Source organism: Puma concolor, chromosome A3 (genome assembly GCF_028749965.1).
Source record: "Puma concolor isolate L17-30 chromosome A3, mPumCon1.1.hap2, whole genome shotgun sequence".
NCBI classification, from domain to species: domain Eukaryota; kingdom Metazoa; phylum Chordata; class Mammalia; order Carnivora; family Felidae; genus Puma; species Puma concolor.
In genome coordinates, this window is record NC_141669.1 from 94,956,414 (window position 1) to 95,244,771 (window position 288,358).

A 288,358-nucleotide genomic window follows, 5' to 3' on the forward strand; every position below is an offset into this window, starting at 1 on the left:
AATGCCCCTTACCCGTTTAGCCCATCCTCCCTCCCACAACCCCTCTAGTAATCCTCTGTTTGTTCTCCATATTTAAGAGTCTCTTATGTTTTATCCCCTTCCCTGTTTTTATATTATTTTTGCTTCCCTTCCTTTATGTTCATCTGTTTTGTATCTTAAAGTCCTCATATAATGAAATCATATGATATTTGTCTTTCTCTGACCAATTTCGGATAGCATAATACCCTATTGTTCCACTCCACCAAAAGTCTGCTAGAACTGATACACGAAATCAGCAAAGTCGCAGGATACAAAATCAATGTACAGAAATCAGGTGCATTCTTATACACTAATAATGAAGCAACAGAAAGACAAATAAAGATACTGATCCCGTTCACAATTCCACCAAGAAGTATAAAATACCTAGGAATAAACCTAACCAAAGATGTAAAAGATCTGTATGCTGAAAACTATAGAAATTGAAGAAGATATAAAGAAATGGGAAAACATTCCATGCTCATGGATTGGAAGAAGAAATATTGTTAAAATGTCAATACTACCCAAAGCTATCTACACATTCAATGCAATCCCAATCAAAATTGCACCAGCATTCTTCTCGAAGCTAGAACAAGTAATCCTAAAATTCATATGGAACCACAAAAGGCCCTGAATAGCCAAAGTAATTTTGAAGAAGAAGACCAAAGCAGGAGGTATCACAATCCCAGACTTTAGCCTCTACTACAAAGCTGTCATCATCAAGACAGCATGGTATTGGCACAAAAACAGACACATAAGACCAATGGAATAGAATAGAAACCCCAGAACCAGACGCACGAAAGTATGGCCAACTAATCTTTGACAAAGCAGGAAAGAATATCCAATGGAAAAAAGACAGTCTCTTTAACAAATGGTGCTGGGAGAACTGGACAGCAACATGCAGAAGGATGAAACTAGACCACTTTCTTAAACCATTCACAAAACAAACTCAAAATGGATAAAGGACCTGAATGTGAGACAGGAAACCATCAAAACCCTAGAGGAGAAAGCAGGAACAAACTTCTCTGACCTCAGCCGCAGCAATTTCTTACTTGACACATCCCCAAAGGCAAGGGAATTAAAAGCAAACATGAACTATTGGGACCTCATGAAGATATAAAGCTTCTGCACAGCAAAGGAAACAATCAACAAAACTAAAAGGCAACCAACGGAATGGGAAAAGATATTTGCGAATGACATATCGGACAAAGGGCTAGTATCCAAAATCTATAAAGAGCTCACCAAACTCCACACCCGAAAAACAAATAATCCAGTGAAGAAATGGGCAGAAGACATGAATAGACACTTCTCTAAAGAAGACATCCAGATGGCCAACAGGCACATGACAAGATGCTCAACGTCGCTCCTCATCAGGGAAATACAAATCAAAACCACACTCAGATATCACCTCATGCCAGTCAGAGTGGCTAAAATGAACAAATCAGGAGACTATAGATGCTGGAGAGGATGTGGAGAAACGGGAACCCTCTTGCACTGTTGGTGGGAATGCAAACTTGTGCAGCCAGTCTGGAAAACAGTGTGGAGGTTCCTCAAAAAATTAAAAATAGACCTACCCTATGACCCAGCAATAGCACTGCTAGGAATTTACCCAAGGGATACAGGAGTGCTGATGCATAGGGGCACTTGTACCCCAATGTTTATAGCAGCACTCTCAACAATAGCCAAATTATGGAAAGAGCCTAAATGTCCATCAACTGATGAAGGGGTAAAGAAATTGTGGTTTATATACACAATGGAATACTACGTGGCAATGAGAAAGAATGAAATATGGCCTTTTGTAGCAACGTGGATGGAACTGGAGAGTGTCATGCTAAGTGAAATAAGTCATACAGAGAAAGACAGATACCATATGTATCCACTCTTATGTGGATCCTGAGAAACTTAACAGAAGTCCATGGGGGAGGGGAAGAAATATAAAAGAGGTTAGAGAGGGAAAGAGCCAAAGCATAAGAGACTCTTAAAAACTGAGAACAATCTGAGGGTTGATGGGGGGTGGGAGGGAGAGGAGGGTGAGTGATGGGTATTGAGGAGGGCACCTTTTGGGTTGAGCACTGGGTGTTGTATGGAAACCAATTTGACAATACATTTCATATTTAAAAAAAATACCCTATAGTTCCATCTATGTGGTTGCAAATGGCAAGGTTTCATTCTTTTTGATTGCCGAGTAGTACTCCATTGGTGTTGTGTGTGTGTGTGTGTGTGTGTGTGTGTGTGTGTGTGTATACACATATGATGTGATATACATATATATACACATATATATACATACATATACATATATATGTGTGTATATATATATATGTGTGTGTGTGTGTGTGTAGTGTGTGTATATATATATATATACGCATACACATCTTCTTTATCCATTCATCTATTGGTGGACATTTGGGCTCTTTCCATACTTTGGCTATTGTTGATAGTGTTGCTGTAAACATTGGGGTGCATGTGACCCTTCAAAACAGCATACCTGTATCCCTTGGATAAGTACCTACTAGTGCAATTGCTGGGTCGTAGGGTAGTTCTATTTTTTAATTTTTTGAGGAATCTTCATACTGTTTTCCAGAGTGGCTGCACCAGTTTTCATTCCCACCAGCAATGCAAAAGAGATCCTCTTTCTCCAAATCCTTGCCAACATCTGTCGTTACCTGAGTTGTTAATCTTAGCCATTCTGACAGGTGTGAGGTGGTATCTCCTTGTGGTTTTGATTTGTATTTCCCTGATGATGAGTGACATTGAGCATTTTTTCATGTGTCGGTTGGCCATCTGGGTGTCTTCTTTGGAGAAGATTCATGTCTTTTGCCCATTTCTTCACTGAATTATTTGTTTTTTCGGTGTTGAGTTTGATAAGTTCTTTATAGATTTTGGATACTAATCCTTTATCTGCTATGTCTTTTTGCAAGTATCTTCTCCCATTCCATTGGTTGCCTTTTAGTTTTGCTGATTGTTTCCTTGCTATGCAGAAACTTTGTATTTTGATGAGGTCCCAATAGTTCATTTTTGCTTTTGTTTCCCTTGCCTCCGGAGACGTGTTGGGTAAGAAGTTGCTGCGGTTGAGGTCAAAGAGGTTTTTGCCTTCTTTCTCCTTGAGGATTTTGATGGCTTCCTGTCTCACATTTAGGTCTTTCATCCATTTTGAGTTTATTTTTGTGTATGGTGTAAGAAACTGGTCCGGGTACATTCTTCTGCATGTCGCTGTCCAGTGTTCTCAGCACCACTTGCTAAAGAGACTGTCTTTATTCCATTGGATATTCTTTCCTGCTTTGTCAAAGATTAGCTGGCCATATGTTTGTGTGTCCATTTCTGGGTTCTTTATTCTGTTCCATTGATCTGAGTGTCTGTTTTTGATTTCACAAACATTATTAAGTTTGAAATTATGTTTGTCTCTAAACATGCCAAATATGTATCTAGGATTTGAGAAATCCTTTTTTGAAAGGGAAGCGAGGGGCGCCTGGGTGGCTCGGTCCATTAAGCGTCCGACTTTGGCTCAGGTCATGATCTCACAGTCCGTGAGTTCGAGCCCCGCGTTGGGCTCTGTGCTGACTGCTCAGAGCCTGGAGCCTGTTTCAGATTCTGTGTCTCCCTCTCTCTCTGCCCCTCCCCTGATCATGCTCTGTCTCTCTCTGTCTCAAAAATAAATAAACGTTAAAAAAAAATTAAAAAAAAAAGAAAGGGAAGGGAATACAGAGGGCATTCTCTCTTCATAGATGCAGTCCACAAACATTCAGTGAGCATCTTTTATGAGCAAAGCTTTGTGGGACATACAGACACATGGTGTCTCTGCAGGATGAGTGTGAGTCACTGCAGCAGTAGGAAAGGGGAAATAGCAGATCACTCTTAGAGAGCCTAAAGTATCTAAGTGGGTAGATGTGACTTTAACTGAAGCACAAACTGGAAAATTAGAATATATGATTCATGACAATTACAAAGAGGAAGAAAAAAGAAAAAGAGCAATGTAGTTCACCCTGCCTCATTATTCATTCACTGCTTAAGCAAATAAACTTAAAATCATCCATTTGGTGATGCTGAATTTGAATGAAGTCTATTGCTATTAGAAATATCATCATGGGCAAGATTAGGCTCCATAATGTCTCCTGGGCTCAGCTTGTGGTTTCTTCAAGGTAATGCTAATCATGAGAATGAGAACAAGGTTAGAAAGGAGCAGAATCATGCACTTAAAAAATCTCCAATGGCTGATTTTGCTTGTAACACAATGATATCAATTTGAACAAGAAAATACATCAATAATTTAGTGTATAGAGTGTGCAAGCACTATTTCTCACTTCTTCTCTCTTTTTTTAAAACCTGATTCACACTGTTCTGCGAATCCCCATATTCTTTCCCGAAATGAATCTTCCACCTGAACTAGTGTGTTTCTTTGTCCTAACAGATGTTGCTTAAATAGAATCATTCAAGAAACTTGAATAAGAGCTAAAAGATAGAATTGGACTCTTGTTTTATGCAAAAATGAGTCATTATTTGGTTTATGGCTGCACAATATGTACTGCTCATACTCCAGATGTAGTATAGCATAATAGAAGAATGCCTTAAATTAATTAGCACTCTCAGAAATGCAACAAAGGTGGGGATCCAAAAGCTTTTCAGTGAGTGAATAGTAGTAAACATGTTTCTATCTTTCTATCATGGAATCACTTTCCTGAGAATTGGCTCAAATCTCTAGCATTTACAGAGGGTTCTTTAGCTGATGGAGGGGGTGGGGGAGGAGGGTGGGAAGGGAGAGGATTTTATGATACCAAAGACCAGGAAACTTTTTCACACAGCTTATCCCACCACCCAAGGCAAATCAAATGACCTGAAAACTCCAAAAGGAATGCATTGCCCTTCTGTGTAGTACACAGAGATTTTGCCCAACACATGAGCCTGAATTGTATCATCCAATTCGTATCATCCAACTCATAGTCTTATTTCTAAAATCTCATTTGTTTGTGTCCAGCCAGCATTGCCAGGCTAGGAATGCTCATTTCCAAAAAGGTGCTGTACTGAAGAGAGGGCTGTCCTTCTCTAGAAGAATAAAATACCTGGAGTTTTAACTTTACCTTGTTACCCAAGTCATGGAGCCTGGTTCCTAAACCTACTGCTGTGTGACCTTGAACAAGGGTCTCCCGTCCTTTGGATCCTACCATCTTCACCTGTAAAACGAAGAGCAACACCAAGTCACCTCTAAGGATCCTTCTGGCTCTAATGGCTCAGAATTAGACATTCCTTCCATTGTCTGAAAGCCTGTGACAATTGTGATCTGTATTTAAAATGTTGATATACATGGCCTTAGTGCCACTTATTTTCTGCTGTGTGGGTCTTCCTTTCCTGGAGTCATTCAATGCAGTCAATAACATTTGAGAAATCTGAACTGAGCAGCTACTGTGTGCCAGACTCTGTTGTATGTGCTGAATATTGGGCACAAAATGCCTGGTCTCCTAAATTTTACAGTTTTATTTGGGGTGGGGGATGGGGTGGGAGAGAGATAGCAAATAAGTGAAAAAACAATGTGTAATACTATGTTGAGTTGTGGTAAGTGCTTTTTGTTTTACTATAAAACAGGGCAAAGGGATGGGAGGTAATGGTGGGGTGGGGCCTCTTTTTTAGGGTCAAGGAAGGTCATTTTTCCATTTTTTAAATCGGGCTATAATTGAAATACCATAAGATGAACAGTTCTTAAAGGTTCAGTCAATGGGTTTTGGCAATTGTTCAGACCTGTGGTGTGTTAAAACATGTCTGACAATTCTGTGGCCTTAGTAACTTGATTCCAATGCACAGAATGTGGTGGAAGGGACATAGTGTGACTTTTGAGGTTAGGTTAGAAAAGGCAATACAGCTTCCATCTGACGCTCTTTCTCCCTCTCTTTCTCTCTCAACCCATCGACCATGCTGTAAGGAAGCCAAGCAGTCACATGGAGAGGCCAGTGTAGGTATTCCGGCCCACAGCCCCAGCTGAGGTCCCAGTCAACATCAACATCAACCACCAAATATATAAGTGAATGGGCCTTTCCAGCTCCCAGCCTTCAAGTTTTGTAGCTGAGGTCCCAGATATCACAGAATATATTGTTCCTGTTGTGTTCTGTCCAAATTCCTGTCCCACAGAAATTCTCAGAGATAATAAATAGTTGTTTTGCATAACTGAATGTGGGGTCGATTTGCTACACAGCAATAGATAACAGAAACATCCATGGGAGAGTCACCATCCAAAATGAAATATAGAATGTTCTCTTGTGCCCCTCCAGGCAATTCCCCCTCTACCCAGAGGCACCTCCCTCTAACTTTTACTGTCATAGATTAGTTTTGCTTATTCTAGAGAAGGAAGACACTCAGGATGAAATGAGTTTTGATTAGACACCTGCAGGTAGTAAGGGAGTGAATGACACTGGCAAAGATCCATGGGATGTAGACAAAGGGAATAGCCAATGCAAAGGCCCTCAGACAGGACAATGACTAGGGAGTTTGAGAAACATCAGGGACTAATTTGGCCTGAATGAGGTGAGTGGGAGATAGGAGCTGGGAAAGGGGGCAAGGATCAGATGAGATAAGGTTGACAACCACAGTGAAGAATTACAGTTTTAGTCTGGACAAGAGGAGAAGCTACTAGAGAGTTTTTAGAATAGGAGTGACATGGTCTGGCTTATGTTTTCAAAGGAAGTCTGGAAGTTATGTGGAGAATTATGGGGTGGTAAAAGTGGAAACAGGAGCTATGGGGGGTTAAAAATGACCACAAATTCTTAGCTGCTCTGCTCATCCAGAGGTGGACTTTATTCCTCCTGATTTAAATCTGGCCCATCCTGTGACTGCATTGACTAAAAGAATGCACAGCAGTTATTCTGTGTAACTTCCAAGACTGTAATTTAAGGACTGTGCATTTCCCTTTCAGTGCTACTCCCTCATAGAAGTCATGCTGTGTGGCAGCCTAACCAGACCCCTGGCTAATAACTCCAGCTGAGCTCCTAACTGGGAAGTCATCACAAACTGTCAGCCCTGACAGTAAGGTCATAATAATCCTTCTAGCCATCCCACACCCCAGCTGACACCACATTAAGCTGTAGAACCCCAAACAAACAAACAAACAAACAAACAAACAAACAAACAAAACAAAAGCTGTAGAACCACCTGTTCAACTCACAGAATCATGAGAAATAATAAAATGGTGTTGCCTTAAGCCATTAATTTTGGGATTGTTTGTTACACAGCAATAAATAACAGAAACAACCTGTAGGAGACTGTTAGTTTGGGTGGGAGATAATGGTGGTGTGACCTAGAGTAGTAGAAGCAGAAAACAAAGATGACAGGATTTGTTATTATGTAATAAAAGAGAGAGACAAGCTCTGGGTGATGCCGAGGATTTAAGCCTGAACACTTAGAAGAACAAAGTAGTCATTTACTGAGATAAGAAGAATGCCTGAAAAGCAGGTTTGGGGAGAAATCAAGAACTCAGATTTGAACGTGTTGAGTGTGATATACTGATTAGACTTCCAAATGGAGATGTTGAGTAGGCAGGTAGATCTGTCGGTCTGAAACCCAGGGGAAGAATTTGGGCTGGAGACTTAAATTTGGAAGTCTGCAGTGTATGTTATTTAAAGTCATAAATAGAGATGCCATTACTTTGGACTAGTGCTAAAAACGAAGAGAAGAGTTCTGAGCACTAAGCCTCCAGGGAACTTCAATATGTAGAGTTCAAAAAGATGAGGAAAAATCTCAAAGGAGACTGAAAAGAAACTGCCAGTGAAATGAAAAAGAAATCAAGGGACTGTGTCCTAGAGGCCAAGAGAAAAACATGTTTCAAGAAAGAACAACTGTGCCCAGTGCAGCTGATGGACTCCTTGAGTACAGCCATGAAGTCTGCTATTTTACCAATCATTTTATATTTGTTGAAACTTGCTCTGTGGCTGAGTATGCAATTGATGTTTGTTAATGTGTCTTCTGCAGCAGAAGGGAGCAGTATTCTGTACATGTCAGATAAAACTTGCTAATTGTTTTCAAATCCTTTATATTTTTCATTATTCTTTTGGCCTGTTGGATCTATTACTGAAAATAGCTTATTAAAACTACACACTAATGGGTGATTTTATATATTCCTCTTTGTAGTTTTGTTAATTTTTTCCTTTATATATTTTGAGGCTATGTTATTAGGGGCATTCAGATTTAAACTGTTTAGATTATTATAGTGTTACATCCTTATGAAGTAATTCTTTATTTTGGGAAATGCTTTGTGTCATAAAATCTAATTTGTATAACATTAATATAGCTATACTAGCTTTCTTTTGATACTTGTCAGGTATATAATTTCTCCTTTTTCTTTCACTTATCCTATATTTTGCTTTTTTTATGTGTTTCTTTCAAATGAAAAACAGCTTTTTTTTTTTCCTTTTTAAATCCGACCATCTCAGTTCAGGTGCCAGACAGAGAGTTAAGAAGCAATCCTAGACATCCAGCCCAGGTGAGCATTCAGATGACTCCATGTTCAGCCATGGGGTTATCAATGCAAGATCCCAAGCAAGTACCGCCAAGCTAATCCCAGTCAACCCACAGAACTGTGAGAAATAATAAATTATTATTTCAAGCCGTTAAGTTTTGGAGTGGTTTGCTACACATCAGTAGGTAGCTGAAGAGAAAACTAATAAGAGAAAATAAAATAGTGGAAATACTCCCTCCCCCATAAAAAAAAAAAAGAGCTAATGATTTGACTATGTATAAAATATTAAACTCTCGTATGTTCAACTAAAAAATATATAGAAAGATAGAGACCTATTCTGCTTCCAGTATCATGTGAAACCAAGAGCTCTGGGCCCCTCTAGCCCCACAATAGGTAGATACTACACATTCTTTTATATATATATATATATGCATATATATATATACATATATATATATGTATATATATATATATATATATATAATTTATTGTCAAGTTGGCTAACATACAGTGTATGCAGTGTGCTGTTTTGGGGGTAGATTCTCCTAATTCATCGCTTAAAGACAATACCCAGTGGTCATCCCAACAAGTGCCCTCCTCAATGCCTATCACCCATTTTCCCCTTTCTCCCACTGCCCCCCGCCCCGCGTCAACCTTCAGTTTGTTCTCTGTATTTAAGAGTCTCTTGTGGTTTGCCTCCCTCCCTCTCTGTTTGTAACTACTTTTTCCCCTTCCCTTCCCCCATGGTCTTCTGTTAAGTTTCTCAAGTTCCACAAATGAGTAAAAACATATGATATCTGTCTTTCTCTGACTGACTTATTTCACTTAGCATAATACCCTCCAGTTCCATCCACATTGCTGCAAATGGCAGGATTTCATTCTTTCTCATTGCCAAGTAGTATTCCATTGTATATATAAACCACATTTTCTTTATCCATTCATCAGTTGACGGACATTTAGGCTCTTTCCATAATTGTTGAAAGTGCTATTTTGCTAAAGTGCTATTGTGCAATAGCTAAGTGCTGTTGTTGAAAGTGCTGCTATAAACATTGGGGTAAATGTGCCCCTATGAATTAGCACTCCTGTATACTTTGGATAAATTCCTAATAGTACTATTGCTGGGTTGTAGGGTAGTTCTATTTTTAATTTTTTGAGGAACCTTCATACTGTTTTCTGGAGTGGCTGCACCAGTTTGCATTCCCACCAACAGTGCAAGAGGGTTCCTGTTTCTCCATAACCTCCCCAGCATCTGTTGTTTCCTGAGTTGTTAATTTTAGCCACTCTGATTGGTGTGAGGTGATAGCTCAGTGTGGTTTTGATTTGTATTTCTCTGATGATGAGGGATGTTGAGCATCTTTTCATGTGTCTGTTGGCCATCTGGATGTCTTCTTTGGAAAGGTATCTGTTCATGTCTTCTGCCCATTTCCTCACTGGATTGTTTTTCAGGTGTTGAGTTTGGTAAGTTCCTTATAGATTTTGGATACTAACCCTTTATGCGATATGTCATTTGCAAATATCTTCTCTCATTCCATCAGTTGCCTTTTAGTTTTGTTGATTGCTTCCTTTGTTGTGCAGAAGTTTTTTCCTCAATGAAGTCCCAATAATTCATTTTTGCTTTTATTTCCCTTGCCTTCGGAGATATGTCAAGTAAGAAGTTGGTGCAGCCGAGGTCAAAGAGTTTGCCGCCTGTTTTCTCCTGTAGGATTTTGATGGTTTCCTCCATTTAGGTCTTTCATCCATTTTGAATTAATTTTTGTGTGTGGTTTAAGAAAGTGATCTAGTTTCATTTTTCTGCAGGTTGCTGTCCAGTTTTCTCAGCACCATTTGCTAATGAAGCTGTCTTTTTTCAATTGGATATTCTTTCCTGCTTTGTTGAAGATTAGTTGGCCATATATTTGTGGGTCCATTTCTGGGTTCTCTATTCTATTGCTGTATGTGTGCATTTTGTGCCAATACCATGCTGTCTTGAGGATTACAGCTTTGTAATACAGGCTAAAGTCCAGGATTGTAATGCCTCCTGCTTTGGTTTTCTTTTTCAACATTACTTTAGCTATTTGGGGTCTTTTGTGATTCCATACAAATTTTAAGATTGTTTGTTTAGCTCTGTGAAGAATGTTGGTGCTATTTTGATTGAGATGGTATTAAATGTGTAGATTACTTTGAGTAGTATCGAAACTTTAACAATATTTGTTCTTCTAATCCATGAGCATGGAATGTTTTTCCATTTCTTTGTGTCTTCTTCAATTTCTTTCATAAGCTTTCTAGAGTTTTTAGCATATAGATGTTTTACCTCTCTGGTTAGGTTTATTCCTAGGTATCTTATGGTTCTTGGTGCAGTTATAAATGGGATCAATTCCTTCATATCTCTTTCTGTTGCTTCATTATTGGTATATAGAAATGCAACTAATTTCTGTACATTGATTTTATATCCTGCAACTTTGATGAATTCATGGATCAGTTCTAGCAGGGTTTTTGGTGAAATTTTTTGGGTTTTCTATGTAGAGTATCGTATCATCTGCAAGAAGTGAAAGTTTGACTACTTCTTTGCCAATTTGAATGCCTTTTATTTCATTTTGTTGTCTGATTACTGAGGCTAAGACTTCCAACACTATGTTAAACAACAGTGGTTAGAGTGGACATCCCTGTCATGTTCCTGATCTCAGAGGGAAAGCTCTCAGTTTTTCCCCATTGAGGATGATATTAGCTGTGGGCCTTTAATATATGGCTTTTATGATGTTATGTTCCTTCTATCCCAACTATCTTGAGGGTTTTTATTAAGAAAGGATGCTGTATTTTGACAAATGCTTTTATTGCATCTATTGACAAAATTATATGGTTCTTATCCTTTCTTCTATTAATGTGATGTATCACATTGATTGATTTGCAAATATTGAACCAGCCCTGCAGCCTAGGAATAAATCCCACTTGATCATGGTGAATAATTCTAATATACTGTTGAATTTGATTTGTGACTATCTTGTTGAGAATTTTTGCTTCCATGTTCATCAGGGATATTGGCCGGTAATTCTCCTTTTTAGTGGGTTTTTTGTCTGGTTTGGGAATCAAGGTAATGCTGGCTTCATAGAATGAATCTGGAACTTTCCTTCATTTCTGTTTTTTGGAACAGCTTCAGAAGAATAGGTATTAACTTTCCTTTGAATGTCTGGTAGAATTCTTCTTGGAAGACATCTAGCCCAGGACTCTTATTTGTTAGGAGGTTTTTGATAACTAATTCAATTTCTTCGCTGGTTATGGGTCTGTTAAAATTTTCTGTTTCTTCCCTTTTGAGTTTTGGTAGTGTGTGGATGTCTAGGAATTTGTCCATTTCTTCCAGATTGTCCAGTTTATTGGCATATAATTTTTCATAGTATTCTCTAATAATTGTTCATATTTCTGTGGTATTGGTTGTGATCTCTCCTCTTTCACTCATGATTTTATCTATTTGAGTCCTTTCTCTTTTATTTTTGAGAAGTCTGGCTAGGGGTTTATCAATTTTGTTTATTCTTTCAAAAACCAGCTCTTAGATTCATTGATCTATTCTACTGTTTTTTTTTTTAATTCTATATTATTTATTTCTGCTCTAATCATTATTATTTATCTTCTGCTGGCTTCAGGCTTTCTTTGCTGCTGCCTTTCTAGTTCCTTTAGGTGTGAGGTTAGGTTATATATTGGGGACCTTTCTTCCTTCTTGAGATAGGCTTGAATTGCAATGTATTTTCCTCTTAGGACTGCCTTTGCTGCATCCCAAAGGGTTTGGACTGTTGTGTTTTCATTTACATTTGCTTCCATATATTTTTTAATTTCTTCCTTAATTTCCTGAATGACCCATTCATTCTTTAGTAGGATGTTCTTTAATCTCCATGTATTTGGGGGCTTTCCAAATGTTTCCTTGTGGTTGATTTCAAGTTTCATAATGTCGTGATCTGAAAATATGCATGATATGATCTCAATCCTTTTATATTTGTTGAGGGCTATTTTGTGACCCAGTATATGATCTATCTTGGAGAATGTTCCATGTGCACTCAAGAAGAATGTGTATTCTGCTACTTTTGGATGAAAAGTTCTTAATATATCTGTTAGGTCCATCTGGTCCAATGTGTCATTCAGAGCCACTGTTTCCTAATTGATTTTCTGCCTAGATTATCTGTCCATTGCTATGAATGGAGTATTAAAGTCTCCCACAATTATGGTGTTATTATTAGTAAGTTTGCTTATGTGTGTGATTAATTGATTCATATATTTGGGTGCTTTATATTGGGGGCATAAATATTTACAATTGTTAGCTCTTTTTGATGGATAGACCCCTTAATTATGATATGATGCCCTTCTTCATCTCTTGTTAGAGCCTTTGTTTTAAAATCTAGTTTGTCTGATATAAGTATGGCTATTCCAGCTTTCTTTTGACATCTATTAGCATGATAGATTGTTCTCTATCCCTTCACTTTCAATCTGCAGGTATCCTCAGGTCTAAAATGAGTCTCATGTAGACAGCATACAGATGGATCTTGTTCTTCTTCTTTTTTAATCCATTCTGATCCTATGTATTTTGATTGGGGCATTTAGTCCATTTACATTCAGAGTGATTATTGAAAGATATGGATTTAGTGCTATTGTATTATCTGTAGGTTTTATGTTTGTGGTGACACCTCTAGTCCTTTGTAGTCTTTACAGCATTCCACTCAGAGTCCCCCTTAGAGTCTCCTGCAAGGCTGGTTTAGTGGTCCTGAACTCCTTAGTTTTTGTTTGCCTGGGAAAGCCTTTATCTCTCCTATTCTGAATGACAGCCTTGCTAGATAAAGGATTCTCAACTGCATAGTTTTACTATTCAGCACTTGAATATTTCCTGCCACTCCCTTCTGGCCTGTCAAGTTTCAGTGGACAGGTCTGCTACTACCCTTATGTGTCTACCCTTGTAGGTTAAAGTCTGTTTGTCCCTAGTTGCTTTCAGATTTCTCTCTATCTTTGTATTTTGCCAGTTTCACTATGTTATGTCATGGTATTGACATAATTTTGTTGATTTTGAAGGGAGTTCTCTGTGCCTCTCGAACTTGGATGTCTGTTTTCTTCCCCAGATTAGGGAAGTTCTCAGCTATAATGTGTTCAAATAAACCTCCTTCACCTTTATCTCTCTCTTTTTCTTCTAGAACTCCTATGATATGGATATTATTTCATTTCATTGAATCACTTAGGTGTCTAATTCCCCCATTGTGGTCTAGTAATTTCCTTTCCCTCTTTTTTTTCAGCTTTATAACTTTCCATAGTTTTATCTTCTGTTTTACCTATTCTCTCCTCTGCTTCTTTCATCCTTGCTGTCACTGCATCTGGTTTATTTTGCATCTCATTTACAGTATTTCTTAATTAATCGTGACTATTTCTTAGGTCTTTGATCTCTGCAGCAATAGATTCTCTGCTGTCTTCTATGCTTTTTTCAAGCCCAGCTATTAGTCTTATGACTAGTATTCTAAATTCTTGTTCAGATATATTGTTTATATCTGTTTTGAGCAATTCTCTGGCTGTCATTCCTTCCTGGAATTTCTTTTGAGAAGAATTCTTCTGTTTCATCATTTTGGCTAGGTTTCTGTCTTTTTTGCTTATGTGTCCTGTACTTGTAAGTACTATATTAAGGGGTCATATGCTGTCCAGGGCCTGGCACTTCAGGAAGTGTTTTTGGAGTGTGTTGCGTACACTCTGTTGTTGCATATTTTGCTGCCCTATTCCACTACGAGTAGTGGTGGACTATTTGGACCTTCCACCAGGTGTGCTTTGATTTGCTTGTTGAAATAACCCTGGAAAAAAGGAAAGAGGAGGACACCTTATCCCATACAAAGAGAGAAATGAAAGGGGTGGGGAAAAAAAAACACCAGGCAGAGCTTCAAAGAAACTATAAGGCTTAATTTAGAGACGGGGGGGGGGGGGGGAGGTGGAAATAATGAAGAAAGAGGTACAGGAAAGGTGTAAAAAAAAATAGAGTAAAAATGCCTGATTAAACAAACAACAAGAACAGAGGAAGGAAGAAAGAAAGAAAGAAAGAAAGAAAGAAAGAAAGAAAGACAGACATATATGATAAGAATGGACCAAAAATCAAATCAGAAACCAAAGGAAAAAAAAAAAAAGAAAAAAGAGAAGGGTAGAAAGAAAAAGAAGGGAAAAGAGACAAGAAGAAAAAAAGAGAAAATAAAAAATAGAAAAAAAAAACCAGACTAATGTACAAAACCGTAGGACAGTTGTCAGTTGGTGCCTGGGACTGATGGCTGTACTGGTTTGGAGGTGAGGCCAGCTGGTTCAGTCAGTGTTAGTCCCACTCAGTATACAAGCAGTTACCAGGCTTGGAGAGGTGAGGCTTGGTGTAAGTTGTCCCGCCTCCACTGGGGGCCCTCTGTTCTGTTCCCTGAAGGAAGATGGGGAGAAAAATGGCAACAACCCAATCTTTTATCCCCAGACCAGGTGCCTCAAACCACACTGTTCAGTCAGCCCTCACAGAGTAGTGTAGGTGACCAGCTTGCACTGCTCCACAGTCTCCCTCACCTTCCAGGCACTCGGCTGAGATCCAAACCCCAATGTCTTAAAGGGTCTCGTACCTCACAGACCTGGTTCTGGGGTAGCACCACTCTGCCCTTGCCCAGTTGACACAAGGTCTTGAACTCCTGGTTCTTTTGTCTTAGGGGTGGCAATAAACTCTCTTCCCACAGTGCTCAAGAGAAGGGACTGTTGTCTCCCAGTCCGCCCCTGAGATGGCTACCGCCCTCCCCCCCACCCCAGGGGCTGGCTCCCTCTCCTCCAGATGCACCCACAGGGCAGGAGCTCCCGTCTAGAGAACATTGGCATCACTGAAAATTGCAATCTTCAGCTCCTAAGGCTGTTTGTAAAGTAGAAACTGTATTTATTGCTCCCAAGCCCATGGTCTGGAGAGGTTTTTCTCTTGTCCAAACACAAAATCCCACACTTCCACAGCCTCTCTTTCTCATCCTTTTGTTTCTCCACAGAAGGGATTCCCTCCCTTCCATGCCTACATTTTATCTCTTCCAATTCACGTAAATGCACCTCTGTCCAGCCAAGTTGTCTCCATCCACCTGTGGAGCTTTTTCTGTCACTCCACAGCCTGTATACCCGGGTGTTCCAGTGTTCTGACCTCAATACAGCTGAGTTTGAGGGATGAGGGCAATCCCGGTGCCCCTACTTCTCCACCATCTTAACTCCTAGTCTAATGCAATCTGCCTCTGGTCGTGCCTGTGGCTGGCTCAGCCTCCAAACAGACTGCAGTCTGTGTCTTAATTATTTGTAGTATAGTGCATTGTAAAATACTTATTAAAAAGAGAGACTTTTGGTCATGGTCTCATGGTTCGTGAGTTTGAGCCCCGTGTCTGGCTGTGTGCTGAGAGCTCAGAGCCTGGAGCCCACTTTGGATTCTGTGTCTCCCTCCCTCTCTGTCCTTCCCCTCCCCCCCATGCTCTCTCTCTCTCTCAAAAATAAACATTGAAAAAAAATTAAAAAGGGAAACTTTGGGGCACCTGGGTGGCTTAGTCGGTTAAGGGTTGACTTCTGATTTCAGCTCAGGGTCATGATCTTGCTGAGAGTGTGGAGCCTGCTTGGAATTCTCTCTCTTTCCCTCTCTCTCTGCCCCTCCCTTGCTCATGCTCTCTCTCTCTCTCAAAATAAATAAATAAACTTTAAAAAAAATTTAAAAAGAGATATATTTGATGTACTCTATATTTTTAAATGTCTTATGAAATATAATAAATATAATATGGTTTCCTACCTTTTGTTTTGGATAAAATGAATATTTTTGGCCACACAATGGGTACATAAGCTTCTATAGGCTTATCTGAACACCTTCCTATAATCATGTAGAGTACAGTATGGGAAAATGCTTTCTGATGGTAAAAACAACCAACTTGTAAATGGACTTTGAAAGATAAATTATTCATAAGATGGATTCAAAGGCAGTTGAACTATCCAGTAAAGTTTAAATTCTCCATTACTCCTGAAATTCTTCTGCTTCTATTCATCTGTAATTACCTTTAATTGGGAACCGACTCAAAGCTTGACTCTTGCCATTGTTGGATGGTATTATTTTAGCATGTAACTCAGCTCTTCTATTCTTTTCCATGTTCTACTAGGGATCAGTTCAGAAAAATTGTCTAATGAACTGCAAGAAAAAAAAGGGATTTTCTACCATGTCACATAATTTGGAGACATGGTTCTCCCAAAGTATGAGGATGTGCAAAGAAAACAAGGTGAGAGAAGGTAATCGATGCCACAGAGATCTAAGGCAGTGTTTCTGAAACTGTGGCCCCTGGACCACCAATAATAGCATCTCCTGGAAACTTATAAGAAATGTATGTTCTCAGTCCCCACCCCCAGACCTCTGGATCTGAATCTTTGTGGGTGGGGCCCAGGAATCTTGGTTGTAATGCTTTCTCCAGGGGATTCTGATGATTCTGATGCCACTCAAGTTTGGGAATTGATGTTCTAAGGAGTGGGGGAGGAGGGTTAGAGCCGCACTGCCTAACAAGGCAGCTGGTTTTCCAGTGGACACAGGCATGCAAGCAGGAAAGGGAAGAATCTTATACTAAAGGGGCAGGCTCAAACAGTGCCAGGTTTGTGCAGATTCAGGTGTTCAGGTGAACCAGAAACTGCAGGAACATTTCCAAGTAAAGAGTTTTCTATGTTCACAGAAAATCCACAGGGAACATGTTAAAAGACAAAGTGAGGCATATTAAAAATTATAAGTTAATTTTTGGAGTGCCTGGCTGTCTCAGTCAGTGGAGCATGCAACTCTTGATCTAGGGGTTGTAAGTTTGAGCCCCATGTTGGGTGTAGAGATCACTTAAAATCTTAAGTAAAAATTATAAGTTAATTGGAGGAAAAATTGATTTGAATCAGGGAGCACCAAACAGGAAGTGGTTAGGAGCACTCCATGCACAAGAGCTAGAAAAGGAAGGACTTCCCTAAAGAAGAGGCTGAAGCAAAGCAAGGAAATGATTGATCGGCTGTAACTTGAGTGGTTGCCTTATTTGGAAAAGTCTAGTTGACTGTGATTGCTTGTCTGTGGGTTTTGATTTCTAAACTTTGAGAGATTTATAGGCTTGAGTTTTGGTTTGTTTATGCAGGCTACTAAGGCATTAAGGCTGCTTCATCGACTGGCCTCCTTGTTTAATTAATTTAACACTAGTAAGAGCAAAAATAATTTCTGTTTGCTGTCTCCACTGGCTCCCCAGCCTATACCTGATTCTGTTTCAGAGAAATCTTCTTGGGATGTTGGTTTTCTCATCGTTGAGTCTCACCAGACAAGTAAGAATGTGGAGGTTCCAAGACAATAGCTATGGGAAGCCTTGGCAGAATAATCTTATGGGGAAAAGTTTGGGAGTCAGGGGCTGAGGGCTACTGGGTAAAGATAAAGGTGCAGGGAGCTTCTCCCTGACCTTGTGGTCTGCCTTTCACAGGCCATGGAGCATCCCCCAAGTCCATCCCTTCAATAAGAATGTGGCCACCTCAGAATCTCTGTTTATAATCATGAGGATGGGAGAAGATGACCATGATCCCAAACTGCAGCCATAATACTATTTGACATCTATTTACAATTTCAGGATTAAACTTTTTGCTGTCCTAGAAAAAGAGACTGATGGGTTTGGCAAATGGATGCAGAGTTACAATGGAGGGGTGAAGAATGGTTTCAAACAAGCCTTGTAAATAAGCTATGCAAACAGGACCTGGTGTGCTATTCTGGACTCATGTGGGCCAATGTTATCTCCCACTTTCTGCGAAGAGAGGCTCAGAGTGACTTAAACCTTAGGCTTCTTCAGCAAATTACAAAGCTAGGAGCTGTGACAAATGCTTTCCTGACCAGGGCAACAAAGGCAGCATGAAGATCTAAACACTTTGTATTTAAAGATGAATTCAGGCCAAGACTGGCCTCAGAGGGAGAACCGCTTAGTCTCTTTCTGCCCACTCAAAGCCAGGCTTGAGAGTCCTACTGGGCTGAGAGGCTCTTCAAGGATCTCAAGTTTGCCCAGCAGGGATGATGTTGACCTTCTGTTTTAATCAACGGTTCTTCCCCTGAGGCCACACGGAAGATGGAGCCTGCAATCTGTCCTTTCCCCTTCTTTTCTCTCTCTGAAGCCCTTCCTTAGTCCTTGCAGAGCTATTTCCTTGGGAAGAAATAGGTAAACATTTACATCTGACTTCCATGGTCCTAGGGATACTCTGTGGGGTTCCCATAGTGGTCTGTTTTCTGATACTTTCCTGGGGTAGAAGGTGGAAGAGGGGAACTGTCCAAACCAAAGGTCATGCATGGTCCCTTTCCCTGCAGGCAGAGGACTTACAGGAAAGGGACTGTGCCTTAGAGAACTGAGAACATGAATAAGCCTTCCAAAGCCCTTGTACACATTTTGGTGTCTATTAGAATAAACTAATGACTTCCCTACATGATGCAAAAGCAGTAGAAGCTCATCAGGACCCTTCAGGATCCTTCCATGCAGTATCAATAAGAAGCTTGTGAATTTATTTGACTTTAGGCTAGATAATGTGCAAACCAAGAAAAATTAGAACAGTGTATGTCTGGTTCTTCCTGCAAAAAAAAAAAAATTACTTTTGTTAATGCCATGACTAGTGTTAATAGACTCTTGTATTCTGGACTCCTCCCTGAATCTGGAGATATGCCACCATCTCTTCCACCAACAGAAGCAAGAAGGTCCTGAGCTGACTTACTTTCACTCTCTTGATACCACATTGCAAAAACTGTCCACCCTCTTTTCTTCCTAATCACCGGGTCTCATTCTTTCTAAGCATCACTTCCCAGAGTGATTAATCTCTACTCAAAAAAGGTACCCTGAAGTAAACATTAAGGAGGTAGGCGTTCCCATAGAGGAAATAACTTGGAATTACTAATATTATTACAATATACCATATAAGCAAGGATACTAAGTGTTTATGTATGACCATAAATGAAAATAATATGTATGAAACATGTTATAACCTAGAAAAGACTAGTTTAGAATAGTCTTTACTACAAATGATAGCTCCCGTTAAAACTCAGGACCTGTGACAAAGGTAGAACAGGTGTTGCTCCCCATTCTGAGAGGAGCAAATTGCTGCCCAGGTAATAATCACACTGTGAATTTCTAGTTATGATCCTTTTCTTCAGTAAGTTCAAGAATTCTACATGTGTCTAAAAACGAAATGCAGTGAGTAAGCCTCAAGTAGCTTCTGCAGCTTAAAAAAAATTGCCCTAAGGATTCATTTGGGCACAAATAACAAAATTCAAATATAGACTATCCGTTGAATGCCATTGCTGAGTTAATGTTAATTGTCTTAAATATGACCATAGTAACGTGATTAGGTAGGAGATGTCCTTATTCTTCAGAGATGCAAGCTGGAGGATGTAGAACATCCATCAGGGAAAAGGGTACCACAGAGGAAAGGAGAGTAGAGGTATCAGAAGCCCCCACTGGTTGGCTCAAGACCCCACTCAGTTAGATGAAAAACATACTTTTTTGCACACCTCTTGCTGCATAAATAAACCAGCCTGAAACATAGAGGCTTACAACAACAATTGCTTGTTTGTTCCCAATCTGCACTTTGGGCAGGCTGCTAGTATCTCCTTTGTGTGGCATCACCTCTGGTGCTCAAAGGGTTGAGGACTGGACTTGCTGTTGTCCAGGTTCCTTGGTTCTCCTCCTCAGATCTTCTCATGTGGTTAGCTTGGACTTCCTTACAGCATGGTGTTCTCAGAGAAGTCAGATTTCTTACACAGTAGCTGATTGCCCTTGAGCAAAAGTTGGAACCTTCCAAGTGTTCATAAGTCTTAGGCCTAGAATGGGCACTGTGTCAGTTCTGCTGCAGGCCATAAGGCCAGGCCAGATTAAAAGACTTAAATACCAGAAGGAGAGGCTCATTGTGGGGGTCACTAAATGAACAGTTTGCCACACATAGGGATCAGGGACTGTGACCAGTGATATTTCCAATGGGCCAGGAACGGCTGGAACAGGGTACATGAGAGGTGACTATGTTTCAAAAATCTTTGGCTCCTTGATCTCTGTTAATAGTAGTTGAACTGTTCCGTAAAAACAGAGGGAAACAAAGGTATTCTTCTTGCAGCTCCTCTACAAGAATTGAAGAAGCTCATCTACATTGGGATATAGTATAAAATATTTCCCAGACATATTTGACCATGGTGAACACTTTATAAGAGTATGCTTAGAGATATTAAGAACTGTAAAGACTCAAATTTGGATGAAAGTAAATTTAAAATTTAATAACACTTTAAAAAACTGTGGTAAAATATACATGACATAAAATTTACTATCTTGGGGCACCTGGGTAGCTCAGTTGGTTAAGAATCCAACTCTTGGTTTTTGCTCAGGTCATGATCTCGAAGTTCACAAGTTTGAGCCCTGAGTCGGACTCTGTGCTGATGATGCAGAGCCTGCTTGAGATTCTCCCTCTCTCCCCTCTGTCTGCCCTTACCCCCCCCCCCCGCCCCTCTCAAATAAATAAATAAATAGAAAAAATTACTGTCTTAACCATTTTTAAGTGAATAGTTCAGTGGTATTAAGTGCATTCACATTGTTGTGCAATGATCACCACCATCTGCAGAACTCTTTTCATCTTGTAAAACTAAGAGGCTATATTCATTAAACACTGATTCCTCATTTCTATCTCCTGTCAACCCCCCAGCAACCACCACTGCACTTTCTGTCTCTACAAAATTTATCCACTCTTAACTATGTAAGTGGAATCATACAGTATTTGTCTTTTTGTGATTAGCTTATTGATAGCCACCCTTGCTCTCTTTTTGTTACTATTTGCATGGGAGATATTTTCCATACTTTCACTTGCAATCTGTTTGAGCCTCTAGGTTTAAAGTGAGTCTCTTGTAGACAGCACAGAGTTTGATCATGTTTGTTTTTTTTTAATCCATTCTGCCAATCTCCGTCTTTTGATCAGAGAGTTTAGTCCATTTACATTTAAAGTAATTACCAGTAATAAGGGATTTGCTTGTGTTATTGTGGTATATTTTATATGCCTTGTAGCTTTTTGGTACCTCATTTCCTTCATTATTATCTTCTTTTTTGTTTAGTTGATTTTTTTTTGCAGTGAAATGTAATTCTTTTCATTTCCTTTTGTGTATATTCTATAGCTATTTTCTTTGTGGTTACCATGGGAATTACACTTAACATTCTAACATCATAATACTCCAATTGAAATTTATACCAGATTAACCCCAGTAGCATACAAAAAACTTGCTCCGTTATTGATGTTACAAAATTACATCTTTATACATTGTATGTCCAAAAACATAAACTAGCAATTGTTTTTTAATGCATCAATCTCTTAAATTATGTAGGAAGCAAAATGTGAAATTATAAAACCAAAGCTATAGTAGCTTCTAAACTAATAGTTTTAGAAAGTATATTAGTCTCTTAAATCATGTAGAATACAAAAATTTGAGTTATAAACCAAAGTCAAACTAATACCAGCTTTTACACTTGTTTGTGTGTTTATATTTACTGAGATCTTTATTTCTTCATGGAACTTCAAGTTACTGTCTAGTGTCCTTTCATTTCAACCACAGCATTCCTTTCAGCATTCTTGCAGGGCAGATCTAGTGGTAACCAACTCTCTCAGCCTTTGTTTATCTGGGAATATCTTAATTTCTCCCTCACTTTTGAGGGACAGTTTTTCCAGATGTCAGATTCTTGGTTGACTGTTGTTTTTTTTTTTTTTTCCTTCAGCACTTTGAATATAACAGCCCACTACCTTCTGGCCTCCAAAGTTTCCGATGGGAAATCTGCTAATAATATTACTAAGGATCCCTTATATGTGATGCATTGCTTCTCTCTTACTGCTCTTAAGATTCCCTCTTTGTCTTTGTCGTTCAACAGCTTGATTATAATGTGTCTTGGTATAGTTCTCTTTGAATTCATCCTACTTAGAGTTTGTTGAGCTTCTTGGATGTTCATATTCATGTCTTTCATCAGACTTGGGAAGTTTGGGGCATTATTTCTTTGACTAATCCCTCTGCCTCTTTCTCTCTCTCTTCTTTTTCTGAGACTCCCACGATGCATATGTTCATCCAATTTATGGTGTTCTACATGTCATCTAGGCTCCATTCACTTTTCCTCAGGCTTTTTTCTTTCTGTTCTTCAGACTCAATAATTTCAATTGTCCTATCTCCAAGTTCACTGATTTTTTTTTTCTTCTTCTGGCTGCTCTGCTATGCCTTTGAATCACTCTAGTGAATATTTCTTTTCAATTATTGTACTTTGTATTTCCAGAATTTCTTTTTAGTTTCTTTTTATGTTTTATATCTCTATTGATATTTCCATGTTGTTCACATTATTTTCCTGACGTTCTCCCTGTCTTTCTTTAGTTCTTTGAGCATCCTTACATACAGTTGTTTTAAAGTCTTTGTCTAGAAAGACTGCCCTCTGGTCTTTCTTTGTGACAGTTTCTGTTGGTTTCTTTTTTTTCTTTTTCCTTTGAATGGCCATACTTTCCTATATACCTTGTGATTCTTTTTTTTTTTTTTTTAAATACTGGACATTTGAACCTAATAATGTAGTAACTCTGGAAATCAGATTCCTCCATTTTCTTGGGATTGATGCTTTTTGTTTTTGTGTTTTGATTTTTGTAGGCTGTGTCTGTGCTGGGGATAAGCCTGAGGCATAAACTTAAGGTCTTCTCAGGGCTTTTTTAAGCCTGTGCCTTTCCTGGCCATGTGTGGTGATTTTTTAAGTGCCCTCATATATGTGATTCCTTTTGAAAGTCCTAGACTTTATATGTCTGGCTCTCATAAAGGGGAACGGAGAAAGGAGAAAAATGAAGAGGATAAAAAGAGGGAAATAAAAGGAGTGCTGGCCCTTGAATTCCCCTGGAAGTTGTTTGAGTTGGAGTGGGAAGGGCTTGCAACATTGTGAGGAGAGGTGCAACAGTGGACACCTGCCTATGTTTCTGCATCTCCAAGATCAGAAGCAACAATCAACAATCAGAACACAAATCCTCAATTTTTGGAGGACAGTGTCCTTATTGCCCACCCTGGCACCCAATAGTTGACTGATGCCACGTGCTATATGGCTGAGTGCAGGAGGAGGGGAGAGTGCTACAATGTTGGGAGCTGAAATTGTCCAGAATTAACTGCAACAGGCATTCCAATTTTCCTCTGGAAGTTGCAAGTCTTGAAGCATACTCCAGAGTTCCAAAATAGTTAGATCAGCCAGACTCTGCCAATGCAATCACTGCATAGATCAGGAGACAGATTCCTGGTGCTTTCTACTCTGCCATCTTCCCAGAATCATTTCTTCTCTAGTTTGGACTCTTGTCCTCCAAACATAGAGGATGAGTTTCTCATTGTATTATAATTCTGGTTTTTCTGCTGTCTGTCTTCAGTGCCAACATGACACCTGCCCCTGAGTCTCATGATGTATGTTGATAGTCTTTCTTCTCCTATATCCTGCCAAGGGGATCTGAGGTTCAATGTCACTATAGAGTCAGAATGTGAGACTCAGGAGCCTAATATGAGCTCCTTTGGTATAAGAAAATCCTAATTGCTCAAAGGTAAAAGTAATTATGTGGTCACGTAGTCCCTTTGGCACATGCATGCCCAGAATGACTGAACTCCCAGTTGCTCAATTTCTATTGGTCCTTTGAGACTTAGCCAAAGTTTACCTTCTTATATAAGCCTGATAGGACTCACTCACAGACCGTAGTCTATTTAATCCTTTAACTGTATTTCCATGGAATGGCAAATAATATTCTTATCTAATACTAATTGGGTACCTACTATGTGAATGATATTGTGTTGTGTACTGGGATAGGCTTGTTTGCCTCCTGAACCTGAGTGTTTAACCATTTCATGATTTGGCCTCTCCAGAGATGTTCCTCTATCAATATTTAGCACATAGCATTGTGTGTCAAAGGCTACCAGTTTTCCACCAAAATCCATTTTCCTCTTTTTCCTGGCAATATGGCTGCCCAGCTGGAGATTGTTTCCCAACCTACTTTATAGCTAGGTATGGCCAAATAACTAAGCATTTGCTGATGAAATGTAAACAATAACCATGTCATCCCTTAATAGAAAAATTCCTTTCCTAGGACTTCCAGTCTCTACCTCCTCCTGTGTCTGCAACCCAGTTTGGCCATGCAGACCAAGATGATGCCCTAGGAATGGTAGAGGAAGAAAATGGAAGGAACCTGGATTTATTTTTTTTAAGTTTATTTATTTATTTTCAAGAGAGAGTGAAGGAGCAAGGGAGGGGCAGAGAGAGGGAAATATAGAATCCCAAGTAGGCTCTATGCTGTCAGTGCAGAGCCCAATGTGGGGCTCAAACACACAAACTGTGAGATCATGACCTGAGCCGCGATCAAGAGTCTGACACTTAACTGACTGAGCCACCCAGGTGCTCTGGAACCTGGATTTCTGAATGTGTAAGAAAAGACCATCTGCCAAACCTGGGGCTGTTAATGAAAGAGAAATAAATTTCCATATTCTCAAAGCCACTGTATTTGAGGGCCTATTTGTCATAGCAGCTAAAACATCACCCTAAACAATTTGCATATAGATGACCTGTTTCTTTCCTCTGAGACAGGGAAGTCCTTGATTCATCTCTCCATGTATTTGGCCTGGCATAATGGCTGGGGCATAGCAAGTGCTCCAGAATGAATGCTCTTGTTAAACAAGTGATTGAATAAATTGTTACTTCTTATACAATTGCAAAGATGCCTGTGAGAAATGTTTGAGCACTGAGAGTACATACAGGCATATCTGAAAAGGGAGAAAGAACTGGTCCTTGGCAAGAACTGGGACCAGGATGCAAGACTGACAGCATTCTTGTTGCACCAAAGGGAGGGATGTATTTTGATTTCAGCTGATTTCATACAGTTGCCGTAAGTATGCTTGCAAGTGCTATTAAGGCCTGGCCAGCAGGGCCCTATGAATATACCATTTAGTAAACTACCATGGTGATTAAACCACAGGATGCTGCAGAATGGCTTCCTAGCTCTTTTCTCCAGCATGTTCCCTTGGTTGAGAAGCATCCAGCTTTAAATTTGGGAAGGCAGGGGATGGCAGCCATACTGTCCATCAGTATCATCTGTCGCCATCTTTGAGCTGCCAGCATGACAGCTGGGGTAGAGCAGGATCAGGTTGACTGGCAGAATGTTTTACATCTAATGAGTTTGTGCACAATAATAGTATAATAAATAAGGCTCTAGAGGAACTCGGTTATCGCTTGCATTCCAAAAGTGAGATATGGCCTTACCAGAAGCTCACAGAGCCATCTGTCATCAAATATTAGTCTTTGTGTCAATGGCTGGACTGGCCTGAGGAAATGGAAAACATCAGCGCAGTGAGGCAAATGGCGACACCACGTCGTTCAAAAAGATTTAAAGGGAACTACCTTAAGGAGCCAGAGATTTCCAGATGATTCTGAAATAAATACACAGGACCACTACCAGAAGCAGTTAGACTTGAAATCTTGGCTGCTGAATGCTAATGAGTGTTTCTACTGGATGAGTTCAGTTTCTGTCACTCGGGGTAAGTTCTTGAGTAATATAATCCTTATCTGCTTGGATTTGGGGCTGGAATTATTGCAATCTTCTTTAATGTGTTTTTGCCAGTTTGATACATCGAAATCTGATCGTCACCGAAGCACTTTGCTGATGACACAGCTGTAGTGACAGGAATATTGAAAGTGGACGAAAGCTTGAGAACTGGATAAAAGCTTTCAGGATTCATAGTTTGGTTTCCTTATTTTTTCTTGAGGGTAGGGAGGAGGGAACTCATGAGCTGTCACCAACGGAGAATTGGTCAGTTAATAACTCCACTAATGCTGAGAGTGGCAAACCACACGGTAATGAGAGAAGCCTGGGAGGACACAGTGGCGACCAACAATTTAAAAAGCAAGTGCAGTTAGAAAAGCAATTCACCGAGATGAAAGGTTCAAGCCTAGCCAAATCCCAGTGGCAGAAAATGTGGGAGATTTTATGGGCCTCTTTCTAGATCATGTCTTCATCCAGCACTGACCTTCATAGGATTTATGCCTGGAGGAAATGTGATTTCCCACTGTTGTTGGAAAACCCTGCCTACACTTCCGTGGGGAGCTACAGGGATGGATCCCAGGGACAGACTTCAGTGAGGGCGACTTTGGTCATTCAAACTCAACGTAATCCGCCCCTGAATTTGGCTTCCCTGTTTAGAACAACCCTTCCCAAGTGTATTCCAGGACCAGTACTGGTAGATCTTTACAGTAGATATGGTAGGATGGTGCTTAGCTGGAAAGCTAAAAATTACATTTTCTAGATTCCCCTCAGCTAGAGTTCTTTGTGATTTAGGCAGGTCCTACCAATCAGATGTATGGGATTTGGACAGTGGTTTCATAACAGTGGCTGAGATTGGTCAGTTGGTGTTTAATAGGCACAGAGCTGCAGTTGTACAAGATGCAAAGAATTCTGGAGATGGATCGTGGTGATGGCTGCCCAAAAATGTGAATGTACTTACTGCCACTAAACTGTGCCCTGAAAATGGTTATGATGGCAAATTTTACTTTATGTGTGTTTTACCATAATTAAAAAAAAACTTAAAAAAGATTCCACTTTTGTGCACATATAAAAAGGCAAATGTAGTAGACCAATTAAATGTCACTGCTTTCCTAAAACTCCTTCACATATAAAATGTGCATCTTCTAAACCATTTTTTTTTTTAATTTTTAAAAAATATTTATTTAGTTTTGAGAGAGAGAGAGAGAGAGAGCGTGAGTGGGACAGGGGCAGAGAGAGAGGGAAACACAGAATCTAAAGCAGGCTCCAGACTCCGAGCTGTCAGCACAGAGCCCGACGCGGAGCTTGAACCCATGAACTGGAGATTATGACCTGAGCCAAAGTCAGACGCTTAAGTGACTGAGCTACTTGGGTGCCCTTAAATCACTTTTTGATTCAGAGTTGGTGATGTCAACAATTCTCCATGTTTTCCTTGTGTGTGCCATGAGGTGTGTTGGCAGGGTAACATTTAAGAGTGCTCCCCAGGGCACCTGGGTGGCTCAGTTGGTTGACTGTCTGACTCTTGATTTGGGTTCAGGTCATGATTCCAGGGTTGTGAGATTGAGTCCCACCTCAGGCTCCACACTGAGCATGGAGCCTGCTTAAGATTCTCTCTCTCTATGGGGCGCCTGGGTGGCACAGTCGGTTAAGCATCCGACTTCAGCTAGGTCACGATCTCGCGGTCCGTGAGTTCGAGCCCCGCGTCGGGCTCTGGGCTGATGGCTCAGAGCCTGGAGCCTGTTTCCGATTCTGTGTCTCTCTCTCTCTCTGCCCCTCCCCCATTCATGCTCTGTCTCTCTCTGTCCCAAAAATAAATAAACGTTGAAAAAAAAATTAAAAAAAAAAAAAGATTCTCTCTCTCTGTCTCTATCTCTCTAAAATAAAAAAAAAAAAAGAGTGCTCCTCTAGTGTCCCCATAATTTTCACCAAGTGGCTGCCGTGCATTCTGCACATTGGTGCATCAGCTCAGGCAATGACGTCTATGCCCCGAGTGTTAACTGGACAACACGATACATGCCAATTGCAGAGTTATTCAAATAAAAAAAAAAAATGTGTTAGAAGCAATGACGTATTTTTCCTGACTTTTATTAGATGATGAGCTGGATAAGCCTAAGATAAGAGTGCAAAATTCTCTCTCTAGATGGAAATCTCTTCCTCTGTCTAAAACTCTTCAATGGGGGTGCCTGGGTGGCTCAGTCGGTTGAGCGACCGACTTCGGCTCAGGTCATGATCTTGCGGTCCGTGAGTTCGAGCCCCACGTAGGGCTCTGTGCTGACAGCTCAGAGCCTGGAGCCTGTTTCGGATTCTGTGTCTCCCTCTCTCTGACCCTCTCCCGTTTATGCTCTGTCTCTCTCTATCTGAAAAATAAACAAACGTTAAAAAAAATTTAAAAAAAACAAAAAATACTAAACTCTTCAATGGCTTCCAAATACTGATCAACAGAAGAAAGTCCAGACTCCTTAGCATGTGATACAAAGTTCTTCATGACTCGTTTCTTTAAAAAATTATAAACTATTTTATGTAATTTATTTTTTATTTTTTTTAAATGTTTTATTTATTTTTGAGAGAGAGACAGAGACAGAGCATGAGTGGTGGAAGGGCAGAGAGAGAAGGAGACACAAAATCCAAAGCAGACTCCAGGCTCTGTGCTAACAGCTCAGAGCCTGATGCAGGGCTCAAACTCAGGAACGAGATCATGACCTAGGCTGAAGTCCAACACTTAACCAACTGAACCACCCAGGTGCCCCCAAAAATTGTAAACTATTTTAAACACACAAAAAATGCAGAGAACAGCATTACATGAATGACATGAAACACCACCCGAATTGGACAGATATTTGACAAATGTTAACATTTGGCCATATTTGCCAAGAATATTTGCTTGTTAATCTAAAGAAAGAAGCTGTTACTGATGCATTATACTTCTCTATTTACCACTCATCATAGTGTCTTCTTTTCTTCCCCAGAGCTAATCACTTTCTTGGAGATGTTGTGAACCCCTTCCTTGCATGTTTTCATACTTTTGTCATATACAAACCTTCTCTCCCCTTTCTATAAACAACACACTGCATTGTTTCATGTTTTTCACTTTTACATGTATTTTATGAACTGTATAAATCCTCCAGCAATGTGTTTCTTATTGTTTTCTTGTTGGTGGGCACTAAATGTCCAAATTTTTACTATTTCAAACAATACTGCAGCTAAGTTTTTGTCTCTCTGTGTACTACAGTGAGAGTTTCTCTTTGTCTCATAGAGATATCAGAGAGCCACAAATGTGTGTCACATGGTAATTTAAATTTTCTAGTAGCCACATTAGAAAATGTAAAAAAAACCCAAAACTGGTGAAATTAATTTTAACAATATATTTTAACTCAACATATCCAATGTCTCTATTTCAAGCTATAACCAATATACAAATTAATGAAATAATGAAATAATGAAAAATATAATGATTTTACTTATATGTGGAATCTAAAAAAACAGTTAAGCAGAAACAGACCCATAAATACAGAGAACAAACTGTTGGTTGCCACAGTGGGGGATAGAGGGATAGGCAAAATGGGTGAAGGGGAGTGGGAGATACAGGCCTCCAGTTATGGGGTGACTAAGTCATGGGGATAAAAGGCACAGCACAGGGAATATAGTCAGTGGTACTGTAATATTGTTGTATGGTGATAGATGGTAGCTACACCTGTAGTGAACATAGCGTAATGTATTTACAAAATTAGCGAAGTATGTTATGTTATTTCTTTCAGAGACAGTCTTGAGATCCAAAATGAATTTCTCAGTTTGGACTAAGCCAAACTGCTCATGTGCTCAAGAGTCACGCACGACTGGTGATGACTGTATTGGACAGTGTGGCTCTATATATTTAGAGGGAGAACCATAGCGTCATAGGATCTGATATGCCATCTGCAACCTTACTTGATGTGTGTTTCTTCATAGTTAATGAAAGTCCTTCTTTCCTGCTATCCTACCCAAACCTCAGAGTGATCTGCCTCCAATCTTGGCCAGTCTACTGGCTATGAAATGACACCCCACTGTACTTTTCTTTTGCTGTTTGGTATACTAGTAACTCTAAGTACCTTTTATGTTTACTGATCATTTGGTTTTCTTTGTCTGTGAATTGCTCATTCTAATCCTTTTTTTCATATTCTGCTGAGTTGTATTTTTTATCGATCTATGCTTCTCTATGTATACAGATCTTTGATGGTGTGTATCCTACATAAGTCATCTTCTAGCCTATAATTTGTCTTTTAATATTGGTGTTTCAGTTATACGGAATATTTTCATTTCAATGTGGTAGTATTTATCAATATTTTCTTATGTGAGTTTGTGCATTTTCCTCATGCGTTAAGAAATTCTTCTTTGTTCTGAAGTCATAAAATTAATTGCCTATTTTTTTATTTAAGAGTTTTCAAGTTTTTCTTTTTCACATTTGCTTCTTTATTTGAGCTGGAATTTCCTTTGTATTGAGAGTGAGGGGGGTGCCTGGGTGGCTCAGTCGGTTGGGCATCTGACTCTTGATTTTGGCTTAGGTCATGATCTCATGGTTTGTAAGATTGAGCCCCACATAGGGTTTTGCACTACAGTGTAGAGTCTGCTTGGGATTCTGTCACCCTCTCTCTCTCTCTGCCCCCCCACCCCTGCACTCTCTCTCTTTCAAAATACATAAATAAAAAAACTTAAAAAGGAAAGAGTGAAGTAGAAATTTAATTTTACCACCTCACCACCTGAGGATGGTTACTATCAAACAACAGAAAATAACTGTTGGTGAGGATGTGGAGAAGGTGGAATCCCTATGCACTGTCCTTGAGAATGTAAAATGGTACAGCCACTGTGGAAAACAGCTTGGTACTATAATTATCATTAAACAAGCAAAAAATAGTATGGCGTTTCCTCAAAAAATTGAAAATAGAATTTGGGCACCTGGGTGGCTCGGTTGAGCTTCCTACATAGGCTCAGGTCTTGAAGTTTGTGAGTTTGAGCCCCAGATTGGGCTTGCTGCTGTCAGCACAAGCTGTCCCCCTCTCCCTGCCCTTCCCCCACTTGCACTCTCTCAAAAATAAACATCTAAAAAAAATAAATAAAAATAAAAATAGAATTGATGATCCATATGATCCAGCAACTCCACTTCTGGGTATATATCCAGAAGGCCTGAGATCAGGATCTTGAAGAGATGTTTGTACATCCATGTTCATAGCAGCATTATTCACAATAGCGGAAACATGGAAGCAACCCAAGTGTCCATTGACAGATGAATAGATAACCACATATCCATTCCACATATCCATGGAATAGATAACCATGTATATGTGGCATATACATACAATGGAATATTATTCATCCTTAAGAAGGAAAGAAATTCTGACACACATCTCCAGTGTGGGTGAACCTTAGGGACATTTATATGAGTGAAGTAAGCTGGTCACAAAAAGACAAACACTGCATGATCCCACTTATATGAGGTACCTTGAGTAGTCAAAATCATAGTGACAGAAAGTAAAATGGTGGTTGCCAGGGGTTGTAGGGAGGGGGAATTCAGAGTTTTAGTTAAACAAGATGACAGAGTTCTAGAGATGGATGGTGGTGATGGGTGCACATTGTGAATGTATTTAATACCACCAACTCACACATTTAAAAATTCTTAAGATGATACATTTTATGTTACCTACATTTTGCCACAATAAGAAAGCTTGGGAAAAAATGTACTGGGGGGAGTTGGAAGGGCATCGAATGTACCCTGAATGAATAAATGAATTAATTAATGGTGGGAAGGAGTGAGGCAGGGAAGAGGGAACGGCCTTTACTTTCTTTAATCTGGAAAGAAAGGAGATGTCAGCCACTAAGAGGTTGCAGCAAAAGGAAAACAAAGCAGCTTATACTTCAATCTCAGCAAAATAGGGGACAGGTTACATCCTTCAGCCAGGGGAAGAAAGAGGTTCAGAAGGGCTGGGGCAGTGGCGTGCCATTGATAAAGGGCCCTAAAGATGTCACTAGGCACTGAGAATGAAATTTATGCAAAAATAAACATTTCATGATGACCATTTAAAAAAAAAATTAGCTTGGTGTCTTGCCACGTGGTTTGCCAATTGGTCCAGTACCATTTATTGAAAAGTCTGTTACCGCCTCCCTGATTTCTAAAACTACATCTGTCTACACTCAGTTCTCCTGCCTGGGAATATCACTAGAGCCTCCCTTCTGCTCCATGTTTTTATCTCTGAGCCACTACCACAGGGACTAATTACTATTCTTTATAATAAATCCTAATGTTTGCCACCACAAGACCTCCTTTCTATTCTTCAAACTTGTCATGGCCATTTTGGTCCTTTAAATTCCTTCTCAGTTTTATGACCAGTACTGCAAAAGACCTGTTGGGATTTTGATTGAAATGGAATAACTTTCTGGATTAATTTGGACAGAATTGTGAATTTCAAGATATAGGATTGTCCCGAAAATGGAACATGTCATTCTCTCTTGTCTCAGTGTGTACAATTTTGTCTTTCAATAATTCCTTAAAAAAAAATTTAGATTTTTGATACATCATTTTGGTTGTTACTGTAAATGACATCTTTCAAAAATTTAGTTTCAAACTGGTTTTCCTAGTGCATTGCTGAACTGTCACCAACTTTGCTGAGCTCCATGGTTCTAATACTTTGCCTTTAGAGTCTCTTGATTTTCTTTGGAGATCATCAGATTGTGTGAAAATAAAACACACACAGAGACCAGTCTTGAAAATTCTGGGCAGGGGCACCTGGGTGGCTCAGTCGGTTAAGCATTTGAGTTCAGCTCAGGTCATGATCTCATGGTTTGTGGATTCGAGCCCCGTGTCAGGTTCTGAGCTGACAGCTCTAAGCCTGGAACCTGCTTTGGATTCTCTGTCTACCTCTCTCTCTGCCCCTCCCTCGCTCATGCTCTGTCTCTGTCTCTCTCTCTCAAAAATAATAAACATTAAAAAAACAGTTCTGAGCAGACAAAACCACTTCAGTCATACAAGCAAAGCTTAATTTAGCTTATTTTGTGAGACAAGTGAGGCTAACTTGACCTTTACCTCTTGCTTATACTTTTGAAAATCATAAGTGAAACTTAAATTGTTACCCAAGTTGATAAGTGGTAGCCACTAACCAATTCCCTTTCATTTAAGAATATTCTAACGTGGGACACCTGGGTGGCTCAGTCGGTTGAATGTCCAGCTTCAGCTCATGTCATGATCTTGCGGTTCATGAGTTTGAGCTCCACAAACTGCTGTCAGCTTGTCAGTGTAGAGCCTGCTTCAGATCCTCTATCCCCTTCTCTCTGCTCCCCCCCCAACTTGCACTCTCCCAAAAATAAATACAAAATAAAAATAAAAATAAGAATATTCTAATAAGAACCAATCACTATGAAGAATAAGTCACTGGTTCTGCACTGTTAAGCTGCTTGATGAAAACAGACCCCTGGGCCTCATTCCATGTTTTGGTTTCAGTGCTCCTGGTTTGCAAACATTTTGGCATGTGCATGACAAACTTCTATGAATTACTACTTCAGTGATTGAATAGTTTTGCTTCTCGTCTTTTCGAAACATTTGACATCTGTGGCTAATGAGCACAAATTCTTTCCCTCCCAGCCAGAGTTGCTACCTTCTCTTGGTGTGCCCCCCTGCCTTCGCAGATGCGTGCTCATGCTTGCTGCACACATGTCTTGTGCTAGCCTCACGCAAGCATTGCTTGTTTACACACATTCTTTTGGGTCTCAGTCTTGCAAGAGTCATCTCTCTGCCTATAGTTCCTTATTCCTCCAGCACCGCCCCATCCCAACAAATGTTACCTTCCCTAACTCAACCCAGGAGGGACAATGTTTTCACTCCTCTGAGCCTGTGTGTGTGTTTAAGCTTATCTGTCATCTGTCATCATCTTACTGTACATAATGTACCTCGCTTCAAGCTTTGTCTCCTTTGTTGAAGTGTAAGCACCCTGAGGTCAATGACTATGTTAGATCCATCCTTGTATTATTCCCAATGACTAGCACAAACAGTGCCTGACATGCAGAAAGTGTCAGAAGAGGCTTGCTAGTAAGCAGATATTAAAGCTGTGTCTGAAGCTAGATTGGTAGGTGCTGGAAGGGCAGTTACCTCTGACATAGAGTTGGGTCCTTAGCACTGAGCTATAGCACTTGATTTTGTCAGGTGTTCAGGTCTCCATGCTAACCAAGCTCACCAAAGTCTCATTTATAAATTTGAAGACCACTGGGAATTAATAGAGAATGTATATTCTGGTCTCTGCTCTCTGGTTCCTGACACAGAGCTCTAAACAGTTTTAAACTCTTGGAATTTCCCTGGGTGACAGGAGTGTCTTTTGTTCTGATGAGGTGATTCTGGGTGGGCTCCTGGTAGCTTCAGATTAGGGGCTCGTCATCAGGAAGACCAAGTCATGATGAGAAGCTTGGAACTTTCAGCCCCATCCCCCCATCTTTGGAGAGGGGAGTGGGGCTCTGTAGAAGTGGGGTTGATAATCTATCATGCTTACATGATGAAGCCTCCATAAACATCCCAAAAGTAGGAGGTTTGGGAGCTTCCAGGTTGCTGAACACAAGCAGGTGCCGGTAGAGTGGCCCACCTGGCCAGGGCATGGAAGTTCCGCACCCCTTCCCACACACCTTGATATGCACCTCTTCCATCTGCATGTTCATCTATATCCTTTATCATACCTTTCATGATAAACAGGTAAAAGGAATTGAGTGTTTTCCTTAGTTCCATGAGCCACCTAGCAAATTATCAAAACCAAGGAGGGGCTGCGGCCATTGGATTTGTAGCCAAGTCAGACAGAAGTTGTGGATAACCTGGGGACCTACTACTTGTGACATGTGTCTGAAGTCGGGCGGGGGTGGGGCGGTCAGCCTTGTGGAACTGTGTCCTTAACCTGTGGGGTCTGCACTAAGCGCAGGTAGTGTCAGAACTGAATCGCATTGCAGGACGCCCAGCTGGGGTCAGATAATTGGTTGGTGTGGGAAAACCCCACATGTCTGGTGTCAGGAGTGTTGTGAGTTGTGGTAGTGGTATGAGGGGACAGGAGAACGCGGTGGGGGGAGGGTGGTTCATACAAATAGTTTAGAAACTTACATTGTCCCACTGCCTTTACCTGGGGAAACAAGACCACCTATGGGCCAGTGCATGACCCTCCAGGAATTTAAACCCCTGGAGACCCCAAAATGGACCAGAGAGCTGTCTGGTGAGCACAGCACAGTGGAGCTTAGTTAGCCAGCCCCTTAGCGATGCCCGCCAATCACTTGTCCTGTTATATTCATAGTATAATTTAAAAAGTCAATTATCTTCTTTTCTTTACAATGTATACAAAAGGGAAACTTTGTATTACTTCTATGCATTTTAAATCAGGGTCACTTGAGGTCAATAGGAAGGAAAAAAAGAATGTTATTAAATTTAGCTGGAAAATTTGCCTGCGAAGGGTGTTGGGTCCCAGGCCTACTCTACCACTATTCAGAAGTAAGATTAAGCATTAGGAAAGTGGTAGACTGCACAAAGCTAGGCTTTGTTCTGGGTCATCATCAGTACACATGACATGTGATCTCCAGCAAAAGGTGTTCAGATGTAGGACTCTATATTCCATGAGCACTGCTGACAAATACCTGGCTAGTGTGCTGGCTGAAGGGCTGTGTTATTGTCTGCTAAGATTTAAGAATTAAAAAATGAAATGTTCAAGACAATTTGAAAAACAAAGAAAAGGTAAAAACATAGAAAAGGTCTAGAAGGGTATCACCCAAATGTTCATGTTTACTGCTGGATTTTTGTGTGTGGAATAGTTTTAGATTTATAGAAAAGTTGCAAAGATAATACAGAGTTCTTGTTACATCCCTCTGATCTTACCTTACCACAGTACATTTGTAAAAACCAAGAAAACAACACTAGTATAATTACTATCAACTAAACTCCAAACTTAATTTGGGTTTCCCCAAACTTTCCATTAATGTCCTTTTTTGGTTCAAGGATCCAACCTAGGATCCCACATTGCATTTAGTTGTCATGTGTCCTTTAGTTTGTGACTGTTTTTGTACATTTTCTTTGGAGCAATGTCGATTCAGAACTTTTGCTCATTTTTAAATTGAGTTTGTTGTCTTTTTATTGAATTATAAAAATTCTTTATATATTCTGGATACAAGTCCCTTTTTAGATATATGATTTGAAAATATTTTCTCCCATTCTTTTCACTTTCCTGATGGTGTCCTTTGCAGCAAAATGTTTTAATTTGGGTGAAGTCCAATGTATGTATCTATTTTTCTCAGTTAAGGACTTTTGGTGTCATATCCAAGAAACCATTGCCTAATTCAAGGTCAGAAAGATTTACACAATGCTTACTTCTGAGAGTTTTATAGTTTAGCTCTTACACTTAGGTCCTTGATGCATTTTGAGTTAATTTTGTATACAGTGTGAGGTAGGGATCTAACTTCATTCATCTGCAGTTCTTTGGCTCTTCAGTTGTCCCAGCACCATTTGTTGAAAAGATCATTCCTTCCCCATTGAATGGCTTGGCACCTTTGTCAAAAATTAAGTGACCATACACATGAGGATTTATTTCTGGATTATCAGTTCTAGATTATATATAAATTGATATTTCACTGATCTGTATGTCTATGCCAGTCCCATACAGTCTCAATTACTACAGCTTTTGTTTGTTTGTTTATTTCAGCTTTTAAGTAAGTTTCAAAATTGGGAAGTGTGAGTACTCCAACTTTGTTTCCTTTTTCAAGGTTGTTTTAGCTATTCTGGGTCCCTTGGATTTCCATCTGAATTTTAGGACCAGCTTGTCAATTTCTACAAAGAAAGCAACTTACATTTCAATGGGCATTGCATATCACTTTGTTTTTTGATAACACTTCAAATGAATATGCTAGTTTATGTTTATGCCATGGAATTTCACTCCAGTAGCAATATGGTCCCAAGTGCTCCTATTAAACAATTAGGAAGCTTTAAAAGACATGTTTGTTTAGGACATCACATACAAACACAGGGTTTTAGGTTATTTAATGACTTTATTTCCAATGGTTGTTACTGCTTATTAGTCATAAAAACCACCAAAGTCATCGGCAGATGTGTTATGGTTTCTAGGGCGTAAAGCAGCTTCAATTTCTGAGTTACTGTCGTCGGATTCATCCCAAAAGGCTGGAAGAGAAAAACAGACAGGTATTTAACATCTCTCCACTCTGATAAGCTTGGCTTCATCAGTAGACTGGTTCCAGTAAACTGAAAGCACTGGCCTGCAAAAGGCCTACTAGGGGCACTGAGGGCTGAACCTGACCAGGTGCATCTGGATGCATGTCCATACTGCACAAATTTGCACATCTCAGTGTGTTCTATGGAAACACTGTAGAATATTTCCTTCCCCTTTTGTTGTGCTCAGCTCTTTACTGCAGGATGGGGATTTAAATCAGGATTAACACAGAAGCAGGGTTAGCCAGGTATTTCACCAGGCCTGAGACCACCTCAGCTTAGCTGCTCTTGCACTTTGATCCCCTTCTATACTTCACAAGGAAGACATGGTGGAAGAATAGGAGGCCTTGGGTGCACATGGTTTACTTGGGAGGTGATCCTGGGAACGATGGGAGGGCCTGGAATAGTGACACAGGAAGAGAGGAAGCCAGCAGAGGGTGTGTTAATGAGGGGGGCTGACAGTGGACAAGGCGGCTCAGGCCTGCAGGGCACTCTCTGAGAAACTCAGAACTCTCCTCAAATTGTCCCAACAAAGAGTAAGGCAGTGGGGTTATTTATTGACCAACTTCCATTTCTCATTGGTTGAAGGTTATTCTCATTCTCAACCAGGGCATCAACTCCCGGGTACTCTGGGCTGCCCCATTGGGGCTGGGCATGCGCCTGCAGCCAGAGAAAGCCCTTAGGCAGATGCACAGCTGCTTGTGGTGGAAGGCCACAGCATGCCCGCGAACTGCACTGTGATCTCCAGCGTGGTCGGACAGGATGTGGTGGGACACGGTCTGCTATACGGACAATCTCCATGACCACCACTATCTCCACGGCACTCACTACCTGCCATTCTGTGATGACTTCTTATACACAACCCCATTTCATCCTTGTACCAACCTGGGAAGGTAAGTGTTAATGTCTCCATTTACTGAGCAAATGGGCTGAGAGAGGTTAAGTAACTGGCCCCAATCACAGAATTAGCGGGTGTTGAAGCCAGGAGTCCCACCCAGGTTGTTGGACTTATACCCACGCTCTTGACCACAACCTACTGGGACGGGGGTCTAAGCAGACAGGAATAGAGCAAGCCCAAGCTCTGCATAGGATATACCACAGTGTTAGCATGGAAGGTGGGGTTGAAAGACGAATAGGAGCTCATGGTGCTAAAGAAAAGGGGGAACAGCATGAGCAAAGGCACAGAAGTACAAGCGTGGTATACAGGCATACCCCATTTTCTTGTGCTTTGCAGAGACTGTGTTTTTTTATAACTGAAGGTCTATGGCAACCCTACACAAGGCAAATCTATTGATGCCGTTTTTTCAACAGCATTTGTTCACCTTGTGTCTCTGTGTCACATTTTGGTACTTCTCTCATTATTCCAATTATTATTATTTCCATTATTATATTTCCTACAGTGATCTGTGATCAGTAATTATGACTCACTGAAAGCTCAGATGATGGCTAGCATCTTTTATCAATAAGGTGTTTTTTAATTATTTTTAAAGTATTTTAAGTTAATTTAATGTTAATTAACATTATTTTAGACATAATGAATGCTGTTGTACACTTAAGAGACTACAGTACAGTGTAAACACAACTTTTACAGGCACTGAGAAACCAAAAAATTTATTTGGCTTTATTACAGTGGTCTGGAACCGAACCTGCAGTATCTCTGAGGTACATCTATATTTGGAAAAAGCTGACTGTGAATAGATCCACAGAGGACAAGATCTTGGTAGGGACTGAGCTGGAAAGTAGGGATGTGGCCAGACCACAAAGGGAGAAAGTTGTGGACTCTATTCCTGCACGTAGCAGGAGGCATTAGCAATTTTTAACCAGGAAGGTAAGAAGTTTACATGAGATTTTAGATGCTGGTGGCCAGGTGGGGAGTGGGAGAGGGGCCAGATGGGAGGAAACCAGTTAGTGTCTACTGTAAGAGCCCTGTCATGTCATGAGCAGTAGGTACTCTCAGGGCATTAGCCATGAGGATGGGGACAGAGTCAAAAACCATTTCACAGGTAGAATATACCAGTGTTGTCAATCAATTGGATGTGGAGGCTGGGATACCCTGCAAATTCATACTTGCAAGTTAGAATGCTATGCCACCGTGGCCCATGGCACCCCATATGTTGTCAGCTCATAGCCCTGTCACTGAAGAATGGTTCCTCGATAGCCCTCCAATCACCCTCAGAGACCATAATCACCCTGGGGAGAACCACAGGGCACCCAGTGATCGCACACATGCTTCACAGTCCTTACAGGAGGGTGCAGGAAACAAGAAACACGTCACAAAACAACTCTGGGTTAAAACACAAGATGAAAATCTAGCCTCCAGTGATTTCTCTTACCTTTAGACTCTAAATTGGTAGTTAGTTTCTTTTCATTTTCATGCCTGAAAAATAAAGAAATAGCCTGAGTCTTGCAAAAAAAATGACAATCAGACTGATATTTTTACAATGAGCACATTAGCAAAGAAGTACTGCACTGAAAGGCCAGAAATTTTACACGTTCTCCCTGAGTCTTAAGAGCAAGAAGAAAATGTCAGGCGGCGCCTGGGGGGCTCAGTCAGTTGAGCTTCTGACTTGTGATCTCGGCTCAGGTCATGATCTCTCGGTTCGTGGGATAGAGCCCCGCATTGGGGCTGTGCTGACAGCATGGAGCCTGCTTGGGATTCTTCCTCTGCTCCTTCCCTGCTCTCTCTCTCAAAATAAATAAATAGAACACTTTAAAAAAAGAAGAAGAAAATGTCAGGACCTCGGTGGCCAGAGTTACTTGCTGATGCTTTGGTGGGTGGGTCCCTATTGCGACAGCATCACCAGTATCCCTGAGTGCATTCTCTGCTGGCCCTGCAGACACCGGGTCATAGTGTGCCCTGCAGGCATCCCTTGCAGTGCAGGACAATGAGCACCTGGGCGGTGAGGTAGAGGATCCACTTCCTTCAACAGCCTTCCCAAAACATGTCCAGGCAAAGCTTTGGCACTTTTAGACAAGCTAAAAGTGAAATACCCGAAGTAGAGAATCCAAGATAGAATACAAGGAGAAGCTGGCGGGGAAGATAAGATCCTCATCTCCATCAAGCCAGTGATACCAATCCTTAACGGCTTGACAAGGGAGTCCAAGATAAACTCTCAGTCTGCTTAATTAAAAACACTAACTTAAGACAGAAAAACGTAAGTATCCTGGACACCGAGGTGTAGGTTTCTGGGTATCACATACACAAAGATGCTAGTGTCTATGGCATCTAATACCTAGCAACCTGTTCTTGCCAAGGTATTTGCTGGGATTTACATTTATATATTATTGCATTAAAACAGATTCCAGTCTCTTAGAGGAGAAGAATGTCAAGAAAAGACAGACCCCAATGTGTATGGTCACTGCTCATGGCCAGAACCCTGGTCCTCTTAACATAGGAAACCCTGTGAACTTATCTTCTCCCTCCTTTGTGTCAAGTCTGGCTAACCTATGGCTTAAAAATTTGCTGTTTTCCATAGCTGCCATACTTGTTTTTTTTTTTTTTTTTCTGTAAAATAAGCTCCATTTAGGTATAATTTTCTAGGCTCAATATCTGTAAATGCTTCCTTTAAACTTGGTGCCTGTTTCATTATCTGTCATGACCAACTAGTGGCCCACAGCTGTTTCTCCATGAAGAGTGGATGGTCCTATGAAAGGGCCCAGCACTAACCATCAGTCATGGAGGCTGCAGGTAAGGTGGCCACTGACCATATGAATCCATCTTTCATAAAGTACTAGTGTACACACACACACACACACACACACACACACACACACACACACAATGCAACTGTGGGCTGTATGTTTACTATTTACCTACCTCTCATTTCATGAGGACTAGTCTAGATGCTGGAGGCAGAGGTGGGTTAGAACAGTGCTGGTGGGGGCCAGAGAGTCTCCAGCTGTAGTCCAGGTAATAAGAGCCACAGTGGGGAGAGGGATAGAGCACTGAGGGCTGGGAGAACAGGGAGCAAAGAGTGGGTGATAGGTGGCTGCAGGACCCCTGAGGAAGCAGGGCATCTCCTGGACTCTGCTTTGAAAGCCAGAGAGGATTGCACAGGCCAGTAAAGGGGTGGGGGGATGCAGTGGGATGTAGTAGCAGGGAGCCCTTGTTAAGAGCAAGGGCACAATGACAGATAAACATGGGCCAGATCCCCGTGGCCCCAGCCACTTCTCTGAGCTCCAGAAACATGGCCTGTGCTCATGTGCTAGTTCTACTTGGCCACCTCCCAAGCACCTTGTGGGTGCTCATCCATGACCAAATTCACAATCTCCCCACTGTGATTCTCTTCCCCTGCCAGGCCAGGTCCCTCCTGTTTCAGTCAAGGGCACTCGGATCCTCTGCTCCCTCCCCAACCCTTTCCACTCCTAGGCCCTCCTGCACCCAGTCAGCTCCGATGTGTAAATCAACAGACGGGGCTGTATTACAATTCAATCCTTGCTCTTCCCTCCACACTGCCACAACCTGGCCAACTACACCAGCATCTCTTGCCTGGACCTTTGTAACAGCCCCTAACTGGTGATGCCACACACACCCTGTCCCCTACAGTCCATCTTCCACTCAGCAGCAAGAATGAACTTCTCACTCCACTTCCTTGCTAAAGCTCCTTAAAGCCTTCCCATTGTTTTTTGATGAACTCCCTAAATCCTGAACAGCACCTCAAAGGCTGATCCCCAGACTTGGTTGGATCCTTCTACTACAGCCTCACTTCCCCTACTGCTCCCCCACCCACCACTGATTCCTCACCCAAGTTGCTGTTTTACACTCATTTGTGTAACTAATGCATGTGTGATCACTTCTGCTATAGACTATGAGCTCTGTGAGGGAAGCGATGGCACCTGCTTCAGCTCCCTGGGTAACCCAGGGCTTTGTGCTTGGTGATTATGTGCAGAATGAAAAGATGAAGCTCACCAAGAGCAGGGCCCTGCTTAAAGACACTCGACCTAGTTGCTGGCACATTATTTGACTTTCATGTTTCTACTTCCGTGACTTCAGAATCAGGTTAAGTTTCTTACCGGAATCGTGCAAGAAATCTGCAGAACTAAATGCATGTAGGTCACCCACTGAGAAAGGTGGACGCTGCTTCCAGGTGTCTCCTACTCCATCCCCATGCACTAGGGGCAATTATGTTTCCCTTTGGGAAGCCAGCTCTGCCCACCAATGTGACACCCCAATTCAAAGCTGACCTAGAGTCACATGCAATTCTTAGGGTCAACGGTTCTTTCTGAGTCACACCTAATGTGTAAAGCTAAGACAAGGCCAACGGGCATAGTGGGGGAACTTTCCCTGGAATACTGGATATAGTCAACTTGTTGAGCTACTATAATAAATAAGACGAGGAACACATTCACTCTGGCAAAGTATAAGAAATGGAAGAGTTAGTCTTATAGGCCATGGGATTGGGTCACACATACTTGGAGCCTGACTGCTTCGTCTTCCCTAAGAGCATGAAAGTAACATTTTCATCTTGTAAAACAGAGGTTGGCAAAGGTTTGCTGTAAAGAGCCAGAGGGTAAATGGTTCAGCTGTTGTGGGCTATATGGTTGTAGGACAACTCACCTTTGTGGCTGTAGCATGGAAACAAGCCATGAACACGATAGGTGGGGCTGTATTGTAATTCAACCTCACTTATAGGCACAAAAATTTGAATTTCATAGAACTTCCAGGTCAGGTGTCATGCAACATCATTCTTCTTTGGATTTCCTCCAACCATTTAAAAATGTAAAAACCTGGGTGGCTCAGTTGGTTAAGCGTCTGACCTTTGATTTCAGTCCAGGTCATGATCTCATGGTTGTGAGATCGAGCCCTGTGTTGGGTTCCATGCTGAGTGTGGAGCCTGCTTAAGATTCACCTTCTCCCTCTTCTTTGCTTCCCCTTGCCCCCCAAAAATGTAAAACCCACTCTTAGCTTGAAGGTGTACAAAACCAGGCAGAGGCCAAAACTTGGCCCTGGGGCCACAGTGCACCGAGCCAGTTGAACAGGTGACACTGCCATACTTACAGCACACCAAAGGGTCTGCCTGTCCCCTGCATCGTCTTTCATGGGTAACTCTTAAAATCCAAGATGGCAGACTTGATTTTTTTTCCCCAGAAGGTTACAATTAGATTGGAGGTCCTACTTCAAAACAAACCATTTTCAGGTAAAACACCACAGACAATGGATTAAATTAAAATGTGACCATGTTCTGCTGGTCTCATCATAATGGGACAATGACCTCCGCAGAATTTCCCAGCAGGTTAGGTATTTTTTTCCCCATAGCTGTGCAATGAATACCACATACCCATGAAGGGGATGCTTAATTACCTTTTGCTATATTGGCTTTATCACATATCTTCCCTCTGTCTACCCATCAAGCCATCTCATTTTTTGATGCTTTTCAGTAATTGTTTATGAATTCCCCTGCTATTGATAAACCAGATTAGGACAACTCTAATCAAAGTCACTTTTGTTCTCATCCTTGCTAAACTTAAGAAGTAAAGGTTGGTCAGGGCCTTAACAGTTTTTATCCGAAGAGCAGCACCTGGCACCCACGTGCACAATCCGCAATCGTGGTGAAACAAGGTATCACTGAAATTATGTGTGTCAACTATTCATGTTATATGAGCAAAAGGCTAATGTAGCTAGGAATACTTAGTCAACACAGTCAACATAAATACAAAATTAGATGGCAAGGCCTACTGTAAGCATGAAGTTTTGCTTTGTGGAACTGGCAAGTAGAGACAAAATGAGAAGTGGAAAACCTATGAGCTTCTAAGAAACCCATTATTAAATTATAGCAGAGCACTTATAGATTATCCAGCGCTTTCACTGTATGGGTGGTGGGGCCCAGAGAGGCTGTGAAGGCTGTGCTTCAAGACACACAGAACTGTCAGATGGGAGTGGGGGCAGACGAGGACAGAGCCCCCCAGCACATGGATGCTTCCCAAATGCAAACACCTGTCTCACCTCGTGAGATGTGATCAAACAGCAGGGTGGAGAGAACCTGGGTTGGGGCAGCCGGTCCCTTTCCCAGTGCAGGACTGCTGATGGGAGACAGTGTCAGCTCTGGGGCCAGACAGCCTCTACTCCCTTGATGCTCTACTCTGCTCCCTGTGTGGCCCTGGGCAAGCTCCCTACCTCTCTGAGCACCCGTTTTCTGTCTGCAAAATGGGGAAGTAGGCCTTCGTTGCAGTGTTCTGGTAAGTTTAGAGAGAATCCTGCTTGACAGCCTGGCTACGGCAGGTGTGGGGGAGTGGTGCTGCTCACTGTCACAGCATTCGGGTGCACAAAGCCATGTGCTTGGTTTGGTGATGGCACAGTCATGGGTTCTAAGTGAAGGTGACAAGTACTCTGGCACAGTGGCCAAGGAAAGGGAAAATGTGGGGACAGAGAGAAAGGAAACAGGCCTGAGATGCATGAAGTCTACTCCTTAAGGAGCCTGATGGGCAGGAGCACTTGGGACGGGGAGGACACAGGGAAATGGCCACTGCTAGGTCTTGCACAAGCAGGTCGGCAGAGCAATGGTTTGTTCATTCATCCATTCCCTTACTCATTCACTGTCTCATAGGTCACACTACACATCAGCTCTATGCTGGGCCCACAGCAACAAACAATACCCATTTGATCTCTGTATTTGGGCCTCTCATGCTCCAGTGGGGAGACAGATACCAAAATAACTGTGACACAAGCCAAAAAGGGCAACTGTGGGGTAAGCTGAGAACTGACAGCAGCAGAATTAGGGGGTAACGTCCAGGCCCCTAGCACATACCAAGAGCCCATGTCAAGTTCAGGGCCAAGAGCCAGATATCCTTTTACCAATAGACAGGACAGCAGTTAGGTGAGGACCCCAGTAATGCACTGTATGAGGGTTCATGCCCAGTGTGCTTCCTGGAAGCCAAATGCAGGGTGCACGATTGGAGAGGGTGCAATCGAGGTTGACTGCAGGAGTCTCCCTTGGGAAATGTGTGTATGCCCTCCCTCTCCTATACACTCATGCAGAGACCTTTGTGGAATGCATGATTTCCTGCAGCTTGGGTACGTGATGCCACCCAGAGGTGAGGGCATCTAAGACAAATGCTTGAGTGAACAGTGGAGCTATACACAGAGGTTCACTTACTCAGCAAGTCCAACCGTTATTGAGCACTGGTAATCAGAAAAGCCCTCCAAGCCCCCAGTGAGGAGCTCACAGTGAGGGTACCTGCAAATGGCTACAATCCCTATGCTACAGATGATGGTAGAAATAGCCATGGGGCCACAGGAGGGGCGTCTTGTATGACCAGATCCTTTGCTTAGGAGACTTTTAGAAGGTTAATAGTTAAGCCCTGACAATCTAGTAGGCATCATCCAGGTGAAAGTGTGGGGCAGAAGCATTCCAGCAAAAGAGCAGGAATAGAAGCTGGGGCTCATGACATAGCTGGTTGTATGAGGGCATGACATGAGGCTGTCAAGTGGGCACAGGGACATGGGGGAGCAGGCTGGAAGGCGCTGCAGACTGTAGGCCATGCAGTGCTTGAGGGGGGATGGGTAACAGAAGCCCTTGAGAGACTCACAGCAGCAGAGGTGCAACAGTCAGGCTAGGATTTCAGACACTCATTCTTGGCCCTGTGGGAGGAGGAATCTGGAAAACAGCAGACCTGGGGGATGTCCTAATATTAGTAACACAATGATTCTCAACCTCATGGTCAATACTGTGTTGAAGGAAATAAGTATCCACAGCCTGTCAACAAACTACCCAAGTTATTGTGACCTTGAGGTCATGTCAGTGGAGTCTGGCAATGAGACTCTGAGGGTCCTGCCAAGAGCAGGGGTCTATGGGATGGGAGACCACGAGGGGGGGGGGGGCTACTAGTGGGAAGTGTCCTTCCTGTTCTAGGGTCTTACTATATAAGACTGAAAATATTAACTAATGAGAAGATGTAGTCTCTAGACTCCAAATTCTGTAATTTTTAATGATTTTGACTGCTAGCTAAAATCGGTATTAAAATGTCTCAAACAGCATCTTCAGCTACAATTTTGCTCAAGAGACATATATTTCTGAAAAATAGAAGGCATAAAATTATTCAGGAAGGAAGAACCCCATGAGTATGCCAACAAATCTCTGTAAATTCTAATTTTAAGGGCTGACCAAAGGCTGAGACAGTTTTAATTTGACAAAGTCCGAGCGCCCCCTGATGGTTAGCCAGGGACCCTGCAGCAGAAGCCTTTTTTTTTTTTTTTTTTTTTTTTTTTTTTTTTTTTTAAGCTGCCTGGGGTCAATTTGCTAACTCTTTCCCTTCGGCTAATCTAGCAAGTTACTGTTCTTTCATGCTCTGTGTAGAAAAAAATAAAGTAGGTGGGTCTATGAGGAGAACACGTAGGATATTTAGGCAGCTGCTTATTCAGTAGGATTTAAGGCGATTGCAGATTTGCTAAACCAGAGACAGAGAACGGGTGCTTTAATAAAACCTAAAGGACTTCCAGGAATACCTGATTTTTATTTCACTGGTATTGATTCCGTGCAATCTTTGTATTCTCCCAAAGGAAAATGGCCCAGTGACCAGGCAAGGAGAGAGACACGGCATCAGCTGCGGCCAGGCGCCCTCCGCTGGCCACTCTGGCGGTTGCAGGGTGGACACAAAATGCCACCCACAGCGGCCCTGCCAGGGTGCCATGGCTGGGTGACTTCTGCTACCTTTCCCCCAGGCAATTATGTTGCAAGCACACATCCTTTTCTTCGGTAAAATGTTATCTCGATCCAGACGGTAAACTGAAGTTACATGGCAGGCTGTTAAAATATACTCTCCATTGAATAAATGGATCCGGGAGCGTGAAAACCGCTTCCTGGGGAAGGTAAAGCGAGACAATGTTTGCAGAGGAGAGGAAGCTCTGGCATGCACCCCTGAACAAAAGGGAACAAGTGGTCTTTACTTGGAGAACGGCTTCCTATTAGGACTCACTCCTTCGTACATTATGCCTTTCATCCCCACTCAACCACAAAATGATTTTGCTGAAGCAAATACAATGGTAGAAAAAGATTTACACTGAAAGAATCTTTAATAATAAACTGTTGCCGATCTGCCTACTTGCCCGTGATTTATAATACAATAAACATCGGATTCTATTACGGCTCATGCACTGAAGCTGCTGCTCGGAAAAACGGAATATGAAAGCACCCGGATCCCACCACCATCACAATGAAATGAGCATGGATAAATGTGCTAAGAGTATCTCTTTGCATCTTTTATAGCTGGTGTGTATTAATCTGTAACGCTTATTAAGAAAGTCATTGCTATGCAAAGCAGCACCCAATCCCTTTCTCTGGCTTTTCAACAGAGTGCACTGTTTAGCCAATAGGACGGACCCTCTGGCCCTCATTCTGCATTCATCACAGGCAACATTTGCACAATGTATCTCTCAAAGGCGGCTGAAAAGAAGGCCTTAATACTCATGTAAACAACTGCAAACCAATTACTTAATGAATCAGGCCCACACATAATGAGGTGCAGACAAAGAGCTATAAATGCATTTTTGCACCCAAGCCGCTGCTTTAAAGTAAAATCCCTCAGCTGTAGTTTGGGCTTAACTAGCACATCATAATTATTGTCTCTAGGACATCAGAAGAAGCCATTTTTTTTTTTTTTTTTTTAGGTCCAGCAGGGTCTTTTTTTTTTCTGAGGTTGCTCATCAGCTCACTGACAAAATAGAGCAAAGAAGAATTTTTAAAAGTGCTACAGCAGCACTGCACTGTTATGTTTATTCTCAAGTACTGGGTTTCGAGACCACTTGTAAAAGCAATAAAGCACGAGGAGTGACTGCAGTAAGTGGGATCCTTAAATGTAAGCCTCTAAGAAATTTCAGTGAATCCAGGCACAAACAGCAAAACCAGAGCTCTCCAAAGCCCAGGGTGGTGTATTAACAACACCAAACCCAGCAAAAGAACTAAACCGTAACAAACAGCACGCCAAACCCACACACTCAATGCCCAGACCTTTTTCATCACTGGATTATTATCAAGTGTCTAGAACCAAATGTTTCTTGAAGACCTTTTTTTTTTTTTTTCTTAAAGAGGGTTATGAGATTACTCGTGATTTATTTAGAAAATTAATTTCATGCAGGAGCAATAGTAACACAAGGTCCCTGCCTCAAAATGGATGGGGAAGAAAGTTTGAATTTAGTTTAGTGAAATATATACACAAGACATGAAATTACCAGGCCGAGAAAACATTCTTTGGGTCTAGCTGCTTTCTGAATGTATTTTAACATTGCCTGAAGAGTATATACATATAAAGACAAGTTCAAGAAGAATTGGGTTTTTTAATGCCTCTAAAATATAATGGAGATGACCATTTCCAACGATCTTTTAACAACTACAGGATGTGTTAGTGAGCCAGATGGTAAGTGAGGGCTGACACCTACCTGTAGAACTTACTGTCTTTTAAAATATCCTTTAAAAGACCTAGAACTTGAATTTACAGGATAATCAAAAATATATAACACTTGAACATTCTTCCTGTCCCATAATTCATTTCCTCCCACTTCTTTCAAAACCAAGGATGAAAACCCAGGTATTAAACATGCTAATTTTTGGTAACTACATGAGTAGTTTTCTAAAACTGAACTTGTCGGGTTTCTAAAAGCAACAACCTAATTTTAGAAAATCCATCTCATTTTAAGATATTCCAGTCCTAAAAATAGTGTAATGTTTTTCAAAATATAAGTGAAAATAGGATTTTTTTTTCATTTAAAAAATACTACATTTCCGGATCAAATCGCTTTATATTATGGGATACTGGATATGATGTTAGAAATGTAAAGTTTCTGTTTTAAAATTTTGTCAGGGCAAGTTAATTCTAATGTAATGTAAGCATCTAAAAGACACCTTTTTAATGAGAAATGTTATTAGAAAAGGAAATTTGTGCAGTTTTAAACAATATGCAGCCAAAGCCTAAAAGGCAGGTATTTCCTCAGACAATTGCTTTGATTCCCATCTATACATTTTTTCCGACCCAATGCCATCGCATGGCTAGTATTTTATGTCGATGACAAATCCAGCACACAACTCACCAACACACTTACGTTGCTTGAAAAACTTATAAGAGGTGCTGGGGTTCAGCAAATGTTGGATACATCTTGTTCTTTATGGACAATAAGCAAGGAAGTATCAGAAAAGGGAAGAATAATCTTGCCCAAATGCCTGGTGAAAAAGAGGAATACAAAAACAAATACCCAGCAATTGCCAGTATATATATCAGCCGTCTCAGAAAGCAGAAACGGGCCACTTTATTTCTGTTAAGGCCCGATGTTTTCTCTCTGCCCTTTTCCGACACCCTCCATTGTGTGGTCTCTAAGCAGCCCTACTGCGAGCAGCTGTAGACGCTAATTTGTGGTTCACTGAGGTGTCAATTGAGTCTTAAACCAACGAAACAACAGCTGCAAAACAATACTTGGCTCTCTGGCACAAATATTTTCAAAGGTAGACTGGAGTTTCAACTGTTATTTTAGATAAACAAACACCCAAACCATAACCTTCCCTCAAGTCACACAACAAAATAATATGCAGCCAGAGTTGCATTCATTACGGAGTGACAGTTCTCATCTTGTGACCGCTGTTCAGAAAGGCTTTCACGACTTTACCTTGACAAAGGACTTCCTTCGCTCGATGAAAAACTAGCCTCCGAGGCGATTTTGTTAGTTGTCTTTGTCTTGAGTATACCGCTGCCAATGTTCAAACCTGTGATAAGCACAAACGTGGAGAGTGAGTGCTGGCCGCCACGCAGCAGAGAAATGCACTGAATGAAGAAGCAGCCTCACAATAACTTTGGTGAAACAAACGTCGACGGGGGAAGATGCTGTCCAAGCCACAGAAGGCAAAGGAGCTTCTGAGGCAAGGAACAACATGTTGGCAGAATACTGAAAGGAAGTGTGTGTGCATGTGGGTGGGTGGAGGGGCTTCCTGTGACATGCAGAAGCCACGAAAATGAAAAAACAAAATCATTCAAAGACCTAAATTTTAAATGACCAAGTCACATGTCTGCGCATATGGGTCTCTCCTATGACACTAAATGCTGATAATTTACCTTGTTGTAACACATGGGCAGTGAGAAATCACCAAAATGATGGGTGCTGGGAACCAGGTCTCAGAAATCACTGACATCCCAGGATGACAGATACCCCTCTGCCAAATCCTCTCTCTTCCATCTTGCGGAGAAGAATGAAACTCCACTGAAAGCCCTCAAGGCCACTCTTTAATCAGCCTGAAAAGGTTGATGGGGAAGATGACAATCCACATTTTCTCTGGAGCAGGGGAACCAGACCATGCCCATGGTACATCCAGCTTGCAGGGCAACCCTCACCTCATCTCCTGGGTGCCCTTGGATGTCAGCTACCAGTCTGATTCTCAACTGGTGGTCACTGGGGTCATGGATAGAGAGTGCATGGGCATCGCTGGGAAAGGCACTGGCAGAGTTTCTGACCTGTAACCTGCCTGTCTCACAGAACCTCTGCAGCCAAGTGATTCCCTTAATGAGGTGTCCATATTTGCCCAAAGAAAGTCCCCCATGCTTAACAAGACAAGGTCTTCTCAGACATGAACATGAAGGCACAAGGTTTAAGTGGCTTGCCTTAAGTGGTCCAGAGACACAGCATAAGACCTATGAGCAGAAGTTAATTGAAACCTGAATTTCTTCAACAGTTAGATGAACTCTTGGGTTCAGGGTCCACAGCGCTATGGCTACCTATAACAACGCTGTGAGGTCTAATACAGGTACGTGGCTTCCATTTCCCTTCACCGTCCCATCCCACTTCCTGCTTTTCTTTGGAGCTCAGAGAAGTCCCTAGGCTCAGAGTAAGCATGAAAGTGAAAAGGTAGCCGTGACCAAAGGTAAAATAAATACAAGAAGCAATGTCTAACTACAATGACAGCCAGGACCATCAGAAGCACCTCTGTGATCCCAGTGTTAGAAAATATGGAATCTTGCAAAGCATATAGTATAATTGAGGGTAGGTGAGGAAATTGGATCTAGGGCTGCTTGACTTGATACAACCTATCACTTCACTTATGAATAGATTAAGAAATGAATATATTAATTATTACTATCTTAACAGTACCAAACTGTTTAATATACATCCAAGGGACTACAACTTATGTCAAACTTACTTATCCTTTGAACCTGTCCATGGAACTATCATGAATATACTTAGCAGAAACAGACTTGTGGAGTCCCCTTCCAAATGTGTGTCTGCTAACAGGCTGTACTGTTCTGAGAGAGACATCACTGTCTTGGGGCCTCATTTGTAAAATAAGGGGTTAGATAAATACTTTCTAAGATCCCTCTGGACTCTAATACTGTGACTCAAATGTGAAGAAGGTGATGAAAAGCACAGTTGCAGGTTCACAGTGCTGTATCTTTCCATCCGGGTAAGGGCCCTGCATTATACAGCAATAGACTGCAAGGTCTCATGTTTGCGGAGTTCAAATAATAACCACCATTCTCCTAAGGGCTTTTCTCTAACAGGCACTGTGCTGGCATTTAACCTGCAAAGACTCACTGAATCCTCAAAATAGCCAAAATAACTGAATTTTACAGTAACTGATTCTAATACTAATATTATCTAGGAAATAGCTCTCCAAAGACAGCTAAGTCTGATACACCGTAAGTATGTCCCTCAAAAGAAAGGTCTGTCTCATGAGACAACTGGGAAACTTGGATATGGACTGGAAACTACATGATATTAAAAAATCACTATTCATTCTGTTAGGTGAAATTATGACACTGTGGTTTATGTGAAAATAAGGTCAATTAAAGTATACTTTAATGCATTTACTTTCACGAAGGGAGCTGAGGTGACTCCAACTAAAAAAAAAAAGGTACAATAAGATAAAAACCACTGAAAATAATAAAAATACAATAACACAATATATGAAAACAAAGAAAGTTACAGTTGAAGGAACTACATTTAAGCTTAAAATTTAGCTCTACTGGGATTTGCAGTATTTTTATTTAAAGAACCAACATTCTAAGGAGGGAAGGTAGCCCAGCCTGATGCTCCCACTGATGATTAATAAACTGGGAGGGGGTGCCTGGGTGGCTCTGTCGGTTAAACATTCGACTCTGGAAATCGGCTCATGTCATGATCTCATGGTTCGTGAGTTTTGAGCCCCACATCAGGCTCTGTGCTGACAGTGTGGAGCCTGCTTGGAATTCTGTCTCTCTCCCTCTCTCTGCCCTCCCCTCCTCAAAGTAAATAAATAAACTTAAAAAAAATGAGAGAGAGAAACTGGGAGATATTGGGAAAAGAAGGAGTTTGGGGTGTTTCCAGTGGTACTTAGTGACAAGTTACTATCATGACATACCAGGTAGAATCCAAGGGACTGTTTGGGCCATTGCCATGCTGGGGGCCTGTACATATCCAGGAGGGAAGACTTCCAAACTGTTGTTCGTTAAGAACTGAAAAAGTATTGGCTTATTCTGACCTGATGGCAGCTTATTACAAAGCAAACTCCAGAAACCTTCAGAGGGTGACCACCCTTGCTTGAACCAGGCACTGGCTGCCCTCCTAGGTCCCCTGGATCCTCACTTGGAGTACTGAATATGCCCTTGCTTACCTGACAGTTGTATTACAGAAACATCCGCTTTTTGGAATCTGTCTTCAGTGTGATTTATATTATCCTGAAGGGTAGACTGCTTCAGCAACTGGTAGGCTTTTGTTTCTACAGATTAAAAAGAAAGACACAGATAACTGGAAATTCACATGCAAAAGAATAAATTTGGACCCTTGCCTTACACCATACACAAAAATCAATTCAAAATGGATTACAGACTTAAACATAAGACCTAAGACTATTAAATCCCTGGAAGAAAACATAGCAGAAAACTTTCAGGACATTGGAGTTGGCAATGATTTCTTGGATGACACCAGAAACATAGTCAAGAAAATTAAAAATGGACAAGTGGGACTCTAACAAACAAAACTTTTGCATGTCAAAGGAAAAAATGAACAGAGTGAAAAGGCAACCTATAGAATGGGAGAACATAATTGAAGTAATATATTTGATAAGTGATTAATATCCAGAATATATACGGAACTTCTACAACTTGGCAACAACAACAACGCAACAATGACAACAACAACAACAACACAAATGACCTGGTGAAAATGTAGGGAAAGAACTTGAACAGACATTTCTCCAAAGAAGGTATACAAAAAGCCAAGAAAAGATGCTCAAAAATCACTAATCATTAGGGAAATGGAAACCAAAACCACAATGAGGTAATCAGGTCTGACCCATCAGGATGGCTATTATCAAAAGAACAGAAAATAACAAGCATTGGCAAGGATGCAGAGATGTTGGAATCCTGTGCACTACTGTTGGGACTGCAAAATGGTGCCACCATCATGGAAAACAGTGTAGAGGTTCCTCAACAAATTATAAATAGAACTACCATATGATTCAGCAATCCTACTTCTGAGTATATATCCAAAGGAATTGAAAGCAGGATGTGGAAGAGATACTGGCACATCTGTGTTCACTGCAGCATTATTATTCATAATAGCCAAGAAGTAGAAGGAGCCCAAACATTCATCAACAGATGATACACCAATGTAGCATATACCTACAGTTGAATATTAAGCAGCCTTTAAAAAGAAGGAAATCCTGACACCTGCTACAACATAGATGAACCTTGAGGGTATTACTTTAAGCGAAATAAGCAGTCACCAGGAGATAAATACCATATGATTCTGCTCATATGAAGTATTGAAAGGAGTCAAAATGATAAAAACAGAAAGTGGAAAGGCAGTCACTGAGGGCAGGGGTGAAGGGGAAATCAGTGTTTAGTGGGTAGAGTATTTCAGTTTTGCAAGATGAAAAAGCTCCAGAGATCTGCTGCACAACAATGCGAATGTATTCAACACTATTGAACTGTACACTTAAAAATGGTTAAGATGGTAAACTTCATGTTATGCATTTTTATTCACAGTTAAGAAAAAAAAAGGAGAATGACCAAACATCGCAATTGGTCCATGACAATTCAAGTTTGTGCCTGTTGTCCCAGTATAACTATTAATAGAATCCCCTTTTGTTACAAAATGTTTCCTTATTTCGATGGTGACTTATGTGGTCACCCAAACCAAACACAGTGTGTTGGCATAGTCTGGCTACTGACTCAAGAAAAAAAAAAAAAAAAACAACTGTAAGGAAGAGTAGAACACTGATGGGATAGTTGATGATACTGATACATTACCATTAACTGTTTTAATTGTGGGAAAAAAGACACATAAATACAGAAAATTCTACTGCCCAGAAAGAAGTTTCTTAAATTCCTCCTGTGATGATACTTTCAAATGCATGCAGATTATTTTCTTGAACTGTCACTTTTTAGAAATTCTGAAGACAAACAAAAAACAATTTAGTTGAACCCAGGTTTCAAAACTCGAAGATACGTTGTATGAGTTTATCTGAAGTGGCCAAATTCCAGCCATTATTTTGAGTTGGTCTGTGGGTAGTCTCAACATCATAGTAAAATGGTTTCTCTCCTCTTTGGGCCTTGCAGAAGCCACTAGAGGAATGAATCTCAAGAGACAGAACTGATTTCCTTGGTTTCCTGGTCCCTCCAGAGCACTCCTCACCCTGGAGTGAAGGGGGACCAGAGGAGAGGCTGGGTGGGGATAGGAAAGTCAGGAAGACTAGCAGCCACAGGATGAGCTCCGAGGCCCGCAGCTGAGAAAATCGAATCTGGGCTCATCGTGCGGACAGAGTGTTTGCAGGGAGCAAAGCCAGGCACCCCTGAGGGATCAGCAGCAGCACAGACCTGGCTCAGGTCCACTTGACTGAGGTTCCCACAGGGCTGCTCATCGTGTCTGCTGTGAGTTAATGTGGGGACGACTGTTGGGAACAACGACAAATAAAAAGAACCCGAGTGACACAACCTTCTGTATCCCCTCAAGTCTCAAGGATACCTGAATGAAACTGATAGCACAAACATAACAAAACAACATCCATGGCTGTAACTTCAACGTGGCCACAAAATAAAAGGATTCCTGCTGTCAGCACTGGGGGCTGGCAATTAGCTGCATCCCTGTGTTTGCTGGCTCCATTTAAGAACTTAACCATGAGGCCCTTCTTACTGGATTAAAACTACCATCACACTGAAGAAGAAGAATATAACTTCTCTTGCCCTACTGAGAATCAATCAAGATAAAAATAAGTATTGAAAATGAGCATCATATTTTGGAATGTTAAATGATATATAATTAAAAATATGTACAGATCAAGGACTCTTAACTCTGAAAATAACAAATTCTAAGGCAACATTTTTTTTTAACACTGCTGGATTGTGAACACACTGGAACCAGATTTAGTACAGAAAACACCAGAGGCAGTGGATGCAGAATGGGAAAGTATTGTTTTGTGTGATGCGTGTGTGTGTGTGTGTGTGTGTGTGTGCATGCATGCGCGTGCGAGCTGCTCTGGGACAGAAAGTGTTTCTTGCTATAGGTTAGTCTCATTGTCCTAGGATGGCTTCAATAGGATGGCATCATAATACTCTCTAATTAAAATCATCACGTCCATATTACTCCAGACTTGTAAGGTTATTTTGGAAGAGGGGAGGTATTAATAAAATCAAAGACAGAGCATCTGGATTCTAAGTAGGTAAAGAATCATTGTAAAGGAGGTGAAAATGCACAGTTTTGTTTTTACTATATAAAAACTTTCCAGCCTTTAGGATACAAGTCCAGAGCATAATGACCATATGCTATTTCTGCATTCAATTACATTTATTTGGTCAAGGAAGAGATAGCAAAGCCAGACATTTAACAACAACAACAGAACACAAAGATTTTGTTTCCTGGCATCTGGACACTTGAAGTGGGGTTTTCTCTCAGCTGCTGTTTTAAGTGAATCATTTCACCCCAATGAGCTGGCTCTCCTGCTCCTCGGAAACCAGGAAAAATGTGTACCTTTTATTTTCAGCTTGAAAAATGGCAAGCCAGTAGTTGAGAGGTAATTTCAGATTTGGGGGGATTAAATGTGTGGTCCAAATATTAGTGCTGATATTGTTACTGGTCTGAGTCTAGCAAGGGAGAAATGTAAAGTGAGTTCATGCTTAGCAGTAAGGGGCCATTTTACTACTCTGGAAAGATAAACCATTTCCACGTTCTGTGTACTTTCTATTCTGGTTTCCTTCCCTTCTTCTTTTTAAAAATTGGGGTGTAGTTGGCATACAACATTATGTTAGTTTCAGGTGTACCACTTAATGATCTGATAGTGTATATATTGTAAAATGATTATCACAATAAGTCCAGTTACCGTCCATCACCTTACACAGTTACACTTTGTTTTTTCTTGTGATGAGGACTTTTAAGATCTACCTTCCCTTCCTTCTTGAGGGACTTGGGCTCTGTAACTGGGCTCTGGCCTTTCCCTTCAAGGTTGCCCCGAGTGTGCTTTCAACTTTACAACAGTTTTGGAGAGAGATAGCTCATCTCTCCTGTTCTTTTCAAGCAGAACCCAACCCCCTTCCCAAACACAAATCCTTGTTGGTATTTGATCCTTAAACCTCCTGTGGCCCTTCTCTGAGCAGGGTCATCAAAGCCCGCCTGGAAAACTTTTATCTTGGATGTAGCTGCCCTGAACTGAGTGATAGAGGGAGGGTTGGCAAAATCAAGCTGGGGACTGCTGGGCACATCGCCTGCCCCATCCCCCCCCATGTGTGATTCTTCCAATGGTTTCATGGCAAAGTGAAGCTTAAAAGGTAAAAGGATTAAATGCATTCACTTGGAGGAATAAACACCAGAGACACCAAAACAGCTGGAGGCATTGGAGCAGCCAGGCGCGTGCTGCTGGCTATGAGGAAGTCTGTGTTGGGGATCAGACACTCAGAGCTGGGAGTCACTCTCCCATGGCATGTTCACATCCTTATTTTAGCCATTAGAGCTGCAACAAACAACATATGAAGGGCTGGGAGTGGACTCGAAGGCAATTTGCTGAAAAAAATAATCAGGGGAGGTTGAAGGCTACAGAGCCTGTAAAGAAAGAGGGGAAGAAGGGTTCAAGTCCATAGATACTGCATACAGACTGGACAGGGTGGGACCATAAATGCAGACACTTACTGAGGCCGAGCATGTACCATACAGAAGTAACTCTGGCGTAGTGGGAACAGTGGGCAGGGGAGCCCTGTAGCAGGGCTGGAGACCTATCCACAGGGGACAGCTATTCTCTGGTGACAGCCAATTGCTGCCAGTTGGGAGAGTGGGCCAGACTTCTTGCCATACTTCTGGCAAAATTAAAAAAAAATGTTTTTAATGTTTACTCATTTTTGAGAGACAGAGAGAGACAGAGAGTGAGTGGGTGGTGGAGGGGCAAAGAGAGAGAGAGACAGAGAGAGAGAGAGAGAGAGAGAGAGACAGAGAGAGAGAATCTGAAGCAGGCTCCAGGCTCTGAGCTGTCAGCACAGAGCCTCACTTGGGGCTCAAACCCATGAACCGCAAGATCGTGACCTGAGCTGAAGTCAGACGCTCAACTGACTGAGCCACCCAGGCGTCCCTGGACTTGTCTTTTTTAAAAAATAAAACACTGCACGTGTCAAACAGAGAATACCTGTAACCTCAAAACTGAAAGGCAGTGAGCAATTTTTTCTTCACTGTGTAAGCACAAGAACCCTTAGAGAAAAACTTCAGCCAAGGGATACAAGTTTGATGTTAGGAAAAGCTTTTTTAGCTGAAAGTTGATTGGAACATATTATCAAGGGGGGCTGCAACAGCTATATGGAGATTTTTAATGAGCCATCTTTGGAGGCAAGACTCTAGCTTTTGCTAGGGGTGCTCCAACAATTCAGACATCCTCTTGGAGTGGTTTAGAAGGTGAGTATATCAACTTTATAAAGCAAAAGAGCAAAAGTTACTGGCATGAGGTTTGTGGCAACTAAGGCCCAGGCATTCCTGGAAGGAAGGGAAATAAAGGATCAGGCTGTTAAAAGTTGCACTGTGTTGCCCAGCAAATTCATAGCTACTTAATGAATGAATGAAAAACAAAGAACGAAAAGTAACAAATGTAGAGGTTCGAGTTAGCTGGCTTAAACAAGGTAGGGGCAAAGTTCATATGGTTCCAAGGGATAAGACTTTAGTTTTCCCAACTGCAAGTAAACTTTAAATCTGCAAATTGGAGGCCTGGGTGGCCCCTTAAGTCTTCACTTTCCAGCCTGTGACTTAGAACTCCAGAAAAATGTTTCTTCCCATTGGTAATGTCAGACTCTCAGGAAATTATTGAGTAGTGCAAACAGTTTGATAAAACAAATGTTTCTAAAGAATAGATTCGGGGGCGCCTGGGTGGCGCAGTCGGTTAAGCGTCCGACTTCAGCCAGGTCACGATCTCGCGGTCCGTGAGTTCGAGCCCCGCGTCAGGCTCTGGGCTGATGGCTCAGAGCCTGGAGGCTATTTCCGATTCTGTCTCCCTCTCTCTCTGCCCCTCCCCCATTCATGCTCTGTCTCTCTCTGTCTCAAAAATAAATAAACGTTGAAAAAAAAATTAAAAAAAAAAAAAAGAATAGATTCGAATGTTCTGGTATACACAGAAACAAATACACATGTGTCCTCAAGCCTTCCTTTCTGGCTCTCTCAGTCAGGCATCCATTGTATACTCAAATCTGTGTCAAGATTTAGTTTAAAAAGTAGAAAATAGTGGAGGTTTAAAACATAAAACATGGCAAGAGGTCCCGGGGGGGTTAATATCTATCCTTGGTGATTAATTCCAGAGCAGTGACACAAGATAAATATATTTTTTCCTACTTTGTTACTTATGCTGGCCAAACCCAATCATGTCTTCCTGCAAAGTGGTGAGGGATCACTGAGACTGTGTTTTTCTTTTGACATGCATTTTGTGTCTAGAAAATGGAACAGCAAGGGAAAGAAAGAGAAAACATGCTGAATAAAGGGAGGTAGGAGATGATGTTGGTGAGAAAAGGAGAAAGAAAAAGCTTCAACTTCTTATCGGTCGTTCTCTTTTATATGCAAATGTACACCTGCTAAAATACTTCTAAATCTACAAATAAAAAGAAAATATCTGATGAACAAGTGCTTTTAACAACCCATTACAAGAGCCAGATAAATGTGGGGTTCACCAGCCTCGAAGGGGTGTCTCCGAGGCAGAGAGTCCGCCCAGGGCTTTCGCAGAAATCCCCCATGAAGAAAGGGAAGAGCTGGGCCCGGAAAAGGAATAACAAAGAGGAATGCAAACAATACTATCACTCCGGCTAGAAAAAAACGACCTTGAACTGACAAGAACTGGGCATCTTCGAGTACAGAAGGATAATTACTATTCCCATCTGAAGTGTGCAGTAATTTTAAAATGAAATTTGAAAAGTACTTTCCATCTGCTGAGTTTCCCACTGCTATTACTCACATATTCCTACACCCATGCAATTTTCCCCCCACCCTGTGCTAGATATGTGGCTGATGCAGCAAACCCAGTCATCTTTGCAAAAGAAAATAAAAATTGGGGGATGCATTTCTAAAATTAATTCTGAAGATAAAGATTATCGCTTAAAATTCAGAATTATTCGTCTAAGTGTAATCTGCTCAAATGAAAATGAGAGACTATGAGGATATGGGTGCTTCCATGATCTGAAAATACAGAATACTCATTATATTTAGGATCTTTAAAGTTAAAGGCCGTAAGTCTATGTGAAGGTGAGACATACAAGGTTGGATCCATAACTACAATCGCTTTTCATGTCCAGATTTTCTGCCATTAACCTCACTCCATCAGCTGTCCTGGGCTGGTAAACCATCGCCAGGGAGAAGGCTGATGCATACAGAAGAGAAGAAACGCTGGATTCAGCGGACTTGCCTGGAGCTGATTCAGAAAATAAGTATTTACATCACATTCTTAAATTCTATGGAGCAATTCCACAATTACACCTGAAAATAAATGGCAGGCTTGAAACTGCCCTTTAATGAATGTTCCAAAACCGAACTGAAACACTTCTGCTGGTATTACTTCCCATGTAAACTTACAGCTCTAGTGCCTGCCACTTAACACTGCTCAGTCCTGGGAGGTGAGTTTTCAACTCTGAAAGTCATAGAAGCTTTAACTTTTCAAAGATGGCACAATCTGATGAGGAAGCTGTATTTTATTGGCACTATTTGTTTTTCAAAACAATATTTTTAGTGGCTTTGCAGGCAATGATTTATATGAGAAGAATCAGAAATAAAGACAGTAATATTATCATTTCATCATTTATAGTAGAACCAAGAATAATTGCTGTATAAAGATGAGCTGGATGCTAGAAACATAAAATACACAGAAAACCCCTCCTCATCCAGTGTAGTGAGTTGAAAAGTATCTCTCCCCAAATTTATGTCCACCCAGAACCTCACAATGTGGTCTTCATTGGAAACAGGTTCTTTGCAGATGTAATTAGCGATGGACCTTATGATGAAATCATCCTGGATTTATGTTGGCCTTAAATCCAATGACTGGCGTCTTGGTAGGAAGAGGAACAAACAGAGACAGAGAAAAGAAGTCAGTGTGAATATGGGGCAGAGACTGGACTGATACTGCCACATGTCAGGAGCCATCAGCAGCTGGAGCAGCCATGGAAGATTCTCCCCTGAAGCCTTCAGAAGAGCACAGCCCCCCTGACACTTTGATTTTAGACTTCCAGCATCCAGAACTGTGAGATAATACAGTTCTGTTGGTTTAGGTTTGTGGTACATTGTTATAGCACTCCTGGGAAAATAATACACTCCCTGTTCCCCAGTTTTATTGAAATATCTAAAGCCCAATCTCTCTTCTTTCTCTTTCTTCACTTGAGTCTCTTGTGTAAAATGGCAGTGTTTCACCACCTGACTTGCAAGGGCTCTCTCAGCTTTGAGACCCCCTGCTCCATGGTCCTCAAACTTGGGGGACCACCTGGGTCTATGTAAGACTGATGCCTGGGTCCCACCCCCTCAGGGGTTCTGATGTCACCGATCAAGGGTGTGGCTGGGGCACGGATGTGTAAAAACCCTGCATGGGATTCTACTGCACAACCACTGAGAAGAATTTCTCTAGGCTCCTATGAGTTGATTACCTTGAAGGCAGGAGCATCCAATCAAGAGCACTCTACAGAAAGATATCTTTCATTCTTTACTGACCACTTTAAATCAACACCACCACCCTCAATGTCACGAGTGAGGAATATTTTGCTCTAGCAAGCAATAGGCAGTAGGCCCCATGGGTGAAGCCCCAGCAACCTGACCCCTACCATATAGGAGGGCCATGGGGACTGCACTGGACAGCCCAGCAGCACATGGCAGGTTCCCTCGGTTTTGCACGAGTTGGGTGCTCCCTGTCTCAGGTACAGCAGGTAACATGTCTTCACATGATTTTTGTGCATTTCTGGGACAGGACAAGTGAGACACACTCTTAGAAAAGTCTTAGCAGTGGAGGTTGTACTCTGGCCGCCAGCAGTTGTCACTGCAGTCTTGGCTTCCAGGAAAACTCTAGTCACCAGCGACCACCTGGCTGTTGTGTGTTTCCAGCCCTTTCCCAGTGTGATGAGAAACTCAAGTAATTGTGTTTTGGGAAGCAGCGCCCAGAACCCCAAGTGGCAACCTTCAAATCTATGCTGACCTCCCACAAAGCTTTTAAATGGACGTACCTCAGTATGACCTTGAATATTTCAGCTTGCCAAAGAATATCAGTGAGAAATGGCACAGTCAGGCAACCACTTTCAACACAGCTTGACCAAGAGAATTGGTGTCAAAAGAATGAGAGGCTGAATGGACATTCTTAGAGGCTTAATCCTCTTGAGATAAAAGCTGAGAGGCCTTTTCACATGGAGCTTAAGGAGATGAGTTTTGCCAGGATGGGCACGTGGGGTGGGAAAAGAACTGGTGGAGTGAATGACTGAAAGAGATAGTATTCTGGCCTGAATCAACAAGCATTAAGGAAACTCCTTAATACTCTCATTTTTATTCATTCATTTGACGAAATAAGTACCCACTGTGTGCCAGATACTGTGTTAAGGGATGGGTTTTTATGAAATTTAGCATAAGCATGCATTACTTGCTGAAAAACTCATTTACCCCGCAAAGGTAAATTTAGTGCAAACACAAGGAAAATTCCCAATGTGGTAAATTTTATTCGGGGGTACAAGCTGTTCAGAGGGAGACTTTCTCTCATAAGGTAGGTAAGTATCACTTTAATCCTGGCTTAAGTGTTTCAGGGAAACACTGAGCTGAATATCCAACTACTGGCACATAGTCTCAGGCCTAAGTGCACTCAGGCTCGCCCCTCTTTATCAAGGGCAGACCTCTGGTACAAGCTATGCCCGGAAAGCCTCACAAGCTGCCCACCTCTCTAGGTCTAACATAAGGGAAATGAAACACACGGCTTTGTTCATCAGTGCTCTCAAAGCATCCTTTGCACAGCTCCTCTTTCGCTGGGATACACACTGACATTTCACTGACCCAGACATCCTGATGCAGTCAACTCCAACATAAAAAGAAATTGGAAGAGTGGTGGGATGGAAGGAGTTCAAGGCTTAAATCTTAAAGTTTGTGTTCAAGATCTAACACTCTAGCGACATGGCCTTGAGCTGGAATCTTAACCTTTGTAAATTTCTGTTGGACCATCTGTAGAACAAGGCACTGATGTTTATCTCACAGGGCTGTTATGAAGATTGGGGGTGATGGAGGCTTAGTGAGGGCAGGGTCGCATGCAGTCTTTTGCTGTCCTGGTATTTCCAGGATGCAGCCCAAGTAAAGATGCAGCATACATGCAAATGAGAGACTACTTAGTGTACACAAAAACCACATATTCACTGATATTCAAATTCATCTTTGATTTCTACCTGGATTCTTTAGTGTGAACAGCCAGACTAATAGAAGGAGCAGACTGCATTAACAACAGCAGATCATACAGGCTGTGGATGTGGGTGTGGGTGTGTATGGAAGGATTTCTGTGTAAATTTAAGCACAGATTATGGGAGCCAGAGTTATGAAACTCACACTCTCCCAAATGATGATTAACAAAGCAGATGCCTTCAGAGTGACAGCAAATTCTTTAAAGATGAGCCCCCTTGCCAAGAAAACCTGTGTTCGAGAGTGATAAACAAATAAGAAAAGGAAAAGAAGAAATGAGAATGGTGGTACACTTGATTCCTTCAATATGGACTGAGGATCACAGACTTCTAGCATTAGAAGGAATGTCAGCATTCCCAGAAACAGGAATCCTTCCACAGAGCCCCTCTAGACAGTGGGTTCCTGCCATGGTTCAACCACCCGGCAGCTGGAGGACACACTTGCTTTTGCTGAAATGAAGAGTGAGGAAGTTCTTCCATGACTGAGCTGTGAATTCCTTCCTGCAACACTCACATAAGGGCCCCCTGGGCTACATTCTGTAATTATGCCTGATAAATGTTTGGTATGTGGCAGCCCCACAAATATTTAAAAATAGGTTTTGTGCCCTTTTCAGGTTATACTTTCCCAGGACCCTTGTCATTCTGAAAACAGTTCTATTTCAGAGCTTCCCACCCATTCTGCCCAGCTTCCTGGTGCCTGCCCTGAATTTTGCCTCAGCCTCTCTCTTTACTACATCTCTCCTGAGATGGCTGTAAAACAAATAGTGTCACACAGAGGACCCACGCTGAAGAGGAGCACTTTGGACTGTCATAAGTTACTACTGTAACCTGCTGGTTGTCCATTTGGGGAGCATTTTAGCATATAACTAACATATAACTTTCAATCATATCATCTGGGTTTAGTTACACTAAAGCAGCCCAGGGTCTTATTAGAAGCTAGCTTATCCATGAGGGATGTTCCCACAAAAAGGAACCACAGGAAAACACTGAAGATAAATTTAGACTGCTGAGAAAACCAGTGTCCTCACTAGACTTAAGGTTTTAACAAATGTTTCACATATATGTGTGTATATTTGTATTTCCCAAAATGTGTCTCACAGAACATTAATTCTGTAGGCCATTTATAGGAAGGATTCCATTTTCAGATAGGAGATTATTTGAAACTCTAAATTCACACTTTTAAATGGCTCATTTACAGGGCGCCTGGGTGGCTCAGTCTGTTGAGTGTCTGATTCTTGACTTTGGCTCAGGTCATGATCCCAGGATTGTGGGATCGAGCCCGGACCTGGGCTCTGTGCTGAGCATGGAACCAACTTGGGATTCTCTCTTTCTTTCTGCCCCTCTCCCTGCTCACACATGCTCACTCTCTAAAATTAAAATAAATAAATTGTTCATTCACTGAAAGTTCTAAAAGTCTTTAGCAAGCTCCAGAGCACTGTGCTGGCTGTAGAGAGAAAGAGGGGTCAAATAGGGTTTGGTCACAAAACACGTATTCCTTGACATATCTTCTGGGTGGAGCACTGCACAGAGCAGATTTGGGGAAATGCTGCATCAGCTCATCAACACCTGTGAGACCACACCAAGGGAAGACTTCTCTGGTGATGAAGGACGCTGCAATGTCCTCAACCGTGGGCACCTCAGGCTTATGGTGCATAAGCCCTCACAGAGACATCCGGCCTCCACCAGGGAAAACTCCAGGAACTACTTCATTAACTTCTTCATGGGACTAAGTAGAAGTTCCTAAAATATCATGGGACTCTCCTTAAGATTCTTTTTTGATAAAGTAAACATCCTTCTGGATTCAAACCATCCATTGAGTTTTCAAGTAGAAATTTCCTGCAGAAACTAATTTAGCAGTACTATGTAAAGTACTGTCTATGAGAAATTATGGCAGCAAAAGGCTTGGGTGGGTCTTGGTCCCAAGTGGTTACTACAGTTCAGGAGGTAGCATTCATGTATTGAGTGTGTAGTACATGCTTGGTGCTTTCACACACATGACCTCATTTCAACTTTAGGACAACTTTTCCAGGTAGTATGTTTTTCCCAATACAGAGGCTCAGAGGGGTGGAGAAATAGAGCAGGGAGTAAAGAGCTGACATAGACAGCTGATGCCAAAGCCCAGGCTCAGCTGCCACATCTCTCCCAGAGGACAGCCCCTGGAATATTCTTTTCCTTTGGAATACTCTAGAAGGAATGCAGCTCATACAACAGGAAAGCCTCAACAAAATTATTATGAAGAGGGTGGCGGACTATATCTTAAGCCAAACAGGACACCTGCCCTACTCTACCAAAGGCCAAATCTCCAAATAATTATGCCAAAAGTCACAAAGACCTAATAAAGAGACGATGGTCAAGAACTTGGAGACTGAACTAATACAATGTTATATGACAATTATATCTGGAAAAAATGAAAAAAAAAGAACTGAAGATCAAAGCAACTTCAGTGACACATGATACAATATAGTATTAAGCAGAACCAAGGTGCGTGAGGCCCTCAGACATCAACTTCATGGGAGGTCTGGTGGGTGGGAAGCACAGAGGAGAGTGTGGTAGCCAGGACAGAAGGCAATGCTCAAACAAAGTCACTGGCTTTGCAAGTTTTTTTTTTTTTTCTTTCACATTTCCCAAGTTAGTTTATGACTACTACTTTGGCATAGAACCAGGCGCAAGGCATTTTTTTTTAACTGCCAACTATCAATGGGTCAATGGCATGATGATGGAATTGCAATTTCTTTAAAGATCCTAATGGCAAATAATCCTTGTTACCTCTAGGCTTGTCACACCCCTTTCTTCAGGAAGAGGAGAAAATTTTGAAAGCCCAGTATTTAACTATCTCTTCTATTCTAAAGAAAGTCTATGAGAAAATACCATTTGCATTAATTTGGGGGAGAGTCATATATATGCAAGGGATGATTCCAAAGAATACTGGAGAAGTAAGAATGGGTAAGTGGATCATTTCCTGGTTTCCACCCAATAAGCCTTTGTCATTTCCTCTGAAATAACTTCAGGGGTCATTAGATACTTGTGCATTCAAAGGTAAATTGCAAAGGAAAAGCAACTAAATGACTTCTTGGTTATTTGCAGTTTGGAATCATCCATACTTCTATTAATAAGAAGAGACTCTACCAGAGTTCTCTCAAAACGAAGAATAAGAAAGCAATAAACATCTCGCTGGGAAAAGGTTTAAAAGAAAAGAAAACCTCTGCATTTTGGAGTGAAATATTATCTGATGCAGAATATATACAATAATTGCTCTACTATAAACTCCCTTTTCAAAACCAGAGTTCATCACAGAAACATGGGCTTAAAAAATTAATCATCAGGCCATGAATTGTACTGCCATAAAGGAATGCCATTCTTTTCTGCTTATAAACAACAAAACTACCACATATGCAGATGCATGCCTCAGTACCTCCGTGCAATGGTGTATTTACTTGTATAAATATTTAAAGTCAGACCTTTGAATTTCTAATGAAGTAGGACACCACTTTACAAAATAAGGTACTAGTAAATTTAGATGTATGACAAATAGAACTCTGTTCAGAATACTAATTGCTGCTGTTGATATTCTAAAAGTAAAAAAAGTAATGATATTCAGATTCCATATAAACAAGCCTAATACATGTGAGAAATCTTAATAGGTCTTGATGAAGCCTTACTGCTAAAATTGTTAAATTATCAGACAGGCTAACCACCTCCTATTTTTGGTTAGTTTTAAGTTATCAGAGGTACAAGGCAAGCTTCCCAGATGGCATTTCCCCCTCCCTGCTCTTATTTTAATAATACACATTCAATTATCACAGGAAAGAAAAGAGTAACATCAGAAACATCTGTAGTTTGCCATATAATGACTGGGTGTTCCCCATGGAGACTGACCTTGTCACCCAGACGCAGGTGCTGAAAGGCTGTGTGATGGGGTGCTCACATGTGTAAATGTAAGACATGATTATGAAGAATTCAATAGACACGGTTATTTTCCACCTTAGTTTATGTTAACGTAAACTCACACATCCTGCTCTTACAATTTAATCTCCTGCTCCAGCACGTAGCAGTTGAATATCCTCGCTCTTAGCGGAGTCCACAAACCACTAATCTAGAAGGTTCTGATTACATAATAAGGTTGAATCCTGTGTTTGAAACTCACAGGCGACCGTAACTTTACCTGTGATGGGGATCTTTGCTGCCATGCTTTCTTCCCTGCTCTCGTCTCCACAGCCACTGGAAACTTCTAAAAACAGAACACAGGATGATAAAAGTGTATTTCAAGGATATATTTATGGAGTAGACCTTCGTCCTTTTATTTTAACTGCCATTCCTTTTATTTTCATTGCCTCTCCATGTCCGTTTTTTGATTAGTTTATTTTTTTTTTTTGTCTGAAATAGTACTGTTTCTAAAAGGAAACTGATCCTAAACCAAAAGTTCTCTCTATGCTGTTTTCAAGCAAAATAATTTAGCCTGACATCTATCGAATTCAAATGGGGCTTAAAACAAGTAAGCTTCAAATCCTGCACATGTATATCAACCGCTGAGTATGTCCTGAGCAACTCACAGCTCTCTTGGAAATACCATCATAGCAGTTTACTGGCATGAATTGACAGTAACACTAAAATTATCACAATTTCTGGACACTAAACATTGGTTATTAAATTTGGCAGGCATAAACTCAGATTCTTGGTCATCTGTTTAGACTTTTATGAGGTTCCATTACAATTAAAAAGAATGTTTACAAGTTATGAGTAAATTTTACTAAGTGATATCAAAAACTTCACAGTATTGTATGGAATCATCTTCATCTTTGTGACACAATCAAAATGATCTACTGTCTAGAGGTTAGTTTTGCTAAGATTTCATTACTTATGAAAACTTATTTTGTTGGAAATTCAGCAGAACTGCAGACCTATGATTAGGTTTTCCATTTCTGTTAGACTAAAGGAAAACAAATACATTTACTAAAAGGTGGCTTAAAACAAGTAAGATATTATGCATATTAAAATCAGAGGTATTCTCTGGTCAGCTTAATTTTATACGTATACCTTGAGAAAGAGGGTGTTATGGTGACTCTGAACGCATTTCTTCAGTGGACAGAATTTATAACAATAGTTACCTTGTTCCCTTGTATGAACACTGTTGAGCCACAGAGCGGGCTTTGCTTCCTTTATTCCACTATTGTCATTCAGAATAGATGGCAGGCTGCAAGATGATTCATTACTGTGAATAGCTGACCTATCATCACACTCTTCCGTAAGGGCTTTTTTCAATAATGCCGTTGCCTACAGTGTTTAAAAGAAAGCACAAAGAAATAAAAACAAACTCTAGTCACATTACCCTTGGTCTCAAAAACCCAGCCTTCAAATGTAATTTCAGGTTAAGCTTTACTTGGGATTTAATTTGCTTCCTGACATTTAACTGAAATTTAAATGTCTTCAAGATAAGACAACATCTGATTATTTTCCAGCATAATTTCTTTACAACAACTTGCACTTGCAGTGACACCTTTTTTGAGGACTTACGGAATGCGTAAGTGTTGACTCATGAAGTATGTATATGAGATGTGAGCACCTCTGTTAATCTGGGCTTGTTTATCCAAGATTTACTCTTTCATTGCATGAATCTGTTTTCCGGGCATGTAAGACAGTTGGGTTTGGAAAGTAAAAGAGATCTGGAAAAATGTGACCTTAAGATATCCCCATCCTTCTGTTTTTTAAAAATTTATTTATTTATTTATTTTGAGAAAGAGAGTGAGCATGAGTAAGGGAGGGGCAGAGAGAGAGAGGGAGGGAGGGAGGAAGGGAGGGAGGGAGAGAGAGAGAGAGAGAGAGAGAGAGAGAGAAAGAGAATCTCAAGCAGGTTCCACACTGCTTGAGCTCAATCTAATGAACCATGAGATCATGACCCGAGCCAAAATCAGGAGTCAGACACTCAACCAACTGAGCCACCCAGGTGCCCCAATATCCTCATCCTTCTAGAAATGACCCCTGAACTTCCCCCAAACGGGAAGATTACAGAAAAACTTTGTGGCTAAGGAGGATATACTAAAGCAAAAATCATATTCTTATTCTAAATCATAGTCTTCAATCAAGGATAAAGACACTCTGCACTTTGCCCCTCAGTCTGCTGGGGAGCTTGGGAAACTTGCCCACCACACTGCCTATCTGTTTTCAAAGGGCCCTGAAGTGTCTTACCTGTATCAGCTCATGCCTCACGGGCAGGCAGGTGGCACAGATTTCATCATGGCCAACTTGAGCAGTGGAGAACAAGTGGCAATTAACAGGACAGGTTAATACTCACGTCTATTTGTCAGGTCAGCACTCTCCTCCCAAGAAATAAAAATACACTGCTAACAAGAGGTAACCAATGATGACATCACCTCCTTCCAGAGAATATGTTTTTACCTCTCTTCCTACTTAGAACTGATGATTTGCCCAGTCTTTTGGCAGAGGAAACCGAGGTGGTGGTGCTGACCTATCACTGGTATCAGACAACAGGAGTAAACACAGGGTGGTGTTGAACCCAACCTGTGGGAAATGAACACAAGACTCTAGAAGAGTGGAACTGCACAAAGCCTCACAGGTTATCTTTAGTCTAAGTGAAAAGTGGTAAAACCATAATTATCTAGTAAACAAGAGGGAAGATAATAATCTTTCCTGTGATTAATATGAAAGAAAGTGAAGATGCCCTGACAAAGGGAATTACTGAGGCAGAACATGGAAGATCCAGCCTTGTGAATTTGGCTTGGAACATACTTTGAGGTCACTGCTGTCAGCTTTGACATTCCTGCAAGGTTCTTGCCTTCTGCCTTTCCTAGGACCAGCTGGCCTCCTGGACTCATGCCCATTATAGAGGATTGCCATGATTGTAGAGGATTTAAGGAGTTCTGGTCTAACTTCGCATCAGGTTAGACTTATAGCAAGAATCTGTCTGTAGTCCACTTCTAGTAACCAGGTGCTTTTCCTCTATTTATTTAAATTAGTCCTTGATTTTACTTTTACTCCAGTTATGGTAACTCTGTACTGGGATGATCTGCACAGTATCTGTGTTTCTGCAGACTAGAGTTCAGGTGTAGAGTCCTGTTTCCGAAGCTCAAGCGAGAGCTGGTTTCCATCACTGGCTGCCATAGTGCCCTAATTCCAGTTGCCTACATGGACCACTGTGCTGCACCTGCTTCCAGAATCTGTCCAGGAAGAGAGGTATAAAGAGTAGGACCACCTCTTTGAACTGCCATCACTCTGTCATTATGGTCTCTGGACCATTCCAGCATGTCTCAGTTCTAGATCTCCACCCATCCTGATCTAGTCTCTTCCCCCAGAGAGTTAAGCTCCAATTCTGTGTCCCCAATAATGCTGGCTATGTGAAAAGCATTTTAGAACGTGAACAAAATGATTTCGCCCAAAATTCTGTAGTGAAAGCTGTACATTTCTTTTTCTGATAGTTAAAATAATCCAAACATTCTGAAAGAGCCTCAAATATGCATTTCTTCCCCATCTTACCTTATGCAATAGCTGTAACTAATAATTTCTTGGCATGACTTCATAATAGCCTCTGTCTTAACACATATCTTAAGAATAGAATTGTTCGGGGCGCCTGGGTGGCGCAGTCGGTTAAGCGTCCGACTTCAGCCAGGTCACGATCTCGCGGTTTGTGAGTTCGAGCCCCACGTCGGGCTCTGGGCTGATGGCTCGGAGCCTGGAGCCTGTTTCCGATTCTGTGTCTCCCTCTCTCTCTGCCCCTCCCCCGTTCATGCTCTGTCTCTCTCTGTCCCAAAAATAAAATAAAAAAACGTTGAAAAAAAAAATTTAAAAAAAAAATAAAAAAAAAAAATAAATAAAAAAGAATAGAATTGTTCAAGGGCTATTGAAGCTTCTTGTGCTTTGTGCTGTAGAATTTGCAGATACTAGAAACTGGGGTTGCCAGTGATTCAAACTACTTCTCACTAGGTCCTCAGAGATGACACATAATTTATCTCACTGGTTTGTGCATCCCTTTTCATAGAAGGGATCCCTTCCATGAAGCAAATGGGATCCCTTTTGCTTTAGCTGGGTTCCAACAGGGTCTCAGAAAGAACACAGAATAAAATGCTATACTAATACAGTAAATTTCTTTCTAATAAGTCCTTACATGCTTGATAACCATACAGCACTACCACTAGTTCTATACCAAGCACCCCTCTTCTTTCACTCCAGAGAGGTAAGTAGAGTGATAGGCATACTGCAGGTTTTTATTTATTTTGTACATTTCATGCCATTTATCTTTACTCAATACTCCTGTCTCTAGAATTTCTCTTACTTTTTTTCATAGAGACATTTACTAAAAGGACTCATCTTCTAAGATAAGTCTATAGATAATTTCTCTTTTTTTCTAAGTTTATTTATTTACTTTGAGAGAGAGAAAGCAACGTACACGAGTGGGGGGGGAGAGAGAGGGGGGAGAGAGAGAGAGAGAGAGAGAGAGAGAGAGAGAGAGAGAGAGAATCCCAAGGAAACTCCATGCTGTCAGTGCAGAGCCTGACTTGGCTCAATCTCATGAACTGCGAGATCATTAGCTGAGCTGAAATCAAGAGTCAGATGCTCAACCAACTGAGCCACCAGGCACCTCTATGTCTTAACAATGACTTTTTTATATCTGTGAAGATTTTTGGTAGAGGGTCAAATTATAACATGAGAATGGCTAGGTTGGCTTTACTGGATCATGGAGCCAAAAGAGAGCAGATGTGCCCACTGGGTCATCTGCAGAGGAATCCACAATATAAGGCCCTAAAAGCAGGGAATAATGATAAGCAGGACAGAAAGAAATGTCAGCCTCAGACAAGGAACAGTCAGAAAGTTTCAAGTCAAAAAAAAACTTCTGCAGAGTCAGAAGAAACATCTGTTATACATTCTCAAGACGTACTGTTTGCAGACCTTTCAGAAGGGCATATTTCTAAGGAAGCCCCCAGTTTGAAGGAGTTTGCAGTCTGAGGCCACAACACTAACCAGTACCTGCAAAGGAACAAAAGCCCAGAGAAGAGAGAACAAGCTACTTTACACAGCTCATGCTGGGACTGAATGGGCTCTGCAAATTGGAGCTCTCTATGTGAAAAATGCCACCAGACAACAACTTTACTAGCGGCCTCCTGATGGTGCTTATGAATGGACTATGCTTGGGTTTCAACTTACCCGTTAGCGAATAAAGGCTCTGTTTGATTTCATACATTTGGAGCCTAGGAGGGAGATGGAGACTGTCTCACTTCTCTCAGTTGTCTGATGCCTAAGTCAATACCAACAAACTAGTCCCCTCACTTTTCTGGCTTCCCAGGAGCCAGGAGAAAGACACACACTGTTTGCAGGATGACTGATGGTGGTAGCTCCACATTTCAGATCTTATGAAAGATAAATCGTCCCATGAATTATACTCAGCAGGACACCTAGTTACTGGTTCAACTCTACTAGAATTTTTCTCAAAGTCCGGTTTAAATATGGATCCTGCTAGGTCTAAAATCCCAAGAGTCATCTCTTAATTTATATCCAGAAACTTATCAATTATGATATTCACATGCATAGATAAATGAAGATATTACTGGAAAAGACATTATGTCCAAAACACCATTAAAAGAAATGAAAGGAGAAAATCAAACTGCTCCAAATATTGTAACAAATCGTACCAATTTATATTAAAAAAGTTCTTACAAGTCAGTAAGAAAAAATATTTCTAACCTAATAGAAAAATGAGCAAAGAACACGGACCTGCAAATTATAAAAGAAGAAATACAAATGGCTAACAAATAGGTAGGGGAAAATTTGACCTCAACTATAATGTAAAGGTCAAATGAACAAAAAAAATTGGATGTCATTTGCACTTCTCAATGCTGGTGCTAAAAAAAAAAAAAGTCTGTAGTATCCAGTTTCATAAAAAGTTCACAGAAATCATATTTTCATTCATTCCTCATAACTGATGACCCTTCCAGAGTGAGATGTACCAGTGCATAGCTATAGCCTGAGAGATGCACACACCCTCTGACTTGACAGTTCCATAGCTAGAAATTAATCCTAAGGAAATAGCATAAACAGTTGTAAAATCTGAATTGTTCAGATGTTCTTTGAAACTTTTTTTTTACTAGAGTAACAATTAAAAACAAATGTTAGGGGCGCCTGGGTGGCTCAGTTGGTTGAGCATCTGATTCTTGATTTCGGCTCAGGTCACGATTCCAGGGTCATGGGATCGAGCCCTGTGTCGGGCTCTGTGCTGAGTGTGGAGCATGCTTAAGATTCTCTCTGCTCTCTCTCTCTCTCTCTCTCTCTATCTCTCTTTCTCTCTCTCTGACCCTGTCCCCAGCTCACGCTCTCTAACAATTAAAAAAAAAAGAAACCACAAAAACAAACAAAAGCAAACAAAACAAAACAAAAAAAACCACAAATGTTCAACAGAAGTGTGGTTAAAGAGACTGGAGTATCCACACAGAGGTCTCAAACATCCATACAGATGTTTGAAATGATGTGATGTGATGTGATGATATGAAGGGAATGTGATGATATGAAGGGAAGTTCACTTGTGACAAGTAGGAAAAAAAGAAGCTTTGTACACAGCCAGTATAGCCCACGCTTGTCAATACATTAAATATTGAAAACCACACACTGCAATTTCAATTGACAATTTTCTTTTATTCTTTCTGTTTACCTTAATATTCCAAGTTTGGAAGTTTTTTTCCTGTTAGTTTTTTTGTTTTTTTAAAACTTATGCTAGCCCTAAAAGAATGTGATTTCTGTGATAGGCAGTACAAATACAAACAGAAAGTGAATGTGAAAGCATCTAGTAGAAATAAATCCCGCTCTATATGTAAATCAGTGCTATTAATGCTGATACAAAAAAGCAAGAGAATTAGGGCTGTCAACAACACATAACATTTTCTCCTAATACACATATTTAACTGACCTTCCTCAACAACCTCACTTTTGCACACCAAAAGTAATTTTTCAGAGTTTAAAATGAAATGCTCTTAAGTTATAGGAGGGGAAAGGGATAGAAAGAGAAAGGGATTTTATCTATGGAGCAATTGGAAGAGAGGGGAAGTATTCATACAAGCCGGTAAATGAGTATTCAAGAGATAAGATAAAGAAAAAACAAAAAACAAAAAACAAAAAACAAAAAAAAACCCAAAAAACCAGGCCATCATTTAGGAAGAGTTTGAAGGGATTTCTGTGACCAGTCACCTGTCTCTTCTGGCAATGTGTGTGTGGTAGGGGACAGGACTGACCTACTGTACGAATGATACCAACATGCCCCTCTGCTTTTGCATGGAGAAATTCTCTTGGGTGGAAAGAGACATCACTTAGGAGAAAAGGAGTATTAAGGCACTTTGTGTTTTAATGAAGCACCCAACTCATTTTTTTTTGTCCACATAAAGTAATTACAAATTTTTCTGATTTAAAAGCATGCAGCTCAATTATGTAATTACCTAATAGGTTATGCAGGTGCTGTGGATCTTATCTGGTCTCGAGGGGACATAATCTGAGTTTCGGTGGCTTTAATGATGTATTTACTCAAGAGACGGGATTGACTCCAGCTGACAGCAAAGGGACCCACAGGTAAACATCATTTACATGTGGCTGTTTAATTAGCCATTTACCCAAGAGATCAAAGTAAATATTTCTGAGCTTCATTAGATTCTTAACCAAGTAATTTCTAGCAGAGCTTCCTTAAATTTTGAAAATCTCTTAGTTTCACGATTTTTATCTATGGGGAACTATTTAACTGATACTATTTATTAAATGTGTATATTGTTTCAATGCAGAGAAACAACTCAAAGACACTTGATTTTGCTAATTGTGACAAGATGATGTGTGAACGAAGTAAGTCCTAGGACTCACAAAAGCATTTTGTCATAAAGTTCACAATGCCTGTCCTGCTCATGTCATTTTGTAATGTACTTCTCTCAGGCTGTGCATTTCTTTGGTCCCAAACTAACAGAAATTGCCTGCTTACTTCTATTTTTAAGGACAGACTTTGTCATTAATTTGTTGGTAATTTTTATGATTGTCACTAATATGAGATCAGGATCATTTAAAAAGGAACAAAAAAACCTACCAGGGGACTCTCTCTCTAGAATAAAAAAAAAAATTTTAAAAAGGGGCATCTGGGTGGCTCAGTCAGTTGAGTGTCTGACTCTTGATTTCAGCTCAGGTCATGGTTCCAGGGTCATAGGATCAAGCCCCGTGTTCAAGGGCTTATGATTTTCTTATGCTTGTGATTTCTCTTAAGATTTATGATTTTCTCTGTTTCTCCCTCTGCTCCTCTCCTCCATTCGCACTCTATCTCTAAAATTAAAAAAAAATTTTTTTTAAGAATCTAAAAAAAACCTGCTAGGGGAGGCATACTATCATATGAATCCTAAGCTACTAATTGGGCAGCCCCCTTTCCATTAATAATGGAGTTTTTATTTGAAAAACCATGACTGAATTGTCTGGAACTTGGGACATGTTTTCTAATATGAACAACTTAAAAAAATAAGATGATTAGATAGCAAAGTGAAGTAGACCAATACTTCTTTCACCCCTTTTTAAAAAATGTTTATTTATAAACTCAAAATGGTTGAAAGACCTAAATGTAAGACAGGAAGCCATCAAAATCCTAGAGGAGAAAATAGGCAAAAACCTCTTTGATCTTGGCTACAGCAACTTCTTACTCAACACGTCTCCAGAGGCAAGGGAAACAAAAGTAAAAATGAACTACAGGGACCTCATCAAAATAAAAAGCTTCTGCACAGCGAAGGAAACAATCAGCAAAACTAAAAGGTAATCGACAGAATGGGAGAAGATATTTGTAAATGACATATCAGATAAAGGGTTAGTATCCAAAATCCATAAAGAACTTATCAAACTCAACAACCAAAAAACAAATAATCCAGTGAAGAAATGGGCAAAACACATGAATAGACACTTCTCCAAAGAAGACATCCAGATGGGCAACGGACACATGAAAAAATGCTCAACATCACTCATCATCAGGGAAATACAAATCAAAACCACAATGAAATACTACCTTGCACCTGTCAGAATGGCTAACATTAACAACTCAGGCAACAATAGATGTTGGCAAGGATGTGGAGAAAGAGGATCTCTTTTGCATTGTTGGTGGGAATGCAAGCTGGTGCAGCCACTCTGGAAAACAGTAGGAGGTTCCTCAAAAAGCTAAAAATAGAACTACCCTATGATCCAGCAATTTGCAATTCTAGGCATTTATCCACAGGATACAGGTGTGCTGTTTCTTTTTTTTTTTTTTTTTTTTAATTTTTTTTCCCAACGTTTATTTATTTTTGGGACAGAGAGAGACAGAGCATGAACGGGGGAGGGACAGAGAGAGAGGGAGACACAGAATCGGAAACAGGCTCCAGGCTCTGAGCCATCAGCCCAGAGCCTGACGCGGGGCTCGAACTCACGGACCGCGAGATCGTGACCTGGCTGAAGTCGGACGCTCAACCGACTGCGCCACCCAGGCGCCCCCAGGTGTACTGTTTCGAAGGGACACATGCACCCCCATGTTTATAGCAGCACTATTGATGATAGCCAAAGTATGGAAAGAGCCTAAATGTCCATCGATGGATGAATGGATAAAGAAGATGTGGTATATATATATACAATGGAGTATTACTTGGCAATTAAAAAGAATGAAATCTTGCCATTAGCAACTACGTGGATGGAAGTGGAGGGTATTATGCTAAGTGAAGTTAGAGAAAGACAAAAATCATATGACTTCACTCATATGAGGACTTTAAGAGACAAAACAGATGAACATAACAGAAGGGAAACAAAAATAATATAAAAACAGGGAGGGGGACAAAACAGAAGAGACTCAGAAATATGGAGAACAAACTGAGGTTTACTGGAGGGGTTGTGGGAGGGGGGATGGGCTAAATGGGTACGGGGCACTAAGGAATCTACTCCTGAAATCATTGCTTCACTATATGCTAACTAATTTGGATGTAAATTTTAAAAAATAAAAAATAAAATTTTAAAAAATGTTTATTTAGTTTTGAGAGAGAGAGAGAGTGCATGCGCAAGTGGCGGAGGGGTAGAGACAGAAGGGGTAGAGGATTTGAAGCAGACTCTGTGCTGACAGCAGCAAGCCCAATACAGGGCTCAAACTAATAAACCATGAGATCATGACCTGAGACAAAGTCGGAGACTGAGCCACCAGGGCGCCCCAATACATCTTTCACCCCTGACATGGCTGAGATGTGAAGTACTTGCAGTGAATGGAATTAATGAAAAACACTGTTGTTATAAAATAGTACTAAATAAAATGGACAATAAAACCTGAGAAAATCTTGCTTAAGAACTACATTTATCAACAGATATGGAATGGACCTGTTTTTCCCTAAGAATGTTCTTTATTTACTGAGTCCCACAAAATGCAGTAAAATGCAAATGTGTGTGGGAAGGATACATACAAGGTTGTCTGTGAAAAGGGAAATGGCATCCATGAAAGGCACATGGGGGCTGTGTCTATATCTGCAATAATTTATTTCAGAAGAGGAAAGGGGGGAGGAAGCAGGTAAGAGGAGAAAGAGGAGGGGTAGGGCGATGGGGGAGGGGAGGCAGAAGGTGAGGCTTGAAACAAATATGGTGCAATGGTAACAACATCCATGAACTTGGGCAGGCATGGGACTGTTGAGATCATTATATCATTCTATGTGCATATTTTGAAATGCTTAAAGTCTCTCTCCTCTCTTTTTTAAAGAGGCGAGGAGTGGGGGGGAGGCGTTTGGTAAGGGCTGAAGGTGCTCTGAAAGGCTTGTGGGGGCGATGGCAGAAGTTCTGGACCACAGTGACACAGACATGTAACTTTGGTGCAGAGGGGGCAAGGCTTGCCTCCAGGAGGGACACATGTCGAATCCTTGAACTTTGAACATGATAAAAATAAAAACTTAAAAAGGATCAAAGCCAGAAAACCCTACATTACAAAGATGAGAAAATATACTTTGAGACAAAACACATTGACAAGACAATAAATTTAGAGGAAGTGCCACCTCTCTCAATAGACGGCATTCTAGGGAACAAGGAAGACTACAATGGGCACACTCTAGATCTGGGCTTCTGGGTCCTCCCTAGTGCTCCTCTAGGGGATCTACTCCATCGCTTTCCTCTTTCTGTTCAGCATCTTCACCCTCACCCACGGGTGCCTCCTCGTCTGGTCAGAACCACTGTGGGGGTCCCTCCTCTGCCTTCTCAGTCCGAATCCAAGGGGGTACAATTCCCTAAGGCACTGCAGAAATCTTATTACAGCCCTGCTCAAAAAGCTCTCAGGGCTTTCCAGGGTCTAGTAAAGCAAACACAAACTCCCTACTTGTGCTGGATGGTCATTGCACACAGGGCCCAGCACCACTTCGGACCTTCTTGCCCACCACCGCTAGCCTGAAGCCTGCCTTTCAGCCAGGAGGACCAGAGCTTGGGTCTACTTCCTGGGTCTGTTCTTTGGCTCCTAACAGCCCTTCCCTGTCACCCCTGCCCCTCCCTGCCTGATGCAACCCCCTGTAATCTTAGCCTGTCAAAATTCTGTCTTTCTCTCTTTTTTAAAGTTTATTTATTTATTTTGAGAGAGAGAGAGAAAGAGAGAGAGCACAAGCAAGGGAGGAATAGAGAGAGAATCCCAAGCAGGCTTGGTGCTGCCAGGGCAGAGCCTGACTCGGGGATCCATCTCACAAACCATGAGATCATGACCTGAAATCAAGAGTCAGACGCTTAACTGACTGAGCCCCATTCTGTCTCTCTTTTAAGGGTCACCTCAATACTTCTCTACTCCCTCCACTGTAAGGTCTGCCTCACTTGCTCTCCAGATGGCTTGGCTCCTTTTACTGGAGGCCGATATTCTCTGATATTTTCTTATTACACACATCCTATTATGCCATTTCCCAGAAGGAAATGTTACATTTTATTTATCTCTTTCCCTTCAATGGATCTGGGCTGGTACCTTTATACAGAAATGGATCAGTACATATTTGCTGAATTAACATGTATGATTGCTCAGTATTTTTTGTTGTTTATTTTTTAGAGAGAGAGAGTGTGTGAATTGGGAGAGGGGCAGAGAGAGAGAGAGAGAGAGAGAGAGAAAATCTTAAGCAGGCTCCACATTCAGTGGCGAGCCTGACTTAGGGCTCAATCTTCCAAGCACAATCTCTCAATCGCAAGATCATGACTGAGCTGAAATCAAGAGTCAGACACTCAACCAACTGAGCCACCTGAGCAACAGGTGCCCCAGACTGTATTTTTAAAGTATAGAGTGGGGAAAGAAAACCAGAATGCTACAAGATGCTTCTAAGTTACTTGGAAAATGCTGTGGTCATTATGCTCAGTTAGGTTACCTCCAGGATCTGAACATAGGAAGTTGAGATTCCTACACAAAACTCTGCACAAAAGGCCTGAGATCAGAAAGTGTCAACAAACAAACCACAAAACCTCACTTATTACATAACATTTTTTTCCAAATATTTTAACCATGGTTAAGAAGGTGACTTATTTCCTCAAATGAATCATTTGTATAATCTTGAAATTTCATTTTTTTTTTAAATAAAAATTACTAACCCTTGTCATCTGGTTCACTTTTTTGACTGGGAAAACTTCAGATGGCTTAACTACTACTTCTCTGATAGAATTATCATGTTCTTTCAAGGTGGCAACATGCTGACCTGGTGCTTGTTCAGATCTATAAAACAGAAACAGGAGACACATTAGACATTGGCAGTACTGTGTGACTAAATGAGATTCCTTCATTTTTAAAGGCCCCATAATCAAGCTAGTGAAGGATTATTTATTCAGAAAAGTCAGGAACCTAATATATTCTAGACTAAGGTAATTTTCAGAGTTCAGGTATGTTTTTTTAAAATTTATTTTGGTTATGATTTCATTGTTAAATGAGCATTCTCAACTTTGACCACATACTGGAACCACCTGGGGAACTTTGCAAAATCTAGGTGCCTGGTGCCATCACTAAAGGATCTAGTCAAACTGGGCTTGGGTGTGGCCTGGCCATTGGGATTTTTTTAAAGGCCCTCAGAGTGGTTCTAACATATAGTAGCCATGGTTTCAAATCATGGGACAGATAGTCCAGCTCCTCTTATGTGTGGTTAAGAGAAACCCATCACATTTCTTTCTGAACAATAATTTATCCTTGTTATACTCTCACTAAGGTCTACTTGTAATTAAAAAGCATTGAGATAATATTAGTAAAGAGTTAAAAAGTGAGCATGTATTATATGTGCAGACTCTGGCATGTAGTACATCTCTAGGGTAGGAGATGTACAAGATGAGCCTGGAACATCTGGGCATCACAAAGTAGGGAAGCTCTCAGAGGCTACTGAGTCATGTTAAAAGGCCTCAGAAGCTCCCCTGAAGGGGATCCCACTGGCCCAAGATGAAACAATTTGGGCACCAACAACAATGACTGCAATGGACTGAAACACAGCAAATATATGAAAATCATGAGTTCATTTAAAAAATAATAATAAAAAAATACTTAAGTTTTAAAAATAATAAAAACCTTTGGATTCAGCCTGCAAATCAAGTACATCTTGTCACATGCTACATGGATGAATCTTAAGGACATTATGCTAAGTTAAATAAACTAGTCATAAAAAGGCAAATACTGTATAATTTGACTTAACGTAAGCCATCTAAAATGGTCAAATTCATAGAAATAGTGATCATAATGGTGCTTGCCAGGGGTCTGGGGGGAAGGAGAAATGGAGAGTTGATTAATGGGTATAGAGTTTCAGTTCTGTAAGACAAAAAAGTTCTGGGGATCTGTTGCACAACAGTATGAATGTACTTCATGCTACTGCACACTTACTTAAAAATGGTTAAAATGGTAACTTTTGTGGTGCATTTTACCACAATTAAAAATATAAACCAACCAACCAACCAACAAACCTTTGGAGGCTGGTAAGGCAACTACTCATTCTGACAATTGGTAAGTAAAGGGACAGTATCATTTATCCTGCCTTTGTGGTAAAAAAAAAATGCATTTCAGGGTTACCAAGTAGTTGATGGGCAAAGTTCTTCCAACTAATAAATGCAGAACAAATGAATAAATTAGAAAAGCCACCATTTCTAAGTCCAGATTAATGAATGCATCTAAGAGATGATTATAATTTTGTGAAAATTGTGTAACAGTAAACGCTGTACTAAAGGTATCAGTGTGCCAACACTCGAACCCATGGATTACTCCTAGCAACACTACCAGTGGGACAACCAGCCATCGTGTGCTGCCTGCAGAGGTGTACCAGAAGTACTAGCGCCACTTATGATGTTGTCTTGCCAAAATAACTAGCCTGGAACATAATCTTGTATTTGTATCGAGCTACCAGTTTATGGGTAATATCACTTGGATTCTGATTCAAATAAATCAAATGTAAAAAGACTGAATCAAAGACTGAGACCATCAAGGCCAACTGGCAAAAAACAGGTATTAGATAAGGAATCTAATTAAACAGTAATGTATTAAATGCTTATAGATTAAAGAGATAAGCATTTGTATTTGTAAATGAAATGTTTTGTCTGTTTTAAATGACTCAGGGAAAAAATGTGGGGAAGGGAAAGAGTTAACACAAGTCTAAAAAAATGTTGACAACTGGTGGATCGGGATGATGAATGCATGAAATTTCATTATGTTGTTATATTTGCTTTTGCGAATTTTTGTTTAAAAGTAAAAAGTTAAAAAAACAGTGAATTAATATCTGTGACTTGATTGGAAATGCATAAAAATAAATGACTGAGATTGATGGATAGATGGAAGGATGGAAAGACAGACATAAAACATCAGTGCAATAAAACGTCAGTGGTAGATATGGGTGGTGGGTGTATGGATGCTCACTGTACCATTCCCTTTATTTTTCTGCATGTTTGGAAATTTTCATAATAAAATGTTTGGGGGGAAAAGTAAGTCTATATACAATTCAGAACCTTCTTTAATGCATCTCAATTGTTATAATCTTTGCTTCACCTAACCAAGACTTGCATAAAGTGGGATGTGTCAGGGGGATGGATCCCTGAACTTCTTTAAAAACTTCCTAGAATGATTCTAAAGTTTCTGGCTCGTCTGGTAGAAAGGTCCTTCAGCACATTGAATTTCTTAGTTTCTTCCAGACTTCACTGAAGTCATAATGCCACCCAATTCCTTTGTTCTGATTCTATATAAATGAAGGAACATCCATTTACATTTGGTTTCACAATAGATTTCACTACTGGGAAAATGCACTCACAGGGCATGAGCAAATTCTAGTCTATTCAACTGTTGTATTTCTTATAATGAGTAAATCAATTGTGTTTCTGGTCTGAAAGCATATTTAGCTAAGTTGAATTAAACTTGAAAACAGGTTGATTTTGGATGAATTAAATCAATTAAATTAGTTGGGATGGATTGAATGATCAGAGACCAATCTCTCTGGTGATTGATACACATGACTTCTGTAGAGGCAAAGCCAAGACAAGACTCTGGCTACTAATACTCCCACCAACTATAACCATCTCTTGGGTCTTGGGATGAAGAACTTGCTAAGGTTTCCTGTAATTATTATACATACTTCACAAAAGGACAAAACCATTAATTGACTTGCAGGGGGTCAAACAGCAAAATGAGCTCCTGAAGGAGGTACAGCATCAAGAATTTGTGACTTTGGAACAGCTAAGTCAAAAATCAAAGCACAAAACCAGGCTTTTCTGCAGATTTATTTCAGGATAGATTGGGTAAGGAGTCCAAGAGTCATGGCTGCCTTTGTATGAAGTGCTGCCCATGGTTCTACATGAATACACATATCAGAAGATCTGCAAAGTGGTACAAAGGACTTAAAAAAGTTTTTTTTTTTAATTTTTCCACCTTGATTGGAAAATTTATAACATCAGTGCCACACAGAAAGAAAAACAAAATTTGGTGTCAGATAAATTATATACTCCTCTAATTAAAATTTTAAATTATTTATTTACTTTTGATAGAGGAGAGAGAGAAAAGAGAGAGAGAGAGAGAGAGAGAGAGAGAGAGAGAGAGAGAGAATGTGACCAGGGGAGAGGCAGAGAGAGAGAGAGAGAAGCATAAAGGGAGAGCCTGAAGCAGGCTCTGTGCTGTCAGCACAAAGTCCAGTGTGGGGCTCGAACCCACAAACTGTGAGATCATGACCTGAGCCAAAGTTGGACGCTTAACTGACTGAGCCACCCAGGCGCCCCAATATACTCCTCTAATTAAAAATATAACAAAAGAAGAGACTTTAATCTTTAACCTCATATATTTGGACTGGCTTCTAATCAGAAAATTGCAATTAAAACAAATGTACCAGTTCTTCCTAACCACAACTGATTTATAACAGATTGGTAATTTGACCAAAGTTTTAAATGGAGACAAATTAATAAACAGCCTGAATTTTGTTATGAATACAGGCAGAATAAAATAAAGAGGATTTTACATACTGTAACCCAAACAATATAAAGCTGACTCAATTTTTCAGCATGATTTTGAGAGTACAATTGGGCAATTGTATTTGAGAATAGCCAGTAAAAGAGACAACTAATTAGTTGCACCTGGAAAAACGTATAAAGTAATAGGTAGTCTCATTATGGTTTTTGTATAAGATAAAACTACTTATTTAGTAACCATTTTCATTTTAAAATATGTTTTCCTAAAGGCAACGATGAACGGAACTTTTTATCAAGTACCCCAAATGACATGAATCAAATTGTAATAACTCATCATGGTCTAAAATAGTGACTTGATACTCTACCTAATAGGAAGCCTTTCTTTCAAATGAAGGACTTTGAACACTTAATCCTTGCTATAGCAAAGATCAATAATGACGATAAGAATCATTTTGTTCTTTTTTCCTTTAAGATGCTTCATTTTATGAGCAGGAATTTGAAGGTCTTCACACTATCTTTTAGAGTATGCTATGAGGCAGGTGTCCCATTCTACACATGAGATTAGAGAGACAGATGTCGATTGCCATGGTTTGGTCAGGGGCACAAACAGGAATTCGGACACACCGAACATGGCTTTACTGAATGGGCTTTAAGGAGTTCATAACCTGTTAGAGGCTTCCCACGCTGCCTGGCTTACACTTCTATGACATCAGAGTCATTAGCAATTGAAGAACAAAAGCACATCATTCTTTCCAAATCTGTGTTTCTGGAATGGTTTGTCTAATTGACTAGTCTGATCCAGGGGAGATCACCAAGCATACAGGAATATTTCACTTAGGGGAGTAGCCAGCAATAACTACTGATGTTGAGGGGTGCAGGGGGTGGCTGGAGCAAGGAGGGCAGTGGGGAGCTGGATGCCACGGTTAAAACCATTAGAAGGAATACGTATTTAAAGACTTGACTACTTGTCTCTCACAGGTCATATAAACACTTGGCACTTTTTCTGAAGCTACAGAGTGAAGCAGTGACAATCTGAATGCATTAAACACTACTATCCCCAGTCACAGTACATGGGACAATTCTAATTGTAACAGAACATAACACTGACATTAGTAACCATTCCTGACTTCTTTATCTGGCTTTAAAAATGATTGTGGTAACCAGTCTTGAAGGCTCCAGATATTAATTTTAAAATTTGTGTTGGTCATAAAGAAGGCTCATTTCTTAGGAAAGGCTGATTTATACATAACTGTAGGTCAATAGTAATGTAAAATGCAACCTTTCATAATGGAAATCAATGCTTTATCATGCATGTTGAGAAACTATAACAAACATCAGTCTAGTAGATGTAGATATTATATCTTCTCACCCACAATCACACTTTGGCAGCCTAGGTTAAGAGAGTCAAACAATGAATCATTTAGTCTAACAAGTCAGTTTGCACAGAGAATTATAAATGCATATATGCTTCCTATGCCACACGTCACACTATGGTTTATGCCGAATAGTATATCAACAGACATAAAAGGCAGTGAGAAAGAAACAGGAGCCCAGGGAAAGAGTCTCACGACACATAAGCACCGAATGACCTATAGAGCACAGAAAGACTCCTCCCAGCCAGCTTCTTCCACCACCTTGTAAAGGAGTATTTTAAGACTGCTGTTTTTTTTATTTCACATGATAAATATATGTCAGAGGATTTTCTTGTATTTTCTTGCCTTTATTGCTTCAGGCTGAAAAGCTATTGAATAGGAAGGTCATTTCCAACATTTTCCATAACTTGGGGATCACTAGTGGAGATGTAGAAGTTGATGTAAATAAACTCAGGACTCGTGAAGCTCATCTTGTGGTCTGTGAAATGGAACCATTCGCTTGGCCAAGTTTTCTTGTGACAAGGCCCTTTTAGAGACCATTATTTATTTGACTTCTCACGCCTTAATGGGATCCAATACACACTAGACTTAGGCTGAACTCTACTCTAAAAACTTGTGAACATAAAACAGCCTACAGGGCACATTAAAGATAGAGAATGATATTGGAGGTAAGATAACCAGACCCCAGAAGCCCCTCCCAGGCTCTCAGCCAAACAAGGTCCTTGCAGATAGACTTTCACAGACACCCTTCTGCTGACCACGCCTGAGTAATCATCTGTTCTCAACTAGTAAATGGCAGGATATATTTTACTAAGAGGAAATAGAGTCAACCCCCAAAATACAAATCAAAGTTAGAACACAGGCAACATTTACGCCACATGAATTAGGAACCCACCAGATAACAGTACTGGATAAACCATTACACACATTACATATTTGTAATTCTACGAACTCGGTAAGCAGCCCAATGCCACAAAACTTCTGAGGCCATGAAAAGAAACCCAACTGCCTAAAAGGCGGGTAGAGGGTATGGAATTGGTTTCTAATTGACTTAGGAAAAGTGTACAAGAGTCATGGTTCATATGTGCTGACTACCTTGCAAATAATTAACTCTCCCTCTCTCTCTCTCTCATCCCAGAATTGTGGCCATTTAAGGGATATCTCTGAAATGGTGGCTCTCAAACTTGAGGGAGCAGAGTTCCCTTAAGGGCTCATTAAAACACAGGTGGCTGCACCCACCTCCAGATTCCTGATTTAGTGGGTCCTGGGTGAGGCCTGAGAACACATGTTTCTAACAAGCTCCTAGGTCTTGTTGACGGTCCAGTGACCCATACCTACAGATTGGAGACCGGTATCACTAGCACGACCTTGGAAATTAAGGAGTGCTTCCCTCCGGGTGGTGGTTATACTGGATGGTATCCTGGGTTGCTCTCGGGTATACGAGTATGCCAAAGGCTACCTGTGCTCCCTCCCCACTTCCAAAGTAAACCCTTAAAACATTGCTATGATCAGGGATTGAGTGTATATATCCAATTAACAGAAACAAATACATTTACAAAGTAGTAAATGATACAGTTTGTAAGAAAAGGCTAAACTGACAATTATAAGTGACGACCCCAGTGGTGACTGTGTGAGTTCTTCTGTGACCCTTTACATTTGTAAGTGTCTGGGAGCAAGAACAGCCATCCCACCCCGCAGTGATTAATACTTGACTTGCTTTTCATCACTGCCACCCCCAGGTAAGAGTTCTGGGGGCTGGTGAGGGACAGCTGCTCTGCAGGCTTCAAGGTCTCCTTTCAGAATGTCACTGTGATTATAGAGCCTATAAAATAAAACAGGTGCTGCATGAGATGTTTATTTAAGCACAGACAGCCCGCTTCTAGAATCTATAGTGGTTTTCGTGGTTTATTGAAATATATCTGTAATATAATCTAGACATAAAAATGCACCAACTAGACTGTCTCTCGACAAAAATGTAAAATGGGGCAGTTTGGGAAAACTTGTTTGTGTGCATGTGGCAGTTTTAAATCCATCAGAGGAAGCAACTTTTAACCCTTTGAAGACTTTAATGTTTTCAATCTACAGCTATGCAATCTCATGCCACATTGCACCTGACTGATAGGAATGCTAGATAATCTTAACAGCGGAAAAGGCTAATTTTATATTGTCAATCATAACAAAGTGAGAGCCCCACAACTCATGTGAAATTTACTTAAATTGTCACTGCTGAGAAATTGAAAACTGTTGGCTAGAGTATGGGTTATATCCTCCATTCCTGAATAAAAAAAAAAAAATGACTATTATTTCTTCATTTGGATCTCACTACAATAACATTTTCTTTGTAAGAACAGGAAGGCAAGGGAAGAGGGATTTAGCCTTCATTGTCTACTTCCAGGTAGAGGGGAGGAGTGGCAGAGGCTAACAACTTGGCCACTGTTTCTAGTTAGGTCTGTCATGGTACCAATAGCCTCCAAAGAGATTGGCTAGCAACTTGCCTTAAAAAAAGGTGTCTGTTTGGGGGAAAGCATGATTCTAAAAAGTTATTGGGGAGGATATCAAAAAACAAAACAGTATTTCTACATTAAAAAAGATCACAGTTGGGAATGTTTGATACATGCCCCCAAATGAAAATGAAGCAATTCCTAAGGCAATGGGTTAACAGCAAAGTATTATTAATTTGTAATTAGTTCTATAGTTGGTTAAGTCACCGGATCCATTTGATGGCCATGTGCCTGATATCATGGGGATAAAAGAGATGTGATCTGTCCTACTTGAGGGTGAGAAAAAACTGTGGGCATAGTACCCTCCCTACCCCTACCCTCCCCCCCCCCCGACACCCCTCACCATTCCCTTACTCTGATACAGGCTTTTACCCTGGGCAGGAAATAAAAATGGATCCCTGGGTTCAAAACCTGTTCTGGGCTCTGGGCCACACTGTCAGTGCGCCAGCTCATTGCCAAGTCCTGACCTGTTGTCTAGACTCTGAGTTTGGAGTCTTAGTCCCTGTGGGCCAGACCCTGGGTTGGGCCCTTCACTTATGAGCTCTGCTGCCCAAAACCTTCCAGACTCCTGGCCTATGTCACTTACAGTACCTAGGAATACTTTTTTCTTGGGTAAAATCTGTGTCCTAATTCTTCCCGGAAGGCTTTATCTTACCGCCACTCAATTCACACAACAATACTTGCCCTTAAGAAGAGGAAGATAAGCCCATCAGTGGTGAGCCAATTTTAGAGATGTAAAGGGGAGCTCAGGATGAGTAGGCAGACAATCAGCAATGATGAGGAAGACCTTCTGCCAGTGATCATTAAGACAGAAGGGGAGATAAGACTGCAAGCTCAGGAGCAGGTGATAGGAAATGCCAGGTAAGGGGGGGTGTGGGTGCCAGTAAGGAGACAAGTTTGGCCAGGTAGGGACTGCTGTTGGTGGTGATAAGCTAGTATGGGTGACTGGTGAACAACACGGGGGTTACGGGCACCGAACGCCCATGCAGTCAAAAATCCATACATAACTTTTGACTGCCCCCAAACTTAACTACTAATAGCCTTCTGTTGACCTGAAGCCTTACTGATAACATGGTTAACACACATTTTGTATGTTATATGTATTCTATACTGTATTCTTACAGTAAAGCTAGAGAAAATAAAATATCATTAAGAAAATGATAAGGAAGAGAAAATACATTTACAATACCATATTTAGTGACAAAAAAAACCCCAAAACACCACGTATACGTGGACCTGTGCCATTCAAACCTGTTGTTCAAGGGGCAACTGTAATGGGAAATAAAATTCGATATAAAACTCTGGTGAGAAAATAGCAACAAATCTTTCAGATGTCCACGCAATGGCTGGTTTCCTAAAAGCAGTGTTTTTGAGAGGGTTAGCCTGGGGGTCATATGCTAATGCTACTGGTGAGGCCCCAGGAGCCAGGAGACTAAGCTCATGTTCTAGGAGCCAGCAGGGGGAAAGCAGTGGTGGGTGAGGCAGAGGAGGGAGCGATCACCCACAGTGGGGGCTGGTGGGCGCAGTTGTGGAAGGCTGGGGCCCGTGCTTCCTGCAAAGGGCCAGCCACTCACAGCTCCCACTGTGAAATGGGGGTCTCAGTGATGCTGATCTTCCTAATGTTCAAGAGAAGCTAGAAATCTACAATTGCGAAGTTTATTTTTATTTGCCATGTTCCAAGTTTACAAATGTGGCAGTTAACTCAAAAGAAGGTTAAATACTATGCTGCACAGAGCCTGCCTGTGGGTTTGGGGTCTCCAGTTCGACTGCCTTTAATTTGATTTTCAGAACCAGGTGGTGCACCCTGGACAAGGACCATGGCTTGGACGTTTCTATACCTCCTCTAAAATGTCCCCACGGGTAGTGGAAGTTAGCAGACACTCACTAATGCTGGGGTACCAATGTAGGGTGTGGGCAGGGTGTTGCTATGAGAACAGCCTCCCTCCAGGGGAAGAGTGTTTTATCTTTGCCATTCTTAGGAGTGGTGATAAGAGAAAGCAGACAGTTTTTTGTTACTGTTTATCAAATTCTCTAGAGAAAGCGCATCCCTCGTTGCCTGTGTGTGCATCTCTGTCCCCATCGAGCACGGTGTGCCAGTGTTCAGTAACACCTGATTGTCCAGTCACATAACCTTTGTTCTTTTCTAAATGTGAGCCTCCTGTAGACTAGCTTATCTCACACCGGTCTAGATGCTTCTCTGACCATCTCATTCATCGGGCTCTTTCTTATCCCTGATTTCCTTTAGCACTCACCATACAGACGGCATCCTTAGTTACACTAAACAGTCCCCTAGTTATGTCCTTTCTGCTTAGCCTTCTCAACAAAACCAAAAGCTTGTTGAGAGCAGCAATTGGACTTGTGAACTGTTATGTTTTAAGTTTCATGTAGCACTCAGCATTACACTGAAGACACACTTAACAGCAATATGTGTTGAATGGCAGGCCAAGATTTAAACCCAGATTAGAGAAATTCATGACACACCTATTTCTACAGTTTTTACATAGTTGTTCTACCAGCCCAGTACTTCCAGGGCTGGGCAACAAGTGATCAATGAGATGGATAATTACTATCTGCACAGAGCTTACAACTACTCTAGATGAACTCAAGTTTCTCTGGCTGAAAGAAGAGTTGGTATGTGCTGGGGATTTCTAATAGGTATTTCCCCACATGGTACCTGGCTTTAGTTTGCAAAATATCCATCAGTCCTTTGCTAAAACTAACTCTAGTCAAGAATTCAAACACTATGGAACTAAAGATTAAAGACTATGTGTTATGGAAACACTGACTAACTATATTGGAATTCAGGACTCAACTTCTTTTGTGTCTTCTATTTGTATTCCTACCAAAATGATTCCTGCTGGAGGGGCATTGGTCCAGTGAGGCCAAGTCCAGTCTTGCCTGGGGAATGTGTGGACTGGCCTGGCCTCAACACACGGGGCCAGTTTGTTCTTTGTGAAGTCCAGCAGGTGGACAAATCTGCTGGTTGACAGGGAATTGTTAGACACACAAATGGAACCTTTAAGAGGTGTATTTTATTTTACCCAGCAATGGTTAAAGCATACAATACATAAAATTTTGGGAGGGCCTAATTTAAAATAATTCTTCCTAGTTTCATTTTCATCTTTTACTGACACAGAATTTTGGAGATAATTTGAAAGAAAACAACCCCATTCTAGGCTAATGTGGACACTCAGTATATGTATTTTAAAGTGAGGAAGAGAGAAAAGTGCTATGCTTTTTTCTTTCAGTATTGTGACCTGAGAATTACTTTTTGACAAGACAAAAACATAAAAATAGAAACAAACCCTGTATGAGGGTTACAGAAAGTAAATGATTCCTTAACGCTGCCTGGTAACTCTCACCCATTCCTGTAGGTGTTACCTTTTCAGGGACTTCGAATTTAAGCATTTCAGCTGCAGCACTACAGGCTCAACTTTCAGGTTTTATTTTCTCTAGGGAACAACAGTCTCAAAATAGATGGTAATCACTGATGGTAAATGGTAATGAGTTGGCTTACAAAATTTTTAATGCTACTGAAAGATTGTAAAGCACCAGGGCTGGTCACAGAGCAAAGTTTTAGTGAAGGAAATCTGTATTTCAAAATAAGCAAAATGAAAAGGCATCATTCGAAGAGGTGGTCCACAATCTGGGAGCTTGCAATTTAGGAATAACCCATACACAGAAAGGTGGGAAAGGAGCAATACATAGGACCTTTGTTTCCAATTCCAGTGCCTGCAGCAACACTGGCTGGAAAACTCAACTTGCTCCTCTTCATCGGTTTGACGTAAACATAAGGCTTTGATCTTTAAGCTAAGAGCACATGTTTGGGACAGAAAAGATTACTTTTTAAAACCGTCATTTTATCTAGTTCTGGTTTTGGTTTTTTACACTTCATTCCCATGGACATTTGTTGATTACAATTAACATTTCAAATCCTAAGAAGCATGAGGATTCTTTAGTTTAAATAGAACACAGTGCATTCATGTACCAAACATTCAGACCACAACTGCTACAAAATATAACTAACGAACCAAAGCGACTGTTGTCAGTCAAAACCTGAGACGTTAATTCAATTTGTGGAGCTTACTGGTCATCCTGAGGCAATTTAGCACCTTCACCAATAAGAGAAAACCTCCAGTGACCTCCCACCCATAGGTATACAAATACAACAGAGAACCAGAGAGGTCTCTAGAAGCTCTACCTCCATAAAGATGCAAATTAAGATTTAAACAGTGTAACAATTGGCCAGAGCTAATCCTTTTACAGAGGTGTAAATGGCTATTGAGAACTGAATTCCGGGCTGCTAGCTTTTGTTAAGTATCATTACAGACAAATTTCATCAGAGAGTAATGCCAAGCCACCAACTCTGAGGACTATGGATAAAATAGTTTCATAAATCCAGTGCAATTTGTTTGCTTTGATACCAAATTTCCTGACCATAAATCCAAACAAACGTGTAAATATAAACCACATCAAGAATTAGTGCCCTGGGAAAATAAACTGGAAGCTACTATCTCAAGCCTGACACCCGATGGCTGGAACAGCTGTATGTGCGGCCACAGTGAAGTTTGTATATGGGGTTTTGTTTGCCACACAAAACAGTTGTAGAAAGGACAAACACATACATAGTTAAACAGTATTTTTCTTTTAACGGGCTGTCTTACAAAACCTATGTTTTGGTGGCTACCTCGGTCCCCATTGTGCAGCCCTCTGGGTGGTCCCTTCCAGGGGGCCACTTGAAGGGAGCACAATGACAAAAAGAAGGAAGGAGGGGACTGCGACACAAAGGCCAACAGAGCAGGGCGGTCTGCGGCAGGCTAAGGACCAGGGGTCAGCAAACAAGGCTCCTTCTCTTTACCCAGGAAACAAGGGCTCCTTCTCTTTACCTGGAAACAGTGTGATTAAGCTGACAGCTTGAATTATGGGTTACATTTTGTAGGGTACTGTCCGTCTGTGTTAAGGTCCCCTCCATTGTAGCGGAGGCTGCACAAGCAAAACCCTTGCCTTTTCCCCCACTTTGGCCTCAAAACAGACCTCATCACTCTGTAATTTTCAGAACTGCTCTCTCTCCCAGGCCACCTTTTTTTTTTTTTTTTTAAATTTTAAGTTCCTGAACGAGACACTGGACAGCCTGAGAGAATTTGTAGTAGGTGTTTTCTTCACCCTTAAACAGAGATAAGCAGCCTGAACTTATAAAGAGATTTTAGTAGCCCAGAATCATTAGTTCCAGCTGCAGACATCCTTTGTGAAATGTGTAAGGGTTCCAGTCTGTTTTCTCCTTGATAATCTATGGATCCCCTACTTAACACTTTGGTTGATAAAAACCCTTGCAAGGAGGGTGAAGACCAGAAACATTTACTCTTGCTCCCTGGGTTTCCTTTCAGTCAGCACTGACATGTTACCAGAGGGGTGTTGTCATTAGGGCTGCACTCCCCAGTCTCAGGCACACACAACAGATTTATGGAACCGTTCACTTAATTACACCTGGCTTCAAATATCTGCTGCAAAAGAGAACACGGTAAACGTCCTACCACCATACACCTTATGCCTTTCAAAAATGGAATACAATCAGGACCTTCATTTTGGAAACGTTTAAAAAATATTATGAACATAATAAATTTCTGCTTATTAGACATTATCATAATCATTTCTACAATTAAGCTCTACGGAGTGCTTTTGGTAAAAGGGCATCTGATATTGTCAGGGTAGTTCCATCTTTGTTGGGACTTCATGACTGATGGAGGACCATAAAACAAAATCAAACTTTTGCTGTGCTGTTACCTGGCTGCCTCTGCATGTGTGTGTGTGCATGTGTAAGAAGGGAAGCATGGAGCCTCAGATTGGGCTGACAAGGGTTACAGCACGGGAGGGGATCCAGAGAGAAGGGAAACCAGAGGATACAATAGGGTGGTGGGTGGGCTTAAGGAGGGCTCTTGCCACATCCAGACCCCATAATAAGTTAGTATGCCAGTTCGTGGGATAGGTGAGTCTCCTTGGAGGCCAATAACTGATGAATGGGAATGAGGTCCAGTGCAGTCACCCTCACTGAGGGGGAGCTCAGATAAGTAGACCAGTTCCCTCTCTGGATTCTGACTCCATGTTCTGGGTCCACCACCATGAAGACAGTAAGATGGAAGTGGCAGCTCCCTGGGAGGACACTGCCAAAAAGAACACTTGGCTGTTGACATTTGCCTTCTGCTATGCCAGGATGGTAGAAGTCAAATGCAGGACTGCTGAAAAGACTGCTGGTTTGCTGCTGGCCCTTCACAGGTCATTGCTGTATTACAACGAAGAAGCTGAATCAACTTATTACTTAAATGTGCATTCACCTAAGAGGCTGCTCAGAAGAAGCCAAAGACGAAAAGAGAAAACAAGAAACAAGAAAGTGGGAGATGCTAAATCATCAGTACGAATTAATAAATGGATTAACTGTGGAGGAAAGGCAGGCAGGATGCAAACAAGAAAATGAAAGCTAACAGCTCGGCCCTCCCACATAGACCTTGGGAGCCAGGTGATAAGGCTTCTTTCCTTTGGGTCAGAGTTCAGGGGATGTCAGACAAGCAAATCCCTGATTCCTGCTAAGTATACTTTTCAAAACAGTGGGAACCAATTCCAAGTGTGCTCATTATTACATATGTAATAGTGCTTCCAAACTACCAGGTGCAGTGCATGTCCTTGTAAATACATAACACAGCTCATCAGTAAGGACATAGGATGCATGACTCAATACCAGAAATTCAGGGATTTGATTGCCCAGGAAAGTAGTGCTTTCCAATGTTTAAGGTGGCAGAACACCTGGAATTCACAGAACTTTTTTTTTCAAAATAGCATGAAATATTGATATATTTCATTTCATCATATAAAATAGAAACATTTTTATAAGCAATGACTATATGTATGCAATATAAAAATCAAACCACAGGTACATATATGCATGATTAAAAAACCAATCTGTCAAAGCTAACAAGATCAGCTGCTCCACATTTTGTTATTATTCATCTGCTGCTCTCATGCATTTTATCTTCAAGTAGGCAGGCAGTAGCAGGTACCAAAGTTTTAGTAAAATGATTTTGAGAAAGTTCTCAAAATCACAAAGATTCATTGTCCTACAAACTTGGAAAAGATCATTATACTCAACTGCAGAATAATTCTACTGAAATACATGTGAGAATCACTGCCAAAAAAACCCCCAAAAAACGAAACCACATTATTTTAAACAGCAGATTCAAACACATTTCCTGTGCATCAAAATGACAAGCAGATTAAAATAAATTTACACTGACAAAGGAAAATAGCAAAAAAAGACAACTAGTGCAAAGCCATAAAAGACAGGGGATCCAGAACTGCTCCTCACATCTGGGGCACTGGGGTGACTCGGTCGGTTAAGCATTTGGCTCTTGATTTTGGCTCAGGTCACTATCTCACAGTTCGTGAGATTGAGCCCATGTTGGGCTCTGCGCTGACAGCACAAAGCCTGCTTTGGATTCTCTCTCTCCCTCTCTAAATAAATAAGTAAACATTAAAAAAAAAAAAAAGAATTGCTCCTCACATCTCTCTTACAGGTTAAGGCAACAGTGCAATAGTTGGGAAACTAGGACTTAAATGGTAAGATTAAATATAAAAGTACAAGCAAATATATCAAAGTCTCGGTTTTTGCTTAACTTTTGAGATTTTCCTTGTCTCACCTGCTTGTCCTGTCTGCACACACTCCCTGCAAAAGCCCTCCTGAAGGGAAGGTTTCCCACTCAGCTCTCAGGCTCAAATGTTCTTTTTCAAATCCCACCTTAAAATGCATTTGGGTTTTCCAGAAGGCTATCACTAACAGCTCAAAGACTGTTCTTTAAAGGTGAGAAATATAAGTTAAAGAGACTAAAAGGAAAGATGAGCCATAAGGAAGTGAAGGAGGAGGAATAAAATAGGCAGCAAAATGGGGAAGTGAAGCCAGAGATGAAGTGTTGAGGTTTGTCACCCAGCAACCTGTAACATTTCAGTTTTGCTCTAAAGAACTACCACTCCCCCATCCCAACCACTCCCCACCATGGATGGGGCTCAGGGTGAAGTCTGGGGTCCAGGTGCAAGCTAGTGGAGCTCTCCCCTTGCTACAGTGACTGTGGAAGGGCTAGGAACAGGATGGGATCAGAGCCAAAGAAAGATTTTGGCTCAGCACTCCAGGACAAAGGCCACCAGGATGCTGGGGCTGAGAACTGAGCCAACCCAGGGGAAATGGAGTCAAGAAAAAGAGAGTCAGAGCCCAGTGGCATCATCTGAGCCTTGGATGAAGCCAGGCTGCAGACTATCTACCACAGGACTTCTTGCCACATGCCAATAGAGTTCCCTCTGACTTAAAGCTGTTTAAAATAAGTAAATACAACAGAAATAGTAATGGACACAAAGAGTAAAGAAATTTTAAAAGAAGTGAAAAGGCAAAAATTTTCAGTAATTCCTTGCTTTTGCCTCAGTTTTATTTTTATTATAAGCATGCTAAGCATTTGATTATAAAATATAAAATACTTTCTAAGGATATTTAACACACATGTCCAAAAAAGTGGCCGTTAAAAGCATCACCGTTACAGGAAGCTTTCCAAGGCTGTCAGTGAAAGCTATGAAAAGGTGCCCTTGCCTCCACAGGGCAAACACCACAGAGCTGCAAGACATGTTTTTTAATCTTTGGAATTCAGAAGATTAAAAAAAAAAAAGCCCACAACAGCTTTATTGACATATAATTCATATAACATAAAATTCACTCATTTAAAGTATATATTCAATGGTTTTTATTAACAGACTCATAGTTGTGTAATCTCCCACAATCTAATTTTAGAATATTTCCAAAAGATAGTTTTGAGGGCTTGTTTTTAGCTTAACTATTTTTCTGATTATAAAAGCAATACTTATTCATTATTAAAAAAGCCCGAGTGCTATCTTGGACACACCTCCTTTGGCTGTTTCTGCATCCACAAAGTCTTCTTTTGACCAAGTGTAGCAGCAGTGTGGCTGCCTATTCACTGCCCAGCTCCTTACTTCCCTTTCACAGAACCTCAATTTTGTTTAGGAATCAACCTTCCTCTCGAGTAACTCCAATTCAGGACTAGATCACAATTAGTCTAAGCCAGGGGTAACCAAATCCAGCCACGGCCTTCTTTTGTACAAGCCTGGAGCTAAGATTTAAAAGGGGAAGAAGGAGGGAAAGGCGATGGGGGTGGGAAGAGGAAAACAAAGCCTAAAATATTTACTACCTGGTCCCTCCCACTACAGGCTTCTTTCATCTCAGCCAGTTATAATAACCCTTGCCAGTGATTGACTTAGGAATGGGCCTGTGACTGAATTTAGGCGATGAGATGTTAGAGGAAGTCTACTGAAGGCTTTCCCTGCTTCTAATAAAGAGAATGGAGAAGAGCAAGTGTCTTTCTATCTTTGGTGTCTCTTTACCTTTGTGGTATCTAGATGAAGTTCTTGGCACTTGCATTTGTCAGCTTGTACTGCTATAACAAAATGCCACAGATTGTGTGCCTTAAGTAGCATATTCATTTTTCACAGTTTTGGAGGCTAGGAAGTCCAAGATCAAGGTGCAAGTTGATTTGGTTCCTTGGTGAAGACCCTCTTCCTGGCTTATAGACAGCCACCTTCTTGTTGTGTACTCACTTGGCAGAGGGAGAAAGAGAGCTGTCTCAAGTTACTTCTTAAAAGGGCACCAATCCCATTATGAGGGCCCCAGCCTCAATGACCTCATCCAACCCTAAACACCTCTTAAAGCCCCCATCTCCAAATACTATCACATTGGGGTCTAGGGCTTCGACATGAGTTTTGAGGGGCACAATTTAGTCCATAATAGCATTCTGCTGCCATCTGCTCCTGGCCATAGGATAAGGCCAGTACTGAGGCTGACAGCAACAAAATGGAAAGGGTCTGGGTCTCTGATGACAGAAGTGAAGGGTGGCATTAACCAATCTGAGGGTCTGCTTTATTCCTGGACTTCCAGAAATAAGAAATAACAAATATATTTATTATTGAAAGGAGTTTGAAACAGTGTTCCTGTTATTTGTAGCCAAGAGCAACCTGATATATCAAGATAATTTATAGTTGAATGTTCAACAAGGCCAAAACACTAACTTTGAAAAACAACAAACTCTTACAGATGGCTTTTCAGTAATTCAGATTCATATTTCACTGAAAAAAATTTAAGGAGGTATCTTAAAATGACAATCCTGCTCCTGTCACCCTGGCCCCCACCATATCTCCTCTTATTTTTACAAATACGAGCAATAGAAGGATCCTAGGCCCGTTTGCTATTAGCCCCATTTTCTTGAAAACCTAGCCATGTTCCAGTCTTTCCTACCTTGTTTGGGTCTTAAACAACCAGGGCCTGACTGTCAGAGTTTCCTCTCCCAACATCTGAAACCATGGTAAACTTGTCCCACTCAGAATAAACTACTTTCAGATCTCAAATTTGTGTTGAAAGAGGTTTAGTTTTGCTACACCCTGAGCAGGATTTGGTCCGTTGTTCCCTCCCTGGCAGAGGTGTAGGTCTGCTACCTTCTCCCACTAGCCTCCCTCATCTTTTCCTCCTCTACCATCTCCCTCCCCTCCCTTTCCAACTCTTGTTTGGCTCCCAGAAAGGTGGGGCAGGGCACCTTCACATGTCATTGGGAGACTGCTCTTAAAATGTTGTGATTTACCCAAATATCAAATGGTAAAAAGAATTCTAGGAAAATAGTGTCCGCGTACTTTTTTTTTTTAAATCTCTCAGAATTCCCCTATAAAATAAAAAAGAAAGACAACAACTAGTAGAGCAAACCAAAAACTCACAAGTAATATCTACCAAAAAATTAGGTGACAGAACACAAGGCAGTGTGACCAACTCAAGAGCAACCCAACCCATTACATCTGCAACTGTACAAAAGGAAGTGGAGGGACAACAAAAAGACACAGAATGTTCCCCAGAACACAAAAACCTCCCCTCCACATCAGCAGGTGGCACTGCTGATGGACAGCAGGACAGCAGCCCATCTGGAAGGGGGTCTGCAGGCCCATTTCAAGGGTGAGAACAGAGGGGCTTGTGGCAGGGACAGGAGCGGCCCCGTGGTCTGGGACCTCACTGTTCTCAGTGCTTTTTCAGCAGAGTTCAGCCCTGAGAAGAAACTGCTGGAAGTGACCTCTAAGTTGAACTGAACTGAGGCAATAAGAAAAACTCTTTCCACTTAATGTGGATGAGGGGAAAGAGGCAAGAGATCCAAGAAAGCTAGAAGCCACACTTAGAAACATTATGGGAGAACCACAGAAGAGGGAGCTCTGGAGCCATGAAAGCAGGAAAGCCAGCCTGGTCCACCTGCTCTTCCAGAGTGCGGGAGAAGGCATCTCATTGGAAGGCAGTCCCCTTATCAGTAAAATGCAGGCAATGACACCTCTACTACATAGGACCATTGTCGTAAATGAGATAATGTGTATAAAGTGACTGGCACAGCATCTGCTATGTAGCAAGCACTATTATTATAAATATTAGCATATCAAGTTTATATGACAACCTTAAGCCTAACCTTAACAAAATATTAAAGATTTTGGGTAGGTCAGGTGAAGTGTGGTAAAACTCCACTGTTCCACTCCAGGGGACACCTCCCGAGTTGTCCGCCCCTGGACTTGGTGCGTCTCTCCCCACATCAGTACTGGAGGTGGAACTACCCAATTCTGCCTCTAGCCTTCCCTTTCCTGGGCTGTATGCTGCCCCTGTTCCACCTGCTCACACATCCTTGCTTCAGACAGACCCTACAGCTGATTAGTCTATGACCTTCCTTGAAAGTAACTTTTCAACCCTGATTACAGGCATGCCTCAGAGATACTGTGGGTGTGGTACTAGACCACCGTGATAAAGCGAGTATCACAATAAGGCAAGTCAAATGAATATTTTTGTTTTCCAGTGCATATCAAAGTTATGTCTACACTATACTGTAGTCTGTTAAGTGTGCAATAGCATTATGTCTAAAAAGACAATGTAAATACTTTAATTTTAAAATATGGCTAAAAAAATGCTAATCAGCATCTGAGCTTTCAGTGAGTCATAATCATTTTGCTGGTGGAGGGTCTTGCCTTTATGGCTGCTGAGTGATCAGGGTGGGAGTTGCTGAAGGCTGGGGTGGTTGTGGCAATTTCTTAAAGCAATGAAGTTTGATGCATCAATTTACTCTTCCGTTCACGAATGATTTCTCTATAGCAGGTGGTGCTCTTTGATAGCATTTTACCCACAGTAGAACTTCTCTCATGATTGGAGTCAATCTTCTCAAAACCTGCTGCTGATTTATCAAATAAGTTCATGTATTCTAAATCCTCTGTTGTCATTTCAACAATCTTCACAGCTTCTTCACCAGGAGTAGATTCCATTTCAAGAAAACACTCTTTGCTCATCTATAAGAAGCAAGCAACTCCTCATCCGTTCAAGTTTGATCATGAGATTGCAGCAATTCAGCCACATCTTTAGGCTCCACTTCTGATTCTATTTCTCTTGCTGTTTCCACCACATCTGTAGTTACTTCCCACTGAAGTCTTGAACCTTCAACTTGTAAAAAAATGCAGAATATGTGAGGCTCAATAAAGTGAAGCACAATAAAACAAGGTATGTGTCTTTTTTCTGGAAAGTATCCCTTTTTAAGGAAAACTTCTGGTCACACCCATTTGGATGATGATTTCCTGGTTGAACTCTCCAAGTTCTGGGGCTTTGCTGGTGACCTTATATATTGATGTTAAGTAGAAACTATACTTATAGTGAGTGCACCATACCCAACACTTTTCAATGAAAAGGGTAAAGTAAAACAAAATGCCCATTTTGTCATGATTCTGATTATTTGATGCTAGAAAAGAAATTTACCAAATTACCAACAGTCAGAAATAAGAGACACAGAAGCCAAGGTCATTTCTAACTTAAAAAAAAAATGTTGGCCATTCCTGTTTTACTTCAATGTCCCTGTATCTTGACTTCTAGAACCATCATATCAGGTTATCATCAGCTAATAAAGATTCAAATTATAACATACGCCAGCCACTGTACAAGTGCTTTAGCTGAAAGAAATGAATCTGATGAAGGTGGAAATGAGAACTAGAAGTCAAGTTCAATTAGTCAATTTCAATACTGGCCACAAAGAGATACAAGATGACAATTACAAGAGGTCATGGCTTTGCCATTCCTCCTGTGATTTCACATGTCTAGAGCAGGGAGACAGCAAGAGAACATTCCAAACCAAACAAATGTGTTCCCGATTTGTTTCCTGTGACCACCTCTAGTTAAAGAAATGGAATTAGCATTAGCGTGACAGGAGAAACAAAAGGAAGGAAACAGGTTCATATTCTGGATGATTTTTTGTAAGTGGGTGTAAACCATAACAACATTTTGAAATAGCATATTCTACAGGTCAGCAGACAGTCATGAGTTTGTAAGGCTTTCCAGTAACTACACATACGAAAACAAGAAAGTATTGTGTGCAAACTACAGAGACAGACTGTTAAAAGACTTGAGAGGGTTCATATAGGCAAGAAAGATAAAATGGAAAGGAAGAAAACTTTCCAAGTAACAGATTTAAAGGGGGAAAGGCAAACCAAGTTAGGAAGGCCTTGGCCAAAGCTATGCATTTCATAATTAAAACTCAAAGGGGTGAAATGATATCCGGTTTCCTTGGTCTTCAGAAAGGAAGCAGCAGTTAATGGAAGTGATGATGAGGGAGAAGAGTGGGAGGGGGACAAAGAGCAGGCTTTGGGTACCAAAACCATTTCTGGACAGGGAGGGGCTACCAGGGGTGTTCACTCTGTGATAATCAATCAAGCTGTATACTTATAATTTGTTCACTTTTCTATGTGTATGCTATACTGCAATAATAAAATTTATTTTTAAAAGTGCATATGACAAAGACTTCAGGTTCTCCTAATGGCATCCTAGGCAATGCAGGTGAAACCTTGCACTAAGAACAACAACATATATTTGAAAAATCTCCTTGACAGCATTAGACAGATAAGGTAATGAAGGACTACAGGATCAAATGTAAAAAAAAAAAAAAAAAAAAAAAAAAAAAAAAAAGAAAAGAAAAAAAGAAAATTCAGTGAAATGAGCTTAGTATGTGCAGCAACTTTTCTTTGAAGGGCATGTGTAAATTCCAGAACAGGAAGCTGAGAATCTGAGATGCTAAGTAGAGCTTTGGACAAACCCACAAAGTTGGAGAATAAAAGCCGACATTGGGTCTACTAAAGAAGGGAACCCTAATAAATCGCCCACACTTTGAACTGGAACCTCAAAGGGCTACTTTCTATAGATAAGGGTGAAATAGAATAGTCTGGTCATCAAAGGGACTAAAGTCTGGCTCCAAACCATCAAAATCCTCACACCTGGATGTAAGAATCCAGGATTGCTTCTGCCCCAGACACATGCCAAAAGCATATGTAAATCCTCTCCAGAGGAAGAGAACTTCTTAGGTCTCAAATCACTTCAAAAATGCTTCTATACAATATCCATTCAAAAATTACCAGAGATTTGAAAAAAACAAGACAGTGATTAAGAAACAAAAGAAAATAGACCTTCAAGGAATAAATGGAGATATAGTGTCTAAGGTACTTATATTGCCCAGGAAGAATGTAAAAACACTAATTAACAACAGATTTTTGAAAGGTCTGAAACTTATAGATCAAAAGTTAACTCGCAGGTTAAAACTATGTAATTAATAAGCTTGAGCTAATAAAAGTAAGGAAACAGGTTCATATTCTGGATGATTTTTCATAAATGGGTGTAAACCATAACAATATTATGTGAGCTGGGAGGGGCAGAGGGAGGGGAAGAAAGAGAGAGAGAGAGAAGAAAGAGAGAAAGAGAGAAAGAGAGAGAGAGAGAGAGAGAGAGAGAGAGAGAAAGAGAGAAAGAGAGAGAGAGAGAGAGAGAGAGAGAGAGAGAGAGAGAGAGAGAGAGAGAAAGAGAGAGAGAGAGAGAATCTCAAGCAGGCTTCACACTCAGCAAGGAGCCAACACAGGGCTCAGTCTCACAACCGTGAGATCATGACCTGAACCGAAACAAAGAGTCAAACACTTAACCAGCTGAGCCACCCAGGCACCCCAGAAATGAATGAGTTTTTAAAAAGCAATAGATAGGATAAAATCTGATTTGAAGAAAAGTAATAGCATAGACAAATCTTATGCAGGATTGACTCATTAAAAAATAGGGCAGACAAAAAAATTATGAGTGAGAAAAGGAGCATAATTATGGATACAGTAGAAATCCTAAAATATAAAATAGGCCCACACATTTGAAAACTTAGAAAATGGATCTATTTCTAGCATAGTATACATTTGCAAACTGAGTCAAGATGAATGAAAACATAAACATATGAGCATTTAAGAAGTGGAATAGGTAATCAAACACAAATTGACGGGCTCTTCATTGGTAGAGCTGTCTTGTAAAAAATGTTTAAAGAGGTTCTTCAGGCTGTAACCTTCGCAAGTGCTCCTCAGTACCCCGCAAGACTGTCTTTGCTACAGGTCACTCACCTCATCTGACCCACGCCATCAACATAAGATGGCTGGCAAAGGCTGAGGTTCAAGATGGCCAATGGAGTTGTTGTTTTTTTTATTTCCTGCATAGACACCAAGGAACAATGACTGTGATTATTGCCTATTTTGCTAATGATCAGGTATCAGAACTACTGCCCTCTTAGAAACCCGGCCCTGGACTTTTACATTTTTAACCAAAGTAAAGATAAGGAGGTCCCAGATTTTTCAGACTGAAATAGGTTTGCTAAAACAAGAGGCACAAGCAAAACTGGAGAATGATACACTGATGGCCTCACTGCTGGCGCTGGGTTATTTTTCCAGAAATGTAATGCACAACCTGACTTTGGGAACAAAGGCAAGAATCTATGGGGTGGCAAGAAAAAGTTCAGGGGACCACCTGCATTGAGGGGTAGAGGCCATATCCAGGAAAAACAAGTGACAGTGGTGAAGAAAAAAAGCAACTGAAAACAGATATCCGAAGGCATCATAGCATCTGAAGGAATGCTGAATGTGTGTGTGTGTGTGTGTGTGTGTGTGTGTGTGTGTGTGTTTTCAGCTCTTAAAGTGAATTTAGGGAAAATTCTAAAGGAACACAGTTATAACCTGTGATTCCTGGCAATTATGATTTTCAGCAGCAATCCTTTCTCAAATATAAGAACTTCCTTCCTATGTTTAACTTTGAAGAGGGGCTAAATTAACACCACTGGATGAGATTCAATCTATGTGATCACGTTTTTATGACCTTGAGAAACCAAGGCTTTCATTTGACTTAACTTAAAAGGCAGCATTACATTTTGCTTTCAGTCGTACTCCAGGGGGGAAAGAACAAAGCAACTTTGCAAGTACTTTGTTCAAGTTTGAAGAAAGGCACACAGCTCTTCACCAGATTATTTGAGACTGGAAGGTACAAAAATCAATATGGATGGAGCAAAAGATCAAATTGTCATGGCTTAGTTTTTCTTTCTTTTTCAATTAAAGAATCTAATTTGCTTCCTGAACTTCATTATTCGACCCTATGAAATAATATCCTCAATGACACTCCAGTTATTTAGGCAGGGGAAGGTTACTGGGAAACAGCCCAGGGTACCAGTTAGGATATGGAGGCAGCCAAGTTCAAAGTGCACTGAGATACTTTGTAACTCTGAACATAGCCTCTCTGTGTCTGTTTCCTCCTCTGTAAAATGGTGATGATAGTAGGAAAAAATGGATTTACAAAGCTGTCAGAACAGTGCCCAGCACAGAGTTGGTGCTATTGAAGGATACTGTCACCATTATGATTGTGATTTGGGGGATAGAGCACAGAAATTGAGAGCATGAATTCTGGCATCTGACTATCAGCATGGATGCTAGCAGCACCTCTGACTAGCTCTATGATCTGGGAATGTTACTCAGTCTTTCTAAACCCCACCTGAGACACTCCACTTGACACCAATGGCACAACTTCTCGGTTCTCCTCATTCTTCCCTTGCATTCCTGACCTTGAATATGGAGTCAGGCTTGGGCTGTTTTCCTATTTATAATCACTCCCTAATGGCTTCCGGGTATATGATTTAAAAATGCATTTATACTCAGATGATTTAGTAAAATTGCAGAATACAAAAACAACAGACAAAAATCAGTTGCATTTTTATGTAACAACTCAAAAAGGAAATTAAATAAACAATCCCATTGACAATAGAATTAAAAAGATAAAATATTTAGAAATAAACTTAACCAACAAGGCAAAAGGCCCATACACTGAAAACTACAAACCATTGTTGAAAGAAATTAAAGAAGGCACAAATAAATGGAAAGACACCTCATGTACATGGATTAGAAGCCTCAATATTGTTAAAATGTCCAAATTAGCCAAAATTATCTACAGATTCAATATGATTCCTATCAAAATCCTAAGGGCATTTTTTTTACAGAAATAGAAAAAAACAATCCTAATTCATATGGAACTACAAAGGACTCTGGAATAGCCAAAGTACACTGAGAAAAAAAGAACAAAGCTGGAGGACTCACACTTCCTGATTTCAAAACAGATCACAAAGCTACAATAATCAAAATAGTATGGTACTGGTAGAAACAAAGGCATATAGCCAAGAGGAATAGAACAAAGGGCCCAGAAATAAATCCATGGAGTCAACTGATCTTTGGTCAAGCATATACAATGGGGAAAAGATAGTCTCTTCAACAAATGGTGATGGGAAAAATGGATATCCACATTCAAGGATGAAATTGGATGCTTATCTTATTTTTTTCTTTTTGAGAGAGAGAGAAGAGGGAGAGTGTGTGTGCACAAGTGAGAGCAGAGGAAGGGAAGAGAGAGAGGAAAAGGGAGAATCTTAAGCACGTTCCACACTGAGCATGGATCTCACAACCATGAGATCATGACCTGAGCTGAAATCAAGAGTAAGGTATTTAACCAACTCAGTTACCCAGGAGCCCCTGGACCCTTATCTTATACCACACACAAAAGTCAATTCAAAATGTACTGAAAATGTAAACATAAGATCTGAAGCTTTAAAACACCTAGAAAAAAACAGGGGAACAGCTTCCTGGCATTGGTCTTAGCAATTATTTCTTGGGTATGACACCAAAAGCACAGACAACAAAAGCAAAAATAGTTGTCTATTTGTATGGGAATACATTGAACTAAAAAGTTTCTACACAGCAAAGGAAACCACGAACTGAGTGAAAAAGCATCCTATGGAATGGGAGAAAATATTTTCAAAACATATATACGATAAGGCATTAATATCCAAAAAATATAAGGAACTCCTACAACTCAACTGAAAAAAAAAAAAACAATTTAAAAATGGGCAAAGGATTTGAGGATCACCTGGGTGGCTCAGCTGGTTGACATCCAACTTCGGCTCAGATCATGATCTCATGGTTTGTGGGTTCGAGCCCAGTGCTGGGCTCTGTGCTGACAGCCTGCTGTCTGGAGCTTGCTTCAGATTCTGTGTCTCCCTCTTTCTGCCCCCTTCCCACTCATGCTTTGTCTCTCTCTCTCTCTCTCTCTCTCTCTCTCAAAAATAAACATTAAAAAAATTTTAAAATAATAAAAATGGGCAAAGGATTTGAATAGATATTTCTCAAAAGAAGATATACAAATGACCAAGATATATGTGAAAGGATATGCATGAAAGGAACTTCAAATTAAGACCACAATGAGATATCACTTCAATGATGTTAGAACACCTATCGTTTGGGGGGGATAAAAAGGCCAACAGGAAATAACAAGTGTTGGTGAGTACATAGAGAAAACTAGATTCTTGTGCACTTTTGAAAGGAATGTAAAATGTTGCAGCCGCCACAGAAAACAGTACAGAGGCTCCTTAAAAAAAATAAAAATAGAACTACCATATGATCCAGCAATCCCACTTCTGAGTATTTATTCAAAAGACCTGAAATCAGGATCTCAAGTGATAGCATCACTCTCATGTTCATTGCAGCATTATCCACAATAGCCAAGAGGTGGAAAAAAACTAAATGTCACAGACAGGTGAATGGATAGAGAAAATCTAGTGTATATATACAGAATGGAGTATTATCCAGCCATTAAAAGAAGGAAATCCTGTCAGATGCTACAACATGGATGAACCTTGACGACATTATGCTACAAGAAATATGCCAGTCACAGAAGGACAAATACTGCATGATTCCACAGATATAAGATATCTAAAGTAGTCAAACTTAGAAGCAGAAAGAATGGTGGTTGTCCCGGGGCTGGAGGAGAAGTCAATGGCACTTGCTATTCAATGAGAATGAAGTTTCAGTTAGTCAAGATGGAAACGTTCTAGAGATATGCTATATAACATTGTGCTTACAGTCAACAATACTGTATGGTACACTTAAAAATATGCTAACTTTTTAACAAATGGTACTAAAATAATATCCATATGCAAAGAAAAAAATGAATCTAGATATACACCTTATACCCTTCATAAAAATTAGCTCAAAACGGACCACACAATGTAAAACACAAAACTACAAAACGAAAAGAGAACAAAGGAGAAACCCTAGATGATGTTGGGTTATGGCTTTAACTCTTTAGATACAACAACAAAGGCATTAGAAATAAGTGATAAGCTAGACTTCATTATAATTAGAAACTTGAAAAGTAATAGCAAGAGAATGAGAAGACAAGCACAGACTTGGACAAAATATTTGCAAAAGACACATCTGATAAAGGACTTGTATCCAATATATACAAAGAGCTCTTAAAAGTGGACAATAAGAAAATAAACAACTTAATTAAAAATGGGCAAAAAGAGACACCTCACTAAAATATACAAATGATAAGTAAATGTATGAAGAGATGCTCAATATGTCACTAGGGAATTGAAAATTAAAACAACATGAGATATTATTACAGATCTATTGAAATGGCTACAATCCAAAAAACTGACAACAACAAATGCTAATATGGCTTTTAAGCAACAAGAATTCTTATTCATTACTGGTGGGAATGCAAAAAACACTCTGCAAAACAGTTTGGCAGTTTCTTATAAAGCTAAAGTCTTACCATACAGTCCAGCAACTGTACTCCTTAGTATTTACCCAATGAGTTGAAAACTATGCTCACATAAAAATCTGCACAGAGATGTCTATATCAGCTTTATTCATAATTGCCAAAACATGGAAGCCACAAAGATGTCCTTCAGTAGGTGAATGGATAAATGAACTATGGTATATCCAGGTAATGAATATTATTTAGCCCTTAAAAGAAATGAGGTATCAAGCTACAAAGAGACACGGAGGGACCTTAAATGAATATTGCTCAGTAAAAGAAGCCAATCAAAAAAGGCTACAAACTGTATGATTTCAAGAATATGACATTCTAGAAAGGTAAGACTATGGCAACTGTAAACGGATCAGTGCTTACCAGGGGGTAGGGGTAGGGGTATGAATGGGTGGAGCATGGAGAATTTCTAGTGCAATGAAAATACTCTTTATGATACTCTAATGATGGATACATGTCATTATACATTATTGAAATCCACAGAATGGGCAACACCAAGAATGAACTGTAATTTAAACTATGGATTTGGGGTAATCATGATGTGTCAATGAAGGCCCATCAATTGTAACAAATGAACCACTGTCATGCAGGATGTTGATAATGAGGGAAACCATGTATGTGTGGGGGCATAAGGTATATGAGAAATCTTTGTATCTACCTCTCACTTTTGATGTGAACCTAAAACTATTCTATAAAAATAAAGCCTTAAAAAATGTTAGGGTAAATCTCATGTTATGTGTGTATGTGATTTTTCAACACATACATTTATATTTCCAGAATTTGACTACTTCTCACTGCTGCTACTGTGGTCAAGGCACTACCATCTCTCCCTGGATCACTGTGATATTCTCCAAACAGGTTTCCCTGTTCCCACCCTTTCCCCAATAGTTCACTTTCCATTAAGTAGCCAGCGTGATTCTTCATCTCCCTTAAAGCACAATCCAAAATTCTTCCTATAGCCTACAAGACCCTTTATGATTTGGTCCATTGATACTTCTCTCACTCCATCTCCTACCTCCCCCCCTCACCTCTTCTTGTCCAGCTGGATTGGCTTGTGTGCTGTTCCTGGAAACATCAAATACGCTCCCACATGAGGGCCTCTTTACTTGTCATTCCCATTGCCTGGTATGTTCTTCCTCAAGATATATCCCATCCATCGCCCAGGTATGTAAGGGGAGAAAGGAAATATAAATTGATAAACAAATAAACCAGGGTGAAAATTCAGGTGACAAAGAATAAAGCAGATTAAGTGATAGAGAAGGTATGGGTACAATTTAATGTGGCTTACTCACTCACTTTAGGTCTCTACTCAAATATCATCTTACTAGAAAGACTCTCCCTAACCATCCCATATTAAGTTGCATCTATGCCTTCTTTATACACTTAACCTGCTATTCTTTGTCATAACACTTTCCACACAGACTGTTTATCAGTTTATGGTATCTTCCTCCCCTCTACATGGATAATCATAAATGTAAAAGCAAAATAGTGCCTGGCACAGGGAGGCACTCAATAAATATTTAAGGTAAAATGAATGAAGTCTTATAGTAGTTATCTGTAGACTCATAACAAAGTACCCCAAAACTTGGTATCTTATAACAACCATCATTATATTATATGTGATGATTTTGTGGATCAAGAATTAGGCAGGGCTTGGCTGAGTGATTCTTCTACTTCATGTGTTAAGAGAGGTTGGTTGGGGTGAATGCACTTCTCTAGAGGGTCCAAGAAAGCTTCACTGCATGTCTGGCATCTTGGTGGAGATAGCTGGAAGGATGGGCCCAGCTGGGACTATAATCTAGAGCACCTAACATAATTTCTTCAAGCACAGCAGTCTCAGATTAGTCAGATTTCTCATAGTGCTTCAGGGTTCCAAGAACAAGTGGTATAGCAAACAGGGCAGAAACTGCATGGCCTTTTACAACTCAACTTTTAAGGTCAGAGAGCATCAATTCCACCATGCTCTACTTAGTTAAGCAGTCATTAGCCTACCCAGATTCAAGGGAAATGGACAGAGACTCCATCTTTTGATAAGAAAAGTGTTGAAAAAATTGTAGCCATATGTTTCTTTCCTTTTTTTAAAAATTTAGATTCAAGTTAGTTAACCTATAGTGTAGTACTGGTTTCAAGAGTAAAATTCAGTGATTCATCACTTACATATAACACCCAGTGCTCATCCCAACAACTGCCCTCCTTAATGCCCATCACCCATTTAGCCCATTCCTCCACCCACCTCTCCTCCAGCAACCTGCAATTTGTTCTCTATATTTAAGAGTCTCTTATGGTTTGCCTCTCTCTGTTTTTATCTTATTTTTCCTTCTTTTCCCCTATGTTCATCTATTTTGTTTCTTAAATTCCACATGAGTGAAATCATACTTGTCTTTCTCTGACTTGACTTATTTCACTTAGCAAAATATACTCTAGTCCCATCCACGTTGTTGCAAATGGCAAGATTTCATTCTTCTTGATCACTGAATAATATTTCAGTGTGTGTGTGTGTGTGTGTGTGTGTGTGTATCTCACATCTTCTTCATCCATTCGTCAGTTGATACACATTGGGTTCTTTCCATAATTTGGCTGTTACTGATAATGCTGCTATAAACATTGGGGTGCACGTGTCCCTTCAAATCAGCATTTTGATATCCTTTGGATAAATTCCTAGTAATGCAATTGCTTGGCCATAAGGCAGTTCTATTTTTACCTTTTGAGGAACTTCCAAACCGTTCTTCCCCTTTCTCCATATCCTCACTAACATCTGTTGTTTCCTGAGTTGTTATATTTTAGCCATTCTGACAGGTGTGATGTGGTATTTCACTGTGGTTTTTATTTGTATTTCCCTTATGATGAGTGACATTGAGCATCTTTTCATGTGTCTGTTAGCCATCTGGATGTCTTCTTTGGAAAAGTGTCTATTTATGTCCTCTGCCCATTTCTTTACTGGATTATTTACTTTTGGGGTGTTGAGTTTAATAAGTTCTTGATAGATCTTGAATACTAACCTTCTTCTATCTGATATTTCACTTGAAAATATCTTCTCCCAGTCCGTTGGTTGCCTTTTAGTTTTTTGCTTGTTTCCTTTGCTGTGCAGAAGCTTTTTATTTTGATGAGGTCCCAATAGTTCATTTTTGCTTTTGTTTCCCTTGCCTCTGGAGACATGTCTAGTAATAAGTTGGTGTGGCCAAGGTCAAAGGGGTTGTTGCCTGTTTTCTCCTCTAGGATTTTGATGGCTTCCTGTCTTACATTTAGGTCTTTCATCCATATTTTAAATTGCCACAACCCCATAGTGCATAGTACCAAGCTTTGGGCCTAGCAGGCATTCAGAATATTTTGGTTCAAAATGGAATTATAGAGTGTGATTTTCAATTGTATATTCAATTAGTTACATACTATAACTAGAAGGAAGAACAGTTTGATTCTTTTATACGCGGCTCCAGAAAAAATAATTAATTTAAAACAGTCTACTTAATTGCAAAACCAAAAATGTAAACATAAAACTCAAATCTGAATACTTGTGATGGCCTCACAAGTAGACAGGACATAGCTGAGGAAGGAATCAATGAGCCAGGAGATATGCTAGTATACAAACCTGCCAAAATGAAATGCAAAGAGAAAGAATGAACAATAACAAAAAAGGAACAGAATATCCAAGAACTGTGAATAATTACAAAGGGTGTTAACATACAAATAATGGGAATATCTGAAGAAGAAAGAGAAAGAAGCAAAATAAATATTTGAAGTAATAATGGCCGAGAATTTTCCAAAGTTAACGACACCAAACTATAGACCTAGGAAGCTCAGAGAACATGAAGCAGGATAAATATCCAAAAAACTACCTTTAGGAATATCATGAAAATCCTTAATGTGTATGCAATGTGTATGCACCTAATAACAGAGCACCAAAATACATAGGCAAAACTGATAGAACTTCAAGGAGAAACAGATAAATTGACCATTACAGCTGAACACTTCAACACACCTCTGTCAGTAACTGGCATATCCAGCAGGTAAACAAGCAGCAAGGATATAGCTGAAGTGAAGAGCACCATTAATCAACTGGATCTAATTGACATTTACAGGATACTCCATTCAACGACAGCAAAATATACATTCTTCTCAAGCTCAAATGTAACATTTGCCAAGGCCAAATATATTCTAGGCCATAAAACACACCCCAAAGAAATTAAAAGAACATAAGTCAGAGAGAGTATGCTCTCAGACCACAATAGAATCAAACTAAAGATCATTAACAGAAATACAGGAAATCTCAAAATATTTGGAGGTTAAAAAACACATTTCTGAAGAACACATGGGTCAAAGAAGTTTCAAGAGAAATTTAGTATTTTGACTGAGTGAAAATGAAAGTGCAACTTATAAAAAGTTGTGGGCTACATCAAAAGCAGGGCTTACAGGGAAATTTATAGCATTGAACATGTATATTAGAAAAGAAAAAGATCTAAAAATGAGTAATCTAAGCTTCTATATTGGGAAATGAGAAAAAAAAGGGGGGTAAATTTTCCAAAGTAGCAGAAGAAATCATAAAATCTAGAGAAGAAATCAATAGAATTGAAAACAGGAAAACAATAGACAAAATCAACAAAACAAAAAACTGTTTCCTTGAAAAAAAAAATAAACAACAAAACAGATAAACCTCTAGCCAGGTGTATTAGTCTTTTCAGGCTGCTATAACAAAATATCACAAACTGGGTGATTTAAACAACAGAAATTTATTTTTCACAATTCTCAAAGTAGGGAAGTCCAAGATCAAAGTGCTGGTTGATTTGGTTCCTGGTGAGACTTGCAGATGGCCACTTTCTCACTGTGTCTTCACATAGCTGGAGAGAGCTCTAGTGTCTCTTCCTCTTCTTATAAGGGTTCTGGCCTTATGGGATTAAAGCCTCACCTTTATGAGCTCATTTAGCCTAGATCACCTCCTCACTGTATTTGTATATCTCTGAATACAGTCACTTGCAGCACTAGAGCTTCAGCATATGAATTTGGGGGGACACAGACATTCAATCCTTAATATAAGGCTAACCAAGAAAAAAAAGATATACACAAGTCATAATGAATGACAGACCATCATTATTGATCCCATGTACATTAAAGGGAAAATAAAAGAATAATATGAAAAACTCTAAACTCACAAATTTGGTAACTCAGATGAAATGACCCAACTCCTAGGACACAATATGCCAAATCTTACACAAAGAGAAACAGAGAATCTGAATAGAACTATATATGTTAAAGAAATTGAATTAATAATTGACAATCTTTCAGAACAGAAAGTACCAGGGCCAGATATGTTCACTGGCAAATTCTACCAATCATTTAAAGAAGAAATTATACCAATTCTCTACAATCTCTTTCAGAGGATAGAAGGCAAGAGAATACTTCCTAACTCATTACATAAGGCTAGCATTACCCTGACACCAGAACCAGATAAAGTCTTTATAAGAAAGGAAAACTACAGATCAGTGTCTCTCATGAATATAGATGCAAAAATCCTTTAAAAAATGGCAAACTGAAATCCAAGAATGTATAAAAAAATTACACACCATGACCAGTTGGATTTTATCCCAGGTATATCCCTGATTTAACATTTGAAAATCAATGAATATGACCCATCACCTCCAAAGGTAAAGAAGAAAAATCATATGATTGTACCATTACATGCAGAAAAAGCATATAAGAAAAGTCAATACCCATTCACAATAAAAATTCTCAGCAAACCAAGGATAAAGGGGGAATTTCTTCAACTTGATAAAGAACAAATGTTCTTCAACAGATAAAGAACAAAAAACCTATAGCTAACATCATATTTAATGTGAAAGAATTAGATGCTTTCCCCAAAAGATCAACAACAAAGCCAAAATGTCTCCTCTCACCACTCCTATTTAACATTGTACTAGAAATCTTAGCTACTGCAGTAAGAAAGAAAATAAGGGACATCTGGGTGGCTCAGTTGGTTGAGCATCTGACTTCGGCTCGGGTCATATCTCACGGTCTGTGAGCTCAAGCCCTGCATCAGGCTCTCTACTGTCAGCACAGAGCCCACTTTGGATCCTCTGTCCCCTGCCCTCACCCCTCAGAAAAAAATAAACATTAAAAATTTTATTTAAAAAAAAAAAGAAAAGAAAAGACATATAGATTGGGAAGAAAAAAATAAAACTGTCTTTATTCACAGATCACATGCTTGTCTATGTTGAAAATCCCAAAGAATCAAAAACAAAATACTCCTGAAGCTAATAATAATTATAGCAATATTACAGGATATAAGGTTAATCTACAAAAGTCAATTGCTTTCTTATATAGCAGCAATGAACAAGTAAAACTTGAAATGAAAAACACAATACATTTACATTAGCACAAAAAAGAGAAAAGTACTTAACAATAAGTCTAACAGTTTATGAACAAAAACGACATGAAGAAAACTACAAAACTGATGAAAGAAATCAAAGATCTAAATAAACAAAGAGATATTCCATGTCATGCATAGGATGACTTAACATTGTTAAGATGTCAGTTTTTCCCAACTTGAATTCCCAGTTCTGAATTCAAAACAGTATCAATTAAATCGCAGCAAGTTATTTTTCTGAATATTGACAAACTGATTCTAAAGTTTATATGGAAAAGCAAAAGACCCAGAGGAGTCAATACAGTACTGAAGAAGAGCAAAGTCAGAGGACTGATACTACATGAATTCAAGACTTACTATAAAGCTAACATAATAAAGACAGTGTGATACTGGTGAAGGAACAAACAGATCCTAATGGACCAGAACAGAAAACTCAGAAATAGACCCACACAAATAGTCAACTATTTAACTCTTCAATGGAAAAAGGATAGTCTTTTCAACAGATGGCACTGCAAAGAATGACATCCATAAGCAAAAAGACAAAATGAATCTGGAAACTGACTTTGTGCCTTTCACAAAAATTACCTCAAAATGGATCACAAATCTAAATGTAAACTGCAAAACTATAATATTTCTAGAAGATAACATAGTAAAAAATCTAGGTCACCTTAGATTCAGTGATGGGACCTCAAGATAGTGGCAGGGAATGTGAGTGGCTAAGCCCTGCAGTACTGGTGGGCCAGCACTCACTGCTGGGGTTCACTGCCCTGGGAGAGGTTAAATAAAAAACAAAAAAAAACACAAAACAAAAAACTTCTGCCTTGAAAAAGACACTGTCAAGAGAATGGAAAGACATGCTACAGACAGGGAGAAAATATTTACAAAACATATTATCCCCCTGATAAAGGACTTGTATCCAAAATATGCAAAGAATTATTTAAGCTCAATAATAAGAAAACAAACAATCCAGTTAAAAACTAGGCAAAAGAACTGAACAGGTACCTCACCAAAGAAGACATACAAATAGTAATTAACTACATGAAAACATGCTCACCATCATATGTCATTAGAAAATTGTAAATTAAAATAATATACCATCGTGTACCTATCAGAATAGTTAAAATTAAAAAAAAAACTGATAATACCAAAGGCCGACAAGGATATTTACTGATGTCTACACAAAAACCTGCACGTAATTGTCCACAGTGTCTTTATTCATAATTGACAAAATGTGTAGGTCACAAAGCTTCAGTAAGTAAATGGATAAATAAGCGGTGGTATATCCAGGTAACAAAATATTATTTAGCACTAAAAGGAAATGAGCTAGCAAGCCATGAAAAGACAAGAGTTCAAAATATGCATATTGCTTGAGGCCCCTGGGTGGCTCAGTCTATTAAGCATCTGTCTCTGGCTTGGGTCATGATCTCACAGTTCAGGGTCGGGCTCTGCACTGACAGCAGGGAGCCTGCTTTGGATTCTGTCTCCCTTTCTCTCTCTGCCCCTTCCCCGCTTATGCTCACACATTCTCTGTCTCTCTCCTAAAAATAATAAATAAACATTAAAAAAATTTAAATGCATAATGCTTAGTGAAATTTGAAAAGGCTATATATACTGTATAATTCTAAGAATATGACATTCTGGAAAAGGCAAAACTATAGACAATAGAAAGTTCAGTAGTGACCCAGGGTTTGGGTGAGGGGGTGGAAAGAGAGATGAGTAGTAGACAGAGCATAGGGGTTTTCAGGAAGTGAAAGTATTCTGTATGATGTAAAGGTGCATATATGATACTACGCATTGTAAACAAAGCAAAACCAAAAAACCATCAATACATTGCTTCATTCACTAGAAAAGTCACCAGAGAAATACTGTTTGCATGAGAAACTGCTTGTTGAGTAATGCAGTTGTGCACACCCACTTTTCTAGGTCCCTACGAGTCGACCATGTTCCATGCCTGGTCACCTGCACGTGGCCATGTGTGAAAATGCACTTGCTCAGATGGTGAGGGTACAGGGCAAGAGAAAGCACAGGTCGGTTGCTGGGCCCAACCCAGGTAGCTGCTAGGTCACTCACTTTGCCACCCTGGCACCATGTGCTCCCACACTGGACCCTGAACACATCTGATTCAGCCTGCCTTGGGTCACTATGGTTAGTGACTTCTACCCATAAAATCTTGCAAAGATATAATCCCTGATTCCAATTTTTCAATTGGATCATAACTGCTGCATAACAAATTACCACAAATTTCACACTTACCATAAACCTTTCTCACAGTTCCCATGGGTCAGAGGTCTGGGTCTAGGTTAGTGGAGCCTTATTCTCAGAGTCCCACCATGCTGACATCAAGTTGCTGGCCGGGTCTGCAATCTTGTTTAAGTCTGGGTCCTCCTCCAAACTCACTGGTTGTTGGCAAATGAATTTCCAGCCAACGATTTCCTACCATGTGGCCTTCTCCACAAGATGGCAGTTTGCTTTTTCAAGGCAAACAGGAGAGTACATCAGCTGCTTTGAATCTCTGACTTCAGTAAGGACCCAGTCCCTTTTAAAAGGCTGATCTGATCAGTTTAGGTCAGGCCCACCCTGGAGAATTCCTTTTTTGATTAGCTCAAAAGCAACTGATTTGGGACTTTATCATATTTGCAAAAGTCTCCATATCTGTCATTTAACATAGAGTAATTGTAGGAGGGAAATCCATCAAATGTACACTCCTGCCCACACTCAAGGCAAGGGGACTATACACAGTACACACCAGGAGGCAGGACTCTGGGGAGCCACCTTAGACTTTTGCCTACCTCGTGGATAATTAATCCTGACAAAACTAATCAAGTCAGATTAATTCTCCTAAGTCAAGTTACGCACCATACTATCCTTCAGCAGTTGTGCAAAAGACAGAAAATCAACCCTAAATTTATTAACCAGATATTCTAGGCCTGTTTTCAGCCATGCCTCAGGCACCATTTTAAACCTTTATTTTAAGGAGTCCTGCTCACTGAGCCTCAATCACACCCTTTGCTCTGCCTACCCATCCCCTCTGTGCACTCAGCATCTACATGCCTGCCAGCACTCCTCTCAGAGAACTAACCCACCTCTTCCTACCTCCTTCTTACTCAAAGCCTCAACAGCCTTCAAGATGACACATCAACACCTGTTATAAAACCTTTCCTGACCTTTGGACCCATGATGAACTTACCTTCATTTGAATTTGTCCTAAAATACTGTGGGAGGGTTGCAAAAAATGGCCATAAGCTTCCCATCCCTGTGTGTCTCCTCTTTTGCAATGTGACTCTGCCACTCATCTTATCAAGAGGTGGACCTCTTGACTTTTTCACCTGTTGACTCTGGGCTGGGCCTTGTGACTTTCTTTAGCCATGGGACACTTGCAAATGTGACTCAGGCAGACACTATAAAAGCATCTGGGCACTGGGGCTTGCCCTCTTGCTGTCTTGGGAACTCTGCTACCACCACCAGATGACAGGCTAAACGACTCTCCTGGATGAAGAGGGGCACATAGCTAAATTATCCTTGAGGCCCCAACTGACACTGGGCCAACACCCAACACATGAAAAGCAGCAAATATCAGGTTAAGTCATGGAGTTTTGTACCAATGTTTGCAGCAAACTGTTTACTGTTTAAGAATAAAAAGATTCTAGGGGCTCTGGGTGGCTCAGCCAGTTAAGTGTACAACTTCGGCTCAGGTCATGATCTCATGGTCCATGAGTTCGAGCCCCGCATCTGGTTCTGTGCTGACAGCTCAGAGCCTGGAGCCTGTTTCAGATTCTGTGTGTGTCTCTCTCTGCCTCTTCTCCACTCATGCTCTGTCTCTCTCAAAAATAAAAAATAAAAACATTGAAAAAAAGAATAAAAAGATTCTAGGTCTTCCTTTTTGACATTTTTTTTTAAGCTCATATTTATTTTGGTATGCTTTTTTGTGAAAAGGGTTAACTCTAACTTGTGATGAAGGAATTATGCATGAAGCACAGCCTGGTTTTCAATATCTGGAAGTATCCATGGGAGTGGATCATGAAGCTTCTCAAAAACACTTGGCTTTTAGGTAGAAGCAACCCAAGTGTCCATCAACAGATGAATGGATATACAGAATGTGGTATGTCCATACACCAGAATATTATTTAGTCATAAAACAGAATGAAGTTCTGATACCTGCAACAACATGTATGAACCTAAAAGATCTTATGCTCACTGAAATAAGCCAGACAGGTGCAAATAATGTATAATTACCAACAGAATAGACAAATTTACAGACAGAATGTACATTAGAGGTTACCAGAGACTGGAGGGAGGGAAGAATGAAGAGTTACAGAGTTTATATTTGGGGTGAGGAACAACTTTTGGAAAGAGATAGCGCTGATGGCTGCACAGTATGGTGAATGTAATTAATGTTACTAAATTATATGCTTAAAATCGCAATTTTAAAATGTTTTTTTTTTTACATTTTAGCACATTTTTCACAAATCAATAATGTAATACACCCCAAACCCTTGGATTATACACTTTAAATGGCTGGACTGTATGTTATGTGAAGTATATTTCAATAGAGCCATTAAATTTTTTTCTAAACAAAACAAACAACCAAACAACACAAAAATAATCCTTGGCTTCACTTTTCCCCTCTAATGGAAACTATCCAGCATACTGTATTCCTCTTTTCACCTTTACTACCAGGAAGCTTAAGACCAAGTTTCATGTCCAAACACAGCAATTTAGTGGGCATACAGATGTGCTAAAACATAATAACTATCATCATCATCATCAAATCAGAGGGTCCAGTTTCCTGTCTGTATCTTTCTATGTGTCTGCCTTTGTCCCATCTCTCATCTTTCTTAACTAAAATTCATTCAAGTGACTTTTCTCCAACCCCCCCAAAGACCCTAAAGCTAACTGAGGTAATGAACCTTTGAGGTCACAGTGTCAGCTCTGTAAATACAATGTTATAGCCCCAGATTAATAATTAACCTTCAGAGCAAGGGAGAACAACTCATGCTAAATAATAAATAAGAGAAAGTAGGGCCTCAAAAGCAGTAGGAATGTCAGCAGGTTAACCAGCATCATTTAAAAGCACGTCCAACCTATTCGTGGGAATACTTTCACCACAGACAACCAATAGGCTCAAATTTGATAGCACAGACATCAACCACTGCTGACTGACCTTTTATTCTGGGAACATTCTTTTAAGACAAATATTCAAAAATTCACCAAATGACCATATTTCCCAATAAGTTTTGGAACACAATATCCCAAATTCCCAAGGAGCTTGGCTTTAAGGTCATAGGAAAAAGTCATTCACATAGGAGAAAAGGGGATAGAGTGTTCTTAATTCCACACACATGCTCATCGTTTTTCATCTCAGGAAAAGACTGAATTCTGAGTAAAGACACTAGTACACGAGCCCCCTTGTTAGCCTACCAAAGTGCTAACTTGGCCAATGGATTGGTATGAAAAGAAGCCTGTGAATACAAAACCCAGAATAGATGATTTTATCTCTGGTAATAAAGTTTCTGATGATATAGTATATAATACCTGTACCTCTTTGATGAGAGAGAAGTATTATGACTAGAAAAATCCATTTGGCTTGCCTCTACAATAAGTCCAGGAAGTTTGTCAGTGCTTCCATCCATAGTGCAAGTGCTTTGTACTTGATGTGCTCTTAATAAATCTTTCTTGAACTCTTGGAGTCAAACTATAAATTAAACTTTTCACCATAAGTAGATTATGAATGGTGAAAAGCAACATATTTAAAGGTACAACAGTGCTCTAAAAGAGAGTATATATCCCAATACACAACAATGCCTACTTGTCTTTTCACTGCTACTGAGACCATTGAAAAGAAAGTGACATTATCGGGGCACCTGAGCGGCTCCGTCAGCTACGTGTCTGACTTTGGCTCAGGTCATGATCTCACAGTCTGTGAGTTTGATCCCCACATCTGGCTCTGTGCTGACAGCTTGGAGCTCAGAGGCTGGAGCCTGGAGCCTGCTTCAGATTCTGTGTCTCCTTCTCTCTCTGTCCCTCCCCCTCTCATGCTCTGTCTCTCTCTGTCTCAAAAATAAATAAACATTAAAAAAAATTTTTTTTTTAAAAAGGAAGAGTGACATTATCATAGTACAAGAGAAATTTCTGAGGGTAGCATGTAAGTTGAGGAGGCAGGTCTGCCCCAATGGCACAAATGTCATTCCTATGCCCCTGGCCTTGGTTTCCCCATTTTTAAAAGATGACATCTACCTTAGGTTGTTTACTTAGGTTTCTTCTACTCCTACAAGAGATGTGATCCTATCAGTGCTATTTTTCATTGCAGAATAAGTTTCCTAATAGTTTCAATGCTTTCTACATAATTCCACCCAGTATCTCTAGTCAATAGTGAAAAATCATATGTGAGCTTTTATAAGTTGGATATTAGAAGTGCTCAGAATGTTTAACACTAATGTTGTTCCTATTTAATATTAAAGATTCCAGTGTCTTCATTCAAAAAATGAGAGCTGACTTGGAAATATACTTAGCAGAACTTATAAACTCATGTTTAATCGTAAGACACAGTGGCAAGGAATAGAAGGATTAAGCAAATTAATTAGATACAAAGTTCTTAGCCTCTAAAGCTGAACTCCTAGTAAGTTTAACTATTTGTTACCTTCTGTGCTGCCACAACTTCAAAAATGATTTACTTTCTAGAACGCTGGAGGGCAGGGTGTAGGGGGGAATGACTTATGAATTAACCAGGGATTGTTTGGATATAATTATAAACTGCCAATCACCATGAGTCAATGATATTCAGACTTTTAAAGCTATTTCATTAAAAAGAAAGAAAGAAAGAAAATTAAACCTTATCTAAAAGACTGTTTATGGGACTTAAGGAACTTACACATCCATGGCTGAAGGTTCAATAATACATTCCCAGTGGAATGGTCTCTAAAAATGTCTATAATTAAAAACAGAACAGTAAAAAAAAAAAAATTGAATGTCTTACTCTCTTGTTGGTGAGTGAGTGGCGGATTCCTTTTTTGAATCAGGAGAGCTTAGGGTTTGCAAAATACAATTATGTTTTTCGGTGGATAGGGCATCTCGTTCTTGCTCAAAGTGGATTAATTTTAAGGCCTCTATTCCATTTTCTCCTTCCATCACGTCACCCGGATTTGGCTGTGGTTCTGAACTCTTGAAAATCAGATCATCTTCACTTACAGAGACTGTGAGATCACTGCTGCTGCTGCTCAAACTTTCCTCCTCCAGCTGTTCCTGCATTTTTCTGAAGGGTTTCTGTGATTCTGGGTCCCCAGGAGGAAGATGATCTATAAGAGGGAATATGAACAGACTACTGATCACTAACTTCAGGGAGAAGCGAGGTTAACACATTCTGCCTCACAGGCAGATAAATTACTCAGTTAAAAACATGTAGAAACAATCCACAATTAATTATATAGTACGTGAAAAATCATTAAAAATATCTTTAAACCTATCACAGTGGGTTTTAAAATCAGTGAATTAGCTTGCAAAAATATTTCCTCCTGTGTATTTAAGAACTCATGAGAATGGAATTTTGTTAGCCAAGTCACTGGTTTGCTTTTTGACAGAGGTAAAATTAAAGTATGTATTTTGTTCTTACAAAAGACCACCACCACTCCCAACACCTAAACACCAAGAAAAACCAGCAAACAATCTCAGCCTCTCAACCCACCTGGGAAACCTTCCCAAGCAGAATCCTTCTCTTGAGAACACTTATTTACAGATGCACAGTATTCTGAGGCTGATAGCGGAGAGACTGGCGGTCTGGCTCTTTCTTCCTTGACTTCAATACATTCCTGTGTCAGTATTTCTCCCTCTGATCCCTCTGATCTGCTGCAACTGTCACACTTTAAATCAGTGGTTCTGTTCTCTGGACTTAATCTTTCCCGTAACGGGGAATGGAGTTCAGCAGACTTTTTGCCTTCAGATAAACTACTCCCGCCGTGATGCGTGTTGCTTCCTATCTGTAAGCAATGAGTTTGTTCCTCCTCAGACAATGCGCTGGCTGTGACTGGCGTTTTCTCACCAATCTGAAGAGATGTCTTTCCATCTATTTTGTCAGACTTATTTAAGCACTGTGTGTCACTATTAGTTTGTACTACATAGCTGTCTGTCACATTACCGCTCTGGGCTGTCTGTCGGTGTGAATGTGGGTCAGGAATTGAAAAGTTCTTTGTGGGCTGGGGAGATTTCTGCTCTGTACTGAAACCTCCAATGCTTGAGATAGCTGACATTTGGCGGCCCATAAAGATTGTTGCTGGTTGATACAATCCTCTTGACATGGCTGTCCCCGAGTTAGTTCCTGCCTGCCTTGCAACCTGCAACGCAAGGTAGAGGTGAGTTAAACATACTGTGTCTGAACGATTGGGTTGTTTACATCCTTCTCAAAAATGAAGTGAGGAAAAGGAAGCATGGCCACTGAAATCAACACTGACCACATTTTATAAAACCCACGGCTTCCACAGAATAAGTCAGAAAAACGGTACAGTCCGTAGTATTTACTTTGAATCACAATATTGGTTCCGCAAACAAATATTATCTAACAACTATGTAATCTACATTTCAAAAAGAGATGCACACATTGCACAACTATGTGAAAGTACTTAATGCCACTGAATTGTACACTTAGACATGTCTAAAATGGTAAATTTTATGTTACATATATTTCAGCACAATTTAAAAAACTGAATTCTAACCACTTTTCACAGAGAGGCTTGGATTTAATAGAACTAGGGAGATACTATACCAAAAAAAATAAAAAATAAAAAAAAGAAAGCGAGGGAGGGAGAGATGCATACAAAGGACTATGGGAGTTTTAAAAACTCTTTCTAGTATTATAGGTAATATAAAAAAAAAAACTTCCACTAATCATATACAGGATTGCATTAAAATATACTCCATTTGTGCAAAAATAATCCTGATTGCCAGTCAAACTGCAAATAACAGTTTTTCCTCCACATCTTCAAGTAATTTTATTTATTTATTTTTATTTGAAAGAGAGAATGAGTGCAAGGTGGGGAGAGGGGCAGAGGGAGGAAGACGGAGAGAAAAAGGGAGAGAGACAGAGACAGAGACAGAGAGAGAGAGAGAGAGAGAGAGAGAGAGAGAGAATCTTAAACAGGCTCTATACTCAGTGTGGAGCCCAATGCGGGGCTCAATCCCACAACCCTAGAGTCATGACCTGAGCCAGAACCAAGAGTTGGATTGTCAACTGACTGAGCCACCCAGGTGCTCCTCAAGTAATTTAATTTTTTTTTTAATTTTTTTTTTCAACGTTTATTTATTTTTGGGACAGAGAGAGACAGAGCATGAACGGGGGAGGGGCAGAGAGACAGGGAGACACAGAATCGGAAACAGGCTCCAGGCTCTGAGCCATCAGCCCAGAGCCCGACGCGGGGCTCAAACTCCCGGACCGTGAGATCGTGACCTGGCTGAAGTCGGACGCTTAACCGACTGCGCCACCCAGGCGCCCCTCCTCAAGTAATTTTAAAGACATGTAAAGCAATTTAAATTTACAGTCATGTCTATGGGGAGAATGAGCATTGTCTCTTTTTTAAAAAGAGAGGGGGCTGGGTGAGGCAACAGAAGCAATCGGTTCAGTGGCTTGGTCAAGGACACACAGTGGGAAGTAGAACTGGATGTAACAATAATGAAGCCTTGTGGAAGTTACATGCTTTTCTTTTGAAGGGACCAAAGCATCTCTACAGACCTGATAGCATTTAGTTCACAGAGGCTTGGAGAATAGATGGGGAGATATATTTGCATCTCTCTTTTGCAGACAAGAAAATCTGAGGCCCAAATTTTAGAAGAGAAAATGTCACATACACAGCTGAAACAGAATCCAGGTCTTGCTTCTCTTCAAATATACCATCCCTCCCTGAAAGCATAAAACTTCTAGAAGAAAACATAGGCAGTAACCTCTTTGACATAAGCCTTGGCAATAGTTTTCTAGATATGTCTGCCTCCTTAGGCAAGGGAAACAAAAGCAAAAATGAACTATTGGGACTACACCAAAAAAAGCTTTTGCACAATGAAGAAAATCATCAATAAAACACAAAGACAATCTACTGAATGGGTGAAGATATTTGCAAATGATATAGCTGATAAGGGGTTAATATCCAAAATATATAAGAACTTCTATAACTCAACACCAAAAAATAATCTGATTGAAAATAGGCAGATGACCTGTATAGACATTTTTCCAAAGCAGACAGACAGCCAACAGACACATGAGAAGATGCTCAACATCACTCATCATCAGGGAAATGCAAATCAAAACCACAATGAGATATTACCTCACACCTGTCAGAATGTCTAGAATCAAAAAGGCAAGAAATAACAAGTGTTGGCAAGGATGTGGAGAAAAGGAACCCTTTAGTGCACTGTTGGTGGGAATGTGAATTGGTATAGCCACTGCGGAAAACAGTACATAAGTTCCTCAAAAAATTAAAAATAGAAATACTATATGGTCCAGTAATTCCACTACTGGGCATTTACCCAAAGAAAACGAAAATACTAATTCAAAAAGATATATGCACCCCTATGTTTACTGTAGTATTATTTACAATGTCCAAGATATGGAAGCAACCTAAGTATCTATCAATAGATAAATGGATAAAGAAGATGTAGTGATTACTAAAGTAACACACACACACACACACACACACACACACACACACACACACACACAGGAATATTACCTGGCCACACACACACACATACACAAATAAGATCTTGCCATTTACAACAACACTGATAGACCTAGAGGACATTATGCTAAGTGAAATAAGTCAGACAGAGAAAGACAAATACCATATGATTTCACTTATATGTGGAATATAAAAAACAAATGAACAAACAAGCAAATTTTTGTTTAAAAAAAAAGCAGAAACAGGGAACCTGGGTGGCTCCATCAGTTAAATGTCCAACTCTTGATTTTGGCAGCGCAGAGCTTAAGATTCTCTCTCCTTCTCTCTGCCCCTCCTCCCCACTTGCTTTCTTTCTCTCTCTAAAAAAAAAAGCATAAACATACCCATAAATACAGAAAACAAACTGATGGGTGGCTCATGTCAACAAACTCATGGGTGGCTCAATCAATTAAGCACCCGACTTCATCTCAGGTCATGATCTCACAGTTTGTGAGTTTGAGCCCCAAGTGAGGCTCTGTGCTAACAGCTCAGAGCCTGAAGCTTGCTTTGTGTTCTGAGTCTCTCTCTCTTCTCCACCCCTCTCCCGCTCACTCTCGGTCTCTCTCAAAAATCAACACTGAAAAAAAAAAACCAAAAAAAAAAAAAAAAACCAAACTGATGGTTGCCAGAGGAAGGAGGATAGAGGGATGGGCAAAAAAGATGAAGGGGAATCAGAGGTACAGGCTTCCAGTTATAGAATGGATAAGTTACGGGAATGAAAAGTACAGCATAGGGAGCACAGTCAATGCTATTGTAACAGCATTGTATGGTGTCAGATGGTAGTTATAGTTGTTATGAGCATTACACAATGTATACAGTTGTTGAATCACTATGTTGTGTAGTGAAACTAATGTAACATTGTGTGTCAACTATACTTCAATTTTAAAAAGGGAAAAAAGTGGGGCACCTAGGTATCTCAGTCGGTTAAGTGTCCGATTTCGGCTCAGGTCATGATCTCACAGTCTGTGAGTTTGAGCCCCATATCAGGCTCTGTGCTGACAGCTCGGAGCCTGGAGCCTGCTTCAGATTCTCCCTCATTCTCTTCCCCTCCCTCACTCATGCTCTGTCTGTCTGTCTCTCTCTCAGAAATAAACTTAAAAATTTTTTTTAAAAAGGGAAAAAGTGAAATAAATAGCACTAATAAGGGTAACTATATTGGTAAACATAAAAGATAGCATAAATATATTTTTGTAACTTTTTTTCTCCTATATGATTTAAAACACAATTGCATCAAGCAATGATTACAAATATATGTTGATGAGCAGCATATGAGATATAAAGACATAGCTCGTACTATAATTACAACACAAAGGAACAGGAAAGGAATAGAACTGTATAGCAACAAAGTTTTGACATGCTATTAAAATTAAGTTGGTATTGGGGCGCCTGGGTGGCTCAGTCGGTTAAGCGTCAGACTTCGGCTCAGGTCATGATCTCATGGTCTGTGAGTTCAAGCCCCGCGTCGGGCTCTGTGCTGAGAGCCTGGAGCCTGTTTCGGATTCTGTGTCTCCCTCTCTCTCTGACCCTCCCCTGTTCATGCTCTGTCTCTCTCTGTCTCAAAAATAAATAAACGTTAAAAAAAAATTAAAAAAAAAATTAAGTTGGTATTAGTCTGACTAGCTACTTATAAGCTATTAGTTATAACACCAGGAAACCCACAGCAACAGAAATGATAGGGAATCAAAATGGCACACTAAGAAATATATATTTAAAGCAAAAGAAGGCAGTATGGAGGATAAAAGGACATAAAAAGATATATGGAAAAGAAAGTACAAAATGGCAGAATAGAATCCTACCTTTTTAGTAACCACATTAAGTGTAAATGGATTAAACACTACCATTAAAGTCAGAGATTGGCAGAAAAGATTTTTTAAAAGTCATGATCCAACTATATGCTATCTAAAGTGACTCATTTTAGATTCAAAGCCACAAACAGGTTAAAGGAACAGGAGAGTAAATGATATATGAACAGAACCTCATGAAAAAAAAATAGACAGTAATCAAAAGAAAGCTGAAGTGGCTATACTAATATCACATGAAATAGACTTTAAGATACAAAATTGATACTAGAGACAAAGGACATTTTATAATGTTAAAATGGTCAATTTGTGAAAAAGATATAACAATTAGAAAAAATATATATATATGACAAAAAATTCCTAAAATACATGAAGCAAAAACTGAAAGAATTAAAAGGACAATTCAATAATAATAGTTGTTATTACTCCACATTCAATAAGACTCCACATTGCACAATATATAAAACTAAACAGGGGCGCCTGGGTGGCGCAGTCGGTTAAGCGTCCGACTTCAGCCAGGTCACGATCTCGCGGTCCGTGAGTTCGAGCCCCGCGTCGGGCTCTGGGCTGATGGCTCAGAGCCTGGAGCCTGTTTCCGATTCTGTGTCTCCCTCTCTCTCTGACCCTCCCCCGTTCATGCTCTGTCTCTCTCTGTCCCAAAAATAAAAATAAACGTTGAAAAAAAAAATTTAAAAAAAAAAAACTAAACAGAAGGTCACTAAGGAAATAGAAGACTTGAACAACTGTAAACCAACTAGACCTAACAGACATACATAGAAGACTCTACCTACCAACAGCAGAATCCATATTCTCAAGTGCACATGGAACATTCTGTGAGATAGACCCATATTTTTGGCAATAAATCAAGTTTCAATACATTTAAAGGGTTAGAAAGTATGTTCTCTAATGACAATGGAATGAAATTAGAACTCAATAAAATAAGGACATTTGGTAAATTCACAAATATGTAGAAATTGCAAGACCCACTCTAAATAACTAATGGGTCAAGGAAGAAATTACAAGGCAAATTAGAAAATAGTCAGAGATAAATGAAAAGCAAAACACAACATACTAAAGCCTAAAACAAGCAGTTGTAGAGGCAAATTCATACCTACAAAAGCCTATATTAATATTCATAGCTATAAAAGCCTATATTAAAAAAGAAGAAAGAACTCAAATCAATAGCCTAACCTTCCATGTTAAGAAATTAAAAAAAGAAGAGCCAATTAAATCCAAAGCAAGCAGAAGGAAGGAAATAATAAAGATCAGAGCAGAACTAAATGAATTAGAGAAAAGAAAAGCAGCAGTGAAAATCAACAAAACCGAAGGTTGATTCTTTGAAAAGATCAACATATTGACATATGTTTAGCTAGACTAAGAAAAAAAAAAACTTAAGTTATCAAAATCAGAAATGAAAATAAGTACTTTGTTACTAACCCTATAGATATAAAAAAGATTATAAGGGAATATTATAAATAATTGTATGCCAACAAATTAGCCAACCTAGATGAATTGGACAAATTCTTACAAAGACACACACTATTAAAACTGACTCCAGAAGAAATAGAAAATCTGAATAGACTTGTAACTAGTTAAGAAACTGAATTGTAGTAAAAAAAAACTTACCCCATAGGGGCGCCTGGGTGGCGCAGTCGGTTAAGTGTCCGACTTCAGCCAGGTCACGATCTCACGGTCCCTGAGTTCGAGCCCGCGTCAGGCTCTGGGCTGATGGCTCGAAGCCTGGAGCCTGTTTCTGATTCTGTGTCTCCCTCTCTCTCTGCCCCTCCCCCGTTCATGCTCTGTCTCTGTCTGTCCCATAAATAAAGAAAAACGTTGAAAAAAAAAATTAAAAAAAAAAAAAAAAAAAAAGAAAAGTCAGGATCACAACTCTTCACTGGTTAATTCTACCAGAGGTTTGAAGAGTTAACACCAATCCTTCATAAACTCTTCCAAAAATAGGCAAGGAAGAAAAACTTCTTGACACACTCTATAAAGTCAGTCCCTAATACCAAAACCAGACAAAGATATCTCAAAAAAGGAAAACTACAGGCCAGTATTTCTTATGAATATAGATGTAAAAACTTCCAACACAATACTAGAGAACTGAATTCAGAAACAAATAAAAGGAATTATACATCATGACTAAGTAGGATTTATGCCAAGAATACAAAGTTAGTTCAACGTATGAAGATCAAGTAATGTAATAGAATAAAGGGGGGAAAACTCCCAAAAGATTATCTCCATAGACACAGGAAAATCATTTGATAAAATCCATCACATGCTCATGATAAAAAGCACCAAACTTGGGATAAAAGGGAACTCCCTCAACCTGATGAAGTACATCTCTGAAAAACACCCAACAACATAGTCAATGGTGAAAGACTGAAAGCTTTATCCTAAGATCAAGATTAACACAAGAATATCTGTTCTTACCACTTCTATGTAACACAGCATGCAGATTCTAGCCAGGACTGTATGGTAAGAAAAAAAGAAAAAACGAAAGACATCTAGATTTCAAAGAAAGAAGTAAAACTATCTCTATTGGCAGATGACATGATCTCATATAAAGAAAAACCTAATGGGGTGCCTGGGTGGCTCAGTCGGTTGAGTGTCCAACTCTTGGTTTTGGCTCAAGTCATGACCCTAGGGTTGTGGGATAAAGTGCTGCACTGGGCTCCATACTGAGCGTGGAACCTGCTTAAGAAAGATTCTCTCTCTAGCTCTCCCTCTGCCCCTCCCCTCCTCAAATTAAAAAATGAAAAGAAAAGAAAAACCTAAGGAATCGCAAGAAAAGATTAGAGGTAATAAGTTCAGCAAGGTTGTAGGATACAAGATCAATATACAAATAGAAATAATGTATTTCTATTCATTAGCAATAAACAATCTGAAACTGAAATCAGAAAACAATTCTATTTATAATAGCATAAAAACACAGAAGAATAAATTTAACAAAGAAGCACAAGACTTGTATACTGAAAACTACAAAACATTGATGAAAGAAGTTAAAGAAGGCCCAAATAAATGGAAAGACATTCTGTATTCAAGTTACATAAGACTTGATATTAAGATGATCAAATCTGGGGTGCCTGGGTGGCTCATGGCTCAGTCGGTTGGGTGTCCGACTTTGGCTCAGGTCATGATCTTGCGGTTTGTGAGTTCAAGCCCCGCGTCCAGCTCTGTCTGACGGCTCCGAGCCTGGAGACTGCTTTGGATTCTGTGTCTCCCTCTCTGCCCCTCCCTGCTCACGCTCTGTCTCTCTCTGTCTCTAAATAATAAATAAACGTTAAAAAAAAAAAAGAGGACCAAATCTTACTCCCAAATTGATCTACATATCCAATGCAATCTCTATCAAAATCTTGGCTAGCATTCTTGCAGAAATTGGCAAGATGACACGAAAATTCATATGGAAATCCAAAGAACCCAGAATAACCAAAGCAATTTTCCAAAAAAGCAAACTTGGAGACCTAATATTACCCACTTTTAAAACTTACTACAAAACTAGGGTAATTGTAGACCTCATTGGCATAAGGATAAACATACAGATCATTGGAACAGAATTGAAAGCCCAGAAATATTCATGCATCTACAGTCAACTGACTTGTTTAAAGACATTTTTAAAGAGTAGTTTTTGATTCAAGGCTAGAAGGGGCTGGAATTGGTTATTTCCCTTCCTCCACATTGAAGGCTATGCCTTCTGGGTTGGTATTTCTCTTCTCTCAGGTCAGTTAGGCTCTGGTCAGTTTCTCCTGAGGGCAGATCTTTTTAAGAACAGAATTCTTTCCTATATTTCAAAATGATTACTTTTTCCCTGCCCATGCCTGAATTATAGGGGGATTTTTCTCTGATATTCACTGTGCGGAACTGGTAAAGCTCCCTGGAATTAAAACACAAAAGGTGGGATCGGGGGGCTATGACTAGGTCTCTCTGGAGTTATCTCTCAGACCTGTCCATGCTGAGCCTCCAGCAATTTGTCAATTACAGCTTGGATTTATCTATCCTGGCACCACTTATTGTAGTGGTTTCAGCTCTGCTCTAACAAGCTGTGATTCTCTGTATTCCCTGTTGGTCTCTCCAATTTTAGAGGCAGCAGATTGCTCTGTAACTTCACTTCTCTGAGAGATCTAAGACTTGTTGATTCTTTGGTTTGTTCAGCTTTTTACTTGTTAGGACAGTGTGGTGACTTCCAAGCTTCGTATATGTTGGGTCAGAAAGCAGACTACAAAGTAATTTCAGTAGCTGAATATTATCCTATTCTATAAATGTACAATAATTTATTTAACCCATCTTATTTTGATGGACCTTGGTTTGTTTCCCACCATCTACCATTCCAAACCATGCTGCAATGATGATCCTTGAGCATATGTCTCTCTGTACACATGCAAGTACAAGACAGCTTCTTATAACTGAAATTGCTGGATCAACACTTGACTTATAGGATATTGCCATTTTGCCATCCAAAGAGGCCATTATGTCATTATTAAGAATATTCCATTGCACCATAAGGTTTAAATAGCAAAATTATAGTAACCAACATTCTGATTCACCTGATATAAATATTATTTGTGACTTCTATTCCTTTTGTCTCTCTATTCCTTTTGTAATTGAAAAGCTAATATAAGAACAAAGACAAATTTAAAATAGGCAAAATCACCTATTACCATTATCCTAATCTAAAAACTACTTTCATTTTTCCTATTGTCAAAAAAAAAAAGTTCTTTAAATATATGGCTTCAAGGGATGGGCTCTTGTGTAGAAGTTAAAGCTGGCCATATGCTGAGGTCAGCTCAAAATTGAGGCAAATCAATGATCAGACTTATGGGTTTGGGAGGTCTTTGATTTTTCACTTTTAAGACCCATTTAGAGAATGTTAATGAACCAATACCAGAGTAATTACTAACCCAGCACAGGGAATACACACCTCCCTCTTTGGTGGTCTGTTAAAGGCCAAAACATAAAGCAAAGGAGTAGGCATGTCTTAGAGAGAAGAAAGCCACCTGGGGAAGGCCAAAGGAAGTGCCCTGGATTACTCCTTTCTACCAGTAATTCTCAAAGTCCTCTGACTTACCAAGAGGCCAAAAACTCCAAGTCCATTCCCACTGAACAAAGAACCCCAAGAGCTAAGAAATGGAGAGAAACAGCAATATAGTAACCTGCACAATCAACAAAAGTAGCATGTAATGATTTAACTTACAGTAAATGCTTCTAAAACCAAAGTGAAAAACAGCAACAACAATTCAAAACAGTGCTATTAATGAAGAATACTTCATAAAAGGAGGAGAGATTCCAAATCTCTATGACAGCAAATGGTTATAAACTGCCATTTTTGCCAAGCGTTCAACACTTTTTAGAATATGGAACTGCAGGTCCTCAACAAACTGTACTAATATACTACTTACCAACATAGTAATCAATGAGAACATCACATTTATTTTAATTTTTTAATATTTTAAAAATGTTTATTCATTTATTTTGAGAGAGAAAGAGAGACAGAGAAATAGAATATGAGTGGAGGAGGAGCAGGAGAGAGAAAATCCAAAGCAGGGTCCATGCAGTCAGCACATAGCCTGACTCAGGGCTCAATCTTACCAACTATGAGATCATGCCCTGAGCAGAGATCAAGAGTTGGACACTTAACTGACTGAGCCACCCAGGCACCCAGAACATTACATTTTAGTGGCATATAATAAATCAGAAGTTATGGAAAGGTGGCCTGTAATTATGCATAAAATTAGAATCTCCAGACTGGTGCATTTGTTTGCCTATAGGACCAAAAGAGACAACTTGCATTTGAGGATCTGTTGAGACCCAATAGGAAGTTTTTTCTGCTCTATCTCTAGTTGTTCGTTTGTGGGGGAGGAGGGTTAAGTTTTTGGTATGATTTCAACCTTACAGAAAAGTTTCAGGAATCATAAGAAAAACTCCCCTAATATCTTTTGTCTAGAATAATCAATTATTTACATTTTGCCCCATTTGTTTTATCATTCTCTCTCTACATATATGTGTATGTTTATACACACACACACACACACACACACACACACACACACACACACACACAATTTTTTCCTGAACCATTTGAGGGTAAATGGAGATATCTGGTCCCTCTCCCCCAAACATTTTAGTGTATATTTCCTGAGCACAGGGACATTCTCTTTCATCAGTAGAGAGAGTTCAATGATTAAAATCAGGAAATTCAACACTGATAAAATGCTATTTTCTATTCCACAGTCCTCATTCAAACTTTGTTACTTGGCCAAATAATATCCTTTATATAGCTACCTTTTTCCCAGTTTCAGGATCCAATCTAGAGCCATCTCTCTTTGAGCTTATTTTAACCTGGAACAACTCCTCAGTCTTTGTCATTCCTGACCTTGACATTTTTTTAAGAATATAAGCTATCTACTTTGCAGACTGTCTCCCAATGTGTGTTTGACTAATGTTTCCTCATGATTATGTCCAGGTTATGCATTTTTCGCAGGAAAACCACAGAAGTATGTTTACAGTTTTCAGTAACAGGAATACTACTCTGATAAAGCAAATTTATTGGGATGGAAATTAACCCCCAATCCTCCCACTATGAAGCAGAATAATTAGAAATATTTGTTTCAAAATTTGCCTTCTTAAAAAAACAAAAAAAATTAAAAAACAAGAGGGACAACAACATAATACCACTTTATACCTATTACATTAAATTTTAGAAATTAAAATTATAACACCCAATCCTGGATTGGGTCCTGGAACAGAAAAAGGACATTGAGGGAAAATCTGATGAAATACAAAGTCTGGAGTTTAGTTAACAGTAATGTACCTAAGTTAGTTTTTTACATCTGACAAATGTGGCATTGTAATGTGGACCATTGTGGGAAATGGGTGAGGGATCCAAGGATGCTATATTGTCTCTGCGACTTTTCTAAAATTCTATATTGTCTCTGCAAATCTAAAATTATTCTAGAATAAAAAGTTTACTTAAAAAGATAACCCCTTGGGGAGGAGAAGCCAAGATGGTGAAACAGCATGGAAGTTTTTTGTGTGTCTCACGTCCAAGAAATACAGCCAAACCAACACTAAACCATCCTACACACCTAGAAAACTCACTGGAGGATTAACACAACAATCTGCACAACCTGAACCACAGAATTCAGCAGGTACGTGGCACGAAGAGCTGAACCTGGGAAGCGAGGAGCAGGAAGGGCGGTGCTTTTGCAAGCAAAGAGAGGATGGAGACTGGTGGAGGGAGAATATGGGTAAAGCACCCCTCCCCAAAAGCAGCTGGAGAGAAAGTGGAAAATTGGAAACAGCTGCAGGGACTAAACTAAAAAGGGAGAAAGGAGAAAGGAGAGGGTTTAAATTCCAATAAGACTGTAAACAAGGGGAGTGCAGTCTGCAACTCTGCATCTTGATACCTGGCAGTGCTCTGCTGGGAAGGGTGAATCCCCAAGAAAAGAGTGGGGTCCGGGAGGTTCTCAGGCCACACAGGGAAAAGCAGTTTCACTGCTGGAAGGACATTTGGTAGAGACTGTTGAAGCTACCTGGTCCCAGCAGACTCCAGAAGGTGGCCACATTTGCTGGTGCTGGGTCAAGGTCATTAGGGTCTGGCCTGGTGCCAGATGTGTGTTGTGATTTTCCACAATCCCTGAAAAGCTACTGCTACACTATCTCACAAACTTTTTCTGGGGCAGGCTGGTACCTGGCTGCAGTCTCAAGGCACCGGCAGCAGCGGGGTCTAGTAAGCATTCCTGGGCGCAGCCGACATTCGGCCATTGCTCACTCGACCATTGTGCAGTGAGACCCTCCTGCAGAGAGGCAGAACGGGTCAAAGCTACAGTCCTTCAGAAGTAAGGGGCTGGGAAAAACAGCCACATTGGGGACAAAACTCGGGAGACAGATACTGCCTGGGGTCTGGTCATGGAGAGTGAAAACGCAGGGAGTGGACAAAAGCTGAAGACAGAGGACAGGTGTGCGATTGCTAATCTGGGAGAACAGAGTTCCAAAACTAGAGACTGGGTAGCTGGGTGGCGCCATTTTCACCGCTCCCGCGCATGTGCATACACACCTAGCAGCGCTACAACACTCCACCCCACTAGCGTAGCAGCGCCATCTAGTGAAGAGCAGAGTCGTTATACTGAGCCCTGTCCAACTGGGCCAACTTCACTCTTCAAGAACACAAGTTCACCGCCTGCTTAGTTTATGGACTATAAAGCGCTACATAGTCTGACTTCTAGGGGAAAGCAAAGTAATTTCACTCCTACTTCAATCTGTTAGCAGGTCCATCTATTCAATTTTCTTTCTTTTTTTTTCTCTTTTATACTTCTTTTCTTTTTCTTGAATACAGAAAGAGAAAAAATTCATTTTTATTAAAAATTTTTTCTTTAATTTTTATTACTGTATTTTTTACTTTTGTGGAAAAATTTCCAAATTCTATTTTACTTCCATCATTTTATTTTAGTCTACTTCAGTGTATTCACCTTTTTAAATTTTCAAACAATTTCCTTTTTTTCTTTTTCTTTTTCATTTCTTTTCTTTTTCTTGAATGCAGAAAGAGAAAAACTTCATTTTTACTTTCAATTTCTATTAAAAATATTTTTATTTCATTTTTTACTATATTTTTTGCTTTTAGGTAAATTTTTTCGAATTTTATTTTACTTCCATCATTTTATTTTAGTCTACTATAGTGTATTCACTTTTTTAAATTTTCAAACGATTTCCTTTTTTAAATCTTTTTTCTTTTTTGTTTCTTTTCATTTTCTTGAATACAGAAAAAGAAAAAAATTCATTTTTATTTTTAATTTTTATTAAAAATATTTTTCTTTAATTTTTCTACTATATTCTTTACTTTTGTGTATATTTTGTCAAATTCTGTTTTATTCCCATCATCTCATTTTAGTCTACTTCAATGTATTCATGTTTTCAAATTCTCGAACGATTTCCTTTTTTTTACTCCCCCTGCTTTTTTTCCCTAATCTGTCAAACCCCTTTCAACACCCAGACCAAAACACATCTAGGATCTAGCATCATTTATTTGATTTGTGTGTGTGTGTCTGTGTTTAATTTTTTAATTTTAATATTTTTTTCATTTTAATTTTTCTACCTCATTAATTCCTTTCTCCCTTCAAAATGACAAAAAAAAGGAATTCACCCCAAAAGAAAGAGCACAAAGAAACGACAGCCAGGGATTTAACCAACACAGATATAAGCAAGATGTCTGAACCAGAATTCAGAATCACCATAATAAGAATACTAGCTGAAGTCAAAAACAGATTAGAATCCCTTTCTGCAGAGATAAAAGAGGTACAAAATAGCCAGAATGAAATTAAAAATGCTATAACTGAGCTGCAATCATGGATGGATGCAGTGGTGGCAAGGATGGATAAGGCAGAACAGAGAATCAATGATATAGAGGACAAACTTATAGAGAATAATGAAGCAGAAAAAAAGAGGGAGATTAAGGCAAAAGAGCACGATTTAAGAATTAGAGAAATCAGTGACTCCTTAAAAAGGAACAACATCAGAATCAAATGGGTCCCAGAAGAGGAAGAGAGAGAAATAGGGGTAGAAGGATTATGTGAGGAAATCATAGCAGAAAACTTTCCTAACCTGGGGAAAGACACAGACATCAAAATCCAGGAAGCACAGAGGACCCCCATTAGATTCAACAAAAACCGACCATCACAAGGCATATCACAGTCAAATTCACAAAATATTCAGGCAAGGAGAGAATCATGAAAGTGGCAAGAGAAAAAAAGTCCCTAACCTACAAGAGAAGACAGATCAGGTTTGCAGCAGACCTATCCACAGAAACTTGGCAGGCCAGAAAGAAGTGGAAGGATATAGTCAGTGTACTGAATCAGAAAAATATGCAGCCAAGAATTCTTTATCCAGCAAGGCTGTCATTCAAAATAGAAGGAGAGATAAAAAGTTTCCCAGACAAACAAAAATTAAAGGAGTTTGTGATCACTAGACCAGCCCTGCAAGAAATTTTAAGGGGGACTCTCTGAAGGGACAAAAGATGAAAAAGTATATGTATATATACATATGTATATGTGTATACACATGTACATATACACGTGTATATGTATATGTATATACACACATATATATATATATATATATATACATGTGTATATGTACATATACTTTTCCATCTTTTCTCCCCTCAGAGGGAGGTATTTATTTATATAAATAAATAAATACCAAAAGCAACAAAGATTAGAAAGGACCAAAGAACACCACCAGAAACTCCAACTCTATAAGCATCATAATGGCAATAAATTGGTATCATCTAGAGTGAGTATCAGTACTCACTCTAAACGTCAATGGACTCAATGCTCCAATCAAAAGACATAGGGTAACAATGGATAAGAAAACAAGATCCATCTATATGCTGTTTACAAGAGACCCACTTTAGACCTAAAGACATCTTCAGATTGAAAATAAGGGGATGGAGAACCATCTATCATGCTAATGGTCAACAAAAGAAAGCCGGAGTAGCCATACTTATATCAGAAAATCTAGACTTTAAAATAAAGACTGTATCAAGAGATGCAGAAGGACATTATATCATAATCAAGGGGTCTATCCACCAAGAAGACTTAACAATTGTAAACATTTATGTGCCAAATGTGTGAGCACCCAAATATATAAATCAATTAAACACACAAAGAAACTCATTGATAGTAATACCATAATAGTAGACTTCAACACCCCACTCACAACAATGGAAAGATCATCTAATAAAAAAATCAACAAGGAAACAATGGCTTTGAATGACACAGTGGACCAGATGGACTTAACAGATATATTCAGAACATTTCATCCTAAAGCAGTGGAATATACATTCTTCTCTGGTGCACATGGAACTTTCTCCAGAATAGACCATATACTGGGACACAAATCAGCCCTAAGTAAGTACAAAAAGATCGAGATCATACCGTGCATATTTTCAGACCACAATGCTATGAAACTGGAAATCAACCACAAGAAAAAAATTTGGAAAGGTAACAAATACTTGGAGACTGAAGAACATCCTACTAAAGAATGAATGGGCTAACCAAGCAGTTAAAGGGGAAACCACAAAGTATATGGAAGCCAATGAAAATGATAACACCACAACCCAAAACTTCTAGGATGCAGCAAAGGTGGTCATAAGAGGAAAGTAGATAGCAATCCAGGCCTTCCTAAAGAAGGAAGAAAGATCTCAGATACAAAACCTAACCTTACACCTTAAGGAACTGGAAAAAGAACAGCAAATAAAACCTAAAACCAGAAGAAGACAGGAAATGATAAAGATTAGAGCAGAAATTAATGCTATCAAAACAAACAAACAAAAAAAACAGAAGAGATCAATTAAACCAGAAGCTGGTTCGTTGAAAGAATTAACAAAGTTGATAAACCACTAGCCAAACTGATCAAAAAGATAAAGGAAAGGACCTAAATGAAATCAAGAATGAAAGAGGAGAGATCACAACCAACAGAAATAAAAACAATAATAAGAGAATATTATGAGCAATTATATGCCAATAAAATGGGCAATCAGGAAGAAATGGACAAATTCCTAGAAACAGACACTACCAAAACTGAAACAGGAAGAAATAGAAAATTTGAACAGACCCATAACCAGTAAGGAAATCAAATTAGTAATAAAAAATCTGCCAAAAAACAAGAGTCCAGGGCCAGATGGCTTTCCAGGGGATTTCTACCAAACATTTAAGGAAGATTTAACACCTATTCTCTTGAAACTGTTCCAAAAAATAGAAAAGGAAGGAAAACTTCCAAACTCTTTCTATGAAACCAGCATTACCCTGATTCCAAAACCAGACAGAGATCCCATTGAAAAGGAGAACTATAGACCACTTTCCCTGATGAACATGGATGCAAAAGTCCTCAACAAGATATTAGCCAACCGGCTCCAACAAAACATTAAAAAAATTACTCACCACAACCAAGTGGGATTTACACCTGGGATGCAGGGCTGGTTCAATATCCGCAAAATAATTAATGTGATTCATCACATCAGAAAAAGAAAGGACAAGAACCATATGATCCTCTCAATAGATGCAGAGAAAGCATTTGACAAAATACAGCATCCTTTCTTGAGAAAAACCCTCAAGAAAGTAGGGATGGAAGGATCATACCTCGAGATCATAAAAGCCATATATGAACAATCCAACACTAATATCATCCTCAATGGGGAAAAACTGAGAGCTTTCCCCCTAAGGTCAGGAAGAAGACAGGGATGTCCACTCTCGCCACTGTTATTCAACATAGTATTGGAAGCGTTAGCCTCTGCAATCAGACAACACAAAGAAATAAAAGGCATCCAAATCGCCAGGAGGAGGTCAAACTTTCACTCTTCGCAGATGACATGATACTCTATATGGAAAACCCAAATGACACCACCAAAAAACTGCTAGAACTGATTCATTAATTCAGCAAAGTTTCAGGATATAAAATCAATGCACAGAATCGGTTGCATTCCTATACACCAACAATGAAGCAACAGAAAGACAAATCAAGGAATCGATCCCATTTACAATTGCACAAAAACCATAAAATACCTAGGAATAAATCTAACCAAAGAGGTGAAAAATCTATATGCTGAAAACTACAGAAGGCTGATGAAAGAAATTGAAGAAGACACAAAGAAATGGAAAAAGATTCCATGCTCCTAGATAGGAAGAACAAATATTGTTAAAATGTCAATACTACCCAAAGCAATCTATGTATTCAATGCAATCCCTATAAAAATAACACCAGTATTCTTCACAGAGCTAGAACAAATAATCCTAAAATTTGTTTTTGTTTTTTTAATATGAAATTTATTGTCAAATTGGTTTCCATACAACACCCAGTGCTCATCCCAAAAAGTGCCCTCCTCAATACCCATCACCCACCCTCCCATCCCTCCCACCCCCCATCAACCCTCAGTTTGTTCTCAGTTTTTAAGAGTCTCTTATGCTTTGGCTCTTTCCCTCTCTAACCTCTTTTTTTTCTTCCCCTCCCCCATGGACTTCTGTTAAGTTTCTCAGGATCAACATAAGAGTGAAAACATATGGTATCTGTCTTTCTCTGTATGACTTATTTCACTTAGCATGACACTCTCCAGTTCCATCCACGTTGCTACAAAAGGCCATATTTCATTCTTTCTCATTGCCACGTAGTACTCCACTGTGTATAGAAACCACAATTTCTTTTATCCATTCATCAGTTGATGGACATTTAGGCTCTTTTCATAATTTGGCTATTGTTGAGAGTGCTGCTAATAAACATTGGGGTACAAGTGCCCCTATGCATCAGCACTCCTGTATCCTTTAGGTAAATTCCTAGCAGTGCTATTGCTGGGTCATAGGGTAGGTCTATTTTTAATTTTTTGAGGAACCTCCACATTGTTTTCCAGAGTGGCTGCACCAGTTTGCATTCCCACCAACAGTGCAAGAGGGTTCCCGTTTCTCCACATCCTCTCCAGCATCTATAGTCTCCTGATTTGTTCATTTTAGCCACTCTGACTTGCGTGAGGAGATATCTGAGTGTGGTTTTGATTTGTATTTCCCTGATGAGGAGTGACGTTGAGCATCTTTTCATGTGCCTGTTGGCCATCTGGATGTCTTCTTTAGAGAAGTGTCTATTCATGTCTTCTACCCATTTCTTCACTGGATCATTTGTTTTTCGGGTGTGGAGTTTGGTGAGCTCCTTATTGATTTTGGATACTAGCCCCTTGTCCGATATGTCATTAGCAAATATCTTTTCCCATTCCGTTGGTTGCCTTTTAGTCTTGTTGATTGTTTCCTTTGCTGTGCAAAAGCTTTTTATCTTCATGAGGTCTCAATAGTTCATGTTTGCTTTTAATTCCCTTGCCTTTGAGGAAGTGTCAAGTAAGATAATGCTGCGGCTGAGGTCAGAGAGGTTCGTTCCTGCTTTCTCCTCTACAGTTTTGATGGTTCCCTGTCTCACATTCAGGTCATTTATCCATTTTGAGTTTATTTTATGAATGGTGTAAGAAAGTGGTGTAGTTTCATCCTTCTGCATATTGCTGTCCAGTTCTCCCAGCACCAGTTGTTAAAGAGACTGTCTTTTTTCCATTGGATATTCCTTCCTGCTTTGTCAAAGATTAGTTGGCCATACTTTTGTGGGTCTAGTTCTGGGGTTTCTATTCTATTCCATTGGTTTATGTATCTGTTTTTGTGCCAATACCATGCTGTCTTGATGATTACAGCTTTGTAGTAGAGGCTAAAGTCTGGGATTGTGATGCCTCCTGCTTTGGTCTTCTTCAAAATTACTTTGGCTATTTGGGGCCTTTTGTGGTTCCATATGAATTTTAGGATTGCTTGTTCTAGCTTTGAGAAGAATGCTGGTGCGATTTTGATTGGGATTGCATTGAATGTGTAGATAGCTTTGGGTAGTATTGACATTTTGACAATATTTATTCTTCCAATCCATGAGCACAGAATGTTTTCCCATTTCTTTATGTCTTCTTCAATTTCCTTCATAAGGTTTCTATACTTTTCAGCATGCAGATCTTTTATATCTTTGGTTAGGTTTATTACTAGGTATTTTATGCTTCTTGGTGCAATTGTGAATGGGATCAGTTTCTTTGTCTTTCTGTTGCTTCATTATTAGTGTATAAGAATGCAACTGATTTCTGTACATTGATTTTGTATCCTGCGACTTTGCTCAATTCATGTATCAGTTCTAGCAGACTTTTGGTGGAGTCTATCGGATTTTCCACGTATAATATCATGTCATCTGCAAAAAGTGAAAGCTTGACTTCATCTTTGCCAATTTTGACACCTTTGATTTCCTTTTGTTGTCTGATTGCTGATGCTAGAACTTCCAAAATATGTTAAACAACAGTGGTGAGAGTTGACATCCCTGTCACGTTCCTGATCTCAGGAAGAAAGCTCTCAGTTTTTCCCCATTGAGGATGGATGATATTAGCTGTGGGCTTTTGATAAATGGCTTTTATGATGTTTAAGTGTTCCTTCTATCCGGACTTTGTTGAGGGTTTTTATGAAGGATGCGGATTTTTGTCAAAAGCTTTTTCTGCATCGATTGACAGAATCATATGGTTCTTATCTTTTCTTTTATTAACGTGATGTATCACGTTGATTGATTTGCGAATATTGAACCAGCCCTGCAGCCCAGGAATGAATCCCACTTGATCATGGTGAATAATTCTCTTTATATGCTGTTGAATTCGATTTGCTAATGTCTTATTGAGATTTTTTGCATCCAAATTCATCAGGGATATTGGCCTGTAGTTCTCTTTTTTTACTCGGTCTCTGGTTTAGTAATCAAAGTAATGTTGGCTTCATAGAATGAGTCTGGAAGTTTTTCTTCCCTTTCTATTTTTTGGAATAGCTTGAGAAGGATAGGTATTATCTCTGCTTTAAGTGTCTGGTAGAATTCCCCAGGGAAGCCATCTGGTCCTAGACTCTTATTTGTTGGGAGATTTTTGATAACTGATTCAATTTCTTCGCTGGTTATGGATCTGTTCAAGCTTTCTATTTCTTCCTGTTTGAGTTTTGGAAGTGTGTGGGTGTTTAGTAATCTCTCCATTTCTTTCAGGTTGTCCAGTTTGTTGGCATATAATTTTTCATAGTATTTCTTGATAATTGCTTGTATTTCTGAGGGATTGGTTGTAATAATTCCATTTTCATTCATGATTTTATCTATTTGGGTCATCACCCTTTTCTTTTGAGAAGCCTGGCTAGAGGTATCAATTTTGTCTATTTTTTCAAAAACCAACTCTTGGTTTCATTGAGTGTTTTAGATTCTATATTGTTTATTTCTGCTCTGATCTTTATTATTTCTCTTCTTCTGCTGGGTTTGGGGTGTCTTTACTGTTCTGCTTCTAGTACCTTTAGGTGTGCTGTTAGATTTTGTATTTGGGATTTTTCTTGTTTCTTGAGATAGGCCTAGATTGCAATGTATTTTCCTCTCAGGACTGCCTTCACTGCATCCCAAAGCATTTGGATTGTTGTAGTTTCATTTTCCTTTGTTTCCATATATTTTTAAATGTCTTCTCTAATTGCCTTGTTGACCCATTCATTCTTTAGTAGGGTGTTCTTTAACTTCCATGCTTTCGGAGGTTTTCCAGACTTTTTCCTGTGGTTGATTTTAAGCTTCATAGCATTGTGGTCTGAAAGTGTGCATGATATGATCTCAGTTCTTTTATACTTATGATGGGCTGTTTTGTGACCCAGTATGTGATCTATCTTGGAGAATGTTCCATGTGCACTTGAGAAGAAAGTATATTCTATTGCTTTGGGATGCAGAGTTCTAAATATATCTGTCAAGTCCATGTGATCCCATGTATCATTTAGGGCCCTTGTTTCTTTATTGATCCTGTGTCTAGATGATCTATCCATTGTTGTAAGTGGCGTATTAAAGTCCCCTGCAATTAACACATTCTTATCAATAAGGTTGCTTATGTTTGTGATTGTTTTCTGTATTTGAGGGTTCTCGTATTTGGTGCATAAACATTTATAATTGTTAGCTCTTCCTGATGGATAGGCCCTGTAATTATTATATAATGCCCTTCTTCATCTCTTGTTACAGCCTTTAAAGTCTAGTTTGTCTGATATAAATATGGCTACTTCAGCTTTCTTTTGACTTCCAGTAGAATGATAGATAGTTCTCCATCCCCTCACTTTCCATCTGAAGGTGTCTTCAGGTCTAAAGTAAGTCTCTTGTAGACAGCAAATAGATGGGTCTTGTTTTTTTACCCATTCTGATACCCTATGTCTTTCGGTTGGAGCATTTAGTCCATTTACATTCAGTGTTATTATAGAAAGATATGGGTTTAGAGTCATTGTGATGTCTGTAGGTTTCATGCTTGTAGTGATGTCTCTGGTACTTTGTCTCACAGGATCCCCCTTAGGATCTCTTGCAGGGCTGGTTTAGTGGTGATGAATTCCTTCAGTTTTTGTTTGTTTGGGAAGACCTTTATCTCTCCTTCTATTCTAAATGACAGACTTGCTGGAGAAAGGATTCTCGGCTGCATATTTTTCCTATCCATCACATTGAAGATTTCCTGCCATTCCTTTCTGGCCTGCCAAGTTTCAGTAGATAGATCCGTCACGAGTCGTATCGGTCTCCCTTTATATGTTAGAGCATGTTTATCCCTAGCTGCTTTCAGAATTTTCTCTTTATCCTTGTATTTTTCTGGTTTCACTATGATATGTCGTGCAGAAGATCGATTCAAGTTACGTCTGAAGGGAGTTCTCTGTGCCTCTTGGATTTCAATGCCTTTTTCCTTCCCCAGATCAGGGAAGTTCTCAGCTATGATTTCTTCAAGTACACCTTCAGCACCTCTCTCTCTTCCTCTTCTGGAATACCAATTATGCATATATTATTATGTTTCATCGCATCACTTAGTTCTCTAATTCTCCCCTCATACTCCTGGATTTTTTTTCTCTCTCTCTCAGCTTCCTCTTTTTCCATAAGTTTATCTTCTAATTCATCTATTCTCTCCTCTGCCTCTTCAGTCCGAGCTGTGGTCGCCTGCATTTTATTTTTCAGCTCATTTATAGCATTTTTTAGCTCCTCCTGACTGTTTCTTAGTCCCTTGATCTCTGTAGTAATATTCTCTGCTGTCCTCTATACTTTTTTTCAAGCCCAGAGATTAATTTTATCACTATTATTTTATTTTATTTTATTTATTTATTTTTTTTTCAATGTTTTATTTATTTTTGGGACAGAGAGAGACAGAGCATGAACGGGGGAGGAGCAGAGAGAGAGGGAGACACAGAATCGGAAACAGGCTCCAGGCTCTGAGCCATCAGCCCAGAGCCCGACGCGGGGCCCGAACTCAGGGACCGCGAGATCGTGACCTGGCTGAAGTCGGACGCTCAACCGACTGCGCCACCCAGGCGCCCCTATCACTATTATTTTAAATTCATGTTCTGTTATATTGCTTAAATTGTTTTTTATCATTTCGTTAGCTCTTGCTACTTCCTGGAGTTTCTTTTGAGGAGAATACTTCCATTTTGTCATTTTGGATATAGTCCTTGGAGTGGGGTGGAACTGCAGGGCTCTTCCTCTGTGCTATCTGGAGTAACCTGCATTGGTGGGCGGGGCCACAGTCAGACTGGTGTGTACCTTATCTTCCCCTCTCCCAAGGGCAGGACTCACTGTGCAGTGGTGTGGCCCCTGTCTGGGCTACTTTGACACTGCCACACTTGTGGTGCTGCTTTGATGGGATCTGGCATATTAGCTGGGGTGGATCCACAAGGTGCACAGGGGCAGGAGGGGCAGACTCAGCTAGCTTTGCCTTCGGTAGTCCACTTCGGGAGGGGCCCTATGGCACTGGGAGGGAGGCAGACCTGTCAGAGGGATGGATCCACAGAAGCACAGCATTGGGTGTTTGCGTGGTGCAAGTAAGTTCCGTGACAGGAACTGGTTCCCTTTGGGATTTTGGCTGGAGGATGGGTGAGGGACATGGTGCTGGCCAGCGCCTTTATTCCTCACCAAGCTGAGCTCTGTCCTCTGGGGCTCAACAACTCTCCCTCCCATTGTCCTCTAGGCCTCCCACTCTCTGAGCAGAGTTGTTGACTTATTCCAGATGTTAAGTCCCACTGGCTGTCAGAACATACTCCATCTGGCCCCTCTGCTTTTGCAAGCCAGACTCAGGGGCTCTGCCCTGCCAGGTGGGCTGCCCCTCCACCGCCCCAGCTCACTCCTGCCAGTCTGTGTAGTGCGCACCGCCTCTCCACCCTTCCTACCCTCTTCTGTGGGCCTCTCGTCTATGCTTGGCTCCAGAGAGTCCATTCTGCTAGTCTTCTGGTGGTTTTCTGGGTTATTTAGGCAGATATGGGTGGAATCTAAGTGATCAAGAGGATGCGGTGAACCCAGCATCCTCCTACACCGCCATCTTCCCCACACCTAAACCCAAATAATCCTGAAATTTGTATGGAACCAGAAAAGACCCTGAATAGCCAAAGCAATCTTGAAAAAGAAAACCAAAGCAGGAGGCATCACAATCCCAGACTTCAAGATATACTACAAAGCTGTAATCATCAAGACAGTATTGTACTGGCACAAGAACAGACACTGACATCAATGGAACAGAATAGAGAACCCAGAAATGGACCCACAAACGTATGGCCAACTAATCTTGACAAACCAGGAAAGAATAGCCAATGGAATAAAGACAGTCTCTTCAGCAAGTGGTGCTGGGAAAACTGGACAGCAACATGCAGAAGAATGAACCTGGACCACTTTCTTACACCAGACACAAAAATAAACTCAAAATGGGTGAAAGACCTCAATGTAAGACAGGAAGCCATCAAAATCTTCGAGGAGAAAGCAGGCAAAAACCTCTTTGATCATGTCCGCAGCAATTTCTTACTCAACACGTCTCCAGAGGCAAGGGAAACAAAAGCAAAAATGAACTACTGGGACCTCATCAAAATAAAAAGCTTCTGCACAGCGAAGGAAACAATCAGCAAAACTAAAAGGCAACCGACAGAATGGGAGACGATATTTGCAAATGACATATCAGATAAAGGGTTAGTATCTAAAATCTACAAAGAACTTCTGAAACTCAACATCCAAAAAACAATCCAGTGAAGAAATGGGCAAAACCCATGAATAGACACTTCTCCAAAGAAGACATCCAGATGGGCAACCGACACATGAAAAAATGCTCAACGTCACTCATCATCAGGGAAATACAAATCAAAACCACGAGAGACCACCTTACACCTGTCAGAATGGCTAACATTAACAACTCAGGCAGCAACAGATGTTGGCGAGGATGCGGAGATAAGAGGATCGCTTTTGCATTGTTGGTGGGAATGCAAACTGGTGCAGCCACTCTGGAAAACAGTAGGGAGGTTTCTCAAAAAACTAAAAATAGAACTACCCTATGACCCAGCAATTTTACTACTAGGCATTTATCCAAGGGATACAGGTGTGCTGTTTCAAAGGGACACATGCAACCCCTATGTTTATAGCAGCCTATTGACAATAGCCAAAGTATGGAAAGAGCCCAAATGTCCATCCATGGATGAATGGATAACGAAGACGTGGTGTAGTGTGTATATATATATATATATATATATATATATATATATATATATATATACACACACACACACACACACACACACACACAATGGAGTATTACTCAGCAATTAAAAAGAATGAAGTCTTGCCATTTGCAACTACATGGATGGAACTGGAGGGTATTATGCTATTAGTCAGAGAAAGACATAAATCATATGACTTCACTCATATGAAGACTTTAAGAGACAAAACAGATGAACATAAGGGAAGGGAAACAAAAATAATATAAAAACAGGGAGGGGGACAAAACAAAAGAGACTCATAAATATGGAGAACAAACTTTGCTGGAGGGGTTGTGGGAGGGGGGATTGGCTAAATGGGTCAGGGGCATTAAGGAATCTACTGAAATCATTGCTTCACTATATACTAATTTGGATGTAAATTTTAAAAAATAAAAAATAAAGTTAAATCAAAAAAATAAATAAATAAACCTGGACCCCTCAATGTAAGATACAAAGCCATCAAAATCCTCGAGGAGAAAGAAGGCAAAAACCTCTTTGATCTTGGCTGCAGCAACTTCTTACTCAACCTGTCTCCAGAGGCAAGGGAAACAAAAGCAAAAATGTACTGGGACCTCATCAAAATAAAAAGCTTCTGCACAGCGAAGGAAACAATCAGCAAAACTAAAAGGCAATCAACAGAATGGGAGAAGATATTTGCAAATGACACATCAGATAAAGGGTTAGTATCTAAAATCTACAAAGAACTTCTGAAACTCAACACCCAAAAAACAAATAATCCAGTGAAGAAATGGGCAAAACACATGAATAGACACTTCTCCAAAGAAGACATCCAGATGGCCAACCAACACATGAAAAAATGCTCAACATCACTCATCATCAGGGAAATACAAATCAAAACCACAATGAGATACTACCTTGCACCTGTCGAATGGCTAACATTAACAACTCAGGCAACGACAGATGTTGGTGAGGATGCAGAGAAATAGGATCTCTTTTGCATTGTTGGTGGGAAAGCAAGCTGGTGCAGCCACACTGGAAAACAGTATGGAGGTTCCCCAAAAAGCTAATAATAGAAGTACCCTAACGACCCAGCAATTTGCAATTCTAGGGATTTATCCACGGGATACAGGTGTGCTGTTTCAAAGGGACACATGCACCCCCATGTTTATAGCAGCACTATCGACAATAGCCAAAGTATGGAAAGAGCCCAAATGTCTATAGATGGATGAATGGATAAAGAAGATGTGGTATATATGTACAATGGAGTATTACTCAGCAATCAAAAAGAATGAAATCTTGCCATTTGCAACTACGTCCATGGAACTGGAGGGTATTATGCTAAGTGAAATTAGTCAGTCAGAGAAAGACAAAAATCATATAACTTCACTTATATGAGGACTTTAAGAGACAAAACAGATGAACATAAGGGAAGGGAAACAAAAATAATATAAAAACAGGGAAGGGGATAAAACATAAGAGACTCTTAAATATGGAGAACAATCTGAGGGTTACTAGAGGGGTCGTGGGGGGGGATGAGCTAAATGGGTAAGGGGCACTAAGGAATTTACTCCTGAAATCATTGTTGCACTATATGCTAACTAATTTGGATGTAAATTAAAAAAAAAAAAAAAAAAGATAACCCCTGGGAAGCAGGGTGCTGGGGATACGCTTAACAGTATAAACGTGCATTGAATAGTAAGTCCTAGAGATCTAATGCCCAGTACAATGAATATAGGCAACAATATTGTATTACAATCATCAAACTTGCTAAGAGACTAGAACTCAATTATCCTAACCACTGAAAAGAAATGGTAATTATGTAATGCGATAAAGGTGCTAATTATCACAAAATGGCAATCATATTAAAATATATATGTAACAAATTAACCTGTTATACACCTTAAATTTACACACTATCATAGGTGAAGTATATTTCAATAAAAAAATAACAGTAACAATTTTCAGAATCTCCAGTAGTGATGAAGGTTAGGTGAAATAGATGCTCCTGTATTGTTGGTAGTGAAATAAACAGGCAGAATCCTCTGAAAGCAAATAGGAAAGAATCCAGCATCAAGAGTCCTAGACATTTTTATTGTCTTTGATTCTTTCATTTTACAAGGAAACACCTTAAGGAAATAAGCCGTACAGGAAAATAAAAAGCTATGGGACAAACAAGTTCATTTGCAGCATTACTTACAATCATGAAAGGTTAGAAGCAAACCACATAAAATAGGGCAAGTCACAAAAATGAGGCAAATGAAGACGATGCCATAACAAGGGAAATGTTTAGATATGGCAAAAGAAAAATAAAACGCAAATTATATATTTAATATGCTTACACCTATGTAAAGATAAATCAACAGAAGAGAAATTAACCAAAATGTGTTTATATAGGATTATGCCAGGAAAATGAACATTGTTCTGCTCCTCTTGTCCTTTTTCCAATTTCACAAACTTAACAAAAACCATTTTATTGAGATATAACTCACATACCATAAAATTCATCCTTTTAAAGTATACAATTCAGAGGCTTCAGTATAATCACAGTTTGTGCAACCATCACTATATCAATTTTAGGACATCTCATTACCCCAAAAAGAAACCCAGTGCCCTTTAGTAATCACTCCCCATCCTCCCTGACCAGCCCCCAGCCCTAGGCAACCACTTATCTGCTGCACCATTTTACATTCCTACCAGCAATTACTTAAACTTTTATAACAACAAAAAACGTACAATAGGCCTGTACAATTGAACTGCTGCTTGCTGTAAGGCAATGCTACATCTCAACTGGCTCAACATTTGCAAAGTAAAATAGCGGCTCCAGTAAAATACAAGCTGGGCTTCTACAGGTTGGCAGCTTTCCTGTTTGCTGAGATGGGTCGTGAGACAGGTGCCTCTTTTCTTTTTTAAAACAGTCTGCATTTTGTTTGCTTAGCAACAGGAAATAGGGTGGTCTTTAATCTTAAAATTCTGACATTGTTATGTGTCTCAAGCAGTTTCTGAGCCAGGAAAGCTGAAGAGAGAATGTTGTGTTTCACATTCTTGTTGACACAGGAATAATATTAGGAATTGAACAGTTTGAGACAGACATTATTGCCAAAAGAAGGTGCATGTATCAGTATTTAAGGATCTGAAATAATTATCAATGTTTCTACGCCTTCCTATTACTTTCTGTAGCTCAGTGCTTGAGGTAAATCTCTAATCCAGGATTTTGGTTCAGTTCTTCCTTTTCCTGACACAATTCTCTATCTGTAGTTTCTTTAAACATTTTAGGAGCTGGGGAAAGTGATTGCAAAGGAAATGAATATGACTAAAAATACTTTTCAGTGAACAGAAGGTAACTTTTTTTTTTTAATGTTTATTTTTGAGAGAGAGAGAGACAGAACATGAGTGGGGGAGGGGCAGAGAGAGACAGACAGAATCCGAAGCAGGCTCCAGGCTCCAGGCTCTGAGCTCCGAGCTGTCAGCACTGAACCCAACCCGAGGCTAGAACCCACAAATGGTGAGATCATGACCTGAGCCAAAGTCAGACGCTTAATGGACTGAGACACCCAGGGCCCCCAGAAGGTAACTTTTAAAACCAGGACTACATCTTTACTGGGGGGAAAGAAGAGAGACCTAGTTTACAATTATTATAATGATGACTTAGTTAATAATTACTAACTACAGGGGCACCTGGGTGGCTCAGTCAGTTAAGCATCTGACTTCGGCTCAGGTCATGATCTCATAGTTCATGAGTTCAAGCCCTGTATCAGTCTCTGTGCTAAAAGCCTGGAACCTGCTTCAGATTCTGTGTCTCCCTCTCTCTCTGTCCCTCCCCTGCTCACACTCTGTCTCTCTTTCTCTCTTAAATAAATAAACATTAAAAATTTAAAAAAATTACTAACTATAGCTGTCAAAGCAGGTAGATCTTAATCATTACTGTACTTTGAAAAATACATGTTATACTTCACATTCTTTAAAAAGTGCTCAGAAGGGGCGCCTGGGTGGCGCAGTCGGTTAAGCGTCCGACTTCAGCCAGGTCACGATCTCGCGGTCCGTGAGTTCGAGCCCCGCGTCAGGCTCTGGGCTGATGGCTCAGAGCCTGGAGCCTGTTTCCGATTCTGTGTCTCCCTCTCTCTCTGCCCCTCCCCCGTTCATGCTCTGTCTCTCTCTGTCGCAAAAATAAATAAACGTTGAAAAAAAAATTTAAAAAAAAAAAAAAAGTGCTCAGAAAATCTTAATTTTTTTCTTACTATATTATTATTTCTTTCACAGGTAAGGGAATTGAGAAATATCAAGATGAATGCAGACTAGAAATGGAACTATCAGACCAAATTTTCAGCTTTCACACAGTTCAATGATTATTTCTAGTTTCTGTGTAAGCAAGTCCTTAAGTCACATTGAGATTTCAAAAACAATCCCTTAATAAAAATTTATATATAACAATCCTGAAGGAATTATTTTACTTCATCATGTGTTATAAACTGAATTGTGTCCCCCGTCCCCAAATTCTTATGTTGAAGCCCTAATTCCCAGTATAACTACTGGGAGACAGAGTCTTTAATGGGATGATTCAGGTTAAATGAGTTTGTAAGGGTGGGGCCCTAATCCAATATGACTGGTGTCCTGATAAGAGGAGGAGATACCAGAGATCTCTCTCTATACACACACACAGAGAGAGAAGAGGCCATATGAGGACAGAGAGAAGGGACAGCTGTCTGCAACCCAAAGAGAGAGGCCTGATCTTGGACTTCCAGCTTCCAGAATTGTGAGAAAATAAATTTCCATTGTTTGAGCCCCCAGTCTACGGTATTTTGTTATGGCCACCTGAGCTAAGACATCATGCCAAAGCAATTCTTAACACTTCTTTCATTTTGCCACTGTGATAGATTATAGACACAATCAATTCACAACTAAGGCCACAAAGAGATATCTCTGGCCATTAAATCCAATAGTCACTAGAACCATATTAATTTTAAAATGGATCCGTTAAGTTTAGGCTTCAAAGGTATCTTCTAGAAGTAACTTTGTTGGGCAAATTCCTATAACATAAATCAACTTCAAGCTGTTACCAGCCGGTGGCTTTACGTCCCATTTCTTTAACTCATAGGTAGCCTCTCCATCCCCAGAGCTCGTGCCACCACTCTCTAGATAAGTGGCAAAAAGCTGGACCAAAGAATGGCTACTCTCACGGAGAACAAAGAAGGAGATGATGGGGACAGTGGTGAGAGTGGTGGCAGGATCAGTGAACATTTGCCAAGCACTTACCAGGTGTCAAACAGATTTATATTCATTACCTTTTTTAATTCTCAAAACAACCATTATTATTGTACTCATCCTTTATGGGACCTAGCAAGGTTGAACAATTTGCTCTTGGTCACAGATTCAAACCCACACACGAGGACTCCAATGCCCATCTCTTATGCTACAACACTCAAAATGGAATCAATGAAGCTCAAATTATATCATTGAGCCACAGCTTTTTTGAAAAACAAACATAAAAGTCTCTAATAATAAATTGGAAGTCTACATCTAATTTCCTACTAAATTCAACCAGTATAAAATCAGACCTATTAAAATAGGACACTAAGTGGAACCTGTACCTGATAAATAAAACCAAGTCTATATAGGGTAAATGGGAAGAGTAGGAGAAGAGCAGATAAAAACTTCAACATAAATTCAGCATTCCTAATTTGTACCAATTGGTGATTTTCAAAAAATAAACACACACACCCCAGCACCAACATTTTCCCCAATACCCCTAGGTTTATGCAATTAACCTTGATCAAAACAATAGAAAGCCACAGCTTGCAAAAAAAGAAGCTTAACAAGTGTCTGAGAATATCAAGACAATAGTCTTTTCTTTTATAATACACTTTAGTACGCTCTGTACATGCTCTGTGGTTCCTACACAGGGTGGCTCAGGATATAACTGTGTCTCTTAGAGCTTCCTGTTAAAAAAGAAATGTGCAGGACTACATTAGAAAGACAGAATGCCAACTCCAGTTTCTAATTTTGAGAGATGTGAGGATAGAAGCAACTAACACACTACAATTAAAAGAGCGATCCCATACACAGGCAGGCTCTTTCTTCCTAAAATGGATTAACCACTGCTCATCCCTTCCTCAAACTTTTTGTTTTTTTTTTTACTGTATTAACATTATTTAAAAATTTTTTAAATGTTTATTTATTTTTGAGAGAGAGAGAGAGAGAGAGAGAGAGAAACAAAGCATGAGTGAGAGAGGGGCAGAGAGAGAGGGAAACACAGGATCCGAAACTGGCTCCAGGCTCCGAGCTGTCAGCACAGAGTCCGACCCAGGGTTCGAACCCACGAACCACAAGATCATGACCTGAGCCGAAGTTGATTGCTCAACCGATTGAGCTACCCAGGAGCCCCTAGTATATTAATGTTATTAAACTAATTAGAGTTTCTATTTCTTGAGGATAGCTGGATTGCTGGCACAAAGCATACGTGTACATCCAACCCCCTGAACAGTCAAAAATCTGTATATACCTTAACTACTAATAGTCTCCTGTTGACTGGAAGCCTTATCCACAACACAAATGGTCGATTAACACATACTTTTAATATTATATGTGTTATATACTGCATTCTTACAATAAAGCAAGCCAGAGAAAAGAAAATCATAAGGAAAATACATGTACAAACTGTACATAAAGTTCAACATCTGTGTATAAGTGGACCCGTACATTGTTCAAGGGTCAACTGCATATATAATTGTGATAGTTATTGCCAGATTCCTTTCCAAAAAAGTTCTAGGCATGAGTACATTTTTTTCAGACTATATGAAAAAGACTTTTTTTTTTCTAATACATTATTTCATAGAATATAAGTATATGAAGTTTGGAAAATCTTATAAAAAATGGAAATCAAAATTTGTTCTCCTGTGGAGGCTTCCATAATCCCTTGTACCATCAAAGGGAGAAAAGAAACAGTGTTTTCCACAAATTTTATCTTCCTCTTGCCAAATCGGCTTGTTTCCGTTTCCCCTTCTCCTTGACTTTTTCTCTCTTCCTTATCACTCTACTACAAGATGTGTACCTATATATATATATATATGAATGCAATTTTCTCACCTGTAAGAGTCTTTGACACATAACACACTTGTCACATAATTCCACCACAGAGACAGCAAAGGAGTGATAGTTGTGTAGCCAAATGTCTTCACAAAAGGAAAATTTAAAAATATGGTTATTTTCGTTCTTGACTGTGAGAAAGAGGTTAAGTCTCTTCCAGAGAGACTTCTTCCCACCATTCTCCTAAGTGAAACCTTTCTTGCAATTACTGAGAAGCAAAGTTGATGTATTTATTAATTAAGGCTCTGCCACTGACCAGCTATGTGATCTGGAGACAAGTTACTTAATTTCTTTGGGCCTCCATCTCCTAATTTGTAAAATGGGCATAAAAATAAATCTTACTTCGGAAAGTTGTTGTAATGAGTGTGTGTAGACGTGTGTGTGTGTACTGTATTCTATAAAGTCCTTAGAACCGTACCTGACACAGAGTAAGACCAATGCAAATGTTAGCTGTCAATCTGAGCCACACTACCCACTTGGGAGGTACCCTCAAAAGGAAGCAGGAGGTGGAGAGTTCAAACTTCATCTGGCCTCAGACTCCAGTGGAATGGGGCACACCCCTCGCTCAAGAAGAATGGCTCCCTCCTCTTCCTCACTGCAGGCTGGTGGGCTGCTACCACTCACCAGGTGGAACAGTGGATGGGCCAAGACCCTACCGTGCAGGAGCTCATGGTCTAATGAGCATGGAGAGAAGAGCATTTTCTAGCCTCTCCTGAAAAAAAAAGGCCTGCAAATCTAGTATTAGCGCCAGGACTTGAAAAACTTTGTGTAATTCAGTTTAATTTTTAAATGTCTTGTGAATAGAAACACATACAAGTGAAAAAGCTATTTAGATAAAAGAGGCCCAGCTGAATACCTTCTGACTTTGTCATTGCTCTAGGTCAAATAAAGTCACAACTCTGCGAGGGTGACAAGCAAGGTACAATGTCCCAGTATTAGAAACCTGGGCAACCGCTCAGAGCCCCACTTTAGGGAGATGCTTGCACTCTTCAGAATTGAGCAGTGGTTCAAGGAGACTGCTGGTGAATGAGGTACTCTGGGCCAGTAAGGGTAAGAAATTGGGGCCTATATAGATAACTTTAAGTAATAACCCAACCACTTTACTCTTGCCCTGCACTGCTCTCTCCAGTAGCTGGTATGACAGGGCCAGACCCATATCTATGGGAACCTCACCATCCCAGTACATGCCCACAGTGTCCTTCTGGCCTGGGAGCTTCCCTCACTGCTCTGCAGCAGCCAGGAGTAGAGCCAGCCACAACATTCAGTCAATGACAGATAGGAACTGAAGAATATATCCCCACTCCCTTTTCTACGCCCATGTGTGAAGACACTAAGGCATGTGCTACACAGTCTTCCAAGGTTCCCCAATAGGACTGAGCTCTGGCTGCTCACAGTAGTAACCCATTCAATCATTCAATCACACACTACTGGTTGTGTCACCTTCCTCTCTCCTCTGTGCTTCCTGGGACCACCTCCCAAATAAACCACTTACACTCCAATCCTTGTCTTAGGATCTGCTTCCAGAAGATTCCAACCTAAGTCATTTTCTCTTTATGGGTATTACAGTAGATTCTTATGACTCCTTTACCCTTGCCATTATGTTATTTCAATCACTTGTCTCCTCCACAATGCCAGTCACTTCAGCCCTTAGAGATGAGCCCAGGCCCCACAGTGGCTGCCTTGGTCTTGTGAATACTGCTCAGATCCCAGGAGCCACGGTCTGTCCTCTGGAAATGGAACTCTTCCCATCATGTAATACTGGGCTGTCTTCCCTGTTTGGTGCCTCCCCTGCAACAGGGCTGCTCCCCACCACAGTTTCACCACCTCTCCTGACACAGCTCCAACCCACAGGTGAAGCCACTGCACACAAAGTGCACATGTCTTCTCAACTGGAAGTTCTTCTTCAGCAGAGCTTTAAGGTATTTCTTCTGCCCTACCAAGCCAACTCAAATGGATTCTCCTTTTAGTGTAAACATGAGCTGTTCAGAGACAGATGCTCTGCTTTCCTTGGCTCACCTGATTTAGCTGGAATATTATAGCACCAAATGAGACCAAGGTTAGGCACAAATGCAGCATCTAAATGGATAATTGGAATATTTTGCATGATATTGGCCAGGGTGTTTTTATTGGATCAGGAATTTTTCCCAACTTTTGAAGAGCATTTCACCCATACCACCTCAGATGGCAGGGCAGCAAGATGGCTAACTGCATGGACACTGAAGCCAAAGAGTCTGGATTTGAGTTTTGGCTCTGCCTCGCTGTGTAGTCTTGGGGAAGTTAACTAACCTCTCTGAGCCTTCCCATGAAATGAGGATAACAACAGCATCTACTTCCAGGATTGTTGAAATGATTAAATGAGTTGATGACCATAAAGTGCTTCGTGTAGCACCTGGCACAGAATAAGTGTGCACTGATCATTACCCATTGTTACAATTAACATGAGAAGTAGAAGTAACAGCCTGCATAACCATTCTCCATGTGACCCTTGCAGGAAGTATTAAAACAGTGAAATGGAACTCTCCAGTTAGCCTTCAGCCCTGTGACAAAATTCCCTGGTCCTCCACAGATCTCCAGCCAGGCCTAGCATGGTACACTCTTGCTGTGAAGGATCCAGTTCACTTCTGCTTTTAGTAGAACATGTTTCACAGTATAATAGTTCAAAGATTGCCTTGGGTAGTTTCAACATTTTAACAATATTTGTTATTCCTATCCAGGAGCATGGAATCTTTTTTCCTTTTTTTTGTGTCTTCTTCAATTTCTTTCATACAATGGAGTATTACTCACCAATCAAAAAGAATGAAATCTTGCCATTTGCAACTACATGGATGGAACTGGAGGGTATTATGCTAAGTGAAATTAGTCAGTCAGAGAAGGACAAAAATCATATGACTTTACTCATATGAGGACTTTAAGAGACAAAACAGATGAACATAAGGGAAGGGAAACAAAAATAAAAACAGGGAGGGGGACAAAACAGAAGAGACTCATAAATATGGAGAACAAACTAAGGGTTACTGGAGGGGTTGTGGGAGGGGGGATGGGCTAAATGGGTAAGGGGCACTGAGGAATCTACTCCTGAAATCACTGTTACACTATATGCTAATTTGGATGTAAATTTTAAAACATAAAAAAAAATTTCTCTCTCTCACACAAACACACACAAAAATAGTTCAAAGAAACTTCACAAACCCCATCCCAAAATTGATATCTCATTCACAAATGACAATACATACGCTTTGATTTTTTTTTTTAATTTTTTTTTAATGTTTATTTTTGGGGAGAGAGAGACAGAGCATGAGCGGGGGAGGAGAGAGAAAGAGGGAGACACAGAATCTGAAACAGGCTCCAGGTTCTGAGCTGTAAGCACAGAGCCCGACGTGGGGCTCAAACTCATAGACCGCGAGATCATGACCTGAGCTGAAGTCGGACGCTTAACCGACTGAGCCACCCAGGCGCCCCTTGATGTTTTTTTATATATGTTCTCTAGTCACTGCTCATATGAAAAACTAAGTAACTAGAACATGCCAAAAGACCAACAGAATTAGAATTTACACCCTGCCCCAACAACAAAAAAATGCAATGTATAATAGAGGGAAAGGATTACTGAATTATAGTAAAATTTGTGAGGATCCGAATGGGGGCTTGAACTTTGTCTTTTTGCTATCTATTAACCAAAACCCAAAAGTTTACTAGGTAAACTAATCATGGAAACAAGCTTGGGGAACAAGTAGACCAATTATTAATTCTCTTAAGAGAACACAGAACTCTGAAAAGTAGCCAGAGGAGGCATGAAAACTCTGGATGCCTTATTATGAAACTGAGCTAGAGTTTTACATTGAGAAAATGGACAATCACTGCTTGATGACTTTTCTTGATAGAGTATCCATGTTACTGCTATGGTTGAAAGGTATACAATCACTTAAAAAATATAGCTTCTTATAATTCAGAATTATCATTAATTTGACAAGTCCTCTCCCCCTCATCAGTGTTTTCCACTTTAATGGCAACCCTCAATTTAGGCTCTTAGTTAATTCTTCCTGTCTGAACGAACCCTGATTCTTCAGTTCCACCAACTCCTTCCCTCAGTTCGTCCTCCATGGCACCTCCAGCCTTATCTCCCTGCTGCTGCACAGCTGTGATGTCACTGCTCCATCCACAAGTCCTGCCTTTACCTGCCCCAACACATACACACACTATTACACGTGCCCGCGTGTGCGCGCACACACACACACACGATTCCAGGAGGAAATCTCAATTCTTAATGTGGCACTAAGAAGTTCCATGATGTAACTTTCCAACCTTACTGTCTACCACTTCCGTACAAGAACTCTGGACTTCAGCCAGGCTGCACAACTGCCCACTGGGCTTTCCTGCTTCTACTCCTTTAATCATGACATCTCCTGGCCTTCGAATGTCTAACACATCCCCACTGACTGATATCTTTCCCATCCTTCACACTAGTTCAAACACCACCTCCTCCACTGAGTCTTGGGCCACTCATTTTGGTAGAAGCATACCTTCTTTCTTCATGCAGCACATGCCCACCACATGTAACTGGCATTCATTACATACTATCTTGTGCCTTAGAAAGGACATCTCCTTGTAGGAAGCACCTTGAGCACAAGCACTGTGGAATTCATAGGGGGATCTACTGTGGCTTCTCACACAGATCACATGCTTAAAAATGATTTATTGACTTCACCATACTGTGCTTCAGGCCAATACCTGAAGACCAACAACTCTGGGAACAGAGACTAATTCATATGACTGTCTAAAGAAGACATGTATGGATTTCCACCGGAAAAAAAATGTAACTCATATGATAAGCAATTATTCTGGAATTAGCATATAATAAGGATTCATTAATTCATCATTTTACTGAAATGTATTTACCTTTTAATTGATGGAACACCAATAAGAAATTGAATATAGGCAAGAAAGAAATTTCTCAAAATGTTACCTAATTGATTGTTATATACAGTCAATAATCAAAGCTTTTAAGATGATACTTTATAGTACACAGGAAAATACCTGTCTTCTAATTATTATATGTAACGTCTTTAAGGGGTTGTCAGCTGTATGTCTCTTGCCCTAATTTTAAATATAACCTAAAAGGAGACTATGTAATTGTATGTAAGGTAAGGGATCACTAGTGCAAATAGAAAAAAAAAGTCTCCCGTTTTACTTAAGTACCATTGACACTGTCGTACTAAGAATGCCTTTATCAGGAATGGCATAGAAAGAACAAACCGGCTTATAGATTAAAAACACATCAATTATTTCATGACCCAATGTCAAACAGAAAAACTGCCTGAATGGTTTAGAAGTCTATCACATCATACCACATTTGGCATACATCTAATGGCACAGAAATCATTTATCATTAAAAGGCCTTTTTATATAGGTCAAGGTTTCTGGGGCTTGGTGTTTTGTATCTTACAGTTTAAAGAATGCTCTAAATTCTAGGTTTTTTAACTTTTTAATCTTTGGGAAGGAAAACTAAAACTTCCTATAAACTCAGATTAATGCCTGCTAATGCATGGAAAAAAGGAAAACTAAAACCTTCCTCCTACTATAAAAACAAAATAGTGTGGCCTCTGTTTCTTTTCTGATAAGAGTCTTAAATACCAAACAGTTAACTGCATAATAACATTTACTGGCAGCCAGGCAGCCTGCTTAGCAGATATATAAAGCAGGTAAAAGGAGAAAAAGTTAATTTCTTGGCTGAATGATTCCATCGGTAGCTATAGGGCAAACCTGAAAGTCTTTTAGTAAAGTAGCAGTTGGTTCTTCTATCAATCTGTAGCACACATACTCTTCCAAGGAAAGCATTAAATATGAAAATCATATCCCGTTATCATCTGTTTCCAGCTTTCAGCCCAGTAAGCTTTTCTTAATGAATGCTGCAGCCTAAGGAACAAGCACGCTGTTGGCTTTTCTGAATAATGGAGTGATGCTACCATTTTTGCTTATTACAATATCGACTGGCTGAGGGGGTTTCACACATAGTCACAAGTGACTACTCTTGCCAGCATGCTCCAAGTTATTACAAGATGTTTTTAGACATTTCATCTAAAAGAGCTTTACTGCTTTTAGTGAAGAAAACATCTATGGTCTTGAACAGAATCATTTATATGGAGATAGGCTGCAGGATTAGAAGCCTGCATTACGGCAGATACATAGCAGAATTTATTTAAGTATTCCTTGCCAGTCTTTTTGTCTGTTGCTTAGATATGCAATCTTTTCTTTCCACTTTCTCTGTGAAAAGGTTAAAATGTACAAAATTATATATACAAAGAAAAGCAAAATTCCATATTTTGTTTACCTTTTATTTAAAACATTTCTGGAACGAAGAAAAAAAACAGCGACAAAGCGTTATTTAGAGAAACATAATTTCACCTGCTAACAACACTAAGGTTTTCTTTGGAATCTATCTCTTTTAAACCTGCTGTGACTGCCTTTTAGCAAATTTAATTGAATTAGACATTAAAGCAATACTCTATAAGTCTTTAAATAATACTTAAGGTTTAATAAAAAAGATCTCTGTAATAACATGATTTTATTTAAAACAATATAGTAAAAGAGAAACACTCCAGAAATCCTCTGTTAACAGAAAGTTTATTGTTTTAATTTATTACCTTTTCTCTGTCTTCATCTTTCAGTTCACCTTTTATTGCAGGTCTATCTTTTGAGAGTAGCTGTGTCTTCTTAATTTGAGCCTCATATTCGGTCTAAACAGAAACAAAGTTTTGATTTTGTGGTGGCTCTTATTATAACCAGCATCTGCCTATATTTTTTAGTCTTTAGAGTATAAAACAGTGAAGTAGAAAGTAAAAGTTGATGTTACTAAGAAATTCAACTTATCTTAGAATAGAAAATTTCACAAATAAAATGTCAAAAGCTGAGGTCTATAAAATGCTGTATGTTTTTACATAAGACCTGATGGCTTCTTACTGTCTTCCATCAATTTAGGGAATAAAACCTTAGCATATTAAGCTATCAGGAAAATCCAGTTACTTTATTATGAAAGCAGCACATTAGACAGTGTTTACCCTGAAAAGTTTTGTCCTAAAGGAAAAGAAATCAATCCTATGGACTTCTTATCTTTATAGATATCTACATTAGTATCATGGTCCTACTCATAACAGGAACAGAGTATATTATTTGCTAGCTCATCGACTTGAAACAAACTCCATTTTCTATGAATAAAAATATACAGGAAACATCAATGATCAGTACCATAGGAATGAAGTTTGCTCTGGCACTAATAACTACATGAAGATGCCTGCATCATTATCGCACTATAATTGATGAAAGTGATTCCATCATAAAATAACTTTTTCTTAAAAGCAAGGCATAAAAAGGGCTTTGATTCAGTATGTTAGTAATTAAAGCCTTAAGAAATTCACGGATGGTGGTTCATCACAGATAAGTATCAGAACATTTTCTAAATTAGGCCGTGATGCACTGCAATTAGAAAAACACCTATGAGATAATCAGAGAACTGTTTTCTTAGTTCTTAGTCTGAACATGAAACTGGCCTGAGCTTTGTTTTGACATATAAAAAAACAGACAATCATCATGAAAATTCACTTGTTTCTCTCAAAATATCTTAAAAGATATTACATGCTGCCCCATTTTTAATAAGAGTTTAGCAGGGAATTTTTTTTCTCTATCAGAATGCTATTAACATGATAGATGACAGTAATAATCTAAAGAAATACCTAATTAAATGAAGTTTTATAAGGCCGGTAAAAAAGATAAACCAAGAAAAGATTTAAAAATAAGGCAATTAAGACAATACAATTTACATCTCTCTGTTCTACCTACTCCTTTGGACTCAGAGATAGTTACTTTTCAACTCCAAAAGCTTTCAAAAGGCATACTTTACAGATTCTAAGGGAAAGTATCTTTAAAAAGGGATGGGAGTGGATTATGAAATAAACAAAATAAATATTGAGGTTTATTAAATAATTGCTGGTTAAATAAAAACTCTGTTCCTGTGGCTGCAAATATTTTCTTATGTTCTTTGAGATCAGTTATAAACACGCAACAGGCATTATACCTACTTTTCTCATTATGGGATCATTTCAGAGCCATACCTTCTAAAGACAGAGCACTTTCTCATGGAAACATGCCTTTTGTTTAATTCATTCTGCTGCAGCAAAAAACTTGTAACTGCATTAGGACTTTATAAAGAATAGTAACAGAAGTCTCAAGAGTCCAAATTACATTGCTCTCAATGCATCTGAAAAATTCACTGAATTGTGGGTACTTTCCTAAATTAGTGATACAAATAAAAACTGAACAATGTACTTAAAATCAAAAGTTGCTATGATAAATTGAAAATTGATGCAAACTATAATTCTGCATCCCCTAGGACCACAGATTTGCACCTACAAACATTTTGTTCTCTTTGCCTTTTATTCATACATATGATACTTGGTTACTATCCATCAAATTTACCTCCTAAACATTGGAGAGCAGGGATTTTCAACCCCACCTCCTATTCTATCTGCATATAAAGGGTTGTACTATGTTTAAAAGTTTTTTAAGTTTGGAAAACTGTATAGACAAATCTTTCCAAAAACTCCCTAGCTAAAAATGATAAAACAGCAGAGCATGTGCCCTATTTTTCCAACCATCAGTCTTTCCATGTTTTATGCCCCACTTCTTCTTTGGTAAGGTCCCATTATATTTCCACAATACATCAGGATTTGTACTGCATCCTTTCTGTCTGGTGCTGATTCAGGTCTCTGTTCCCTTCTTGCCATGTGGCCCAGATTCCTCTTACATTTGCTGTTTCAGGGGCCAAAGTTCTCATGGCCCAGTAGCATCTGCCAGTCCACAGCACCTCTAAGGACAGTCCCCTCTTCCCACAAATCCCCCAGGGAAACCTATTTTAACGAACTCAAGAGCACTGAATCAACTTATCAGGTAACTAACTTGTTCCGTCTGCTAATGTATTGCTTCCCAGCACTGAGCTTGATGCTGCCCACCTAAATTTAGGAGAACCTTTCTGTTCACTTCCCCACTGTGCACAAACAATTTCATCTCAGCTCAACTGATGAAATCTGTTGACGATCATCTGGGGTTATCTGAAGGAGGTGGAGGTCATGGGATATCTTTCAGGTCTCTGGGATATGTTTCCATGTTAATAGCACATCTCATTTTCCATTCTTTTCTTCTTTTCTTCTGTATCCCCACTTACGTTCCTTCAAATTCCCCTCGTCACATTACCATTTGCCTGAAAGTGCCACCACTACCTTTTTTTTTTTTTTTTTAAACAGGCTTCCTTCTTTCAGTGGTCTCCAGGATTATATAAAAATTCTTGGTTACAGAACTGAACAGACATTTAAGATCTGCTGGCCCAGCTTCCTCATGTTAGAGTTGAAAAAATGGGTACAGAGAGTTACATAAATTGTTTGAGTTGACCCTCAGGACTACAAGTCACAGTCTTTTCTCTTCTCCTATTTTTTCCAGGATATGGGTTTCCTTTTATTATTTCTTAAGCATTTATTTATTTTTTAGAGAGAGTGGGGAAGGGTCAGAGAGAGAGGGAGACAGAGGATCCGAAGCAGGCTCCAGGCTCTGTGCTGACAGCAGACAGCCCAGAGTGGGGCTTGAACTCACGAACTGTGAGATCATGACCTGAGCCAAAGTCAGACACTTAACTGACTGAGTCATCCAGGTGCCCCTATGGGTTTCCTTTTTAGATGTTTTTTTACAAAAAGGTATGCAGGAACACTTATTTATATTCAACTAATACATATTAACAAGTAAGACACTCTGGTTGATAAAAAATGGGAAAAGCTACAGACTGTCCTCCAGGAGCCTGAAGGTCCTGCCCTGCCCAGAGTGGCTGTCACAATGCTCAGTAGGAATCGAATGAGGGCGCAAATATTTGTTCTCTTCAAATTTTATCCTTCGTAGGCACATATACCCTAATGACTGAATTTCCAACAAGAATCACATCTTTAAATAGTGACATTGTATCTTCAGAATGCCTCTGCTATTAAACAGAAATGCTCCTGGGAAGGTATAACACAGGATAGAACCAATACCACATTAGCTCTCACATAGTTGTTCATGGTCCAGAAGAGAGCAAGTTGAAAAATACAGAATTAATTTTCAGTCAAGGGGGAAGTCCCAGTGCTTACTGAGTGCTTAAAGAATAGGGGGGTGTTCCTCAAAGCTTACTGAGTGCTTATTATGTGTCACATTGTGGCCCAGATATTGACAGCACTGAAATAGTAAGATGAGGAGCCCACAACGAGGTGGAAAAACAGACATGTAAACAATGACAACACTATGAAGGAAGTGCTTACTGAGATAATTACGGCCCAGACCTAAGGCAGGACATAGAGAGAGAGGGCTTCTAGTTGAAGAAGATAGGAAATGATGTGATGCTTTCAAGAAAATATAGCAGTCAGCATGTTTAAAACTTGGTGGATGCATGTGAGTGAGTGTATGAGTGTGTAAGAGAAAGAACGTGCACATGATTGGAAAAGATGGAGAGGGACAGTGGGAAGACATGGGAGTGGAGGGAATATTGCATAAGAGATGGGGGGAAATGGAGGAGACAGGTGCGGGGAGAGCAGAGCGCGGGCAGAGAGTGAGCAGAGATGGGAGGCAGAGATGGGAGGCAGAGATGGGGAGAGAGGAAGGAGGTGAAGGGAGGCAGTAGGGAAGAAAAAATGTGCACGTCTGTATATTTGTGTGAGACAGAAATGAGAAAGGACATGTGTGTGTTAAGGGTCATAAGGTTGAGCTGCAGGGTGGTATGCAGGCAGACGCCAGCATCTGGGCTTTATCCTGAAAGGCTGAGCAAGCACTCAAGGATTTCAGGCAGATGAGAGATATCACAGATGGGGACTCTCCCTGAATGCCCTGACATACCAGCCTCATGCCTGGCACTTGAATGGGGAAGGCTGAAACAGATGCCATGCTCCACACATGTCCCTGGGACCCTTTTGGGTGCTCCTAAGTCTCAACATTCCTGTCTCTGTGCCTAAGGAGCCTGTGGTTAATTTATCTTCCCCACCCCCCCCCCCCCCATCTCTTTGTCATCAGCCTTTAATCAGTGATGCTCAGGAGCCACGTCTGCATATTCCAAATGCTCGGAACCATTTGCCAGGGTTTCCCTGTAAGTTAAGTTCCAGATGCTGACTATGGTGGTTGGCTTGATAATACACCCTTTTCCATGGGGGTTGTTGGGGGAGGTGGGATGATGGCGTCCCGTGGTGGCGGCAGCGAGGCCTGTTGGGCGGTTGCCCGTTGGGCCTACAGCAACACGGCAGCTTTGGGGCTGGCGCCCTTGCGGGGCCCTTAAGGCGTCAGTGTTGAGGTGGCGGCTTGCGGCCCCTGGTCCCCCACCTCGCTCGCCCCCACCCTGTCCAGGTACCTAGGGCGTCGCCCGCGCAGAGGTTTAAAGACCCTTTGAGGGGGTCGCCCATCCGCTTCGGGTCAGGGTGGTCAGGCCTGTGGGGAGTCGTGGAGGCTGGTTAAAAAAAAAAACAAAACAAAACATACATACATATATATATACACACACACACACACACACACTATTTATATATGTACACACATATATACATATATGTATATAAAACATACATTTGTGTATATATATAAAACATATATTTGTATATATATATAAACATATATATGTATATATACACTAGTATATATATATACACTATTATATATACAAATACATATATATATTTGTATATGTATATACTAGTATATATATACCCTTTTCCAGCTACCTGTCCTTCCCTGTTTCACCTCCCCCATTTGCCTCCTGACATCCCATGCACTTCCCAGATGAACCACTTACATTTGAATCCTTGTCTCAGGGTCCACTTCAGGAGAACCCAACCTGAGATAAGCACAAAGGGCACCAAAACATCTGCTTTAAGGCCCAACTGGGGCTCTTCTACAAGCACCAACGCAGGGAGGGGGAGTAGAGGCAGGAAGGGGGAGAGAAGGACACAATCTTCACAGTACTACTAATATTTATATTCTTGAACTGAGCTTAGTTGGCCTCTTTATCTATTTGACAAGTAGCAATATAGCCACAACACCGTGTTTTCAAAATGACATGACAAATCAACATCCTTAAAAGCCCTGAAAATTATCATAGGCCCCCAAAGTAGTATAATTCATAAAATCAGTTTAAACTAAAAAAATTCATAAAATATGTTTGCCTTTATCCCATTTAAAAAGATTTTAATATTATATAATAAATAGTCTTACAGTCTTACAAAAAGGGAGAAATTCACTTAATACAACTTGGGCCAAATCCCCACTTCTCACATACTGCCTCATTTCGTTTCACTTTCTGGAACTCTACCAATTATTAGTCCATTTGCATCAACTATATTCTATTCAAGGGGAAACACTCCTGGCATTGTGGGGTGTGTGGGCAATATGCTTCCCCAGAACACCTTTCTCCTAAGACTTACATGTGGTCAGTCAGTGGAAGTAAAGATCTGCTACCTGAGTGGGGCAGAGTCCAGCCTTCCTAAGGCTACCACTGGATACCAAGATGAAATGAAGAGGAGGAAAGGAATGGGAAGACAGCACGGCAAACATTCCCTACTCTGAATCTCTGCTTACTGTACAGCTTGCTGAGGTAAGTGGTGTCACTGGCTGGCGTTTCAAAGATTGCTGCCTGCATTCAGCTTTGGACTCAGGGTGACTCCCAATGGTGCTCCCATCTTTCCCAACTGTAGCTACATGATCTGCTCTTCTGTGCCATCACATTGTTTTCTAAAGGCATTCCTTATCCATTTTAAAATGCTCTCAATATAAAAGTATGGATTCTCCCTTTCAAATTCCTCCCTCTCACATTTGGCTATATCATCAAATCAATAATTAAGTAAAAAAGCATCAATGTGAAAATAAAAGGAAAACTTCTATTATTTCCTTTTTTCTATTGGGAAGGCAAAATTCCCTGCTTTGTCCATCACTTTTACTTTCTCTGTAAAATCTCTGAACAGCAAAGAGATTTACAATGTTTATAATAATTACTTTTTGAATGTTAAGTATTCTACTTGAATACTAAGAAAGAAAAAAAAAACTGTAGTGCTGTAGCTAAAACGTGCTATTGTTTGAGCACATCTACTTCCAGATCTTGGTTTCTAAATACCCTTCCCCACTAAAAGGAACCACAGCTCCTTGGAAACGAGGCTAATTCCATGTCTGAGGCAGTGGTGTACAAAGTAAACCTGGAACATGTTGTGCCCCAAAGCAAAGAAGGCTCAGGATTAATGAGGTCAGGCCAAAAGGACACAGAAGCCAATTTGAAGAGACACTCCCAAGCAAAATTTGGAGAAATACAAACAACAAAAATAATAACTACAGTAATTGATAATATACTAAGTAAAAATTCGTAAGTATATGGTGATACTTAAAAAAAGAGAAAGAGGAGAGAAAAGAAAGAAAGCTCTTCTTTATAGAACAATTTAAGCTAATAAAGAGGAAGATTAAATTAGAAAATCCCCATTCCACAACCTCCACCACACTGATTCAAGCATCACTAACAGATGCTAAAACCACTAAGTAAAAGGCTATTTAGAAACAAGATATTCCCAAGATGTCAAACTATCACTCCACAGATTATATGCTCAGTTGCAAATGAAAAAAAAGGTCCTTATAAGAGAGATCTAGAGCTTGCCATCTTAAGCAATGCATCAAACTCAACCTCACTCAGGTCAGACCACCTGACATCACAACTCATAAGCCTCTTGATGGGACACAGTAGGATGTATGTAACCTCAGCTGTGATTATTTAAATTTAACCAATTAAAATTAACAAAATTAAAAGTTCAGTCCTTAGTGTCACAGCCACATTTTAAGTGCTCAGTAGTCATGTGAGCATGTAGTCATGTGGCTACTAAATTAGCACCAGTATAGATCGGGAACATTTCTATCACTACAGAAAGTTCTATTGGGCAGTGCTGGTCTAATCCAAATTTCCAGTTAAATTATGCCTCAAAGAAATAACCAAATTCTGAATGTGAGTCATTATACAGGCAACTAAATTGCCTTCTTCAAAAAGCCAGTGTCATGAAAAAAAAAAAAAAAAAAAAAAAAAAAAAAGGAAGAGTGGTAGGACACTAAATTTGATTTAGAGACCAAAAAAACCAAAATAGCGAATGTAATGTGAACCCTAGTTGGCTCCTGGTCTGGAAAAATAAAGAAAATTTTGGGAGGAACTGGGGAAATTTAAATATCAGATAGATATTAAGTGGTATTATGAAATCATTATTAATTTTCTTGGGTGTGATAATAGTAGTGTGATTATGTAGGAGACTGTCTGTGTTCTTAGGAGATCCACACTTAAGTATTTAGGGGAGAACTGTTATCGTGTCCACAGCATACTTTCAACAGCTCAGGAAAAAATGTACACACACACACACACAAAGCAAATATACCAAAATATTTACAACTACTGTATCTGGGTACAGAATATGTGAGTTATCTTAGTCCATTCAGGCTGCTATAACAAAATATCCCTGACTGGGTGGCTTATAAACATCAGAAATGTACTGCTCACAATTCTGGAGGCTGGAAAGTCCAAGATCAAGGTACCAGTGTGGTCACCTTCTGGTGAGGGCCTCTTTCCTCATTCAGAGCCAGTACCTTCTCACTGCATCCTCACCTGGTAGAAGTGCTCCAGAGCCTGTTTTAGAAGGCACTAATCTCATCCATGAGAGCTCCACCCTCATGACACAAGCCCCTCTCAAAGGCCCCTGGTATGAACACCATCACATTTGGTTAGGATTTGGTTAGGGTTAGGATTTCAAGATACAAATTTCAGGACACAAACATTCAGACCACTGCATAGTATTTTCATTTTCCTGTGTACCTGAAATAAAGCCTCAGTGGGGGAAATTGCTAGAGGGGGAAAAAAAAAAGTAATTAAAGGCAACTTCTTCTATAACCAGTATTTTGTTGGGTTAACATGAGCAACAACCCTTGGCCAGCACAACTGCTTAGAGAAAAAAGGCCTAGCCCTCCTCACTGGGCATAATCTGTGGAGGAGAAGGTTGCCCAGCACCTTAAAGGAACGAGATGCCATAATTCAGAGAGGGCTGCAGAAAGCAGTTGCTCTGGGTCACACAGATGAGGAGTATGAAGGTGAATTCCGTGGGGCCAGTTCTACCCTCAGTGTTTCCCAACACACTGCCTGATGGGAACAGAGGAGCCCAGGGAAAAAACCTGTTAAAGAAGGAAACGGTCTCTGGAGAGAACCCTAATGCTGCTCAAATTCAGTCATGAAGCCACCAAATACCACGTGCCAGGTAGTGACTAGTGCCCATGTCTGTTACAAGTTAATTATTTGTGCAGTATAACAAAGTACAGATATTCCATTAATTCCTCAACTAAAGTAGAATCTAAGAAAATTCAATTTCAAGTTCCCTGATCAAAATTTGGCCACATGGTAAATCACAGAGAAAATGAGCAATTCTCTTATGGATGAACAACTGAACATTAATGACCACCACTGATCTGAAACTTAGTGCTCATTACTTCCTTCCAATTTTAGCAAAAGAAAGAGAGATAAAGAGAAATATAGTGAAAAACAAGATGTTACCTTCAGTTCCTGAAGCTTCTCTGTATTTGTAGTAAAGTGTCCAACATGAGCTTGGACATGCTCAAATCGCTTTAAATATTCTCGGTTTCGAGTACGAGCCTTCTTTTCTGATTCACATATTTCCTTCAGATATCTCTTTAGTTTCACATACTTCAGCTTAACTCTAGAAAAATAAAAGCAGATTTGTAAATTATGCAGTTAGACACTAACAAATCAAAGAAAGAGATTTTTCTCAAACAAAATTGTTAATGAGACAATGTATTCTGAGATACTTTACCTAACTAAACACTGAAAGCTAAAGAGCAGAATGTACACACATTTTTAGAAGAAATTAATGCAACATCACTGAGTATCACATCCAGGCATAACTCTCCTGAGAAATGTATACAAGACTACATTATAACATTCACACAATAAAGATTTATATGGATTTCTTTCTCAATATTAAATGTGGTTTCAAGAGCGGTGGCTATGTGGCCATGGTCGGATGAATAGTCCATTAGCATTCTTTTTATGACAGACAATTTCAGAACTATCTGCTCATATGGAAATAGAATCAAACTATAAACCACAATCCATAAACATTGAGAAATTCTAAAAATTTAAAATACCCAAAAAGTTCTCTTTTAGATAATATTAAAATTTTATTAGGAACTGCAACAACCTACTATATTTTAAAATATTTTATGATAATATATAGGCTGTGACTCTATTCAAATTGTGAACAAAACCTTTAGAGACTCTCATCCAAAGTGTAAAACAAAAGGCACACATTGGGGTGCTTGGGTGGCTCAGTCAGTTGAACGTCCAACTCTTGATTTTGACTCAGGTCATGATCCCGAGATCGAGGAGATTGAGCCCCGTGTCGGGCTCCACCCTGGGCGTGGAGTCTGCTAAAGATTCTCTCTCTGTCTCCCTCTGCCCCTCTCCCCTGCTCCAGTGTACTTTCTCTCAAAAAATGAATGAGTGAATGAATGAATGAATAATGAATAAACAAATAAATGAAAAGGCACACTGAATGGCTCAAGTTGTGCAGCCCACTCTTCCCACAGAACCAACCCTGCATGTTCTAGCTCTTTCTTCTTCACAAATTTTACATCATAAGAGTACGTGATATGAAGCATTTCTATTGTTAGTTCAATAAAATAATTCAACATTTTTATTAAGTATCTAATAATTCAAGTATATATTTTAATTCAAGTATAGTTAACACACTATGTAATATTAGTTTCAGGAGTATAATTCTATACATTACTCAGTGCTCACAATTTTCATGTTCTTCTGTCAAGGAAAACTAAGATGAAAAGCACAAAAAAGTTCACCCTCAAAAACAGATTCGCAAACATGCTGCAGATATTAAAAATTAATCAGCAACTACTGGCACAAAAACAGACACTCATATCAACGGAACAGAATAGAGAACCCAGAAATGGACCCACAAACGTATGGCCTACTAATCTTTGACAAAGCAGGAAAGAATAGCCAATGGAATAAAGACAGTCTCTTCAGCAAGTGGTGCTGGGAAAACTGGACAATAACATGCAGAAAAATGAACCTGGACCACTTTCTTACACCAGACACAAAAATAAACTCAAAATGGGTGAAAGACCTCAATGTAAGACAGGAAGCCATCAAAATCCTCAAGGAGAAAGCAGGCAAAAACTTCTTTCAACTTGGCCGTAGCAACTTCTTACTCAACATGTCGCTGGAGGCAAGAGAAACTAAAGCAAAATGAAATACTGGGACCTCATCAAAACAAAAAGCTTCTGCACAGCGAAGGAAACAATCAGCAAAACTAAAAGGCAACCAATGGAATGGGAGAAGATACTTGCAAATGACATATCAGATAGAGGTTAGTATCCAAAATCTATAAAGAACTTCTCAAACTCAACAAATAGTCCAGTGAAGAAATGGGCAAAACACATGAATAGACACTTCTCCAAAGAAGACATCCAGATGGCCAACCAACACATGAAAAAATGCTCAATGTCACTCATCATCAGGGAAATACAAATCAAAACCACAATGAGATACCACCTTGCACCTGTCAGAATGGCTAACATTAACAACTCAGGCAACAACAGATGTTGGCAAGGATGTGGAGAAAGGATCTTTTTTGCATTGCTAGTGAGAATGCAAACTGGTGCAGCCACTCTGGAAAACAGTATGGAGGTTCCTCAAAAAATTAAAAATAGAACTACCCTATGACCCAGCAATTCCACTAGTAGGCATTTATCCGAGGGATACAGGTATGGTGCTTTGAAGCACCCCAATGTTTATAGCAGCACTATCGACAATAGCCTAAGTACGGAAAGAGCCCAATGTCCATTGATGGATGAATGGATAAAAAAGTGTATGTATGTGTATGTGTGTGTGTATATATATATATGTATGTATATGTATATATATACATACACACACACACACACACACACACACACACTGAAGTATTACTCGGCAATCAAAAAGAATGAAATCTTGGGGCGCCTGGGTGGCGCAGTCGGTTAAGCGTCCGACTTCAGCCAGGTCACGATCTCGCGGTCCGTGAGTTCGAGCCCCGCGTCAGGCTCTGGGCTGATGGCTCAGAGCCTGGAGCCTGTTTCCGATTCTGTGTCTCCCTCTCTCTCTGCCCCTCCCCCGTTCATGCTCTGTCTCTCTCTGTCCCAAAAATAAATAAACGTTTGAAAAAAAAAAAAAAATTAAAAAAAAAAATTAAAAAAAAAAAAAAAAGAATGAAATCTTGTCATTTGCATCTACGTGGATGGAACTAGAGGGTATTATGCTAAGCAAAATTAGTCAGAGAAAGACAAATATCATATGACTTCACTCATATGAGGACTTTAAGATACAAAACAGATGAATATAAGGGAAAGGAAGCAAAAATAATATAAAAACAGGGAGGGAGACAAAACATAAGAGACTCTTAAATATGGAGAACAGAGGTTTACTGGAGGGGTTGTGGGAGGGGGGATGGGCTAAATGGGTAAGGGGCATTAAGGAAACTACACCTAAATCACTGTTGCACTATATGCTAACTAACTTAGATGTAAATTTAAAAAATAAAATAAATTTTAAAAAAAGAAATAAGGAAATGGAAAAAAAATTCATCAGCAATAGACCTTAAACCTCTACACCTAAGCCAAAAATTTTCAAGAAATTCTTTATCATGCTAATAATTTTGTGCTTTTGACCTTGGTTGGCTGTCCCCATTTTTCCTTCTGAAACAAAAAAAACTTAAAACCGGTTTTATTGTTGCCCATGTCTGCCACTTTTGACGCTGAGCGACAATAATGGAGGTGGAACCTAACATACTGTCTTCCACATGCAGGCACCTGGTGAAGTTGCTGGTGGTGGCCAGTGTCCAGCTGGAGTACATACAATAGTAACCATGCCTTCTCCACCGAAAGTCTAGTTTCATTCCTGCCCACATGAACCTTCAAAGCTCACCACTTCAGTCATCCACCCACTCGTGCAGTCATTCATATGTGCAGTACTGTGAATAGGAAAGCCACTCACTAGTCAACAGGGAAAACAAAAAATTAGATGAGTCCAATGCAGTGTGATAAATGCTAAGAGGGAAAACTGCCAAGGACTCTTACAGAGTGGGCAATCTGACCCAGTTGAAGGGGTCAGGAAGGCCTTCCCAACAGAAATTAATTTTTAGTTTAGACATGAAGGGTGGGTGAGAATTAAACCCAAAACTGGGGAAAGCAAGGGTGAGAAGATGAAGGGAAACAGGGGAAATAGCATGTTGGAAAGCTTAAAGGCAATAATTAAGAAGAATAACAGTAATACTGATTTTAAAAATAGCAACAAATAATAAATTATTGACTCTTACACAGGGCCAGATACTGCTTTAAGGCTCTGTTAAGTCCTCATAGCTACCATTATCCCCATTTGACAGATAAAGGAATGGAGGTACAGAATGTTGAAGTAATTATCCTAATGGCACATGGCTAACTGCTGGTGGGGCTCAGACTGAACAGAAGTCCCTGGTAACAAAACCCACCTGCTTACATGATACTACGAAAGTCCTTGTCATGCTTCAGACACTGAAGATTCTGTGTAACATGTTAGTGGAGGCTGGTGAAAGAGGATGATGATGAAAATGAACCAGGGGAAGATAATGGAGGGTCTGGTAAGCTGTTGTTCCAGATACTTCTCAGGCCCTCCTTAAATCCTCCTGGCCCAGCATTTCCTCTCCAGCCACGGTAGCACCTGGTATCTTGCTTTTCCAGGGCTGCTTCTCTGTGTTTGCAGCATGGATGTGAGAAGGAGTTAACACCTCCCGTGGCCCTGTCCAATGTGGGATTACGGATAGGTAAATGGCCCCCCCTTCCTTCTCTTGAGTGAACACTTGTGAGGAGCAGAGAGGCAATCTACATGGCTCCCCTGAAGATCTAAAAGGATGGAGCCCCAGGTGCCCACAGCAGAGACCAGCTCCTATTTCATTCTTCCCAGCCCTGCTTGCCAGTTTTATGTGACCACTTCCTAAAATAAACTACCATCTACATACAAACCCTTATCTCAGCCTCTGCCTTCTCGGGGGGAAACAAGGTTGAAACAGCCATGTTAGACAGTTTGGATTTTATCCTGTTGGGCAGTCAAAGAAAGGATATTTTTTAGCCAATCATACCCTCTGTCTTCTAGGAAACAAGAGGGGAACAGACTCAGCAAACTGACAGCTTGCTAAAAGTCTCCAGTCTCTTCTCACCTCCCCGTTCCCATCACCATTATGCCAGGAAGCTGCCCCCAAACAGGCTGCAGGAAAAGTCTACACTCCATTGGCCACCCTCTTAGCTGCAGTCTAGAAAAATGGCAGCTGCCACAGATGCTCTCAGACTTGGGCCCACTTCTGAGGCCATGGCATCCATAACACTGCTATTCCTTACACTATTTTACTGGCTTCTTGTCTCTTCTAGAACTACTGGGGACATATCAATGTCCACCATCACTGGTATCCTTGGAAGTACACTCAATCCTAAAACCAAAGAATAATTTTGCATAGGAGGAAATAAATGGACCTGATGGGTGATTTGGTTTTAAATCTCTCTTCTGGATAAGGTGTTTTCATTTCTCACTCATCTTATGATGTGGCTAAATCACAAAATTAATGCTATCGTAGCCAGAAATTTTTCATATGAATAATATTGGAGGTAATACCACACATTTGGCTTAAGGATGAAGTTCAATTTACATAAAATAGAATTAAAAATATTAAAAGTTGGCTCTTCAGATTAAGTAACCTAGAAAGAACAACATTTATATTATCCATTGCTCATAATAATTTTCACAGGCATTGTCAAATATCCATGAACAAATGAGACATCACGTAACCCTGCCTTCAACAGTTTGTTGAAAGGTCAGCTATAGTCATTATGCCTTAATCATTACACAGGCTCAATGTGTTTAAATTGTGATCAAAAAGATAAAGACTATGATGCATCTTATTCCTCAGACATTTAAGCAAAATAGATTCTGAATTACCACGAATACCAAATAGCGAAAATAAAATCATCTTACACAAAATTTAGCCAAATTTATTCCTACATTTGATAGTGATTATATTAAATTTCAGTATTTACTTGAAATGATTACATATTAGACATAAGAGAATGGTAAAAGTATTGCAATTATGGTATCTGTAACATACATTGGGGTTACACTTTTTTGATTAACATATGCCAATTGGTTTAAAAACTATTCCCACTATCACATCTTACCTGCATACATCAGACTGATTATATTCATAAAGTTTCTTTTCCAGGTCCAGTCTCTTTTTTTCACTATAAAATAGAAAGAAAACACTTTATGAATAAATTACACTGATAAGTAATAAGCAGCTGGATTTAGAACATGATCTCTTTTGAAATTACACCTTTGTGAGAATGCATCTCTGGACTCTCTAAGAAGCAGAAAATGCCAGCTGACTGAAACTCAAGTCACAAAAACATTTGGTAGTCACCATGGGAGTCTAGAAAGCAAAATGATACCAATATGAAGCAAAAAGAACAAGATTTTCCAAGTAAATGGGGGAAATGCACTAAGAAAAGACTGGAAGGTAGATTCATTCATTCAATAAGAATTTCTTGAGTGCCATGAGGAGCCAGGCACTGTTCTAGTCCTGAAGACTAACATGGGGAACAAGACAACCAAGGCCTCTGCTGTCAAGCAGCTGACATTCTAGTCCTCACCTGGACCATTGTTTTAATGTTTATTTATTTGAGAGAGAGAGAGAGACAGACAGACAGACAGACAGAAGGGGAGGGGCAGAGAGAGAGAGGGAAAAAGAGAATCCCAAGCAAGCTTTGCACTGTCAGCATGGAGCCAAATGCAGGGCTTGAACCCATGAACCATGAAATCATGACCTAGGCCAAAACCAAGTTGGAGGCTTAACCACTGAGCCACCCAAGTGCCCTGAATTTGTTTTTGTATTTGTTTTTTTTTTTTTTTTTTTTTTGAGAGAGAGAGAAGTGGGGAAGGACAGACAATAAGAAACATGAATACATAAAATATAATATGGCCAGATTTCTCTGGACAGTGGCATATGCATGATAGGGGTCCCGCCAGGTCAAGACACCACACTTCCACAAATCCATCTTGGACTGAAGATTGGTGGCTTGCTCTACTCCCAACCAGACTTGGGTAGAGCCAAGTCTCTGAAAAGTAGGCCCAACCCCATTCAAATTTAATAAAGATCAAGTCCCCTAACACAATTACTTCAAATTTGGAGGAATTTCTTTCTATATCTTTGTAACATCATGATCTGTCACTGACTGCCATTCCATGGAGCTACTCCACTAAAGATTTATTAGCTTGTGTTGTTCAGGTGACTGCTGGCAGTAAGCTAGAGGACAGACCTTATCCTGCACACCTATATGCCCAAGCCTGATAAAAGGGAAGGGAAACTGGGCAGCAGACGTGGTGGCAATAGCCAAAGCCAAGGGGCTACGGGGTAAAGCTGCTGAACAGGACTAGCCATCCCAATCCCAGAAAGAGCCCTTGGGGGGTTTGACCATGGGGGGTTCTGTTCTACCACCAACATACCAGCTTCCACTGAAGCCAAATTGCTAATCTAAATTAATACTAACTAAAGGCCAAAAGAGAAATCACATAATGTCTGCAAGAAAAATGCCAAGGAAAAAAAAAAAAAAAAAAAAAAGACTGAATCAAAGACATATCCAAACAGAAGGTGACCTCAGGTGGCCTGCTAAGGGAAAGGGGCTGAGCCCACATTCCATTTTGGAACTCTTAATTATTAGTTTCCATTTTCCTTCAGATATATTTTCCCTTCTAAAAAAAAAAAACTCAAAAGTTACTGTTATAAGTAAATTTCTTTGCTTAGCATAATCTAGAATGGAAACTACCATTTAACCAAATTCTGTTAATGGGAAAATGGGGTCCAAAATCCAAATACTGAATCTTGGCTTGGGCAACACAATCTATCTTTTCTTTTTAATGTTTATTTATTTTTGAGAGAGAGACAAAGCATGAGTGGGGGAGGAGCAGAGAGAGAGAGGGAGACACAGAATCCAAAGAAGACTCCAGGCTCTGAGCTGTCAGCACAGAGCCCAAGGTGGGGCTCAAACCCACGAACCATGAGATCATGACCTGAGCCGAAATTGGACACTTAACCGACTGAGCCACCCAGGTACCCCACAATCTATTCCTTAATTGGGGTATGCCCATGCCTAAAAAGGAAAAAAAAGATTACAAGGAAAAAATTCATAGAGACACCATTTTTTAAGTAGTAGCTCCACACAGATCTTTACTTTCTCATCTTCTAAGAGTGAACTTAGAAAATTAATGAAGGAAATATGGTATAATTGCTTCCATGTTAGAAATTTTTATTAGTCGCTTTTTCCTCTTCTAAGATTTCATGTTCAACACTTAGCTCATATAGAATGAATGACTGGACAGTCAGCTAGCTGTCACTAAATTACAAAGACAGAAAGACCCTAAGTGTATCTATGACCTTGTGCCCCTGATGTCATGCTTCACTTCTATGCTATTCTTGTCAAGAAACGTGATCAGAGTCTGGTCATGAGGAACCATCAGATGGACCCAGCTTGAGGATCACCCTCTGGAATGAAAGTTGTACTCTATGAAACTTTCAGGAACACAAGACAGGGAATGACTGAGGAATAGCTCCAGACTGGGGCTGGGGAGACTAAAAAGACATGGCAACATGGGTGCACAGATGGGAGCCTGGACCATTAAAGGAAAAAACACAGCCTTGGGACAGTTGGCAAAATGGACACATGGTGAAATTTTATTGGAGTCTGGGTACTGGTATCAATCAGTGTTGATTTTCTTACTGGGAGAGTTATAGGGTAATCACGTAAGGGAGCATCCCCTTTTTGGAAATAGACACTTAATTTTTAGGAGTAATGGGGCATCACTTCTATAGTTCTCAAATGGTTCAGAAAAGACTAATAATTTTAAACAGGTTGATAGACAAAATAGAAAAAAATGGAATACAATGTTAAGAGTTGGGGAATCTGGGTGAGGGGAATACTAGACACTTGCAACTTTTTTTGTAAGCTTAAATTTAATTCAAAATAATTTTGAGGTGCCTGGGTGGCTCAGTCAGTTAAGCGTCCGACATCAGCTCAGGTCATGATCTCACAGTTCAGGGGTTCAAGACCCACATCAGGCTCTGTGCTGAGAGCACAGAGCCTGGAGCCTGCTTTGGATTCTGTGTCTCCCTCTTTCTCTCTGCCTCTCTCTCTCTCAAAAATAAATAAACATTAAAAAAATTAAAAATAAAAATAATTTTAAAAATTCACCTATGACCTCTAGTGAAAAAGGACCACAGCCTTTTTGGGAATCCATCACCTTCCGTGCATCAAGTTCTTTTTAATCACAAAGATAAAACTTCTTTGTTCCTGCTCTGTCTTTAGTACATACAGACATCTGCAGGTCACACTTCTCTATTATGACACTTCATATGGTGAAAAATCGCAAACACTTCCTGGCCTTCCACTCCAGACAACCTAATGTTAATCTCATTAACTCTTAATCACAGGCCCTTTCCCCAACCTCCTCACCACACTGCAGAGCTTCAGAATGCTGTCCTTCATTTCTAGTTTAAATTTAAGATGTAAAACAAAACATTTGCCTCAATAAAAAGCCACAGAGGGACGCCTGGGTGGCTCAGTCAGTTAAGCATCTGACTACGGCTCAGGTCATGATCTCATGGTTTGTGGGTTTGCGCCCGTGTCGGGCTCTGTGCTGACAGCTCAGAGTCGGGAGCCTGCTTCGGATTCTGTGTCCCTTTCTCTCTGCCCCTCCCCCTCTTTTGCTCTTTCTCTTTCAAAAACAAATAAACATTTAAAAAAAAATTTTTTTAAGCCAGAGAAAGGTTTACAGGGAGGATTTCTTGCAACCCTTACATACTAAATCTTTATTTCAGAATATCTTAAACACGAGCCCTGGGATGTGTATCCATAGCCTATGGTTTCCTTCACCTGCACCCCTCACCTGGACCATTGTTTTAATGTTTATTTTGAGAGAGAGAGAGAGAGAGAGCGCGCAGGGGAGAGGCAGAGAGAGAGGGGAAAGAGAGAATCCCAAGCAGGCTCTGCACTGTCAGCACAGAGCCCAATGCAGGGCTTGAACCCATGAACCATGAGATCATGACCTAGGCCAAAACCGAGTTGGAGGCTTAACCACTGAGCAACCCAGGTGCTCTGTTTTTTGTTTTTGTTTTTGTTTTTTTGAGAGAGAGAGCTCACACAGGAGGGGAGGGGCAGAGGGAGAGAATCCTAAGCAGGCTGCAGGTTCAGCACAGAGCCCCAAGATGGAGCTTGATACCACAACTGTGAGATCATGACCTGAGCCAAAATCAAGAGTCAGATGCTCAATCAGCTGAGCCACCCAGGTGCCCCTGGACCATTCAAAGGTTAACACAGCTGGGTGGTCTTTACAGCAGAGCCACATGGTTCCCTTTTCTCCTTTTAAGCCACTTGTTATTCTGTTTTTGCCTCAACACCAACTTCAGCTTTACTCAACTAATATCTTAGAATCAATTTCTGGACTATTATGATATCTCACTCTGAATCAATACTGGCATTGAAAGAACTGGGGCTGGTTAATGGGCCTTTTAAAGGGATGTTTTTATATAATTATGAGTCAATTCCACTCACATGTTTCTACCGTGCTTGTGGCACTACACACACGGTAACGAGTCACTCCAGCAGGCTCTTTAAGATTCCATGATTGATTTCACCACAGTGCAAACACCATATACAAAGAGGAAAAAATTAAGACTATATAAGTACACCTACATGTGACTACAGCTGAGACAATCTGGGCTAGAAATATACCACTTACAAGAGAAAGGCCCAGTTATTAGACCAGCTAACACCACAATGTCCCAGCTCTAAGAAGGCCAGAAAAGGGCAAGTTTTTGTTTTTTTTTTTTTAATCTCACACCTCCAGGAAATTTCTGGACTGGTAAAGCAGCTGTGATGATCCAGGGATGTAGATTTTAAAAGGACTCTGAAGTTTTACAATCCTTGCAGTCACTGAAATTGGTTAAAAACCAAAACTAAAAACAAGTACACTCAAACAGTCAAATAGGATACAAACAATGATATTCATTACTTGTTGCTTTGCAAAACTACAGATTCCTTCTTTTAATGTTTATTTATTTTTCAGATAGAGAGACAGAGAGTGCAGGGGGGAGGGGCAGAGAGAGAGAGGGAGACACAGAATCTGAAGCAGGCTCCAGGCTCTGAGCTGTCAGCACAGAGCCCAATGCAGGACTTGAACTCACAGATCACGAGATCATGACCTGAGCCATAGTCAGATGCTTACCTGACTGAGCTACCTAGGCACCCTGCAAAACTACAGATTTCAACTTTTTTAGTACGAAGCTAGTTACTAGAGAAGAAAAAAAAAAAAAAACCTATGGTCTTACCTTACATATAATTCAATGCTCTTCATTTCTGGTGAAGAACTAAGGTTCAAAGAAGCTGAACAAACTACTCAAGGTCACACAACTGTTCCTAGAGTAGAAACCAACTTTCCACATGTCTACTGCAGTTTCTCTGTATCGAAAGTTATTTGCCTCTGTGCTTACTATGCATTGGAGATAGTTATGGACTTTTAAAATGAAATATGAATACACATTGCAACAGATTTGTACTAACTAAAAAAATAAATTTAAAACTTCCAAATGCAGAACCGTGAATAGGCTATAAAATCTGACTTGAATTCCTTATATAATTTCAACAGCCTCACCTTGCTTAACAGTTAAAACATTAAGTGTTAAACATAAAGTGAGTACTAATCATTAGAGTTATTATACCATAAGGACTATAAGCAGCCAGGTGTTCCTAGCATGGAAGCAAAAATGATAACTCACGATGAACTTAGTTCAAAAAGAATGCCATTTGAACCAGTAACATTTTAAAATTAGAAGCTGGGCTAAGAGGGGTGCCCGGGTGGCTCAGCTGGTTAAGCGTGCTGACAGCTCAGAGTCTGCTTCAGATTCTGTGTCCCCCACTCTGTCTCTTAAATATAAACATTAAAAAAAAAAAAAGAAGTTGGGCTAAGAGATAACGAAAGGCCTTAGATAACTAAGCTATTCTTCTAGCAAAACAGAGTCAAAAAGCACTTTGGGTGCACTAATGTGCAGACCAGTGTCTTGTCTTTTAACTATAAGGTGTGTGCAAACATTTAATACTGTCTTTGAAATATCATACTGTTCACTTTTCCTGGTTGACAAAAAATGGTCATGATTTAGTGACAATGGGTGGCTACAGTGTTGTATATAAAACATTCATAAGAGCTGGACCCTGGATGGTTGACTTTGGGATTTCTACCATTCACTCAACAAACATTTGTCAAGCTCCTCCTCCACCTCAGCTACTCTATTATCAGCTAAAGATCCAGCTAGATATGGTTCCTGTCCTCTTGGAATTCTGCATCTCAGCAAGGAGCCACTTGTCTACAGTGCTACAAAAATATAGAGATCACATAATTTAGAGAATGGGTTGATCAATACTTGCCACATGGAAGGCACTGCAGGAAGTGATTTTTTTTTTTAAGTTGGAGGTGAGGAGGTCCCCAGAGTGGGCGAGTGGCACTATGTCAGAAAGAAAAATAGGATACAGAAAAGGACTGAGGGATAAAATATGGTGAGGACAATTATGGAGGCCTGTTGTGGATGCTCTATAAATATTTGACAAGAATTAAATCTAGGATAAGATGAATATAATTCCTTTTCATAACCACTTACTCCTGCCTTTACATGTAATTATTGTTGTCATTTTAGAATTGTCACACACAAAGCTCTCCTCTTCACTGAAATGATTTTGTAACTTTTAACATTCATTAAACGCTTTGTTTATCAAGTGATCCAAGTATCTATTTCCTTTCTTGTCAACTAATGAGATTTCCAACTCCAATTAATTTAGCAGCTAAATAATAGTTCCAACAACTTACCTTTTATGTTTGTATTTATAGTAAATTGCTTTATAATTTTCTCTCTGTGCTCTCAGATCTAGCTGTTTTCAGTGGCTCTCATCTTTCATGTCTTAATCAAAGTATGATGAACCCTCTGGAAGCTGGACTTCTGCTGTAAATTTCACCTCTGCTGGAAATCTGGCCAGCCCTCGTTCCTCCCCAAAATGTTTCCTGCATTTAAATGTTTCTGCATATGTTTCTCTCTCTCACACACACACACACTCCCCGCCTGCGTTCCTGGACTTGTCATCATTGATGCAGTGCAGCTGTCAGGGTGGGATGACAATTTGAAGAGAGACAGGGGAGGAGGCGTGTAGAAGGGGAGTAGAGAAATTCACAAGGCGTGACTGAGAGTGACAGGCAGGAGAACTCCACTCTCACTTCTAGGCACATGCAGTGATGCGGCCGCATCTTCCGGCAGAGACCTCCAATAAAGGCAGTGGGCCACGGTATTTGGTAAACTTTGTCCTCCAGGCCCCACCAGGAACTTGGGGCGGGGGGGGGGGGGGGGGGCGTCGCGGGCGGACCCGGGCCCTGGAAAACACGGCGCGGGGAGTGGCAGGGAACAGGGGTTAGGGCACCAGCTAACCCTCGGCCGGGCCCACTCCCCGCCCCCGCCCCGGGTAGGCCGTACCTGTCCCGCAGCCCGTGCTGGAGGCGGCCCAGCCTCTCGTAGTAGTCGGGGCTCGCCAGAGGCGCTGAGGATGATAAGGCCGGGTGCATGCTACCGCCGCCGCGCTCGCTCTGCAACGCCAAGGGACTGTCGGGTGGCTGGGTTGTCCCAGGCGACGGCCCCACCATGCACCGCGCGCGGGTAAACAGGGCCCAGGCCGCCGCGCAGGGGGGCGGGGCGGATGTCTGCAGGGGCGGGGCGCCGTGGATGGGCGGGACAGAGGGCCGCGGGGGGGGCGGGACGGCGTGGAGGGGTGGGGGAGGCGGCGGGGGAGGAGGCGGAGCCTCTTGTAAGGCTACGCAGGTCGTCTCCGAAGGGACTGGCGGATGCTCGCTCAGTGCTGGTGTCCAGGCAGGACGCTGCTTGGCCGAGGTGCCCTGGCCTCTCCGCCCGAAGTCTGCAGTCTCCCTTTCCTCTCACCCTTCAGAATTCTCCTGAGACAGACCGTAGCCCACCCCGAGGCAAGGAGCCCCTGTAAGGGACAAGTGAGAAGTGGGCCTGACTACTAACCCCCCACCTTGATAGAGGCTGGGAGGGTGGGGGCACCGCTGGGCGGGAGCACTTCACTTGATTTTTTTTTTTTTTAATATTTATTTATTTTTGAGAGAGAACGCGCGCGCGCATGAGTGGGGGAGGGGCGGACAGAGGCGGACAGAAGATCCACAGCGGGCTCTGCACTGACAGCGAGGAACTCACAAACCCTGAGATCATGGCCTGAGCCCAAGCCGGATGCTTAACCAACTGAGCCACCCAGGCGCCTCTCACTTGATCATTTTTGCCTTTGGCATCAGACTGCATGAATTTTCCAAAGCTCATTCTCTCCTTCCTCCCCCAGCTGTCCCTTCTTTCAGGATTTCTGAGTTCCAGGCACTGTGGTAAACTTGTTTTCCTACCACACTTAAAAGCAGAAAAAAACACTACAAAAAAAGACAAAACCCAAAATACTAAGCAACTGCTCTCAGCCCTGACAGTAGAACAACCCATTGCTTGAAAGTCTATGCTGACCAAGGTTGTGGTTAATGCTGGTGACATTATTGGTTGGTGAAGAGGGAAAAGTTGCTAACTAGGTGCTCATGAAGCAGGCATTTGTTTGTGTAGACCAAGCTCGGTGTACAAACGCCCTGGTGAATCCTTCCTCATGGATTCTGGACCCAGACTCCTGGGCTTGAATCTCCTCTTCCTCTGCCCAGCTGTGTGACTGCTGGCAAGTTACCCTCTTGATGCCCAGATTTCTTCTTGTAAAACAGGGAGGCTATTAGTGCAGGACCCACCTATGCTACTGTTACAATAATTAATTAATGTGTGTGATGTTTATAAGAGGGCCCCACACATAGTAAGTTTTTATCATCATCATCATCATCATCATCATCATCTTGGGGGATAAGCTTCCTGCAGAAAAACAAACATATTTAAACCCACAGTGCAGAAGAAAAGGAACTACTACAGTCTAGAGTTTCTTTACTCTCTTATTCTTCACTTGGCTTCTTTTCTTAGTCATTAATTTCACTTATTCTTAGGTGTGACTTAAGCTAGAAAATTGATCATTAGTAAGACAGATGGGCCACTTAAAGGTTGGCAATATAAAATTATGATGTTACTCAGCCTTCTCTTTGTATTTGCCAAGTCTAGGGCAAGAGTACATGGAGGCCTGTGTACTGTCTCTTGAAGTATTAATTATAACTCATGATGACAGGTTATAGATAAACTATATTCTCTCCTCCAACCTTGACCAATGTACCTTCATAAGAACCTGGAAAGTCACAGGGGAATTTAGTTCTGTGACTCATTCCCCAACTTACTCTCTTATTTATCACCCCCAGGCTCAGTCCTGCACTGTGAGGGGCTCCCCGTACAGGCAGTAATGTGTCTCCCTCACTCCAGTCCACAAGTCCCAGATCTATCGTCATTCCAACCTTAGTCTCTTCTTGGCCATGCATCAAGCCTGATGGTGAGCACACCAGTGATAGTCACCCTCACAGGAAGGATCCAAGAAAGAGGTCTTTAAAGGCCTTGGAAAGTTAGGCCCCTTTGAACAAAGAATGTTGGTGTTGTAGGGACCTGAAATGTGTTCTGGAAGGGTGTGTGTATGTGTGATCTTCAGGCAAGCATGTACCCTGGCCTCGGGGCCTCTTTGCTTTGTATGGAGTAGCATGGCCAAAAAAGAGCCAGAACAGCCTATGTAATACACAGAGGCTGGGGCAGGGGCCCTCTTACCTGGGTCTAAGAGTAGTACTAACATTCCATTTTATAGTTGTTGTATGAAATCATTACACCAAAATGATTCTATGGTCATGTACAAACGTTTATTTTGCTGATTTCAGTGCAAACTACATTTTGCCACCACTCTGGCAAAAAAAAAATGCATATTTTTAGCATATTTTATTTAGGTTCACTCTCACCCAGGTAAGTTTTTAGAGGGAAAATATTCCTCTATTAATATAACTAATTATTTTCAGCAAATATACAGAGTAAGCAGATGAAGCAGTCACTTAGCATCTCAAATTTTTATTAGGCCATTTTAGGGGAGCCTAAAATTAAATATAATTAAACAGTAAATAGATATTTCAAAATAATTACAATTTGCATTTTATGGTTGGATTTATTAATGACATGACAAATCTAGATGCAGGACCTCCTTTATTAACAATAGCACATAGCAAACTAAGTGAATATTTCTAGAGTATTTATGCCAAAATTATGCATTCTAAATGGTGACACTTTTAATAAAATGCAGTGTTCTTCACTTTGAATATTTAATTTGCTGGAGCACTGTCTTTTAATATTGTTCTTAAATCCCTTTACATTAGCAGAGGTGATTTCTGTAAGCAGCTCTACTTTTACTTACCTGGCCTACAGGCCAGCAAGTCTGCCTAGGTGGGCAAGGCTTCCTATAAGCTACACAATGTCTTAGGTGGAAGTTAGAAAGAATCTAGTCACCCCTTTATTTTTTAGAGGAAGAAAAGGATTCAGGGCAGGTAAGGGACTTGGCCAAGGTCACACAGCCTGCAATCTGTGTTATACCAGTGAATTGTTCTAAATACGGGTCCCTCGGAGCCCCACTAAGCAAACAGCAAGGAAAGCCAGTGTGTCAGTCCTGTAGTCATGGATCTTAGGGTGACCCAAATGAAACTGCTGCTTTTGTAAGCTCAAAAGCAGATTAACAAATAGAAAATTGGTTTTGGAAATACGTTGAAATTAGAATTGGACAATTTAAAGTTTACGTTTTTAAATGCCATTTTAAAAATGGATCCTGTATATTTGAGTCAATAACTGTTTGAATATTATGTTTGTTTGCTAGGGCCACCATACTAAAGTACCCCACATGGGTACTTTAAACAACAAAATTTTATTGTGTCACAGTTCTGGAAGCCATAAGTCTGAGATCAAGGTGTCAGCAGGGTTGGTTCCTTCTGAGAGCTGTGAGGGGGAATCTGTTCCATGCCTCTCACCAAGCTTCCAGGGGTTTGCTGGCAATCTTTGCCATTCCTTGGCTCATAGATGTATCACCCCAATCTACCTTCATGTTCACATAGTGCTCTCTCTGTGGACACGCACATCTCTGAATGTCTCCTTTTATAAGGACACTAGTCATACTGGATTAGGAACCCACCTTCCTCCAGTATGACCTCATCTTAACTAATTACATCTGCAATGACCTTAGTTCCAAGTAAGGTCACACTCTGAGGTATTGGAAATTAGGACATCAACATGTGAATTTGGGTGGGAGTTGGGGGAGAAGCAACTAAACCTACCACAAACAGGAGCATGGAAAAGTATTTCATTATTTGCAATCACTATGCAAATATTAGACCTTGTGTCCTATGCTATGAGAAAATTCAGTTTGTGAGAAAAGATGACTCCAAAGTGGAAAGTAAGAAAAAAAAGAAGAGAAGGTAGGAGAAAAGACTATCACATACATGTGTGGATGCAACCCCTCCAGCCACTGAACATTTACACTGATGTAAGCATTTATTGCCTGGTTTAAACCCCATGAGTGAGGGTTCTTTGAGGGCTCCACACATTTAAACAACAGGCCTAAGATTATGCTGCCACTGTCTTCTTGGCCAGCTAGCAGTAAGTAGTGCTAGAATTCCAACACAAACCTTTTCCAATTCCAAAGTCTTTTCTTAACCTCCATTCTACATGGCCTTGAAACTCACCATTTTCTATTCATCAATACCTACTGATATTTTTTTTATTTTCCAGTATTAGATGTGTAAAATATAACGTATGCAGGAGGGTTTTCACATATACATGGTTCATTTGTTTGGGGGAATAGTAATTATATACTGACATAGAATGCATTTTTCTACATGCTGTGATATAGCGCTATGTGTTCACCATTCTGTTCATTTTCCTCTTTGGCACTACATTTCTCATCCTTTCTAGCAGTTTAGATGGGTCTACATGATGGAGTCTGGCCAATGAAATGTGAACAGAAATGATGCAGTCACTTCTAGGCATGGCCTGCAAATATGCTATACTCTCTTCCCCAGTTTTCATTCATTGGCCGCCTACATGCAGAGATTCCAATGGAGAACTCTGTGGCTCTGGAAGAAGAGAGAATTCCTGAAAAAAGCACAGGATGTGACTTGGGCAAGCAATCAGCCTTTATTGTGTTAAGCCATTGATATTTGGGGGTTGTTTGTTTCAGCAGCTGGCATTACTTAGCCTGATTAATACACAAGCATTCCACAGAACACTTACACAAGTGCATCAAAATGCCTTTCCACAACATTCTCAAACAGGATTTACATGACTATCCAGATGGTCGAGGAGGCACCAAACCTGGAACTCAGAGATTGAGGGTCGATATCTGAGGAAGAAGCATCTAGAGTAGCTGTATTAAATGAGACTTTCAGCAATGATGTAAATGGTCTATTTGGTGCTGTCCAATATGGTAGCCACTAGCTACATGTGACTGTTGAGCAATTGAATATGGCTAGTGCAAATGAGGAATTTAATTTTTTATTTTAATTAAAATTTAAATTTTATAGGACATGTGTATCTAGTGGCTACTATGTTGGACAGTGCAGATCTAGAGATAAAGTGGAAAGATGGATAAGCACAGTGAGTTAAGGGGAGATTATAAGTTACCAGGAGGTAGAAAGGTAGGAGCTAGAATGTGAGATGCCATCCTTGGTGGGAGGTAATGGTGGTCAGCAAGGGAGGTGTGATCAGTAATTTTATGTGTCAAGTTGGCTAGGCCATGATGCCCAGTTGTTTGGTCAAATACCAGTCTAGATGTTGCTGTGAAAATATTTTTATGATTTAAATCAGTAGATTTTGATTGAAGCAAATTGTTTTCCATCATATGGATGGGCCTCATTCAATCAGTTGAAGACCTTATGAGAAAAGACTGAGGTCCCCAGAAAAAAGAATCCTGCCTCCGGATTGCCTTTGGATTCAAGACTGTAACATCGATTTCTGCTGAAATGTCTAGACTGCAGGTCTGCCCTATAGACTTTGGACTTGCTTGCCCCTACAATTGTGTATGCCAGTTCCTTAAAATCTATCAATCTCTCCCTCTCTTCAGATTCTCTCTCTCTCTCTCTGTCTCTCTCTCTCTCTGTCATCTATCTTATCTATCTATCTATCTATCTATCTATCTATCTATCTATCTATCATCTATCTATCTATATCTCTCTATCTGTCATCTGTCTTACCTACCTACCTACCTACCTACCTACCTACCTACCTACCTGTCTTACAGGTTCTGTTTCTCTGGAGAACCCTGGCTTATACAGGATAGCATGAGGTTACTAAGCGAATTTTGCTCAAAGGCATTTATAACAGCTAATTTGAAACAATAAGAATTGGGTGCAAATTCCAATAAATAAAGTGAAAACATAGTTTTCCTCATTTTATTTCATATCATGTAAGCCACCAACTAATGTGCGGGTTTCTAAAATACACAAGTTCTGTGATAGCTAAATAACAGCCAAAAATAGAATAACAGAGCATTGAAATGGATCTAGCTAGAGACTTCTAAAACGAGATGGGTTCACTTCATCTCACAGCTCTTGCATACCTATGATTTCCATGGAAGTCCTTGAATTTGTGCTTCCATGAGCCCTCCAGGACTATCCCTTTGTTGACAAAGAGGAATCCCCAGAGGCGATAGATTTGCAGCACCAAATCTTTCTTTGCATGTACTCTTTTCTCCCTGTAGGACTGGATGGTGGCTTGGTGCTGCCCTGCACCCAGGGACTGCTGTGTAGCTGTGGCTCCCTGGGTGCATGAGTAGCAGCCCTGCCTCCCTAGGTGTTGACGTCATGCGTGAACAATCTTTGAATGCTGAGATTCTCCTTAAAAATCATTTGGTGGATTTTATAATTGTTTGCCACTTGGATGCACTTCTCATCAGGGTTCAACAAGTACTCCTAACGACAAGGATTGGAAACAAAGGGATGCTCTGGGCTTGCTCTTACAACTCACAGACAGGTTGAAACCAAACGGTTTTGCATAATAAATACCATTTAATTTGCCAGCTATGTAGTTTATATTTATAAGGTGACAGGGTGAAGAATGTTCCACTTCTCATCATCTGCAATTATCTGTAGCATGTGTCTTTGTAGAAATGTTGACTTCATTCATTCCTGGGGCACTTGGATGGTGGCTGCCACACAGAGCACCCTCCCTGCTCCAACAAACACTTGCCATCATGTCCTAGAGAAGTGGTAGAATACAGAGGTTAAGAATTTTGGCTCAGGTCCCCCTCTGCATAGTATACCTTCTCTTACAAACTATGCAAACTTGGGCAGATTACTTAAACTTGCAGTGCCTCAAATTCTTCAGGCTTGTTGAGCAGACTGAGTGTGGTAACCTGTGTGATGCACTTGAACCATGTCTGATAGAATTAACCCTCAATAAACATAAGTTAACATCACTTCTTCAGCAGGCAAGAAGAATATCCCTTTGTGAGATGGAGAGAGCCATCAGAGGTTAGGGCCCACATTCTGCTTCTTCCTAATTGTCTGTCTTGCAAAGACATTTCCCAAGTTTTCTCTCCATTGTCCTTCATCAATCCTCACATGCCCACTGAGAGGGGTTGAGTCACCTGAACTTATCACCAAGGACTCAGTATGTGGTGTTCAGTTGGGAACCTCAACCATGTTTCAGTTTCACTCCTTTTGTGTTAGCCCTTGAAGCTGAGGTATCCTAGCTTACCATCTCTCAAGAATAGAAGTCAAGGGCACGGGATGGGGTATGTCAAAAGATCACATACTTTAACATCTGGAGACCTGAGTTCAAATCCTAAACTTGCATCATACCATCTGCGTGACTCTGAGCACATGTCTTAACATCTTGAATGCTTCATTTTGCTAGTTTCAGACTTGAGGGTAATGACATTTTTTAATGGAGTTACTGTGAGGTGTGAATAAGGTACCATTTGAGAGGCTCTTAGCACAGAACTGGCCCATAGAAAACATTCAATAAACAAATGGAGATTAGTAAATGGTCAGTATGGAGGTTAGCTTCCAATGTCTCCCTGAGGACAAGGAGAATTCCTAATTTCTTAGGACTTTTATTTAATTTTATTTTTTAAGTTTATTTATTTTGAGAGAGAGAGCAAAACATGGGAGGGGCAGAGAGAGAGGGAGAGAGAGAATCCCAAGCAGGCTCCATGCAGGGCCTGACCCCACAACCATGAGATCATGACCTGAGCCAAAATCATGAGTCAGTGCTTAACCAACTGAGCCACCTAGGCACCCCAATTTCTTAGAACTTTTAAATGTAATCCAAGAGGATGGCAACTGGTTCATTTTGTTAATGGTTGTGTGTACACACACATGCACCAATAAATATCATCAAATAGCTACCATTAATGGAGCTTTACTTTGTTCCTAGCTCTTTATAAGTATTTCCCCCATTTTCCAGATGAAAAATCTGGGGCACATCAAGGTACACAATCCAACTGAGGCCACACAGCTCATAAGAGGAGGAGTGGTATTATAACCTACACAATGTAGCACAGAGCCCAGACTCTCAACCACTCTGTTCTACTTCTCACAATGACAAGTATTTGTTCATCAGGGAAAATGAGGCATGAGAGGTAATACATGACCAGGGCAGACCACTGTAGCTGGAGCAGAAGTTGGAGTGGGCCTGTGGAGGTGTGATGGAGGTGTTGTGTCTCCCCAGTGGTAGACTTTCTTAGGCTAGACTCAACCTAGAATCTTGGCAGCTATTTAAATAATACATTGGGAATATTTTAAAACCATGTTTCATTATCACAACTCAATTGTAAGTCTTCTGCAGGGAGGAAGACTGGCATATATTTCTTTGGTGTTCTTTAGCTTAGCTGCAGGACTAAGCTAAAGCTTGCTAAGCAGCAAGAAGATTATCCCCAAATACCAACTGATGGGCAGAAGCAGCAACAAGAAGCATTTTTAAAAAATTGCAGTATAGTTCACATATTATAAAATTCACCTCTTTAAACCATACAATTCAGTGGTTTTTAGTATATTCTCAAAGTTATGTAAACATCACTGCTCTGTAATTACAGAATATTTTTATCACCCCCAGAGGAAACCCTATAACCATTAGCAGTTCTCTTCATTCCCCTGGACCTCTAGTCCCTAACAACTGCTAGTCTACTTTTGGTCTCTACTGATTTGCCTATTCTGGAAATTTCATATAAATATAGTACATAGCCTTGTGTCTGAAGAAGCCACTATTTTTTATTTTTATTTTTATTTGACTTTATTTTTAAAAAATTTTTTAATGTTTATTTATTTCTGGGAGAGAGACAGAGCATGAGTAGGGGAGAGGCAGAGAGAGAGGGAGACACAGAATCCAAAGCAGGCTCCAGGCTCTGAGCTATCAGCACAGAGCCCGACGCGGGGCTCGAACTCACAAACTGTGAGATCATGACCTGAGCTGAAGTCGGTCGCTCAACCGACTGAGCCACCCAGGCACCCCTATTTTTATTTGACTTTTAATACGTTTTATTAATTTATTTAAAAAATTTTTAAAATTTAAATCCAAGTTAGTTAACATAAAATGTAATAATGATCTCAGGAATAGAATTTCATGATTCATCACTTACATATAACACCCAGTGCTCATCCCAACAAGTGTCCTCCTTAATGCCCCTTGCCCATTTAGCCCATCCCCCACCCAACACCCCTCCAGCAACCCTCAGTTTTTTCTCTGTATTTAAGAGTCTCTTATGGTTTGCCTCCCTCTCTATTTTTATCTTATTTTTGCTTCCTTTCCCATATGTTCATCTGTTTTGTTTCTTAAACTCCACATATGAGTGAAATCATATATTTGTCTTTCTCTGACTTATTTCGCTTAGCATAATACACTCTAGTTCCATCCATGTAGTTGCAAATGGCAAGATTCCATTCTTTTCAATTGCCAAGTAATATTCCACTTTATGTATATATACCACATCTTCTTTATCCATTCATCAGTCAATGGACATTTGAAGAAGCCATTATTTTTTAAATGTGATAGGACGGTCAATATGGAGGTTAGCTTCCATAATGACCCTTGCCTTTGTTTGCTGGGGCTGCCATAACAAAGCAGACGGATGGCTTAAACGAGAGATATTTATTATCTCAAAGTTCTGGAGGCTGAAAGTCCAAGACCAAGGTTTCAGCAGGGTTGATTTCTTCTGAGGCCTCTCTCCTTGTCTTGCAGCTGGCCACCTTCTCCCAAGTGTCTTCATGTGGTTTTCCCTCTGTACTTGCCCATGTCCTAATCTCATTTTATTAGAACATCAGTTATATTGGATTAGTCCCACACTAGTGACCTCATTTTAATTTAACTACCTCTTTTTAAAATATTTATTTATATTTTTTGAGAGAGAGAGACAGAGAGACAGAGCGCATGCAGGAAAGGGAAAGAGAGAGATGGAGACACCATCCAAAGCAGGTTCCAGGCTCTGAGCTGTCAGCATAGAGCCTGACGTGGAGCTCAACCTCATGAACTATGAGATCATGACCTGAGCTGAAGTTGGACACTTAACCAACTGAACCACCCAGGACCCCTAGTTTAATTATTGTTTTAAAGTGCCTATCTCCAAATAAAGTCACATTTTGAAGTGCTAGGGGTTAGGGCTTCAACATATGTATTTTGGGGGGAACACAATTCAACCAATAGCAGCCCCTCAATGTTCCTTTCCACCAGGAGTTCATGCCCTTGTATATTACTCTTCCACATTGAATAGAGGCTAACTCATGTGATGGTGATAACATCCAAGGATGGCTCTCTTTGTGAGGACACCTGAGCAGTCCTTAGGAAGGGGCCATTAGGAGAGTAACTGAGGCTTCTTGCTAAAAGCCAGTACCAACTTAATGGTCATGTATGTGAGTGGGAGTGGATCCTCTAGCCCTATATAACCTCCTGATGACTGTAGCTCTAGCCAACATCTGATTATAACCTTGTGAGAGAACTGAGCAACCAAACTTTTGTTGAATTCTTTTTTTTTTCAATATTTTTTTATTTATTTTTGGGACAGAGAGAGACAGAGCATGAACGGGGGAGGGGCAGAGAGAGAGGGAGACACAGAATCGGAAACAGGCTCCAGGCTCTGAGCCATCAGCCCAGAGCCCGATGCGGGGCTCGAACTCACGGACCGCGAGATCGTGACCTGGCTGAAGTCGGACGCTTAACCGACTGCGCCACCCAGGCGCCCCGCTTTTGTTGAATTCTAATCCACAGAAACCATGAGATACTAAATGATCCTTGTTATTTTAAGCCATTGTTTTGGTATTATTTGTTATGCAGCGTCAGAAAACTGATACAGCTGAGATGGAGAGCAGTGGTTGAAGAAGCTAATGACTATTACATGCCCACTATCTTCTAGCCATAGAATCATCTGTGGGAATCCTCTCCAAGCCTCCCAAGAGCTCTGTAAAGTGTGTGTTATCATTATTATTTCATCAAGGCTCAGGGGTTAAGGAGATTGCTGAGGTCTTAAGTATATGTACTTTCCACTGTTATCACTGGATCCCTATTGTAGGATACTCTCATACCATGACTGATGTTGTGCACACACTTAACTACTTGCTATTATTTAGCAGCAATGAAAGTGAGCTAAAAGGTGTCTTATATTTACCTTAGAATTCTTCTTTGGAAAAGTCACCCTTTTTACTCAACATTTTCTTCTTCTTCTTTTTTTTTTTTTTTTTTGCCTCTCATATATTTCTCTTCTCTCTCTCTCTCTCTCTCTCTCTCTCTCTCTCTCTGTGTGTGTGTGTGTGTGTGTGTGCATTTTAGTGTTTTCAAAGAAAAATGACTTATTACCCACGAATCTGTGACTTGGCTGGGCTCAGCTGGGTGATGTAGGTTGCATATTAGGCTGCATTCAATCAGGAGCTCAGCTGAGACTGGAATGTCCAAGACAGCTTCACTCATATCTGAGCTCTGGTGTAGCTATTGGCTGGACCTTTCTTTCCACATGGTCTTGCACCATTTAATGGTTTAGCTTTGTTCTACAGTGGCCAGCTTCCAAAAGAGCTGTCATATATTTCATTATTTTTAAAGCAATATGTCATGCAAAATTCAACTGAGAAGATGTACAGTGAAAATGTCCCTGCCACCAGAACCTCTGTGCTTCTTTTCCCAAAGGCAACCAGTTACCACTTTTTAAATTAGATTTCCTGAGTCTATATGTATATCTATATATTTTTATCTATGAAACTAGCTACTACAGCATTTAAAATATAAATGGTACTATTCTTTACACACTTCAGCATCTTGCATTTTTGCTAAAGCTATCTTGGTGATCTTTCTATATTAGGATATGGAGAGCTATAGATCCATCCCATTCTTTTTAAATAGCCATACAATGTTTCATTTTACAAATATTACATGAAACAACTTAATGAGTCCCCACTCAATGGACCTGTTTTTATTTAATATACAATGATATTGACAGTGGTGACACTTAATGCAGTAACTATTCACTTTAAAAAATTGGCTTTAGGGGCGCCTGGGTGGCGCAGTCGGTTAAGCGTCCGACTTCAGCCAGGTCACGATCTCGCGGTCCGTGAGTTCGAGCCCCGCATCAGGCTCTGGGCTGATGGCTCAGAGCCTGGAGCCTGTTTCCGATTCTGTGTCTCCCTCTCTCTCTGCCCCTCCCCCGTTCATGCTCTGTCTCTCTCTGTCCCAAAAATAAATAAACGTTGAAAAAAAAATTTAAAAAAAAAATAAAAAATTGGCTTTATAATGTTATAGAGATAGGTATCTTTCTGGTGCACCACTGGGCCACCCCACTGTAGCACTATGAGTGGGTCATTCATCAAAAGAATACATGTATCATGCTTATGAAAGCATGATCTCAGAAATGCTGCTGACTGAAAACCCTGGTGTTTTTAAAACTTGCATCGTTAAGTTATACTTACAGATATGCTCTACCACTTTAAGGTCTCTCTCCCCAGTTTCCATTAGATTTTTTTAATACCCCACACACCACTTCTACTCCATTTTCTTAGAGAAATTATCCCTTCTTGGTTTTAGTGACCTGCACCTGAGCCCCTCCTTCAATCATTAGCCATTTATGTTGCTGCCTGAAACCACATAGAGTCAGATCTATTACTTTGTAGATCTATTACTAGCCTTAGGAGACAAGTGGGGCAGAGTCAGTACTGCACCATTAGTATCCAAGTACATGCATCTCAATGTTGTATCATCATTATTTCAAGTGTATACTCTCATATTCAGTAAGACTAAAGGACACAATCTAGAGCCAGAGGACCTGAGTTCTAACTCTAGCTCTGCTACTGGCTTGATCATTTGTCAGGCGACCTGCCTTAATTCAAGTCCCAAAGGCAGATCTCAAGACAAGGTGTTTTGTTTTGTTTTGTTTTGTTTTGTTTTGTTTTGTTTTGTTTTGTTTTGTTGTTGTTTGGCACAATTGGTCCATGTAAGGTGTGATCCCAGGAAGTGGTTGACAGAGAGGAAAAGTAAGACATGAAAGGGAAGGAAGCAGACATAACATGCCTTAATGAGTGGGTCACCACTGTGGGAAACTATTCTCAATTCAACTGTGACATCTAGGCAACTATGTAGCAAAGAACAGAAACATCCTGATTTAGGGATGTGAAAGTAGGGTTTTTATTATCTACCTACTCTCATCACTCGCTGATGGAAGATTGCTCCTGGTGTTTCCAATTGTCCATGCAGCCCCAGGACCAAAGAACATCCTCAGTCAGAGAGATGCAGGATATCCTTGGCTATACAGATACTGTGAAGGTTGCTTCTGGGGGGGGAAAAGGGAAAATGGATTTGAGCAGAGTTTGCTGTGTTTGGAAGTAGCATGTACATTAGCTAGGAATTTAGCCTTTGGCCCCTTAATGGAGTACTTCATGGTAGGGCTTTCTGAGCACTTAATTCTGGGCCTAAAGGGTGCTTAGCATGTGAAGGTGCAAACGAAATTACTATATGGTGTTTAGAATATCAAGCATGCTACGTGTTTGCCCTGGGTAGGCCTTTAATATACATGATCCCACCAATCCTAATGTAGTATGGCAAAGTAAGCATTACTATCATGAGGCTCAGAGATTGTTCAAGATTCCACAGCAGGTAGAGAAATAGAGGTCAACCAATCCATGGTCATCTATGTGACGAATGTCCTCTAAGCTGGCTAAAGGTGAGTGGGGACACCAGGCTATGTCTGACTCCCCTTCAGAATGGCCTGCTGAGAACTAATAAATGAGGTTATTAAGGTTGGAGAAAATATCAATATTTTTAAAAAATCCATGTTTCTATATACCAGCAGAAAACAATGAAACTTAAAAAAAATACTATTTATAATAGCATACAAATTGAAATACTTAGGGATAAATCTGACAAAAGATGTGGAAGTTTTATACAGTGAAAACTGTGAATATTGTTGAAAGAAATTAAAAAAGATCTAAATAAATGGAGGGAACTCTGGGTCAGAAGACTCAACTTTGTTAAGATGTCAGTTCTCCCCAAACTGATCTATAGATTCAATGGATTTCCAATCAAAATCCCAGAAGTCTTTTTTTTTTTTAAGTAGGCTTCACACCCAACACAGAGCCCAATGTGGGACCTAAACTCATGACCCTGAGATCAAGACCTGAGCCAAGATCAAGAGTTGGATGCTTGACTGAGCCACCTAGGTGCCCCCTAGCAGGCTTTTTGGTAGAAATTGATAAGCTGACTCTAAAATTCACATGGACATGCAAAGGACCTAGACTATCCAAAACAAGACTGATTTCTAGACTTATTACAGGGCTGCAGTAACCTACTATCTTGCTTAAAAAGAAATGGTTCAACTGCCTCCTCGTGATTTGGGTTGAAGAAGTCGGTGGATACACTCAGAAGCTGGAAGGTAGGAGGGGATTGAGCACAAGCAGGTTTCATCCTGAGCCTAAGTCTTGGGCCAGTTTGTTGTCTTGTGACAGTGGCAACTCCAGCGCATTCAAGAAAGTGACTTTTTTTTCTTGCTGATTATATACTTGCGGATTTTCTGGTTCTTGTTTTTGTAAGATTGGGAATAGCACTCTTTTCAGCTCTCTACAACACCAAGAAGAAACTGTAAATCAATGAAATGAATTTTAAATAAAAAGGAGAGGGGATGAAATAATTCAGTGGTCTAAAAGTGACAATGTGAAATAAAAAGAGGGCCTCAGGCCAACTGGTTGCTTAAAGGTGTGTAGAGAAACTAAGACTGTCAGAAAGCCCTAACGTCAAAGTCAAGGTTCTCTGTCACTTTCCCATTTTGAACACCACATGAGATTCCTTCTCTACCATTCTATAAATTACTTACCTCTTAAAGCTTCCTTGAGTATTTCAAAGCTGATTCTCTGACATGTTGGAACATGTTGGAAATTGTGACATCATTATCTTTGGGCAATAAAAGGATAGAAGGGGAAAGAATAGTATGCTATCGCAGTAGAAGAAAAATGCAAGGAGTTCCCATGACGTCCCAAATCTCAGAAAATGCCCCTGGCATTCCAAGAGTAGAATATTGGACCTCACGTTATTTCCATTAAGATATTCAACTATGTCTCTAGAACATTTTGGCCACATCATTGACAAAAATGATTACCTTTTGGACTTTAAGACACAGAACAGATGAACATAAGGGAAGGGAAACAAAAATAATATAAAAACAGGGAGGGGGACAAAACAAGAGACTCTTAAATGTGGAGAACAAACAGAGGTTTACTGAAGGGGTTGTGGGAGAGGGAGTGGGCTAAATGGGTAAGAGGCATTAAGGAATCTGCTCCTGAAATCATTGTTACACTATATGCCAACTAATTTGGATGTAAATTTAAAAAAATTAAATAAAAAGAAAAAAATTATTACTTCTTGTTCTGTAGAATGCCTATAGACATAGTTGATTGTCACTGTGTTTTACAGAAGCATTAGATAAGAGCTCCCTCATCATGAAACCACAGAAATATTTAAGGTTTATTTGAGCAACTTTATAGAGAAAGTGAAATAAAGCTTCTTTCACCTTAACTTACCAACTATTTAATTCCATAACCTCTTTAGGTCCTACAATTTTTATAGTTCAATAGTTGGTCCATATTATCTTATTTCATTTTTAATTGTTTATTATTTTCCTTGCCTCAGTATTAACAAATTATGTGTTATCAATTTAACAACAGCAAAATATTCCATCTCACTAATAAGTCTTGGGATTTTGAGAACAAGAAATTTTGAAAAGATCTCAATGATAAATCTAGAAGATATTCACTGTAGAAATGATGAAACTGAGACCCAGAGAAGCAGAATATAGAATATAGTAGACAGTGTCAGTTCCTGTTCTGATTATTTCTTGTTTACATGATAAATTATTTTTTTAATGTTTACATTTTTGAGAGAGAGAGAGAGAGGGAGCGAGCATGAGTAGGGGAGGGGCAGAGAGAGTGAGGGAGACACAGAATCTGAAGGAGGCTCCAGTCTCAGAGCTGTCAGCACAGAGCCTGACAAGGGCCTTGAACTCACAAACTGCGAGATCATGACCTGAGAGGAAGTTGGACGTTAACCACTTAATGGACTGAGCCACCCAGGCCCTCAGATAAATGATTTTTTATTATCTTTCATGGTTCTGTGGGTTGATTAGATTAGAATCAGCTGGATGGTTCTTGTTTACAGTCTATACCAGTGTCCTCCAAGGAAACAGAACCATTTATATAATATATAAATACTTATATATTTATGTATACATTTGGTTTATAATTTATATAATGTATATAATATTTATATAATTATTTTACACATTAATATAAATATACATAATTATAGTTATCATCATCTTAATTATATGATAATTATTTTATAAATTGTATTATATAATTATATGTTATATCAAGATAATAACTATAATATATAATCATAATTATATATTGATAATATAAAGAAATGTAAATTAATAATTATGCAATTTATAATATATTATAATTTATATGTTATATATTAAATTATATACATATATACTTTTTGAAATCTTTTTTTGAAATCCTGCTTGGGCAGGAGTTGGTGTAGGCAACTCCTACAGTCGTGAGGCAGAATTTCTTCTCTTAACCTCAGTTTTTTCTCTTAAGGCCTTCATGACTGGATGAGACCCACCCACATATTTGAGGGTAATCTCCTTATTTAATGTCAACTGATTTTTGATGTTAACTACATCTACAAAATACGTTCACAGTAAAATCTAGATTGGTGTTAGATTAAATAATTGAATACTATAGCCTAGCCAAGTTGACACATAAAACTATCACATGGCCTCTCATAGGGGTATAGTCAGATGTCTTCTGAAGACTCAGTTGGGTGTGATGTCCAAGATGAGTCATTCCCATGGCTGGTGATTTGCGCCGGCCATCAGCTGGAAGCTCAGCTAGGGCTCTTGACCATGCCAAACTTATCCCTCTCCATTGATTTGGAATTCTCTCAGCAAGAGGGCTGAATTCTGAAGGGAGTGTCCTAGGAGCCAGCATTCCAAGAAATAGGAAATGGAGGCTGCTAGGCCAGTTAAGACCTATGCCTGGAGCTGGTACAGTGTTCTATTGGTATGTACTATGTTCTATTGGTCAAAGCAGTCATGGAGCTCACTCAGACTCAAGAGGGTGGAAAAATAGATTCCATCCTTTTATGGAAAAGTGGCAAGGCCATACTACAGACCATATGGGCTGGGAGATTTAGTTGTGGACATTTTTGGAAAATATAATGGCACTCACCTTTTCCATGTACACTGGCCAGCCATCCAAACTACCAGCACCTGCAACCCTGTGCCTCAGAGCTTTCTCTGGTGACCAGGGTCTGCTGTGCTTCTTGTGGGACAGGTTTGCAGCTGTGTGGAATTAACACCCACCTCCTATAGTTCCCAGCCAATAATTGACAAGAGTTAGATACAATTCCCTTGCTTCCCAGATCTCCTCTAGCAGGATTAAGTTCCAGTTGCAGACAATGGTAACTTGCTTGATAATTCACTCTTTATTAATGCCTTCCTTTCACTCTTTCTCTTCCCTCATCCCCCTACTATATTGCTTCCTGAGATCACCTCCTGAAAAATTTACTTGCTCTCAAATCTTTGTCTCAAGGTCAGTTTATGGGAGAACCCAACTGAAATTATAGACTAATGTGTCCAAAGTCAGAGCTAAAACTAGAGGCTAAGCTAACCCCCGCCACCCCAGTCAAGAGTACTTCCCATATTTGTTACATTCTGAAAGTTTCAGAATAATCAAGTGCTTGACTTTATTGAGTGATGGGGGAAGGGCTTATAAAAGAGAAAAATTTGAAGTATATATTAGCTATACTAAGCAGATGTTGGTTGGAAAGAGCACTGGACTAGGAGTCAAGGAATCTGGGTTCTTGCTTATTATTCTGCATCATGAATAAATTGTGTAATTTCCCCAAGCATGAGCTGGAAAGACTAAATTCCCATTCCACAATCATACCTCCAGCATTCCTGCGAGAGTCAAACAGATGATTGCAAAAGTGGTTAACTGGGAGAAAAACAGGCAAATGAATGGAACAATTTATTTTTTCTCAATTTTAATGGTTCATTCAACAAAATATTGTTTTTTTCTTTTTTTAATTTTCTTTTTTATTTTTAAAAATCTACATCCAAATTAGTTAGCATATACTGAAACAATGATTTCAGGAGTAGATTCCTTAGTGCCTCTTACCCATTTACCCCATCCCCCCCTCCCACAACCCCTCCAGTAACCCTCAGTTTGTTCTCCATATTTAAGAGTCTCTTCTGTTTTGTCCCCCTCCCTGTTTTTATATTATTTTTGTCTCCTTTCCCTTATGTTCATCTGTTTTGTCTCTTACAGTCCTCTTATGAGTGAAGTCATATGATTTTTGTCTTTCTCTGACTAATTTCACTTAGCATAATACCCTCCAATTCCGTCCACGTAGTTGCAAATGGCAAGATTTCATTCTTTTTGATTGCCGAGTAATACTCCATTGTATATATATACCACGTCTTCTTTATCCATTCATCCATTGATGGACATTTGGGCTCTTTCCATACTTTGGCTATTATTGATAGTGCTGCTATAAACATGGGGGTGCATGTGTCCCTTTGAAACAGCACACCTGTATCCCGTGGATAAATCCCTAGTAGGGCAATTGCTGGGTCGTAGGGTAGTTCTATTTTTAATTTTTTGAGGAACCTCCATACTGTTTTTCAGTGTGGCTTCACCAGCTTGCATTCCCACCAACAATGCAAAAGAGATCCTCTTTCTCTGCATCCTCGCCAACATCTGTTGTTGCTTGAGTTGTTAATGTTAGCCATTCTGACAGGTGCAAGGTGGTATCTCATTGTGGTTTTGATTTGTATTTCCCTGATGATGAGTGACGTTGAGAATTTTTTCATGTGTCCGTTGCCCATCTGGATGTCTTCTTTGGAGAAGTGTCTATTCGTGTCTTTTGCCCATTTCTTCAGTGGGTTATTTGGTTTTTGGGTGTTGAGTTTGGTAAGTTCTTTATAGATTTTGGATACTAACACTTTATCTGATGTGTCATTTTCGAATATCTTCTCCCATTCTGTTGGATGCCTTTTAGTTTTGCTGATTGTTTCCTTCGCTGTGCAGAAGATTTTTATTTTGATGAGGTCCCAATAGTTCATTTTTGCTTTTGTTTCCCTTTCTCCAGAGACGTGTTGGGTAAGAAGTTGCTGCGGGCAAGATCAAAGAGGTTTTTTACCTGCTTTCTCCTTGAGGATTTTGATGGCTTCCTGTCTTACATTGAGGTCTTTCACCCATTTTGAGTTTATTTTTGTGTTTGGTGTAAGAAAGTGGTCCAGGTTCATTCTTCTGCATGTCGCTGTCCAGTTTTCCCAGCACCACTTGCTGAAGAGACTGTCTTTATTCCATTGGCTATTCTTTCCTGGTTTGTCAAAGATTAGTTGGCCATACGTTTGTGGGTCCATTTCTGGGTTCTCTATTCTGTCCCATTGATGTGAGTGTCTGTTCTTGTGCCAGTACCATACTGTCTTGACGATTACAGCTTTGTAGTATAGCTTGAAGTCTGGGATTGTGATGCCTCCTGCTTTGGTTTACTTTTTCAAGATTACTTTGGCTATTCAGGGTCTTTTCTGGTTCCATACAAATTTTAGGATTTGTTCTAGCTCTGTGAAGAATGCTGGTGTTATTTTGATAGGGATTGCATTGACTATGTAGATTGCTTTGGGTAGTATTGACATTTTAACAATATTTGTTCTTCCTATCCAGGAGCATGGTATCTTTTTCCATTTCTTTGTATCTTCTTCAATTTCTTTCATCAGCTTTCTATAGTTTTCAGTGTATGACTTTTTCACCTCTTTGGTTAGATTTATTCCTAGGTATTTTATGGTTTTTTTGTGCAACTGTAAATGGGATCAATTCCTTGATTTCTCTTTCTGTTGCTTCATTGTTGGTGTATAGGAATGCAACAGATTTCTGTGCGTTGATTTTATATCCTGCAACTTTGCTGAATTCATGAATCAATTCTAGCAGTTTTTTGGTGGAGTCTTTTGGGTCAACAAAATATTGTGTTTTAAATTTTCTTGCAACCTTCTCATGTAGACTTGATCCACATTCTACATTTCAGAAGTACACAATTGCCTAGTCCATCATTCCACACTGTTTGGATGATCAGGTTATATTGAAAATCTCTGGGTGGTTTTTTTTTTTAATTTTTTTTAACGTTTGTTTATTTTTGGGACAGAGAGAGACAAAACATGAGTGGGGAGGGGCAGAGAGAGAGGAAGACACAGAATCGGAAGCAGGCTCCAGGCTCTGAGCCATCAGCGCAGAGCCTGACGCGGGGCTCGAACCCACGGGCCGCCAGATCGTGACCTGAGCTGAAGTCAGACGCTTAACCCACTGAGCCACCCAGGCGCCCCTCTGGGTGTTTTTTTTTTTTTTTAATTAATGTTTATTTATTTTTGAGGGAGAGAGACACAGCATGAGTGGTGGTGAAGGGGGGATGGGGGGGAGGGTTGCATAGAGAGGGAGACACAGAATCCAAAGTGGGCTCCAATCTCTGAGCTGTCAGCACAGAACCCAACATGGGGCTTGAATTCACAAGCCGTGAGATCATGACCTGAGCGAAAGTCAGATTGAACCATGAAAGTCTGTAGATTGTGCCCTGAAAGTCTCTGGTTTTAAAAATAAGTCTTCAGATATAATTTTTAGCAGAGAGTTGCCAGTGGCCTACTTTAACAAGAAAGGGCTCCTGGAATGGAAAGTGATCTCTCTGACCAGACAACAAATGTTCTATCATTGCGGAGCATACATAGGCATGAATGGCCTGGATAAGATTTTTTTTTTCCATTGGTTTATTTAAAAAAGAAAATTCTATGTCTTATAGCTCCCCCCCAACTCACTAGCTTCTTTAGGATTTATGAAATTCACCTGGTTCTTGGTGTGTGTGTGTGTGTGTGTGTGTGTGTGTGTGTGTGCTGGGTTTTTGATACCTATCTCTTTGTGTGCTAGTGAGTAGGGTAGAAAAATACAGACAACAGATTAATAGGAGACAGGATATCTCAAGAATGGTCTTGGACACCAGTAATAATATTGATAATTTTCTGTGATAAAATGTAACCACAGGGTCAGGATGTATCTATTTATTTGCTTACTAAATCGATCACACTTTACTGGTTGAGAAGGTAAAATGTGATTTAGGTTCTAAGGATTTGGAATTTACTTTCATTTGACATATATTTTTATGTTATATTTTTTAAGGGAAATAATTTGATTTGGTCTACAGTTTGTTTAGAAAACTTTACTTTCCAACTTGACTGAATCCACAGTTATTTCCTACAGGAACTGGCCTCTTGCTACACCTAGCCTTGGCTTCTGCTAAGGTGAGAAAAGACTTAATTTCGGAATTACATTTCCCTTAAAGACTAATTTCAAACTGAATATTAAAAAAATATGTTGGTTGACAGATTCATATCTACATTACCCCCTCCAGGGCAGCGGACACTCTTTTGTTTGTTTTCTGCTGGTGTGTTAGATCCTGAACACTGAGAACTAATTAGCCTTCTTTGTGTCACTAAAACAACTTTTTATGAGCACTTGCTTCTTCATTGTATGGAATCAAATCCTACTAACTTTCATTCAATTGGTGTATTCATTAAAAAATATCCATCTAATAGAGGGAAAGGGAAAAAAACTAGAAAATAAAATCAGTTTCTAAGACTTTAGAGTGAAACGCATAGATTAGTTTTAAAAAGAAAGCCTCAATTTAAGGATTGAATTGAAAAAAAAAAACACCTTTATTTTCCTTTCTTGACATCTACAGTATGCAAAGGTAAGAAAGCCCTTTTGAATTGGGGGGGAAGTTGTCCTTTGAAATGACTTCAGTGATATGATTTCATCTGTATTTCAAACGCATTAATTTCACACCGTCCAAGCTAGGTATTGAAGATGAACAGATTCGGGTCAAATTCACCCTCCAGAAAAACTACAAATTAAGATGCTGCTGATTGATCCGCTGCTGGCTGTCTTAATCATCTTGATCAAAATCCAAACATTAAGAAAAGGGGCCCGGAGAGATGCCTTTGGGCTTTTGACAAACCCTCGACCAAACTCTAGGCTAGGCTAGGCTAGGCTGTAAGCCCAGCCTGTGCTTTCCTAATCTTTTTCCAGGCAAGAGACCCCATCAGCCCGGTGGGGCTCGCAGCGTTCCTCGCGAGGGCTTCGACACCCCCACCCCCACCCCCCAAACCCAGACACACCCCGACCCCGCGAACGGGTCTGGGCTGTCAAAACACGCAGCGGCGTGCTGAGTCCCAGTAACTCGCATGACGATTAATGAGCGACTTGATAATTTAATATCGCGTGTGATTAAATTATAAGGCGTGGGGGAGGGGAGCTCTGAGCTCCCTCGCCTGTCAGGGCCGACGCCGCCAAGCCTCCGGGTCTCCGCTGAGTGCGGACCGCGCTCTTCCTTCGCTCAGTGCCTGGCAGGCTCGGCAAGCGGCGGGTCCGCGCCTTCCCAAGGTCAGTGGGCCGCGGGAGGGGAGGGCGACGGGGTAGGGGTTTGAGGTGGGGGGAAAGGTGACTCGAAGAGCCGAGGGGGAGGTGCTGGCACCAGGCAGCGTGGGTCTGCGCGGAAGAGGTGGGTGAGCGGCCGGCTGTTCCTTGGCAAAGGCGCGGAGGGGTCGGGCAATGGCCTCAAAGGGAAGATCTCTTTCTGAAATCCCCTGTCCCTCTGGGACCCCGAAACCCCTGGAAGAGGGGGCGCGCGGCCTGGTCCGGCTGGGTCTCCGCCCGGCCCCCACCCCATGCGCCTGGACTTGGAGAGGGTTTCTCTGCAGGCAAGGGGTGGCGGCCGGGTTGAGCCCCCAAAGCCCCTTCTCCCCAGCCGCGGACCCAGCCCTGTCCAGTGCCACGCGGAGTCCAAGCCAGCCTAGGGTACGTCCGGAAGGAGAGAGGGAGTATAAAACCACGCAAAAGCCTGAAGCCTCTGGAAAGCGGACAGACGCTGACAGTCTCTGGGGTTCCCAGCTTGATTTATTGGGGAGGAGGCGCGGGAATCCTATCTAAGCCCCTTTGAGGTTACTGGAGGGAGTCCTTACTGTCACTCCCTTCTCCTTAAACACTGGTCGGCAGGCTCAGGCGTGGCCACCCCTTCCTCTGGAAGTGTGAGCTCAGGTTTCGAGGCGAAAGCCCCCCGTGGGCCCGCGTGGGTACAGCCCTGGCTCAGCTCCTGCGCGCGAGATGTAGACGGCTGCCTTTGCTGCAATGCAGAGCCCCTACTCTGCGCGGAGGACGGCAGTATTGGAGGGGGAACCCGAGAAGCCCGTCGGTGGGCCAGAGGGAGCGTCGCGTCTTCGTGGTCTCATCGGAGGGCTTCACGTTCATCACAGGGAGGGCAGGCCCTCGAGAGGCGAGGATGTCTTCAGAAGACCCTAGGAAACCACCTGGGGCTGTTCAGACGCGGAGCAGGAGGGTGAGAAATGAAAATGCCCGATCAGGGCTCCCAAGGGTGGGGTGTCCAAGCTCTGCTCCGGGCCTGGCAAGAGGATGGGTACTGGCTGGATTTTCAGCCAGGCAATGAATGGCTAGAGGCGATGCCGCAGGATGAACCCAGGCTACCTGCTGATCGTCAACTAGAGGCCCGAAAGAGCTCCAGGAATGGCGCCTCTGGTGTCGGGTGTTTTGGGCTCCAGGTGCGATGGCAGAACGTCCCTCCGAGGTGCGGTGGCAGATGCTGCCTGCTAGGAAGGGATAGAAGCTTCCCAGGTCGGGTTCCTCGGATATGCAGGAATCACCACCCTTTTTTTTTTTTTTTTTGGCTTCTTTAAAAATTTGGAAGTAGCGCCAAGTGCGGAGGGTGGTGGTGGTGGTGGTGGTGGTGATTCCCCCCTGCTTGGCATAAACAAAGGTCACAGTACTGGGGGAGACTATATATATATATATATATATATATATATATATATATATATATATATTCAAAACATCCAGAGAGACTATGAGAATGGACCTGCTTAGCTAGAGCAGAAACAAACCACAAATTTGTTCTAGGAGGCTTAGCCCGACATACCTCAAATTACCAGAGGGTGTAGGTAGGCTGTACCTGCAAACCCAGGATATTCAAAACACAAAAAATGCTCCTTAGGAAAAAAAGTTTGAAGGTGCGGTGGGGTGGGGTGGAGGAAACACACCCAGAAACCTTCTCTCACTCTTGGCCTGCGTGTGTCCTTGGAAGCGCCTTTACCCCGGGTAGCTTTGTTCCGGTCGAACTCCACTCTGTCCAGGCCCACAGGTTCTAAGGAGGAGGCCACCCCCTCAAGGTGCCTGAGTACTAAGTAAAAGGGTTTCATAGGCAAGGATGCTGCCTGCGACCGCCTCCGTATCTGGGAATAATTCTGCAGAGAGGTAGCCCCGGACATGACCAGTGTGCATGCTGGCACTAGACCCCAGCATACTGACACGCCCCAAAGCCAGACGGGAGATTATGGAAGGCTGCTTATGTCCCTGTTCTTAAAACATTCCTGAAGTTTGCTCCTCCTCCGTGCTTCTGTCAGATACAAGCTGCATCCCTTTATCTGGTTTCCACCCAAAACAGTGGCTGGGCCCACGGAGGACAATTTGAAAGGACGGGGCCAACTTCTTCCTCCAAAAGGTACCACTTACTGTGTGAATAACAGACGCCTCGTGGACGCAATACTTTCCCCGGAATTAAATTTGGGTTCCAGAAATGGGACTGGGAAAGTCCTAGACAGAAGTGTGTCCTTGGAAGGAGGGACCCCCGAGTTCACGATATGAATGTGTTGTGATGACGGGCGCCAAGCTAGGTTTTCCTTCCCAGATTATTGTCCATCTGTAGTCTGACTAAACGGCGCCAGGATACCTTGAGAGCGATGGCCATATCCAATTTCTAACGACTCCCAAAGTTGCAAAAGGAGGAAAAGTTAGTTTTCTTTCATCCACAAGATCACTCCTGTTTAATGATGTCGGACATCTGCAAAATGACGTCGAAACCGGCGGCGCATTGGGTGGCATTGTTCACTCAACCTGCCGGGACTGAGCGCTAGTGCCTTTTCCCTGTCTCCCGAGGGCGAGTTCGCGCATTGATTTCACCCCTCGCTCTCAGCCTGCTGCCGAACACCATTTAGGCCAAGATCGGGTATAATGGGAAACACTATCAGCAGACAATTACCCTTTCAGAGGATTCACTTCTCCTCACAGACACTGTTATTTGAGAAATAGGATCATTTGATTTCATATTGCACTAAATAACACCCAGCCGGTTCAAATTGCCAGCTTCTTAAAAACCGCCCATTGGAATAAATTGCGGCGGCCTCTTTTGCTTTTTCAGGGCAATATGATGGGCACCGGGCAGAACTTGTAAAAATAACTACAAAGCCAGCCCTGAGCTGTCGCTATTGGTGGGAACAGCTCTGCTACCCTGCAGGCAAAGGCATTTAGCCACCCGATTTCCTGCCACCTCCCCCTCCGCCCTCCAATTTAGCGATGGTTCATCCACCTGGATTTGGGATTAAAATGCACAGCCCTAGCCGCCGGAGAAAGTGCTTCGGGATACACCGCGAGTTAGGGATGAGCAGAGAGAGATGGGCGGGTGCGAAAGGCACGGATTTGCTTGGGTGCCGCCGAGGTGCCAACAGGGCTTTGACGCTGGGAGACAACCGAGGGTCTGGGGTTGGCAGTTGGGCTGTGCACTCCGCAGGTTCTCGGGTCTTGGGTTCCCACCTGGAGCGTGCCACTGCCGCCGCGCCCGGCTTACCCGTGCACTCTCCAGACCTGCCGGCCGCTGCGACACACTCTGACCTCAGTACCTGCGCCAAATCGGGAGCTGTGGCTCTCGGGGTCCGAGTTGGGACGGAAAGAGAAGGGAGCCTCACTGTGGCTTCAGTAAGGAGTCCAGAGGGACAGAAAGCGGGCGAAGGAGAAAGGGAGAGTTCGCTGCACACCCGCCGCCAGGGACATTTCAGAAAGAATTAAGCTTTTTAAAATTGGTCACGAGCTGAGGTTTAATAGACACTCTGTTCAACTGAGTGACAATTGTTCAGCTCGATGGGGGCGATCCATCCCCCCTCACTTTTATGTAAAACAAGATTTGACTCCTTGGTGTTTGTTTCATTCGTGCTAAGGGGATGGGTGAATTTAAAACCAACGGGGCCTTGGCGAATCTGCCCTTTGAAGTCTTTATTACATTTGTGTTAATGTACTTCACGAAGGCCGAATTAGACTCCCTCAGGTAAATTGAAGGCCGCATCCTCGGAACTCATATGTGCACACCAATTCGAGGCATGAGTTGGATCGCGAGCCCCAGAGGGAGTTAGTCTGGGCCTTTGGGGACTGGGTGGGAGCGTTTTGTCTTCCGTGGCACTGGGAGGAGCCAGGGAGCAGGGGTTTGTGGACAGGAGTCCAGAAGAAAGGTTGCAGGCGCGTCGAGTGAGAAACTAAATTTCTTCTGCTGGGCTTGGCGCAGACTTCAGTGCCGGGGCAATGTCGGGGGTTGAGGAAAAGGCGCGGATGCCCGCCCTAGATGGAGTGATGGGGCTCTGAGAGTGCCTACACCTTCCACTTGGCCTTGCCCTGCGGACCCTGAGCCGCGCTGCGCCTTAGCGTTTTCCCCCTTCACTCATTTCCCCCAGCAAATAAAAGCGCAGTCCGCGAGCATCAAGTATGCGTGCCCAAACCAAACTCTGGACCAAGTTGTGCGCCTGGGCCTTTGAAGCTGCCTTCCGGGCCTGGGAAGAGGCGGCGATGCGCAGTTTCCCACGCAGCCCGCTCTGGCCCTGCGCCTCTAGATCCAAGGCAGGCCTTGGGCTGCCCACCAGAGCCCACGAAGAGTCCCGGCGCGTGCTCCATCCAGGTCCCTACCTCAAGGCCCTGGCGTCCCCACCCAGCTCCCCTCTCTCTGCCCCAGCCCCCCCACCCCCCCGCACTCAGGGCGTTCTCTCCCAACTTGTCTTCGCTTCCCCGTGGGGGCGCAAGCAAGGAACCCTTATCTTGCCAAACGCCAAGCCCAAACGCAGCCACTTTTCGACGAGGCAGGGAAAGGGTGATCAAATTCGGAGGAGCCGGAAGACACGTCTTGACCGACTCCAATTTTCTCAGCAGGCAAGAATGGAACCACAGAGCTACCTCTGTGGAACCACCGCGCCTCTGCCCTCGCTATACTGACCCGGGGCCGGAGCCCTGGAGCAGGCAGAGGCTGCTGCCGCGACTAGTTGCGCCCCTGGGGTTCCCCAAGGGGGCTCTCAGGACCTCGAGGGTCCTCCGCACGCACCTCTTTCTCTCTCAGACCAGGGCCGGGGCAGCGCGTTCAAAATCGGCCTCCAGCACTGGGTGGGAGCTTTGTGTCCGCCCTGTCCCGGCCTGGGAGCCCGAGGAGAGGGCTGCGAGAACCAGTTGTCGCAGCTCCCGTAGGCTTTGGCTTCGGGCTTTGGCTTTGGCTAGGGCGTCCTCCCCTTTGCTCACTATTCCCGCCCCCATCCCTGATCTCCTCTAGGCAGTGCGGACCCCTGCGCCACCCTCCCTTGCTTCCTCTCCTTCCACGTCGCCTAGTTTACCAGCGCGTTTTGTTCCCTTGTCGGATTCCCGGCCGAGGGGCAGTTACCGTGCTCTCCTCCGATGGACGCTAATCAAGTAATTTCCCCATCCCAGCCCCATCAAATTGCTCTTTAGCTGTTGAACCGCGGAGTTTTGCTCGCCTTTTCACATGCTAATCATTCCCATTCAGCGGCTCTCGGTGGGGCTGTTTGTCGCGGGATAAATCTCCTTGTTTGCCGGCTGCATGATTAATTGATATTGTTGTCTGGCTTTTGTGGGGGCCGTGAGGAGCTGAAAGGCGGCGCGTCGTGACTGCGCCGGGGGCCGCTGGCTACATCATCGGGCTGCCGAGGTCCCGGCGAGGTCGAGCCGGGGCTGATGACATTATGCGCCCGATTTGGTTTTCCTTATTAAAAGGATGATGAAAGACTCGGGAGACCCCAGTTTTACAACCCACCACTGGGGCGTAGAAACCGCACAGTTTAAGCCACAAGCGCAGACAAAGCCTGGACGTTTGCTTAATTCTGAGAAAAGAGAGGGTGTCACTCTCCACGCAAGAGACAATTAAATCGCATTTCGGCCTACCCGGGATTTCCATAGGAGTTGAACTTGCGCGCGCAGCGGTGTGTGTGTGTGTGTGTGTGTGTGTGTGTGTGTGTGTGTTCAAATAAAGAATAATTTTGGGGGTGGGAGGGAGAGGGGTGTTTGTAAAGACAGGTTAAAACACTTAAAAAATAAGTAAAGGGAATCCCGAGCACAGAAGACCTTACAGGTTGCGGTCGAGGAAAGCAGCGCAAAGGCGCTTCCAAATCTGGACCCGGGTTTGCCAAACGCTCGCTGTTTAGACCTAATCACCTGCCACAAAGGGGCCCGGCGCTAACGCTCAGCTCTCAGGCTCACTAAGGCGGGTAACCGCCTGCAGGCCAATATATTATTTGCTATCCGGGTTCCTGCTCAGTGCTGCAGTTTTCCTCCTTCCGCAGGTGTATAGTCAAACCAACAAATTCCTCCGCGCTCTGCACCCCTCCCGCCTTCTCCCCTGGGTCCTGGGGTTTTATCCTCTACGGACATCCCTGAAAACTTGGAGATTCAATTAAATAATTCCAGTTACGCGGTGCTCCTACCGCCTGCTTATTGCAAATATTTCCTTTTTCGAGTTCCTTAAAAAAAAAAAAAAAAAAGCAAAGAGAAGAAAAGAAACTGTCGCCTTCGCTTTCACTGCGCGCGGGGTAATTGATAGGCGCCATCGGAGGTCAGAATTTGCATAAGAATTAAGAGCAGTAAATTAATTTAATATTCCATGCACATCTCCAATTATTCCTGGAGACCTTTGTCTCCGCGGCTGCCAGAGAGGGGATTCAGCTGCTCTTCAGCCAAACAACATCTGTGCGGTTAATAATTTGATAAACAGCTCATACAAATAGTTTCTGAATTATCTGGCAGCCCAATGACTATTCAGTTTGGAAACGCTTTGGCAGAGTCTCCCAGCGTCCTCCGAGGGCCTCAGGCGCCCGCTCAGACAAATGTCTTCTTATCTTTTAAACATCAGCAGACGACAATGTGTAGGATAAGTCATTATTATTAAGTAATAACCCTACCCTTAAAAAAAAAAAAAACAAAAAACGCCTGGGTCATCACGGTGTCGGCAGGTCGTGTATCAAATACCCTGAGATTAATAGACCTGCTGGGGAGGGGTACTGAGTGAAGAACTGCCTGAAGGAAGAAGACTTGGGTGTTGGGGGGGGGGTGAAATAGGGGGCTGCTTTCTTTAATGTCGTGGATTGAAATTGACTGACTACACTTATGTATGCAAATATCTACTGGAAGGGGAATGTGGTAGGTGGGTGAGAGGAGATCAACTTTTCACTGGATTGCCTCTTGTACCTTTCAATGTTTCCCTACATGCCGTATTATTTATTCCAAAAATAAATACATAAAAGACAAAATGAATTACCAAAAAGCAGAGGTGAATTATTTTGGCTGCCTATAGTCCTTACCTGACTTCTCCCCATTCTTCCTCCTGACCACACTTCCTCCTTCCTACCTTCACCCCCAGCCAGTGCCTCCCACCCCCATCCTGATAGCAACTTCCCACAAAGCACAAGTATGTCACCTAAACGTTGAGTTGGCCACAGTTTGGAAGGAAACACTTTGCACAATGATGCCATACTGTTGTCAAAACAGACCTGAATTTTAGACACGTTTCCCTTGCTATTCCTGTTCCTATACTGAAGATTTCATAGCTGTGATTATGTTCTTTTATCTTTCTGCCACCCATAGCAGAGCCCTGTTCCTGATATTAAGTCTAGAAAAGAACCATTTGATCTTGAATGAGACTCAGACCGCTCTAATTTTGCAACCTGTGCATTGCAGCTCTTTTGACTATGAGTCTGTGTTTACCCTGGAATTGTTCTGCACTGACTTCACTATAACAGGATGTTCAACTGGGATCCTTATCTTTGTCTATACATTCTTACATGTTTGATGTATACACCTCACCCATTCAGTATTTTTTCTGTTTCCTACACTGCTAACAATCTAAGTACTTGAAACCACTGAAAACTACCCTGAAGTTCTGAGTAGTGTCTAAGCAGTAATATGATCGAGCTCTGTCCTTGTACTCTAATGAGCCTGGGGTAGCACTGAGCTTTAAATACAAGCAAGCTCTTCAGACTATAGGTCTAAATATACTTTACAATGAATACGTTTGCCTGGTTCAATTGAAGAATTACTTTTCCAGAAAACAAGTCATTGTGTCACAAGAATACAATAGCATTTCAACCAAGCACATTCATTTCTATTTTTTAACACTTTCTTCTTGCATTTCATTAGGTGCCCCCCCCCCCTCCGCCCCCGTGCCTTGCAGGTTTTAAAAGCATACAAATCGTCTCTGTTATTTATGATTAGGGGTCTCTGTCTGCATCTTTTTATTAATTTCTGACTTTAATTCAGACTTGCAGTCAGCAGAGTGATTTGAAAACATTTCTTTTCTTAAATGGAACATTATCAATTCAATTGGGAACCATTCTAAACACCAACATATTCAGTTTCTTAATCTGCAGCTCTGATGTTACTCATTTTTATGCACACAACCTATCCCCTATGGCGTTAGTTTGTTTATGCTTGATATTTATCTTTTTTTACATTTGTTTGACTATTTTTCAAGGCAGTATATGGGCAGAAAATGGCTATTAAACAAGAATATGGGGAACTCTGATTATATTTTGACTATGTAAGTCAAGCCATAGTACATTGAAATTTTGCGGGTATTTTTCTTTCTTTTCTTTTCTTTCCTTTATTTTAAACTAATGAGCCCTCTCCAGAAAAGCCGTCTGGATACCATTAAAGTTGATGAGTTTGGAAGGATTATCCTGATAAATGCTTGGCTTCTTGGTGATTAGACACATATTTTCAGCAGTTTCCTAAATGAGACTGAGATCTGCATTTGGAGGGAGCTTTGCTGAACATAACTGGAAACTGTTGGTGAAAAAAATCTAGAGTATCACTTTATTTTGTAGAGTTCAAATCAAAGGTAACTGCTACTCATGTACACTTGCAGTAAAAATATTGGAAATACAGTATTAGGTGATATTCAGTAATTTAACAACATGTACCCTGTCATTTCCAACCTAATTATAAAAGAAATAAGCCTTCTCTCTTGTGAAAAGTTACAGAATAGACAAGGAGCAGAATAATGATTTTAAAAAGGGCTATCTTCTTCAAGGATAAAAGACTTTTTTTTAATTTGAAGGAAAAGAACAGTGCAGAGCCATTAAAGAAATTCTCCCAATAAACAAATTTTTGCAATTATTTGAAAGAATGAATGATTCTGATTGCTCTTTAAAAAAAAGTGATTTTTACATATGTGGCCAGCTCAAACCCAAATCTATTGAAAAACTGAGTTTGAAAAATATAGGTTAGCATGTAAAAGTTAGGAACAGAATTCACTTAGATAAACCTGTCTCCTCTCATTTTCTTCTATTTTAATATTTAAATAAGCTATGCTGGGTTCTGATACTGGGTGTAAAAGGAAAGAGCTTCAATACTTATCAGTCTATGGATAATTGCAAGCCACAGAAACAAGTCCAGATTCCTCAGAGATGACTGCAAAATGTCTCTGATCATTGTGGATGTCAGCCTGCCCCATGGTTCTTTCCCTCCACTCCCACCTGGAGTCATGATTACAATCCACAGGTTGAGTTTCACCTAACTCCAGGTGCACCATTCAACACCATTGTCACTATGGATGTGTATGGATTTTCAGACACTGCTCTGTGGTACGACAGCAAATTAAAGTTGAGGGAGAAGGCTGTTATTATTATTACTTTTAAAATATGTACCAAGGGGCTACATGGGTTAAGTGTAAATCTAGCTGGCTCTGCTTAAAGGAGACGGTCATGGATAGTGGGGACTGTGGACTCCCTGGGCCATTGGCTTTGGCCAGAAAGTTCAATCCAGCATCCTAGTGTAGACTGAATTTAAGAGGGGTTCCAAGGACTTACTCTGCTTTGCTGACTCTGTGAGGAAAGCAGATGGATCCTGCAGAATATCGGACTCATAAGCATGACATTTGAGACCTGCCACAGTCTGGTTGGAATCAATGTAGGGGTCAGAAGGAAATAAATGGTGGGCAGAAGGCTTATAGTTCTATCTGTCCACTAACTGGCTGTAGACACTTGGGCAATCACCTAATCTCCCTGTGTCAGGGATCCTGTCTGCCACTTCTCACCAATTTATTCTCTTCTTGCTAGGCACATGGATGCCCAGCTGGACTACATTTCCCAGCCTCCCTTGCAGTTGTGTAAACTCTTGTGACTAAGTTTTCACCAGTGGAATGCAAGCAGAAGTGATGGGAGTAATTGTCATCTCATACTTGCACCTTCCTGTTCCTTCTTACTGGCTGGAATGATGCTAATGGAAGCTACATATGGAGGATGACAAAACTCGCCCAATGACCTGGAGGATGACAAAACTCGCCCAAAGACCTGGGTTCACAAAATGACTCCCTAAAGCAGAGTCTGCACTTTCACCCTGAACTGTTATATGGAGGGAAATAAATGTCTATTTTGTTTGAAAAACTGCATATTTGGTTCACTTTGTTACAGCACTTACCCAAAGCAATCTACATCCTGGCTTTCTTTTGCTTTTTCTTGCTACTTTTTTTAAGTGCTTATTTATTGATTTTTGAGAGATAGAGTGCAAGTGGGAGAGGGGCAGAGAGAGGGAGAGAGAGACTCCCAAGCAGGTTCCACGCTGACAGCACAGAGTCTGACATGGTGTTCAAACGCACAAACTGTGAGATCATAACCCAAGCCAAAATCAAGAGTTGGTTGCTTAACCCACTGAGCCACCTAGGGGGCCCAGGCTTTATTTTTCTTAACTGTAAAGTGAAAGTATCTTAGTTTGGGTTTCCCCCAAAGCAAGCAGTTTATTGGGAAGTGATCTGAGGAAATGCCAGTTGAGGAATGGGGTTGACAGACAGGAAAATGCAGGCAGCCATTAAAGTGCACTTTAAAGCAAATTACCATTGTGGGTAACTGGGATTTAATTCTATCGAGGCAACTTTGAGAAATGGTATAGAACATCTGCCTTAGAATAAGTCCACCTGAGCCAAAGTATTTATACACCAACTCCCATCAATCATTAGCTGAGGATTACTTTTCATGGGCAGTATTTCCTCAGCATGTCTGGCCTGTTTCACAGGCAAAGTAGGCTTTAGGGACCAAAGGAAGTACTCAGGCAATGCACCGCATATGCTGGTGGTTGGATATTGAGCTGGTAGGCATTGAGGCTTAAGGGCAAAGGTCTACTGATAGGACACTGACCACATCTGCTACAGAAGGCATTGATGAATAGTCTTGAAGCTCCCCTTCCTACATTGAAGTTATCTCGACTCAGTTTATCAATCTGTTCTTCCAGTTGCTAATCTGAAATGCCTACCCCAGCCAGGCTGGTTTACTTGATTTAGTGCTCCCCAAATACCATGAGCATTTATTCTCCTTTTATTTGTGCCATCCTTTCATGGAGAAAGTATCCCATCACGGGTGTACTCCCCTTTTTTGTCAGCATTTAACCAACCACTCTAGAACTTAGTGCCTTAAAACTACAATAATTTGTTATTTTTCACAATTCCATGAATTAGAAATTGGGGCAGGATCTGCTAGGCACTTCTCCTCCATGGAGAGTCAGCTAGGCTTATTCACCTGGAACCACCAGGATGGCCTCTTATCTTTAAGGACATCTCTTTGTGTGGTTGTGTATCATTCAGTAGCCCAGTGAGGACCTCCCTGCAGGACAGCAGCTGGGTTCCATAAGGGAAGAAGTAGAAGCTGCTAGTCCTTTGAAGGCTTGTGCAGCCAGAAGTCTCAAAATGTCATTCCCATTTCATTCTATTGGTTAGAGCAGATCACAAGTTCTGCCCAGGTCAAGGGGGGCAATAGGCTCTTCCTCTTTGTGGGAGGAGCTTATGCATATGCATAAAAGAACAAAATACAGTGGCCATATTGTATACTGTCCATCATGCCTACCCGCCCCTTTTGCACTTATTCAAATTCAAGACATATTCCTGTCCATGCTCATATAGAAAGCCTTTGTTGTTATGCTAGGCCACTGGGGTCTTCTAGCCCCACCTGAACTCCGTGGGCGCTTCTTATCACACACACTTCTTATCTTGTCCTTAGTTATTTATTGTCTTGTAACACTTTGTTGCTACCCGTTGCTGCCTCTTTGAGAGCAGAAAATGCATATTAGATTTCCAAGAACATTTTTTATAGTGTGTATCTCTAGTTGCAAAAACTAACTTTCTTCCTTTGCAAAAGCAAAGGAAGGGCATAGAAGTAAGAGGTGGGTGGAAGGAGTCACTAGCATGTATATGCCCTTAGGCTAAGAACTAGATCAGTAGAACTCATTTCTAGTAGATTTATCTGGAGTCTTCAACTGTAAATTCTGAAAATCAAATAATTCTGAAATCCTTCCAGCCTAAGTGAGGCTTAGGTGACACACATAGCCACACGAGGGAATGGCCATGTTTGTGAATGGACTGGATCACCAGGAAGGCCTCCCCTTCCCAAACACCACTCCTCTGCCATAATGATTCCCTTGTGTCAAGCTTTGCCCTCTTTTAAAATTCAAGTACTACCTGAGGGAGATGAGTGGGAAGGAGAGGGGAGGGAATTTGAATCTCTGATGTTTTAGTGATAAATTAACTGATAAGAGAAGTGTTTCTCTTTCAACAGAAGAAACTGGGACAGCATGGATGTGCTGGAAGATTGGAACCTACTGATGCTGAGGGGGTAGAATTGAGGAGGAGGGATCCTTATGGCCAAGTGGTCTCCTTTCATTTCAGCCAGGCCAGTTGTGAGGAGACATTCTCAAAAATGCACTGCCCTGGGCTTTAGAAGGTAGCTACCATTCTCAGAGACAACAGAGAAAGATAAAAACATGAGTCAAGGGAAGATTATAGAACCTATGCATACGTTTTTGTGGGTTTGTAGTCAGCAAATGGACATCCCTCCAGTCTCTGGCATTCAGTCTCCTACACTGTGACTGGGTCCTTTGTCTCTAGGTTTCCAAAGGTAGAGTAAGCCTTTAGTGGGTCTATGGTGTCCACAGAAAATGAAATAAGAGTTGTTGTTTTCCTTTAATAGAACCACTAAGGGAAGATCAGCAGACAGCAGGGATGCATAAAAGTGCAAAAGACTGACAAGACTTCCTCTGTTTCTCCTAGTGACAAGTGGGGGTATTTCTATAGCTCCCTGAACATGTTCTCTCTGTAACTCCCACCCCACTTTTTTATTAAATGCCCTGAATTGCCCTTTGGGATCAAAACTTTATCATGTCAATCAAAGTAGGCTTGCTTCAGCTCACCTCATGGCTAAAGATATCAGATGTGTAAAAGATGATGGGTTAGACACATTTTCAGGACTAGTAGCTCTTTGTGCATCGATGTTAGCTAGCATGCAGAAAATGCATTTTACTGGGCTCGTGGAAATGTGTGATGGATGTCAGCTCTAGGAGAGACAGAATACAGTATGGATTCTACCCTGGGTCATACCTGGGTTTAAATTCTACCTCTGTTGTTAGTCTTGTGACCTTGAGCACATTTGAAAACTCTGTTGGATGTGTGAAAAGTTTTCCTCATGAGGAAAGTGAGAATAACAATAACAATAAGTCACAGCGTTGTTATATTGAATAAGTAAAGATGTACTAATTTTTTAGAAAATTCCCTGAAACAAAATTATGTTTAATAAATGACTTTCAAAGAAAAGTTATTATTTTTTTTCCTGGAAGCCTGTACCTCCCATTCCCTTTCTCCATTTTACCCCTTCTGCCGAACCCCTTGCCACCAGTTTGTTCTCTATATTTATGGGTCTGTTTCTGCTTTTTTGTTTGTTTGTTTTTCACATATAAGTAAAATCATATGGTATTTGTCTCTGTTTCTGACTTATTTCACTTAGCATAATATGCTCTAGGTGCATCCAGTTTGTTACAAATGGCAAGATTTTATTCTTTTTTTATGGCTGAGTAATATTCAATTATATATATATATATTTATAAAATTATATATACCACATGTTATTTATCCATTTATGTATGGATAGATATTTGGGTTTCTATATCTTGGCTATTATAAATAATGCTGCAATAAACACAGAAAGGCATATAACTTTTTGAATTGGTATTTTCATTTTCTTTGGGTAAATACTCAGTAGTTGAATCGATGGATCACATAGTGTTTCTATTTTTAAGTTTTTGAGGAGCCTCCATTTTCTACAGTGGCTGCACCAATTTACATTCTCACCAAGAGTACCTGGGGATTCCCTTTTCTCCACATCTTCTCTAACACTTGTTATTTCAAGTTACCATTTGATCATTTTACCCTATCATTATGCTTGCACATTCTGTGTATGCATTTTCCATTAACTATCAGAAATTATATGAAGGTGGCTCAGTCGGTTGAGTGTCCAACTCGTGATTTCAGCTCAGATCATGATCCCAGGGTCACGGGATCAAGCCCTGCATTGGGCTTCAGGCTGAGCATAGAGTCTTCTTAAGATTCTCTCTCTTTCTTCCTCTGCCCCTTCCCTCCTGTCCCTGCCTTAAATAAAAAAAAAGAAAGAAATTATGCAAAGGCATGATTCCTTAAGATCAAGAAGATTAAGGATTACCAGCCATCCTGTTACTTGAAGAGAATCTTTTGGTTCCAGTATGGGGGTTCATAAAGAAGATGAGATGTTAAAACCATAACAACAAGGAATTCTTTTTGATGGTTAAAAACACAAATGAGCTGGTTATAAAAATTGGCAGAAACCGCTGGATGGATCTCTTCCTTCTGCTTAGAGCATTCAACCCCAGATTGTCCATTGACTGGGAACTCCTACAGCTTCACTGTTACAATCTCTTATAAGTATGTAAAGAAACCCTTCTCTTTTGGATGATCTCTAGTTATTGAGAGTCATCCTTTTTGGCATTTGCTGAATCCCAACCACACTGAGACTTGCTCTTCACATGGGAAACTTGGTAAACAGTCCTGCTTGTTCCATCTTTATCACTTGACTAAACTTCTCCAGATGCAATCATGTCTCAAAAAAAAAAAAAAAAAAAAAAAAGCAAGAGTATTTTCTTCTCTTCGAAAGGCTATTTGTTGGTTGATGACACTACAGAATTTGCAGTGTCCTTAAACCCTTGCTGGAGCAAACATCTCTCCATTGACTCTTTAATTGGGCTGAAGCACCCTGATGAGGGGGGCTTTATTTAGCCTTTTCAGTGAGTTATTTGCCAAGAAGCCAGGGCCCAGGGATTTCAGAAGGAACAAAAAGAACTCAGTAACTTTGTAAGACTCTGCTCCAAAAATTGAAAGAAGGAAAGAAAAATGTCTGAAAAAAATTAATTAATTTTTTTAAATGTTTATTTATTTTAGGGAGGGACAGAGAGTAAGAGAGAGAGAGAGAGGCAGGGAGAGAGAGGGGAGAGAGAATCCCAAGCAGGCTCTACACTGTCAGTGCAGAGCCTGATATGAGGCTTGAACTCATGAACTGTGAGATCATGAGCTGAATGGAAATCGAGATTTGGACACTTAACCAACTGAGCCATCCACGTGCCTCCGGAGAAAATTAATTTAAAGATAAATACCAGGGGCGCCTGGGTGGCGCAGTCGGTTAAGCGTTCGACTTCAGCCAGGTCACGATCTCGCGGTCCGTGAGTTCGAGCCCCGCGTCGGGCTCTGGGCTGATGGCTCAGAGCCTGGAGCCTGTTTCTGATTCTGTGTCTCCCTCTCTCTCTGCCCCTCCCCCATTCATGCTCTGTCTCTCTCTGTCCCAAAAATAAATAAACGTTGAAAAAAAAATTAAAAAAAAAAAATAAAGATAAATACCAGACAAATGTAGAAAATCACTGGAAATGAATGTATTTACAGATGTCACCTTTCCGAAGGCAGTTAGATTTTTGAGTTTCATTTCATTCATTGTAGTCTGTGCCCATTGCCAGGGATGTATTCTTCCAGGGAAAGTAAAGGCAAATTCCTTAGCATTTGTTTGATATCACCCCACTGGAAAACTCATCAAAGAGCCATTCCTGATGGCAATTAGAGATGTAAATGAAATGGTCTCCTTTTAGTATTTGGTTGAGATGGCCCAAATGTTTGGTAGTCATTAAACCTTCCCCAAGCAGTATTCATGGTAATAAACCAAAGTTGTCAACACGCAACATCATTAAAGCTATGTCAGTAGTCACCAGTGGAGGGAAATGGAAATCAAGTTGCATCAGAATGCACTCATTTCCAAACTATGGCTTCTGTCTCCACTTTTTGGGGAGGGGGATAGGTTCCACAGTCTCTTTACTGAGTTTTTAATCGAGTTGCTATTCCACTCTTTCTTTTATGGAGCCATAGAAGTGTCTGTAATGAAAGATTAAAATGGTTCTGTGCAGTGGTTTGCAGTGGCTGTGCCCAAATAAAATATGACAGCTCTCTCCTAGGGCCTATATGTAAGCAGAGGGAGCTTGGTAACAAGCCGCATTATGCTCTCTGCCATGCATACTGATTGCAAATTGCGTGGGTTCTCCTCCATGCCATGAGAAAAGGGAAAAGGGGTGTGTGTGTGTGTGTGTGTGTGTGTGTGTGTGTGTGTGTGTGAAAGACAGAGACAGAGAATTTTTTTTCTACCAACTGATTATGAACCTCATGCACAGGAAGCAACACAGAAATCAGGCTCAGATTTCCTGTAGTGGAGGACACCCTCCCCCAACCCCACGGCCCCCCCCACCCCCCCCTCCCACACACACACTGACAGGCTAATGGCTACTTTCCCAAAGAGTGGTTAGAAAGTAGTAAATGGGACTGTGTTGATGCGGCGAGAAGACCCGGGCAAAGATCAAGATACCCAGCAACATATCGGATAACACATAATTGGCGGGTCACAGCCAAATGAGTGTAGTCATGCATCGCCGGGCAGGCCTTTGCTGGTGATAAAGACACTTGTAAACAATTCAGTCCCAGAACATGGCAATAATATGTTGATCCGGCGTGTAATGAGGTGTCCCTGGAATCAATAAGCAGTCCTGGAGAGCAGGGAGCAAGGGCAGTGGCTGTCTTTTTGATGACCTTTCCTCACCACCGAGGACCCCATCTCCCCTGAAGAGGACTTTTCTCATTTTGCAGCCAGCTCCGAGTGTCAGAACTTCCATTCGCAGCCGGCAAATGAACAGCCAGGCCCTGCATGCTAATGAAGTCCGGGCTATTTTGCACCTTTTCATCCGCACATTATGCTCTTGACTCTGGAGAAGGTGGGAATTAGGCCGGACCCCGGTGTCAGACTGCCTGATGGCTCGGCTCCGGAAAACTGGTAATTGAAGCTGATGACTGATGCGAGGGAGGCCTGAATTTGGAAATAAACAGTTTCAAGCACTGCATGTCATTTCTAGAGAGACTGCTGCGGGAATGGAAATGAGCTCCGTTTCTTGAATCTAATGCAGTTTCTCAGCAGGAAAAACACCGTCTTTTAGACAACAATGCCAGTCATTAAGATTTAAATGTTCTGGCGATAATAGAAGAACTGGCCTCCCTGTTCACAAACAGCACTTATGTAAATGTCTTTCAACACCCAGATCTACATTTAATCCACGCCCAAGAAGATAACTGTGTCGGAAATCGGAAGCAAATGCAATTCTTAGTCTATAAATATCATTCATAAGGAGAGAGAGCAAAACAGTAAAATTGTTTGCTAACCTGTCACATAGCACGGCCTGTCAGCACCGGTGGTGGGAAGGCAACTCCTTGTGGAAACAATGAGAAGACACTGGGAAGTGTACAATAAACACCTGGAAGCCACACTTTTACTCGTTCTTTGTGAGCTGCTGTATTTCCTTCCAGATGCCCCATCCTAGCCTTTCATGTAGAAGGGGCAAGAAAATTCCCTAGCTTAGATGCAGAATCTGTGTTTGGATAGTGGATCTCTCTGTTCAGTGTTGCAACAGAAGCCCAGATCTGGAGCCATTCACTTGCAATCTTTTAAAAGAAGTTCCTACGTCCAGGGTTTATATCATTTTCCCTGCACATTCCTGGGTTGTCACAAAACCCCAGACCAAACATGACATACTGTTTCATCCCCTCTCCCCAGTCTGCTGAGATTAGTTGGACATTGTGCTGCCTATGCAAAAAGAAGAGCTTGTAACCCCCACACGGCCTTTTGTGTTTTAAGAGGCTTTAAAAATCATTTTTACTAGCATCCTTCCATCCCAGTTCTTCCTGTGCAGGTGGAACACCGTCAGGGAGAAAATTATGAGCCCGGAGAAGAGGAGAGTGAGGCCAGGGGTATCATCGCAGGCCAGAGTGATTCATGAATAACCATCGGTTTGCTCTTTTCTCAATTCTCTTCCCTACCAGAAGTGAGATTTCGATACTTCGGGCCTTTTTCAATTTAATGGTGACATACAAGATTCTCACTGGCAGTCTTTGGTTTGTTAGCGACATCAAGGATATCAGTACAACTTGAGAGAAACCGAAGATGGCTGGGGTGTTATTGTCACTTCAGTTTAAAGGTAGCAAACCTATCTCATAAAGGATCAACACTGAATTATTTCAACATTTCAGAAATATAGATAAGCAATGCATTTCTAATAGCATACTTGTGGATCCTAGATAGATCAATGAATATTCAGCAATCCTTTGCATGAAATATATGAAACTCAATGAGAAAAAGGATAAATCTTAAAAACACACGCATACAGGCAAACCTACCCCTCACTGTGACAATGTCCTTGTGTCTCGTGGGGTCTCCCACAGCATAATGGCTAAAAAAGAGGGAGAAAATTGGGGTCACTAAAATGGGATAATGATAACCACAAGGCTTTCTGTGCACGGTGTACACGTACACTGGGAATTCAATATTTATAGAGTGATTCTCTCCATGGTCAGAGCAGCGTTGATTTTTTTGAAAAGCTTTTATGTGTGTTTCCTCACTGGACTCTTCATCACAAGCCTGGCACAAAGGTCTATTTTATTAACACACAAGAAAAGGGAGCTAAGAGAAGTGATACGATTTTTTTTTTTTTTTTTTTTAAGATCACACAGCCCATGCAATAGTGAAGCCAGGACTGGAACTTTTGTTTTCAACATTTGCCATGGTATTCGTTTCTGTAAGCCCATGCTCCCCTGTATAGACACCATCAATCAACAAAGGAAGTTATGCAGTATTTGGTTATTTTACTTTTATCTTTCACAAGCGCTACCTACCTCTTCTGTTGCCATTATGATGTTGAATTGTTCTGATATGGAAGCAGGATGTGTGACTCCAATTGTCCTGAGGAAGAATAGCCAAGAGTAAGATTTCTTCCAGTCTTTAAAGGCCACTGGAGGTGACTGTTATAGTAAAAGCATCCCTTTTGTGTGGAGAGAAGCTGCCTGGATAAAGAGCAGTGATTCGACATAGATTAAGGGTTACAATCATGTGCTTGGCTTTGGTTCAAATCCTGGCTCCATCACTGTCTCAGTAATAGCAGGTAGATAGTCTAGGGTGGAAATAGGTAGTCTAAGGTGGAAGAGAACAGGCCCCATGATGCTATCAGTGTCCCACGTTCCTGTTGTCTCCCTGTTCTGCCTTTTTTTGAACTTCATTTCCACCTTAAGGTTGCCTCAGGGTTATGTCCTGGCTGTACAGCTTGAGTCAACTTATCTTAAGGAGGAAGAAGGGAGGAGAGCAAAGCAGAGTCAGATGGTTGCTGTCCTTTCAAGGAGCTTTGCTGGAAGCAGCTCTACCCCTCAACAGCATTAATAGCTCATGGGCAAGATTTCTCATCTGGTTATTGCTACCTACAAAGTAGGCTGGAAAGGGTAGATTCAAAGCTGACAGGTTTCTGCTCGTTCCACAGTCTGGGTTCTCTTACTAAGGAAGAAGAGAACAGATACTGTGTAACTAGTTAGAAGAAGAGTTTGCTGCCACCAGCACTTACTAGATGTGTGAATCCACGCTAGTTCTCAGTTGACTTGCCTGTCTCATGGGGGATCTAGTGGCTCTTTCCTCACTATCAGACCAGGATGGGCTGTGAGAATAAAGTGAAATATTTTGCATGAAACACCCATTGTAGTTCTGGGCACATAAATATTAAGATATGGTGACCTAGGGGTGCCTGGGTGGCTTCGTGGATTCAGCATCCAGCTCTTGATTTTGGCTCCAGTCATGATCTCACAGGTTCGTATGATTGAGTCACTCATTGGACTCTGTGCTGGGTGTGGATCCTGCTTGAGATTCTCTCCCTTCCTCTCCCTCTGCCCCTCCTCTGCTTGTGTGGGTGCAGGCATGCACATGCTCTCTCTCTCTTAAAAAAAAAAAAAGATACAGTGACCTAAGAAATGAGGTATGCAAATATGCTCAGCTTTACTAAAGATCACAGAAATGCAAATTAAAACCTCAACAGGATATCACTTTTCTCTCCTTTCCAGTTGACAAAAATTAAAATGAACAATAATGTACGCTGTTGGCAAGTTCATGGGGAAATGGGCATTCATAAACTACTAGTGAGATAACTGGAACAATGGTTTTGGAGGGCACTTTGGCAGTAGTCCCCCTGGGAATCCAGTCTAGGGAAAAGTATTTGCACAAATGTATAAAGAGATCTGTCTGACGATGGTCATTGAAGTACTGCTTGTAATAGCAAAAAAACCCCCACAAAAAAACCCCAAAGAATTCAGAAAACAAAAAACAGCAAAAACTGAACACATCCAAAAGAGGAATGTTTAATTAAACTGTAGAACATCCATAGTATGGCTCATTATGCAGAAAATTAGAAGAAAGAGGAAGATCTGTGGGTATGTAGTGATAAGGAATGAGAAAAAGGGAAGACATATTAAGACCTAGTTAAGTGAAAGTAACAAGTTGCAGAATGATATGTAGAATATGATGTCATATATGGGGTACCTGGGTGGTTCAGTCGGTTAAGTATCTGACTTCGGCTTAGGTCATGATCTCACGGTTCCTGGATTTGAGCCCTGTGTCCTGACAGCCCGGAGCCTGGAACCTGCTTGGGATTCTGTGTCTCCCTCTCTCTCTGCCCTTCCCCCTGCTCATGCTCTGTCTCTCTCGGTCTCTCAAAAATAAATAAATTAAAAAAAAAAAAGTGTACATGGGTTTAGAATATGTGTCATACATTTAACTCATTCCATACTGTATTCCAAATCACTCTTTTCTCTGTTTTTCTGTTTCTGTCTTTCTCACTGTGTCTCTCTCTAGACACACATATATAGATATTTATAATATATTTATACCATTTATAAAATATTTATACCGCTGTTATATAATGGTATAAATATATGGTATACTTTACACCATTTATAATATATTTATACCATTTATAATATATTTATAACATTGTATAGCTAATGGTCTAGAAATGATTACACCCAACATTGATCACGTCTTGACTTGGAACAGGAAAATGGTCAAAGAAAGTTGATCTTTGGCCTTGTCTGGTTAGTGATTTACTTAAGTGATTTTTTAAATGCACATTTTTATTGCAATATTGTTAGTTGGCAAATTTCTATGGTTCTCATATTTATACTTCATGTCTTATGAGTGGTGGCACCAAGAGTTTTTGTTCCAGACTATGTATTCAACTATGTTTGTACAGAAAACAACCTTGGAAGACAGAGATGGTGTCTCTGAGGTGAGGATAAGTTTATCTGCTGTCCAATGTAGTAAAGACACTGTCCCCATCTGGGACAAAGTTTGAGCAGTTTGCTTGTAGCCCCTTTAAAAGGCAGACTTTCTAAGCTTAGGGTCCCTCAGGTCTGCTGCAAACCCTATGCGTGTGCTGCATTCACAGGGGCCCACCTCCCTGTCACCCCCACAGTACTTAGAGGTCAAAAGGAATCGATACAAACATGAAGGCCATCATAGCCCATGATAAAGTCCGTCTCTGACCCTGAAGTCTCATGTCTTCTGCTAGCATCCCTGAGATTGTGGCAGGCTAAAATCTCAGCATGTTCACAATGCAATGTAAATATTGAATAAGTGGATTCACATGTATAACCAGCACCAGATCCAGAAAAAGATCATTACCAGCATCACAGAAATCTCCTTGATGTACCCTTTTAGTCACTACCCCCCCAAGGGTAACACACTCCTATCTAACCGCATAGATTAGTTTTGCCTGTTCTGAACTTTATATAAGTTGAATTATATGACATGTACTCTTTTGTGTACATTTCTTGCAACATTGTGTTTATAAGATTCATTCATTCATATTGTTACAGATAGTTCATCATAATCATTACTGGATCAGTAAACCACAACTTACATATTTATTTTATTGTTGATGGATATTTACATGATTTCTAGTTTTTTACTATGTAATTCTTTTTTTACCAGTTTTATTGAGATATAATCAATGTACATCACCATATAAATTTAATGTATGCAGCATAATGGTTTGACTTACATGTATTGTGAAATGATTACCTCAGTAAGTTTGGTTAGCATCCATCATCTTACACAGATACAATAAAAAGAAATAGCAAAAAAAATTTTTTCCTTGAGTTGACAACTCTTGGGATTTACTCTGCTGACAAGTTTCCCATATACTTTATAGCAGCATTAGCTGTAGTCATAATGTTGTACATATCCCTAGTATTTATTTATAACTGAAACTTCGTACCTTTTGATCACCTTCCTGAATTCCCCCAATTGTTTCTTCTTTTTAAAGAGAGCATATTTATATATTGCTTACATGATTTTCATTATAGAAATTTTCAAGCATGCACACAAGTAAAAAGAGTGATATAATGATTCTCTTATGTGCCTGTGGCCCAGCTTTAACAATGATCAACTTCTGAAATTTTGTTTAAAAATTTTTTTAACATGTATTCATTTTTTGAAAGACAAAGAGAGAGCACAAGCAGAGGAGGGGCAGCGAGAGGGGGAGACACAGAATCTGAAGTAGGCTCCAGGCTCTGAGCTGTCAGCACAGAGCCTGATGCGGGGCTTAAGCTCAAGAAACGTGAGATCATGACCTGAGCCAAAGTCGATGCTTAACTGACTGAGCCACCCAGGCATCCCAACTTCTGACATTTTGTTATAATTAAATTATAATTACAACTTAATGGTATTTAAAATGAAATCAGTCTTTTTGTTCCCCACTTTTCTTCCCCAGTTTCAAGATGAAAGTGTCTCTATAGTGGAAGAATAATACCAAGTCCCTCTCATGATCATGCCATTAAGTACATTTATATCTGGTTGACATCCAAACTTATTTCTCTGGCCAAAAGCCCTCTGATGATCTCCAGGTTCATATATCCATCTCTGCTTGGATGTCATTTTAGGTCTGGTTCCTCAGAAGCAGACCTTACATGAGGGTTTGTGTTTACGTGATCTATAAGGAGCCACTTTCAGAAGAAACTAGAGGGGGGATGGGGAAAATAGGACAGGGATAGAGCAGGTGAGGAAACGAAGCATCACACAATATCAGGCAAAGTTCTGCAGAAGGCAGCTTCAACTTGGTCCCACAAAGGTGCTCTAAAGTATACGTTACGTCTTGAAGTTTGTTCCAGTGCAAGAAACAGGAGCTGGGCTATTACATTCTTGCACTCATCCATCATTGTCCGAGGGTGGCTTTGTGGGGGGAGTGGTGAGCGAGGACACAAACTCCCAGCCACTTCCAATTTGGCAGTGGAACAGCAGCAGGGTCTGCTTCTAAGTCTATTAAACATCTCAGACTATATGTGTCCAAAACTCCTGAGACCCCTCCCCCAACTCCCATTCCCCAACTCCATCCTTCCAATTACTTATACAGAGCACCTTGGAGTCATCCATGACTCTCTCTCTGTTACACCTTGTCAATATATCAGGGAATCAGGTTGTCTCAATGTTTAAAATGTATCCAGAATCTCCTCATTGCTTCCACTGCTACCCTGCTGAGCCACCATCTTGTCTCATGAACCTACTGCTAGAGCTTCTTAGTTTCTCCTGGCTTCTAACAGTTTCTACACTTCTACCTTCCCCCAACTTGTCTTGTCCTAGCAAAGCAGGATGAAAAGTCCTGTCGAAATGGAAGTGATCCTGTTAGTCCTCTGATCAAGCTTTTTTTTTTTTTTTAAATTTTTAACGTTTTATTTATTTTTGAGACAGAGAGACAGAGCATGAATGGGGGAGGAGCAGAGAGAGAGGGAGACACAGAATCGGAAGCAGGCTGCAGGCTCTGAGCCATCAGCCCAGAGCCAGACGCGGGGCTCGAACTCATGGACCGCGAGATCGTGACCTGAGCTGAAGTTGGCCGCTTAACCGACTGAGCCACCCAGACGCCCCTGATCAAGCTTTTCACTGGCTCTCCATTTCCCTCAGTGTAAGTCACAATCCTCACACAGTAGCCTACAAGGTGGTTCCTTCCACCCTTACCTGTTTATCTCTTGACCTCCTCTCCTACCATGGTCCTATTGCTCACTGTCTATGGCTGCATGCTCTCCTGGCTGTCTCCTGAATACACTAGGTTCCCTAGCTGATCCCTTTGCCTGCTACATTTTCCTCCCAATCACATAGCTCCCTCCCTCATCTCCTTCCAAACAGCTCAGTGTCACCTTCTCAGTGAGGTCTACCTGGACAAGGCTATTTAAAATGGTAACTATTCTCCATTTCCCTGTACTCTTTATCTCTCTTACCTTGCTCTTTTTCCCCCTTATACTATATAACTCACTTTCTTATTATGTGGATTGTTGACTCTGTCTTTTCTCACTAGAAGGTAAACTCCATGAAGACAGGAATTGTTGTGTGTTTAGTTCACTGATGTATACCAAATTCTTGGAATAGTTCAGATGCACGGTTTATGCTTAATACATATTTGCTGAAGGAATAAATGCATTTCCATAAATCTCAATTTAAGAATACTGTCTCAAAGGAATATGCTTAGATTCAAGATCAGCTGTCTTTTGAGTTGTACCCCTTCAGTGACCAGTCAGTGGATATAGATTGCTCCTAACCAGGGGCAGAAACTTGGGCCAGGCAGCTCCCTTCAGCTAATGGCTGTTTCAGGGTGGGACTCAAGAGTAAGTCCTAAGTAGGCAGTCTGTCATGCAACCATACAGTGAGTGCCCCAGACATAAAGAAGGACTCTGCATAGTCTTACAGCATCTGCCGTAGAACACCCCTTGTCCTCCGAGGTGCACTTGCTGCATATCAATTGATCCCTTCTGGATTCTCCTTGTTTCTTCCTGGCAGAATGTAGTTATAAAAGCAAAGTTAGTGGGATGAGAGCCTCTGGTCTCCATGTCCTTCGTAGACTGTTGCTGCTCTTGATCATTTACTATCAAAACTTGTCAGGGAAAGACTAAGAGGCATTCAGTGGGTCACCTGGGTGCCCTGCATGTTCCTCCCTATCCCACTAGGTAAGAGCAGCCCCACCTCTTCCTGATCAGGGCCAATTACCCGGACAGGATAGTGACCCATCTCCTGGCTTGCTGGTCTCTTGGCATGAAGATCCTGAAGTTGGCATTCATATATCAAAGTTTAGTGGGCTACTTACATCCCTGGTGGAAGTGTTCCCCTTCTTGCGAACTGGAATGTCTAGAACTACAGAACCTAGAATTACAGAGATAGAAGTACCACTTCTCTAAATAAACCACTGAAAGTGATGGTGTGTGGGACCACTTCTATGTTCACTCTAGACCTATTGATTTCACCTACTGGGAACATGGTGCCATAAAATGGTCATTGATTTTGGGTGTATGCCACAATCTGGAGGACAGAGGCCCATCCTTGCATGATGTTATTTCTCAGCTGGCATATTGGCTGTGCTTTGAAAGGATCATTTAACTACTCTGTCAGGCTGACAGTTTCTTTGTGGTGGTGAATGGAGTAGAGTTGTTAGACCTCATGGACATGAGACCACTGGTGGACCATCTTTGTTATAAAGTAGACCCTTTGGTCCAATGTGACATAATGAGGGATCTTATGTTGGTAGATTAAATACTCTAAGCCCTATAAATGTGCTTCTGGATGAGACCCTAAGGACAGGACAAGCAAACTCATACTTGGAATATATGTTGACTCTGGTGAAGAGGAATAGCCCCTCTTTCCAGAATGGGAGAGGTCTAGAGTAATTAACTTGCTATGAAGTGGATGGTTGATCTCCTTGAAAAATGGTGCCATAATAAGATCATTGGTCCCTGTGGTTGGCATATTGGACATTCAGTAAAAGCATTAGCCATGGTGAGATGGACCCCATGCTGTTGAGCCCATGCATGACCCCCAAACCTGCCATCATCCCATTTTAGTTCACATACTTATTTTGCTGACACTAGAATAATTGGTGATAGAGGAAGGCCGAGTCATTTTGTCTACCTGATCTTTTACTGTCTTTTCTGTGATGGAAATTTACATGATATATGAAAATTCTTATATTTCATATTCACTTCAATATGTCCATTCACATGCCTCTATCTTAGAAGATCCATCCATGTGATTCAGGTATTAGCTTATGGAGAGAAACTGCTGGTGGATGGCATGGAAGGATGGCCACTTGCTTATGTAATTACTGGCCCTTTTGGATCTGTACATGCCCCATCCTGGATCTGCCATGTCAACCTTACAAAGGATTACTGTTGGGCCCGCCCTTCCTTAAGAATCTGAGTCTCATAAGGGGCTCCTGGGTGGCTCAGTCGGTTAAGCGTCCAACTTCAACTCAGGTCACGATCTCGCGGTCCGTGAGTTCGAGCCCCGCATCGGGCTCTGGGCTGATGGCTTAGAGCCTGGAGCCTGCTTCTCTCTCTGTCCCTCCCCCATTCATGCTCTGTCTCTGTCTCAAAAATAAATAAACGTTAAGAATCTGAGTCTCATAGAACCCAGCTTATGGCAGGCTATTCTGGCTGCAGAGTCACTTACTGTCTCATTTAACATGTATTCCATCTTTTTTATTTAAAAAAATTTTAATGTTTATTTATTTTTGAGAGAGAGAGAGACAGAATATGAGCAGAGAAGGGGTAGAGAGAGAGGGAGACACAGAATCTAAGGCAGGCTCCAGGCTCTGAGCTGTCAGCACAGAGCCCAACATGGGGCTCAAACTCATGAACCATGAGATCATGATCTGAGCCGAAATCGGACGCTTAACCTACTGAGCCACCCAGGAGCTCCTAACATGTACTCCATCTTTGCCTGGCCCCAGAAGACTACCAACAGCAATTTTTCCCCAATTTTTTTTTTATTGTGGTAAAATACACAAACCACAAAGCTAACCATCTTAACCATTTTTGACTGTACAGTTCAATGATAATAACTACCTTAATATTGCTGGGTAGCCATAACCACCATCCATCTCCAGAGCTTTTTTCATCCAACAGAACTGAATCTTCATGCCCATTAAACAGTAACTCTCCCTTCTCTCCTCTCCCTCAACCCTGGCAACCACAATTCTATTATGTGTCTCTATGAATTTGACTACTCTGTGTACCTCATAAAAGTGGAATCATACAATATTTGTCCTTTAAATGTCTGGCTTATTTCACTCAATGCAAAGTGCTCAAGCTTTATCCATATTGCAGGGTATAGCAGAATTTCTTTACTTTTTAAGACTGAATAATATTCCATTGTATGTATGTACTACACTTTGAGAAGCAGGGTTTTGGATGGCATAAAGTTCTGTACTGCTGATGGTATGGACTTATTCTAGAACTCTAGAGTCTATATTGTGATTCATTTCCTGAGTCTTACGTAAACTTCACTGGCCATCGTTTCTCGCTACATATGCCTCTAATATCACCAGTACTGTCAGATTGTATGGCCCAAGTAGCAGGCCTGATCTGCTGCAGAGCTTTTTTGCTCTAAGTCCCATTAAAGCTGGCAGCCTTTTGTGTCACTCAGTAAATGGGTTGGAAAATTTTTCAAAATGTGGAATATTTTCCCACCAGAACCTGAATAGGTTTACCAGGCATTGTGTGAGATGCACTAATTTGTTCTTTTCCTTGAAGGGGATGTTACATCATGCCTCAGACCACTAAAAACTTCACTGATGGGTAGGTTCCTGAATATGGTTTATCTCACATTTTCTGGAGCACATATATTGTACCACTTCTTGCTCACTTGGTCCTATTAACTTAATATCATTAATACACAGACCAATGTGATGCTCTGCAAGATGTCCAGCCAGTCAAGGTCTCTATGGGTCACAGTCATGCCTAAATCCCATAGGCCTAAGGGAGGGAGTGTTTACATAGCCCTGGACCAAGCCTGCAAATGTAGTGTTGTCTATCTTGGGTTCTGCTCTGGTTCTCATTCTTGATAAGTGTGGAAAAGAAAACATCCTCCAAATCAATGGCTACAAGCCATGACATCAAAGCACAGTAATCTGTTGTACAGGTACCATATCTAGCACAGCTATCATTGTGGCTATGATCTGATTCTATTTGAACTTAGTCCATGATCATCCTTGAATATCTGTCTTGGTTTTGCAGGGTCAGATTGGTGAATTAGATGAGAATATAATGGAGATAACTCCTCTTTCCTTTAACTTATTTCTTTTTTCAATAATGTCTACAATTTTCCCTGAATGATATTGTTTCTGTGTAACTTCTTGGTGAAGAGTGGGGTGGGAGGGGGTTGTGTCAGAGGGGCTATTTCACTTGTCTTCCTCACTATATAGCCTTCACATTATTGGTAGAGGAGCCAATGTAGGTATTGTGCTAACCACCAAATACGTCCATTTTATACCAATAGATAAGTCCATGGATTCAATGAACACAATGGGAGCCTGGCTAAGACTACTTATACCTGCCCCAATCTAATAGGAATTCCATGATGATGCTTTGGTTCCTTGGGTATCAAAATCACATTAGACCCTGTGACCAAGGGCCCTCAAAATGTTTGGTAGGCAATCCCTCTTCTGGAAGGTTAACCTGAGGGGATCAGATGTGGACACATTAACCCTTCCCAAGGAAGGGTAAATTTAGATCCCAATCTTGTATTAAGGTTGGGTTATGTAAAGATTTTCAGGGGAGGGTCCTTTTTTTTTTTTTTTCCTGCCCATTGTTCATGTTGAGACAGAGCCATTTTTTGCTTTCTACTTACATGGGGGAGATTTTCTTTTCTAGTTTACCTTTCACTGAGGTATGGTTTTCTGGGATATGCTGTTTTATGTGAGGTGTTTCTATTCCTCATCTAGTGTAGGCACTGTCTTCTGTCTTTATAGGCAAATCATCAAAATGAAAGCTTTTTGCTATCAGTTAATGATATCTGACTTCAGGTGAGCTGATTTCAATGCTTGCGTATCTCTCTGTATTTCTGTCTTCGCTTTGTTTCGGCTCCTGGGGATTTTGTTTTCTTTCTTACTCATGTGTTATGAACTGAATCAATGTGTTGAAGTCCTAACTCCCAGTACCTCAAAATGTGATTGTATTAGGGATAAGGGCTTTAAAGAGGTGATTAAGGTAAAAGAAGTCATTAGGGTGGGTCCTAATCAAATTTGATTGGTATCCTTATAAGAAGAGAAAACTTGGACACACAGAGACACCAGGAGTGTACATGCACAAAGGAAATACCATTTTAGGACACAGGGTGTCACAGGAAATACCATTTTAGGACACAGAAGGTGGCCATTTGCAAGGCAAGGAGAAAGGCCTCAGGAGAGCCCCAGTCTACTGACACCTTGATCTTGGATTTCCTAGTCTCTAGTACTGTAAGTAATAGATTTCTGTTGTTTATAAGTTACCTAGTCCATGATATTTTGTTATAGCAGCCCAAATGGACTAAGACAGATGTGCAAGTTGAGAATATTTTCTCCCAGTGTGTGGCTTATCTTTTCACATTCTTAATAGCATCTCTTGATGAGTTTAAGTTTACATTTTGATGAAGTCCACTTTATCAGTCTTTTTCTTTTCTTTTCTTTTCTTTTTCTCAACGTTTATTTTTGGGACGGAGAGAGACAGAGCATGAATGGGGGAGGGGCAGAGAGAGAGGGAGACACAGAATCGGAAACAGGCTCCAGGCTCTGAGCCATCAGCCCAGAGCCCGACGCGGGGCTCGAACTCACGGACCGCAAGATCGTGACCTGGCTGAAGTCGGACGCTTAACCGACTGCGCCACCCAGGCGCCCCAGTCTTTTTCTTTTTTTAATGGTCCATAGTTTTTGTGTCTTGTTTAGGAAATCTTTGCTTACCCCAAGTTCATGATGATCATGATGATCATCTCTATGTTTTCTTTTAAGACTTTTATGGTTTTAAATTTCACATTTAGATTTATAGTTTATCTTTAAAAAAATTTTAATTTTATTTTTTTTGAGAGAGAGACAGAGTGTGAGTGGGGGAGGGGCAGAGAGAGAGGGAGACACAGAATCTGAAGCAGAATCCAGGCTCTGAGCTGTCAGCCCAGAGACCAATGTGGAGCTCAAACTCATGAACCATGAGATCATGACCTGAGTCGAAGTTGGACACTTAACTGACTGAGCCACCCAGGCACCCCTAAAAATTTTTTTATAGCTAATTTATTTATTTTGAGAGAGAGAGTGAGCATTGGAGGAGCAGAGAGAGGTTGGCGTGGGGGAGAGAATCCCAAGCAGATTCTGTGCTGTCAGTGCAGAGCCTCATGCAAGGCTTGATTTCATGAACTGTGAGATGATGACCTGAGCCAAAGTCAAGAGTCAGATGCTTAACTGACTGAGTCACCCAGGCACCCCTGATTTATAGTTCATCTTGAATTAATTTTTGTGGATGGTGTGAGGTAAGGGTCAAGTTTCATTTTTTAAATATAGGTTTCCTGGGATGATATATTCAAAATGCTAAAAGAAAGACACTGCTAACAAACAGTATTGTACTCAGCAAAGCTGTCCTTCAGAAATGAAGGCTAGATAAAGACTTTGCCAAACAAACAAATGCTAAGGGAATCCATCACCACTAGACTTGGTTTACAGGGAATGTTGAAAGGAGTTTTTCAAGCTGATATGAAAGGGTGCTAACTAGTAATATGAAAACATATGAAAATAAACAGCACACTCATAAAAGCAAGTATATAGCCAGCTTCAGAATCCTGTAATACAGTGGTATGTTAACCACTTAACTCTAGTATAAATGTTGAAGGACAAAAAATATTTTTTTTTTTAAATTTTTTTTTTCAACGTTTTATTTTTTTATTTTTGGGACAGAGAGAGACAGAGCATGAACAGGGGAGGGGCAGAGAGAGAGGGAGACACAGAATCGGAAACAGGCTCCAGGCTCCGAGCCATCAGCCCAGAGCCCGACGCGGGGCTCGAACTCACGGACCACGAGATCGTGACCTGGCCGAAGTCGGACGCTTAACCGACTGCGCCACCCAGGCGCCCCAGGACAAAAAATATTAAAGACAACTATTGCTATGATAATTTGTTAATGGATACAAATATAAATATAAAAACATATAGAGGCACCTGGGTGTCTCAGTCAGTTGAGCATCTGACTCTCGATTTTGGCTCAGGTCATCATCTCACAGTTCCTGAGACTGAACCCCATGTTGGGTTCTGCATGGACAGTGCAAATAAGTAAGCTTAAAAAAAAAAAAACATGTGAAGTGTGACATCAAAAACAAAATGCGTGTGTGTAGGAATGAAAGGTAAGAGTTTTTGTGTGATCAAAGTGAAATTGTTATCAACTTAAAATACACTGCTAATCTATACAATTTTACATAAGCTTTGAGGTAACCACCTATGAAAACCCAAAACCTGTAACCGATACACACAAGATTGGGAAAGTACATCACTTTGGAAAATCATCAGTTCGAAAGGAAGGCATCAAAAGAGGAAGAAAGGAACAAAGGAACTACAAAACAGCCAGAAAACAATTAACAAGATGTCAATAGTAAGTCTTTACCTACCAATTACTCTAAGTATAAATGGATTAAGTGCTCTAGTCAAAAGGCATACAGTGGCTGAATGAATTAAAAAAATAAAAGACCCAACTACAAGCTGCCTACAAGAGACTCATGTCAGCTTCAAGGACACTCATAGGCTCAAAGTGAAGAGAAGATGGAAAAATATATTCCAAACGAATGGAAACCAAAAGAGAGCCAAGGTAGCTATACTTACATCAGACAAAGTAGACTTTAAGCCAAAAACTGTAAAAAGAGACAAAGAAGGTCGTTATATAATGAGAAAAGGGTCAATTCATCAACAGGATTTAACAATTATAAATATATATGCACCCAATACCAGAGCACCTAAATATTTTAAACAAATACTAATAGATCTGAAAGGAGAAGTAGACTACAATCCAGGGAATAATAATAGCAGGGAACTTCAAGAATCACACTTTGAACAATGAATAGATCGTCCAACAGAAAATCAAAAAGGAAACATTAGACCTGAACTATACTTTAGACTAAATGGAACTGACAGACCTACACAGAACATGCCATCCAACAGCAGCAGATTATACATTCTTCTCAAGGGCACACAGAACATTCTCCAGGACAGATTATAGGTTAGGTCACAAAAAAGGACTCAGCAAATTAAAAACATTGAAATTATACCATGTATCTTTTCTGACAAAAATGGTACAAAACGAGAAATCAATAGGAGCGCCTGAGTGTCTCAGTTGGTTAAGCATCTGACTTCGGCTCAGGTCATGATCTCGCAGTTTGTGAGTTCGAGTTCCATGTTGGGCTCTGTGCTGACAGCTCAGAGCCTGGAACCTGCTTTCAATTCTGTGTCTTCCCCTCTTTTTGCCCCTCCCATGCTCATGCTCATGCTCTGTCTCTCAGTAAGAAATAAACTGAAAAAAAAAAAAAAAAAAAACAAAAAACCCTAGAAATCAATAATAGGAGGAAAACTGGAAAATTCACAAATATTTGGAAATTAAATAACACACTACTGAGAAATCAATGGATCAAATGTTTCTCTTTTCTTTTCTAAAAAATTTTGTCTTGGGGCACCTGGGTGGCTCAGTCAGTTGAGCGTCTGACTTCAGCTCAGGTCATGATCTCACAGCTCGTGAGTTCGAGCCCTGCATTGGGCTCTGTTCTGACAGCTCAGAGCCTGGAGCCTGCTTCGGATTCTGCATCTCCCTCTGTCTCTGCCCCTAACCCACTTGCATTCTGTCTCTGTCTCTCTCTCTCAAAAAAAAAAAACACATTAAAAAACATAAAAAATTTTTTTTTTCTGTCTTCTAGTAGTTGTCTCCAAAACCCAGTTAACATGGTCTCCCATAAGTTCTTGATTTTTTAAATCTTTTCATGTTTTCTACTGAACTTCTGTTATATTACATGAGGATCTGGTTCATGTATATCCTTTCCTTATCTTTTGCTCCTAAGTTTTGGTAGGTAAGTCTTTTGTTTACCAAACTTTCTTTCCCTTATATTTTCTTTTTTCTTTTTCTTAAAAAAATTTAAAATATATTTTTAATTTTCAATTTATTTTTGAGAGAGGGAAACAGTGTGAGCAGGTGAGGGGCAGAGAGAGAGAGAGAGAGAGAGAGGGAGACACAGAATCCGAAGCAGGCTCCAGGCTCTGAGCTGTCAGCACAGAGTCCGATACGGGGCTTGAACTAATGAACCACGAGATCATGATCTGAGCTGAAGTCAGACGCCCAACAGATTGAGCCACCCAGGCACCCCATTCCCTTATATTTTCTAATTGAAACCACTTCGCCATATGTTGCTGCTACTGTAGAAAAACAGCATTTGCTTTATGTATATGAAAACAGTCACTTACATGTCACTTTTCTGGATGTAAATATTTTTTTCCTTTTGGATATAAATGCAGTTTTCATCTTTGATTCAATCTGTATCACTTCAATTAAAGGACAGAAAAATAAAACTCACATGGGAATCCTGTGTGTGTGAAATGGAAGCTTCATCAAATATTAAGCCACACACACACACACACACACACACACACACACACACGCACAACCAAAGTTAACACCTAATTCTTTCATCTGAGGAACAAGGGTGAGAAACTCTTTGAAATCCTCCCTGGGATCCATGTAAATGACCAAGACAGTTAGGTAGCAAATGATCTTCAAAGTGGGCATCCTTCCAACAAATGTTTGCATTGATTTCATTATTTCTAAAGGCTGATTGATGCCAGAAAGAACAAAGAGATAAGGCAAAAACCATCCCTTTTATTGTCCCCCTCCCCATCCTGTATTTTAGAATGAGCATGTGACATTGGGCAAATTCTGTGGTCATTTAAGAAATTTCAGACATTCTCTACTGGGGGCTAATATATGCTGATGGGTAGGGTAAGGACAAGCTGTACCATGGGCTCAGGTGTCCAGAAGTTCTGTCTGCTCTGGTGTTTATTTGTTGTTCTTTGTGACATTTATGGATTAAACTGCTTAAGAAAGGGTTAAAGACAACTAACCAGTTGTTCTAACCTAATATCAAACAATTACAGGAAAACCTTGGATTGGGAGTAACTTGTTCTGTGAGTGTTCTGCGAGGTAAACAAACATTTCTAACAAATTTTCACTTGATAAACAAGCGATGACTTGCAATATGAGTAAGTACCGGATGTCGAATGTCACATGATCACAACTGAGCCGGTGTTCTTGAAATTCCCTTTGTATACGAGTGCTTTGGATTACAAGCATGTTTTTGGAATGAATTATGCTCACAAACCAAGGTTTTACTGTATTTTGTTTGAATTTTTAGTTCTTTAATTTTTAATATGTAAAATCAGTGTGACTTTTCCATAGTGCAGATGAAGAAATAAGAGTGGGTTTTCAGCTTGTGTTAAATAGATATAAGGAAAGGGTATATGATGCCTTATCTGAGAATTTCTTAGCAACTGAGGCAGGAGGGCAGAATACAAAGATGAGATCACCGGAGGACAAATGAAGCCAGGTGGTATAGAGAAAAAGCCAGAGCCACCAGGGTAGCTGGATTCATTTATAGGCAAGAATTTTTCATTATGAAGAAAATTATTCCTGATTCATAAATATAGTGTTTGTTAACAAAGTTTTGGTGCTGAAAGCATTATTGAGAAAATGGTCATATATGGCAAGAAATGGGAGCTTTCATCATATATAGTTGACCCTAGAACAACACAGGTTTTGAACTGTGAGGGTCCACTTATACATGGATTTTTTTTCAATACAGTACAGTTCATGAATATATTTTCTCTTCATTATGATTTTCTTAATAATGTTTTCTTTTCTCTAGCTTACTTTACTATAAGAATACAGTATATGTATATAACAATATAATACATCTAACATACAAGATACATGTTAATTGATTGCTTATGTTGTCAGTAAGGTTTCCAGTTGACAGGAGGCTATTAGTAGTTAAGTTTTGGGGGAGTCAAAATGATACATGGATTTTCAACTGTACAGGGGTCCATGCCCTTCACCCCCACATTGTCAACTGTATGAGTACTCAAGGAGAAATGGCTGGTTTCAGTTATCCGAATCTTAGTACAAAGGACACAAAAGGACATGGAACTTTAATCATTTTGGCTAAAGGAATTTTTCCTTTAGTTTACCCACTGACTCAACTTTGCTGAGTGGTGGGATATTGGAGGACTAACATTCTTTTTTTTAAGTTTATTCATTTTATTATTTATTATATTTATTATTTTGAGAGAGAGAGAGCAGGAGAGGAGCAGAGAGAGAGGTAGAGAGGGGATCCCAAGCAGGCTCCGCACTGTCAGGCAGAGCCTGGCACAGGGCTCAAACTCATGAACCGTAAAATCATGACCCAAGCTGAAACCAAGAGTCACACGCTAACCAACTGAATCATCCAGGCACCCCATGGAGGACTAAAGTTCTAACCTGATGCTGTCCAATAGAAATGTAGTGCAATCCAGATATGCAACTTTGAACTTTCTTATAGATACATCATAAAAAGTAAGAAAAAATTAATTTTAATAATATGTTTTATTTAATCAATATTAAAAATATTTTAATTTCAACACACAATCAGTAAAAATATTTTAATGAAATGCTTTACATTTTTTACCCTAAGTTTCAGATTTCATTGTGTATTTCACACTCATAGTGTATCTCGACTGAGACACTAAACTTTTAATGGTTGAGGTATAATGTATCTCTACTAGAACAATAAAGTTGTGTTTCATAGAAACACATTTTATATTTCTTTGGTTCTAAAACTTAAATTAATTACAGTGAGGTAAAATTAAAAATTCATTTCCTCAGCCACACTAGCCACATTTTGAGTGCTCAATAGTCACATGTGGCTGTGGACTGCTATTTTGGACAACACAGCTCTCACCTAAGGATGCCTTTAGGACTCTCAAGTGGTCCAATTCTGTTGTTAGTCTTCTAGCCAGAACTTCTTGAGTTAGAGTAGTCATGGTTTGTGCACATCCTGACTGCTATGGGCTGAATTGTGTCCCCTCCCTCCATTCATATGTTGAAGCTCTAACTTCCAGTACCTCAGAATGTGACTGTCCTCAGAAATAGGGACTTTGAAGAGGTAACTAAGGTGAATAGAGGTCATATGGGTGAACCCTAATCCAATATGACCAGTGTCCTTATAAAAGCAGGAAATTTGGACAAATGGAGAGACATGAGCCTTGCCTGTGCACAAAAGAATGGACCTGTGAGGATATGCTGAGAAGGTGGCCATCTGTAAGGGCAAGGAGAGAGGCCTCAGAAGAAATCAAACCTGCTGCCACATTGATCTTGGATTTCACTCCAGAGTTGTAAGAAAATACATTTCTGCCATTGAAGTCCTTTCAGTCTGTGGTACTTTGTATGGCAGCCTATGCAGACTAATATACTGGCCCAGCATGTAGAGGGTTAAAAGAAATAGATAAGTCCTTCACCATTTCAGATGTTTTCTTCCTATTTTGTCACCAGCTTCATATTTGAATATCCCACAGATCCTTAGATCTTGGCTCTCTGAAAACCAGCTAAAGAAAATAAATGTCCATAGGGTGGTTTTTTTTTTTAACTGGCCTTGTGTGAAAGTTCTTTAGTGGTTGATTGGGCAGGATGTTGTGTGTGTTTTCCTTTTGGAAGGGGAGTGAATGAGTCACATCAACAAACCACAAACACATAGCTTTGAGGTTCAAAATGAAGTATCTGTCCCCATCAAGCTGAGCCTCTTGCCTTTGTCCATCACAGACGTGGAGCCTCTTCAGGATTGCCAAAGTTCGTTAATAGCGTTTGTGACTATGCTAATACAATCAGAAAATTATGCAGACCGTCTATTTCTTTCCAGAGAGAACAGGGTGATCAGCCATTAGTGATTCACACTGATGAGCCTCCACTAATTGCTCAGAATGTAATTAGTGATTATATAATATTTGAGCTCTTGCAACTGTCATTAATGTCCACGATTCACCAGAGATGGGCTCTACTGAATGGAGTATGATTGCTGCATGCTAAATGTAGTTAATCCAAAGTATGTTAATCAGCACAGGATGCACTTTAGGCAGTGGTTAAAAGCTCTACTGACCTCACAAAAAACCCCTCACATCCACCAAAGTCTGAATTGCTTACAATAGGGATCCTTTTTAAAAGAGAAATTTAATAATTAAATGGCCTGGAAAACTTGAGGACAGAGTTATTGGATGGTATTAACACATTTAGATTCTTCTGTAACAGATATGGTGACCAAAATGTTGTATTTGTGCTGGCATTAATTTATGATACGTTTGACTGTTGACTCAGGGTGTATTGTACTCTAAAATCATCATGGTTGTCATATGGCTAAGGAAAACTAGATTAAGAAATAATTCTTTTTAAGAGGAAAGATGAATATAATTGCCCAGATTCTCGTAGAGCACAATTTTGGAGGTTCATTTTATGGAACAAAGTTTTAGCAAGCAATAACATTATAATGATATTTTGTTCCTTGTAATAAATAAAAGTTGGGTTCTAAAATGGATTCACATTTCACTGTGTTTTGAGTCATGATAGATTTTTGACATTTATTTGTAGCAGATGCTGTGGATGTGGATGTCCCAACCAGTGCTCCCATGGCCAATGCATTCACCTGCAGCTGCAGTGGACAGTCCCTGAATATACTGTAAACTTCCCACCCCAAGCATCTTTGTCTTTCTCTTTTTCTTCCAAAAGGCTTTCTTCAGCACCCCATGAACTTGGTCAACCCACTGGTAGGGCAACCTCTAAATGTCAAGGATTCAACAACTTGGGGTAAGTCTCAACCAAAGGGGACTGGGAATAAGTGGATAAATTTCCCTGCTTACCCTTCCTTTGGCGGGATTTTTCTGAAGGTGTGTTCCACATGGTTTTTCTGAAAGTCCCTAGCACCTCTGAGCACCATTTGCCCATAGTGGTAACTCTCTCATGAATGCTGTCCTTCTTGGCTTTTCTCTCTTCCCATCTAACTTCCAGATTCCTCCACTTGTGTTTCCTGGCATTATCTTCTGTAATGCTTAATTTTGTGCATCAGCTTGACTGGCCCTCGAGTACCTAGATTAAACATCATTTTCTGGGTGTGTCTGTGAGGGTATTTCTGGATGAGATTAGCACTGGAATTCGTGGATTCAGCAAAGTAGATTGTCTTCACCAGTGTGGGTGGGCATCATTCATCCAATCCATTGGGGGCCCCAATAGAACAAAAAGCAGATGAAGAAGAAATTTACCCCTTTTCTTCCTGACTCATTATAGAGTTTGCCTCCTGAATTTAGACTCAGATTGAATTACACCACCAGGTTTCCTGGCCTCCAGCTTGCAGACAGAAGATCATGGGACTTCTCAGCCTCCATAATCATGTGAGCTAATTCCATATCTATCTATCTATCTATCTATCTATCTATCTATCTATCTATCTATCTATCTATCTATCATCTATCTATCAATCTATCTATCTATCTATCTATCTATCTATCCTATCTATCCATCCATCCTATTGATTCTGTTTCTTTGAAGAAACCTGACTAATACATCTCCCGAGTAAACTATCTCTACCCAAGCCCTTGCCAAGGTTGGATTTTGGAGGAACCCAACTAAAAATTCTTCCCTACTTCCCCTCCACCCAATCCTGCTACCACATCACCCAAAGAGAATGTAAAGCACTGCGAATGTAACTAGATGAAACCAGCAGCCTCCTCATACATGCGATAAGCCCTGAGTAGTTCTGTCCTGGTATGTACTTTTTACTGGTGAATTGATGTGAATTAAGATATTTTATACCAACCATAATTTGTGTTTTAAGTGACAGTACATACAAATGATTGTTTCCAGTGTGGAATTTGTACAGGCTTACAAGTTTCTAAGGCCTGAGTAATTTAATATGGTCCAGTTCTTCATGAAATAATATAGCTATTGTAAACTCCAAGAAAAGTAGCAACTTATGATTTATGTGATTTCCTCCTAGTTATGCATTTTATATAAATAATAAATGCTCTAGCATTTTTGCTTTGTAAGGTACTTTCTAGTGGTTGTTTAATCAGCTCAAAGTCCTTCAGGGATCGTTTGAGTAAAGTTCTGTTGAGTAATAATGGTAGGAACTTGTATCAACTCTTACTCTGTGCCAGACACACCGGTAAGCTTTCTGCTATAAAAACTATAATCATCCCCAGTTGCAGGTGAGGAAAATATGTCTTAAAAAGGTTAGGTGATGTGGTGCCTGGGTGGCTCAGTTGGTTGAGCATCTGACTTCAGTTTAGGTCATGATCTCACGGTTTGTGAGTTCGAGTCCTGCATCAGGCTCTGTGCTGGCAGCTTGGAGTCTGCTTCAGATTCTGTGTCTCCCTCTCTCTCTGCCCCTCCCCCGCTCACACACACACACACACACACACACACACACACTCTCTCTCTCTCTCTCTCTCTCTCTCTCTCAAAAACAAATAAACATTAAAAATATTTTTTTAAAAAAGGTTAAATGATGACTTGCCTAAGGTCACAAGACCTACAAGTGGTGGAGACAAGAATCAGCCTAGACACTCCTTAAAGCCCTCATTTGCTTTAAGGCTGAAAATCTAAAAGATTAGAAAATTTCCCTTGCATTTCCTGCTGAACCTCTTTTTTGGCTTGCACCCAGTCAGAGGCCAGTATGCTGTAGCAGACAATGCCAGGTCTGCAGGCATTCTCATGTACAGTAGCCCCCCAGAGCCATTGCCTGTGTTTCTTTGTCCACAGGTGGGCTCAGGGCTCTTCCATCCTGATGGTTAGTGCAGGTGCTAGAATTGACCTTGCTACAGGTGCAGTCGGTAACAGTGTAAGAGGGGAGCAGTGTGCTCACTCAGGAGGGGACTGTATTGTCTCCAGAGATTTCCTGTTGGACTGAACCAAAGTCACCTTCCTAGGTGATTTGCTTGATACTACACTTGGTGTGGCTTCCTTCCCTGTCATTCTTTCCCACCATCCCACCAGTTTTTCCTGGACTCTGCTCCTACTAAACCATGTTCACAGGAATGCTCATCTAGGGGACTGCTTCTGGAGAGCCCAGCTCAAGACAGAACCCATGAAAAATGCTTTCAATTCTTAGAGTCAAATATACTCAAAAGGTAAATGATGAACTTGAATTGGGAGTACGAACAGAGTTTTTCATTATTTGAGATAGAATATGATTGTAATACAGTTGGAAACATCTTAAATATCTATCAATAATGGATGATATAGGGGGGACCTGGGTGGCTTAGTCAGTTAGCATCGGACTTTGGTGTGGGTCATGATTTTGCACAAGTTTGAGACCCACATCAGGCTCTATGCTGACAGCTGAGAGCCTGGAGGCTTCTTTGGATTCTGTGTCTCCCTGTCTCTCTGCCCCTACCCCACTCATACTCTTTCTGTCTCTCAAAAATAAATAAAACATTAAAAAAATTAAAAAAAATAATGGATGATACAGGTAAATCACAACACATTCATTCAAGGGAATACCATACAGCTGTAAAAAAAGAATGAAGAGACTGATTTTATTTTATTACTTTTTTCCTTACAAGATTTTATTTAAATTCAAGTTAGTTAACATATGGTCTAGTTTTGGTTTCAGGAGTAGAGTTTAGTGATTCATCACATATATAATAGCCAGTGCTCTTCACAAGTGCCCTCCTTAATGCCTATCACCCATGTAGCCAACCCCCCTACCCACCTTTCTTCCAGGAACCCTCAGTTTGTTCTCTATAGTTAAGTCTCCTGCAGTTTGCCTCCCTGTTTTTATCTTATTTTTCCTTCCCTTCCCCTATATTCATCTGTTTTGTTTCTTAAATTCCACATATGAGTGAAATCATATGGTATTTGTCTTTCTCTGATTTATTTTGCTTAGCATGATACACTATTTCCAGCCTTGTCTTTGCAAATGGCAAGATTTCATTCTTTTTGATGGCTGAGTAACATTCCAGTGTGTGTGTGTGTGTGTGTGTGTGTGTGTGTGTGTGTGTGTGTGTCACATTTTTTTTTATCCATTCATCAGTTGAATGTTTTATGGAAAGACATTCGAGTTCTTTCCATAATTTGGCTGTTGGTGATAGTGCTGCTGTAAACATTGGGTGCATGTGTCCCTTCGAATCAGTATTTTTGTATCCTTTGGATAAATACCTAATAGTGCAATTGCGGGGTCATAGGGTAGCTCTATTTTTAACTTTTTGAGGAACCTCCATACTGTTTTCCAGAGTGGCTGCACCAGTTTGTATTCCCACCAACAGTGCAAAAGTGTTGCCCTTTTTCTGCATCCTTGTCAATATCTGTTGTTTCCTGAGTTGTTAATTTTAGGCATTATGACAGTTGTGAAGTGATATCTCATTGTGGTTTATTATTTCCCTGATAATGAGTGATGTTAAGCATTTTCTCATATGTCTGTCAGCCATTTGTATGTCTTCTTTGGAGAAATGTCTGTTTATGTTTTCTGCCTGTTTCCTAACTGGATTATTTATTTTTTGGGTATTGAGTTTGATAAGTTCTTTATAGATTTTGGTACTAGTCCTTTATCTGGTACATCATTTGCAAATATCTTCTCCCATTCCAACAATTGGTTGCCTTTTAGTTTTGTTGATTGTTTCCTTTGCTGTGCAGAAGATTTTTATCTTGAAAAGTCCCAATAGTTCATACTTGCTTTTATTTTCCTTGCCTCCAGAGATGTGTCTAGTAAGAAGTTGCTGCGTCCAAGGTCAAAGAGGTTACTGCCTAAATTCTCCTCTAGGATTTTGATGGTTTCCAGTCTAACATTTAGGTCTTTCATCCATTTTGAATTTATTTTTATGAATGGTGTCAGAGAGTAGTTCAGTTTCATTCTTCTGCATGTCACTGTCCAGTTTTCCCAACACCACTTGTTGAAGAGACTGTCTTTTTTCCATTGGATATTCTTTCCTTCTTTGTGAAGAGACTTCATTTAAAATCACCAGGAGTGAATTTCATCTATTGAATAAGAAGGATAAAAGAAAGAAAAGAAAATGAGCTAAATAGAAAATATAAAATAAGCAAGTACATTAACTTCTAATGAATTAGTAATTGGAATAAATGTTTGTGGCTTAAAAACAGACTTTTAGGCTGGAGTTAAAAATCTAGTATACAAAAGATACTCTTAAAATGGAAAGGTAAAAAATACTTGAAAATAATACGATGAAAAAGTTATACCAGGAATATATGAATCAAAAAAGAGTTGATATAGCAACATTAATATTTCACAAAATAAAAATTAAGGTAAAATATAATTAAAACAAAACAAAATGTTATAATTGCAGAGGAATAATAAGACAAAAATATATATCCATCCTGACTACATATGGCCCTTATATATCAAGCAACAACTGATAGCACAGCAGGGAAAATTAGATAAAACATGTTTTTGAGGTTTTAATACAGCCCATTCAGAAACTATTAGATCAAATAGATTAAAAATAAGCAGAGATACAAAAAATTGAAACAGTATAGTATAGCTTGAATTAACACACATATATGGAGTTCTATACTGAGAATGAGAGATTGATTTTTCTTGATCACCGTGGAACATTTTTTTTTTCAATATATGAAATTTATTGTCAAACTGGTTTCCATACAACACCCAGTGCTCATCCCAAAAGGTGCCCTCCTCAATACCCATCACCCACCCTCCCATCCCTCCCACCTCCCATCAATCCTCAGTTTGTTCTCAGTTTTTAAGAGTCTCTTATGCTTTGGCTCTCTCCCACTCTAACCTCTTTTTTTTTTCCTTCCCTTCCCCCATGGGTTTCTGTTAAGTTTCTCAGGATCCACATAAGAGTGAAAACATATGGTATCTGTCTTTCTCTGTATGGCTTATTTCACTTGGCATCACACTCTCCAGTTCCATCCACGTTGCTACAAAGGGCCATATTTCGTTCTTTCTCATTGCCATGTAGTACTCCATTGTGTATATAAACCACAATTTCTTTATCCATTCATCAGTTGATGTACGTTTAGGCTCTTTCCATAATTTGGCTATTGTTGAGAGTGCTGCTATAAACATTGGGGTACAAGTGCCCCTATGCATCAGTACTCCTGTATCCCTTGGATAAATTCCTAGCAGTGCTATTGCTGGGTCATAGGGTAGGTCTATTTTTAATTTTCTGAGGAACCTCCACAGTGTTTTCCAGAGCGACTGCACCAATTTGCATTCCCACCAACACTGCAAGAGGGTTCCCGTTTCTCCACATCCTCTCCAGCATCTATAGTCTCCTGATTTGTTCATTTTGGCCACTCTGACTGGCGTGAGGTGATATCTGAGTGTGGTTTTGATTTGTATTTCCCTGATAAGGAGCGACATTGAGCATCTTTTCATGTGCCTGTTGGCCATCCGGATGTCTTCTTTAGAGAAGTGTCTATTCATGTTTTCTGCCCATTTCTTCACTGGGTTATTTGTTTTTCGGGTGTGGAGTTTGGTGAGCTCTTTATAGATTTTGGATACTAGCCCTTTGTCCGATATGTCATTTGCAAATATCTTTTCCCATTCCATTGGTTGCCTTTTAGTTTTGTTGGTTGTTTCCTTTGCTGTGCAGAAGCTTTTTATCTTCATAAAGTCCCAATAATTCATTTTTGCTTTTAATTCCCTTGCCTTTGGGGATGTGTTGAGTAAGAGATTGCTATGGCTGAGGTCAGAGAGGTCTTTTCCTGCTTTTTCCTCTAGGGTTTTGATCGTTTCCTGTCTCACATTCAGGTTCTTTATCCATTTTGAGTTTATTTTTGTGAATGGTGTGAGAAAGTGGTCTAGTTTCAACCTTCTGCATGTTGCTGTCCAGTTCTCCCAGCACCATTTGTTAAAAAGACTGTCTTTTTTCCATTGGATGTTCTTTTCTGCTTTGTCAAAGATTGTTGGCCATACTTTTGTGGGTCCAGTTCTGGAGTCTCTATTCTATTCCATTGGTCCATGTGTCTGTTTTTGTGCCCATACCATGCTGTCTTGATGATGACAGCTTTGTAGTAGAGGCTAAAGTCTGGGATTGTGATGCCTCCTGCTTTGGTCTTCTTCTTCAAAATTACTTGGCTATTCGGAGTCTTTTGTGGTTCCATAAACATTTTAGGATTGCTTGTTCTAGCTTCGAGAAGAATGTTGGTGCAATTTTGATTGGGATTGCATTGAAAGTGTAGATAGCTTTGGGTAGTATTGACATTTTAACAATATTTATTCTTCCAATCCATGAGCATGGAATGTTTTTCCATTTCTTTGTATCTTTAATTTCCTTCATAAGTTTTCTATAGTTTTCAGCATACAGATCTTTTACATCTTTGGTTAGGTTTATTCCTAGGTATTTTATGCTCCTTGGTGCAACTGTGAATGGGATCAGTTTCTTCATTTGTCTTTTTGTTGCTTCATTATTAGTGTATAAGAATGCAACTGATTTTTGTACATTGATTTTGTATCCTGCAACTTTGCTGAATTCATGTATCAGTTTTAGCAGCCTTTCGGTGGAGTCTATTGGGTTTTCCATGTATAGTATGTCATCTGCAAAAAGTGAAAGCTTGACTTCATCTTTGCCAGTTTTGATGCCTTTGATTTCCTTTTGTTGTCTGATTGCTGATGCTAGAACTTCCAACACTATGTTAAACAACAGCGGTGAGAATGGACATCCCTGTCATATTCCTGATCTCAGGAAGAAAGCTCTCAGTTTTTCCCCATTGAGGATGGATGGTATTAGCTGTAGGCTTTTCATAAATGGCTTTTATGATGTTTAAGTATGTTCCTTCTATCCTGACTTTGTTGAGGGTTTTTGTGAAGAAAGGATGCTGAATTTTGTCAAAAGCTTTTTCTGCATCGATTGACAGGATCATATGGTTCTTATCTTTTCTTTTATTAATGTGATGTATCACATTGATTGATTTGCAAATGTTGAACCAGCCTGAAGCCCAGGAATGAATCCCACTTGATCATGGTGAATAATTCTTTTTATATGCTGTTGCATCTGATTTGCTAGTATCTTGTTGAGAATTTTTACATCCATATTCATCAGGGATATTGGCCTGTAGTTCTCTTTTTTTGCTGGGTCTCTGTCTGGTGTAGGAATCAAAGTAATGCTGGCTTCATAGAATGAGTCTGGAAGTTTTCCTTCCCTTTCTATTTTTTGGAACAGCTTGAGAAGAATAGGTATTATCTCTGATTTAAATGTCTGGTAGAATTCCCCAGGGAAGCCATCTGGTCCTGGACTCTTATTTGTTGGAGATTATTGATAACTGATTCAATTTCTTCGCTGGCTTCAAGTTTTCTATTTCTTCCTGTTTGAGTTTTGGAAGTGTGTGAGTGTTTAGGAATTTGTCCATTTCTTCCAGGTTGTCCAGTTTGTTGGCATATATTTTTTCATAGTATCCCTTGATAATTGCTTGTATTTCTGAGGGATTGGTTGTAGTAATTCCATTTTCATTCATGATTTTGTCTATTTGGGTCATCTCCCTTTTCTTTTTGAGAAGCCTGGCTAGAGGTTTATCGATTTTGTCTATTTTTTCAAAAAAGCAACTCTTGGTTTCAATGAGTTTTTTAGATTCTATATTGTTTATTTCTGCTCTGGTCTTTATTATTTCTCTCCTGATGGGTTTGGGGTATCTTTGCTGTTCTGCTTCTAGTTCCTTTAGGTGTGCTGTTAGATTTTGTGTTTGGGATTTTTCTTGTTTCTTGAGATAGGCCTGGATTGCAATGTATTTTCCTCTCAGGACTGCCTTTGCCGCATCCCAAAACATTTGGATTGTTGTATTTTTGTTTTCATTTGTTTCCATATATTTTAAAATTTCTTCTCTAATTGCCTGGTTGACCCATTCATTCTTTAGTAGTGTGTTCTTTAACCTCCATGCTTTTGGAGGTTTCCAGACTTTTTCCTGTGGTTGATTTTAAGCTTCATAGCATTGTGGTCCGAAAGTGTGTACGGTATGATCTCAATTCTTTTATATTTATGAAGGGCTGTTTTGTGACCCAGTATGTGATCTTTGAGAATGTTCCATGTGCACTTGAGAAGAAAGTATATTCTATTGCTTTTGGATGCAGAGTTCTAAATATATCTGTCAAGTCCATCTGATCCAATGTATCATTCAGGGCCCTTGTTTCTTTATTGACCGTGTGTCTAGATGATCTATCCATTGTTGTAAGTGGAGTATTAAAGTCCCCTGCAATCACCACATTCTTTTCAATAAGGTTGCTTATGTTTGTGATTAATTATTTTATATACTTGGGGGCTCCTGTATTGGTGCATAGACATTTATAATTGTTAGCTCATCCTGATGGATAGACTCTGTAATTATATAATGCCTTTCTTTATTTCTTGTTAAAGCCTTTAATTTAAAGTCTAGTTTTTCTGATATAAGTATGGTTACTCCAACTTTCTTTTGTCGTCCAGTAGCATGATAAATAGTTCTCCATCCCCTCACTTTCAATCTGAAGGTGTCCTCAGGTCTAAAGTGAGTCTCTTGTAGATAGCAAATAGATGGGCCTTGTTTTTTCATCCATTCTGATCCCTATGTCTTTTGGTTGGAGCACTTAGTCCATTTGCATTCAGTGTTATTATTGAAAGATATCTGTTTAGAGTCATTGTGATATCTGTAGGTTTAATGCTTGTGGTGATGTCTCTGTTACTTTGTGGTCCTTGCAACATTTTACTCACAGAGTCTCCCTTAGGATCTTTTATAGGGCTGGTTTAGTGGTGATGAATTCCTTCAGTTTTTGTTTGTTTGGGAAGACCTTTATCTCTCCTTGTATTCTAAATGACAGACTTGCTGGATAAAGGATTCTTGGCTGCATATTTTTTCTGTTCATCAAATTGAAGATTTCCTGCCATTCCTTTCTGGCCTGCCAAGTTTTGGTAGATAGGTCTGATACTACCCTTATGTGTCTACCTTTGTATGTTAGGGCCCGTTTATCCCTAGCTGCTTTCAGAATTCTCTTTTATCCATGTATTTTGCCAGTTTCACTATGATATATCTTGCAGAAAATCGATTCAAGTTACATCTGAAGGAAGTTCTCAGTGCCTCTTGGATTTCAATGCCTTTTTCCTTCCCCAGATCAGGGAAGTTCTCAGGCATGATTCGTTCAAGTACACCTTCAGCTCCTTTCTCTCTCTCGTCTTCTTCTGGAATTTCTATGATACAGATATTGTTCCATTTGATTGCATCAGTTAGTTCTCTAATTCTCCCCTCATACTCCTGGATTTTTTTTATCTCTCTTTTTCTCAGCTTCCTCTTATTCCATAATTTTATCTTCTAATTCACCTATTCTCTCCTCTGCCTCTTCAGTCCATGCTATGGCCACCTCCATTTTATTTTGCACCTCATTTATAGCATTTTTAAATTCCTTATGACTATGTTTTCATCCCTTGATCTCTGTAGCAATAGATTCTCTGCTGTCCTCTATGCTTTTTTCAAGCCCAGCCATTAATTTTATGACTACTATTCTAAATTCTTTTTCCATTATATTGCTTAAATCAGTTTTGATCAATTTTAGCTGCCACTACTTCCTGAGTTTCTTTTGAGGAGAATTCTTCCATTTTGTCATTTTTGCTAGTCCCTGCAGTAGTTCCAAACTGCAGGGCATTTCCCCTGTGCAGTCCAGAGAAACTTGTGTTGGTGGGAGGGGCCCCAGTCAGACTTGATGTCTGACCCCTGCCCACCACTGGGGCCACAGTCAGACTGGTGTGTACCTTATCTTCCCCTCTTCCAGGGTCAGGACTCACTGTGGAGTGGTGTGGCCCCTGTCTGGGCTGCTTGCACACTGTCAGGCTTGTCTTGCTGCTTTGGTGGGATATGGCCAAGGATGTATTAGATGGGGTGGATCCACCAGGTATACATGGGTACGAGGGGCAGGCTTAGTTAGCTTTGCCATAGGTGGTCCCCTGTGGGAGGGGCCCTGCAGTACCAGGAGGGAGGCAGGCCCGTTGGAAGGATGAATCCACAGAAGCACAGCATTGGGCGTTTGCACGGTGCAAGCAAGTTTGGTGATGGGAACTGGTTTCCTTTGGAATTTCATCTGCAGAATGGGAGAGGGAAATGGTGCTTGCCAGCACCTTTGTTCCCCCACTGAGCTCTGTCCTTCCAGGACTCAACAACTGTCCCTCCTGGTGTCCTCCCACCCTCCCCACTCTCTTAGAGCAGAGCTGTTGACTTTTAACATTCCAGATGTTAAATTCCCACTGGCTGTCAGAACTCACGCAGTCCGGCCCCTCTGCTTTTGCAAGCCAGACTTCAGGGGCTCAGCCTTGCCTGGTGGGCTGCCTCTCCACCACCCCAGCTCCCTCCTGTCAGTCCGTGTAGCATGCACCATCTCTCTGCCCTTCCTACCCTCTTCCATGGGCCTCTTGTCTTTGCTTGGCTCTGGAGAGTCCATTCTGCTAGACTTCCAGCAGTTTTCTCGGTTATTTAGGCTGATGTGGGTGGAATCTAAGCAATCAGCAGGACGAGGGGAACCCAGCAACCTCCTACACCACCATCTTCCTCCAGTAGTATGATTTTTCTTAATTAACTCAGAAAAATAATTTGATAAGATTCCACACCTATGTATGATAATTTTATCAAATCGAGAACAGAATTGAACTTCTTTTAGTTGATAAAACTATTTATACCAAAAGTTGAAGCAGCTGCTATACTTAACAAAAAGTTTATATTCAGTGCCTTTACTATAAAGACATTGTTTGAGAGTGTAAATTGGGGTCATTGGACAGGAGAATGCTAGGATGACAAGTGATACAGTAATACCATAATAAAAACAGAGGATTAATTGACCAAATGGCTAGGTGAATGCTACTTGCAGAGATTCTTACTCCTCTTTCAGAGCTCCCCAGAAAGCTAGAAGTCAAATGTTTTCCATCCAGAGAGAAGACTAGAAAAGTGAAAATCTGAACAGCCCAAAAGGAAATATCCAAAACTATAAATATTGAATGTTTGTCAACTAAGAGTCCACTCAGATTGCCCAGAAATGAGGCTGAAAGATGATAAGCCCCATATAAGAGCACCAAGCATACATATGACACAGTGAGAAGGTCTAAACATGTGAATTTGGTGTTCTAGGGGAGGAGGGTGGGGAATTGACAGACAATATTTGAAGATATAGTGGCTGAGACTATTCCAAAGCTGAAAGATGATTTCAGAAGCACTATGAACCTCAGACAGGGTGTATACAAAGAAACCATACCTACCTATATCATGTTAAAATTTATGAAAATGAAAGACCAAGAGGAAATCCTAAAGGCAGCTGAGGAGTAGCATCATGATGATGGTAGAAGACACATGCATTATCATTCCACAATTTCTGTTAAAAAGTTAACCATAAATTTAATGTTGCTAATTTATAACTGACCCTAATGAATCAAGGTACATGTTGTAATCTCTAGGGCAACCACTAAAAGTATAATAAAAGAATGCATAACTTACTTACAGAGGTCGAAACTGGAATGAGAACAATACTTGATTAATCCTCAAAGACAAGAAAGAAGAGAAAGAAAATAAAGGATAGGACAAATGGATAATAATAAGATAGTGGATTTAAACCCAAATATATTAGTTGACACATTAGTGTATATGTTAAATACAAACAGATAAAATATGTTAATTAAAAGTCAAGACTGTCATGTTGCATTAAAAATTCAATAATACGCAGGGTGCTTGGGTGGCTCATTTGGTTGAGTGTCCGACTTCAGCTCAAGTCATGATCTCACCGTCTGTGAGTTTGAGCCCCGTGTCAGGCTCTGTGCTGACAGCTTGGAGCCTGGAGCCTGCTTTGGATTCTGTGTGTCTGTCTCTCTCTCTCTCTGCCCGTCCCACCTCTCAAAAATAAATAAAAATAAAAAAATCAATAGTAGCAACTTAATTGTGACACAGTTTTATTATTATGACACTAAAGGGTTGGAAATATAAGTGTACCATGGAAACTTGTACCATGTACCATGTACCATGGTACCATGGAAACACTAACAAAAAGATACCTGGTACAACTATGTTAATATCAGACAAAATAGACTTTAAGAGTGAGGAACTACTAATTATACTAGTTGTAATGATTTCATAATGATAAAATGTTCAACCCAACAAGAAGACATGACAATCCTAAATTTGTATGCAGTTAGTAACACAGCTTCAAAATGTATAAAGCAATAGAATGAAAAGAAGAAATAAATTAAATTATAATCCATTATAAATTTTTAAATACTTCTTTCTGTAACTGATGGAGCAAACAGAAAAATCATAAAACTGTAGATTTGGACAATATTATTAGACAACTTGACCTAAATAACATATAGAGAATAATTCAAACAACAACTGGAGATTGATTGGTTTTTTGGGTGTATTCAAATAGAACATTCACCAAAAATCACCATGTGCTAGGTCATAAATCGAGTTGTACCTCAAACTATTAAAAACATAGGGAGCATGTTTTCTGACTTCAGTGGAATTAAGCTATAGATCAATAACAAAAGATAATTAGAAAAATCTCTATTGGAAATTAAGTCATATTCTTTTTTTTAAATGTTTATTTATTTTTTAGAGAGATAGAGTGTGAGTGGGGGAGGAGCAGAGAGAGGGAGACACAGAATCTGAAGCAGGCTCCAGGCTCTAAGCTGTCAGCACAGAGCCTGATGCGGGGCTCGAACTCACAAACTGTGGGGTCATGACCTGAACCAAAGTCAGAGGCTCAACTGACTGAGCCACCCCGGTGCCCCTAAGTCATATTCTTCTAAGTAAAACTTCTTAAAGAAGAAATCAGGGTTCCTGGGTGGCTCAGTTGGTTAAGTGTCTGACTCTTGATTTCAGCTCAGGTCATGATCTCATGGTTCGTGAGATAGAGCCCTATGTCAGGCTCTATGCTGGTAGCACAGAGTCTAGTTGAGATTTGCTCTCTCTTTTTGTCTCTGACCCTCCCCTGCTCTCTCTCTCTCTTTCTCAAAACAAAAATAAACTAAAAAAAAAAAAAGAAATCACAGTGGACAATGGAAGATATTACTAACAGACTAACAATGAAGGTATGATATATAAAATTTATGGAAAGTAGCCAAAGCTGATCTTAGAGGGAAATTTGTAGTGCTAGATGCATACATTATAAAATAAGATTATTTATTTATTTTTTATTTTTTATTTAAATTTTAATTAACATACAGTACAATATTGATTTTAGGAGTAGACTTCAGTGATTCATCACTTACATACAGCACCCAGTGCTCATCATAACACATCATAACTAAGAGAGCCCTCTTAGTACCCATCACCCATCTAGCCCATCCCCACCCTCCTCCCTCTATCAGCCCTCAGTTTAGTCTCTATCATTAAGAGTCTCTTGTGGTTTATTTCCCTCTATCCTCTCTTTTTCCCCTCTTCCCATATGTTCATCTGTTTTGCTTCTTAAATTCCACATATGAATGAAATCATACAGTATTTGTCTTTCTCTGATTTATTTTGCTTAGCATAATACATTCTAGCTCCATCCATGTCACGGCAAATGGCAAGATTTCATTATTTTTGATGGTTGAATAATATTCTATTGTATGTATACATCTAAAGAAGATAATTTATGATTTAAATATTTCATGAAGTCAGGAAAAACATTAAATAAAACCTAAAGAAAGTAAAAGAAAGGAAATAAGAAAGATAACATATAAACTAAATAGAAAGCAGGCATACTATGGAGACAATCAATGCAGTAAAAAGTTAGTTCTGTTTAAAAATTAATACAATTATTAAACTTTTAGCAACACTTACTATGAAGAAAAAGACCACAAATTACCATTTATCAACAAAAAATAGGACATAATTACAGATCTTTTATACATTAGAAAGATCATAAAATGATATATTGAACAACATGTGCCAATACGTTTGAAATTTTGATGAATTGTGCATATTTCATAGAAAACATAAATTAAAAAAATGGACACATGAAGAAATTAAAAATCTGAATAGTCCTCCTATTTCTATTAAGTTGAATTTATAATTAAAAAACTTCCAATAAATAAAACTTTAAGAGAAATGGCTTTACAGTTGAAATCTTCCAACACTTAAGGATAATAGACATTAAACTTATATGGGGCACCTGGGTGGCTCAGTTGGTAGGCTTCCAACTTCAGCTCAGCTGAAGCTGACAGCTGACAGCTCAGAGCCTGGAGCCTGCTTTGGATTCTATGTCTCCCTCTCCTTTCTCTCTCTGTGCCCCTCCCCCACTCATGCTCTCACTCTTTCTCTCTCTCTCAAAAATAAATAAACATTAAAAGTTTTAAAATTGTATATACTCTTTTAGAGAAGAGAGAAGGGGAAAACATTTCTCAACTTGTTTTATGAGGCCAGAATAGCACTGATACAAAAACCTCACAAGGATAGTATAAGAAATGAAAGCAACAGGATTAATATCTCTCATGGATATTGACAAAAAAAAAATCCCAAATTATTAGCAAATCAAACTCAGCAATATGTTTCAAAAAGATAATTATGATTAAATTGGGTTCATTCCAGGAAATCAAGCTTAGTTTAATATATGAAAATCATTGGATGTCATTCCCATAATAACAGAAAAAAAAATAGAAAAAATCAAATAATATCTCAATGAAAACAAAAATAGTATACCATTGAATTAAACTCCTAATTAAAAAAACTCACAGCATACTAGGAATACAAGAGAACTTACATGCCTCTGTAAAAACTGTATGGAAAACATTCCATTATTAAATTATTAATAATTACTTAAAAGCTTTCCCTCTGTGATTGGGAAAGAAAGGAGGATGCCTGCTATCACGTTTATTCACCATTATTGTGGTGTTTCTAGCCAGTGCAAATTTGGAATAAAATGAAAATTTATGAAGGTTGGAAAGGAAGAGAGGAAGAAAGAAAAGAGAAGGAATAAATAAAACAGACAGTGTGTTTAGTACATAGGAAAGTTAAAGCAATCTACAGATGAATAATTAGGATCAATACATGGGCTTAGCAAGGCTGCTGAATAAAATGAAAATATGCCAAAATCAGATTTAAAAAAATATATTAACAACAATTAGAACATGACACTTTGAAAAAAGTCAATGTTTCCAATAGCATTAAAAAATAAAGTATTTAGGGGCGCCTGGATAGATCAGTAGGTTAAGCGTCCGACTTCGGCTCAGGTCATGATCTCATGATTTGTGGGTTTGAGTCCCGCATCGGGATCTGTGCTGACAGCTCAGAGCCTGGAACCTGCTTCAAATTCTGTGTCTCCCTCTCTCTCTGCCCCACCCCTGCTCGTGCTCTGTCTCTCTCTGTCTTAAAAGTAAATAAATGTTTAAAAATATCTTTAAAAATGAAGTATTTAGGAATAAATACTGATGTGCAAGAGATCTGCACAGAGGTCTCACAAAATTACTGAGAGATATTAATGGATTGGAAGACAATATTATAAAAATGCTAGCTCTATCTGCAGATTCAATGCAATTCCAGCAAAAATCGTCAGATTTGTGTCTGTGGTGGAAATTTATTAGTTGATTCTAAAATTCAAATGGAAATGAAAAGAGCCAAGAATAGCCGAGTAATCTTGAAGAAGAACAAAGTTGATGGATTGAATTAATTGCTGCTGCTTTATAATAAGACAGTATGGAACAGATGCAAGACAGACAAACAGAGCAATGGAACCAATAGTCCAGAAGCAGACTCACAACATTTAGTCTCATGATTTTATTGCAAAAATGCAACAAGGGTGCAGTAGGGAAAGGATAGTCTTCACAATAAATGATTCTGGGTTAATTGACTACCCATAAGGAAGAAAGGATCTTTGACTTTTCCTTACATCAGAGACAAAACCAATTCCAAGTGGAATGTACATTTGAACATAAAGGTAGCATGGACACATGTCTTCCTGACTCTGAAGGCCAACGTTTCTTAAATGGATTTGATAAACACTAATCATAGAATACCTTGATTAAAAATCAAGCCATAGAATAAGAAAACATATTTGTAATATAGGTCTATATATCTGTCTGTATCAGGCCTTGAGTATATATAATATTCCTAAAAATCAGTTAGAAAAAGACCATAAAATTTGAAAAACGAGTTAAAGGCTTTTAAAGACATGAAAAGTTGTTCAGTTTCATTAGGCAGCAAGGAAATGCAAATTAAAACTTTAATTGGTTACCACTACATATCTACCAGAATGTCTACAATTAAAAAAAAACAATACCAAGGTTTGATGAGGATGTGGGACAATTGAAATTGTCACATAGTGATGGTGGGAGTGTAAATTGTACAGCTACTTTGAAACCATGTATTAATAACTACTATAGCAGAGCAACAACCTACACATAGAGTTAGTTTCATTGTCAATCATAACGATTGTATATCCTTATTTCTGGTAGTCTTTATAATTTCAATATTCTTTGGCTGAATTCTTGTCACACTAATGGGAGCATTATAGTTTTTATAATGAAGCTGATAGAAGATAATGGGAATGGAAGAGTCAGCTCTGCCATTTTTTTAAATTCCTTTGTGCTTGTGATATCATGATTATCTTCAATCTGTGATTTCTTGGCTAGAATATTTTATTTTATTAAGTAGGCTCCACACCCAATGTGGGGCTTGAACTTATGACCCTGAGATCAAGAGTCACCTACTCTACCAATTGAGCCAGCCAGTCCCCCTCTCTTGGCTAGAATATTTTAGTTTATTTTTTAAAGTTTAGTTATTTATTTTGAGAGAGGGAGAGAGAGAGCACAAGTGAGGGAGGGGCAGGAGAAGGAAAGACAAAATCCCAAGCAAGCTTTGCATCATCAGTGAACAGCCAAGTGTGGGACTCGAACTCATGAACTGTGAGATCATGACCTGAGCTTAGATCAAGAATTGGATGCTTAACTAACTGCACCACCCAGGCGCCCCTAGAATATTTTAAAGCCACTTTCCCCAAATTGGGAAACTAATTTAGTTAAAGCTAGATTTATAAAATCTGTACATTCCTTTAATAGAGCTCACAAAAGGCCACCAAATAAGAATGCCACTCTCTGCTCTTTGGAGCAGGGGCATTCCTACATTCCCTCGGGCCTCCTCAGGTACCAATAATGCAAGACAGACACACAGACCAAGGAAGGGCACTAGTGTCAATCCATACATTTCAATAAAGTTTAATCATTTTACCACTTTTATATAAAAACTTACAAATAGAAATCCTAATTTTTTTCTTCACCCAGTGGATTTTTGTGCATACCCCACTTTGGAGACCCTGGCTTAAGGTATGTGTATACATGTGTGTATGTCAGCATAGCAAGAGAAATGAATCAATATTTATAGATCATTTTCTAGTGCCAAACACGGTGCTGTATGAGTTACTTGCTAGTATCAAAACAGGTCACATCAATTGAGCATTTATCATGGTGCTACCAGACTAGGCCTTTTCTGCATACACCCTGAAGCAATCCTAAGAGTTAAGTATCATTACTTCCCTGTTGCACAGGTGAGAAATGCTTGGTATTTCCCTGGTTCATCTGGAGGCCTGCTGTGGGGGAAGGCATGGCTTTCAGTATCTGGAAACCCACAAACTTGCTCATTCCTCCTTCAGAACCCAGCACCAACCTCTTTGCGTTCGACCCTTCTGATTGTTAACTGTTAAAATTCTTTTTTTTTTGAATTTCAATATATGAAATTTATTGTCAAATTGTTTTCCATACAACACCCAGTGCTCATCCCAAAAGATGCCCTCTTCAATACCCATCACCCACCCTCCCTTCCTTCCCACCCCCCATCAACCCTCAGTTTGTTCTCAGTTTTTAAGAGTCTCTTATGCTTTGGCTCTCTCCCACTCTAACCTCCTTTTTTTTTTCCTTCCCCTCCCCCAAGAACTTCTGTTAAGTTTCTCAGGATCCACATAAGAGTGAAAACATATGGTATCTGTCTTTCTCTGTATGGCTTATTTCACTTGGCATCACACTCTCCAGTTCCATCCACGTTGCTACAAAGGGCCATATTTCGTTCTTTCTCATTGCCATGTAGTACTCCATTGTGTATATAAACCACAATTTCTTTATCCATTCATCAGTTGATGGACATTTAGGCTCTTTCCATAATTTGGCTATTGTTGAGAGTGCTGCTATAAACATTGGGGTACAAGTGCCCCTATGCATCAGTACTCCTGTATCCTTTGGGTAAATTCCTAGTAGTGCTATTGCTGGGTCATAGGGTAGGTCTATTTTTAATTTTTTGAGGAAACTCCACAGTGTTTTCCAGAGCGACTGCACCAGTTTGCATTCCCACCAACACTGCAAGAGGGTTCCTGTTTCTCCACATCCTCTCCAGCATCTATAGTCTCCTGATTTGTTCATTTTGGCCACTCTGACTGGTGTGAGGTGATATCTGAGTGTGGTTTTGATTTGTATTTCCCTGATGAGGAGCGACGTTGAGCATCTTTTCATGTGCCTGTTAGCCATCTGGATGTCTTCTTTAGAGAAGTGTCTATTCATGTTTTCTGCCCATTTTTTCACTGGATTATTTGTTTTTCAGGTGTGGAGTTTGGTGAGCTCTTTAAAGATTTTGGATACTAGCCCTTTGTCTGATATGTCATTTGCAAATATCTTTTCCCATTCTGTTGGTTGCCTTTTAGTTTTGTTGATTGTTTCCTTTGCTGTGCAGAAGCTTTTTATCTTCATGAGGTCCCAATAGTTCATGTTTGCTTTTAATTCCCTCACCTTTGGGGATTTGTCAAGTAAAAAATTGCTGCGGCTGAGATCAGAGAAGTCTTTTCCTGTTTTCTCCTCTAGGGTTTTGATGGTTTCCTGCCACACATTCAGGTTCTTTATCCATTTTGAGTTTATTTTTGTGAATGGTGTGATAAAGTGGTCTAGTTTCAACCTTCTGCATGTTGCTGTCCAGTTCTCCCAGCACCATTTGTTAAAAAGACTGTCTTTTTTCCATTGGATGTTCTTTTCTGCTTTGTCAAAGATTGTTGGCCATACTTTTGTGGGTCTAGTTCTGGGGTTTCGATTCTATTCCACTGGTCTATGTGTCTGTTTTTGTGCCAATACCATGCTGTCTTGATGATTACAGCTTTGTAGTAGAGGCTAAAGTCTGGGATTGTGATGCCTCCTGCTTTGGTCTTCTTCAAAATTACTTTGGCTATTCGGGGCCTTTTGTGGTTCTGTATGAATTTTAGGATTGCTTGTTCTAGCTTCGAGAAGAATGCTGGTGCAATTTTGATTGGGATTGCATTGAATGTGTAGATAGCTTTGGGTAGTATTGACATTTTAACAATATTTATTCTTTCAATCCATGAGCACGGAATGTTTTTCCATTTCTTTGTATCTTTAATTTCCTTCATAAGGTTCCTATAGTTTTCAGCATACAGATCTTTTACATCTTTGGTTAGATTTATTCCTAGGTATTTATGCTCCTTGGTGCAATTGTGAATGCAATCAGTTTCTTTGTCTTTCTGTTGCTTCATTATTAGTGTATAAGAATGCAACTGATTTCTGTACATTGATTTTGTATCCTGCAACTTTGCTGAATTCATGTATCAGTTCTAGCAGACTTTTGGTGGAGTCTATTGGGTTTTCTGTGTATAATATCATGTCATCTGCAAAAAGTGAAAGCCTAACTTCATCTTTGCCAATTTTGATGCCTCTGATTTCCTTTTGTTGTCTGATTGCTGATGTTAGATCTTCCAACACTATGTTAAACAACAGCGGTGAGAGTGGACATCCCTGTTGTGTTTCTGATCTCAGGTAAAAAGCTCTCAGTTTTTCCCCATTGAGGATGATGTTAGCTGTGGGCTTTTCATAAATGGCTTTTATGATGTTTAAGTATGTTCCTTCTATCCCGACTTTGTCGAGGGTTTTTATTAAGAAAGGATGCTGAATTTTGTCAAAAGCTTTTTCTGCATCGATTGACAGGATCATATGGTTCTTATCTTTTCTTTTATTAATGTGATGTATCACATTGATTGATTTGCGAATGTTGAGCCAGCCCTGAAGCCCAGGAATGAATGCCACTTGATCATGGTGAATAATTCTTTTTTATGCTGTTGAATTCAATTTGCAAGTATCTTGTTGAGAATTTTTGCATCCATATTCATCAGTGATATTGGCTTGTAGTTCTCTTTTTTTTGCTGGGTCTCTGTCTGGTTTAGGAATCAAAGTAATACTGGCTTCATAGAATGAGTCTGGAAGTTTTCATTCCCTTTCTATTTTTTGGAACAGCTTGAGAAGAATAGGTATTATTTCTGCTTTAAATGTCTGGTAGAACTCCCCTGGGAAGCCATCTGGTCCTGGACTCTTATTTGTTGGGAGATTTTTGATAACTGATTCAATTGCTTCACTGGTTATGGGTCTGTTCAAGCTTTCTATTTCTTCCTGTTTGAGTTTTGGAAGTGTGTGGGTGTTTAGGAATTTGTCCATTTCTTTCTGGTTGTCCAGTTTGTGGGCATATAATTTTTCATAGTATTCCCTGATAATTGCTTGTATTTCTGAGGGATTGGTTGTAATAATTCCATTTTCATTCATGATTTTATCTCTTTGGGTCATCTCCCTTTTCCTTTTGAGAAGCCTGGCAGGAGGTTTATCAATTTTGTTTATTTTTTTCAAAAAACCAACTCTTGGTTTCTTTGATCTGCTCTACAGTTTTTTTTTAGATTCTATATTGTTTATTTCTGTTCTGATCTTTATTATTTCTCTTCTTCTGCTGGGTTCAGGGTGTCTTTGCTGTTCTGCTTCTAGTTCCTTTAGGTGTGCTGCTAGATTTTGTATTTGGGATTTTTCTTGTTTCTTGAGATAGGCCTGGATTGCAATGTATTTTCCTCTCAGGACTGCCTTTGCTACATCCCAAAGCGTTTGGATTGTTGTATTTTCATTTTCGTTTGTTTCCATATATTTTTTAATTTCTTCTCTAATTGCCTGGTTGACCTATTCATTCTTTAGTAGGGTGTTCTTTAACCTCCATTTTGGAGGTTTTCCAGACTTTTTCCTGTGGTTGATTTCAAGCTTCATACCATTGTGGTCTGAAAGTATGTATGGTATGATCTCAATTCTTGTATACTTATGAAGGGCTGTTTTGTGACCCAGTATATGATCTGTCTTGGAGAGTGTTCCATGTGCACTTGAGAAGAAAGTATATTCTGTTGTTTTTGGATGCAGAGTTCTAAATATATCGGTCAAGTCCATCTGCTCCAATGTATCTTTCAGAGCCCTTGTTTCTTTATTGACCATGTGTCTAGATGATCTATCCATTTCTGTAAGTGGAGTATTAAAGTCCCCTGAAATTACCACATTCTTATCAATAAGGTTGCTTATGTTTATGAGTATTTGTTTTATATATTTGGGGGCTCCCGTATTCGGCACATAGACATTTATAATTGTTAGCTCTTCCTGATGGATAGACCCTGTAATTATTATATAATGCCCTTCTTCATCTCTTGTTACAGTCTTTAGTTTAAAGTCTAGTTTTTCTGATATAAGTATGGCTACTCCAGCTTTCTTTTGACGTCCAGTAGCATGATAAATTGTTCTCCATCCCCTCACTTTCCATCTGAAGGTGTCCTCATGTCTAAAATGAGTCTCTTGCAGACAGCAAATAGATGGGCCTTATTTTTTTTTACCCATTCTGATACCCTATGTCTTTCGGTTGGAGCATTTAGTCCATTTACATTCAGTGTTATTATAGAAAGATATGGGTTTAGAATGATTGCGATGTCTGTAGGTTTCATGCTTGTAGTGATGTCTCTGGTACTTTGTCTCACAGGATCCCCCTTAGGATCTCTTGCAGGGCTGGTTTAGTGGTGATGAATTCCTTCAGTTTTTGTTTGTTTGGGAAGACCTTTATCTCTCTTTCTATTCTAAATGACAGACTTGCTGGATAAAGGATTCTTGGCTGCATATTTTTTCTGTTCATCACATTGAAGATTTCCTGCCATTCCTTTCTGGCCTGCCAAGTTTCAGTAGAGAGATCCGTCACGAGTCTTATCGGTCTCCCTTTATATGTTAGGGCACGTTTTTTTTGTTTTTTTTTTGTTTTTTTTTGTTTTTTTTTTTAATTTTTTTTTTTTCTGAACGTTTATTTATTTTTGGGACAGAGAGAGACAGAGCATGAATGGGGGAGGGGCAGAGAGAGAGGGAGACACAGAATCAGAAACAGGCTCCAGGCTCTGAGCCATCAGCCCAGAGCCCGACGCGGGGCTCGAACTCACGGACTGCGAGATCGTGACCTGGCTGAAGTCGGACGCTCAACCGACTGCGCCACCCAGGCGCCCCTAGGGCACGTTTATCCCTAGTTGCTTTCAGAATTTTCTCTTTATCCTTGTATTTTGCTGGTTTCACTATGATATGTCATGCAGAAGATCGATTCAAGTTACTTCTGAATGGAGTTCTCTGTGCCTCTTGGATTTCAATGCCTTTTTCCTTCCCCAGGTCAGGGAAGTTCTCAGCCATGATTTCTTCAAGTACACCTTCACACCTTTCCCTCTCTCTTCCTCCTCTGGAATACCAATTGCATAGATTATTTCTCATTAGTGCATCACTTAGTTCTCTAATTTTCCCCTCATACTCCTGGTTTTTTTTATCTCTCTTTTTCTCAGCTTCCTCTTTTTCCATAATTTTATCTTCTAGTTCACCTATTCTCTCCTCTGCCTCTTCAATCCGAGCTGTGGTCACCTCCATTTTATTTTGCAGCTCATTTAGAGCATTTTTTAGCCCCTCCTGACTGTTTCTTAGTCCCTTGATATCTGTAGCAATAGATTTCTTCTGTGCTCTATACTGTTTTCAAGCCCAGCGATTAATTTTATGACTATTATTTTAAATTCACTTTCTGTTATATTGTTTAAATCATTTTTGATCAGTTCGTTAGCTGTTGCTACTTCCTGGAGTTTCTTTTAAGGGGAATTCTTCCGTTTCATCATTTTGGATAGTCCCCGGAGTGGTGCAGAACTGCAGGGCACTTCCCCTGTGCTGTCTTGAATAACTTGCATTGGTGGGCGCGGCTGCAGTCAGACCTGCTGTCTGCCTCCAGCCCACTGCTGGGGCCACAGATTGGTGTATAACTTCTCTTCCCCTCTCCTAGGGGCGGGATTCACTGTGAGGTGGTGTGGCCCCTGTCTGGGCTACTTGCACACTGCCAGGCTTGTGGTGCTGGGGATCTGGCGTATTACCTGGGGTGGATTGGCAAGGTGCACAGGGGCGGGAGGGGCAGGCTCAGCTTGCTTTTCCTTTGGTGATCCACTTCTGGAGGGGCCCTGCAGCACCGGGAGGGAGTCAGACCCACCGGAGGGATGGATCCACAGAAGCACAGCACTGTGTGCTTGCGGGGTGCAAACAAGTTCCCTGACAGGAACTGGTTCCCTTTGGGATTTTGGCTGGGGGATGGGTGAGGGAGATGGCGCTGGCGTGTGCCTTTGTTCCCCACCAAGCTGAGCTCTGTCGTCTGGGGTTCAACAACTCTCCCTCCTGTTGTCCTCTAGCCCTCCGGCTCACTGAGCAGAGCTGTTAACTTATAACCTTCCATATGTTAAGTCCTGGTCACTGTCAGAGCACACTCCATCCGGCCCCTCTGCTTTTGCAAGCTAGACTCAGGGGCTCTGCTTTGCCGGCGGGCTGCCCCTCTGCCCTGGCTCTCTCCCGCTAGTCCGTGTAGTTCACACCGCCTCTCCCACTTCCTACCCTCTTCATGGGCCTCTTGTCTATGCTTGGCTCTGGAGAATCCATTCTGCTAGTCTTCTGGTGGTTTTCTGGGTTATTTAGGCCGTGTGGGTGGAATCTAAGTGATCAACAGGTCGCGGTGAGCCCAGTGTCCTCCTATGCCTCTATCTTCTCATGTTGGTATGTTAAAATTCTTTTGGTCTTTAACTAATACTTTTTTTTTTTTTTATAATGGACATCCATGCATAATATAAAATACCTCCCTTTTCACTTGTGTGCAAGATGGTAAGTGCAAGGGGTCAAAAATCCAACCGTCTACAGCATTATTATATTGTTATTGCCCAACAGAGTATCTGGCAGGGAAGTCATGCATATCTTTGTTGAATGAATGGATGAATGAATGAATTGCAAATTTTAATTTGTTGAATGGATGACTTACAAGGGCAGTAACATAAAAGACTGTCTAGAATATATGATAACTTTGGTCTTTCCCTGTGTCTTTTTTATAAGCATCCTTTAATACTTTTTCTCAATGAAAAAAACTTTATATGACCTTGAAAATGAAAATATTCTTCTTTATATTTGACTAATTTTACTAATGTCATCTGAGGAAGTCTTTCTGAATTTAGCAATTTCCAAATAGGTGATCATAATACCAGGCTTTGCATCCTGGCTAAATTAAATCTCACCTTCAGTATATCTATTAATTTTAGAGACATGCACAAACAGTTGATTACCTGTGAGCATCCTGAATATTTTTTAAGGGTATTCATTCACAATTTTATTATTATTGTTATTAATTATTATTATTATTATTTAATGTTTACCTATTTTTTAGAGAGAGAGGGAGACAGCACAAGCAGGGGAGGGGCAGAGAGAGAGGGAGACACAAAATCCGAAGCAGGCACAGCTGCTGTCAGCACAGAGCCGGTCTCACGGCTTGAACTCACTAACCATGAGAACATGACCTGAGGTGAAGTTGAACGCTTAACTGACAGAGCTACCCAGGTGCCCCCATTCAGGATTTTAAATGGACTTTTGAGTGTGTTTCTGAGAGCATTTGCAAAAATATCCTTAACCTTTTCTAAACTGAGGCTCAGCTTATATTTTTTTCCTCACCCTGAAACTCAGTATTACTGGCTCATTCCTAGAGTTTGTCTATCTGTCAGCGTGAGAGACTGTTAATTTCAGCAATGTTGCATGATTTTCTCGCAAACTAAGTTGGCTCAACTGATTGACCCTCATGTTTAAGTGACACTCACTTTATGGATAGCAAAAGTTTTTAAAGGGTTCCTTTCAATGTGACCTATGACCTTGAGGATTACTTTGTGGCATATGGATCTTCGTGTTTCCTCAGTTCTTTTTGTTTTCTAGAAGAGATCCTGCGTGAAGCCACCCCACAGAATCACAGAGGGCATGTTATGACCCCTTGAGCTGCAACACCTATTTATTTACAATTTAGATGGAACCCTGGGGAGATTTCCCCCTCAGCTGGCCAAGGTTTTTAAACTCTATGATCTATAGCTGAATCTAAAACAGTAAATAAGCTGATAACAAACAGAAAATTTCTTTTTGAAGAGGCAGCTTTGAGGATGGAAGAATATCCACGCAACATAGGAACAAACGTGTTAAAAGCAGCCTGGTTGGATTAAGGGTTTCCAGTGAGCTCTGCCAGCTAGAATCTTTCCTTTGTCTCAGCATGCCCCCAGCTGGCAGACGGGGCTCACAATTTGCTTTCAAATATCTTGGCCTGGCTCTAGGATCTGATGTTTAAAATGAAAAGCAGCACATGAAGATTTCCCCAGTCTATAACACTCTGGGCCAATAATAATCTTTGTGGGGCGGTCTTTGGCTGTTGTAACACATGAGGATTAACCATTCAGATACAGTTCCTTCTCTATTTGAGAACAAGCAATTCATTCAAGCAGTTGATCTTCTCCTACCTTTGGCCTTTTGCATCACATTTTCCCACTGTCTCCATCCCGCCCCCAACTGCTGGAGTGATGGAAGAGGGAACAGAAATTATAGTCAGGGTCCCACTTGCTGCTCTGTTATCATCTGAATGTTTTAGCCAGTAGGCCCAGGATACACAGGAGAAAATCTCAGTTCAGAGTTTCGGGAGTATAGTAGATGCTGTTAGGATTCTACCCATGTTCCCTAAGCTTACTATGGAGATGTGGCCTGCATACAGCTCCCTCACTCCATCAACTTCCTTCATCATGGAAGGGGCAGACCATGAGTGTCAGGGAGTTAACACCCCAGGAGTGACCCTCAACCAATGAGGGGTGGGATTAGCAGAAAAATGTTCCAGTGTTCCAGCATCTCAGAGGGAAAATTCCCCATAGCTTCCTAGTGGATCCTGGGGGATTGAGCCCTGGTACCCACCCTCACTGATGCACATCAGGTTTCTTCTTGCCTGGCTCCCACCCCTTCCTCACAGGGCTCCCTGAGACTAACTCCCAAACAAATCATCTGCACTCAAATCCTTGTCTCGGGCTCCACTTTGGGGGTGAACATAAACTAAGTCAGGCACCCTGTGCCAGTGGCTGAAGCTGTGAGAATGGGCCCAAGAAGCAGTGGGCAAGAAAGGCAGTCTTGTTTGTAGCATCCACCCTTCTCTTTAGTGTTTGAGATCCATGGAAATGATTCCACACTTGTTCTTTCACGCAGAGATAAGCCAATGGAGCCAGGTACCCTGTTCCATTTTCTTCATCCCTCATAGGACTCTACCACCTGCTGTGTCCCTCATCTGCTCTGAGCTGCAGTGTGTAGGCAGCATCCTATACATCCACAGGGCTGGGTGGGCCATAATACTATGCTTACACTGCAGATGTCCTCTGAACTACCAGTCTGTGAGCACTGCCCCAAACCTCATCTGCTCCTCTGTCAAATGATGGAGTCAAATGCAATGATTTCTTCTTTTGATATAGCTTTGCTGTGTTTTTGTAAAAAATTACATGCTTCTTACAAAAACAATTTAACAGTATAGGAAACATAAAGAAGAGAATAAAAAATCTTGCCACCCAGGGATGACCACCATCCCTTGTACCCTCTTCAAAGCCCCTTGGCCAACCTTTTAACTCCGGCCATGGCCACCGACTGTGCAGATGTAACCCCAGCTCCCCTGCCTACATTTGCCCCAGGGCTCCTCTACCACTGCAGGTAGATTACCTATGCCCATCTGGGGCAGATACTCATAGGAGGCTGAAAGGAGTGAACACCCTATGCAGCAACCCCTGACCAATAGGGCCTAGATCCAGTGAATAAAAATGCCCTTTCTCCTCTTCTGCAAGTGGACAATTCTGAGGCAGTCTACACAGCTCCTGAGAGGGTCCCAAATAGGACTGAGTCCGGGTGATTGGCTCAACAATTGTCCTTGGGTTGGTTTTCCCTACTTCCTTGTTTCACATTTCTCTAGCCCTCCCCTTCCATTTTTGTGATAACTTCCCAAAATAAACTGTCCACACACAAGCTCTTGTCTCAGGCTGATCTGGGGGGGAACCGGACACACTAAGACATTCTGTGTGTGTGTGTGTGTGTGTGTGTGTGTGTGTGTGTGTGTATGAATAAATGAAAAAATAAATGCACAGCATCAAGCAAAAGCACATGTTATACACACAATTCTGTAACCTGGATTTTCACTTTGTATGTCGGTAGATACATATCTGTATCCTGATTTCTATGATTGTGTAGTATTTTCCATTGTATGTACCATGCTATTCCTAACTCGTCAGATGGTTTCTAAGTTTTTGCTGTCTCACACAGGATCCTAGCCTTAAATGACAATAAGCTGGATTACTTCCAAAGCATTATCTAGTAGGATACTAACCAGAGTGGAAAATTCCACTCTGATCGGTAGCTGGAAATATAGTTTCTATCTCACTAGTTAACGCTGTGCAAAGCTATGATCTTTGCCTGGGGTCTAGTCTCAACCTTATCCCATGGGGTAATCTGGAGTGTGAATTGCACCATGGATTTCATGTTCCTTGAGGTACATATGCACCCTTATGAAACAGTCACTGGACACTGGCTGCCCCTGGGGCGGGGCATAACCCCATAGGTGAGGTAGCTTCCCTTTTGGCAGTGGGTGATTCTCCAGAAATTAAGGTAGGTGAGAGCTGTTAGCAGCCACCACTCCTGGAAGCTGGAGGCCAGCACCCGGCCTCATAAAGGAAGCCTGGGTGGTGCAACAGCAGCATTTATATAATGTATACACTTATACAGGTACAGAATATTACCTTACTGAAGTATATGCTCATGTATAGAATACTGCTTAACTGAAAATTATAGTACATTCTCTTTATGATATATATGGATTATCAATTTTCAACCCACACCTTTGCTATATACTCAGTGAGGCTGCCCTGCCCCTTCCATTTCCAAATACCCTGATGATGTATTAAAATAAATTTCAATTAAACAATAACAAAGTCAGCACTTATGGTATAATGCACCATTAGGCTTATATAACCTAGTAGTCCTTAATGAGTCACAGTCTCTCAAAGCTTTGTAAAAATTAGTTCCCAAAGTCACACGATGTCCATGGGGACTCTTACTTCACCAGCATTGTGCAATTTGTCTCCTGTCTTAGCATCCTCAGGTGGCTATGTCAGCATTCATTCTTCCCCACCAGGAGAAGCCTTTGGTGCCTTCTTCTTGCCCCGGGCTGCTCACTGTTGCCCGTAGAGGGCGCTCTGGTAGCCATCACTGAAGTTGCCCCATGGGTCCTCTAGGAAACCCACAGGGTGTCTGAAACCTGGCACCCCAGCTTTACCAGAGAATAGTGAAGTAGGCCTTGGCTCTGCATTTTCTCCTCTGGGCATTGCCGGGGTCATTGCTGCTCTCCTCTTAGCAACTCTCTCTCACACCATACATTGGAGTCCATCTTCAGCCTTGTGAGTGAGCTGGAGGAGAGATTTGTCATTCACTCTGTTCTCAGTTCTACTGAACAGTGGCAGTTACCCCAAGCAACACCTGGACCCCTATTCCCCCTCTCTTTACCTCTGACATAGCTGTACAATGGGAGAAAGAGCAGTACAGAGCTGATATGTGGAAGGTGCCCAGAACAGTGCCTGGTTTGTGTCAGGACTTAATAAATGTTTGCTATTATTGGTATAAGATCACCTAAACACTAGGATTTCCTGCCTCTCATCATGTTTCATGGTAAAATGTATCTTTTCCATTTGTCTATCTCTATATCGAAGTAAGAGAGTTTGTCTTGACAAGAGCGGTCTTGGTGAGTGCTGGCCTTAGTCTACCTTGGCATCAACACAGCCAGGAAACAGAAGGATCCAGCTGAGTTTGATGCAAGCAGTGTGGGGTTTAGAGCTGGAGAAAAATGGGTTGGAATTCTGATGAACTCACCTGGGCCTTAGTTTTCTCATTTGTACAATAGGAAAGCAATACTTTCATGATAGACTAATTATGGGGGTTAAATGAGGAAGTAGAGTCTGGTGATTGAGAGTGTGGCAGGTTCTAGGGCCAGATTGCCTGGCTGTATCCAGTTATACAACTGCCCATTGATCAGTTGTATAATTGTGAGCAAGCTATTTAACCTCTGTGCCTCAATTTTTCTATCTATAAACTGGGATAATAGTAACATGTACTTTGTAGTACATTAAATGAGTTAACATCTGTGCTAAACACTTATGTATGGTAAGCACTTAATAAATATGGGGCTCTTTATAAGTATTATATAACTATTATATTACTATTAATGTCAGTATTAATTGTTAGCGTACAAATGAAGATGATGACAATTATGTATAGAGGACATATTTATATGAGTTTAATTTAGTATAATGTAAAATATTTGTTGTTTTATATATTCACCCCAGATTTGAAATAATGCAAGTCTCCACGATATAAATATTAATCCAGAATTGTGTAATTTCAAAGCTAATAGGTTGGGGAGAATGGTACACTGGTTTTATGCTGTTGCCACATGACTGGCTGGTAATAAGAAATACTCACCTTCTTCCTGGGATTAATGTTGAATAATGCAGGCTTTGCATTATGCAATTTCTTCAGGAACAATACCCTTTGCATAAAGTGTCACCACCTTGCATATAAAAAGCTCTCAAAGGCTGTGTGACGTGGAAGAGGTATTCTATGAATGGCAGTTACTATAAAGGTATAGTCTTTGGTTAGGTACCAAGCAAATCACTTGTGCTCCCACAAGCCTGGTTGTTCCTGAATCCTTTTCCACCAACATAGAGGGAGTCCCTGGGAATAGAAAGGCAGGTGGCATCACTACCCTGATATCACTGCCCAGTGTGGAGTTCCCTTCTCTGCAAGCCTCTCACCTCCCTGAGTCACTGGTATACACCATTTCTGGATTTTTGCTGTGAGTAAGGGTGGTTCCTCTGGCCACACTTCAAGTACTACAAATTTGGGGTGTGCCTTTTCTCTTGCACGTGTTGCATTGTCTAACAGAGTGCCAAGCATACAGTTAATTAGCAATATGTCTTTTTGACTTAAATATTTTTCAAAATTTGGAATGTTACAGGGGAAAGACTGTATTTGACAAAATTCTCCATTCAGGACACATGCATTTTATTTTATTTTATTTTGTTTTATTTTATTTTATTATTTTATTAAGTTTATTTATTATTTTGAGAGAGAGGAGAGACAGAGCATGAGTGGGGGAGGGGCAGAGAGAGAGGGAGACAACAGAATCTGAAGCAGGCTCCAGGCTCTGAGTTGTCAGCACAGAGCCTGACATGGACTCAAACGAACTGCGAGATCATGACCTGAGCTGAAGTTGGATGCTTAACCGACTAAACAACCCAGGTGCCCCAAGTTTATTTATTTATTTTGAGAGAGATAGTGTGCAGGAGGGGCAGAGAGAGAGAGAGAGAGAGAGAGAGAGAGAGAGAATCCCAAACAGGCTCTGCATTGTCAGTGCAGAGCCCAATGAAGGGCTCAAACTCACAAATTATGAGATCACGACCTGAGCCAAAATCAGGAGCCTGGTGCTTAACTGACTGAGCCACCCATTAAAATGCATGTGTCCCAGGGGTGTCTTGGTTGGTCAGGAGGGGAAAGGCAGCCAGAAGAGTTTTATAGAGTTTACTACCACTCTGAGGATGGGGTAGAGCCTACATTGGAGTTTTTCCATCTAAGGGACGAAGAGTTGGGCTATTTATCTAGAAACTTCCATTTTCCATTAATTAAGGGCTTACCTGTAGGCAACTCCCTAGTACTTCTGGTCTGCCCTTCAGTGGCCACCCAGGCTGCAGCCAGGAAAGCCCCCAAATGGAGAGTGACTGCAGCTTTAGGGAAGTCAAAAACCATTATGGGAACAATGAGTGGCAACAGGGTGTGGACATAATACCAACAGTGTCTGCTCTATTAAGGAAAAGAGTATGTATAGAGAAATATTCTAATCATACCCATGTTCTTTTTTAATGTTTATTTATTTTTGAGAAAGAGACAGAGAGACAGAGCGTGAACAGGGGAGGGGCAGAGAGAGACAGTCACAGAACCTGAAGCGGGCTCCAGGCTTTGAGTTATCAGCACAGAGCCTGATGCAGGGCTTGAACTCATGAGCGGTGAGATCATGACCTGAGCTGAAGTCAGACACTCAACCAACTGAGCCACCCAGGTGCTCCCATACCCATGTTCTTATGAGCATGCAAAACTTACTGTCTTAATCTCCAACTATCATTTTATTACTACTTGTGGTTTCTGTGGTCAAGAATTCAGGAAGGTTTCACTGGACGCATTTTATAGACAGTTGCCATCAGTTGGTGGCTGGGGCTGGCAGAGCAGATGGCTTCCTAGAGGAGCTAGAGATGGCTGGGAATCTCTTTCTGTCTCCACGCAGTCTGTCTGTATAGGCTTCCTCACAGCATGATGGCCCTCTGGCCATTGGGCTTAGCAGCTGAAGTCTGCAAGAGGTGTTTCAGAGCCTAAGTCAGAAAGTGCGTTTGTTTTTATGACCTTATCTTAAGTCACTTCTGCAGGATTCTGTTGGTTCCAGGCTTGTCATGAGCCAGTCCACATTCAAGGGAAGTGAATTAGATTCTCCTTTTTTAAAAGTTTATTTATTTATTTTGAGAGAGAGATTCCGCACTGTCAGTGCAGAGCCCCAGACGGGGCTCGAACTCATGAACCCAGAGATCATGACCTGAGCCAAAATTGAAGTCAGACGTTACCTGACTGAGCCACCCAGGCACCTCAGATTCTTGATGGGGAGGTGACAAGGTTCTAGAAGAGCGTGTGGGACAGGAAATAGTGAAGTGGCTCTTTGGAAAATACAACTTGCTGTGTGTGTGTGTTCATATTAGGAAATGCTGCCATCTTTCAATGCCTTTGAAATAAATTGTACCCACAGAATAGCAAATGAGCAATGAGCATGGGTCAGCACAAATGCCTTAGCCAATAAGATATGCAGAAATGTCCAAGTTTGGTAACTCTCTAAGGATGCCCACCCACTGGCCCCAGCTGTCAGTGGCTCTGTTATAATTCTTAGCCAGCTGGAGTGTGTGTATTTTTGTGTGTGTATGTGTATGCACATGTGTGCACATGTGCATTTTTAGATGAGACAGTATTGGCTAATGATTATCAGCAACTACGGAAATGAAGCAAATCAGTGACACAATAAAAACTCTAATTGCTTGGCAACAGTGTTTAGGCCTCATTAGGTAGATTTGTAACAGCTTCAAGAGAAATAAACTCCTGTGTCATTAGATAACAAGGCAAGAAATAGGTTATTTCCTTTTTGAAAGGTATGAAAGCTTCCAATTGCTTGATATATTCGCTTAGTAGATTATTTTCTGTCATCTCAGTTAATTGAATTTTATCCCTTGCTCTTAAAATGGTTTCCTTCAAAATAAGGTTACAAAGTTCAGAAAAGTCATATTTTAAATCATAGACAGTGAAGGCAGAAATCATCCTTATCTGAACAAAGTCCTCCAGGAGGAAATAAAAAAACGTAAACCTTTAGAAGATCACCTTTTCTCCATATACTTGGGTGACTTGGCATTCAAATAATATTTTGTAGAATACATCTTTGCAATATATTACTCAAAAATAGATTTTAAAAGAAAAAAAAATTATTTGTGGTTCCATCTGTATTCTTTATGTGAAAATGCCATCAAAGCTTTAATTGTTGAAAAGTTTTTATTTTAATCAAAAAGGACAAAATCAGAACTCAAATTTAATTCCAATATAAACTTGGCTTGTAATATATTTGGTAGTATCATGTTCTCAATCTATCTATGACATATTTCAAGCCTGCTCTCTTGTTCTTTGTACACTCTTGAGTCTTTCCAGAGTATGCATACTACACACACACACACGCACACCCCTTCTACTACACGGTCTGGTATAATGTGGTACATAAATAAGTTCATCTTTTCCTTTTAAATGCTAAAAAGTGGCCCAAATCAATGTGGCAAAAATACATACAATGTCTCATATCTGATTTCCAAGGCTTAAATGTCCTTGACCATACTGTATATCATTTTCCCTCTTTTAATACTGACTTTTAAATCCATGTGTTCTTAGGAAAAAGGAATATATAGTCTCCCTCCCTGCCTTGAGTATGCACCCTAGTTTGTATTACTCAAAGCCCCTTTGCCCCAGACCCTCAGAAGGTTTGGACCACAGATGAAAGAAGTAGGTAGAAGCCAACAGTTTGGGAATTTCCCAGCACACGTTGACTCCTTGGTGCCAAATAATGTCTCATGCAGAAGAGGGGTCTGATATCTTCCCTCTCTCATGGTGAGAACCTGGAAGAGTCTAAAAAAAGTATGTTTGATCTTCAGTGGATATAATTCCAAGCCCTTTGCCCAACATTTTTCTTAGAATGATACCTCTGTGAGAAAAAGTGATTGTCTAATTAGAATCCACGAATATCCTTGTATATAATGTATACAGTGTGTAGAAATAGGAAGCGAATATAGTGGAACAAACACTGTCCATAGCCACCCACATCCCATCCCCTGGCCCTCATGTTTGTACATCCAGTGCCTGTGTCAAGCAGATAATCTGCATAGTTTAGGCAAAGAACAGGCTAAGAGTGCCTAGAAATTAATGCCCTCAAGCTCTGACAGGCAGGAATTTGTGGATACAGAGCCCAGCTTCTTTAGCCCTGGTGGGAAACTATGAGGTGCATTAGACATAGTCACCTAGATGTCCCCAGGGGATTGTGTCCTAGCTGCCCATAGTGTTAACCAGCTCCTGAGAGCACCTCAGATTGGCTTCCTTCCCTTCCCTGTCTCACTTCCCCATCCCCCACCACTTTTCCTGGAATCACCTCCCAAATAAACTACTTGCACCCAAATTCTTGTCCCAGGGTCTCTTTTGGGGGGACCTAGCCTAATTCTGTCTGTGAGGGCAGTGAAGTTTAATAATAGATGCTGTCATTTGACAAAGATGAGGCTGATCCATGAAGAGCAGATTGGGGTTGGCTATGGAACTCCTGGTCCCTCCTTCCCCACTGTGCAGTGGTCCTACCTGGCTCCCCTGCATGCTGAGAGGCCTCACAGTGGAGTTCAACCACCTGTGCTTATTTCCAGGCTCAGCCATCTGGAGCTGGGTAGCCCTGGACAAGTTACTTGTCCTTTCTAGCCAGGATTAGAGATCAGTGCAGGAGATGAATGAGAAAAATGTTTGTGTCCAGTGCCCAGCACATGGAAAATGCTTAATAAATGTTAGCATTGCCGCTATTATTATTGCTAACGTTATGGCCACTTCTATGCATGCCTAACTTCTTAGCATGTATTTTTGCACATAACTTAGAAGTTTGTAATCTGTTTCTTTGGCTCAGTCTTCTTTTAAAAATGTTCATTTATATTTGAGAGAGAGAGAGAGAGAGAGAGACAGGGTGTGAGTGAGGGAGGGGCAGAGAGAGAAGGAGACAACAGAATCTGAAGCAGGCTCCAGGCTCTCAGCTGTCAGCACAAGCCTGACTCGGGGCTCGAACTCATAAACTGCGAGATCATGACCTGAGCCGAAGTTGGATGCTTAACTAACTGAGCCACCCAGGGGCCCCTCTTTGGCTCAGCCTTAAGGTAGATATGCTATAAGGAATCCATATTGGCAATGAAATTTTGGTTCAGAATATTTCTATGGCATAAAATGTCTGAATTCTGGAGCTTGGCATTTACAGATCCTAATTGTATAATGGCAAGTTTTTCAGTGCCTCTTAAAAGGATAAGGTTTCATCTGATTTTCTCTCCTTAGTTGCAACTTTTGGAATGTGTCTCTAATTCAGTTTACGATTTTGTGGAAGCATAATTTGGAAAACACTTAAAAGGTATATACACAATGGAATACTATGTGGCAATGAGAAAGAATGAAATATGGCCTCTTGTAGCAACGTGAATGGAACTGGAGAGTGTTATGCTAAGTGAAATAAGTCATACAGAGAAAGACAGATACCAAATGTTTTCACTCTAATGTGGGTCCTGAGAAACTTAACAGAAGACCATGGGGGAGGGAGGGGGGGTAGTTACAGAGAGGGAAGGAGCCAAACCATAAAAGACTCTTAAAAACTGAGAACAAACTGAGGGTTGATGGGGGGTGGGAGGGAGGGAGGGAGGGAGGGTGGGTGATGGGCATTGAGGAGGACACCTGTTGGAATGAGCACTGGGTGTTGTATGGAAGCCAATTTGACAATAAATTTCATATTAAAAAAAACCTTTTCAAACTACAAGTTTTCTCTCTCTTATCTCCAAATTAAGTTCTCATCTAACACTTGTTTTCGAGGGCAAGTGTCCCAGAAAGCGACAAATGCTGCCATCTTTGGGTGGAGAATTTACTACACTGATTTTGCTGTGACCCGGACAAGCAACCGTATAAAAAAAAGAAAAGCTGAATTATTTTGGGAGTCCCTCTTGTGTCCTTCCCTAACCTTGTATTCCTAACCTCCACCATCTTTCTTCCTTGCAAACTTCTTTTTTTACTTTTTATTTTTTATTTTTTTGTTTAATTTTTTAAAAATTTTATTTAAATCCAAGTTAGTTAACATGTAGTATAATAATTGTTCCAGGAGTAGAACCCAGTGATTCATCACTTACACAGAAACCCAGTGTTTATCATAACAAGTGTCCTCCTCAATGCCCATCACCCATTTAGCCCATCCCCCCACCCAACACCCCTAAGTGAGTAACGCTCAGTTGGTTTTCTGTATTTAAGAGTTGCTTATGGCTTGCCTCCCTCTCTGTTTTTATCTTAGTTTTCCTTTGCTTCCCATATGTTCATCTATTTTGTTTCTTAGGTTCCATATATGAGTGAAATCATATGATATCTGTCTTTTTTTCTGACTGACTTATTTCGCTTAGCATAATACACTTTAGTTCCATCCCTGTTGTTACAAATGGCAGTATTTCATTCTTTTTGATCACCAAGTAATATTCCATTATGTATATATACCACATCTTCTTTATCCATTCATCAGTCAATGGAAATTTGGGCTCTTTCCATAATTTGGCTATTGTTGATAGCACTGCTATAAACATTGGGGTGAATGTGCTCCTCAGAATCAGCATTTTTGTATCCTGTAGTGCAATTTCTGAGTCATAGGGTAATTCTATTTTTAATTTTTTGAGGAACCTCCAAACTGTTTTCCAGAGTGGCTGCACCAGTTTACATAACCACCAGCAGCTTCCTTGGAAACTTCTTAAACAACCCTCTTCTCCTTACCTGTCCTACCAAATAGCCGGGTCCCTTGACATAGGTTTTAATATGGAAGCTTCCATCAGTGAGAATTCTTGAACAAGTGATTCCTAGTTTCCTGCAAGAAAGGGGGCTCTCTGGTGATCACATTGCATGATAGAGTGTGCAAGACTAAATGGAGTGTTTCTGTCTCCATTGCGTGCTCACATGAAGTGGGTGGCACTGAATCATGCTGTGGGCTAAGTATTTGCTTGCAGTCTTGATGTTTGGATGTGTTGTTCACTGCCACCTTGCCCCGTCAGAAGCTTAGTCTCTTTATTGTTTGTTACATTTTGGCCCCTTCTCTGCCACCAAAGTTCAGGAAGAATCTTTAGTAAATTCTTTACACCTTAATGCTATTAAGCAGAATTAAGGGGTTTGAACGTTATTGGGATGGCATAGGGGCCAAGAGAGCAGGCATTCCTGAGTCTGACCCTGGACTGCAGTTGTTTTACCCTCAAGGATGCCATTAGAGATGGACAAGGACAACAGTGAAGGAAAATGAGTCCCTTATTGCTGTCCATCATGGTTGGGCTGCCAGTGTGCAGAACGCAGAATTCTGAGGATTCTGAGGTATAGAAGATGGCCAGACTGGCACTGCTCCTCCATAGCAAACCCATGATCTTAAAATGCTCCATACTCTGGCTAGCCATCCAGAGACCAGAGGACCCATAGAAGAAGACCAAATTGCATCCAGGAGAGCAAATGGCTTTGTGGGAGGAGGACAGAGAGACAGAGAGAGACAGAGAGAGAGGCAGAGAGAAGCACCAGCAAGATAAAGCAAGAGGATCAGACCTCCTTTTTGTGGGCAAGGCCTCGGACCATTGACTGCCATTGCTCTGGCTGGAAGAGGACAAGAGGAACTACACAAATAAACATGCCCCAATGGATGTCTTGAAACTGACCAAGTTTAGTGGGGTTCCTTTTTTGGGGGAAGAGGAGGTGTAGAGACAGGAGGAACTGAAGTGTGAAATTCCCATCTCTAGAGATCTCAATGAATATACATTCATTTTTTCCTCTGCCAAATTCATTTGTATTTTTAAACCTCTATTAAGAGAATTTCAGGCACAACTGAAGAAGTAGGGAAGAGACTTTGGGCTCATTGATAGAGCCTTCCACTCTATCCTGGGAGTGTCACCCCAGACGGAGTCAATAAAGGGCCATTTAGTAACTTACAAAGCTGTGGCTGAAGAGATCCGTGTCAGCCTGGAAGTGCCTGGGAGGTTGGACAGATTAGCGCCTCTTATCTCAGCATTGAATTGAAGGTCAATACCTTGAATTCTCCTGCAGTAAGCAAGTGTCTAGAGAGTATAGATTTTCTGCTCTATAAACTTGACTCTCCCTTATTGTTGGTCTACATAGGGCCAATTTCAAACCCGTCAAAACGTATTATGGTGAAGTCAGCCTTTAAAAAACCTTTGCACATGGTGTTTCTGGACTTTGGGGCTGATGTTGGTCAGTATCCTTTCTCCTCCCCATCTCTCTTCCCTTTCCCATTTATATCTAAATGACAGCAGACCCTGACTGGTAGCAGCATAGCAAAGATGCCACATACTAGAACAATTCATTGCTATAACTGTTCTGGAAAATGATGGGTGGTGGGTGAGCCACCTCTGCTGGGGATTTGCCACATGGAGAGAGTACATAAAAAGCCTGTTGATGTGCATAAAACCAGTGTGATGGTTAATTTTATGTGTGTCAACTTGCCTGGGCCACAGGGTAGCCAGATATTTGGTAAAAAATTTTTCTAGGTGTTTTTGCATGGTGTGTGTGTGTGTGTGTGTGTGTGTGTGTGATAAGATTAACATGTTATTCAGTAGATGGAATAAAGCAGATTGACCTCCCCAAAGTGGCTGGGCCTCATATAATCTGTTGAAGGCTTGAATAGAACAAAAAGGCTGTCCTCCCCTGAGTAGGAAAGAATTCTTCCTTCCCAGTCACCTTTGAACTGGGACATAAGCTTTTTCTTGCCTTTGGATCAGAATTGAAATGTTGACTCTTCCTGAGTCTGAGCCCTTGAACTAGAACTGCATTATAGGTTCTCTTGGTTCTCAGGCCTTTGGACTCAGACTAGAATTAAATGATCAACCCTCCTGGGTCTCTAGTTTGCTGACACCTTGTAGAATCAGGGACTTGCCAGCATCTATAATCATGTGAGCCAATTTCTTATAATAAATCTTTGTGTGTGTGTGTGTGTGTGTGTGTGTACACACACATTCTTTTCGTTCTGTTTCTCTACACAATTCTAATACAACCAACTCAAATTATGTGTTGCACGCTAGTTCTTTCTTCTCTTTAAAAATATAATTTATTGTCAAATTGACTTCCATACAACACCCAGTGCTCATCCCAACAAGGGCCCTACTCAATGCCCATCACCACTTTCCCCTCTCCCCCGTCCCCCATCAACCTTCAGTTTGTTCTCTGTATTTAAGGGTCTCTTATGGTTTGGCTCCCTCCCTCTCTGTTTGTAGCTTTTTCCCCTCTTCTCTTCACCCATGTCTTCTTTTAAGTTTGTCAAGATCCACATATGAGTGAAAACATATGGTATCTGTCTTTCTCTGACTGACTTATTTCACTCAGCATAATACCCTCCAGTTCCATTCATGTTGCTGCAAATGGCAGGATTTCATTCCGCTGCTATAAACACTGGGGTACATGTGCCCCTATGCATCAGCACTCCTGTATCCCTTGGATAAATTCCTAGCAGTGCTGTTGCTGGGTCATAGGGTAGTTCTATTTTTAATTTTTTGAGGAACCTCCACACTGTTTTCCAGAGCAGCTGCACCAGTTTGCGCTCTCACCAACAGTGCAAGAGGGTTCCCGTTTCTCCACATCTTTGCCAATGTGCTAGCTCTTTCAGTGTTTTCCTCTGGTTGTTATGTATTCATTCATTTATTTATTTCTCTATGCACTCAACAATTACTCATTAAGCATTATTATTTGGTAGACACTGTACTAGGTGCTGGATGTACAACAGTTAACAAGACTGAGTCTCTGCTTTCATAGCATTTAGAGTTTATCTGTATTAAATAACAGTTGCTACATGTGCTACATCATTCACAACCACAACACTTCAAGGGCATACAACAGTAAGCACTAATTTAACTCATTCATTTGTGGGTTGGCTGGAGGGTAGGTTCATCTTGTCTGGTTTTGTCTGGGCTGGATCACATATCTGAGGGCTGGTTGAATTAGAATGGCTTGACTGGGCAGCTGTACTTGAAGATATCAACATTCTGTGCCTTATCTCCTCCCTGAGGACTGGCCTAAGGTCTGCCCTTGTGTCCATCCGGAACTCAGGCTGAAGGCATGCAGCTACACCAGGGGAGGGCTTCTCATCATGGCTGAGATTCATGCCCAATTGCGCAAGACTTTTCAAGCCTACAGTCATGTCACCTCTGCTCACATTCCATTCACCAAAGCAAGTCACAGAGCTAAATCTGCCACCATGGGTTATATACTCTGCTTCTCTAGCGGGAGGAACTGCCTAGTCTCACGGTGAAGAGAGGGATGAAGATTCAGGGCCACAAATATAACCTACTCCACCCATGCCACTAGTTCTGTTTCTAAGAAGAGACTCCAAGATCCATGCAAAAATTTCTACCAGAAGAGTCTGAGCATTAGCAAGTAGCTGGCTTGGTGTGCTGGACAGTGTATGGTGTACAAGATTTCAGAACCATAAGACTGTCAGTGAGAATGGCTCCAGCGGAGCCAGGAGAGAGGTGTGCAGGACAAAGGTGGTGGGGGTCCAAAGAATGGGTAAGCCTCAAAATAAAGGTTGAACTCACCAAATGACATGGGGAATCTGGATGTCATTGTGTATGCATGTGTATGTGTGAGGGGCAGATTGAGAGGGACTGCCCATGATACCTATTTTGGAAAATAACTTATGAAGAAGAAAAATGATGAAGGATGATTCAGATTCTTTCCATCTTGGCTATGTATCCAAATGTTTTAAAAAATGTACCTGGCTGGGTCCTACATATGGGTTTCTGATTCTGCGGTTTTATAATAGTCCAGTTAAAAATATTTATATTCGGTTCTAAAATTATTCTTTATGTGTGTATATAGTAAGGCTAAAATTTAAAAATCAATAACCAATATTTATACTATTGGCATGATGTGACTATTTGGTGTTCACCAAAATGTTAAGTATAAGACTATGTCTTATACTTATGTAGAGCAAGAATATGTCTTGCTCTACATTTCTGATTCTACTCTAGGTAGATTCCTCTACCTGCTTCCAGGTAGGCGAGGGAGCAGCTGTTTGTGGTGGGGTGGGGGGTTCCATGTTCCATCACCTTAAGCCAGTGGTTCTCAGCCCTTACAGCCCATTAGAATCACCTGGGGGAGCTTTTAAATCCTCCCAATACCTGAATTGTACCTGACACCAATTAAATCAGAACCTCTCAGGATAGAATCCAGGCACTGTTGCTTTTTAAAGCTCTCCACATCCCACCATGTAGCTCCACTTGAGAATCACTCTTTACTCCTCTATGGTCCAGCTTACTTCTCATCCCTGCCATGCCGTGTCTGCCCGCCCCATCACAGCCTGGCAGGGTTCCAGGCTGGTGGGCACCCCTCCATCTCAGCCCCATCTACAATGTTTGTGCCTGTGGCAACCTCTGTGTCTTTCACTAATCCTCTCCCACTTTTCTCCCTCTTCCACTCTTCTGGAAATGTGCTGACACCTCACTAGCTGCTAAGCATCCTTTCTCCCTTGCTTTGCTGTTACTGGGTTTTATCTTTGTAAATCCAGTATTACAGTTTTCACAGGATCTCAGAAGGGTGTAGAGACAAAAAGTATGTACTCAATTCACCATTTTGAAAGCCCAAGATGTTTAAAAATATTTTTAGTATTTTTTTTAAAGTTTTCTGCATGATAGTGACTCACAGCCATGAGCACGCTTGTATCCACTAGGAAACAATGGATGCAATGGATTTCTCTCCCCTCCTCCAGTTTTATTGAGATATAATGAACATTGTATAAGTTTAAAGTATACAGGGACACCTGGGTGTCTCGGTTGAGTAGCCGACTTCAGCTTAGGTCATGATCTCACAGTTTGTTAGTTTAAGCCCTGCATTGTTCTCTATGCTGACAACTCAGAGTCTGAAGCCTGCTTCAGAGTCTGTGTCTTCCTCTCTCTCTGATCCTCCCCTGCTCATACTCCGTGTCTCTCTCAAAAATAAATAAAAGACATTAAAAAAATTTTAAGTATACAATATAATGGTTTGATATATGTATATATTGTGAAATGATCAGCACAATAAGTTTATTTAACATCCATCACTTCGCATGGTTCTATTTTTTTTCTTGTGATGAGAATTTTTAAGCTCTACTCTCTTACCAACTTTCAAATATACAACACAATATTATTAACTATAGTTACTGTGTTGCATGTTACATACCCAGGACTTTCCTGTCTTATCATTGGAGGTTTGTACCTTTCGACCACCTTCACCTAATTCTTCTGGCAACCCCTATCTCTGGCAACCATCGGTCTTACAGTGTATTTCTTGATGGATTCATTCATGGCACCTGATAATATCTGTCTGATGGATAAGGTGGTTGTTTAACCATGAGGTGCTGTAGTAGAAGGAATGTGGTCTTCGAATCACATAGATGTGGATTCTAATTCTAGTCCTGGTCAAATTATTTAACTTTTTCAAGGCTCAGTTTCATTATCTATAAAATGGGAATAATTACACTTTGCTTTGCAGGGTTGTTGTGAGAATTTAATTATAGCTCCCATATGGAAGCTTCTGGTACAGCGCCTGGCACAGGTTATTTTCTCTCCTACTTCAAAGCTGCCTCTTGGATTTTGCAAGTGGACCTGGGCCTTCTGCCTAGATCAGATGTCTCCTTATTTTGTTCTATGATAATGCAGGTATACTGACACAGGAAACTGTCTGCATTTTTCAACGGAATTTAATTGGCAAATGCAAATGTAAGAAGAAATTGTTATTTCTTTGTGAGCAGGACCCAAACGTCCCTCTCCTGTTTTAAGGTATGCTTGGCCATGTACTAATTTTTCAGTAATGTGATTTCTTTCCTTCGTAGGCAAACCTGGGCAGATGTTTTTACCTTCTTGGTTATCTCTGGCATATGTTGCTCCTTCTATTATTTGGTTTCCTAGCTATTCTAAAACATTCTCCTCCCTATCCTACATCATTATGAAGAAAAGACCCAAAGTAAACTTAAGGGTTTAAGGCATCCATATTTCATGAAGACCCAGCTGTTGCTCCTTGGTGTTAAGTTGACAAGAGCAGTTTAAGTTTTACAGGAGAAATAATGCTGAGAGATTTCAGCCTTAGCAAGTTGACATCCTGTATACTCTCTCAGCCAGTGCTGTCTCGATGGGATGGTGGAGCATGGGGTGGGGCTTACCCAGAGAGCCTCAACTCTACATTTCCTATCTTAGTCACCATCCTTTCTCCTTTTGCTACCTGGTAACATTGCACAGTGTTTTAGCCCAAGACCTTTGGAGAAACAAATGTTGATTTCAATCCTGGTGGGCCCCATATGTCTACCGACATCCAAGCCTCCCTCCCTTCCAGGCCACCCCCTCCCTCCCGTAGCTTGGATACAGGGATCCTTATCCTGCACAGCTGAGGGAGGAAGGGTCATGGCACAGAGTGTTTCCAGCATTCACTGCATTACTGAGTGGGACCAGAGAAGAAAAGGAGAGGGAAACACTCATCAGATCATTTTCCCTTGTTAGCATTGCTGGAGAAATGGTTGAAGGAGATGGAGCTTAACAGCCAACATGAGGTGTAGGGATTGTCTGTTGGTTTTGGAAGCTGGTGTGAGCTCTGTGTATACAAGATGGGAGCACAATGTCTTATTTCTAATCAAGGATGCTGTGGACTTTTATCCTGGACCATCCCTATGGAGCCAGGATGGCAGGCCTCAGTTTCTAGAGGCGTCAATGGCAGTTGGCATTGCCCTTGAAAAATGAAGAGCAGCATGAGGACTCAAATCATAGTATTGTGATCAAATAAAACTTATATCAGAGCTGATCTGACACACTTAATGAAATGCATCATCATCTCTGGGCTAGTTGTGAATTAGGCCCAGAGTAAGTCATGGGAATGGCTTTGGTTCTTTCTGAATGACTGTAGAGATGGAGGTATGAGAGCAAAGAAAGGGGTGGTGTCAGATGGATCATAACCTGCAGAAGCCTAGGCTTCTTCCCTTTCTTCTAGGAGCACCTACAACCAGATGTTTCAGCCACCTCCAGGTATGCTGAACAGGTATGAAGAACAGGGACTGGGTAGATATTGAGTTTTATACTATGTAGTTGAGGGAGGCAGGGATGGGGGGGACAGCCATTTGTCCTGGAAGATGTTTTTGCTCATTGAGGAAGGAGGATCTGACAGGGAAGTTAGGACTAAAAGCTAATGAGTGGCCAATTCATCCATTTGGTTGGGGGAAGAGTTTGTCAGGAAAATACGGGTATGTGTGGTGGTGAACACTTCCTATTCAGACCAATTTTAAATAGCAGAGAAAGTTGAGTGTCATGAATTATGAAGAGACTTTCACCAATGTAGACAAATTCCTTACTTACTTGGTTTGAAATACTACTTATTAAAAATTAATTTTAGCAAATAAATATCTCTACATGAAAATATAATAGCAAATCATTCTCTACCTAGTATGAATTAGTTTAATTGGTCTGTTTTCCCAGAGCCTCACAGAAACATAGAAAGGCAACAAGAGTTTTGTTAGGGCCAGCAGTGGAAGCAGGATCAGGAGGCTACCTTTGGGGAACTATAGGACATGTCAGGACTAGGCTGGCTGGTGGATGCTATGTATGGCTGTAGACATGTCAATCCAAGATAGTCTGTTTGAATTATGGTCAGCATATGTGTGTGTAGTAGGTGTGTGTGTGCTTACACATGTGTGTGAGGAGGTGCTGGTGGTAGTGAAGTATTGAGTATGTGACATGGAGGCAGTAAGCAAAGTAAGAAGACCAGGAAATAGGAATGAGGGAAGAACAAAATAGGTGTGAAGGAAGCCTATTCATTTGACATATTGATCATCTACTATGTGAAAAAGAGCATTCTGGGTCCCATAGAGCAATGGTTCTCAAACTTTTTAAGTACAACCATCTTACAACCAAAATGGTTGGTCCAATTTGCTATGGACCAACCCCTTCATAGTAGTTCTATTTTTTACTATCTCTTGACTGAAAACAACACAATGGGAAAAAGTTAAAGCACGCCTGGCCCCGGTCCACAAGGTTAGAACTACCCTATGGAGCATACAAAGATTTACTAATGCAGTTATTGTAGAAATTGTAACAGGCAACATTTCTAAAACACTTCCTGTGTTCTAGGTATGCTGCTAGTTGCTTCGCATGAACTATCTCATTTCAACCCTCAGAATAACCCCATAAAGAAGGTATTATTCCTTGTCTGTAAACAGACAAGGAAACTGAGGCTCAGAGAGAGGTAATTGCCCCAAGACATTACAGTGAGACAGAGACTTCTATCTGGTCAACAAAACCCATTTTTTTTCTTCCTCCTATGTATCTAGTTAAATTCTATTTTTCATTTGCCCATGCAGTTAGGTGTGACTATGTGAATGGGTTCTGACCAATAGATTGTATATGGAAATGGCCACACAAAACTCTTACCTGATCCTCTGCCCTCTTCTCCTCTGTCTGGCAGCTGAGTGCTGAGGACCCAACAGAGGACTCTGAGGCCCTGGGTGATGGTGAAACCACAAGATGGAAGGAAACTGGATTCCTGAGTGATCATGTGGAAAGTACCTCCTGACCAGAAATATCCACTTTGGATTTTGTGTGAGCAAGAAGTCAACTCTTATTGTGCCAAGATGCTGAGATGTGGGACTTTGTGATAGCGGCTGGTGTTATTCACCCTGCCTCATTCACACAGACTGCAATATTCATGTCATAGAGCCAGTATCAACCCAGTCAGAGTCTGTGAGCTGGCTGCGTTGCCACACTGCTCATAAAAAGTGAAAATGCAAAGGAAAAATCTTCTTGTTCCCATTCTTAGCACTATTAAGAGATTTACTTATTCCTTTATTTTGACCTTTGGAAGAGTGGTCAGTGGTGGATATGAACAGACGCAGGAATGGGGTGGGCACTGGAAATTTGGGAAGGGAAGTGGAATGCATAAAGGGAACTGAGCTGAAATGTATGGTCAGGAAAGGTAAAAGGAAGGCATGTGCCAGGGCAAATTGTAGCTCACATGGACATGGTAGGTCATGGGGCTGGGGTGGCTCTTGGTGTTTTTGTTGTTGTTAATATTTTCCATTTCTTTGTTGATATTCCCCATTTGTTTCCAATTATAGTGTATTTTTCTTTAAATTTTGAATGTATTTGTAATAGCTGTTTTAAAGTCCTTGCTTGTTGATTCCAATGGTGTTGTCACCTCTGGGTCTGTTTCTATTGACTTATTTTTCTTCTGATTATGAGTCTCATTTTCCTTCTTTTGCATGGCTGCTTTTTTTTTTTTTTCGATTGTATGCTATTGAGTTCTGGGTTCTGCTGAATGCTGAGTGTTCTGGTAAGCAGTTAATTTGCAGTTACTTGCAGATCAGTTGACCCCTTGGAAGCTTATTTTTAAGCTTTGTCAGGGTAGGTCTTGAGTAGCCTTTACTTTAGATCTAGTTTATCTCTACTTCCAAGGTGTGACATTTCAAGAGTCTTAACTCATTGCCTGGAACATTGAGCGGTACGTTTCCAGTCTGGCTGTTAGAACTCCAATGTCTCCTTCTTTTATTCAAACCCCAGAATCCCCATTAGGCTCATAGCACCCCATGCCCCCACGTACACCTCCATTGATTGCTCTTTCCCAGGACTCATGAATTCTCACTCTGCACATATGCAGCTTAGTATTTGGCCAAACATTCAAGGGGAACTTTATGCAGATTTATGGAACTCTTTCTCTGTACACCTCA

At 40.5% G+C, this 288,358-nt stretch overlaps 1 protein-coding gene and 1 long non-coding RNA gene across 3 annotated transcripts; one reads left to right on the top strand and one right to left on the bottom strand.

Moving 5' to 3' along the window:
- Positions 1 to 36,989: 36,989 nt before the first annotated feature.
- On the bottom strand, positions 36,990 to 182,148 carry KIZ (kizuna centrosomal protein). 2 transcript variants are annotated; one of them, XM_086701562.1, is made up of 14 exons: positions 181,925 to 182,148; positions 174,540 to 174,602; positions 168,817 to 168,979; positions 159,848 to 159,940; positions 121,288 to 121,933; positions 120,583 to 120,901; positions 86,439 to 86,552; positions 79,539 to 79,659; positions 68,093 to 68,258; positions 67,150 to 67,215; positions 52,748 to 52,852; positions 49,777 to 49,873; positions 39,521 to 39,564; positions 36,990 to 37,139 (listed from the first exon to the last, which is right to left on the bottom strand). In XM_086701562.1, exons 1-14 carry the CDS (start codon positions 182,089 to 182,091, stop codon positions 37,036 to 37,038), a joined length of 2,268 nt encoding a protein of 755 aa, XP_086557688.1. In that variant the 5' UTR covers positions 182,092 to 182,148; the 3' UTR covers positions 36,990 to 37,035. The 2 variants fall into 2 exon arrangements, with proteins under 2 accessions (XP_086557688.1, XP_086557687.1); XM_086701561.1 differs by lacking the exon at positions 86,439 to 86,552 and having other exon boundaries at positions 181,925 to 182,147.
- Positions 182,149 to 204,265: 22,117 nt separating this feature from the next.
- On the top strand, positions 204,266 to 214,501 carry LOC147582612 (uncharacterized). Its single transcript, XR_015248758.1, has 2 exons — positions 204,266 to 204,393; positions 214,170 to 214,501. It is a non-coding gene; the product is annotated as an uncharacterized LOC147582612 (long non-coding RNA).
- The last annotated feature ends 73,857 nt before the right edge of the window (positions 214,502 to 288,358 follow it).

Coding starts and splice junctions, on each gene's coding strand:
- KIZ (XM_086701562.1), bottom strand. CDS start 182,091: ATGGTGGGGCCGTCGCCTGGGACAACCCAGCCACCCGACAGTCCCTTG. Junction 67,216..68,092: donor TGTTCATACAAGGGAACAAG/GTAACTATTGTT, acceptor TTCTGTTTTTAG/AAGTTTCCAGTGGCTGTGGA. Junction 37,140..39,520: donor TACCAATTTAGAGTCTAAAG/GTAAGAGAAATC, acceptor TTTCTCTTCCAG/CCTTTTGGGATGAATCCGAC.